General features: G+C 39.6%; 2 protein-coding genes and 1 long non-coding RNA gene across 14 annotated transcripts; 1 reads left to right on the top strand and 2 right to left on the bottom strand.

Moving 5' to 3' along the window:
* Positions 1 to 99,806: 99,806 nt before the first annotated feature.
* meis2a (Meis homeobox 2a) lies at positions 99,807 to 176,024 on the top strand. Of its 9 annotated transcripts, none has more exons than XM_041971695.1 (13): positions 99,816 to 100,672; positions 101,146 to 101,372; positions 102,881 to 103,022; positions 103,294 to 103,344; positions 103,668 to 103,718; positions 104,250 to 104,399; positions 112,277 to 112,391; positions 131,802 to 131,947; positions 151,916 to 151,992; positions 168,621 to 168,679; positions 170,345 to 170,434; positions 170,861 to 171,054; positions 174,151 to 174,290. In XM_041971695.1, the coding sequence occupies exons 1-12, from the start codon at positions 100,661 to 100,663 to the stop codon at positions 171,019 to 171,021; spliced, it is 1,281 nt and encodes a 426-aa protein (XP_041827629.1). In that variant the 5' UTR covers positions 99,816 to 100,660; the 3' UTR covers positions 171,022 to 171,054; positions 174,151 to 174,290. The 9 variants fall into 9 exon arrangements, with proteins under 9 accessions (XP_041827624.1, XP_041827629.1, XP_041827628.1 ...); XM_041971694.1 differs by having other exon boundaries at positions 170,324 to 170,434; XM_041971696.1 differs by having other exon boundaries at positions 99,818 to 100,672; positions 170,324 to 170,434; positions 170,963 to 171,054.
* A 555-nt stretch (positions 176,025 to 176,579) lies between these two features.
* Positions 176,580 to 183,736, bottom strand: LOC121631057. Its single transcript, XR_006008658.1, has 2 exons — positions 183,489 to 183,736; positions 176,580 to 176,906 (listed from the first exon to the last, which is right to left on the bottom strand). It is a non-coding gene; the product is annotated as an uncharacterized LOC121631057 (long non-coding RNA).
* Positions 183,737 to 187,391: 3,655 nt separating this feature from the next.
* Positions 187,392 to 241,578, bottom strand: cdin1 (CDAN1 interacting nuclease 1). Of its 4 annotated transcripts, none has more exons than XM_041972910.1 (12): positions 241,506 to 241,570; positions 241,132 to 241,251; positions 231,908 to 231,953; positions 230,844 to 230,908; positions 230,003 to 230,063; positions 227,283 to 227,355; positions 219,130 to 219,209; positions 218,713 to 218,762; positions 217,252 to 217,319; positions 214,728 to 214,793; positions 214,436 to 214,541; positions 187,392 to 189,520 (listed from the first exon to the last, which is right to left on the bottom strand). In XM_041972910.1, the coding sequence occupies exons 2-12, from the start codon at positions 241,230 to 241,232 to the stop codon at positions 189,352 to 189,354; spliced, it is 885 nt and encodes a 294-aa protein (XP_041828844.1). In that variant the 5' UTR covers positions 241,233 to 241,251; positions 241,506 to 241,570; the 3' UTR covers positions 187,392 to 189,351. The 4 variants fall into 4 exon arrangements, with proteins under 4 accessions (XP_041828844.1, XP_041828845.1, XP_041828847.1 ...); XM_041972911.1 differs by having other exon boundaries at positions 187,394 to 189,520; positions 241,132 to 241,255; positions 241,506 to 241,578; XM_041972913.1 differs by lacking the exon at positions 241,506 to 241,570 and having other exon boundaries at positions 187,394 to 189,520; positions 230,844 to 230,912; positions 241,132 to 241,149.
* Positions 241,579 to 288,358: the final 46,780 nt, after the last annotated feature.

The following is a 288,358-nucleotide window of genomic DNA, read 5'->3' as shown; positions in this document are numbered from 1 at the left end:
TGCGGCTTTTTAATTAGCTTGGGTGCGAGAAGATGACAGTTTTTACCACTTTCACTTTTTTATTTGCAGCTTAATTTTAATCTGAAATGTGAGCTGTCATCATTGCATTCCTCAACAAATCATTGAAAATACACAGAAACTTCACCCAACATGGACAACAGCCCTTGGACTGATTTTGAAGCATGTCACAAATCTCTCCCCTCACCCAGCTGAGTGGTTAAATGCCATAGTCACTACAAAAAGGCAAATTACTGCTAGTCTTGCACAGAAAAGGTCCTTTTCAACATTCATACAATTACATTTAACATAATTTGTCATTTAGCATTTATTTATTTGGTTAGGAAAAGACAATTGAAGCCAATAAAGTTACAATCCTAAACTTGTGAAACATACCATCTAATGCTTGGCTTACTTCGTAAGACATTGAAAACATTTGGAAAAGACTCTTAGAAAACTCAGCTCACACCTACTCATATCTAATGACAAGAGTTTAGAGTTTTAAGTCTTAGCCTAGTCTCAGACTGAGATTTTACAAAGACTGTGAATCTTGTGTGGTCACTACAGCTAGATTCATTTTTGTGATATGTTGGACAGTTGATATGAAACAGGAAGGGCTCTTGTTTGTCCTTTTTATGTGTGTATGTGTGTATGTGTGTATGTGTGTATGTATGTATTATTATTATTATTATTATTATAGATTTATTTATTTACTTATTTGTCCATTTTTGCCATTGTTCTGACTGTAACGATTCCTGTTTCCTGATTCCTGTTATACAGATTAAGGACCAAAAAGACACTTTCACCTCTATATAAATATCTACAGGGTGTGCAGAATTATTAGGCAAGTTGTATTTTTGAGGATTAAATTTATTATAGAACAACAGCTATGTTCGCAATGAACACAAAAGACTCATAAATATCAAAGCTGAATATTTTTGGAAGTTGGAGTGGGGCTTTTTTAGTTTTTGTATCTTAGGAGGATATCTGTGTGTGCAGGTGACTATTACTGTGCATAATTATTAGGCAACTTAACAAAAACCAAATATATACCCATTTCACTTATTTATTTTCACCAGGGAAACCAAACTAACAACTCAAAATTTACAAATATACATTTCTGGCATTCAAAAACAAAACAAAAACAAATCAGTGACCAATATAACCACCTTTCTTTGCGAGGACACTCAAAAGCCTGCCATCCATAGATTCTGTCAGTGTCTTGATCTGTTCACGATCAACATTGCATGCAGCAGCAACCACAGCCTCCCAGACACTGTTCAGACAGGTGTACTGTTTTCCCTCCCATCAAGACTCACTCTCATTTCATCAGTCCATAAAACCTTAGAAAAATCAGTCTTATGATATTTCTTGGCCCAGTCTTGACATTTTATCTTGTGTGTCTTGTTCAGTGGTGGTCGTTTTTCAGCCTTCCTTACCTTGGCAATGTCCCTGAGTATTGCACACCTTGTGCTTCTTGGCACTCCAGTGATGTTGCAGCTCTGAAATATGGCAAAACTGGTGGCCAATGGCATCTTGGCAGCTTCACGCTTGATTTTCCTCAGTTCATGGGCAGTTATTTTGCGCCTTGTTTTTTCAACACGCTTCCTGCGACCCTGTTGACTATTTTGAATGAAATGCTTGATTGTTCGATGATCACGCCTCAAAAGCTTGGCGATTTTAAGAGTGCTGCATCCCTCTGCAAGACATCTCACTATTTTTGACTTTTCAGAGTCCGTCAAATCTCTCGTCTGACCCATTTTGCCAAAGGAATGGAAGTTGCCTAATAATTATGCACACCTGATATAGGGTGTTGATGTCATTAGACCACACCCCTTCTCATTACAGAGATGCACATCACCTGATATGCTTAATTGGCAGTAGGCTTTCAAGCCTGTACCAGTTGGAGTAGGACAACATGCATAAAGAGGATGATGTGGTCAAAATACTCATTTGCCTAATAATTCTGCACACAGTGTAATATTCTTCAAGAGTAATCTGTTGACTTTAGTGCTGGAGTTGAGGCTATTGGGAATTTCCTTTCTACATTTTGTGTAACATTCAACTGCTGTAAACAACATTAAAAAACCTCTATTTATAGAACTCCAGTTTTAATTTTAAAATGACTATTTTTAGGTGATATAAAACAAACAAACAAGAGTGTTAAAAGTGAACATCTGAGCCAACTTTGAATTTCATGAACTTACGAGAAGGTAGGATGTGTGCACAATATATCTGGCAAAAATAAAATACAAACTCACAATGCAAGCTTTGTTGTGTTGGTCAGTAGGCAAAAATTAGTTTAGCTCCACACTTGAAGGACATATACCCACAAACATTTTTAAACATTCAATCACAGATTACGCAAATCTCCACAGTATCAAGAGCCACATAATCTCTATCGAGCAATGACAGTTCAAAAAGGAAACAAGCAAAACCTCAAACTGGAGTCTTCAAAAACCATGTCACATCAGCCAGTGGAGGCATCACTGGACACTGCCCAGTTTTGTACGTTCTCTAGCTATGTTCTGCAGCAGCTTCACTAAAATAATGATTAAATCAAAATTGCCATTCAGCTTTATTAATTATTCCACCACCGAGGGAACCAGCTACAAAAGACAGATTTTTTATTTAGAGGGACCATTCTTTTAATTACATGGGAAATGAGTTTTTATTTTTATTTTTACAGCTTTGGCGTTATTTTTGAGTAAACACAAATAATAGTGGCTTTAGGTCATGTACAGAGTTTTAAACATTTAGCAAAACCTAGAAATAAGAACTGTGAGAGTGAGACAGTCTGATGACATTATCAGAAACACACACATGTTTATATATGGTGAGGAAAACTTTACTTAAATTCATTAAGAGATACTAAGCCCACACCCTAACATATAAAATGCACAACTGCTTCCTCAAGGCGCATTACCAGTGTTTTGATCATTTTGATGTGTTCCTTCTGTCACTATGAAGGGATAAGTGTCACTGTCATTTAACACACCACCTCAGAAAGCATCTCAGCAGAATGGATCGCAGATACACATACAGGAGCCATGAGTCTACCCTCATTTCTGATATATATATATTTTGGCATCTACTTGGCAAACCATTGCCAACCATGTCTGTTTTTTTTTTTTTGGCATCAAAAGTTATTTTGTGGTGGAGTGTATGTTTGTTTGCAGTTAGCTTTGATATGCTGATGAATGAACCTCTGTAAATTTCTTTGAAGTGGAAAATCTTCAGAGAAGATGTAGAGAAAAATATAATCAGGTGAACTTTTAACAGAGGAGGTGCAGATAGGGGGTTGAGTCTTATCAGTGAGTTATCTTTCATTTTGGAATCCTCCCATATCTAAATCACCATTCTTAGGCTTCTCAGTGGCTTCTTTTCTCCTCAGTTAATTGATTCCTATTTCTTTGCCTTCTTACTGACTGAAGCTGGGGCAACACAAATGTATCTTACCATCACCAAGTGATGAAACTTGGACTTTAAGTATAACCATAAAATTTGACTATTTGTCTCTTTTGTAAAATTAGCTTAAATTGCTAGTGTAATCTAAGCATTTAATCCATTTTCTATATCCACCTATCCCACCTGCCTTCGGATGAAAGAAGGGATGAAGCCTGAACAGGTCACCAGTCTATTACAGGGTCAAACCAGAGTCAAAAATCATGTATGTATATATATATATATATATATATATATATATATATTTTTTTTAACGATTAGAAACACCCAAAGGCTTTTAAAAATAAACTAGTTTATCCTTGACGATATCTATGGAAGCTGAGTCTGACTGAGATCGTAAGACTGTTTCAAAGCTTTGGAGCTAAAAAAAAAAAAACACCACCCTTTCCTTTTCCAATTATAATAAACAAATGTGGATTTTTGAATCATCACTGAGACAATAACCCTGCACTTCCATTGTTTTATCCAGCTTACTGTTTCCGTGTTATATTGGGCAATATGGGGAAAGACTGTAGTGATCCACAGTAAGTAAGTGTTTGAAAGAAAGAGCCATGCTTGTTCTTTCAGCCAAATTAATGCCACATAAAGGACTCCATGTATATGTGTGTATAGTATTAAGGAGCCATTATTTGTGATTCATAATTGAGGACTAACTTGTATGTAATAAACAGCAAATATCAGATATTGATACTCAACAGAAGCAGCTTTTATTTTATATTTTTAAGATTTATCTTAAAATTTTTATAATACCAGTTTAAAATCTGACTTTGTATTTAGCAGTCAAAATATACTTACCATCCACTTTATTAGGTACACCTTGCTAGTATTGGGTTGGATCTTCTTCAACCAGGTGTTGGAAACATTCCTTGGAAAGGTCAATATTGACATGATAGCATCACACAGCTGCAGATCAGTCAGGTTCACATCCATAATGCAAATCTCCTGCCACCAGAAGATGGGTACATTGTGATCATAAAGGGATGAGCGTGCAGCAACCATAGTAAGGTAGGCCTTTCTCATTTTCCACCCATTCCTTCTAAACCCTAGAGATGGTTGTGTGAGAAAATCCCAGCAGATCAGCAGTTTCTGCAAATACTCAGACCAGCTGGTCTGAGTCAAAGTCACTTTAATACTCTTTCTTGCCCATTTTGATGCTCATTTTGAACTTTAGTGAGTTGTCTTTGCTGTGTCGACATGTCTAAATACATTGGGTTGCTGCCATTATTGCTTTGGAAAAGCAAAAAGTCAACAACACAACTGAACTAAAAAGCTCTGAAAAAACCCCAAAACAATTTTGTTGGACTCAGTCCTCACCTCATTGCAGATAGTTGGTTTTATATTTACAAAAGAAATATTACTTGTCATACAGATAAAACATTGCCTTAACCAATTTCCTTTGGTGGGTTAGTTAATTTGTCTGTGTCTCTGTAGGAAGAGAACATATTTCTATTAATTGCTGAATAAAGACACGGTTGTCATAACATTTGTTAGAAACATAACATCTCTATCAACATATGTCTGCCTGCAGATTATGCTGCATGTATATGCTGCTGGAGCCTTTATGCTTACGTTAAATAGTTTTAAATGACAATAACATTGTAGTATATATTCTCTTCTACACAATATATTATTACATTCATTAGATGCCAATCTATGTTAGAAGTAAGTAGTCATTTAAATTATACTATTCGGCACAAACTCCGTACACATGTTGATGTACTTTTAAACATAATATGTGATGTAATGTGTACGAGTCCACCTGGGAAACAGGTATCTGCACTATAGGTGAGGAGTGGTATGTGCATGCAGTACTGCTTACTGAGATAAAGTATTTATGGGCAAAACACCAAAGGTAAAATCAGATAAATGGACATATGGGATTATGAAGAAAGGATTCGCTTTTCACTTTAAGAGAACTTTGGCTTCCGAACATGCACTGTCTGGCCATCAAAATGGATTAGTTATTTCTGCTCTTTTCAATTAATAAGTTTGTTTTTCCTCCCCTTTCATGTCAAAAAACATATTGTTGTATGTTTTTACAAATCACTGCTCCTGCTACACTTTTTTCTTGTATTATGATTATATTGATGAGTTAAACTGGTTTTCTATGTTTTTGTGCTATGTTTAGTTGTGCTTAGTAAAATCAGAGCCTCCTGTAGTGTCTGTATTTTTTTAAATTTATTTTAGTTTGACAGAACTGGTGGCAGTGATACAAAATGTCCACTTGAGGGCGCTATTGAAATGATTGAATTTCACTACTGACAGCTTTTCCTTCTCAGTATATATTTGTAGAAACTCAGCATTTTATATTTGGGTATGGTCATGTTGTTCTGTGATTAACATTTTGTTAATTTTGAGCAAATATAATGCATATAATAGATGCATTTAGATAAAATGGCTTAGTTATGTCTGAAATCACCCCTTTATTTTCTCATTTACAACAAGCTATTTGACAGAATATTTTATTCTGTAGTGAGCAGTAAATTACAATTTCAAACATCCAGTCCTGCAAAATCCATGAGAGCACATAGTACGTTGCACACCTTTAAGTAATTTAACATCCGAGAAACAGAACATTTTTATGTGATTGCCATGCTAAAGACTTTCTACTTTTTGTGTTTCACTTTGTTGTGGGCACTGTAATGGATTATAATACTCAGAATGACACCTTAGACCAAGACTTGAGCCAAAAACCCCCATAACTGAATGCACACTTTGTAAAACGTAAATCTCTCCTGTGGGTCAACTGTAACTGGAGTTAGACGGTTTCTTTAGTTTGATCAGCCACAGCTGGAAATCACTCAGTCTCAGATTCAGATTTGCACATGAGCAACACACAGCAGGTTTTAACATTAGTTAAGTAGACACAAAGCTCACAATTTTATTAATTCATGATAGATTCTTACAAAGCGAGCTGTGTCCATGTATCCATTGATTTGAACTCCCCAGATCATTAAATCATAAGTGAAAACTCTATTAAACACACCTTACACCTTACACCGTACAAAGTTACTGTGACCTGCAGCTTGTATGAGATAATAAAATTAATACTATTAATTCTACATCAGAGAAAATCAGACTTAGCATGTTAGAAATTTAAAAAAAAGAAAGAAAAAAATGATATTGGCTGAGAAGAACAGAGTAAGTGTATTGGACAAATACATCAGTTATTGAGGATTGGTTGATGGCATCTGCATTTTTTAATTAATGTATCTGACATATTGCCACTTTAACAATGGCCACTCTATCCATATGCCGTGAGTGTCCTTTTTGCACAGGTACATCTTAGATAATTAATCTGATTTTTAACTCTATGAGAAATTATACTGTATATGAGGCAAAAGGACTTATAAAAAGTATAATTTTCTTTAAGTCTCACTTATAGGAAGTGCAGTTTGTACCTATTTGTTCATAGAGGCCAGACTATGTGCAAAAAGGGCTGGTGCTGACATGTATAGATTGACCTGAAATTGTCGTTGGCTGGTCAGACTTTAAAATCAAGAATTAAAATTAGCCAAAGAATTGTTTAGTTTAACTAATAGTTGGAATTCAGTGCTTCTTTTTCTGATGTTTTAACAAGAAAAGACAAATATAGCCACTAAACTAAATTCATCAGATCAGGCCAACCGCTTTCATTTCTCCATGGCTCCAGTTCTAATGCTCATGTCAAATGTCGGTGCTTTAGGTGGTGAACAGGGCTTACTGCAGGCATTAGGACCCAGATGCACCAAGCTGAGTCTCCTGAAACATTTCTGCATTAAAAAGTTTTAGGAACACACAACTTTTAAAGGCTTAGGCCTAAATTTAACCCCACAGGTCTTCAAATGCCCAGCTTCTCTTTTAATATTATGCAGATGACAATACACATGTACTTCTTTTATTACCCTTTTTTTAATGTGCAGAATTCCAAATTACTTCCACCTAAAAAATTCTGCTGTATCAATCAAATGAGATCATTGACCTGCACTTTCATGCATCCCAAACTCTTATGAAGAGTCAACAGAATGTATTCTGTTAAACTATTTTTTTTCTGTGCTGTATTCATGTGGTGCATGCATTGTTTGATTTTCTGTTTTTCTGTAATATTCAACCAAATATAACAAAGTAACTCACCATCTCTCTGTGAAGCTGTGTGGAGCTACAAATTTAAAAGCTGTACGATTCAAGACTCAGGGACATGTTTTTAGTTTGTTTGCAGAAAGAAAAAAAGTAAAAGAAAACTAAGGCCATTATCAAGTTACCAGTATGAGTTTTGTGGTTGCTTTGCAAAACACAGATGTTATGTAGGCCACAATTTTAAAAAACACTACATTCAGGCACCCCACTTTCCCTCTCCTGTAAGTGTGCCACAGCATCTATACACAGGGACAAAACCTCAGCTCCCAAAGAGCAAAGCTCTAGAGGCAACGGCTTCTCCTCTTGCTCTCTGAGCTCTGGTGCTTCACCTTCAACTACTGTCGTAAGAGGAAAGGGAGGGGGAGGAAGTACAAGAGAAGAAGGGAGGAGAATGGAGGCGGGATGGGGGTGGGGGAGTGCCACATTAAAAAAGGAAGTTCATCCTCTGATAAACACATAGTGACACATCCCACTGGACCCGCTGTCTGAGATGGCAGCCAGTTCTAAATGTGAGCTTGTCTGAGTTGCAGCACTACAAGGAGAGAAACCGCATGGAATTCATGTTTTGTCCCTAGGTTGTTCGTTTGAGAGTGTTGGAGGATTTTAATGTGCCTTTCTGTACCTCACAGTTTCCATTCAAGGGGCTCTCCAGACACGGTGCAGCTCTGCATAATCAAGACAGAGGGGACGAGATGAAACAAAGACTAGATGTGTAAAGCATCATATACATATGGCTCTTTATATTGTACCCCTTTCAGGTAATCTTATGGGTGTTTTGGTTTAAGGTTTGATTTTTAGTTGTTACACACAAAGGAAACAGCCGCAGCTCACCACTTCAAAGGGGCCCCTGAAATCCCACATAGACCACATTTCAGTGGCGCATGCTGTGCTGCACTGCACTGTTCTACAGACAGACAAGAGCTGTTATGGAGACCATGGCTTCTCATTAAAAACACCACTGTTTCCTCCACAGATTACAGTGCTATGGGAAAACTACACAGGGAAGACACCCTTGCCACATCAAGTGCTGAAAGATGCTCTATTACATGATTGGAACTGTCAAATAAAGCATACAGTTGGAGGAGTCTCAAAACAAGTGTTCTCCAAAAAAGTCTCAAAACATTTTTAATACTAATGATTGACAGTTTGTTTACAGAGAAATAGGTTTTCTTGATGTTAAGAGATGTTTAATATTTTTTGTGAGGGCTGCAGAATTTCAGTCTGTTGTGCCATACACATGGTCAAAGCCTTTAAATTGATGCAAATGTTTAAAAGTCAATGTTTTTGTATATATGTATGTGCATATATGTATATATATATGAAGAGATTTCTTTTTTTTCCTTAACTTACATTTACGTTTGCCAAAGACATATGAGTAAGTATTTGGCTGCTACCAGCTACTTTATTTTACTGTAGGCAAACAGGTAGGCAGCAGAGTTCAGAGCTTAATCAGTAAAATATCTCATGGCCTGTATTTTCCAGTTTCATGATTGCATGTTTTTAAGCAGTAACTTGTATGTTCAGTACTTGTTTCAGTTGTATTTTAACTGGCATTCTTTAATTAAAACGGTTTTTGAAACATCATTTCATCGGGACATTTCCTAGTGGCCAAGGGTTGTGCACTTTCATTTCCTGGTTGTAATGAAGATTCTCAGGATCCACACATGGGTTAAAAATGACATTTTGTCTAATGGTTACATGCAGGTTTTGGATTACAGTACCTACAGGGCAATGAAATCCTTGTTTTTCACTTGTTGAATTGTAATTTTTGCTGTTGCTTTGCTTAATAGCATTATTAGTAATTTGAGGAACTTTATTATTATTTTTTGTTTTTATTTGTTATTTTAACTGATTATTAGGGTTGTTGAAGACATGGTCACCTGAAGGGGCTCAATCAGGGAACAAAACAGGGAAATATGACAGATACTTGAAAGTGTCCAAATGTCCTGTATTAGATTAATTTGTGAGCATGTAGTTAATCCCATTTTTTACCAGTTCAATGGGTGAGCAGGCCATCGCTCATGTGACTCAAGATTGTGTTGCATGAATAAATGAAAATATTGTCCCATCATCATGACATTAATGATTTCAGTTCTGTTCTCTAAAGTCTAAAGTTTAGTATTTGGCACACAGAAAAAACTGAGCAAAATCTGTTTCTATTACTAAAACTACTCGTAAAAAAAGGACACAGTTATGAGTGTCCTTATATATATTATTTACCAAGACACTTAAACAGAGAGCATCACAGTTCTTTGTTTTGTGTATATCTTTTCTTTTTATTCTTGGTTCAGATGGGATTATCTATAAGACAGAGCCAAAAGAATCACAAAACTGGAACAAGTGTAAACATGGTGACTGAGCAGAGCACCGTTACTGCTCTACCACGTGTGTCCTCTGGATGGCAGTATCAGGCTGTGTTACCAGCTGTCAGCCTCAGCTCTCTCATTAGTGAGGTCTAGCAGGCCCCCTCCGACATGTCTCATAAATGTCAACACCAATACAGCAGGGGACAGTGGGCCTGGATGTAACAAACACGGACGCCGTGAAAGTCCACTCTGTCTGTCAAATCAATCACACAGGAAAGCCACAAGCTACATCTTCACACCTCACATGGAAACTACCTGCAAGTTGGCATTTGGTTAGTTTAAGACATAAAGAATACATCCTTGTGGGGTTGTTAGCAATTATTTTGATCTTGAATCCGAAATGTAGTTTGTAATATTTAGTTTGTAGAACTTGGCTTGCTTTGTATATTTCAGGAAGTGAGTGTGTTGTAGATGCTTTCAGAATTCCTCGTTATTCTCACCTTGTAGTGGCCATTAAGTTCCCCTCACTATACCCTCCATGCTTCCCTCTCCTCTCCTTGTTCTTCCTTCTTCTTCTCTTTTTCTTTTTCCATCCTCTTCCTTTTTCCTATTATCAAGTCTCTGCTCACACTCTTTTCCATTCTCTTTCAATCAGGCCACAGGAGCAGGTGGATTGGAGATAACTTGCGCTGTGCTTTGTTTTCACCCCGACACTGTCATTAATCATTGCCCAAGCCACACTTCAGCATATAATAATAAGGACTGGCTGCTGTGTGGGGGCTGCCGCCCAATTGCCTTTCATTGCTCGGATGCCAAATTGGAGGTGAACGGCCATAGCCAGACACTACTCCCCTGTCCCCAGACTGTCTCATCATTTAGGTATTTATCCATCTCAGCCTTGTCCGTGGAGCTTCTCCATGCCCTCCCAAGAGGCCCAAGATTGTTAGGGGGAGGATCAGATTTGTTGCTCCGGCTTTTTGGCTTTGATTCTGTGCCTATAAGTTAGGGATTAGAAGCAAATTTCCCACAGGGCAGTGCTGGATTTGCTGGTGTTTAACTGTTTAACCTGTCTTAGTCTTGTGTGGCAAAGGGGTGTAAGCCATGGTGGGAGGGAGAGGAAGTAGGGTTTGAAGGGAGACCAGTCAACAGGCCCGGAGAAACCCAGGCGGGTTAAACCAGAGTCAGGGCTGCATTGACAAGTGAGGCTGACTTATCCATCATATTACAGTAGAGTACAACAATGCATGTGTAGAGACGAGGCTGAAGAAGCCGTGCAGCCACCTATATCATAGCAAAAACGTTTTAACTTTTAATCTTTAAAAAAATATATATTTGTTTTGTTCTTTTGTCCCCTCTAAAAATGGGTATAGTGTCATATAAAATGTAATGCCTAGGCCACATTCTAAAAATACCTGACATCATAAAATCCACATACTTTTTCCCCTTTATGCTATTTTAAAGTTGAATTATTATTGTTTGTACACAAATTACATTAAACTACACAAGACAATGCCTCGCAATTGTCCCTAAATATACTGTAAATACAATTTCCAATATGAAGAATACAATTTCTAAAAATTGAAGGCCCATTTTTTTCAAGCTGCTTACACCGGGCTAGTGCTTAGCTAGCCCGTTGTGGCTAGGGTCTTGCCTCAGGGTTTGTGGCCTGTACTCTGGGGTGCTGTCCTGTCAAACATGATCCATGTGGATTATAGTGATCAGAGGGAAACTTCAGAGCCTTGAGTGTGATGCACTCTGTGGGCCCTGCCATCTTACCTTTAACAAAGAAGGATTAAATCTTAAGGTGTACAATTCTGGATGACAGGTGTGTTATCATACAGGTGAATATCAACAAAGGCTGGAATATTGGCTGGGCATTGTTGCTGCTCTCATCACGCTGTTACTATGAACACAACTAATTTTTTATGGAAGTCATTCATACATCTCTCACTTGAACACATTGTGTGTTTACCTACCTTAGCTAACAGTTTTACTTAAAGAAGTTTTACTCGATGGTCTCACTCTGCACTTTGAGCCTCAGTCTATGCATATCTGGTGTATTTCTATATCATTTTGACATGTAGACAGTAAAGATCTCAGTGTCTCTTTTGGTGCTTTAGAAATATACTGCAAAACCATATTGATCTTTAATTAAAGAAGCTCTTAACCTTGGCTGGGCAGAGGACCCTGAGGCCAGTGAGTTAATTAATGTACTAATAGTCATAATATTTGTGCTGTGCACGGGAGGTACATAAAAGATTATCTATTGTATGAGCAGTTTATCAGCCCAATGATGCTAGAGCCCCGTGCTGTGCGTATATCAATATTATGGGCAAAAATCTGCTATACAGACAGAAGATGAGAGAGACTCAGTCTTTTAATATCTCCTTCGGTTCATCAGCAGTTTAGCAAGGCCTCATTTTACCTCTCGGGATTCTTGTCTGATCGTAACCAGACGGCATCGATGAGACTTTACAGGCACTAATGCTTTGCTACCTTGACAACACACAGCAGCTCATAAGCCCTTTAAAAGATCCACTTTTCTCCAGATGAGTCAGGGGTCCCACTCCACCATTTACCCCAAACTCCCAAGGAAGGTGTCTCATCCATGGATCAAAACCTCATGCTACTGACCTTTCATTTGCTCCCACCAAACACCACCACCTCTCATAAACAGGTCCCACTGAGGGAAGCAGAGAGGGAGATGGGAAGAATGTGTGTGTGGGGGCCCAGACACTGTGATATCACTCTTTATAGCTTTATTGATTTCCTCTCACGATGCAACTATTAACATTGAGCTGCTACTGTAGCTGCTGCTGTGTTGTTCTCTGCAGGTAAGACCGTTGGCTCACACCCCGGGCCTTGTGGATTGTATATAAGCGGGGGAAGAAAGTGGGTGGGGGGAAGCACAAGGGGAGGCACATGCTTTTATAATTAAGGTCAGCTGGGATGCATTACAACATTTGGAGGTGTTAAAACAGGTCCTCCTCAGAGAGTATGTTGGCATTGCCCACGCTCATAAATTAGCTACGCTGCCTGCTGATGTTAAGAACAAGAGATATGTCAGGGGGGTGGGGGGTGTAGATGGCTGGATGTAGATATAAGAGTGGATTTGATTGTATTGTATTTTAATTTAATGTCTTTTTCCCCCTAAATCACTGATTTTTATGTGTGCGTAAAAAAGAAACATGTGGACTGTGTTAACACTGAAATCCCGTGAGGCTTTTTTTGTACACAGCAAATAAAGTTCAGATCATTTTTCTACACATTCTTTTGTGATCTTCAAAAGTATTGATCTAACAATATCAAACATGTTATATACAATTTTACATGACACATTTGATTTAAAACTATGGTTAGTGCTGCCAGTTGGACATCTTCTTATTGCATTCCCTTTCATAACTATTTACAACTTATCATCATTTAGTGATAATAAATTGCATATTTTGTATTCTATGTTAAACATTTCAAAACTTTCCTGAAATGTAATAGACTCATAAAATTAAAAAATGTTCAGGTAAGTTAACAGACACTGGGGAAGTATGAACAAAGGTGTGTGCAAGCTAACTCTTTGACCAACAATGTCTCCAATGAAGCGGGCAAAACAAAGCAGAGCCCTTCAAATTCACAATGGGGACACTGTCAGAGTGGACAGGGTGGGGAAAGGGAACAAACAGAACGCAAGAGTTTTCACAAACAACCTGCCATAAGGCATTCAGCAGGACAGGTCTGACTGCGACACCCAGCGCACACCCTGTGCCAGGGGTGAAGTGGGGGTCATCTCTTTTATGCATAGAGGGAAGAGTGTAATGGAAAGGTGGGAGGGATAGAGACAAGGAGGAATTGTTAGGGCATCTTTATATAACTCCCTTCTGACATGCAAAAATCTTTTGTCTGAAGTTTGATATATGAAATGTTATTATGTGATGGAAATGAAATCAGAGAACCTCTTCAGGAGCAACAGTGTTTACTGAAACACAGAAGGTGTATGAATACCCGTAGGTTACTTTCTCATAAGGTATTCTCCTTTTAAGACATAGGGGACAGTTTAGCTTGCAACACATGCATCTGTACACACAGCGGAATACACATAAAATAATCTTATGTTAAGGATACCAAGTGATGAAGCATATATATTTGAAGGTGTGTAACAGTTCAGAGTTGTTTTTGCATTTTTCATTCCTTAAATTTTTTACACATTTTATTTTGGGGACAGTTCTGGGCTGCAGACAGGAAAGTGTGGTACTCTCACTGTCTTCTTCTGCAGCCATGCTTCTGTAATGTGTCAGATAATGTTTCTGCATTGCTTTGTTGAAAAATGCAGACATTCCTGGAAAAAGATTTAATTTTTAAAGCAGCATATGTAGCTTTTTTCTGCATTAATGCTGCCATCACAACAGTGTATAGTACCTTTGTCAAGGGCACTGAAACACACCATCACAGAGTCTGGCTTTTGGACTTGTTGCTTATAACAGTCTGGATTATGCACTTAGTCTCACGGTTTGGAGCAAATTACCCCCATTTTCATTTAAAAAAGATCTTGAACTCTTTTTCATCGGGCAAAGCACGTTCCCACTGAAACAAACACCTCCGGTTAAAGTGGCACTTGTGACGGTAACTCTGTACAGAAGTACTTGACAAAGATTTCCCCAGTAATCCATTCCCAATGTAATAAAATTGGCTTTTATTGTTAGTTTTTGATGTCCTTACTTTTAATGCACTAAGATTCTTCCAGGTATCTTAAATTGTTTAATTATTTATTTTGCAATGTAGGGGAGGAAATGTATAAATCCGTTCCCAATTTGTCTGTGAGAAACATTGTTTTTACATATTTTTATAATTTTCTCATATATTTGTTGATAAACTGGATATCCTCTGCTTATCTTTGCTCCTCAAAGACTTTTTAATGGAGTCTGCTGTTCTACCAAATGATGATCACATTTGCATGTTAACATTAGGTATTTGAAATAAAGTTAATACAACTTTTTTTTATTTTGTACTTTTCTTTTTGTCTTAAGTGTTTTGAACAGTAGTTGCAGTAAAAGTTAGTAAAAACAAGGGGAATAGATGCTCACACAATGAATAACAGAAAATGGCAGCTTCTCTTGTGTCCCTGCTGTAAATGTGTGAAAAATAACAAAAGCAGAATTGAAAAATATTTTTACAGTAGAGGAACATGTGGAGGCAGGGGCTAGGTTGACAGACAGAGATACATTTGGTCAGATCTTTTTCTACATTTTCTGATATATCAGGAATAAAGCTTTTTTAAATCTGATACCTGACATATATTCTCATGGTGGTTCATGAAATATCTATGGACTTGTGATTTTGTGTGGCTACTTGCTCTAATACTTGAAAAAATGCTGTAAATTGAGACAGGAAGTTGTTCAAGTGCATCCTCCCGTCAGCCTCATGAATTTTACATTTTACTTTGTGTCAAACCTTTATTTTTACTCATTGTTTAGATTTAGCGATAAGAAAAAAAAACCCGACAAATTTAAGGCATTTAAGGCTTTAAAAGCTACACTTTCATATATCCAGCTGCTTGACAAAGCTATCTGCCCACTATGATTCTTCAAAAACAAATAAAGAAAAATACTGAAAGGTCATAAAACATGTGTTTGTTTTAGAGTTAACCCATGTTTCTGTGTTCGTCTGTCTACTTGCCAGAGATGGTTTAACTAAGTATCTACTGATTTTATTCTATTACAAAAAAAAAAAAAAAAAAAAAAAAAAAAATAAATAAATCCTGTTTATTTTTTTTTTTAACTTGGAGCCAAGAAAGATTATGTTGTGAAATTTTGTGAGAATCAAGCAGCCTTGCAAGTTGAAATATACATTATTACTGACACAATGACACAATCTTAAAATAACAAAACAAAACATTTCTTTTAGCAGATACTCAGTCATCACTCTTGAGATGGTTAGTTGTTGGACCATGAAAAAACAGAGTAAGAGTTTTATCATTGTTAATCTCTTGAGCAGTATAACTTGTGACTGCAGCTTTTCATTTGTTGGGAATTTCATGAAAAAAGAACCAAGTTTTAACTTTCTAAATGAAATATCCCAATTGAGAAGAAAAATATAAGACATTTAAAAAAGATTTCCATTCAAGTACATTTACACTGAGACCCACAGAGCAAGTTCATTTCCTCTGATATCTACTGTAATTTCAATCTACCCTGACTTTGTAACTTGGGGCAGGACTTTGATGTTGCTGAAACACTGACACCAGTCAAAAGGAGTTACTTTTAACCAAGAAAGCAATGAAAGCGTAAAATAATCTAATCTTTGACGTTCATGTTTCAAAATAAGACTTTTCTGAGTAATCACCTAAAGACCACTGAAAATAAAGATGATGTGTTGTTAAAGTTGAAGTAGAGGCTCTCATTATTTATGCACATCAGCATGTTGTGTGTTGCATCCTTGCATTACCAGTTCAGTGAGCTTTAGGATGCTTGTGCTTTTTTTTTCTGATTCAGCTCATAAGACTACAATGTCACCGTCTACTTTAGCAAAATGGAAGGAAACTTGGTAAATGCTCCTGAACTGTCTCACAAAAAATACAGTAATGGATGTCAACCTGCCACTGCTGTTCACATGTGTTTTTTACACCATTACTTATTTGACCATTATGTTAAATTGTCCCTATAAAGCCACTCTTGGCAGCTCTGTCCTCAGCATCTCTTTGCAAGCCACTCAAGTAAACAACTGGGGGTTAGTGTGTTCCAAGGACCCATTACTGTTGCTTTTAACTGAATAAATAAGACCGTTTTAGTTAAGGCTGTTCTCCTCTTTTGGGGAAGAAGTATTATGGAAAAAAAGCTCTGTACTTTTGTGATATGCTATGTTAGTGCCGCAGTTGTTGAAGCATACCTTGAAGACTTGGTTGTTTTCATGTGGTGTTAGCCTGTCTCCCTGTATTTAACTGATTACTAATTACCTCTGAATGATGAAGTTATAACCGTTTCAAAATAGTGAATTCTGCCTTCAAAAGTGATTCTGCATTGTATCTGTGGATGTCATGAGATTTTCTGTACATTTCTTTAACATATGAGTAGCAACTCTTTAGTTTCTCCCCCATTTTGTGGTCCTGTTGTGATCCAGAAGGACTGTTGACCACAAGCAGGCAGCCATAAAATGAGGGGGCCCCGACTCTGTTGAGACCACCTCTATTCATGGCCCAGGAGCCACTGGATGCTAAGTGGCAGCCGAAAAATCACAGCTCCGGGATCAAGCACGCCATATTAAGAGAAAGACCCCCCCGTGTACCAGTGGAAAGTTGATCTTCACTGGGTGTGTTGGCTCCTGTGTAGAAACTAGCACTGCTCTCATAGATTAAAACCAGAGGGCTTAGATCACCTTTGTAAAGGTTTTATAACTTATTTTTCATCATTAAGTTGCATTATCGGACATTGACATTCTGATAAGCTTCTGGATATTTCATTTAAACTTAATAACAGAGAAAACAATGACCTCATGTTTTACATTTTTCTGTGCTCTGAAACAAAGCTCGCCAAATAAGTTTTTCCATTCTTACTTTTCTGCTTGCACAAAAAAGGCATTTGGTCCTTCATTATACCCTTTGGACAGAGCCTTGCCATGCATTATCACTGAATTTCAGAGACAGGACATTTTTCTGCAGCAATTTACACTCCTACAATTATAGCGCTCGGGTGCAGATATGGTGTCGGCCCCTCCTCCTTGACCTTTGCCCTCTGTGAAACAGGCGAAAGTGTGTTTCCTGATTAACGGCTGGCTGAGCTACATGGCTCCAGCTCCAGCACCTTGTGCTCCTGAGCTGAGGTGACAGTCTCCCAGGCTCTTTATGGAAATTAACTGCAAAACATAGCCAATTAGACCTGTGTTATTTAGAACGACTCAGCTTTTCACCCTGAATAAAAGCAGGTCCTGATGAGACCTGTACACTCAGACTCTGCAGCAAATTAATGTGAAGTTGGTTGCCTGCCAGTTAGCCAGTGCAGCTAAAATGAGGACATTAAAAGCATGAAGACAAGTTTTCGTATGAGCTGTAAATCATCACCAAGCAGAGCACTTGGTGATTAAAGGGTGGGTTTGTGATTAACTTTAGTGACATTTATAAATTGAACATATTACAAGTTGAAAATTGCCAGGTTTTTATTAGGTGAAGAAGCAGCAGTGTCTTATCAAATGTTATTCAGTGATTTGAATATTTTTAGTTCTTGTTTACAGCTTAGTTGATGGAAAGAATTTTCCCAGGTTCTGCACTTTTTATTCCAAATGTGTTACTGGGAATTAAACGTCTACAAAATGCCTTTTCACTCCACCAGCTAAAGATAGGGTTCTTAGTCTGATACGCTGTCTTAATTTTCCCTTTCTTAGGTCACTGCAGAGAGCAACGACACAAGAGTGAGGAGGAGGGTCCTTACTCTATGAGTAAGAATACACTGTGGAAGTTGCAAAGGGCAGAGTCTCTAGGAAATCTACTTTTTCTTTGAAAAAATGTCACAGGGGAGATAGGAGATTGGCACCACAAAGAGCCCAAAATAGCACAGGCTGCTACGCGTTGTCAGACAAGATTTGGGCTGAGACATTGACTTTTGTTCTGCAAAGTACTGGCCCCTGACAGGGAGATGGGCGGTGTAAAAATTGTGATTTCTCTTCTTCTCTTGGTTATGTGCAATACATTACCCCCCTGATAATGAATGCTGTAGGGACTGAAGTTTGTAATGTCACAATTATTCCATGGGTGGAAAAAAAGGTGAATTTAGGATTGGGATGGAGTTCAGAAATGGCTAAATTTGGGTATTCCTTTTTCCGTTTTTAGTTGAGCTAAGTCTGCAGTCACAGAGAGTTATACATCAAAGCTGTGATGCCTGGACCAGTAGATTAGGAGAGAGCCATAGCACTTTTGCTTTACCATAACTTCAGTGTGCCCACTTTCTACCTTTCTTCCCTCTACCTTCTACATGATAACAAAGGATTTATATATTTTATGCAGGTTTGCCCACAGCCGCATAATAGGATTATGAATAATTTCTACAAATTTACAAAAACAAATCACATGGCATAGCTTAGAGTTTGCTAATAATTTCACCATAGCTGATAGATCAAAGCAAGGAGCTGGGACTGCAGAGCCAGGCAGAAGTTTGACCCTAGTCAGGCATTTTTAATGAAAGGGTTAATCTCCTCAGAGGTGACCATTCAGGAGCAAGCAGTGTGACCAAATGAAGAATTCAGGTCTGGGATAAGAAGGAGAATAATGGTCTTGAGGGTGCTGTTGGGTGACAGCGAGGAAGCCCTGTTGTAAAAATATATGATGCTGTATTTAAGCCCATCTGACCAGACCCTCTCCCCAGTTCATCGCCAAAAGAAAGAGAAAGGTGGGAAAGCGTAAGGCTGTTTAAAAAACCTTTTACATCAAAACTCAAAGCTGTTTCAGGGATGATCACAAACAAGTTTGTCTTGGCTCTGAAACACCATGTTTGTCTAACGCACACACAAGACCTTACCTATTAAAACAACTGCTTGTATTGAATGTACTTTACTTTGTTGTTAAACACCTCTTGTGCTACTGTAGGCACACATGGCCTGTTATGAGTAATTATACTTAAATATCATCCAAAAATTTAGAAAAAAGATGGTTTCAGAAGTGTGTAACTGGTTAAGGGGGTTTAGAAATCTCATGTCAGTGGCAAAATGGGCCTCTTACTAATTAGAAAAACAAATGAAACTGCTTATCACTTACCAAGTTACTGTGCTAGCCATTTGGAGATTAATCAAAGGGCTATTGACATTGCTTTGCTACACAATTATCATTCATACAGTTTACGGTAATGGAACTTTTTTTTTTCACAGATGAATTAAGGTCCCTATGTAATTTCAGACAAAATGAACACAAGCAAATACTAGCATTAATCAAATCCCAGAAATAATGCAACAACTGCAGCTGATGATAATATAACAAAGTACTCAAATGAAACATGAAAAATGAGAATGTCATATTCTTTTTGTGAGAAGCTAAAATGCCATTTTAATAATTCATTTACATGAACAATGATATTTATATGGAGTTGGAGATATATTTATGCCTGAATTAAAGTAACAGCTCTATACTGCATCATCTAAATGTTTGTAAATCTGATGTGTGGGACTATTTTATTACATCTTTTACTGTAGGTATCACAATAGTGTGATAAGTGTTGTGAGACTAGCCTTATTAGGATAAGACCAAATAAGAAAGTGTCACCAACCTAATAAAACAGATGAAAAACACACTGTTCAGATTGTAATCAAAACCTTTCTGCTGTGATATTTTTCCAATCCCTTACAACAGTTCCAGTTGAAATTATATGTCCTTGTCCTAATGGCCAGAGGGGTTGATAAAGGAAGACTTTGCCTAATGCTTCCATAAATGTGTTAGGCAAAGTCCAGCCGGATGTAATTGCATCTAATATATTTACAAAGGATTGATTTCCCTCCCACGACCCACCCACCAGGCAGCAACAAGCTGCAGTCAGTTCATCCAGGTCACTGTAGATGGGTTCTGTGTCCACTCTGTCCTCTTTACACCAAGCAACAAGCCTGAGCCATGGAAAGTATTGGAGTTCGGCTTAATGAGGTAATTAGTCAAAGGCTGTGACGATCCTGGGAGGCTAATACCTGTGACCTCTTGATCTCAGATTCCTGACACACGTCTCTGGAGACTGTACAGGAAAAAAAAAAAGGGTTCAAAATCCAAACAGCCTCCTCAGTGAGACACTCCAATCTGTTTTTGCACAGAATGCGCAATATTTCACTTCATGAAAGGAGACTTTGGACTCAAGCTGAGCAACCCCCTGTTTCTCTACTTTTCTTTGTTTAATTACTGCCACAATGGACCTGCCCCCATCCATTCCCTGGAAAAAAAACAAACCTTAGCAAACTGAAACTACTTCACCTGTTTACTTTGGGGAGAAAAAAAAGTTCTAGAGAGTAGACAAAGGCAGTGAAAAGGTGCAAGAAAAGGAAAAGGATGAAGAACACAATATGCACAATATTTTTTCCCTCTCCTTTTCTTTTTATCAGGTTATGTGACTGGAGGCTTCATTAATCACCACCTCGACAGCCTCTGCCAAGGGGAACTAACTGCATTTGGCCCAATTAGGTGCTGTAGAGACAATAGGAACAGCACAACTTGTGCCTCTATGCCAGGAGCCAAGCGTTGCCTCCCTGTCATTACCTCTAGAAAGGGAAAAATTAACCCCTACCAGCTTCCTTGCTTTCCTCCATTGATCCGAGGCTTTTGTGGTGTCCCTGGAGCGTGGCAGACAATTACAGATATTATTACATCTGCATTGATTCTTTTAAAGAGAGCAGAGTGTCTCTAAGCAATTTTAAAAAATTACACTTTGGAAGTGGGCCAATTAAAATGCCCCTGGCCAAGGGGGTGGCAATAGTGTTGATGAGAATAGGAAGGACATACTTGACTGTCAGAATGTTACAGGTTTCATTACAAGGAAGAATGCGTCAGAATTACACTTTTAAATGATTTAACACAGTTAAACAGAGACATAAATAAATGTAGTTACACAAAATGTCTTCTTGGGTCAAAGGAGAACAGGAAAGTTTTTCTTTTTCTTTTTAAACTTACATAAGGATAAATAATAATTCAAAGAAAAGCAGTCCATCACTAACATTTCAGTCCATAAAAATTGTCTAATCAACTAAAAATTAAGAATTCAGATCATAAGCAGCTCAGCAAGTTGCCAACATCAAGAGCTGTTTATATGAATATGTTTATATGAAATGAAACAAAGTGAAAAAAATGAATGAAATTAAATGCTTTATTAAATCTTGAATGATAATCACAATGTTTCGGATAGATTTTTTTGTTATATTTAATGAATGGCAATAATCTATGATAAAAAAATATTTTTGTTTTAATTTTCTATTTATTCCACTGTAATTGTCTTCATATTGCCAGTTTTGAAAGGCTGTAATTTACAGAAAAACACAATCTTTTCCTAACCCTTGCCTCATTTCATTGTTGCCACTGTTAACCTAACCAAAAGGTTTTCTTTTTTTTTTTTTTTTTTTGCCTAAGCTAACAAAATGAAATCACAACTAGTTACAAGATAAAAGGTTGTTTCATAAAATATGCACAGGACTAGAAATAAAGTCCAAAGGAGAAACTAAGTGCAAAGACACTGGTCACTTTAACTGTTACTTTCCGATTAGGAAATCAGCTCTTCTTCTATTTATGTGTGACCAGTCCATGAAACTCATGCCAGCTTTCTCATCCTTCCATTTTTCATCTCCACATTTTTCTCCAGCTTTATTTTGTTTGCATTCTTTTATTCTCTCAAACATGCACACACTTCCACCATGAGATCTTTCACTTTGCTGTTTTTTTTCACCCAAGGAGCAAAGTTATCCTTTATTCAATCAGACTTCGTGTTAATTGGACCTTTGGGTTGACTAACGGTGAAGCGATAACAGATCAGTTTGATGCAAATAAAGCTTGCCCATTGTTTTCTTGCACCATAGTTACAGCTGCTAGTGGAAAGTTTTTCTTTTTGTCCTGTTTGATATTTTCCAAAAGCATATCCTAATAACACACAAACACACCTGCCAAGTCGTTTTTATTATTTCTTTTCTTTTCTTTATTTTAGGTAGCAGTTTGAGTTGAATAAGTGGGACCTGGGATTATCCAAACCAGTTTTTGAAGGGGTAAACAATACTTTCAAAACCCCCCAAAAACCATATTTACAGAGACACCCAGACACTAAGAAAGCAAAAAAAAAAAAAAAAAAAAAAAAAAAAAGGCTATGCTTTGAATAAACAGCATTGGGTGCCTGAAGAAAAAGAACAATAAAAGTGAGCTGCAGTTTGTTTTATCACACAACACACTGCATGTGTTTGAAGTGGAAAATCACAGTTTCTTTAATCCGTGGAGCATTCAAATAAATTTATTTCTTTCGGATTAAAAACAGTAACAAAAGCAGGCAGTTAAAAACAAACAGCTCCAAACAAATGGCTGAGGCGCCCGGCTTATGGGTAAGCTCTCCATACATCGTGGCCTGTTTCATTAGCTGAAATGTATTATTATTGTTTATCTATGTAGCTTCCTGATTTAAAAACAGAAAGTGCCTTGCTTCCCTTTTGGATTACAGAGTTAGAAAGGTTCTGGGGTGGCTTGCCAATGTAATCCACTAAATTCTTTTCCAACAACAACAACCTCCGGAAAATTAGGGCAGAAAAGTACTTTTCAACACCTGAGCACCGTGGAGCATTTGATTAAAGAAGGCTAATTTCACAATATCATCAAAGGGGAAAGTGTGACTCTGTGTGTGTTTGCTTTGGTAAGAGACTTGGTATTTGCAAAGTTCTGGCAAGTTTTTGAAGAAACAAATAGTTTCACAAAACTTTAAATCAGGGACATAAAAACAAAGGACAGCATGTCCTCTAATACTAGCATTCACAGAACCTTTTTAAAATCAGTTTCTTCATATGGGGTTTCACACATTACTAGTTGGATTTGGAAACAGTTTAGTTGTTAATTCAGCAAAAATGTTGGTTTCATGCAATGAGACTGCGCATGTGGTGCCTTATTAATTAAAGTGTTCCTCCTTTGTGTTGTAGAACCAAGATTTAAAAACACATTTGCACATAAACTGTATGTCAGGCAGCAAGAATACAACTTCATGATGCCTGAGCAGTAAAGCCTCATCCACTATGTATCGAAGAAGCAAAAATCACAATTTCCTCAGCAAGTGTCTGGGTCCTGAAATTGACTCAAATGTTTATTAACTATGTAGAATCATAAAATGAAAAATAAATAAATAAAATAAAAATATCAGGTCATGAAGAGATGACCTTGGGCCACTTCCAAGCTGCTCACATTCCACCAGGGAGATGAAGAGCTAGAAAAGACTCCAATGGTCCTGGCAGATTGAATATTCAGAGACACAAATGAGACAGTTGGCTTGTTTCATAATGAAATATCAAAATTCACCTGGAATTGTCGCGTGGGGTCCTTTTTAGTAATATAAAAGCTATTGGTTACAATGCGTCAGTTATGAATTTTTGATCAAGGAAGAGATTTTGAAAGAGCATAACTAAAAACTGTCCTGTAATATTCTATTGGGTTTTACTCAGACTGTAAGCTGCTCTTAGACAGCTCTGATTTACACTTCGAGCTAACAGTCATTTAAAACTGTCAGCTCTGGGAAAGCCTTCCTGCTGATATGAAATAGCCTACCAAAAAAGGAAAAAAGAAAAAAGAAAAACAAGAAAATTTAAGTGAAATTATGGGACCCGCATCTCCTGACAGGCACTATGATGACACGCTTTCAGATCCTATTTGGAAGAGTTTGAATGTGCTGAAATGTAAATGACTGGACGCATGGAGACTCAAATGGGAAGCTAGATTCTACATGGGTCAAAGAGAGGAAGACTATAGAAGTGCGGTAAATAGATGCATGATAGCAGGAGGGGTTTTTATGTGAATTGCTCAACGATGGACACACCATGCCACTTGCATTATAGTAACTGTTGCATCAAGGAGCAATGCAAAGGGGCCCCATTTTGCAGTGCACCCCAGGGTCTTTGGTCTTCACTTAAATAAAGGAACCAGTCATATTTAATCTTGAGCTGCTAACTCGTGCAATGGAATCAGATTTCAGATTTTCTGTTTGAAAATCATAATCAGCTGAATTATGGCAATCTAAAGATACACACTGAATGTAAAAAAATATTGTTTAATAAATCAAGTATATGTCTCAGTAAGTTTGCTTTGGGCAAAGTATCTGAATAATGCTTCAGGCTTGTATTTATGTCATCCGCCTCAACATTTCACCATTTTACTGCCTGTCTATATTATTATCATTCCATGTGTACTTCATTCATGGTTTCTGGCAAAGCGAAAAGTTCAAGGCAGCTTTTTAATAGAAACAATGCTTTCTTGTTAGCCACAAAAACATTCATGCAATTGGATTTTTGAGCTATGTTTGAGGTAAAAACAGATATTTACCTCCTACATTGTTTGCATTTCACCATCTCAATTTGTGGTTTCTTTGCTCAAATTGATTAAATTTGATAAAAAAACAAAACAAACAAACAAACAAACAAACAAACAAACAAAAAAAAACCAAAACAAAAAAACCAACCAACCAACCAACCAACCAACCAACCAACCAACCAACCAAACAAACAAACAAACAAACAAACAAACAAACAAACAAACAAACAAGTTTCATTGCACATTTATCATGATTGCTCTGACTGCTGTTAAGGACAGTTTTTTCTTTAAAAAAAAAGCCAGCCAGACTGTGCTGTTTGTTTCAATCTTGGAAGACAAAAGAAAGATAAAAACAAAAAGAAATCAGTGACTCTCCTCGCTCCCCCTGAGAAACAGACAGGTATGCCAGCAAGAGAATCAAGTTTCCCCTGCAGCCAGTAAGTGCCAAGCTGTGTCAAAAATGACATACATCTCCTGCTTCCATGTCATGCCATGCATGTGATGTGATGGGCGAATGAAGGCAGTTCCTGCAGAGAGTAGTAGGGGGTCATTATTAAGCCTCTTAAATTAGCGCCCCCTCCCACCTAACCCTAGCCATTTTTTCGAGACCCACAACTGCTCAAAGCCCCCCACTGAACTCAACACATTAGACTTGACAAAGGAAATAATTTCCAAAGTTTACTTGCAGTAAACTCATTTCATATGAGATTGAATTGTACCTGTATGGCATGACCCATTTAGACTCAAAGTCACACATGGATGCTTTGAGAACCTATTTGAGCAGAACAGCACTGTTAGCTAGCTACAGCCTGAGCCGATTGCATGTTCTGTGCAATGCAATTTACATGTCTCTCCATCACATTCACTTATATGGTTCAAGTCACAAGACCATTTGGATCACTCATGGGGGAGGAAAGTGGGAGCACAGCACTGGTATTACACCATATGTAGGTATATATGTTTTACAGTGTTATAGAGTGGGTGGCAACAGCAGCAGAAAGCTTAACCCCTGTTGCCCCGGAATATCATTCACAGCCAGCCACATACAAAATGAACTGCTTCTATTACATGTCCTCCTATTTTGATTGGCAGATGCCACCACTCCTGTCCCTTCTCAATTAATTTAAGGCTTCTAATAAACACCCACTAAAGGTTAACAGCTGACTGAAAGGCTGCCTCTTGATTGTCCGCATTGTTTCACTTTAATCCCACAATCATTTTTTCCTGGTTCTATGTCTTGCCGCTGTTTTCTCTTTTTGTCCCTCCATTCTGTATATGTATATTTACACGAGGGCACATAACTGGTATCTGGGGAAGGATGAGGAGCAGCAGGGAGGGGAAGCCATTAGGGGAATAAAGAGAGGTGCTGCCTCACAGCCGAGCTTCACAGGCCAGTGAAGCAAATCAAATTGGGTCTTGTTCTGCAGCAGGACAAACACACACACATGCACACCTACACATGGATGTAGTGGTGGGGGCACACAGCTGACAGGAGAGCCTTAAGGGACATAGCAGGGCTGGGCATGTCTAGGGTTGGCCCTCTAAGGGATGCAGTTGTGACCTACTAACTTTCCTGAGCCACAGGTGTACCTTTACAGGAAGAATGAGGAAGACTGATGTTCAAACACACAGTGAGAGCTGATTTCAAAATGAGTCTATTATGAATCCATTGATTACATCTTGCAATGTTTTAAACATAATTAAACTTTAAAAATATATTGTCTATAAACCTCTGATGATGCTCTAAAATCACATCAAACAATAAATCTGTGACCCATCCTAAAAGATTTATGTCAAAAAATGGATGTGCTTTTGGGCGTAGAGCAACAAAATGGCTAACCTAAGAACAGCAGCAGATGGTGGCTATTGCAGCTAAGGAGGTAGACATACAAAATGTGAGCACATGAATGCATACATACTGTCTTTTTTCCATAATGCGATCACTGGGCATCAGCTCCTTAAGATAACATAAAAATGGCTTAAAAAGTTACCAAACATCAAATATAAAAACACACATCACAAAATGATCCACACTGGCAAGTCAATTCAGCATTTTAATCTTAGAATGGGAAAGAAAAAGTTATGCATCAGACTTCCGGGAGCCGAGTTGAAGGAATATATACAAGAGGTGAAACTCAAAAAATTAGAATATCAGGTAAAAATTTATTTATTTCAGTAATTAAAACGGGAAACTAATATATTGTATAGACTCATTACATGCAAAGTAAGATATTTCAAGCATTTGTTTGTTATAATTTTGATGATTATGGCTTACATCTTACGAAAACTCAAAAATCAAAATCTCAGAAAATTAGAATAGTGTGAAAAGGTTCAATGTTGTAGCCTCCAAGTCCAACCCTGTAATCAGCAAATTAATCCAAAACACCTGCAAAGGACTCATGAGCTTTTAAATGGTCCCAGTCTATTTCAATATAATTCACAATCATGGGGAAGATTGCTGACCTGACAGTTGTACAGAAAACCATCACTGACACCCTCCACAAGGAAGGAAAGCCTTTAAAAGTAATTGCAAAAGAAGTTGGATGCTCTCAAAGTGCTGTATCAAAGCACATCAATAAAAAGTTGAGTGGAAAGGAAAAGTGTGGGAGAAAAAGGTGCACAACCAGCAGGGATGGCCGCAGCCTGGAGAGGATCGTCAGGAAAAGGCCTTTAAAAATGTAGGGGAGCTTCACAAGGTGTGCACTGAGGCTGGAGATATCGCTTCCAGAGCCACCACATGGATCCTGTACATGGATGTAGAATGTTGTATTCCTTATGTCAAATCGCTCCTGAACAAAACACAACATCAAAACACAATGTCACCTGGGCTAAAGAAAAAATGAACTGGTCTGTTGAGCAGTGGTCCAAAGTGGAGGAAGAATGGAGAGGCAACAATCCAAGATTGTGACACTTTCTATTGGAACAGTAATATCGTCAGTTTCAAGAGTTTGACAATGTGGTCAAACATTTTCATTAGATCCGAAGACAAACACCAATGCAGTTTTCACAACTGCCATATCTGTAATATCATTCATGTTTATAAAATTAAAAAAACTGCCAAAGATCGATCTATCTATCTATCTATCTATCTATCTATCTATCTATCTATCTATCTATCTATCTATCTATCTATCTATCTATCTATCTATCTATCTATCTATCTATCTATCTATCTATCTATCTATCTATCTATCTATCTATCTATCTTTTTTTGGCAACAGACATTAAACTTAACTCTGATTGGTGAAATACTTTCTTTTAACAAATAAGTTCTTTGGTGTTTTGGGTTTCCCTCGTTAGATCTCAGTAAGTAATTATCAACTGTAAAACAATCCTTGCCAGTAACCTGAGTTAAGGTAATTTTATTCACTGCATACATACACAAACACACACCCATCCACCCACACACACGCACACACATACAGACACACACACACTACACACATAATACTGTATTTTCATAACATAATTGTGTTTTTCCATTGGAATATGAGCTGTTGCGTTCCTTCTGTGATGAGGGGAACTGAATTTTTATGTATTTTTGAAAGAATCTTCAAACTCAAGACAACCAGACTCTCGAGAAGTAGACAGTTGAAAATTACAATTTTCCATCATATATTGTTGAGCACATCCTCATGGCAGTTTTCATGGAAAGTACTCATCCACCTTCACTGCATTAATAGCTCATTTATGACTGCTTAAATCCTTTGTTCCCATAATGTTCTGACTAAGATTTAAGTTATTAGCTGTTCATAGCAAAAGTTATGAATTGGAAGAGGATTCTCGATAAAGGACACTGAAGCTTAATAAAAAATGAGGTGAACGTCCATTCTTAGGGCTTTAATGCTTTTAGAAATACACAGTAATAGCACAAAAACCTTAGTCAACGTAATGTTCCCCACCATCTATATGATACCCTTGCCTGTGGGGCACAATTCATTCACAGAGAAATAAAAGGAGATGGGTTAAAAAAAGGGAAAAAACATGAAATGCTTACAATCCATTCAGCTTCTATGAAAAATGATCACCACACATCACTTGAGTTCAATTCATTATATGCCGGCAAAAAGGTGCACATATGTGATGGATGGTTATCTGCAAATGGACTTGTCGGTAATAGAAAAATGCTCAGGCTTTAATTAAAGAGGTCCGGACAAGTGGATCCAGAGTGGATTTGGGTGTTTCGTCACATCTCTATACGCACAGCCATTTATCTGAGAACATCAGAGGACAAAGGGCAGAAAGAGCAAGTAGTCTGCGCTTATTCTTTTGATATTTAGATATATATATATATATATATATATTTACATATATATGAGTGGATGATTAAAAAAATTCAATGCAGCTGCTTTTGTTTATGACAGTTATGTAGAGCTCTTCAGCTAAATACATCTTCATTCTGCAATTGACGATGGTGCTTGAAGTGGCACGTGTGTGAAAGGAGGCTGCGGCCCTTCAGATTCAAAGCCTTTACAGCCACTTTGTCAGGCCTTGTGTCCAGTAAGTGCTTCTAACATTTATGAAATATTCATCAGCCATTCACTTTTGCTTTCTACTCACCCTAATCATTACATTGAGGCAACATTGTGTTGCGTCTCTTTGGGAAAAACGAGAAAAAAAAAAAAAAAACAGCTACAATCATCTTGCTAAGGGGAGGAGAATTAGGGAACGTATTTTTCTTTTATGTCAGGCATCTCATGGGTGGACATTTCTGTTCAAGTATAGAAATGACATTCAATGGTCTTCCCCTCCGCCAGTCATTCCTTATGTTTTCAGCAGAGCTTTCCAGATTTCTCAGCTAACCAGTTGAGTTGACTAATAATTACATGTTTGACATACTTGAAATATAACTTTTGACTGGGTTCAGACTGATTAATAAAATGGAATATTTTACGTTTTTCACTTTGTAGTTAATGCAGTTGAACCATTTGTATTTGAGCAAGGAAATTAATTGCTGTTAAACCCATTGCATACAATGTTCTAAAAAAACAATAATAGAACTTTAATTACAGGGTATCTCTAATCAGAGCCCTATGTGACCCACTAACAATTACATTTACATTTTTTTACCTCTTTCTCCCTTTGTCTCCCTGTGAGTCTGTGATTAATGTCATTACAATGAAAAGAATATGATGTTCTCATCAACCAACCGAAAAGCCAGCAGATGAAAGGTTGTGATAGTCATCAAAATTCAGTCAAACACACTTCTTTCCTGACAATAGTTAAGTAAAATTCCACCTTATTCTTCAACTATTTGCAATTCTTATTGCTATGAGAGAGTTAATCTGTCCCCAGCAATAACTCATTGGATGTTACAGCTTAAGCAAAGATGTCCTCAGTTGCATGTCTTGCATTTTAAACAGGGGGCAAAGAGCCTTGGTACAGTTTTCCAAACACAACTGAGCTAACACTGATTTATTGCTTCAGTTTGTATAACTCATATTAGGAATTCATGGACCTGGCAAAAGGGATTATAGCGTTTATTTCAGGCAGGGAGATGATCCTGTCATTAATGGTCGATACTTTCATCATCGTTTAAACCAGAGGAATTTGCCCGGTGACGAATCGTGGCGGACATAGCTATCAGGGTTGTGCAGCTGTACTCGTTATCTGCCGACAACCTGCTCTGCTCGGTGAACGTGGACCCGCACCCATCAAACTTGGATTAGTCTGTCAATCAAGCGCCAGCCGCGTATATTGTGTTACAATTTCCCCCAAATGTCACCAAGATCAGAGTAATTTCTTGGCTAATTGCATCTTGTCTGCCTTTAATGCTGCACATTTAATGGTTTTGTTACACTGCGTGACAAGATGGTGTTTCTCTCATATTGGCATGATGATGAGCAGAAAGAGGGTCCTGCTTTTGTTTAGAGAAGGAAATGAAAGAATAAATGACTGTTAAAGTTCAGAGGGCGTATTTCTGAAATGGCAGCAAACAAAGAGAAGAAACTGAGAAATGATCCCATTCTTGCCATAGTGTGACATCAATTACATCAAATTCTCATTAGAAAGTCTTGCTCCAAAAGTCTGCCAGCTTTGCCGGGGTTGTTTCATTTTAGAAGAGGCAGCATGTTATGTTTAAGATCTGTGTCACAGCCAGCTCAGAGCAATGCAAGGATTTACTATCCTCTGACACCTACTTTTCTACATGCCACTGACTTAGTTTAAACATGACAAATACAATTTCAAGCTTTTTACTATGTCCGTGTGCTTCAAAGTACCTAACAATAGCAGCCACAATACACCCATTAATTCTCTCCTCTCAGAAATCTCTGCTAAGGGAAACACTATTAACCATGTTAAATAAAATGCCGAATTACTTAGTCCACTGCACATCATCAGCTGGATTACATTCACAATATGTGTCAAATTGCACTGAGAGCATTGCACAAATAATTACTAAAAGTCTGTTTTCAAAATTCCTCAAAGACAAAACATCCACTGGGGCTCTGATTCATTACTGAACCATTATGAGCATGGGTCTGTGTTGCATATAGGCAACAAAAAGGTGTCATGTGCAAACCAAAGGCAACTGACAGGCTTTTAACTTCTGCCTTCTTGTGTTCTTCAGGAACAAAAACATTCAGTTTTTCATTTATTTTACTCACAAACTCAGTAATAGCACTCTGACAATTTTTATTCTTGTGTTAATTTGATAAAACAACACACACAGCACAGACATTAAATGTGTGCTGCATGCCATCCTAAAACTGTTTAAATGTATGTACTCTTGTGGGGTTGTACAAAACCAAGGATAAAGTGACAAGACAATCCAAAGCACTTAGCATTTACTCTACGGCACCATTCATCAATGGATGAATGAATTAAAGAATCACCATTAAAACATTTAAGAAATTTACATATACGATTACAAGCTATAAATACAGAAGAAGAGAAAAGAAATAACAGAGCAACAATAACAAACACTTAACTGCTTTCCATTAGTGCACTTAACCTCCACTTCACAGAGTGCAATCCCACTTTACGTTTCCTGTGGCTAAATGCGTGTCTCTAATTCACAAATGAGGGGACATTTTGAGTGGCCCTCTGTCTCCCCGATGAGCAAATGCTGCAATTAACTTTTCCTCCTCTTTTCTAGGGGGAGAAGGTGTTTTAAAGACATTAGCCTACAGTCAACAGCATCTTTTTGCTAGTGCTAAATTTAAGCTGTCTTTTTCTGCCCCGTAGCACTTAATATTACAGTTGAAGATAATAGACCACTTATGTTGTATTATTCAGGGTTGATTTAATGTAAAAATTTAAAGTAGATGGTCAATAGATCTTATTCTTTTCCTCAACTTTTAGCAAGTTCCTCTTCACAGTAGTAGGTAATTTCAAGCTTCGCCATGCACCGGTTTGCAGCTGTTATAATACACTTACAATATGGTGTTAATGTAAGTTAATGTGTATGAATTGTGAAATGAAGTTCAGGTGAAAATAAGGTGTAAAGTTAAAGACCTTCATATAGCTTAGAAGACAAAAAACAAAACAATAATAAGCAGCATCATATGTTTACTGCTGACATGACTAAATAATAAGCATGTGTCAAGATTAAACCAGATTTGGTCCTGTAATGATCTCACTACAGCCACATGTGAGTATTTGTGTAAGTAGACTTGGCTATGCGTACCAGTGTGTGTGTGTGTGTGTGTGTGTGTGTGTGTGTGTGTGTATATGTCATTACAACAAGAGCTGGCTGCATCCACGAGCAAAATGGCTGCATAATTGGCGATGCCCATGACACTGTGCTCTCTGTAGGTGTTTTTTCTGCATGTGGCCCAGACTCTAATTACTGGGGCTTCAGCGGGGAGATAAGGCAGACGATGAGGAGAAGGCGCCTGATTCTGTCAACTGACGGGTTGCACTGTCTGAGGTAAAGCCTGGCAGCAGAGAATCCCTGGAGTGAGCTTGGGAGAGACCCAGGGACTGGTCATATCAACAAATCTTAATCAAAAGCCTGAAATTGTCAGCTGTCATACACTTTTTGTGATCTTTGATACCTTGCCCCTACCCTGACCCAGATCGACAAATAATACCTTGCTGCATGCATGCACACGCATGTGCACTCACACACACATGCACGCATAGAAAAACATATAAACAGAGCATGCTCACATATTCACATGCAGCTTACACATGGTCCCACTGTCTGCGTATTTCTCAAATTCTCACAGTGCTCATGTATGCCCCGTCTAATGCTTGTGCACACACAAAGACAGAGAAACAACTATCTCCAATATCATGAAAACTGTGGTTTAACATATGAATATATAAGTTAGAGATTAATAGCACTTGTGGATTGACTTACAACTTTAAATACAAGGCACATGCAGGCAAAAATACTTTCTTTTTCTTTTTTAATAGTTGTGCCTTCATTAAGGTGGCACTGTATCACCGCTTTTCTCTTCACTGCAGTGTTCTCCCCCTTCAGTGCAACACAGTTATACAGCTGGATTTGGATGAAAGCCAACACTTTTGAAACCAAACTTTGAATTTTGATTAATAAAATCAGCACTTCTATGTCCCACTTTAGCTTGAAAATGAAACATTTTGGTTTATCGAGTCAGGCCAGTGGCAAACAATGCCATTTTATTTTGCACCAAATTCCCTTTCCCCCCATCTTAAACTTGTGCTTCAGTTCAGGAGAGGATGGAAAGGCTGTGGTGGCTTTGATCGACCGACTGTTACTAAGAAGCTTTGAGGGGGTTTAAAGGACCTAAAATGTATAAAATGGAGGGATCAAGAGCAAGTAGAAATTTGACGGTTCAGAGGCAGGTTAAAAAGTAAGAACATTCCCATACAATATATATCCAGTTAGTGCATATTAGGGGACGGCAGATGACAAAAGTGGAATCTAAGAGCCGATTAGCCCCATAGTTAAACCTTCACATGAGAAGGGGGTAAATAAAGCACCATCCCTTGTACTTTCTTCCCCTTAGAGAGTGAAATCAAGGCCCATTTTTGAGTGCAGTCAAAAAAAAAAATAAAAAAAAACATCTTGCAGATTACAAGAGTAGGAAAAGGTAAGTGGTTTTGTACGGAGAGTTTAACTGTGACCTACTCTGATACCAAAACTATCAGACAGGGTGCAATGTTGGGAAGAGGAAAGTGTGAATGTGTGAAAAAGGTTTTTACGTGTGATATGTAAACAATACAAAATAAACCCAAACAAACCTGATTTACAGGCTAATCTTTTTCAGAGGAAAACTGGGTGAATTTAACGTAAACATATTCAGCTGACTCATGGTTGAAAAAATAAGTCTCTTATATGCTATAATTAGATCATGAATAAACTGTTAAATTAAAAAAATAAATGTTAGCAGACACAGTGTTATTAATGGTTGAAGTAATACTATAATCTCTAAATTTCTCTTTTGCTAATAAGGCTGCATCAGCAGAGGCCCTGCCCTCAGTAATATAACAGGCTTGGACTGTTAATGATAACTGTTATTTATTTGACTGGTTCCCAGGTTTATTTGGGCCAATGTGGCACCATGAACCTCTCTCACTTTGGTAATTAAGCTTGTTGATAGTGCAGTTTGCTTACCTGCAATTATGCTGTTTTAATGAGCAGCGGCGGATGGAAAAAGGGCAAGGCGCAGTCAGCCACAGGCAGCAAAGCATTGGTATTTTAATAGACACTTAAATACTGTTAATTTAGCTCCCAGTAATGGGGGACTGCTTGTAGGAAATATCTACAATTCCAGGCATGGCCGTATGTAAGAGGTTGAGGGGGCAGCTGAGGATAGGATGAGGATTCTTGAATGAGACACAGACTTCTGTTCGTGCCCAGAGGAGTTTCTCCACATCTTCCGCTTGTTATCGGAGGCAGCCTTGGCATGTTTTCAGCTCTTAAGAAAGTTGATGGGTGTAGGCAAAGGTTTGGCAGGCTCTCACCTGCTCTCGCCTGCAAAATGTGTCAGTGTCAGGCTGAGTGCTGAATTTTTATAGAAAAAGACCAACGCCTAAGGAGATAGAAAAAACAAAACAAAACAAAACAAAACAAAAAAAAAAAACAACAACAACAAAACATAGTTAAGAATGTGTAACACACAGAATTTTTTACATTTTTGTAGTTGGACTTTAAGATTTACGTCAATCTGAGTCTGACATGCTTTAAGTTTTTAAAGCTCCTCCTTCAAAGCTCCAAAGGTCCTTTTTTTCTCAACTACTTCCATGTTTCACCTGTGCAATTTTATAAACTCACACATTGCAGTGCTACAGTATGCAGGTTATTATAACTCCTATGCTGCAGCTCTGGAAAGTGGCCTGATAATAGTCATTAGGGAAAGCCGTGGGAGGACACTGAGTCTTATTAGAGGAACATGGAAATTCATTGGCAAAACAAGCACAATCATTAACAGGTGCGAATCTATGCAAATACATAAATATAGCCCAGTAGCCTGCCGTCCTCACACCTGCATGAGAAAAACAGCTGCTTATTAACACAACAACCCTACAATTACTTTAGATGAAGCAGATATGATTGCAATGAGTGAGAATTTGAGTAAATGTCCTTATTGTCTTCATATATATGTATATATATATATATATATATACATATATATGTATATATATGTTCTTTCTTCTTGTGTTTTTATTATTATTATTTTATGAAACTAGCACAACTACACAGCAGTGATGGAATCAGATTACCCAGAAGAAACTTTCCTGTGTGACACATTTAATGCCTAACATGCTTTCAGAGAGCGCTCTTGAATGGGTAGCTTTTTGAAATGTGCCTGAGTGGCTCCCTACTGAGTGGTAAGCCAGGTCTTTGATGCATCGTGCTGTAATGTGGTTGTTATCCATAATCGGCTTGAATTCAGGCGGGGTCACTGCTGAAAGAGGTACAGTGGTAGCGTCTTCTTGTGGTACATCAAAATGTGACCGTCTTCCCACAACAAAATATGCCACCTTTGCTCACTGTAACCACAACTAAACAGCTTAAACATTCCTTTTGACTAAGCAGTAAGTAAAATGCTATTGGGTTTACATTTAGCATAATAAGAAGGCACATTATAGGAAAGAAAAACATTAATTTAAATCCTGTGGACCTGTGCAATGATACTCAAATGGAGTTTCTTAATGCTTATGCAAATTCCCTGCCCATTGCTGATACCATAAATTTAAACACAAAATAATCCTGATGCTATCACATTAAGCCGTGATTTGAAAGTGGGTAGGCAAACAGGAGTTTCTGATACACATCAGTGTAGGGTTTGCAAGGAATATGGAGATTATATTTTGCATTGCATGAATAACAATCAACAGTTGAGGGAACAAAGAAGTGTTGTGAAATATGAACCCTATTATACACTAAAATGAGACCCCTAGTAATGGGATTTTAATGTTGCACCACAAAGCAGAGCATTCTCAGACAAACAACTAAGGAAGTGACTTAGTCTAGAAATCCCAACATGTAATAATCCAGGAGAATCATTATTGCTGTTGTTTTGCTGTCATACATCACGCAAATAATATGGGTGCTCAACAAAATCAAAAGCCATAACAGATATTTGTGCTCATCCATACGGTTCAACAGACACTAATCTGCATTACCTGTATTATGAATACTATAATACAGACATTTTCATGAGGCTGTTACAGCATCTAAAACAGTCTGATAGGCTGCCTAGAGAGAAATAAATAAAGTTAAGCACCCAGATTGTGGTTGCTCAAGAGATCTACAACATTATTACTATCTAGTCTGTGCTTAGAGTTTTAATTTAGCAGTGATAATTTGTTTATGCAGACCTCCACTGAACTCTTTGTTGCACCGACTGTTTTTAATATAGTGTAAATTAGCTGCTGTGCCTGTTTATGCCACCTAGACAGGACTGAAAATCAGTAACAAGCCAGACTGAAATTTAAGATGAAACCAGAAAGACAGAGAGACATATGGAGACAGGTCTGGTTGGAGGCAGGCAAACAGATAGAGGAAAAAAAAGATGACATAGTAGGCGTGGATGGTGGGGGGAGTGTTTGTAAAGAAGAGTAATCAAACTGCAGAAAAGACCAAAATACAATATTGAATGCAGCTGACTCTCTGACATTAGCCAGACTATAATAGTTAGGTTTGAGGGGCCATCTTCATTGAGGCTCGCAAGAGTGAATGGAAGTGTTCTAGTTATGCATCATTACAGGGGGAAGAGCTGTCCACTTCCTGCTGGGAAGAGATGCCCTCTGCTTTCACACTAAGCGGAGTAGTTCACAAAATAACAGCATACCAAGCATCGGTCCCCCTCTCTTTGACAGAGGGCTCATATGAGAGCCTGTGGAAAAGGATACGCCTCCATTTAAACTTAAAAGCCAGCATCTAATTCACAGCTTACAAGAGAGAAGTCATAATAGTGCACAGTTAAAAGACAGCAGACGAGGAAAGGGTGTCAACAGGACATAAAATGTGCAATTACATTGGTAAAACATGCAATTTGATATATTTCAACTGAGAAATAGCATGCATGTAAGATTTGTATTTCAATCATAATATGAGACATAAATTGTGTGAAAGAAACAAAAGCAAAACAAATACAATTTGGCTTTCTTTTGACTGTGTGAGCAGGCACAAGGTTGCCCCTACGCATCATCAATCTGTATTGTGAAGAGCTCCTGAGGTTTTTTTCATCACAGTCTTATCCACTTCAGAGGTTCAACAGATTAGCGATCCACTGGGGTGCAATGGCTTTTCAGTGCTGTGCTTAACGTCCAATTTGAAGTGTCTAAGAGCATTCTTGTCATTAGTGTTTACTCGAGACTGTTTTTCAGAGAGCCCAGACTGAGTGTGACATTGAAGACAAATAAAACTCCATCAGCCGTGTTGATCTTTTCCAAGGCTCTGGAGAAACAGGCCCAACATTTTATCTTGGCAGACAGAGGCTTCAGAGGTTATAGATAGGCCAGCTTGCAAGCGCTATTATTTACCAATGGAGCAGAATGTCAGGCCTTCTATATACCTCTTTGCTTTTTTTCCTCCCATCTGCTTTGTTTGCTCCCTGTCTTTGTGAAAGGGGGCACTTTATGGTGGTGAGTGGCGAGAGAAAATATTTCTATCTTGCCATCAGTGGATCAATGGCGATGTGTTTACCTGTCCTGGGGCACAATGTTCACTTCATAATAATGGATATTAAACAGCTTGTTGACTGAGAGCTTTTGTTCTGGTCACTTGTCGATCCCTTAGACACTGCAGGCCGGTGTATGGGACACACACTGCTGCTGCGAGGTTAGCACTGACAGCTTCAGCATCAAGAGTGTGTCAAACTGTAGGCTAAGCTGGTCACGGACACCCCTCTCTCCGCTTGCTGGACAAAAAAAGGACATGTCGGGTCAATGAGATTCCTAGTAATTAAACTGAAAGGGGTCATTTTCAGTTCAGACTTTGAAGTCCTTTATGTTTGAGTGGTAGGCTGGAAGGCGTTCGCTGATCAGTCCTTGGACTTGCTCAAGTTTCTCAAAGGAAAGACGGGTGACGTGGAATGCATATTTAAAACTGTATATAATCTGCACTATGGAAGATGTTTAATCTCTTTGAGGTAGAACTTTTGATTAATGATGCAAAAATGGTGATCAGAGCATTAAGATATCACTAGCCACCAATTACACCTCACATAAACTCAACTTAACAAATGTTAACCTGTAGGGAAAGTATGAAAATATAACTAGAATCATGATCAGTGTCAGACACCTGCTGAACGCTCTTGCAAGTCAGCTAAATCCACAAACCCCCTCCAGTTATGGAGCTCTGAATGAACTATCCCTTTGTTTTGAATCATGACTCTCCGTGCCTTCTCCATAATCCAAACTATTCTTTAGTGGGTAATAACTTTCTCTCATGTGAAGACGATTTTTAGCTGGTACCTCAATAAAACAGAGAGCTGTGGTTATTTTGTGGCTCTTGGAGTGCTTTGGGGAATGCAGAATCTGGCTTTCTAGCTACAGCGAAGTGGTGTGATGGGAGCAGCAGAATGAAAAGGCTTGGTTTGTTTTACATAAAGGCTGCAGCCATCAGGGCTCAGCAGGACAGGCGGAAAGTGTCTCTCTGGGCCTGATAAATCATGACCTGCATTCATTCATTCAGCACATTCAAACCCAGACACGCATTTCTCTCCCAGCCGGCTCTGCTGACTCCTCATTTCTACTCTCGTTTAATATGTGACCTTGTGCTACGATTTTAGTTTCTCTGCTAAGGTGAAGAAAAAGTAAAGACAGAAAAGAGATAGACTACTTTTAGACTAGCAATAGAAAGCAAGACATTTAAAGTTATGTGTTTCACAAATCCAGAGAAACTACTGGTGTATATTTTTCCTTTCTTTCAGGTGAATGCTTGCCACCCTTAAGGTTTAATGGAATTCATAGTAGTGAGTGACAGGTTTTGAATAGGCTTGAGAAAATGGGGAGGTAAAAGGGGCATTAGGCCGAGCTAAAGAGGTGGGGGTTGGCTAAAGACTGACACCATCTTCTGTCTGTGACACAAGCACACAAACACTCACAGACACATGCACTGATTTTCAATGAAGGGTCAAGGTACAATAATTTGAATACATCTGCTGTGCGCATGTGCGTGCATGTGTATATATCTGATTCAGTGACGGGGAAGATGAACAGCGCTATAGACAAAACACCTGATTTGGTGTGCTAACTGAAAAAAAGACATGCGCAAATGCTTAAAATTGAATGGAAAAAATGCACATATATGTTAACTTTTAGAGCACATTGTTTTTTTCCGTCTATGTAATGGAAGAACATGAGTGAAGAGATCAGGGCAGGAGGAGATAAAAGTTGCTGTTGGTTCAATGCTTACAGCATTGATTACTACATGACAATCAATCTCAAACTACAGAGGTAGAAATAATACAAATCTGGCAATCACAGAAATTTCTAGGTGATGTTGCCTTTTAAAAATCAGACATTTTATTGGATAGAGTGAGTGACTATGAATGGGCCTTAAATGAACATGTAACACTGTATATGCAAGTGTTGAGAACTGGCAGACGTCATGATTTCCCTGACACCGAACAGACAGTACTCTGCGATAAACGAAGGCCTCTATTGTTATTAATTTGTTATTCCTTCTGTGTTTGGTTCCAGACGGGATTATCATGTTGAACACACAGTCCAAATTCCACTGTAAACATTTACAATTAATCTTCACACTGCAACCCCCACAACCCTCCCACCCTTTGCTCAAATTACTGTTTAACATAAAGCTGATCAAATTAAGTTGTTTGCTGTGTCCAAATTCTGTTGTCACGTTGTCTGGAAAGGCTGCAGCATTAATTCAAATATAGACTGGCAATTTTATTTTATTTTTTTTAACTGATAACCAACCTTTTTTTCCCTTGTTTTGTCAGGCATCTCAGACATACTCAGTTGGAGTTCTGAACCAGGATATGTGCAAAACAGAAAACAGCCGGTGTGATTTATACTAAAGTAATCCTTTAATTAATGTCTATACCATATTAAATAATTCAGTGCAGCCAGTTAATGGAAAGCCTAGAAGAGATATCATGTTTTGCATAAAACCGTTAAAGCCACTGCTCCACACCATGACTGCCTAAGTCATTTTGATCACAATGACATATTCTCATCCAAGGTAATCCCCAATCTATTTTAGGAGCATGGACAGAGACTGATCAGTTCATAGTGTTTAGTCCGGGATTTTTTTTTTTTTTTTTTTGGATTGGGTAGACCTTCATTAAGATGAATGGTTAGTTCACCTGCCAATCAGAGTGTTCAACACATTTTAGCATAATTTTTCCATCGCTCTTTCTTATGGAACAAGTCAGAAATAAAGTAAATATATGCAATAATTGGGTCACAATATTCATCAAATAAACCTGTGACAGACTAGTGAGATAAAAATGGTAACTTCTGTAATAAATGTATAAATAGTGTAACAGAAACATAAAGAAAATCTATATTCAAAATATTCCTGCCCGTTTTAAAACAGTCCCATATGAAAAGCTGTCAGTTATCTGCATCTCCCCTGTGATGGCCTGGGGGACAATAAGAACACATGAAGACATCAGGAATCCAACTGACTAATGCTTGAAGTAGTAAATTTACTGAGCAGTCATTTTTCTGAAGATGACTGACAAAAACAAAGACTATTTGGGCGGAGCTTCATAAAAACCAGCTGACCTCCATCTGCATAATGAACCCTGTCATGTCACAATGAAAGTTTTGACAGTGTTCAAAGAGAACATGATGGAAAGCAGTAAACCATGAATGCTGTTTGAAGATGTGTAATGTTCTCCTGGGAAAAGGCTGTCTTACTGGCCAACCTTTCTTTGCTAACATCACTCAGAATAACTCAAATTGGTCTGAATGTTTTGGTATTATCTTTATGAAGGTATGCATATGTGCTGCATAATGAGCTCCAATTAAAGTTATTTCTTCAGATTTTATACTTTTATACTAGAGTAAGTGTATTTGTATGCTAAAGTGTATGCACTACATATAAAACTCAAATTCTACCAAGTGGATACATCCGCATTTGCTACATAAACATTCAAGTGTATGACAAAGACAAACACAACAAAATGTCTGATAATGGACATTATGAGTGTAGTGGCTTGTTGACACTATTCGATTTGAACTGTCAAGGCTGACAGTGACTCCACTGAGCCCCATGGAAACTCCCTGGACCAAGCAAAGGTCCGTTGGTTTATATTGTCATTGTCAATGTTGTTCTCCATACAGAAAAAATACAGATGGTATGCATTTTAATTAAAAGTTTATTTTGGAAATAAATTTGAATTGTCTGCAGGTGATAAAAGCTATTTTGTCATAACTCATATAACATAAGAGTATATTTGGCCAAAACTGAAGACTTGAGTCTGTGATGCAAGCACCCACAGACTGATGTGGTGGACTTTTTTGCTGTGATTGGCTCCTACCAAATACAAATCCGAATCCACCTCCTCTACTGTTGAGCTGTCCTTACGTTGCATAAAGAGGCGCTGAGTGGATTATATTTGTCAAAGATCAGTGAAGTGCAGCAGCTAACACTGACACAAAAGAGGATCAGGTGACAGCCATGGTGGACAAACTGAGGTACTGCCTTAGTGCTGTAGTTAACTGCATGAATGCTACGTTCTAGTCACGTTTCCAGCTGAGAGTTAAGACCTGTTGTTTTGTAGTCAAACTGCAGTAAATGTATAACATCTATTAGCAACTATGTTTTCGTTAGTGTAGAACTGCATTAAATTAAGAACTGATATACTTTATTTATCTCTTAAGGCAAGGCGAGTTTATTTGTGTAGCACAATTCAATGACAGAGAGATTAAAAGTAGCTTAAAGAGACGTTGAAACAACAGTAAATAAGAAGCATAATTTGAAATTAAAAACAAAAGAGAAAGGAAAAAGAAAGAACATTAAATAAAAGCAGTCTAAATAAGGGAATTTAAATACAAACATTACAACTTAGTAGGGACTATTTTATTTGTTGCAAATTGTAATTTGTACCACCATATTCAGCACAAGACCTTTAACAACAGCTTTTGTGTTGGTGTAAATTTTTGGATATGTTTACAGTAAATACACTCTTTCTGTCCATCAAGGCTGATGTGACAACCTGACCGAGTCATACACAATACCTTTCTTGTGAACAGAGAGTTTGCAGTGGAAATGTTTGTGTCGTAGAAAATGATAACTTCTTTAACCTATCTTATTAAATTCATCTGCTGCCTTCCCTTTCATCAGTGTACACCTGAAATTTCAACTGAGTAAAACATTAACAGGCCCCAGGTAATTTATGAGGTTTCCACATTTCTTCTGTGTAGCTACGTTTTTGTAGACTTGCATGTTGTTTACGACATAACTATGGCAGCTATGTGCTAAGGGTTCCAGAAGAACCCTTTAACACACCACTATAAATTTCCATTTTATGAAGGCTGTATCTGGATGAAAAGATGACACACTTTTAGGAGTGAAAAAGTGGAGCAATTTCTTTCCACAGTTCCAAAACTACATGCTTACCCAAGGGATTTTGAATATACTGATTTGCTGATCTGGCTCGTGCAATTTTTTTGTAGCTTAAAGGTAAAGAATCTCAATCCTCAATAAATGAGTAAGAGCAGAGAAGGCCAAGAAGACAATGGATACAAGCCAGGGGACAGGGATCTCATATTTAGCTCGTGATTGCACTCAGGGTAGACAATAAGTAAGATTCATTAGGTCATTTTTTACTTGCGTCTGCCAAGAACTGGAATGAAATGTTAAATGTTTCATGGGCTAAGAAAAGGGCAGAATTTGTCTTTGTGTTTGCCATCAAAGAGAGATAGAGAAGAGAAAAAGTTAAGAGAGGGTCTGTAATGGAAAGATATGAAACAATCAAAATAAGGAACAACAGAATGTGAGGGGAATGCTGTAAAAGCAAAAGCTAGTCCGTAGAGGAAGGAAACGTGGGGAGAGTATGTGGGGGAGCAAGAAAAGGAGGGAGTATGGCTGGGTGTTTTGGGCTGTCTGATGGATGAGGGTGTAGTGGGGTTGGTGGGGGCGGTGTCTCCTGAATGATGATAGCCTAATATCATCATCCCCCTGTCAGGCCTAATAGGCTTTCCTTGGTAGAAATCACTCACATAGAGCCACCATAATGCCCAGGCCTCTGACAGCATCATCCATCCACTCAAGCCAAGCGAATGTCTCCAAACTAATAAGGAAATATATGGTTCAAGGAGATCTGAAAAATTAAACAGGTAGCTTATGAACAATTTGTTTCAGAGGGATGTTTATTATATTTATTGAATGTTGTAGTGAGTTGAGGTGTCTCTTGTGGTAAGACTTCTTGTTTGAGATTTTGGTTTGATATGCTGACATTGCAGGTTCATAAAATACCAAGTAAATGCTGCTTCCTACAAATCCTTTACCAGCTCTACTGGCCTTGTCCTCCAGTGTTACTTAGCCCCACTTTTATCATTCCTAAGCAATTTAGAAAAGCTTCTTCGTCTTGGTAACACTATGTTTTCCACTGCTGTTGAACTGAGAATAACCACAAACACAAAGGGTTATTATCACTTGGAATAAAAATACATTTTTGAATTACTTTATTGCCTGTTCTAACATTCAATAGTTCACATCTTCTAAAATATTCTAATTTTAGAGGCAGAGCTTTGGAGGAGTAACCCATTGCTGTTTTTCTCCCAGCAAGTCTTCCTGCGGTACACCTGTCATTGCTTTCCCTCAATGCAATGGTTGATCACAGCCCACTTTAAACACAGTTACTCTCCTCTTATCTCTTCCCATACCCTACCAATCTCACCATCTCCAATCGCTGCTTTAATCATGTGACACCTTCCCAACAATCTCCCTCCTCCTCCCATCCACAAGAGAAAACTGCCGCCATCAATAACAGCAGGAACTTTTTCATGGTGTGCTCTTAAAAGCTCCCACCCCATCAAAATGGTCAGATTTCATTATCAAATTTGCGCTGTGAGAAGAGATTTTCATGCACATTAGGCAATCATTGTTTTGGCCTCTCTTTCGAAGCTATACATACATTTCTAAGATGGCAAGAGTGCATTTACATCACCAGTCTGATGCTTTCTTATGCATATAAACTAATTGCTTTAGTACTTTTCACTCTTCGTGACAGTCAATATTTGAAGTAGAAAATACAGGGATGGAGGGGGCCTTATACAAATGTGCACATACTCTTTACGGAACAGTATGATTACTGCAACTAACCTGAATTATGGTTGTGAATGTTATTTCAATTGGAAACTGATGTTCGTGCAGAAACATGGCCACTTTGTAGATTCATTGTTAACAAGTTCCCTGCTCTTTGATTAACATCTCAGATGAACCTCCGTGTATTCAGCTGCAGCTCAATTGTGTTCAGCTTTAATCCTGACATACGCTCATCTACATCTATGTTGTCATAGTGCTTGTGGCACAAAGTCCACCCAGAGTAAAGTCTATGCCCTTATCCACTTGTAGGTTGAACCTGCCACACGGAGAGTGTGTGTTAATAAGAGAGGGCTTGGTGAGGTGCGCTGTGAGGCCATTGTGGTCTCCACGCTCGCTGGTTTTCTTTGTGCCATAAAAGCCTGGCGATACAGTAACAGCCAGAGGCAGAAAGGAGCTGTCTGTCGTCGAGACGGCTGGTAACACTTGTTTTACCCACCCTTCCAGGGGGCCGTGGAGAATAGGGGAGAGGCAGCTGGTAGACTTAACAGGAAATGCAGTGGTAACAGTGTCAACAGCTGCCCTCATGGTCATGCAAGCCAAACGGCTGCCAACAACAGGCTGTATGAAAAGCTACATGTTTGGATAGCTGCTGGGATTTGGTTCATACTACATCTCTGTGTAATGCTGCAATACCAAATAAGAGCCTTTGTGTGTTTTCTCATTAGAGCTTTATACTCTAAGCTTAGTCATTTCACAGGTGATGACAACATGGACGCATGTGAATGTTGAGTAAACACGACAAAAACAACAGCTGAAGAGGAATAGACACAGATAAAGAGAGGTGGAGTGCTTTAACTGCTGCTTTCAAGTACATAATTATCACCATAGTCCATTTTTTTTACATTTTTGATACAGTAAAAAGAACTGCTGTAAAAAGACGGAATCCTAAGAGATACGTTTTGGAGGTTTTCTGACATATTTTTGCATAATGTTGGCTGCACAGTTTATGTAAAATGAAGATAAGGGCACGAAAGCTCCCATTACCCACGGCTGTTTCATTGACCTCAAACTTAGGTCAAGATGACCCCCTAAGAAGTCAATAAATCACAGTGTCACCTTTGCTGCCTGATCCCTCCTTTCTATCAGTAACTTTGAGTGTCCTTAGCATTCTTTTACTTCCTTTGCTCCTTGCCTGACCTCCCATTCAAACAAACCGCCTGTCAGCACTGCAGCGACAGGTACGACAGCTCCAGCTCAATGTGAGGAGTGATTTCCCCTGAAAAGTAACACTCTCCCTGTCCTCGACTCTCTGTCTCCAGTCCCTGCCTCCACCTCCTTTTTTCATAAGAACAACTTGAGCTGCACACTTGCTGTCTGTTCTTTTCTCTACATCATAATGTGGTTCGTAATTATCTCGTAAGCTATTTGAAGATGGAATTTGTTTTTAGTCTGTATCCAAATTCCATATGAGAGTTATCAAATAAGGAACACTGAGGACAGTAATGTAAATTTCAGCCCACACTATCAGAGTCTTTATTTAAGTCTTACTTACATCCAATTTGCTGGGAGCTTAAATTCACCCTCACAGGATCATTGTTGGACATACACTTTTGAATCTTGTGGTATTATCTACCATTTGCTAACTTTAATACCTTGCCGGGATTGCTCTGTATTAGAGCTTAGTCTGTGTCGGACTTGAAGATTTGGAGCTCCTTTTATGTACAATTCATTACTTTAATATGAGAGACTCATTGGGGTCATCGTGGAATGAATGTGGCCATTAGTTTACATTCTTCGTCATCATTAGATGAATAAATATCAACGAGATTACCTCATAAGCCTCGGGAAGATCCACCCTACGACCCCACCGCTACCAAGCCTTCAGACATGGAAGAAGTATTAAAGGACTATTTCAGTTTCGATGTAAAACCCCAGCTGTGAAATAGTCTCTATTTTTGCGCCTTGGTGAATTATCCAAGATCTCTTTCATGTTGCAAAAGAGACCAAGGCGCTTTCTTGTAGGGAGCAAAACATGGCTGTGATAATAGGAAAGAGGAAGGCCAACAGACAGTGGAATCTGCTTTCAGTGACCTTAAATACCTTATCTGCAACTTTGAAGCCAGAGTGAGGTGATTGGCAGGTCAATTTGTGATAGTATCGGTCCATGTACTTGGCACTCCTTAATGCTCTTTGCTTCAGATAAGTCTGCTTAATATGAAAACTGTCATAGTTCATCCGCCTTTTCAGAAATGTACATTTTCTTGTGGAATCATCAATCCGGTCACCTGTCAGAAGAGACGTGTTAGGATTCCCATCCCGCTATCCACCCTTCTGTGATTTCACTTTATGGAGATTATCCCACACTATGCAGCAGTTAGGATTATAACCCTCTGGTATGTTAAATCAAAGTTAGTTTTTCCCGCCCTGAACACTGCGTGCTAACAGAGATAGGGAGAGCGAGCGAGACATCCCGACCCAGCATTTTGATGTTTTCACTGTGTCCGCTCTTTGTCCAGTCTGCTGTCAAACTCATCTTGGTTCCATCCCCTCTCAGTTGGTGGTTTCCTGTGTAAATTAACGGACTCAGTGGTGAACTAGATTCCAATTTTGAAGGAAATTAGAGTGTGCAAATTAGCCATGTTTTTTAATTAAGCCCAGTGCTCATTGTGAAGGCACAGGGGCCACTGTTGTGGATGGGGCAGGTGCAAATTTATTCTCTAGGGAGACACTGCAATGTATGTCCTCCAACCGAGTCCCATCCTCAGCCTAATCAGTCCACAGCTTGAGAAATGTCCACATTTTGTCACTCACTTGCTGAGAGACACTGCTGAGAGCGGTCAGAAATTATTCATTATTTGAAGGCTTCATTTGTAACATTTCCATTAAAGGTTGCCACCATGCAGATCGACTCAACGTTTGAATTTTCATAATTATAGTTGGTGGACAAATGTTCCTCAACCTTTTTAAGTTTCCTTATCTCTGTGGAGACCCTTTTGGTGTGACAGCAAGAGTCCTCCGTCTTGTCTGCCTTCTGACAGGGATGCTGCTGCAGGATGCTGTCAGGGTCTCCCAGTGGAGCATTGCATGCTGGAAATACTGTTAAGGCATTATGTTTAACTTGATGAAATTAAGACATTAGCTGTCAAACACATCTACCCCCCCTCTCCCCACAAAGAAAACAAACAAACAAAACACCTTTTAAAAAATATCAAGCTATTTGAAGTCATTAACATCAAGTTAACTATTTGAATTTCTACATATTACAATGGGTGGCCTGTGTTTGGGTTTTACACATTTTACTTTAGGGGCTTGAATAAGATGAAGAGTAGCCACAGATAATGAGCTGTCTTTAATCATATTAGATGGAACTTCGAGATGCTTCACATAGTATTTGAAGGATCGAAAAAAAAGGGTGTGTGTGTGTGTGTGTGTGTGTGTGTGTGGGTGTGTGTGTGTGGGGGGGGGGGGTCTAATTACTGGACTGCAGAAAAATCACACAGCTTCCTGTCCAACGGAGCTGATGCGGAGTCTTAACCAACCGTGACAGGAAGTGACAACAAAGAGTTTCTCTGTTTTAAGCACTGCAAATTAAAGACAACAAAACTGAAAATGTCATAATTAGAGGATGTAATTAAATAAATATATTTTTCTGTTTGGAATGAAAGCAAAGTTATCCTTATTTGAGTCTTTTTCTTTCTTGTAGGAAATATTGATAACTACCAGTGCTGATAAGATATACTGCAGTACTGATTGTTGACAACACTGTACATTCACTTTAGAAAAGTTTTCAAAATGCCACTCTTGACAGCTTTGTGTGAGCATTTCCAATGCTTATCAGTGATATAATGTTCCCTCTGACAGAATGAAGATGAAACAGTGTAGATCAAAATGAAAATCCATCAAAAAATGTGTTAACGTTGACTTTAACTCAAACCAGGCTCTGACTAAAACTGACAGAATGGGAATCTTGTAAAAAAAAAAAAAAAAAAGCAGTAAAAAACACAGAATATATTTTTGAATTGGAGACATAAAAGCAAAGCGCTTACTCCATCAATGTCTGAAACAATAATTTCAAATGACATCTTAAAATGAAAAAAAAAAACAAAACAAAACACAAAAAAAATAAATAATGCACACACACACACCACACACACACACACACACACACACACACACACACACATAGCAAAACAAAACAAACCAAAAAAACATTACTCACATGGAACCTGTGAGGTTTTTGAAACTTGGTCACTTAAAGGAAATCAAAATTTTCTTCAGGCCACCATCATGTATTCATATGATGAATGCATTTGTGTAAAAAAAATGATCTTGATGGTGAGATCATCTTTCTTCATTCCACTGTGTACAATGCATTCCTTTAAGCTTAAACAGCTGCCTTAGATAAATCTTGCAGTCCCTCTACTATTATCCTTGTCTGTATCCATAAGCAGCAAAAAAAAAAAAAAAAAAAAAAGGGAAAAAAATTGTCCCATAACCCTGTATGATCATTTGCATCTAAAACGATATTCGACATTTGTTATTCCATCAATCAATACCATCTTTCCTATTCTTTGCGTGCATAATCTCAGAGCCTGCATGCAAAATGCTTAACAATAACATGTATGTTATACAAGAGGCCATATATCATCCCTGGACGCATTTACATCCTGTTAACAATTTCTCAGGGCAGATTAGAGAGCACTGAGACAGCAGCCCAGATCCCATGAGAGGAGGGCTTTGGGAGCTGATAAGGCCAGCCATAGGAAGGCAGGATTAATACATATGACCAGGACACATGGAGGCTCTGATTATTCCAGCAGAAAAACGGCCCTATCCCATCGGCCCCTGTGTGATTAAATACAGCCCGGGTGCGGACAGGGAGGCAAAGGGATGGGGAGATAACCGATTTTATTTATGCAAGCCGGTTAGCCTGGCAGATCACGTCTGAGGATTGTTCACGCTACAGGGGTGAGGAATCTCACCAGGGGAGCTCACCCTCAATCACACACAGGACTGCTTTAGCTGTCATTTCTACACCTTACTTTCTTCCCTCTGTCGCATGGAGACCAATCTTTCCCCAAATTTTTAATGTCAAGGATTTTAATATGTAATAAATCAGAGTTCCTTTTTATTTGTATTTTTAATGCTATGACATCAGATTATTTTTGCTTCAGCAAAATTTCAGTTCAGTTGCATGCTTTGTGATTTGGATCATAAGTGAACTATAAAAACTTTGTATTTTCTCAACTGATGAACATTCCTAATTTATGTTGTCATTTAGCAGTCTTGACTGTTTTAATGTCATTAGAAAATTAAAAATGTCCTTCATTCCACGACCTCATGTCTTGTTTTACTGACCAAGAGCTTTAAACACAAATGTTAAGAATATTGTTTTGAGTAAAAAAAAAAAAAAGAATAAAATGTTATATAAAGGTGAGTCTCCAGATATTTGATTTCAGAAAGTTTTTAAATCAAATAAAGTGGCAGATTAATTTTCATGTGATTAATTAAGCTGCTGCAGCTAATAGCATTTAGTCACAGAAATCCTCATGCAAAAAACGTCCTTAGGGATGCCTTAGAAAATAAAGATGTCAATTTTAAATGTGATGCAACACCCACACTGCACAGCCAGAAGCAGTTCAGCATGAATGATATAAATACTGTCCAAATTTATCCAAATTCCCTCTACAGAAAGATACAATTTTCCCACAAGTTCAACTTCTACAGCTGCATCCTTGACAAAGACTTTTAAGTCATAGCATTCTTCTAGGTCATATTAGTTCCTGTACACAAGACTTTGTGGGCTGGGATTACCTAATTAACTTCTTCAAAAACCTGTACTCATTACAGCTTGAATTCCTTTTGGTAGTTAGAGGGTGCTTAATTAATTAATTGTGTTAATGACCCATTAATGGTGGTGCACGATGAGTTCTAATGAGGCCCCTTAATTAAATATTATCTTACTGTTTAATCAATACATTTAATTATTCACAAGATATTTTCTGCAGAATCAATTTGGTCCTGGGTCACTGGAGCAAAATGTTGATTGTGTGCTCTCTCACTGATTCTCTGCTGAATTGGTCATTCAGCTCAAAAATCCTCTTTTAATCATGGGGAGTATAAGCCATTTGGCCCGGATCCACATGTTTTCATGTGAGAGAGTAATTCTGATCATTTTGATATCAATTTCAATTGACCCTGGGTCACAGTTTACATCTGTTTGAGAGACATGTTTTAATTAGGGATATGAGATGTTGCAATTATATCACCATGGTCACAGTGTGGCCCTGGCCATTAACAGAGATAAGTGGTAGAATTTCATGTTTTGATATATTATTGAGCAATCTACCTGTTATTCTGTCGTTATTCAGTATCCAATGTTAGACCATGGCAGGCTGCCTTTTAGCATTTTCTCTGACCTCCACAGCATAGCTCCATGATCTAAAACATTGTTCTGGATTGTAGTTAAATCAGGAACAAATGCCTGTGGTCTGCCAGTATTTTTACATTACACCACTTTTAGGCGGAAACACATCTGTGAAAGAGCAAGTTTTTTTTTATTTTTATAAATGCTATCACCAAGTTTCTCTTCATCTCGAGTCCCTGAACCTCTGCTCTTCCTCTCTTTCCTCCCCCTCTTCTACAGAGCAAACTGGAAGACTTCAGTCATCATCCTCATTTTAACTCAAATTTGGTGGGATCAAAGGTGGCCAGCTGGGCGGGGGTGGGGAGCAGATGGTTGCATGCTCAGGGGGACCATGCAATGGCCCTTCAGGTTTTAACACCTCCTCTCCCCTGGGTGCCTGGATGGGGGGGATCCGGCTTGGGGAACCTACCTGAGCTCTGTGGCATGACCAGCAGGCTTCCACTGCACCACCCCCTGCTTTGCTCACATATGGCGCCAGCCATGGGGTCCTTGAGCTGGGGTTCTGACCTGAGGAAAATAAACTGTGGAAGGGCAGCGGAAGGTAAGCCTCACTCATTAGGATGAGTGCATGAGAATGAATCCATTCATTAAAACAAAGTTATCACAGAAATAGCACAAGGTAGAAATCTATAGCTTGTTTCTGATCTTTAGTCATTTTCTTTAGGAATAAGACTTTGAGATGTGGTTTCCTAAAATTTGCATGTTTTTCATAAATGAAATAATTGTGAAATTTTATGGATACACATAAAAGGCAGAATTTTTCATGGATTTCAGATGTTGTACCTGTATCTCTTTACATCTGGTAATCTACTGTTTTGGGGTCTGTAATAGCCCAGCAGTGGCTTGCTACAGAGACTGCAGGTGCTGTTGTAGATTAATCCCTTGCCAAATCAGCTCCGCCTCAGCAATCTCAAAGTTCCAGGAAAAGAGCCTGCTGGGAACGTGGAGTGGTACTTGTGGTCTGGGATTATAACTTGTTGACCTTGAGAACACAAATGTAGCCTCTTGATTTGAATTTGCAGAGGGAATACGTTCTATGAAAGGAGTGAGGTGGCTTCATCCACCAACTAATGTTTTTTGGGGATAACTATTTTTCCAGAAATCCATCTTAAGTAGTCACGTTCTCCTTGTGGCTAATAGGATCATGATGGGAATAATCTTTACAAATCTGACAGAAAAAAAGAATGTCCTGGCCTTCAACTTCTTCCTCTCGGTAAATGAACAATTTCTTTCCTGTGGGACAAGAGGGGGAAAAGACTCAAACTGGCAGCGAGACAAAAAAGTAAAGGAAAAACAGTCTAATTTTCTCAAGAGATGGTTTAACCATTATTACTGAACCCCTTCAAGCTATTTTTTATTTCAGCATATTAGCTACAAATGTATGTGATTAGTGCTTTTTTTTAAAAAAAAAAAAAAAAAAAAAAAAGCTGAAAGATTTTTCAACAAATTATTTATTTATTTATTTGTTTTTAATATTTTTAAAACAATAATTGAAGATAAATTTGGTTTAACTTTATAGGTATATAGTAAATTATTCTACAAAAAATACAATCCATACTATAGTCCTGGAAATATGGTCAAGATAAAACTTCTTTCATTTTCATACTGACTGAAACTGAAATGGCACCTGATCAGACATTTTGTTTCCCTTTCTCACTTTATTTACTCCACCTGGCACTAAAGCACCACAACAGCCTTGGAAACACATAGTATGACCAAGCAGACCTCTTACTGTCAAATCACTCCCTGATAACACTCAGATACAGTATGTTTCTGCTCTGTGTTTACTCACCTGGTCTAATGTAACAGCACATATCACAGAAATAGCACAAGGGCTAAATCTATAGCTTTTTTTGGTGATTTTTAGGAATATTCTCATTCATTTCTTGGATTCATCTGAGTATTTTGAGATGATTTTGATAAACAAAAATCAAATTAATTTCTGTAACATTTGTTGCCACATGCTAGACTATTATCCTACATAACAGAGCTATTAATGAGCAAATGGCAAGAGTAAAGACAGCTCTAAACTTTTACTTGTTTTTTTTTCTTAATTTTTTACAATGTTTAATCACTTATTCGTGATTCCAAAGAAAATAAAGGTTATGGCTATGTTGTAACTGAGATCTACATCTTAACAATAAGCTGCTGAGCCCATTGCATCCTGGGACAAAGGTGCTATCCAGGACCCATTTATCTTTCAGCATCACAGTGAGAGCAAGGATCTGATTTAACTGGCATGTGTGTGTGTTTTTTCTATGCCTTTTGTTTGTGTGCCTGTGTGTGCATGTGTAGGTCTGTGACTGACCTGTTGTGGCCAGACACCTGCCCACAGGCTCCTTGTCTGACTGATGAATCAGTGTCTTCAAGGTGTCTTTGAAGAAGTCTATTGTATGCCTTTGTTCTGCAGTCTTGGGCGTCCTGTCCTGTGTCTCCCTCTGCACTCTAAAGAGAAAATAAATCCACTGCTGACACTGGCACAATGAATCGCCCAGGCAACTGTCCCATCAACCATTTCTTTCAGTTTAGAAGAGAAGGAGAAAAGGATAACTGATGCTGGATCAGACACATGAGCATCTCTTCTCTATCTACACATCTTTGATTTCCTATGAAGGGTAAATAAAATTTAAAATAAAACAACAATAACATAAAAAAAAACTCCCACCCTCAAAAAAAAGAGAGAAAGAAAAAAACTTTTTCTCATTTTGATTCGGCTTTGTTTTATTCACTTGATTTGATTTTTCACTTATTTGTGATGTCACACCTGCTATCATTCTTGTGCTGCATGGTCTGTCAGGGAAGATTAGATGCAGAAGCTTGTGTCTTGACAGCCATCGTACAGTATCAATATTGTGACGGCTGAGGAGCCACCCGTCCTCACATCTCCGCAGAGTGCAAAGACAATTGAAAAGAAGAAGCGTCACAAACCTGACACCCGAGTCACTTCAAGGAATCCCTTTCAAGAAGAAATAAAACCTCACCTGACAAAGCAAAGCTAGCCCAGGACAAGAGTAAATAGCATCAAACAGCAAGGGTATTTCCACTTTTAACAAAAGGAACACACCGGCTGGAATCAATTAAGGTTCAGGAAGTGAAATTGATTAAATTGCGCTCCGCAACAAGAAATTTTGATTAAGCTCTGTGTGTTTTATTGGGAACAAAAAGGGAGACAACAATAATTCTGCTTAAGTATGAAAAAACAAAACAAAACATGCAGAAAGCAGGAAATCGCATTGCATGGTTGAGCTGGTTTCTGTATCAAACAGGCACATTACTGAAACACAAGGCATTCTATATGCATGTTGGTGCATTTTTATAATTTCTCACATCAGGCTCAGCGCTTCGAATTTTTCATACAATATCTGCCACTGACATTTTTCAAACTTTGACAAAATATAATAATTTCCTCTAATATAGGACTACACATTAACCCCAATTACTCTACAAGGAGGCTATCAAAATTACTCTCTTTTTTTCCGAGTGTTCTAATAATTCCAGCTGGTCTCCTCATCAGCCACTTTAATCTGGGTGAGTTGGACTGGGATGTAAGCCAAATGAAAAAATGTAACATGAGGTTAATCACACTCAGTACCGTCTCCATGCATGTAATTTGTCCATTTTCTGCCTTTTTTTTTATACTTTGCACATGCTCCTACTTTTCTAAATGTGTCATTAAAAGTTGGACATTTTCTATGCAGCAGATTAGTTGAGTTTGTGACCCAGTGACTTCTGGAAATTACATTTACTTTGCAAAACACATGAAAAAAAAGAGAGCTGTCATGAATCTTTTACTATTTATGGTCTATGGGTTTAACCAAAATTTACATGAGACATGCAACTGACATTTAATCAAGACCTACTGGCAACTCGGACTAGACTTCATAAGAAAAGGAGTGCTGCTCTCAAGGTTTCTGCAGAAAGTAATGCAAGTCCAGAAGAAATAAAACAACCAAAACCAGAATGTAATGGAAAAAAACAGGAAAAAAGAAAGAAAAAAAAGAAAAATCCCAGGGTGATTACAAGATCAGCATGCCATGGTACAATTACTATCACTTTGAATTTGAAATGGCCATTTAAAGGGCAGTAGAGCATCCTGGAAAATTAAACTGGAGCCTAATTAGCACACTCCAACCTGACAACGGAGCAGCTTTCAGCTTGGCTGAGCAAAGCAGTCAAGCAAGAGGAAGTGACTGACTGAAGGACCATGGAGGCCTTGCCGCTCTTTTCTCTGAACCTATCACACACCCAACTGTGAAGCACACTCATGCACACACACAAACTGCATAAGCATACATTAATTTCAGAACAATGTTTTGTGATTCATTTTCCAGAACAAGATATTTTTATTATCCAGGAGATTGGGGACAAAATGTTTCTTATTTACACCCTATTGTGGCAGCAGTGTGGACCTTTATATTAAGGAATTAAACTAAAATCAAAGGAACATTACTTTTAACCCTATAGAGACCAACCGATCAAACCTGGAGGATACCACATTAAAAGAAAGACGTGTGAGCTTAATGAAACCGGAAATGAGTTAACATTTTTGCTTTGTTGTTCCGGTATGAGGATGTAAAAGGTCCTCTAGTCACATTTTCAGATGTGCATCATACATTTTTATCTTAGTTAATGGGGTGAAAGGATTTTTGTACACATGAACTTGCTATGAAATAAAAGCTACATTTACATTGAAATATGTTAAGTCCCAAAACTCATACAAGAGTACAGAGCACTGGTCACAATTTTATGTAATTTTACAAGTAACTGTATCCTCAGAACAAGTTAATAAGTAACATAATGTTTGACCAATACAACTTTTCCTTGGTATCATGGGGATTGAGGATTGGACTCTTGAAGCTTTTTTTTTTCTTCTTCTTTTTGTCCTGACCAAAACACTCACATCTGGCTCTGGCATAATCCACTCCAGCTTAGCTTGGCATCAGTGTGAACACAAAACCAGAGTGTATTGTTTAAATGTTAATAGATTTAAGATTATTCTCTGTACAGCTCTGTGTGCTGACATTTGCAGTCCACTCAAAAGTAGTAAACTAACCTAATTAACTCTGAGTTATGATAGCCAGAACCTGCAGAATACAGTTTAATACCACCCTTCATGTTGTTGCATAGACACATCTGTCCTCTGGGAGGTAGAGGTTTACTGAGCAAGTAACTTTAAAGTACTGGTGATTAAACCTGCAAGGGGAAAAGCATGTAAAAAACTATTTAAACACACCTTTTGGGTAATAAAAGTATTTATGTCACAAATCTTTTCTGTTTTTGAGATAAAAAAAAAAAAATGTATTTCTTTATTTCTAACTAGTAAAGAATTCAGGATTTTCTGGCATGGACAATAGCAAACTATTTCTATCCTTTGCTTAAACATTACTTCTGTTTTCTGTCAGTGAGTGGCAGTTGGGTCAGGTCGTGAACCTACCCCCACCACCCTGCACTCACAGACACCCACACACACTACTCACAGTTAAATTAACTCTGTCTCCAGTTGGGTGTTGTGCCAAATGTCAAGAGCAGCTCTAATCCTGTCTTGTAGCTTGGTTTACCACTCAGCACCACCCTACCTGTCCTGTCCAGACCAATCTACCTACTGTGTACAAACCAACCTCAACTCAACCCCACTGCAGGCACTGGTGCCTGGACAGAGGGCCAGCTACCTACCCCACCTGGAAACTTTGCAGATCAACTGGATTTTTTTAAAGTCACACTAACAGAAAGGTTGCGGTAGAAGAGTTTTCTTTTTCAACTGAAACTTTTGACGGTGAAAGTGGGTGAAAAGTGGCATTGCAAAATCCTGCCGGAGGGATGGAAAACTGCTGAGGGGAGGTGAAACAAGATAACTGTCAAGACAGCTCTGTCTCTGTGTGCGTATGTGTGAGTGTGTTGTCTATCTCTGTCTTTCTTACGCCCTGGGGTCTTAACTGAGGTCTGGCCAAAGACTGGGAGAGCCCCATGGCTATATCTGCCTCAGCTCACAACTGGTCAACTTTAAGTTAAAAACTTTGCTCACTGCAGCTGAGTTTAATAAGTGTTACCTGGCTAGTTACCAAACAAAATGTACAACAATTTGGGCAGGCTAAGAAAAAAAAACAAGACATACATGTAGAATGTCATGTTCTTACTGCTGTAATGCACTATTCCCTTATTGATTGCGGCTTGAGAAGATTTCTTCAGGGCAGATCAATTCAAACCTGTTCCAGAGACAAACACGACCTCTCCATACCAGTCGTGGAGCACCGGCATTGTCTGAAGGCACAGCTAATTTGATTTGAGACAAATGTGGGGCTCAATCACTGTCTATTAGCTTAGATTTAATTAACCCAAATTGTGTTATTGTGTTTGATGACAAAAGGATTTCTGTGTGGGAACCTCATTGTCAGATCATTGTTCTCTTGTCTCATTCAGTTCAGTCAAAGGTTGACAAAGAACGACCAGCTGTCAATATGGACTACAGCAGGGAGAAAGAGGTCTTACATTACTGCCAATGGAGAGTGCATAGCTGAAGAGAGAAAGTGTGCACTGTGCTAAATGAAAAATAGAGTACTTTTCTCACTTAATCTCCTAATTAGGCAATGACCCCTAAATAAGTAATGTTGAATTTGGTATATGTCAAAAAAGGTAACGTTGTCCATTTTGCCTCACATCACTACTTTGTTAAAGCTTTTTAAGAATCTTTTAAGTGTTAGGAACAATAAGAAAAACATTTAGCAGTTTTTAACTGTACTGGCTGACATCAATATCTGATATTTTAAATCAGCTCTCTGGTGCAAGTCAGATTAATAGAAGAAACTCTGACACATAAAGAATGAAAAGTGCAAATCAATCAACTTCAGACAAAATGACATAAATACCATTAAATTCTATAAGATCTTATTTCACCTCTTAATGCTTTTCTTTCATTTGGAGTGACATGATATTTTTTTCTCACTGTGACACATGCTGTAATTGACAAAGCCTGGCTACACTTTGCCAAAGAATATTGAGCTGCTGTCTGGCTGAAGAATACAAATTCATCCTGAAACCGGAGGTGTTCAACAAAACTGCTGCCAATTATGTGAAGCCCTGTAAATGATAACTCTTTGGCCACCCAAGCATAAAACAAGGAGATGAAGATGAATCTTGCTCTTCCCCATCATTTCATCCCATGTAATTGACAAGCTCTCACTCGCTGTTAAATTCAAAAGATTACAAATATGAACTGAATCTTGAGTACCCCGTTTCTTTGCTCTAATCATATGCAGAACCACTCGCAAATTAATCTACATATTTTAATAAGGTGCCAGTACCAGGGAAGGTGTGTGCAGACATTTAACGGATTATCATCCGCTGTCCCCCGAGTTCTGAAATTGAATAAATATCTTTCATACATAAATACTTGGGAACCTCGGCTGATTGTCAGGAGCTTTTCTCTCTGCAACTTGCTCATTTTCATCTCTCTCTTCTCTCAATGATGTACATATGGACTAGACTTTCAGAGGGTTTTATTTCACATGTGGACCACAGTCTTACACTCAGGCCGATTAAGAGTCCCAAGAACTCACTGAAAAGAGAGGATGGAATTTTCTAGCCTTGCTAATACCAGCAGCTCCTGGGTTTCTTACTTCCAGTGTAATCTTTATGAGAACAGGAGTATAATATGACGGCTTTTATAAAGTATTAAACCTGCTTTGGAGATAAGAAATCCTTTTGAGTTTAAAAATAACCATAACTAAAACACTACTATAAGTTAATAAAGTTAAAATGCAAACTAAAAACTTGCTGAAGGTGACTCATACCCATCCACATAACGCACAGAAATAGCAAAGCACATAAGAGACCAGCCAATCCAATATTGGATGCTTAGTCTAGTTTAACTACATGCCATTTTTCAACCTCAGTAGAGTGGACTGTACAGTTAAAAAGGCAAGTTTGATGTGCAGCAACTTTAAGTTTGATTTGTTTAATTATGATCTATAACTCCACCTAACCAAACTAAGTAGTTTTAGTAAGTAAGCAAGTAAATTGTATTTGTACAACACTTTTCAAGAGGAAATGTCACAAATTGCTTCACGATAATAAAAACACAATCATACAATAAATCAACAAATAAACTTAAAGTTAGTGCCTTACATCAAAGAAGGTGCTGAAACCAAAAAGTGTAAAGCAAAAAGTAGTATTGTTGCCTAATATTTACCAAAACAGTAACAGTACACAGTGTAAAGTTAAAGTAAACAGCCCTGTACTGGACTGTGTGTACTTCGCTTTGTAAAGGTGACATGAACCTGACTTGTTGTCCTTTTGTTGACCAGCAGGCCTATCAAATAATTGCCTGAAATCCAAGAATGAAGTATATTGTTGTGTATTGACTGTATGATGGTTATAGAAAATAAAAAAATGGCATCCATAGAGGAAAAGGCTGGCAATATTCCAAATATGTGTAACATGTTCACCAAAAATCTGATTATTGTCCAGGAGTGATCAGAATATCGAAGTGATCATGCAAATAACAAGTTATTCTTATTAATGTTTTATGCTTTTATTGAATTTGATTGATGGTGGCAGTCTTAAAAAGACTTAAACTTAGTTAAGGCAGAAAGCTTGTTGTTGTTTCAGTCATTTTTTTTCTCTTTGACATTAAACAGAAAATAAATTGTTAGACTATTAATAGGAAATAATAGTGCAGCTATGTTGAGTTTAGTTTTAATCCTGTCTCCATACAAAACACACTTGTACATATACACATATACATATCTATTTAAGAAATACGCAGAATTATAAGCTTTCTCATCTCTTGGCCATTGGAGAATCTTAAGTGGCAATACAAAGAGGTCATTTTTTTACATTTTCACAGCATCAGAAGGAATATAGACTGATTTCACTCTGGAGAGTCACTTTTAGTGTCTGAAGGCAGTGCTTACACAGACTTTACAACGTATGCCACTACAGCGTGCCCTGCATGGAAGCAGCCCTGAGAAAGGACAAGGAAGCAGAGGACACAGGGGATGTGGGTTAAAGAAGAGAGGGAGCCACAAATCAAAACTAAATGACTAGCTTTTATCTTACATTAAGCTAGTCTTCCTTGCTATTAAACAACATGATTTTGGAATAAATCTTCTCTACAAACAGTTCATCATGCAGAGGCTCAACAAATTGAATCTGTTTCTTGTTAAGTGGGCTTTTAAAGTATTTTCATTAAGAAATCTTTATCCTACTTAAAATCCCAAATGATGCTCTTTATGAAAGAGTATCATCTCAGTCAGTGGTAAACAAACCTTAGTGCCAAGACAAAGTTGTGACCAAACACCACTACAGCTGGTGGCGACCCATCTCCTGGTGGAGTAAGACACTACAAGTCAGTGCTGACTGACAGCTCTCAGTTCTGTCACTGTGGGAAAGCTGCAGGGAAAGATAAGGACATCTATCCATGTAGTCCTGAATGCCAGGCTAGGGGTCACATCCAACCATGATGATGTCTGTATCTAGTAGGCCTGGACTGACTCCTACTTTAACACCTGTCTTCAGATGGCCTTTAAACTATGACACTGGCTACTTATCTGGATGATAAACTTCATGATCAGATATTAGATTAAAATACACCCATAGAAATAACAACGACCTTGTAGAACAACAGTTGTTTTCAACTATATGCCAATATTAAAGTTTTATATATTTTTGTTCTAAACCAAAATTTGGATCATGGCAAAGTTAATAATAATTTAATTTCTGTAGATATGCAGTCATATCTTATGAAATAATGATCAGAAACAAACAGTGTTGTTCTCAGAATAGCACGTGTTCTTAGCATTCAAGTCCATTTGTTGTGCTACCCTGTACAAACATTTCCACACCCCCATGCTGGCATCTGTGTGCCTCAAATTAACTGTGCCAATAAGACAAGGATTACTGACCAATAAGATACTCTCTTAAATACTAAGAAATTTTAAAATAAAGGTACCCAGCGTATTTCCAGTTCTATAGCAAAACATAAAATAGTCATGAAATGCTCCTTTTATTAATACTTATGGACACAGACTGCGATTTTTTTCATGAGGTCCCACATTTTGGTGGAAGAATTCTTTTCCTCTATAGCTGAATTTTCAAGACAGAAAAGTTGACTTTATAAAAGTATTTAACCACCATTTGCTTTAATGACTCAGCCTGCGATGTTGAGGATTTAATGTATTTGAATTTTTTTTAGGATCCTAATCAGTTGCAACAAGGAGCCTTAGCTATTTTTCCAGGGCTCTGGAAATGGAAATGCACAAACTTTTGTACTTGTTACCCAATACATTAAATCTTCAACTGTATGATGAAGAAGCAACACAGTGCAAAATTCACAAGCTCTGTCTCAAACCGAAGTCATTATTTTTTTAATGTTTAAATTGTTTAAGATAGTGTGAAATGACTGCTTCTCATGACCATTTTTTGAGTAGCTTTTATCTTAACCTCATTAATCAGAAAAGCTTCTGATTTGGAGCACTACTGCTAAGACACTGTCCATAAATACTTCATACATACATCCACAAAAATAAATAAATAAATAAATAAAATAAAATAAATAAATAAAAACTAAGTCATACAACAGTCCTGTGATTGACTGGCGACCGGTTCAGAGCATAACATACCTCTTGCCTACTGCTGGCAAGCCTGTTGGAGAAGCATTTAGCAACTAATTAGGTTAATTGGTTCACCAATCTGCAACAAATTATGTAATAAAATGTGGATTATGTTGGAGAATCAGGGGGAAGCTCTGTATGCACGAGACAAGACTGAATGTCAAAATTGGATGCTCCTGATCTTTAAGCTCTCAAGGGGCACTGCAATAAAAACAGGCATGATTCTCTACTGGAAATCCCTGCATGGATCAATTCCCGAAAATGCTTCCTGTGAACACAGTTTGCTGTGCAATCCACAAATGCAGATTAAAGCTATATTATGCACATAAGTAGGCAAATTTGGGCATGCTACAATGGGTCAAAGCTCATTTAAAATAGTCTGATGCACAATGAAAAGCTGTTCTTTGGTCAGATGGATGAAAAATTCTTCTTTAGAAACCATGGACGCCAACTGGACTAAAGAGGAGAAGGACTGTCCAGCTTGCTAGTTAGTAGACGGCTCAAAAGCATCTCTGATGATATGGAGTTGCATTAGTGCCTGTGGTTAGGGCCCCTTACATACCTGTGAAGCTCCCATCATTTCTGAAGCTGTCACCACCCAGCAGTCACCCGTGGCTGAGAAACACTATGCAACTTTTTCATCCGAGACGCTGTGTGACGTTGCAGCTGAGTTTCGCTTTGCGCATGCTTCCCATGCTAGCAAGGAAAATGCTAGCACACCATTGCTGATTCAGCAAAGAAGTGTTAGAAGACATTGTCGGTGGAAGAGAGGAATTAAAGCAGGACAGATACGGAGCAAGAGACAAGATAAGTTTTTTTACTGTTTCACAGTACAAGTAACATGCAAGATGGATGCTAAATTAACTGTCATTAGGCAGTGTGTCACTGAAAAAATGGCAAAAGTTATGTAGTGCATCATTGCACTTTGTTTTAAAACAAAAAAAGAAATTAATTTTCTGACTCTGTGATTACAAATCCCAATTTTACCTTTAAAGAATAAGTTTTTAAAGCAAACTGTGAGCTCTACCCTGTAGTGACACTGGTCAGTGTCCTACCTTCTACTACCATTCATGCATGCACTCACTCTTAGGGAGAATTTAGAGTGACCAGTTAGCCTAACCTGCATGTCTTTGGATGGTGGGAGGAAGCCGGAGTACCCGGAGAGAACTGGAGAGATAAAGATGCATACATGGGGAGAACATGAACACAGAAAGGCCACAATCCCCAAGGTTAGAACCTCCCCCCGCCCAAGTTAAATAGGTGTGCACAGCCTCAGATGGATGTATGACTGCACTTCACTGTCATCTTGCATGTGCATGTGACAAATAAACAATTTGAAACTCTAAACTTGAACTTTTTAACTTAATTTTGACATTTTAGCTGTTTAGGATAGAGAACACTGAACCTTACCAGACTGCACAGTGCAACAAGTGTGCTTGCAGATTTAAGCACCATTTACTTTTATCTCTTCAAATCTCCTTATTTGGGTTTACACAAAAAACAAATGGGTAATCAAGGACTGCAGTAGGAGTTGGGAGGGGTGGTGGCACAGGTGGTGGATGGTAGTCAAGTAAAGTACCTTATATTTAAATCCTTCAGCATATGCAGTCTAAACCTTAGATTTCTGTCAGAGTTTGTTTGAGAGTGTTCTCTCTCTTAATGTTATTAGCTTAGCATTAACATCTTGCCTGCTGCAGTAAAGAGGTTTGGGTGCCCTGGTAAGTGGTTGTGGGATGGTGCAGTATATTTAAATTCAAGTAGAGCCATCTTAGGTCAAATGACTTAACCAAAGTATAAGAGGATGGATGGGTTTAGAGAGAAAAAAAGATGTGCAAACACTTAAACAGAAGCACATTTTAATTACAGTTTAGGTTTCACTGTGCATTTGTTGCTAGAAAAGCCTCTCTGTCAAACTAATGCGGTAGAGTGTGTTTGCGTGCGTGTGTTTGTTTAATCTGTGGATGCACGTTTGTGTGTTTGACTGCTTTTAGTTTCAACGAAAAGACTGAATCTGACCTTTCAATCACCTTTAATGGCCTAACTTGTCGTGCTTACTACTAGTATTAGTGCAGGTCATCAGAGTCACTCGACCCCAGCCTGACCATGTGCTTATAGAATACTTTACTGTAAGTAAAAGTCAAAGTTAAGATCTATAGATGTTATTCTCATATTGATTCACAAAGTAATTATAAGAACAAACACAGAAAACTAATAAAAACTGACCATAATCTATAAATGACCTTGCCTGTAAAAGAAAAGAAGCAAAAATTCAAATAGCAGCAGGAAATGATAGAGTGGAACAACAGGACATTTAAATGAGAAATGAGACAGGAAAAAGTCACGGGTGTAAAGGGTATGAGGGAGAGGATTGCTTATTATCCCAGTCATTGAGCGGAATAATAGGACAACAAAAAGCCTGAATGTGCCCAAAACTAGCAGTCTTTCTGCCTGACAGTTGGGCCTGACGTGGTTAAAAAGGGTTTGGCTAATCGACTAAGCTCTTGCCGTCCCCACCCCAATGACCCAGAACAGCCATCTTCCTCTCCCCATGAGACTCCTGCAGAGCAAACACTGCAGGAACATTAAACACTCATACACATTTTTAACCATTATCCTAAATGGCAAGGACTGTTCTTTTCTCCTTCCATAAGGTTTGAGCCATTGAATAAACTCAAATGATAATCCATCAATTTATTTCTACTTAGCTTGGTGAATAATGGTGCAATATCAGTCTTGAAAGGAGCATTGAGGTACATGGGGATAAGTTCTTGAAAAATTGTCATCATTTATTTCAGCTGGATTTTCTTTTTAAACCTTTGCTACATATAAAAATATCTTTGGGATTTTAAATATGTTTTGTTACCTCTGAAAGCTGCTTGTCTGTTTCCTGCAGCCTCATTTCACCCTTCTATAAACATTCACACATGGCTAAGTGGCACTAACATGGGCAGCTTGCCAGACCCATTGTTACTGTAAATACTCAGGGGTTAGCATTGCCCCAGAGGGATATCATTTGAATTGTAGCTATATCTTAACCACCTGTAACATGTGAACTAAGTTTGATCCCTTACATTTCCCATCCCAGAAGAGAACATAAGCCTCTGTGGTGAAAGGAGGGTAAAATCCCTGTGCGTGGATTTCCTTTAATTACAATAACATTTGCAGTTAATTATGTACAAAGTATTTTAACAGCACAGGCTGCCCGACCTTCTGTGTCATAAATTATTTAAGGACTTACAACAAGCTAGGATCGTTTATAGAGATCAAAATATAACAGTATTCCATCTCTCCACAAAGAGATGGAGCATAGTGACTTTTGTTGTGGACCTATATTATTTTATTTTAAATTGCAAAAGTACTGTGGAAGGATGCACACTTGAAATGCCCCACTTTGGATTCCTTGCATGTGAGTATGTACAGAAGTGATCTTGGCCAGGCAATAATTAATTTTGTTCACAAAAGAATAACTGGGCATACCTTTGAAATAGAAAATCTGATTCTACCTTATCCTGCATATCAATTTAAAAGCTAGTTCTAACTCTAAAGGTCTACCAGCCAGCAAAAATAAATAAATAAAAAAAACAGTGGCCCATTTTTGTTAGATGCTCCTCTAATTCCCTATCGGCTCAAAGGAGGAGGGAGCCAGTTGGTACATTGGCTTCCTGTGTACAAATTTGTGATTGCGAGGTGATTGTTAATTTACATCCGCTCATTTCTATCCCCAGCTTTTAATTCCGCCATTAGAGCATTAAAGGCACTGCTGCCAGAGGCCCCATTACTCTGTTACGGGGAGGGGGTGTTGGAATGAAACAGTGTTATTATATAAATACCATTGCACTTTTGACTCCAGGAAGCTACTTCCTGAGGTGTAACCCCTAGTCATTCAAGGACCTGATTTACAGTAACTGGCCAGGGGTGGACGTGCTTCTCTGACACTTTATTTCACCCCTCTGCACTCCTTCCCTCCTCTCTCTCCTTTTCCTTCCAACCCTTCACAGACACCCAGGTTTCTCATCTAATTTTAGGGCTGGAAATCTCACTCTTTGACATGTCCTGGGGTTGATTTTCACCTCGACCACCGGCACAGCTGTCCGTCCACGTGACGTCCAGAGGCGAGATGTTCTGCTTTATTAAAAAGTGTGAATATTAAAAAAAAAAAAAAAAAAAAGGAACGAGAGCGGGGAAGAGAGTGAGACATGCAAGCACAAAAAGAAATAATGGGAGAGACTGTTAACATACATCTGTCCAATTTGTTCATGCAGAGATAGAGCCTCACACTAGCTGGGGCTGAGGTATGTTTGTTAGAATTATAACTGGCCAGTATGTGTGCTCTGTAGCTTACAAATCTGTAAAAGACAGGGTGCTGTTGTGTGAATCCATTCATCTGACAAACTTCTCAGGCAATTTGAGGTAAAAGACAATAACAATTTACATGACAGAGAGAGAGAGAAGGGGAGAAAAAAAAAGATGCAAACTCGCCGCCAATCAAACTTGCTTTTGTGTACACCAGAGAAGATAAAAAAGAACCTGACTCTGGAATCAAAAGATTAAAACAAAAGCTCCCTTGTTGAGTGTCTGTAATAGCACCAAGTCTCTGGCTACTGATTATATAGAAAACAACTGCAATTACATTTCTGGGCTCACAAGAGAGCAGCGAAGAGGCAAAACCAGGCCCAGGAGAGATGATTAATATTCTTACTTTTATTCAGACACTGCCAATGCACTGACAGCCTCACCGTCTCACCAGTTCTCTCATCAGCCAAACGCAAAGCATGGCCACCAGAAAGAAAAATAAAAAAAAAATGGCTATGTTTTTCTGGCACAGAATCTCAAAAAAAAAAAAAAAAAAAAAACATCGACATTTCACTTCTATTCCTCTACTCTCACATTTGATGAGAGAGCAACAGTAGAGTTTTAATTTCAATGTGAAAATCCCTGTTCTCTTAAGGAGAATGATGCTATTTCCCTCCGAGTGAGTCTTTGGAGAAATCCTCAGCTCCCCTGTGCCTCTGTAACTCCTAATTTATTTCAAGAGTGAACACCCCCCCCACCCCACACACCCTCTCCACCCTAAATTACTGTATCGCATAAAACGGTATAATTAAATTAATATTGGATGTAATAATTACTTTGTGGATTCTCATTTTTCATACACACAGCTGCTTTGTTGCCTGAACCATTAGCATTTGTCTGCTGCAATTAACAAAGGCTCTAATGAGATTTCAGTGTATGCACGTGTGTCTTTATGAAGCCTTGTTCAAGTGTGTCTGCTGTGCACGTGTGCTTATACACGCAGATTTGGCTGCATGGTGTGGGTTAGCAGGCATGCAACTCACACATACAAATATATAACAGCTCTCTGTTTCATGACACGTTAAAAGGGTTTTGTCATCGCAGGTATTTTACGAGTATCTTAGGACAGAGTAATTTAGCTTCAATGAGAACATGAACTTTAAGAAAAAGGTGGAAAAGTTCCCACTTTTTAATGACTAAAGGTTGAAAAATCTCTGTGGCGCCAAGAAAGGTACATTACTCTCAATCCCAACTGTAATGTATTCCACTACTTGTGAAAAATAGCTACATTTGTCTAATGCTTGTCATGGAACTGACTAAACTCTGAATGATGACCCTTTCCACCGATTTCATTCACATTCTTACACTCACCAAGGACATGAACCATTTTCTTTCAACTATTAAATGTTGAGTTTTTTTATTAGCAATTACTTGTACAAGAAGTTTTTAACACCATTGTTTAGGATCAGATAAGAAAATCCAATTAAGATGCACTCTGAGTTTTATGTCAAATAAATTCCATTGCATTGCTAAATATGTCAGTCAATACGTTTCACATACTGTTGGCAGGTTTCTGCTCAACCTCCTCCGGTGCTCCTTGAGATAACTGTCCATTAATGAGTACAGTGGGTGTCAGACTTGTGTATTCTGACTGGCAGGTGAACTTCTCTTTTCTTCAAACAGGACAACAGTCTCCTTCTCTCTCCCTCAGTCTCTTCTTGTGTCTACAACAGACACACTTCTGTGCCAGTACTGTCACTGCGGATGAAAATGTCCCCTAGTTATCTGCCTGTGTAATTGCTGTCTTGTTTGGTTAGGAGATTAGAGGGCTGAAACTCTTTGTGTGGTCTTGCAGATTGAACAAACAGTCACCAGTAGGAAACCCTGTCCAAAAACCACAAGACAGATTTTTGTCTGTGAGTGAGCCAGATGGACTGGCGCAGGTGATAATTGTGGTGGTTGGTGCGTTGATGGGTCATGTTAAGATTTGACGACGTAGCCTCATTTGAAAGCAATTCTGCTCTGTGATGTAATGTATTCAGATGAGAGCTAAAGTCTTCCCACAGAACAAGGAAGAGTATTTGGACAACTCCACTCATAAATATATATAGATTACATTTGCTGATTTTAATCTATTAACCATCAGAGACAAAAAAAAGGAAAAAAAAAAAAAAGAAAAAGAAATAATGTATAGATAATTTGTCAAAACTCTTGCGTTTTCACAAGACCAGCATCTGTCACTAATAACCTGCCTACTCTGTTGGAGCTGCTGCACCTCTGTAAGTGGCAAAGTCTGGTTTGGTCTTTTGTGTGCTGTCGCTAGTCAGAAGTGACAGCCTATATTTCAGCAGCCTGCACTTTTCCTCCCAGTCTCTGAGGGTGGTATCCCATCACCACCACAGCCTCAGTCTCAGCCCCACACAATACTACACTCAGGTCCTCACTATTAAGGCAAATTTCCATTCCAAGCCCTCCAATCTTCTTTGGCTCACATGCTTTTATTTCTCTACTCTCGCTTCCCTTTTGCTTTTTCTTTCTGCTGTCCTCCCTCGCAAGAAAAGCAAGGGGAACGTCAGACTCCTCTTGTCACGGTGGTTCCAATCAATGGGGCAAAGCTTAGGGATCATGTTTGATACTGTCAGATGGCCTGGAAAATTAAAAACCCAATTAAAGTGGCAGTCCAGAGGTCAGCTCTTCTGCATATCAAAAGCTCTCCTCTAGCTATTCTGCACAAATTATATCCGTTAACAGCTCACTTTGCTTAGGCTGCAACAGCACAGCACTTAGGGAGTAATAAGTGCTTCCCCTCTACATTCCATTTCAAATGTAAGCCTGAGTCTGCTCAGCCAGAGGAAATAGAGATGAACAAATCATTACCAAATAATTTTTTTGTTGTTTCTTTTCTTTGAGCAAGACACAAAGGCCCCTCATGGATGTGTTATAAATGTAGAGAAAAAAAAAAGAACTACAACTAGGAGTTTATTTTTAGATATCTTTCCACCTTAGTCCTTTTTTCTCCTCTTTCTCCTTTGTCCGCACATGACATGCTACATTTCTGCACAAATTTATCTTTCGCTTTTGAGAAATAGGTACCAAACAAACTCTCCATTTCTCTTTCCCTTTCTCTATCCCTCTTGTTCTTTTGTGTACCCTGTTTTATCCACGATTCATTAATTCCTGTACAGTGGTAGGGAAAAGACAGAGAGAAATGGCCAACCAAGCTTAATGGCATGCGTCTCGGGCCGGGCCATTAATATTCAGCTTAATGTTTCTGATAACAGGGCTGGGGGCCACAAGGAACTGCTGGTCCAGACAGCCTTATTAAGCAGCTGGAGTGGAATGATGCTTGCTCACATCAGGGATCAAATGCAAGAGTAAACACAAATGCATGCACACACACATACAGTACACACACCCACTCACAGTCAAGGCAGTTGTCTTTGGGACTTCAGACAGCATCAGGATCTTCCCACTAAATCGCTCCCACTATCCGCCCTCTCTTTATCTGTGTGTCAGTAACAGCCTCAAAGGTTTGGTAAGTTGCAATGTCTGTTTGGAAATGTATGTAATCACAGCATCATGCGGCGATGTTCTAGTTCACTGTTATAGATTGGTTAGCTTATTTAATGTTTATGGCCCCATATATGTAAAGGACCAAAGTATTGTTGACATTCTTCTTTTTTTTTTGTCACAGATTTTTCTTCCCTGTTTTTCCTTCCCCTCTCTCTTGATAGAATAAGTCTTCTGCATTGGGTCTTTTAGCTCAATCTCATTTACATTTAATGACATGATAATACACATTAGCAGACTATTTCAAATAATTACAGCCTTTCAATTGCTTTTTTCTCCTCACCTCTCTTCCCCAACCGATCCACATCCTACATGCCCTGCTCCTTTTTCCTTAAACTTTCATATTTCTAATGGAAATAATAGAAAATGCTTTCCCTCAGAAACAATGTATAATAATATGTCACAAGGACAGGAGTACAAGAAAGATTGAGCAATTTCCAAAACGGTGCAGGGCGGAGGGGTGAATAGGACATTAAGTTCTTTTCTATGAAGGTGGTGAGGATTTCTTTTTTTCTGTCACAATGGTGAGGACTTACATTGAAGCTAACAGCAGCTGGATGTACAGGAAGGCAACAACTCTCCTGTCAGGTTAAGCATGGTTGATGCTGAATACAGGCTTCTGTAATTCTCTCCTATATTCAAAGAAAAGAGGCTGGAAATCCTAAGTGTTAGTTGTCTCACACATTTCCTGGTTTCACAGTTAATTTCATTACAACAAATGAGAAAAGGAAGGAAAAAAGAGCGAAAATTTGACTGATTTGACTGATATGATTGATTAACAAACTGAGAGCAATTAAGAAAGAAAAACCCACAAACAATTTGGGAGTGGCACTAATTAATTTAGTGCTGTGAGATACAGAGATGGACAAACATCTTCTTGACTGATGTCATTATATCAACTAGTAGTTTATGAACAGTCCTTGTAACCAAAGTTTTTATATTTCTATGGTGCAGCAGCAAAACAATAGGCTTTATGATTGGGTGTTTGCAAAGCCACAAATAAATTATTTGCAATTCTTGGCTTGGATGTTCAGGAAGATCTGAGCCATCATGGTTTCTTGGTCTATTAATGCTCCTGACTACAGCTCAATGTATGCTTGCGTTACATTAATGGAAATCACAAGGCAGGTGCCAAAAATGTAGAATGATTCAACATTTATAAACAGGGATGTGAATCACAGTTCTTTTTTTAGCCATCACTCAGTAGTAAGACTAATTTCAAACACAAATACAGATGTCTCTTTTGTACTTGACCTACTTTCTAATGAAATTCAGTTAATAGATGTCCTCACAGTTTCCTTCAGAATTCCATGTTACAATTCAGAATTTATTGTTGCATCAGTGGTAACAAGCTGTCCTGGATTGGCAAAACCGGACTAAACTATGGCATCACAACAATGTTGAACATGGAGGAAGGATTGTATAGAATGCAGTGCTTTTCTTTTCTCCTAACATAACACAGCTCATCTAAACCACACACTTCTGATATGGTCTCAACTGCAAGCAAACTTTTTTCTCAATAGATTTTTTTTGTTTTGTCTCTACAAAGCTGCAGAGAAGCATCAGTGTTTGTTTTGAAGCGCAGTATATTCCTCCTTGCTATTTCCAGAATTATGGTTAAATATTTTCTTGATGGTGGACCATAAGCCTGTGTGAGAGACCCCTTTATTTGTTTAGATGACCTCTTGATCTTATGGCCTGACAGAATGTATGAATACTTGCTCTCGGATTGATCTTTGTTGGTTGACCACTCTTGGTAAGTGAAGTATGAAAATAGATTCCCAAATTTAGACTTTATTTACATTAATTTAAATGTGGTTGTCTTGATTTATTTGGGAATGTTTCATAACACCTTGAAGCCTTGAAAAATACATGACTGACAAGCTAATCCTTACATGAATGTTAAAATGATTAACTGATTCGGCTAATATAGGGCACATTTCATTTTCTTTTTGAGAAAGATAAGGAAAAGGATCATAAAAGATTGTCACGGATAGCTGACATTAAACCTGTGGATGCTTGAAAAATATCATTAAATCATTAAATTTTCACCTGTGTTTCAAACTGATCTTATCGAGTGTCTTAAAAAAACTGATCAGACTTTTGATTTGCCATTGTCAAATTTTAATCTTAATGCACATTAACCAAGTTTTAATAATTCCAACTTTAAACCCTTCCTTCCTTAGATACCTGTGATTTTCATGATAACAAAAAACAAAGAAAAAAAAAACAAGCAAACAAACAAAATAAATCATAGTTTCAGGAGTAATTATGCAGAATTGTGTTTTTATGAGACCATCTTTCCAAATATTCTGCTGTGTGTGTGAAGGTCTAACCGGAGAACTGTTGGCACCCACTGTTACATCCTGTCTACAAAATGGCCTCTAATTTCCTTGCAGTCATGGCACCTTGCAGAGTGATCACTGACTCTAATGACTCTGAAAGTTGGCTGAACACACTCTTCCACTCCTTGTTTAACTGATGACAACAAGCACTGGGGTCTGAGCCTAAAACTATTAAAATTTAGGTAAAGGTGTGAATGATGAGTCGCCATGAAGCCGTATTACTTTCTTTATTGCCTCAGGGTTTGTGTTTCTCACACCAGGGGATGCCAGTGCTTTTAATATAATGGGTAGAACCTCTAGACAAAACCTTGGCAGTGACAGTTTTAAGCTCAGCATATTTTGTCAAAATTCTTCTTTCAGTCAACTTCAGCATTTTAGCCTCAAATGTTTTCATTTGTGGTAGGCTGCTGCCTCACAGCAATAAGCGTCCCTTTAAATTGGGGCCTTTCTGTGTGAAGTTTGCATGTTCTTCCTATGGCTTCTTTTCAGGTTCTGCTTCTTCCCATAGTCCAAAAGCATGCCTGCTAGGCTAATTGGTGTTTCTAAAATCACATTAGGAGTGAGTGTGAGCCGTTGTTTGTCTTGTTTGTCCTTCATCCCCTGTGAAAGACTGATGACCTGTCCAGGGTGTACCTCACCTCATAGCAGCTGGGGTAGGCTCCATCCCTGCCATGACCTGGAATTGGTCATGAATGTAAAATGGAGGGATGTTTTTGTTTGTGGTTCTTTGAAAATGTGCTAACCAAAGTCACGATCTCAGTGTATATGTTATGATATGCACTGTCCAATGCACACCATCATCTTGTGTTTATTGGTAACTACATCTTTATATGCAATTACACATGTGTGCTTTTGCACATGCATGTGATCTCTTGCATCTGCTTGGATAGGGATGGAAAGACTTGTTAATGAAATCGAGTTTTTAACAGTGTCTCTATTTTTTCCCATAGTGTTGTGTGAGAGAATTAGCCATGTGGAAGAGTAAGCAGAGCTCCCTCATGGTGGCTGTATGAATCCATTTCTTGAAGTTGCGCTGTAGTGGTCAAACAAATTAAATTCTACACCAGTATGTAAGTAATTTCATGTAAATTATACTGCTAATGTTCTGTGTCGGGCTGTTGATAATGTGCTGGTGTGTGCCCTGTCTGGTGGCTCTTATCTACAGGCCAGGCTGGAAGGAAACATGCACATTTGCCAAGAACAAAAATCAGTGCGACCTAAATTTTCAATGTCTACTGTCTGTACTTGTAAACTTATTTAACTTTGTGAGTTGATTTGACTATAGAAACCTTGATATAATAATGGAGTGGACACAGTGGCAATGATTATTTGTAATTACAGAGACTTGTTCTCTTAACTTTGATCCTCTTCCTCTCTCACCCTAACTATACTGACATTTCTCTGCCTGTCTCCTTTGCATTTCCTCCCCTTACTGCTACAATATATTCAGCCACAGAGGAGTGCAGGATTTACACTGGATTTTTGTTGCAGCCATCTATGGAATTAAGAAGTGTATCCTTGCATTTCATTAAATCCTGCCTAATGAGATGACTGTCTCCCCAAAGAGCAGATGATAAAGTACCCTATGCCACGGTGCATAAATTAGCATGGTGAGGTTAAATGCTGGAACTGACTCATGTTTCACAAGAGGACCCTATCCAGCAGTTAAATCAACTTGCATAAATACTGCCAAATGCAGCCTCAGTTCACCTGCCTTCCTAGAACTCCTGTCCAAACTAATGGAACATTTGTTCGATTGTAATAAAATCCAAACAAAAAAAGCAATTAAATTAATCGGAAGTAAGTAACTTTCCCTGTGTATTCCTTTCTGAACCTGCACAGACATCAAGGTTAAATAAAGCTGCTTTATACTGTAAGGAGCAGTACTATATCTACAACCGTATTACAACAGACATTCAAACATTTTGGCATTTTTTATTCCCCCAAGATTTCTAAAGTCTTGTGTAGTTTAGCTAAACAACAAAAATACTTATATTAGATAAATTGTAACTGTCATTAGTTGACTGTTGTGGGAAGTAGGATAAAATTATTTCCATACCCTGGAAGATTTTGAAACTTGTTTTTAAAAAAGACAGTTTGAGTGTATGCAGTTATGTATATGATTAAGCTAGAAACTAGTCTCTGCAGCTTAAATGGAGCAAAATGGGAAATAAACATTAAACTTCAAGCTGTATTAAATTGCAAAAGTAAATTAAAACTACTTTAAAACAGGCTTAAAACATATGCATGTGTTACTAATATGGACCTATAGTTTACTCTGAATTGGTTACCAATGAAATACCCTGTATACTGCTTTTCATGTGGATGTGGAGCTCAGAAATTACAATAACAAATGTAGCTCAAAAACGACGTGCCACACATGGCTCGCGCACCTTGATGCAGGCATTTCCGATCTTATAAGTATCATTACCGGTGATGAGAAAACTAACCAGATTTCCTTTCATGAGTTCATCTGATCTGATCTGAGGACAACACACACACACACACACACAAACTCACACACACATTTACACACAGGTTAAGAAGCAGCGAGAGGAAAAGCTGCGGAATCATCTTGAACTCAAGAGCTTGGCTTGTGTCTGATTTGATCATCACTTCTAATTGGATAATTTTCTTAAAGCCTTTCAAACAGCTGGCAGCTCTTCCATTCCTGTCCATCTCTACAACTCTTTCACCATTATTTTTACCATGTTGCCATGTTTCAAAAGATGCCCTTGGCAGAGGGAGAGTGATTGGAAGGGATGCTGGGAGTTTTGCTGATATTCCAGGTATTTTAAGCTTTTGGGTCCACATGGGTGTAATGGACTTATTCACAAGCAGTTCTTGTCTCTCTAATTAGTAGTCCCCCCCTCGAGCCGTAACAAGGGCACTGACGAGAGAGGCTTTTTCCCAATGATAATGTGAATGGATACCTGCAGGGGGAGATTTCTGTACTGTTCCTCATCCTGTCAGCCACTCTGGGTAACACTGGGGCTTAATGAACCTGAAAACAAGACACTGTGTGTGGTGAGGGGTGTGTATGTGTTTCTAAGTGTGTGCTTGTGTAAATCCAGATTGGTACAGTACAGGCCCTTGGAGCTGGCTCTGGTTCAGTATATGATTTTAGATTCATGTCTGGTGAGAAATAGCCCTTATGTGTTGTGATAATGGGGCCTGTTACTTTTTGGATTAAGGACTTTTTTTCAGCTGTTTAGGTGTAATTGGCCCCAGCACAGGCACCTAGCTACATTCACAAAGATGTCTCATACTTTGTGTGAGACTGCAAGTATATGACTCAAACCACACGCAGATTTCCCACTGCAACACAATAATTGCTAAACATGTATTGTGATATGTGTGTCCTGCCTGTGAGATGACTTGACTGATAACTTGACACCACAGAGATGCATATCTAGGATGCATGCAATGTCATAAATGTCACGTGTGATCGATCGTACGCCGCACTGTCTAAGTGAGAGGTCATTGCTCTCCATATACAGCCGCGGGGGAGGAACGGGGTCTGAATGCCTGGTCAGCACGCGGTCACATTTTGGATGCACTATTTTCCCTCTGTGCCACCCTGGGTGTGTAATGAGCTGAGCTGTTGGTGGAGTGCACGCTACTCCATGTGACATTAGACTCAGTCAGTGCAGCTGGAGCTGACCCAGTGCTTTATATTGGACACCAGGCCTTTCCAATGCAGGCCCAGTTGCATTTACCTCTCGAAGCTTGTTGACATTGAATGATATGTTTGTTTATTATGGCAGATAGGTGTCATGTTAGACATGCATTTTTTTCTAGTAATAGTGCTGTTGACCAAAGTGAGGATGCAGTTATTGGGAAAGTTTATGACAGACTACACAAAAATGACAAAGCTACACAGAATGAAGGATGAACAGGTGAATTATGGAGATTGTGTGTGTGATGGAAGTGTAGACACATGGAGGAAAACAGACAGAAAGAGGGAAAGATTGGGAGACAGAGATGGAGGAAGGGAGCCACAGATGTGGTGGGGCCTCGGGCAATACAAGTCATTATGGTGTAAACTGCTCCAGTGGTGATGTTGTGGAGAGAGCAGAGAGGTCACCATCTCGGGGTGTGTCAAGCAATACATGCACGCATACACAACAACAGACACACACAGAGGAAATTGAAAGAACATCTGGATATGTGCCACCTGCCTAGAGGAAGTCATCTAGTTTACACGAAGTACCGGGGGGGTGGGGGGGTTGTCCCTTCCTGGATGTTCAACCTTCATGCTAGCTTGCACCACTGGGAAAGGATGGAGGACAAAGTGGAGATTGAATAGCGTGCAAACCAACTGAAAAACTTTACAGGGTTTAAATGTTAGACTAAACACGGATATCGTGAGTTAGGTCAGGAAATCTGCACCAGTGTCTCCATTGCAGACCCTGATCATGTCACCAAAGTTTCTTGATTGCTGGTCATTGGTGCTGACATTTATATATAAAGTTTCCATACTCATTTAAATATTCAGAGGGATTGAACTGAGGAAGAAGAAAAGTTAGGTATGATAAAATAGAACTAAATTAAGTTAACAAATAAATGATTAGCACATCAGTTTGTGTATACTTTTATTTATATTTTTTTGGAGGGGGCACAACAATCACAAAACTCTGTACTAAGTATTGACCATCTGGCACCAGCCCAAGCTAGCATGCCACAAAACAATTGCATTCATTAGCTTAATTTATCATGTTGGTAAGCTCAATTTACTTTTGCTTGTGCAAGCGTGGCTCATTAAGATTCAGTCTGCTGTTTCCTCGGGCCGTCTTGTGATCGTTCACGCAGGGTTCACACATTTTGGACTAGATAGGAAGCACTCTGAGGTTATCTGCCAGACCTAAACTGTTTAAATAGAGGCAGGAAAAAGAAGAGGTGGAGAGAGGGATTAGGGAGGCAAATGAGAGAATGAGAAAGGGATGGGGAGGAGTGATCTAACGAAGAATGTCGTTGAAGAAAAGTGGGGTGAAAGAAAGGCTCAGCTCTTGGTTGACAGAATGGATGTTGCAGGGCTGTGGTGGAAGAGGAACAGAGAAAGAGCGAGGGAAGGGAGGCACGTGACTAAATGTATTCTGATAACTGAACAGCAGATGTCTCGCATGGAGCTCCTTTGTTGCCTGAACAGCAGGACCCTGCACTTCAGTGGGCTCACTTCACACTGCATTCATTTGCCTGCCAGCTGCCAATTTAGGGTAGAGAGAGTGAAAGAGAAAGAGAAGGAAAAGATAAGGGAGGGTGGCTCACGCCAGTCCGTTTCTCCCCTCCCTCGGCATGTCTTGCAGAGAGGCTGCCATTCCGTTCTCCCTTCCCCTGGTGGCCTGTACAATTAGTGATCTGCATAACCACCCACACCTCCACGCACTGCTCTCACAGAGCAGAGGGGGTGCTGCCTTTGTCTTTTGGCTGTTGTACAATGAGTCGCTTTGGACCTGGCTGGAAGCCAGAAGCTGTTGCACAAAACCGCATGTTCTTGATGGATGACGGATACTCCTGGAGTCTTGTTTCCTCTTGCAGCTGATTTGGCAGGTCAGAGATGAACTGCATCGGCTGCCTTCAACAGCCCTTTTGTTAAAACACTTTCTGAGCAGTGGCAAGGGAGAAGTTGGTGAATTGCATGGTCTTATTATACTCCCAGGTACCTTTGCTCAATAGAGGAGTACTCCCATTAAGACCACAAAGCCCACAGTTCATTAACGCCTGGGTGAAAACAAATTTGCACCCCTCTGCTAAGTGATGTGGGCCAAGGTTTGAAGGTATTGAGGCTTTGGTGAAACTGACTGTGTGAGGTGGGACTTATCTGATTACAGCCACAACTTCACAGCTCACCTGATGCTTGTTATCTAGGTGAGAATCAAATCACATTTCACTTTCTGCCACATTTTTCCTCCTTATAAGCAAAAGAAGGAAGTGGAATTTTTCTATTAGCTGACTATTTTTTTTTATAATATCATTAGAGTTAAACCTGGAACAGATGGATTTATTTTCTAAAAACCACATTACACAGCTGCACCTTGACTTTATGTTATCTTAATTTTAAAAGCCATGCTGTGATGGAGGTGCCAGCTTTGTAGAGATTACTTACCCTCTTATAAAGACTTGTGTGGTTCATCGTACAGGAGATAATACACGTATTGATCGACCATTACCATCTTGTCTAAATTGTGCTCACTTGTTATAGTACAAAAGACAGCAATGGCCAATCCCTCTCATCACCCACCTCAATGTCAATTCACAGGACAGGCAATGGAATGAGCATTATCCACATCCTGGGTTGGAGGAGGGGGGTGATAAAAAACTTTTTGATTAAGGGAAGGGAATCTTATATTTCACTGTGAATCGGGAAGTAGGAAAAAGAGCAGAGGATTAATCTTGAGGCCGTCGTTTTACTGCCTATCCCCACTCCTGTCTTAGAGCTGAAGAAGCGCGGGTGAATAATGGGGTGTCCATCAGCTGTGGGCTCAAGCCCAGATTGGGATTTTCTCTGGGGATAATACAAAGCAGGACGACAATTGATGATTCATAATGTACAATTTTAGCCCTGCAATAGCACCAGCTATTGTGGTGGGCATTAGTATTACAGTATTTCCCAGTGAGTTTTTCCTATCTAACAGCAATCTTTGGAAATGCTGTGCTGAGGATGGGAGAATCACAAATTTATAAATATGGATACAAAGAATCCCATATTCTGTGATTCAGATGATAAAGTGCACTTATAAGTTCTTTCAAGAAAGATTGTCATTTAATCTCACATAAGCAGGATAGCTTTAAAGTATGGTTTGAAAGAATGGGAGGACCAGCTATGCCATCAACCAGTGGTGAATTATGACGCCATGTTACGTCCACTTCCTTACCTCCCTCACTTTGTACATAGACGATTTACACGGAATCAAGAATAATCCTGCTAACAAAGTTGTCTGGCTCTCCAGTCATGTGAGCAGTACCTGTCGTGTCAGCGAGTGGAGGTTGAGGCGGCGCTGGGGATCCATGGTAGGGACGCTATCCATCAGTGGTTCCATTTGATATTTAATTTAGACTTTTATGAGCCTTAGAGGATGGGCCATGTCATTTTTCTCTCCCTGGCTCTCTCTGTAGAGATGGAGAATAAATTCCTTTCATCCATGCAGCAGCCTAACCATGGATCCCTTAGATTTATAACTGTATGTAGTGTCGGTAATGATGGTGGTGCACAATTAGTGGCCTACATGCAGCACAGAGCATACAGGTCTCTGTCTGGGTCAGAACCTGCTCTAACCCTGAGCAAACCTGCTCCACACTTTTGTAGAATTCTTCAAAAGGGGCACAGATTCATAACAGATTTTAATAGCTGTCATAAAAGCTGACCATGGGCATTATTACTTTGGCGTTATATTAGTACGACTGAACTGTTATGATGATGTCATGTGTGGCATCTTGATAAGAACACTTTTCCTGTTTAAAAGCAGCTGAATAAAAATCAATTAATTTAGCATCAATCAAGTCAGTTGGTGATATTATACATGGATGTTTTTGGTTTGAGTTATGGATGGAGTGAAATAGGTGCTATTCTGAGAGGGTAATAACGAGTTTTATAAACTAATTCTCTCCTAATGGTCTGTTTCAATGTAATTTATAGCTTCATTCATTACCCCTTTTGTATTAGTAATTATTTCTAAAATACCAAAGAGCCATCTTTTCTTTCCAGGTTCTTCTCAGGCTCTGATTTATGGTCACAGCCCTGGCCTGATGCTGTCTTCCCAATGTGTGACATTTCAAAATATTTATAGCTCTGGCACATTAAAGGCCTTTCTTTGAAGGTGACCGACCACTCTTCCACACCAGTGTAATTAATAGAATCCCAGCTTGTCCGCCTGGTGTTATTTATCCACTGCATGCTGTTGAAATGCTGTAGAAAACAGCTAGGTGTTGGCTCCACTTCTTTAACTCATAAACAGCCTTTTTTATACCCACATGTCCCAGGCTGCATTGTACAAGGGGTAACGGGAGAACATTCCACATCAAAGCTCCAAAAGTTTAATATTTTATTGATTAGATCTAAACCTTATGTCCAAAGTGGCAATTAAAATTCAATTAAACTGACTGAAAGCATCATATTAAATTTCATCTCTTTATGAGCTGCAAGATAATGCTGGAGGACTTGAGTATAATCACTCCCTTTTTAGATTATATTATCCTGTTCATTCACTATAAAAGTGACACTTTTAGGTATACTTTCAATATTTCTTAACTGTAACCTTCTAATGAACACATTTTATGGCCATTAAATCAACTATTATTGGGCATTGCAATAAAGAGAGATGGCTGCTTTTTATTCTGCACTCCACATTAAGAAAAGTATGAATTGTGGCCAATTTTTGCACAGGTAAATGAAATGTCAACCAACTTGCGCAGTGCTTACTAACATTACACACAGTTAATAAAATGTTTTCGTATTTCAGTGGTCCATGATCAGTGCTCTTAAATATTACTAGGAATATGCCTTGTTTTAAATCTGCCATCAGAATATTTGTTTAGTAATATTTCTTTTTGCACATGCAAATTCCTGCAGTCATTTTCATTGTGAGATAAATGTTAGTCTGTCTTATATATTTTAATTACATCTTCTAAAAGCATTCCTGAAATAAGGCAAGGCTGTAGCCATGCTAGTGCCTTTGTAAGGCTGCTTTTAGTCACAGTAGTCACTGTGATGAACATTAGGTGTCCCCAGGGAACCATGAATGTCTGCATAAAATTAAATTGTAATTGGTGCAATAGTTGTTGAGGTATTTTACTAAAAAAAAAAAAAAAAAAAAAAAAAAGCAGCATCACGCTGGTGGTAAATTAAACATGAGTGTCAAAGGGTTTATTCTCTGGGGAACATTAATATATGTGCAAAAAATTTACAACATCTCCTGCAGTAACTATTCAGACTTTTCAGCATGCAAATGTGGCTCTAACTGTGTTCAGCATATCTCATTTATAACAAAATCACTTGTGTTTATTTGTGATAACTGCTCCCGCTTTTTTTTTCTCCATGGGCTCACCAAAGATCTCAGGTCAGTGGTAAGCCACAGCAAAGCCATTGATCCCACAGCATCCACCACAGTAAGCAGGCTATTTAGATGTACACAGAGAGCAGTGTGAGAGACTGTGAGAGGTTGTTATTACTGAGTGCCTCGCTGTTTCCCCAAGACTGTTTGCTCTGTGATTATTCTCTCCAGCTCCCTGAGCATCCCAGCTCCTGCCTCTGTGATAAAGATATTCATTTACCTGATATGAAAATCTTGTTCATACTGATCCCAAATGACTCTAGATAGAAGAGGAAGAAAGTGGGGAGGTAAGAGGCAGCAAAAGTGGAAAGAAGAGGTGATAAGATGGAAGTGTGTGAGGGACAGATAGGAAGAATGACATGAAATATTAATACAATATGAGCTGGTATGACAACTAGAGTTTGCATGATAACAAAATAGGGACTTTGTTTAAAATGTGAGAGCTGGATTATTACACATTTGAGGAGAAACTATTGCCAAGTCATACAAGCTGGTCATATGTATGCATGCTTATCAACACCTTTGGAATGTCTTACACTATGACAATTTATTCCTATGTAAATTTACACATGCTAATACATTTGAAAGAGAAGACAGCATTTATAACAACAAAAGAGACTAATTTCAATTTAAAACAATATTTAAAAGATTTAGAAAATATATAAACAATATTTACTTTTAGAGGTACTCAAAGATGTGCAAATCTTTTTGTACTAATAATACTCATATAATTTATTGTTTTTCAGTAAGCTTTACATGTTCTAACTCTTCCCTATGCATGCATATAAAATAGATATCATGTTGTAAGAAAATTAAATGTGTCCTCTCAAATGCATCCTTATGGTTAAAAGGGTAAAATGAGATGCAGAGCTATGATAGTCACTTCCCCTCATCGTGTTTCTAGCCCATCTTCTTTTCCTCTATTTTGCTTGAGTATATGGCTCACTCATCTGAGGTTTTATTGTCTCTATCTTGGGAGTGCTGCTTTCCCCTATAACACGGTCACCATGCACAGCACATCAAGCAAGTTCTTGATTCTGTACTCAGTAATTTAAAGCCTTTATGAAATTGCAATTTCAGGGCTCAGTGCTTGTTTTTCTAAAATGTACTCAAAGAATTAGCTACTCCAGCCACAAATCAGTTGAATTTATGCCCAGTTGTAATACACTTTATGGGCTCATGGTACATTGCTTCAAAAACAGCAGATGTGAAATTATGATAAATATAATTAGGGTTTTTTTTTATTTTCTTTTTCGCCTGCCTCTTTCTGTCCCTCACTCTCCTTTCTTCACTTTCTCTCTGCTGTGAGAGAGAAGGATGTGAAGCGTGTTTACTTACCCCATACAATACATTTAATGTCTTAGTAAGGGCCGCCAACAAAACCTGATTAATGTCCTCATCTCTTTTATTAAAGATAAGAGTGGCACTGCAGTCAGGAGATAGAGAGGATGTCATAAATCTCAGGCAAAATGAGCAGTCAAATAATCACTCATCAGAAATGAAATCTACATACATTAACTCTCGCAGACATTCTGCTGCGAATATAAACACAGGGCTTATGGGCGATGGAGCAACCCCCTTTTATCCAGGAGGTGGGGGGCTAAAGGTGTCTGTAGAGGGTAAGCGCTCAGTTGGCGATGATGTTCAAGGGGGTCCTGTCCTGCTAAGCTACTGTCCGCCAGACTAACCATGTGTCCAGGGAGGCAGACACACAGTCATTAGAGCAATGGATGAATTGGATGGCAGAAGCAATTAAGCATCTCCCTGAATAGGACATAATGTTGATCCATCCCTACTATTAATCAAGGCATGCAATAGACAGTGATGGGCGACCTCGTGCCTTTGTGACAAAATGATTCTTCATCCTGTGTTTGGGGATTGGGATCCTGAGGTCCCTAATGCGCCTTAGAGGTGCCCCAATGAAATCCTGTCATCTATTTTGTTTCTGTCCCTGACAGCTATCAACCTGTCTTCTGCCAGCCAAGGAACATTATCTGAAATCCCAAGGCGGTTAGCGACAGAGACTTAGCTCATGAGTGGTGGTAGCAGACAGACTGATATGTAAAACACTGATTATGTTACCTTGCTTTTGTATCACCATCAATCCATGTAGAAGTATGGACCACATACAGCTCAATATGAGTATTTAATTACATATACACCTTAGTAGGCAGTTTTTTTTTGTTTTTTTTTTATGCAAATAAACAGTCTTTTTTCACGCTGGTTAAATGCTCTAACTGAATTTGACAGTTCGTATTGCTTCTTAATTGGTTTTTACTTGTTTTTACGATTTTTCAAGCCTTTTGAGCCTTTTTAAAGCCCTTGTTTTAATCAGGATTTTAAAATAGAGAGGTTCTTATAAGGACTATGGATTACTGGGTCGTAAACTATCTGATGGACTATGTCTAAGAATGAAATGTTGAATACTCTGCTGAACTTGGCCCACAAACAGTCCATGCACATCGCATCACTAAAGGCGGCTCTTCGGGATACGGTGCCTTGGGACCCCGGCAGTGGTAAAAAAAAGAAACATCTCAAATGCTTCAATTCCACAACATTTGAGAGGTAAATATTGGACTTATATCAGCCACATATCCCATTAATGAAACATTACTGAAAAAAATAAAATAAAAAATCCAAAACAGATTTGTGCCTAAACCATTTTCCTCCCTAAATATCACATGACCCTTTTAGTGAACTGACTGAAAGCGGTTTAAACTAAAGTTGCTCCACCTCCAGCAGCTACGACATTAACATGCTGCTGGTTACACAGTAAAATAATGATGTCCCAACAGCTCTGATTATACTGTATTTTACTGCTAATACGTTTATACTTTTACTTAAGAAAGATTTTTCATGTAGGATATTTTTACTTCTGTATTCAGACCTTTACCAAAGCAAAGGATCTGACTTCTCTCTCTGCTGCTGTGCACATATTACTTACTCATCTATCAAAAGTAAATCCACAAATGCAATTTCTTTATCACAGAAGCCTTCCTGTGACAGATGGTACATATTGTGATAAAAAGATGTGAGAAATGAAAGATAAATGCACAGTATACAGTGGCAGGAAGTGGATTTTCAGTGGTCAATAAAATGATGCACAATTAGTAAGCTTCTAAAACAACTCCACATAGTTGTGCTATGAGCCATGCTGAAAACTGTGAGAGATACATAACAACATCACAGTCTTCCTGTGATAATCACCTGCTAACAAATGGAAATTGATAGATATAATGCCTAGACAAATATCTGATAGTTAATCATTCTTTTGTGACACTTGTAAATCATTAAAAATATATAACAGTATGATATTATTGACCAAAAAACTCTTCATCCTTTCTATAGTTTAGTCCTAATTTCAACCTTTTCTAATCAAAATGCACCTTCACACATCATCTAAATGTGTGGGATGTTCAGGTGTTCTGCTCTGCAGTTTTCTTTCTTTCCTCTAACCCTCTCCACCCATATGGCTACCTCTTCAGCTCTGTTGCCATATCACGAGATCATTAGCTCCATCCCTAAGCCCAGGCATCTGAGAGCCTGTTAACCTGGAACAGGCCAGGCTGTGCAGCCCTGTGCTGATGGTACAATATGTTCCTTGTTATTCTAGGATCATTGACGCTAAATCCTTGGCAATCAAGTCAGTTTTGTTGAAGTTCATTGGCTCAGTGGGGTCTCATCTCATCTGCTTGCTTGAAATGAAGAAAAGAGGGTTCAGGTTAGTTGGGTCGTTAGGCTGAAATTCTTTGATAATGACACATGTTACATTAGACCCTTACAAACTAGGGATAAGTGCTTTAAAGTCTGGGCAATGTAATTTCAGGAATGGTTATAGCAGAGCAGAAATTTTCCTGAGGTGTGAAGTGTGGCGATGAATACTTTTTTGCTAATCTAATGACATCACATGCCGCACAGCCAATACACACTTATTACAGCTCAGACAGAATCAAACACATCCAAAGCACCTCTATTGCAAATAATATGCTGTTGAAAGCATCTTTTTCATCTGCACACCCTACACAGTTAATAGCAGAGTGTACTTGTTAGTGCTGTCACCTCACTTGTTTAAAACTATTATCTGAAGAAATGAGTGAATCGTGTAGCATTAATAAGGCATTCATAAATGTCCATTAGTGTTGAGAAATCTCTCAGCATGAACAGGAGCTTGATGAAATGTAGACCCGTGATGAAATGCTAACAGCTGAGCAGCTGAAGCAAGTGAAGTGCAGCCACCAGCTTTGCCTCATTTGAAACATTTGTGCCAAGTGACACTTTTTTATTTGTGCTCAGCAAGACCGTCATCACATATATTAACCTCTTTTGTGAAACTTGCTACAACCAAAGCTGCACTGAAAATAAGCATTATTGCAAGAACACAGACACAAATTACAGTAAATGTATTTTTTGCCATTATTACTATAAGAACTTGTGCTGTCATAATGTTTATCTATTACGTCTCTTAAAACGTTTAACTCCTATCATCATGATCATTGATCATTACATCCTAAATTCATTTTAACATTTTCTGTATTCTTTAGAGAGCTAGTTAAAAAGTTGAATTATAGTAAACACATAAACTTTTAAAACCTTTTACATTCCAATCTTCATTACAGATGTGCAGCGTTATCGAACTTGCTATGCTTGTTTGTGGGTTTGCAGTTGATTCACCTGCATTATTGAACACACAGGCCTATTGTTGGGAAAATATGTAGTCATTCACTCTTTTTGAGAACCAATAACATGCAAAATGTCTATATTCAATTGGTATTTTACATTTTTGAAACACATGCAAATTATTTTTACATACCTTATGTACCAGATTTATGACTCTTCCGGTTATATTTATTAATTTAGCAAACATATTTATACAAAGTGACTTGAAAAATCTTTCAAGTCACAGTGTGGAGATTTTTCTTCCAGCTTTTGGGATCCAAATGTCATGGACCTAATCAACATTTTAATCATCAATATAATAATCAAAACTAAGTTATTGAGGTACAGGGTCATGGAGGGTTCTTAAACTCGTGGTTTTAAATGACAAAATATTTGACTTTGGAAGCCTTTTTCCTTTTTCCTTTACTTTGATATTAATGTTTCAACTTGTGTTAAGTCTTCTTAGTGCTTTTTTTCACTCTTCTGTGTTTTTCTTTGGTTTCACTTACACACTAGAGCAGGGGTGCCCAAGTCCGGTCCTCGAGAGCTATTATCCTGCAACGTTTAGATGCATCCCTTCTCCAACACACCTGAATCAAATGAATGTCTCATTACCAGGCCTCTGCAGAGCTGAATGACATCTGGATGAAGGAGTTCAGCCAATTTGGTTCAGGTGTGTTGGAGAAGGGATCCATCTAGAGCAATTTGAATAAGTTTAGAAAATTTAATACCTGATTAAGATTAAAACGAGAATATAGACAAAAGTTAGGGAACATTATACAGTTCTGCATTAAATACCATTCCATTTTATAGGAAATAAGCCATAGACAATAGGTAGGTATTTAAAAAACGTGAAATACCTGCATACGGATAGTACACATATACAAATACATATGTAAAATTATAGCTTATTTTCCTGGAGACTGGGTTGCAGCACTAAAAGTACAAGTTTCTTGCTAAATTTACAAAGGTAAGCTAACTTTTGGGTCTTACATGCTATGCATCAACTTTTGTTTTCTCTTATACTTTGATATTCTGCACCTACAAGATAAAACATGACATTTTGTGCAACGTATTTAAAAAAATATATGAAGAATTCCGGCTATATGCAGGCTGTGTCAATAAACTGACAAACAGGCCAATGTAATGATTGGAGTGTTGCATAACCACGTTTAGCACATATTTGTGGCCATTAATCTATAACTAAAGAAGGCTTCTGGTGCTGTTTTTTGAGTATATTTTTACTTTTAAACCACTTACATCTGAAACTAGATCAACATTATGCACAATGTAGCTGACCACCTCAGTCATGTTATATTTAGTGTTACTCGCTACAACTCAGTTTATTATCATCCTCATACCAAACCATTCAAGCCCTTTTTGAACATGGGATATGAAACAGTAGCGGCTGGATGAAATTTAGTCACTCAGACACTGACCACATTAAGTTAATGTTTATCCAGGTACAGCTAGAGCATTAAAGGAGGAAGCCATAGTACGTGAGATTAGACAGCACGTCAGCAGCTTTAAAAAAAATCAAATCAGCTTTATATTTAATCTTGATATGAAGGCAGGTAAAATATAGACATGATTGTCAATAGATAAAATAATGTTTGATATGGGATAAATCTGAGAATATCCTTGTTTTCAACATTGCTAGAGTTCAACTGATTAAATTGGAGGACAACAAGCTAGAGTTGAGCTTCTTGAGGCATGTTGTACAGCAGATTTTGTGATGTGACACGTGTCGTCCTGCTGGGGACAGCAACTGACTGTAAACATATTTAGTTTTTTTGCTTGGTATTCACTTAACCTGTGTGTCTGTTGCTGCTGACTATTGTGCATCACAATTTAAACGGGATAAACTGCCATCTCACAGAAAGCAGAGTAAAGTCAATATTTTCCTATTATTTTCAGTCAGAGCTGGGCTGTTCTGAATGCTTTAGCTTACATGATTCCTTATACATGTCCTCAGAAGTATCTCTGGTTTATCTCTCTCCCTCTGGGATGTCAGCCTTTCAGAGGACGAGCAGGCCATCTTTGAGGAGGTGGCGTCACACATCTGCCATAACCCAGCAAAGCTCCTCGAGGAAAGACATGTTGTCAGTGCACATTTATCATCAGGCCCACCATCGGAAACAGATTCCCCTCATAAGCAATTTCGCTCATTAGAGTTACGGTGCTGATTTGCTGATTGGAGTTACTCTGAGGCTACTGCACTGTGAGGAAAAGAGAGGAGAGCATGACTGAGAGGAGGGAGGAGAGGGGGAGAGGGTCTGACACATTTGCAGTGATGTGAAAGCTGAGATGTTGATTAATGTGCATTTCTCCTGTCACATAAACTGAATAAATAAATATCAAACAAAAGCAGGAGGAGAGGCTCATTTACAAAACCAGGAAATGAAAGTTCCATTTAGTTAGAGAGTAAGACAGACTGAGATGACAGTCTGTAGACATGACTGTAAACAAGAAATCACCACAGAGTAAGTCAAGCCTGTGAGTCCTCAAGCTCAAAGCACCTGGTGTAGCAGTTTTAAACATTCCCTAAACTGGTGCAGTTCACTTCTTTTATCATAAAAAAATATATTAAGAAGAGAGCGCCATCTCTTCTAGCTCTTGTGAAGTCCACTACTGTGATAAGTAGTCTTCATGGTTAGCATGCAATCAGCTCTTGAAAGCCTTCAGGCTGTGATTGGTTTTAAAAATGATCCAACAGCCTCACAGTTTCAGCAGGGAATAAAATAAATAGTGTTTATGGAATTTAAAACTCGTCCTACAATCTGCAAGTGATGGATGATGATAACAAAATATTTCCCAACAGCTCAGTCCTGTTTAACTCATTCAGGACAGACTGTTTATATTGATCTTCATATCCAATTCACAAACATGCTTGTTGACATAAATAAACAATGTTGTGTTTGCAGCCATGGCAACAGAATTTACATTTAAATAAAATTAAGATATGCAGACTTTAGAGGAAATGTTGCACCATGTTTTCCTTTCATCCTGTCCATTACATCCTCATATGTAACCCCTTTAACAGTCATTAGACCATTACTTGGTTTTAGGGAGCACCAAACATCTGAGGCCCTCTGAACTTTTCCTGTGGAGCAAAGCCAACAACTACATGGCTTAATAAATGGTGACAAACATAAGCCAGCACTCACTGCCGACATTACGTGATAAAAGAGACACGAAGGAAGTTCAGCCAACGGTGTGGTTGCTACAGATTTCGTGTTTATATGTGTTTATATTAGCCTCAACCTTTAAGCTGACATCAGATTTATACTTTGATCTTTTCTCTGTGTGTTCATTATCCTTTGTTATATCTGGTCAACATTGGCTACCGATACACCCTGCTGTCATTTTCTCCACAAGAAAACACACTTGAGTGCTTCCTCTGCTTGCTTCCCTCAGCTCCTTCTTTACCCTGGATTTGCAGATTCTTCCTCATGCCCAGGTTTCTTGGGAGAAGTCGTTTTACAGTTCAATCAGGAATTCTAATAAACTGACCTGCGCTTTAATGACTAATTCATTGTCTCCTTTACTACCTTCATGGGTATAAAGCAGATTAATGACTTGAGCAAGGTTAAAAACAGTACCACTGTGCTTTTCCTTTAACTATTATCAATCATCCTTTGGATTCTTAAGAGAGCAACGGAAATTGAAGGAAAATTAGTAATCCTTTTGATGGATGATGGCTCAGGAAGAAGTGTACATTAGATAAGTATGGTTTTAACATTAAATGGAAATCTGCTGATAAGCTGCATCACAAAAAGATATATCTCATAATATACCACACGTTTGAACACGATTATAATGCTCTATGAAGGCATTATAATTCAGTAACAACAAAGCCAACACCGTTTTATGTGTTTCTTTTCAATCATCTTTTCAGCTGTGGGTTCATATATATATATATATATATATATTAAACATTGTTCAAAGATATAATCTTATATATTGTTTGGCACTTTCTTTAAAATATTTACAACAAAGAGCTTTTAGAAAAAAAACTCCAAGGGAAATCTCCACAACAGTTTAAAAAGTAGAGCAGAGGAATTCGATATGAGTTCTTACACTTCTTTGACAGTTTCTTTACTTTTTCTTGTACAGTACTTTTTTATTTTATTTATTTATTTATTGTTTTAGAAATCCCATGGAAGAGGGAAAAAGTGGAGGTAAAAAAAAAAGGCAAAGAGGAGGCATAAGGGAATGGCGAGGAAATTGGAAGACAGTGTATGGCTGCATTTTTGTTTACCATTCTATATTCCCCATCTCTCACACGTACGCCTCTGCTGCATCTCTGGGCTGTTCCTACTCTTGGCCCAGTCATTCCTGACAATGTTAATGATTTAGTGGAGAGCCCTCCACAACGGATGATTTGTGACAAGTAGGATCGGAACGGGGGAGGACTAGGCAGGTTTCTGTGGGGAGTGTTTGGGATCCAGGGATGCCTTGAAGATAGTGATTCATTATATTTAAGACAAGTGTGACATCCTACTTCAAGGAAGCAGCACACATATGTATGGAGGTGGTGGTGGGGGGGTGGGATTTTTGGGGTGGCCAAAGTGGGGAGGGGTAGGTAAGTACAAAGGAATGCCTTGGTGTTTTTGGAGATGACATAGGAATAGGAGGCAGGCATATGGAGACGGCAGACTGGAAAATAATGGGTAATGGAGGAATTTAGCCTCAGGCTATATGCCTGCTTTGCCTACTTCTGTATAACTAGTATATTTATAATTCAAATACATACCTTTAATAATTAACCACCAGTGAATATTAGAAGAGAATGTGGGATATCTTTCCTGCAGATGGAGTCAGGTAAAAACAGTATTAAATTTCAAATTTGACAACAGTACAGAACAAAGGAACGGGGTACACACACACACACACACACACACACACACACAAAGTTATTTGCCATTTTTGTGCCTGTTTTTTATTTCATGCTCACATAAATAAGAAAAAGCAGTCCACTCAAGTGTGGCTTTTTTTCTTTTTAAAGTAACAATATGTTGTTCTCTATTAAATAATGGTAATTTTTCAGGATTATAAAATATTTTAGTTGATAATGCTTTTAATTTAGTTGTGTTTCCATGTACAATACAGACGGCTTATTGTTTCTTGAGTTCATATTGCAAGCTAGCCAAGGGCAACTCCCTGGAAACATGAGTGTACAGTTACGCAGTTTCCTCAGTGTCTCATTCAGTATTCAGTTGTTGTCTGTAGTCACTGTGAACTTGTGCTCTGCAATAACCAAGAGCACCAGTAGCACCAGCAGCCTTTTTTCTTTGCAGAGTATGAAACCGCAGCATGACAAACAGCACACACTGCATGATGGTCACATGACGAAGTGAATATGGTATGAAAAGTGTTGACTCTTTTATGTCAATTCAGACACATTTATCCTTCTGCAACTTGGAAATGAGAACTGTGTTATCACATGGATTGAAATGCTGTGAGTTCTTGAGTGCTCCTTTTAAAATAAAATGTCCCAAAGGACAATGTGTTTTGTACTCTGTACACAAGTGGCACAGAAAAGCTCTCATTGACTGTGTCAACTGATGTTATGCAAACACCAGAGTGGAATATAAACCAATGCATTTGCATTTTCTGGATCTTAAATGTGTTCTGCTTTTGTACAGGCCCCATTTCTATCTCTGCTCTTTGATGTAGCTCATACATATTGAGGAACCTGCTGAGGAATCCAACCATGATACCCAAAGCATAAGCTGATGTATTTGCACATCCTCTTAAAAAAATGGTGCATTTGTTTGTCCTGTTTATATTTTCAGGGTTAATTAACTAGTGAGAGATTGGACAATTAGTTCATCCATGCTAATTGATTATAATATTACATCTTGGTGATGATGGGATGAATGTAGCACATTCATTCTGTATTCCTCTAAGGGATTTGATAATATATACAATGCTTTTGTGTAATGAGGGTTTTAAAAGACCAAATCAGCAAGGGAAATTGTTAATTCAATTTCACTCAGATGATTCTGAGTTTTCAGGGTACAAATGGACTGAGTGGCAGGATGCAGGGAGCTTACAGAATTCTAGTGTCCTTTTTGATTTTGACTCATGTCAACATAAAAGATATGGATTGTGGGTTAATTTCTGTCAGTGGCACAATAGGATGTGAATTCTCAAAGACTTTTTTTTGTACTCATATTGAAAAGTCAGTCATATCTTATCTACAGTCTTCATACTGAAATAAATTAAATATTACCTCATTCATCAATACATTCTGGGTCTGAAGAGTTAGACTTTTTCATCATTTTGCTGTCTCTTACTCAATCTCGTGGTCTTATAACAGTTGTCTTCTTAGTTGCCAGATGTCTGCTGTGTCAAACTCAGGTATGGACCTCCAACCACCTCTTACTGGTGGTTCCAGCTCCATCACAGCATGACAGTTTGTCACAAGCCACAGGCCGCATATATGTGTGCAGAGGAAAACTCTGCAAGAATGTGTGTTTTTGCAATTTACCTGGGAAATTTCACAGGAAGTCACCAAAGTTTCACTATATTTATGAAAAACAAAAGGAAAGTAGTGACCTAAATATTAGAATACATCTCACTATTGATATAAGAGAAATGGTTTTATGCTTAAGGTGATCATCAACTTTTTTTGCCTTTTGGCTGACGTATTATTTATGTTCATTCACCCAAATTGTGCATGTTCTGTTTCATAATTAATCCACTTTATTTCTTGAAGTTCAGTAATGGTGTCTCCTCATTTTTTCACCCTTATTGTAAAAACCATTCTGTAAAGTATTACTCATTTTACCTCAAAATGTTAATGGGCAGCTTCAGCAAATAAAAAACAACATTCGTGTGTTAATGTTAAAATGTTACATATCCTCACAGTGCTTAATAATTAATATCCCACCCCATCACCATGAATATTTACATGCAAAGTGTCCCTGGGAGCCATCCTTCTGCCAGAGGGAGGGAAGTCTGTGTTTTTATAGCATTAAACACTCAAATATTGTCAGCAACCCTGTTTTGCCTCCAACCACGAAAAACACTCACTAAAGCATTGCATGCATTTTATTTGTTGTTGCTCAATGTAACCTATTCAACTTCTATTGAGACGTGGCAAGTCAAATTATAGGTACTCTTTCTGTACTGAGGTGAAATCCCAGGACGCAGCTTGTCTAGTCTGAACATGAAGGGATCACAAATGATTTTTTTTTTTTTTGTAGGTTTTGTTTCCAGCTCAACGACATTTTTCATTGAGATCACCCTCCACTTACTGTGTCAAAGTGTCAAAGGTCTTGTTGTCTTGATTCTTGGTGGGAATCGGGATGCCATTACATAGAAGAAATTACACAGCATATCAGAATATGTCGTGAAAGCAGAATCAGGGCTGTGTGAGGAAGAGGAATCATGCTTGTTCACAGAGCTGATTTGAGACTGCACAACTTTCAACAAGAGGAAAATCAAAGACAAACATTGCACTTTATAAATAATTGTGTGGTTTTGCAGCTAATTTGGCTGAGTACTTGAGCTTTTGAACATTAATGCACTACTCTGTTCTAATCCTGGTGAATAGCTTCTCTTCATTTGTTTGTATCTGATCCAGAAATTCTGAATAAATCCTAGAACGGAATACTGAAGTCATAGCATGACAGCACTGCCAAAGTGCAATCACATCCATATATTTCCAACCTTTGACCTTTAGGTGAGACTCAGTAGGCTCGGGGAATAATGCAAAATTGCTCTTGTGACCGGTGCACCGTGGCCTGTTTAAAGGATACATAAGAATAAAGGATAAGTCAGATATGTAATGCAAACAAATGTGCTGTTACTAGTGAACCGTTTGGCTCTGTTGCTCTCATTGGTGATATTTATCTAGGAAGGGAAGGCTGCTTGTTGTTGTTGCCTCCCTGCAGGTCCCCGAGCTCTCAGATCTCCTCTCTGTCTCCTGTGTGGATAAGTACTGGCTGCAAAGGCAGTGCTGCTCTTTGATATTTCACTCCTCATTTGAATCAGTGGTCGCTTTATTTGACAATGCCAGGTAATTACCTGGGTACCTTGCTTGATCATGTGAACTCCAGCAGAACCAGAAAGGAGGGAGGGAGGGAGGAACAGAGAGAGTGGAGGGTGGTGGTGTTGGTTGCGGATTGGGTGGGGGGTATCAGATAGAAGATGGAAATGGGAAAACATAAACATGGGGAAGAAGCAAGGGGGTGGGGGTCAGAAACTATCTGCAGTTGTTTAACTACATTGTCTTCAGTAGGTATTGCAAACAAGGGGAGTCATGAGTAAGTCACGCACAGTTTTGTTTAGCAAGTTGAGTGTGTTTTTGTAATGTTCAGCAGTAGTTTTTCTAGTGGGACAGCCTCACGCTGTGATGGGAGCACACGTGCACACAGGGAAAGTTACTGAAATGACTAAGTGAAAGGAGCTGGCACACATGATCCGAAAGAATAGGTTTAATTTGTTGATGTGTGTGAGAAAGAAAAAAAGCTCATAAAAATGTTTGTGTGTAAAAATAAACTAGAGAAGAAATCAAAAGTCAATTTTCACATTTTAATGCATTTATATTCAAGACAAAAAAAAATCCAAATCACAAGAATTTCCAAATCTACAGATAATTTCAGACATTAAAATAGAATTTGTTTCATTTGTTCATTGCTTCTGATACAAACTGAAAGATACTCTGACCTGAATATTTATACAAGAAAACAGGCATTTTCATGTAGTTACAAATGCTTAAAAAAATTCTGCATGCTTGAGATTAAGTTCAGAGTTCCAACCGGCTGGATGTGGAACTTTATCAATGATGTTTATTGAACAGGAGGGCAGTGTTTACTCCCTTGTGTGACTAGAATATCAAGATGCGTCGGTCCACGTGAATGCAGCTGCGTTCAGGCTGACTTCACTGAGCTCTCCTTGGAAGGAACCAACAGACAGCTGAGGCATGGACCTGAAGTTACTTTACAAGAGCGCAGCTTTTCTAAGGGATCATTCCTTCGCCTGTATGCAAATGTTGAAAATGAATTTTTGTGCTAAAAAAAAAAGTTAACTTGAAAAGTATATTTAAACAGGGAAAAAAGATAGAAGGAAAAATTTTGTTTATAAGACTGAGAAAGCAGCTGCCTTGAGTTTGCCTGGTTCCTTAAAGCTTACTATTTATAAAGAAGAATGACGGCAGTCACACGAGTCAGTCTAAATATATCCCATCATTTCACAAGCAAGTTTTATCTTTTTTTTCCCTCACCTTTAATTGATTTTCAATAACGCCGCTTCCATTTTGTTCAGATAATTTTATATATAAATATTGTCAGCATACTTTGCGCCCTCTCATCTTTTTTCCCCCCTCTCTCTAGGCACCCTGAAGAAACGCCGCGTGTATTATTTCGGGTATGGACAGAAGCACTGTGAGGCAGCCTGCTTCTTTACTCTGGTGCAGTTTAATTCGCTTCCTAATCATACTGAAACCATGAAGACCTCCGCACTCAGATTTCCCCGCGTTTCTCGCCGGACAAACAACAGCAGAGCGACATTTGAATTCCCTTCAAAGTGCTGAGAAAAATTAAGACAAATTTAATGAGGGCTTAAACCACTGGGTTGTCTCTGCTCTGACTAAAGACATATTTCCTCTGATCAGCGGAGGAAGGCGACTTTATTGGACATGTTTCTATTTCCAAATCCGCATAACAGCCAATGATGCATGTATTTCCTATATTGTAGATAAGGGAGAGAGGGTTTGATATGTAATAAAAGGTGGGTCTGTGCTGCATGTTTAAGTCCCTTAAGCCTGATAAATGATGAGCGACAGAGGCACAGCCAGAGGGTCACCACTATTAACTCCTCGCTTTCCAGGCCTCCACTTAAACTTCTCTCAATTACAAGTGTTAATGTGGCTGGATGGGTTTGGATTTGTTCAATCGAACTGAAATAACAATAATAAAAACTAGAAATCGAAGTCATATCTGTACACTGCCTTAAACTGTCAGCCAAGCCAAGTGTTAAGCGCAAACACAGGGATTACAGCCGGTGGCGTTACTAACACATGCACACCAGGTATTCTGGGACAAACAGCCAATACAAGCTCATTAAATCAGCATTTGGTGTATCCAAGCAGGAGTTAACGATGGGCTCTAATCTCAGCGGTGACCTGCTCAAACTGTGTCACAGCCGAGCAGAGCTCAGACTCTGCACACTGACTCAGACTATGAAGATAATGGCTGTTTTATTTAGGAGGGGAAATATTTTATTTTATAGATATTAGGAAAATGCAGATGGTGTTTAAATTCGTTTGGAGAAAAATGGAGCAGCCTTTTCGCCTGAAATAATTATTTCAATATTTAAGAAGATATATATATATATATATATATATATATATATATATATATGTGTGTGTGTGTGTCTGTGTGTGTGTGTGTGTGTGTTATTTTTTTCAGCACTTTTTCATTGTTATTATCAGCGTATAGCGTTTAACGTTTATTTATTTATGTTTTTAAATGTTCCCTTTTAAAAGAAATACTTAAAGTCTAGTTTAATTTATTTTAATATTCGTATTCAACATGTAGTAGCTCTCATAATTGTTGAATAAGAGGCCCACATCTTCTTCGCATTTTATTACATTCTCATTTTTACTTTAGGCAATAAGCTAAATGTAAATAACTAAAGTTACCGAACAAATCTTTTTAAAAAATCACATAAATACATAATCATAAATATTTTTTTCAACATCTTTTAAAAACAATCTTTTGAGTTATAAACGATGTTTGTTCCAAAATTAGTTTTTGGGGCAAAATAATTGATTTTTTAAAATAATTAATTTTTTTTTTTTTTTTACAGTGAACGATGTCAACAGTTAAACCGAATTTATAGTCAAAGCTTTGCCAAGAAATTCATTAATGATCATTTTTAAAGAAATGAAGGAATAACAAAATTAAAGAAATATTTTATATAAAATTTTATAGTATTTATTTTTGAATTAGACTACAGTTGTGTTTTTACACATCACAACATGGCCTAGTTTCTTGTCATTTAAGAATAAAATATGTTTATTTATTATATGCTGATAAATTATCCTTGGATTTGGACATTAGAGTTTGGTACATTTTGTGGGCCTTTTTTCTCATTTGCGGCGGAGCTCTCGGCAGCTCCACCTCGGTTGCGGCCGCCAGGTGTCGCTAGAGGGCCGCATATTTCTTGTCAAAGTGTACGAGAGGAAAAGCCACAGTTACATTTCGAGCTGGCCTCCTCTGTTTCTCTGCGCCTCTCTCCCTCCTCCCTTTACTAACCCTCTGACACCAGACTCTGAGAATCGGTGGAGGGGAAAATGAGGCTTTGGAGCTGAAGAATTTACAGTTAGTCGCGAAACTTTTACAAGTATTTGAGTTGCGCAGTCCACTTTCTGAAACCCTATAGTCACATTTCAGTCCGGGGTCAAAAGGAGTTCAGATGCAAAGGGCTGAGGTAATGTTTTATGCAAGAAGAAAACAACGAGCAGCCAAATTATTTGCATATGAACAAATTAGAAATAATCTAAAATATGTCATCCAGTGACAAAAAAAATTAATATCTAGTCCAGTTTGTAAAGTTGATTAATGGGTTTTCATTTTTAAATCTAATTTCCTGGCAACTATAGAGCAAGTAAAAACTCTCCAACTTTTTTAGTCCTTTTAAATATAAATAAATAAGATGATATATGCATCATCTACATTTTTCTTTATTTAGAACTGATTCCAAAAATGAAGAAGAAAAAAAAGGATTTCACTGTCCGTGTCTCTTCTGCAGTCACCCTATGATCCACTCTTATCTCAGCCTCTCTATACATTAGCTTTGCTAATTTACATAATCTCAAACACTGAGGAGGGCCAAAGAAGAACAAAGTTACAAACAAGATTAAGGCGATTTTATTTGTTCCTGCGGTTGAGCGCCAATTGTTTCTCCAGGAGTGTTTAAGGTCACTAAGAGGATTTGAAGCACGTTTCATATCGGTGATCTTTTTGAGGGAATTAAATCAACAATGCATTTCTCTCCATATTTAGCAACAGGCTTGTGTGTGAACAACCGAGCCCTGCAGGGCAGCAGAAGGGGGGGAGAGGGACTGGAAGTCCCGCGAAGAGTAAACAGAAGAGTGGAAGTTCAGTGCTGGAGCCCGCTCACAAGCAAGCGATCCTGGTGCACCTTTAGGATGTGACATGCAGCGGATCTTTAGCCTGGTGACTGTCCCAGCAGTGTTTTCCTTGAAATGGATCCCCTTCTCCCCCCCTAATGAATCCAAACGCAGCTGGCCATGTCCCACACGGACACCGAGCGCTTTAACCCTTAACTGACCTCAATTTGACACCACCAGATGAAATTTTACCGCCTGTTAATGCCATCTACTGATTTTTTCATACGAACACCTGAAAAGAGCAGCGCGTAGAAATATAAACCTACTTAAAAAAGTCTAATTGTCAATGAGGGGGGTGATCAGGCTTGTAAACGCGGCCAGGTTATAAGCAGAGGAGTTTAAGTTGGCACACGTCTTGTTTATGAGGAGAACTTAATTTTAATTAACTATTGAGTAATTTATGGTTTATATCAAATTAGGAAATGAAACAAGTTGTGCAACCTTTCATAAAACCAGTAATTAAGCGGGTTTAACCTTTTCCTTATAGTGTCAGCTATAAAGTCATGTGTTTACGTCTTCCATTAATTACTCAAATAAATATTTCCCTAAACAAACAGCTTTAAATTACGCATGTTTATGAGTTATTGTTGGATGTTTTGTAGGAATTGATGTTTTCTGAGGAGTTCTACATCGGGCACGCATAATTAGCCTCTTCTGTTTTTACACGCTCCTCGGGTGTTCACATCACTCTCCGGGGCAAATCACATATTTCTACAATAAATGTAGGGAAATGCCGGCGCAATCGCACCATCTAGAAGAATGTAAACTTTAAAAAATATCCACTGGAACATCTGGATTTTTTTCCACAACGCTGCACAAGAGATCTGCCACGCTTATAAAAATATAGTCATTCTGTCCGCATTTTTAAATAGTCCAGCCTCCAAAACTTATTGCGCCGTGAGAGAACGCGCGTTCACAACAAAGCGTTAGATACAGCATAAGGGTTGTGCTACTTACCGTGGTTGTCCAAAAGAGGAGGATGAAACAAAAGTCAAGCGCTAGAGCACAAATCAACGGGAACGACAATATTTAGCTTATGAAAATATCAGTCTTCAATAGCAGAGTCTGCCGGGCTGGTTGTGTTTACAGAGTGTAAGAGAGAGACTTGGAGACGGTGAATGCCTTGGCTCTCTGCGCACAGCTCTGCTAGTCCTTCCCGGGGTATTGCGCGTTGAAATGTCCACACAGCCGTTTGTCAAACTCTGCAGTCCTACACTCCCACCCCCCTTTATGCCAACAAACATAACTGTTGTCACGGTTTCATTTATTAAATCTTTTCCTTTAGAGAGAGGAGAAAATACTCTCTCTGTAATAGACCCCGAGCAACGCTGCTTAGTATTTTGTTTGTTGGGAGAGTTTATTGACCCTCCAACAGTAGCCACAACCCATCTCCCTGAGCGTGTGTCTAACTTAATCCTAACCTGTGAATAATTAATTTCCACCCTCAAAAATGCCACGGAACTATAAATGGAGTCTTTGTGTGAGAACCTATCAATACTGCCATGATAGCATATTAGCACTGATGAAGCCAAATATTAAAGGGGATAGATGGCCTGCTGCTGTTTGGTGCGCAAAAAGTGCTCAGGCTCCAAAAAGGGTTTCACTGCAATCGATGGCCGGAGTGTTGCTCCTCCTCTAAACTTCCATCTCTTGGCATGATTGATGATCTTGGGGAGCTTTGATAATTGACTACTCTGAGGTAAGGCACGGGTTACTATCAAGAGAGGGGATTGGACGAAAGAAACATACAAAATTACTTTCCCCACAAAAGCTTTTTTTCCCCTTTTTGGAAAAGTTCATTCTGGGCTTAGAGGGGTGCTGCGTGTCGTTTAATTTGCTAAAAAGGGCAGCGTAATAATTAACAACAAGATTAGGAGGCATTACGAAGATATTATATGCACACGTTGGCTTATAGTCACAAAATAGATAACAAGTAAGCGTCAAGATCATGTATTAAATTTGGAAATAATAGGGTTGAATTGTTGAATTGTTTTTCTATCAGTAACTATATGGATAACTGCAATTTTGAAATTTGTCTTTTGTTCAGTTTATATTTTCCAGTGCGTAAACATTTGAGTACGTCGTTAATTCTTCTTTTTAGTTTAACTTTTTTCAAATTATAATTATATGCACTCAAGTTAAGCCAGTGTTTTTTTAATTCAGCTCGAAGCAGTCTCAGTATCCGCTCTCTCTCATTCAACCTCTTCTTGCTTTCTCTTTAGGACTCTTCTCAGCAAAACAAGGAATTGGGTGGGAGTAGGAGCTTGTGTTGCTTTCAGCTATTTCGCCTCCAGTGTGGAGTTGAAGCTTTTCCTGTGCCTCGCATATACTCTGCATATCACAAGATTTGGTCTCTCCTCTCTCTTCTCTGGAGCTGCTGTAGGACTGGCTATGGCCACCACTACTTCCGGGATCCGTCATTTCATTCGCCCACCGCTCAGCGCAGCGAACTGACTCTGTTTCTATAAGCAAGCTAGCAGCCAACCTGCCAACACTCGCTGACACTCACTCATCTCAGTCTCGCCAGATAGACGAAATACCTACGGGGGGAAAGAAAGGAGAGATCCGAATCGCAATCTCTTAATTTCTACAGCTTTTTTCTACTTCTTTTTTTTTCTTACAGTGATAATAAAACAAGATAGCGATCTGGAGGCATTAAAGGAGACGCGGACTTGCGGGATGAAAATGGACTAAAAAGATTCGTCCTTCTCTTGAACATCATCACTAACCGTCATTCATTCATTACCTTGACAACCTCTGGCTTTGATTGACAGCTGGAGTGGCAAAAAGCCATGAGACACGACAGTTTAGTTACATGCAGGTTGTTGATGGGCCGATTGTAACCTTCACTTTGGCGCATTTTTTTCTTTTTTTTTTCCAAGGAAAGAGGGAAAACAAGAAAAACTGTAAAACACCCCAATGCTACGAATTAAACTGAACCACAGTGGCGAATAGGACAATTCGCAAAGTTGGTTGAACAAGGAATCTTGCCTCTAAATCACTTTCTAACCGGGACTGGGATACTAAATATACGGACAGATTCAGGAGTTTATTGGAGCGCAGCCTGATGGCGCAAAGGGTAGGTTTTAAATCTCCTACACTTACCTGTTCAAATCCTCTGTAGAGATCGCTACCCTCTTGTCGTGTGCTGGCAAATTTACAAAGTATCCATATCAAAGCCCCTATATTTGACATTTTTGCAGCGTTCTCACAAAGTGACAGCCTCTGCTTTTACCGACAGCCTCCACGACAGTCGTGGAGCAGTTTCACTGGAGACTCCAAACTAATTCGCTCTTTTCACCCACCAAACTCTGCGTGCAGAGGGGAGCACCAAAGTTATAATGTTTCTGGTAATGACAAACTAAATCGCAGATTTTAATATATTACACTTTTCTGAACAAGGCTGCTGCGTGTTCTCACAGGCAACAGCTTATTAGTTTCTCCGTTCCGTGTGTTCAGAATGAGACGACGTGCTTTTTTGTACTTTTTTTCCACATCTGTTTTAAAAGTAACCGGGAATTGCGCTCACTTTTACTCTAATTTTATTCCCAGTACGATGAGCTGGCCCATTACGGTGGGATGGATGGAGTCCCGGCGTCGATGTACGGGGACCCGCATGCTCCCCGGCCGCTTCCCCAGGTCCACCACCTGAACCACGGACCGCCGCTGCACGCCAGCCAGCACTACGGAGCCCACGCTCCTCATCCAAACGTTATGCCCACCAGCATGGGCTCTGCTGTCAACGACGTTTTAAAGAGGGATAAAGATCAAATTTATGGGTAAGGTTTGCAAAACTGAATTTTCGTCTTTTTTAAAAGAATTTTTAAAATTTATTTATTTTTTTTTTTTTAACCAAGTTTTCATTTTTCTGCAACTTTTGTTTCTTTCCTACCTTCAATTTTAATTGTGTTTTGTGCAAGTCTAACCGCAATTTGGAGTTCTGTTGTTGGTTTGGGGAGTTTTGTTAACGTGTAATTTTACACTCATTGTACAAAGCATCGCCAAGCCAGCAGTAAGTAAAAGTATGAGCCTTGAGCTTGTAAATAATATGGAAGCTCAGGACTCCAATCTCGAAAGTCGCAGACTCCAATGAATTATAAAAGAAGAAAAAAAAAAATAATAACAAACTTACTTTAATATTACTGCCAGCTATATATAAAAAATTTAAACACGTTTGTTCTTGTTTTAAACGTTTTAAAAATTTGTAGTATCACATACATTCTCTCTGTCTCACACACACACACACACACACACACACACACACACACACACACACACACACACATACAGATTGCATTGCAACGCACCGTGTGTCTTGCTAAGTATACTTTCATAAGATTTTTCCCAAACAGTAGAAGAGAACGTCTGCTCATATGGGTGAATGCAGAACTAAAAATATGATTACAGCTTTTGTTCACTGATACGTACACAGAAAGTGTTGTAATCCACTACTATAATCTGGGCTGTGATGTGGAGTAAATCCACCTCATATCTCTTGCTTACGTTTTTATGTACGGAGTAGAGTTTACCCTCGTTTTTATACTCCCACAATTCAAAACGATAGAAATAAAGAATCTAAAGTCGTGTTTTATGAAACGATTGCGTGATATAGAATTACATTTCTTTTATAACTATAACCTACATAAAAATATTTTTGATAGTCTCATGATGTTGATTGATTGGAAGTTATATTTTACTCATTTTATAGAAGGCCTATTCTGGGTAAAAACCTTTAAGTCTTTAAGTGAATCAGTCGGCAGAGTAACAGCAAAATGTTATAATTTCAAGATTTTTAGCAGATCGTATAGATGTATATAATTTTTAATGTAAAGATATCCGTATAGTTTTACCCTTTAGTTTTCTTGACTTCGTCTGTTTTCCCCTTTCTTTGCACTGCAAGAAATGTCAGTTTCAACAACTCAATAACATATTTCGTTGAAATGGTTTCGCTTTCTTAGACTTTGATTTAAAATATCCCAGATGTCTCTGACTTGTTTTAATTCAAAACAGCTTACAGCTAAAGAATTGATCTAATACCAGATTTTTTTTATTTCTTTTTTTCTTCTTTGTCTTGTCTTTAAGATGCTGCTACTTATTCAATGAGAAGTGCTTAGAAACTAAACGCCAGTAAACAAATATACACATGTATTTAATAAACGTGTGGTAGATATTTTTTAAGTTGCTATGAGAAACAGAAGAACGGACAGAAATGCAGTTTGATTGGACATTTTTTGCAGTGTGGAGCCGGTGTGTTGCTTGTACTCAGGCTGTGTTTCCCCTCTTGCAGTCACCCTTTATTCCCATTGCTCGCACTGGTTTTTGAGAAGTGCGAGTTGGCGACGTGTACTCCGAGGGAGCCCGGCGTAGCAGGCGGCGATGTCTGCTCTTCAGACTCCTTCAATGAGGACATTGCAGTCTTTGCCAAACAGGTCAATTTGCACAATAAAAAAATACATATATTGGATATTATGACTTCTTCAAGGCTTCAGGTTTTCTGCTTGCTTTAAATATACAGAAGGAAAAAAACAGCTTGCATTTATAATTATTTATAAGCGTAAAAACTATTACAAAATTCCAACTTATGACACGAGTTTAATTAATAAAAAAAAGTTTTTTTTTATTGTTTACAGTAAGGGGGGAAAGGACAAAAATTCTACATTTTCACGCCGAAATAACTTTTACATTTGTTGTGTTATTTAGGTCCGAGCAGAAAAACCTTTATTTTCATCAAATCCAGAGTTGGACAATTTGGTAAGCGCACTTCCCTTTTCTCTGCCGATGCTCTAAAGTGTCCACAGCAGTATAAATATGTGAACATATGATTCAAACCTCCGCACAGATCTCAGATCTGCGCTGAAGTGACGCTGCGAGACCACTTCAGTCTTTACTGTCTTGGCCCAGTCTTCTTATTTAAAACCCAGCTCACTTGTGTTTAATTGGGCTACTTATTGGGCTTACTTTGCTGTATTGCACTTCATACTCTAGGATTTTTTTATAGCTCTGTTCGAGTTTAAGGAAAATAAATTCTTCCAATTTGATCATATTAATTGTGCAAACTTTTTCTTTTTTTTCAGATGATACAAGCCATACAAGTATTACGGTTTCATCTCTTGGAATTAGAAAAGGTACGTTTGATAAACACATATATTTTTTTTTATTTTTTTTAACATGTGGCAATGAAACATACCACTTGCACAAAAAAAGCTTAAATGAGACTGAAATGATCAAACCTGCAGCAAGATTCAGTCCAGTGCTGTTGTTATTATTACATATCTGAAAGAAAACTGGAAAAGACTGAGGAAAAGTTTAAGGATTTAGATTTTAATAAAATATGCTGTTTTATGAAGCCAATAATTGATGCAGCTGGAGCAACTATTGATGAGATATGTCAGAGCCTCGGTGCCCATGCTGCACATTGCTATTGATCCGCAGATTTAGTTTCAGTCTCTCATTATCTCGCCAGCTTACGGCATGCTGTTTATTTTTTTGTCGTTCAACTTGTTGCTCTGGTCTCAAGAGAATAATAAGCACTGCAACAATTTCACTATTGTTTCCTCGCTGCCGATAATGCCCCTTAATTGGAGTTATTCTTGGACTGGCTGGAACGTTTCCCCATCCTGATAAAGGTGCATTTTTTTCCTTCCTCTTTTCTTTAGGTGCACGAGCTCTGCGACAATTTTTGCCACCGGTACATCAGCTGTTTGAAAGGAAAAATGCCAATAGATCTAGTTATTGACGAACGGGATGGCAGCTCAAAATCAGATCACGAAGAACTTTCAGGATCGTCAACTAACCTTGCAGATCACGTAAGTAACACCATCGTTATTTTATCTATTGACGTGCTGCTTTTGTCCAGCTCTGATATGAAAAAAAAATCTGCTGCAGGGTCCATATCCACAAATCGGGTATTTAAGTAATCAATTTCTCATATAGCCAACGTTGGGGCTGCTCAGAGCTTCGGTGTGTGACCCTGCTGTGCCGTCAGTAAATAGAGCATATCTGTTCTGCAAGGAAAATCTGCCGATCGACGTTTTAAGGTCAAAAGCTACATGTGATACAATAGACCGAGTTATTGTTTTAGTCTTTTGATTAGGAGCAGTCGTGTGTGCATAATGCTTAGTGCTGGCGCGTGCGTGGTGAATAATTGAATGAGTGTGTATGTGTGCGTGCTAAAGAGGACGCGTGTGACATCGCTTCCCCGCATTTTTGAGCGTTGCACGCTGAAGGAAAAGAAAAAAAAAGTGAAGCAATTATCTTTTACGCAGGTTTAGCGTTAAAGCAGGGTATCAGCCGTATAAGCTTTTGCTTTAGGCCAATATTTAAAAAGAAAAGGGCTTTATATTTGGGCTTGTGCATTAGGAGCTGGATATGGCCCGCGCGTAAAGCTGTGGATTTTGCTGCTGAGGTGGAGAAAGTGGTAGCCTATTGAAAGAGATCTCAGAGCTAAAGGCTTACCATATGTCAAGTTCACAAGCTATATGATGGTTCGTCTGGAGTCCTTCCATTGCTGTTGATGTTAATGTGTTTAATTGTGTCGTATTGATTGCCGTGTGGTCTGTACTGCAGTTGCTTTCTCCTCTGCTCCCCGTTTTATGGCCGCAGACTCCATAACGCTGAATTCAATTATATGCACCTGAAGTACAGTAGCTTTAAATTTGAAGATCGATTCTCTACTTGAAATCGCGCATTTTTGTCGTAATAAACACAGAATCTCCTCCCTGTGTTGAGCTGACAGTGTAGTATTGAGTAGGTATGTGTGAATTACCGCGCCTTGCTTGCCTGTGATAAAACTAATGTTTTGGTGGGGAGTAAAAATGAGCGGCTATAGAGTAACAAAGTGACTGGTTAATATCTGTGCAGCACAAGGCCAAGCCTATTAGGAATTAAAGCAGATTTAAGTGTTATGCAAAGTCTTAGTGCTACATCTGTTGGGTCTGGCTATAGGCCTAACAGCAGTGGATTCTCTTTGAATACCCATCGCCTGCACAGGGCATTCACAGCGCACTGCACCAGGTTAACTGAGCTTTAGTTAGACTGAACAGGACTATGCTTAGTTTTAGAAAAAGATCCAAAAAAAAAAAAAAAAAAAAAAACGGTAACAGTGCGATTCTCCAACACAAGTGTAGAAATGAGGCATGCTGTTGTTTATATTGGAGAGATTAGATAAACTGGCCTGTTTAGTTTCATAGCAGATGGTTGATACTCAAGCCAATTTCCGATGCAGCCTCCAATGCTCAGACACCAGCTTTGTCATCGCTCCACTTGTAAGAAATATTTTGATAATTAGAAAATTAAATATGCCAATAAAGCAAATAAGGAGCAGCAATAAACAAAGCAGGTTGCGTGACAGGCTATTTATCTTTGAGTCGTTTGGACTGACCACCTCATTAGGCATTTAAGGTTTGAGGGATTTATTTCACTTTTGTGGCACCATTGAACTTTTTATTACACCCAACTGCTGGGCTGAATTTCTGCAAAGTAGAGGAGTTTTTTTTTTTTTTTTTTTTTTTTTTTCTTCTTCTTTACTTTAGTTTTTTCCTTGTTTGCTTTTGAAGCCCTATTTGAACTGAGATGGGATTTTAATAATTACTACACCTTATGGAAACATTCATACTCCAGTTTACTAGCTATGTTTAGTAATGAAATAAAGCAGAATATAATATGTAAGACAATGCACACACAACGTGATGCTTAGTATTTGCACAACTGTTGAAATGAAAAAATGTACACTGAATAAATCAGGAGTCATTTATAAAGGCTGATTTAAAATAGTCAAACTACAACTCACAGTAATGCATTTAGCCGCAAAACTGTGTTTCTGAATGAAAATATTTTCTATCTTTGCTCTATTTTTTCTTTTTTAAAATGTTATTTATTCAGTTGTCTTTGGCTCTGTTTTATTATTAATTTCTATCCTTGTCTCATTGAGGAAAGGAAGGCAGTTTGATAGTTAGATATGCTAATTTATTTAGTTAGAATCTCTCACGTCCATTTTTCTTTGCTTTGATATGCATTTTTAATATATAGCCCTGGGCTACATCTCGTTTGGAGAAAGTTGGTTTTTCTGGAGTTGATGAGGCTGTTCGCTGAGAAGGAGGCAGCCCGTTAAGCTTGTTTTTATGTATGTCTTTTTCCTTTTCTGCTCCCCCCCCTTCTCTCCCCTCCTCATACCTGACGGCAGAGCATAATAAGCACAGTTTTATTTACACTTGAATGCAGCACTGTCTTGCAGATGATTGGATTATGGTATAGTGAGAGCAAGATGAGGCCTTGCTGACACTGTTGATTTCCTTTATTCTCTAGCGGTGACTATCTCAACCATGTAGCCCACCCAAGGCTTCCGAACTCATCGGCCCTCCTCACATCAACTCCATCCTATATAAATGGAGGGAAAAAGATGTTGGATTTTACACAAAGAGAGATAGGAGGAAAAAAAAAACAGCTGTGTAGTTTCATAAATGGCTGTGTGTACTTGTGAACGGTTTGCTCTCTTGTCTTTTAATTAATGAATAAAATTTCTGTCTCTTCTTTGCTACATCCAATTAGGCAGACAAATAGAATTAACAATGTCTGAGTATTATCTGTTCTAATAAATTAGCCTTTCTGTCTTCTTGTGGCATTGTGCCACTTCTTCAATCAATCTTAGCAGAGGACTTTCATTTCCCGTATGCATATTGAAGAGACTGTCTTTGAATTCCTGCACAGCTCGTTATATAGAAATTGTGCAGTATTTGCAGGCTCCGATTATTTATTTTTGAGGGCTTTCTTCAGAGAGTTTCACTAGTTCTTATAGTTACGGTGCAGCTTAACTTGAAACTGCTTGCCTGGAAGTGGAAAAAAGGAAAGCAAGCTCTTTCTGTTTAGATCTTATTCTCTGGTACAGGTTCGTGGCACTGTACCAGATATATGGTCAGATGTGTTGACATCAAAGGTTCAATCAAGTAAATGCAATAGTTCAACTTGAGCCTCTGCAGTGATTTACCGTGTATCAGTGAAGATAGGTGCTTAGTAATGTCCTGTCCTATTTCTGTATGTCACCATGCACAGTGCAGACCTCTGCCTGTGGACAGTGAGCCCTCGGGCTGAGCTGGCCTGCTGAACCGTGGAATTTCTCAGTTTTTGAGGTGGTCTAATTCTACAAGCTTTGTTCTCCTCAGGGGATGACTGTGTTTGGACCTCATGAAAACAGTGCACTGCTGACTTGGACTGTTCTGTCTATTCCGCACGATTGTTTTGTGAAGTTTGGCTATCTGGTCTTACATTTCCTATTTGATTAGTGTTCAGCGGCAGGACCCTGTTGGCAGGCATATCTAATCATCACTGCTGTGGCATAAGAGAGGCTCTGCTCACTTGTTGCATCTCCCACACTCTTTCTCTTATAAGCTGTAAAATAACTGCAATGGACAGTTGCTCACCAGTCATTTTAGGATCATGAGCTACTTATACATGATTTAACTATAATATATACAGATAATGATTGAAGTGGCATAAATTTACATGCTAATCTGAAAACCTATTATATGTTACAAGGAATAAATGAAAGCAGAATTATCCGTAATGAATTGTCAGTTTTATGCCATTTCATTATTTATTTTTCTTTTCTTTTTTAAAGAAATGTCATTTTGATGTATGCCAAACCCATGAATCACAGCAGCTTTCATATTTTATTTGAATAACTTCTGTCTAAAAACATATTTGCACGTATAATGTGGCTCCTCAGCAGTGACTAAGATTGTTTTTGCCTCAGAGAAAGTTTTTAGGCATGAATACAATCAGTTTATCCCTCTTGTCTGTTAAAACATGCTGTGGAGAATTATTAGCAACTAAATTAAGGGCTCTTTATATTCTAGATAATTAAGGGTGTTGTAAATACTCAGGTGTTCAATAAAAGTGCACCTACACTTTTTTTTTTTTCCCAAGTGCCTGCATATAATGACGAGCTTAACTCAGGAAAAAAAGTGTGAGGAGTTTTTCCTCTTTCTCTGTTTGTGCCATGCGGCAAGATGTGTCTTGAAATGTCAGCTTGCCTCATGATTTATGGTCCTGTGTGTTTCTGGTGTGTCAGCAATTCTGTACATGTTCAGCATGGGATCCCTGTAGCTGCTCCTCACACTGGTAGTACAACACAAACACACACCCATGAGGTTGGTGTGTCTCAGCTTACCTTATTCTGCTACTGTGCAGACAAATTTCCCCCTTTCCCTCTGGGTTTCAAGGAAATTTGAGGGAAATTCAATGATGCTGCTAAATCAATTTTATTTGAAATTCCTAGGGATGTAGACAGAGTGCAGTAAGGGAGGTAAGATTGTACTGGGCAGGTGTTTGTAAATGAGAAACAGGGGACAAGAGCAAAAGAGACAGCAGCATTCTCTTGCTCTCCTGTGGCCTGGATGCACTACAAGCAATCCTTCCCATATTGTCTCCTGCTTTTATATTAATTACAACTTGTATTATCAGCCGCCAGTTGCTAACCCCAGCAAATAGAAAAGGCTGCCCCAAGAGACCATGCTTCTTTTGTATCTTACTCTCCATCTAGTCCTATTGTGTACATTGGTGTGTGTGCTCTTGCCTGCACATTTATGCACGTTTGCTTGCTAGCAGTTTCCTCCTCCTCCTCTTGGTAACACTGCTCTTTAACACAATTAGTGAAGAGCATGGAGTGAACCATGTTTGACTCCTAATTATGCCCAGCTTTGGGGGAATAGTCACATGAGCTAGAGGCCTCTCTTTTTTTCCTCTTTTGCTTCTTCCTCTATTTTTCTTCGAGGACTCCTTGTGTAGGTTGAAGAAGACTGTTTGGATGACAGGATTTTTTTCTTTTACAACTTGTTTGAACTTTATCAGACCCATGGGGGTTCTGACAAAATGGTTGTGTGTGTTTGTGTTGCGCAGTGTCTGATGATGCACTGCCAAAGCTCAGAGAGGCGCTCTAAATTATTCATGCAGAGGAAAGGCTGTTGCTTTTGTCGCCTTGTGTAGTATGGAAAGTTAAAACTGTTGTTTTGATATTCACTGTTTTGTTTTGCAGACAAGGTTATGAATGTGACTTGCAGGTATTTAAAGAGGAGTGTGTGCTCGGGGCCTAGGATCTATAGTATCATTATTATTATTAGGTCATATAAAGTGCTGCAGTCCTCTTTTTGCTCTTTAAGAACCAAATGAAAAAATCTCTTATTCCAGCATATAGGCACATTAAAACCAAAGGGTAGCAAATCATAGCAAAATATCATTCCCTTTCACACCATTAGCTGAGGTGTCTTTGAATTTAATTTAGTACCAGCACCATTAAAAATGACACATTACTCTGCAATGATAGCTAAATTAAGTCCTATCGATTCCACTATTGCATTAAAACCATGCTGTGGCCGCAGCTAAGAGAGCGTGTGTGAGAGCAGCCTGCATAGTTTTTCAGGTTTGTCTTGTGCCTTGCCTACACTGGGTGTCTCATCAGTGGAACCTAGTCATTTACTTCTCTTATATCAACAGCAGCTCATTCTGAGAGTACATAGCCTAGCTCTGCTTAAATACATAATACATTCTGGGAATTTTGGGAGTCTTATCTCTTTTTTCATTGCCTTCATGCTGCATATGACAAAGACAAAGGAACTGATGAGCTTTTCCCACATTAGTGATTTTACCTAGCATGCTGTGTTGAAAATGACAGAAAATTACTATAACAACAGACCTAGTTCCCATGTGTTGATCAGTGCCCTAGAGAGTAAAAAACATCACAATCACCTATCCCTTTCAGAGCAGGGACACTTTTCCCTTGGCTCACTATAGAAGGCTAAAACCCACGCATGGGCTATTGTTCACCCTGTCTTCTTACCCCTCTTCTGAGTAATTCTCCGAGCTCTTTATCTGATTGCCATCCGGTGAACAGCTGACGCTGAGAGGGCCTTGAGTGGAGCGCTGGGTCTGAAGGGGCTTGTGTGTTTCTGTCTGCTGTTTTCAGCTCCGAGCTGTTTGAGAAAACAGCCCGCCTTCCCTGAAAAACTTAGCAGATAAAAGGGCCTCGCTTACAGGCATAGAAGCAGCCTCGCCTCCACAGCAGAACAAGCAGCAGCACATCAGGACTGTGTGCCCAGGGGAGCTCAGCAGCGGCTTGTCTTATAGCCTTTATTTCCCTGCGAACCTCCATTAGTCTCCAGGCTCTTTCCTGTCTGTCCTCCTCCAGTACAGCTCACTCTGACTGGGGTACCAGAGCAGGCAGGCAGGCATGCAGACAAGCAGGCAGGCAGGCAGGCGGATGGACTACTCTGTGGTGGGGGATGAGGGAAAAGAAGTTCATCAGGAACTAAGATTGGACAAAATGGTAAAAATGGTCTTTTTCTTGGAATATTCTGTGTTGGGAACATTTCCCCTCTACTTTTGTATGAATGTATTTGTGTTTATGTGTGTTTGAGGGAGAAAGAAAAAACACAGAGCGGGAACTGAGAAGTGGGTTGAGGTTTGTGGGAAGCCTTGGTGAAGGCCTGTGTTTGTTTGGCTTGGGCTCTGCTCAAGAGGCTGCTTCTCTCGGGCCCCAGACAACGTTAGGCCTTACATTTGCCAACATTTTGTCATCATGCTCAGGTGACATGTTAAATTGGGAAAGACTAGCTAGGGTTGCATGAGCTATGAGGCAGTATCACCTCTGTGTATTTGATTGAGCTCGTCTGTGGGCACAACCGTAGTAAATGATGTGACCAGTCTGCCTCTCTATTACCTCAGTGGTAGAGGAAATTCCACCTCTAGCCTGCCTTCGTGCAGCACTGATAAAGCCTTTCCTGTACAGTAAAAAATCCTGTTTCCCTATGTGCACTGATAGGGCAGTGGGAATGCCCTGGAAAGGGAGGAAAAAGAGGGGGGAAAGTCAGATGGAAGGACAGAAGAAAAAAAGTGGCCTTAAAACCCATGAATTTGTTTATTTGTCTGTGAAGTTAGCCAGTAAAGATTTAACACATTTTTTTTAGAATATCTTTGTGTATATAAAGGTGAGTGTCCATATATGTGTGTTTATACTTTTTGCTTTATTATGTCATTAGCATGTGAGCATAAGTGAAAATCTTTGTGGGTGTGTGTGTATGTCAGTGTAGGCGTGAACACATTTTTGGCAGATTAGTAGGAGAATCACTGTCATATCTTATTTTCATTTCTGACAGTGGTAATGATTAATGGCAGCTGTGGTGTGTTTGGACTTTTTACCTCTATATTTCTCACTTGACACGGAAATCTCAATTGGTTATGGTATAAATGAACACCACTGGGCTCTGCCATATGTGTTTAGACGATTACTCACAAGTGCTCTACTTGCAGCTCTCAAAATCAACTGCCACATTAACTGTGCTGTTTTTCTCTCATGCATTAATGAAACACTTTGATTATAGTGTTTTGACTTATAGCCAGCTGCATTAGAGCATCATTTTCTTTCCATTCATGTATGATTATAGTAGCTTATTTGATTGTCTACTAGCTTAGAACTAAGCAGTAGGGCTCTTTGCCTTGCCAGGAGAATGTAAACAGGCCCAGGAACCTCACAGTAGATACTTAAAGATGTCAGTCTCATGTTTCCAGCACACTCATATGGACTTTCTGTGCTTCTGTGCTTCTCTTCTTCTCTTTCTGCTCCTGGCTGGGCTGGGGAATGTGGTTGGATGCATGGATGGATCCCATGCTTGCGTTTTCCCTTTTTAAACCAAAGAACCCAGCTTCCTGGAGAGACCACGATGACGCCACCTCCACACACTCAGCCGGCACACCGGGGCCCTCCAGCGGGGGACACGCTTCACAGAGCGGCGACAACAGCAGTGAACAAGGTGAGCATGCTCACTCACACACGAGCATAAATGGGTGTCACTGTGCACTCAAGCACAAACATGTAAACATACATATATCCATGTAGGACATATTAATCCTCATGCATGGAATGAGTTTCCAACACTTCACTTTACTGTGTCTAATGTGAAATCTATAGTGGATGGATGTCTCTTTACATGTGTCACAGGCAGTCTCTTAGCACTTTGGATTATCCTTTCCCTTTTTTTTTTTTTTACTAGAATCCATGTAAACACAATCACACCTAAAAATTAACATGCTTATCCACTGTAACACTTAGTCACAAACACATGCAGCTCTTAGCCTAACAACCCTGTAATACACCATCCTTGTGAAAGACTTTCCAAGACATTGCTATTTAGAGAGCTGAACAAAAGCTGGTGATTAATAGTATATTTCTGCCAGTTCTCACTTGAATTTAAACCATTTAAACTTTGCCTGCACAACAGCCCATAATCATGTCTCGTTCAGTCTTGTGTTATCTTGCACTTGGCCTGCCAAACAGTAAAAACACATCTACAAAGAAATGTATTAGAATTAATTACAGATAGTGTGTTTAAGCCACAACTATCTGCTTTACATTGTTGCCTCAGTATCAGTTATGAAATTGTAAAAAAAAAAAAAACTCTGGCATGTTGCTTACAATGTGCACCTGACTTCTTTTCTTTTGTCTTGTCCTCGCCTTGTTTTGAATGCACTAACGGTCTCCTTCCATTGACGGCAGAGTGTTTTTTTTTGTGTGTCTCTTTCTCTATACACCCTCTGGCAATGTCCAGAGTTTTTCATGGAATTTCATCACACTTTCTACACACACAAACCCGCTCAAGTACACACTTCTTCCAACTCGCTGTGTGAGGACAACTGTTGTGTCTGTTCAAGACCATCATTTTGCCAATAAGTGATCAAACGTATCGATGAACTGTGTCCTCTGTCGTGCAGGCGTTTAAACCATGTCTTCCTCTCTAGAGAGAAACAGCAGTTGCAGCTTTTTAACTATTAGTGACCACATTAGGGCCACAGAAAATCCTCTATGGTTGGCTGTGTAAGAAACAGTTGGATCACAGCCTGCTGTCAACCTAGTTAGAAAGAGGAAGACAATGATAACTAAATAAGTTACTGAACATAAGTAATATGGTGAGACTTGGTTAATAATAATTTGACACTCAATAGATCTGGATTCTCTTCCTTTTGCTTTTCTTCTTGAGAGTGCATTGGTAGATAAGTGCAGGTCACAGTGGTCTGTCACACAGAGCACAAAGGACACCCTTGGTAAACACAAGCCATTAACAGTGAAAAACAAAATAAATAAAAAAAAGAACAAAAAAAAAGAAAATCAGAGGAGTATGAAATAAAGTACGAGAAGAGTTTTTGTATTACTACTTGCAAGTGCTAATACATGAGGGATGAAGAGCAGCCAAAAGATGAGAGGGAGGTGGGCGGTGGGGAGGACAAGAGAAAGCAATGCACTGCCTATTGATTATCTTACACACATAAGTACAAGTGACCTGTAATCCACAGAGCACTTATCGACTCCTTTCCCCACCGTATCCAGTAACAGCAGATCAATACTGGCCAAAGACAGTTACGGTACAGCACCATGCACTGGGCCAACGTAGACCCACACTGTATCACGCTAAATGCAACATCCAGCAACTCAGAATGTTTCTTGATAAAAACTAAATAAGCAGCATGAGAACAGATGCAGAGATTTAAAGAGGGTGAAGGAAGAGTAATTTAAGTACAGAGGTTAGAGAGTAGATAAGGTGAAAAAGTAGGCACAGCAAAGACAGAGAAGGAGAGAAAAAAGGAAACAAACCAAGAGCAACTGATTTAATGGTCTAATGAGGCCGTCCTCTAGCCAGTTGTTTTGTGTGAGGCATGCTCTGACCTTTCGCTCTGCTCGGGAGCCCTGCCGCCTCATTTTTCACATTCTTGCAATTACGTTAACGCTTGAAGCGCTCGCTGACTCCTGAATCTGGCCCTTCCATTCTGACAGAGCCTTCCCCTCCTCTCCCCCTTCTCCACTCCACTCCACGCATGAACTCGCCTCCTATCTCGATACATTTCAACATAAAATTTGTAGTCTGCACTCTCGAGTCCACTGAGAAAATGTGAAATGTGCGCTTCACTTCAGTAATGGGGTCTTTAACAGCTTGGCCCCTGTTAAAAGGGGTGACAATGTGGATCAGTTGAGGAAGACAGAATAGATGTGTGAAAGTGAAGAAGGAGGAGGGAATGAAAGATTTTGCATTCCAGCTTGCAAGAAAAAAACAAACTTTTTTTTTTTACCATGTGCCATCTTGAAAAGTGTGTTTTATGTGCCTGTGGCTTGACAAATATTTAGCACAAACATCGATCCAGAGGCATCCCTGAATATAAGACTCATGTTCACCTCCCCCCAAAACGCCGAGACATATTTTACAATGAGCAGATTCAAATTTCTTTTTATTTTATTTGCATTTCACTCTGCCTTTGGTTAATTTATGGGATGTACAAGGGATTAAATTTTTTAACTACCCCCTTTACCTTTTTTTAATCTGTATGCATTGAGGACTAAAGAATTTATTCTGTTGTTTACTCTGTAGGTAGCAATGTTTTGAGCCTGATCTTAAAACGAGATTCAGCAAGTGTGCAAATATGTACTATTTTTTGTCAGATAATATGCTCATCAAGAAGTAAACCAAGAAGTAAAAGACTTATAACCATCAGAAACTACTTTTTTTTTCCTTCCAAAGAAAGTAATAATGAATTATCACATTTAGGGCCAATTCTGCCCTCTCTCTTACTGACTTTAGAGAGTGACTCCCTAAGTTCTGGCTAGGTAAACAAATATCAGCCGGGAGATAGTTCAGAAGGTAACACACAATAACTTTAATGTCTCTGCATGCACATCATTTTGATTAACAGTCCTTTGGAGCTCATCCAATCTTATCTAGAAACATCAGAGACATCAGTTGCAGGGAGTTAAACTTGATGAATGTGCATGCCTTAAGATAGCACTCGTTTCCAAGCAGGTGTCCATAATATGCTTAGCACTCAAAGTGTGATTGAGCAGTGTGAGGAAATACTCTGCACATTTGCACACACCAAACACAGTAAAGTCGAATGCGTTCAGTCATAAACTGTAAATCCCCAATACCGATTTAGCATGGTAGGTAGTGTGTTTTTTTCTCTCTCTTGCTGTATGTGTGTATGTAAGTCTGAGTGTGTGACTGCCTCCCCTCCAGTCCACACTTGTAATTATTAGCTATGCATGGAGCCCAAATCCATGATGACATCTTGAGTGTTCAGCAAAGGGCCTTTCTGTACAATTCCCAGATTCTACTGTAGATGGAAAAGGCTCTACAGAAGAGAGGAGAAAGCATTTTGTACATTTTCTCAGCAATTGAACAATCCCCATGCTCTGTGGATAGACAGACTCCCCAGAGAGACTGAGAGGCGGAGATGGAGAGAAAGGGAGGGAGGAGAGAGAGAGAGAGAGAGAGCTTGAGTGTTCAGCTTCAAGGGAGCATGCTGCGCTTGATGGTGTTGTGGTACATTTGCGTGTGTGTGTGTATGTGTGGGGAGTGTGGTGAGCCCTCTTGGCCCTGGCTAGGGGCCCCGCTCAACAAGGTCTTTGTGGTTGAGCTCACTAGAGAGGGGTCATTCCTAGTGGGGACACGACTCCTGGTGTCCAAGCATGAAAGAGGCTAGTTGAAGTCTGCATTTTCAGGACCTTTGGCTTTGCTTTTGTATTTTAACAGCTTTGCTGGATACTTAAAATGTCCCAAAAATGTTGGGAGAGCCAGAAAAAACCCCAAAAGCAAACATGTAACCACAACAGAAATAACACCACAATCTCTGCTAAACACAAGATGGAAGCCTTGTTGCATTTTAGTAGAACATACTACAGCTCTAGAGTGATTGGTGAGGTGTGTCTGTGTATATAAAATATATAGTTTGTGTGTGTATGGGCACACATGTGCATGTGTTAGCTGGTTCCCTCTAAGTGCCTGTTAGAGTTTAATTTAGTGTAGTAATTAAAGCTGAACGCTAGCCCATAAACAACAGATAAACAATAAAGCAGACCCAAGCCCTGCTGTTTCATGGCCCTTACTCCCAGCTGTTGGAGCACTGATAATCTTTACACTGTGCCCCCACCTCACCACAACACAATGCTGAAGCAACAAGGGTGTGTATGTGCTGTACATGTGTGCACAAGAGTGTGTTAGTTGGTGATGGGAGAAGTTGAACAAAAAAGGTCCAAAAAAACACATAAACACACAGGATACATCCACTTCCCTCCTAAAAGACAACACAAAGCACCACATTGAAACAATCACTATAGTCTGCCTCTGTAGCCATTTACAAAACTAGCTCAACAGCAACAGATATCACATAAACATTAAACCAAGTGCACCATGCGGTGCATTCAACTTATAACTTGCCATATATTACTCAGTAGCAGCAAGTAGAACAGCACTTCAAAGAAAACAACCTGAAGATAGACTAGCTTACTAAAGATAACAGTGCCATAATGTTTTGGGATATGCCACTGTGTGCAAATTTAGCCTTGTCACTACATGTTGGTCTCATGTTAGGTATCTGCTGAAGAAACAGTGCCGTATGTCTGTCTGATGGTTTGTTGGGAAGGGGCAGGGCTATTGTTGAAAGCTGAGAGGAGTAGCTGTGGAGGGGCAGAAAACAAAGTGTGGAGGGGATACTTTCATGATCCCATTAGCATAAAAGAGGCTAAATTATTCATGTGGAGTGCTTAATCTATGGGGAAAAGTATAGTTAATGCACATAGTTTTAAAATGGATCTCTGCCTCTGCTCTAACACCAGATTCTTGCTAGATTCAGCATTTGCAGGCATTTACAGGAACTGCTGTCACTCTTGTTTGCACACACACACACACACACACACACACACACACACACACACACACACACACACACACACACACACACACACACACACAAACTTGGTGTGTGTGGGTTTATAGGCACACTAGCTTAAGCACGGCTACACTTCAAGCTGTTTCAAGGGGCTCTGCTCTCCAGCTCATCCTTCTTTTTCTGTCTCATCATAAGTCCTTTTCCCATCCCCACTCTCCCTCTTTTTCCATTTGTTCTTCCATCTCTCACTTTCTTCTCTTTTTCCCTCCCTCCCTCCCTCTCTTACCGTTTCCCTCATGCTCCTCTCCTCTCTCATCTGTCTCGCCCTCAGTGCTACAGACTACCTGGCCCTCATCCAAAATGTGATTAAAGAGAATGATCAGCTCCCTTAGCTCCCTCTTTCCTTCCTCTCCCATGTTCTCTCTTCCTTTTTTCAGCCTCCTTCTTTCTTCTGTCTGTGCTACAGCTGGAAAACAATGAAAAAAGAGGTTCTGTATAAAGTTGACTGGAGTAAAGCCTTCCCACAACATGACCATGACCATTACCCCTTGCCCTTCCATTCCCACAGCAACTTAAGCTCTCCCACTTCTTTATCATATTGTCTTCTGTCATTTTCTCATTGTCTCAGTGCTAGAGGAGTCCTTGTCCAACTAGTCCATAATCATGAAGAAACCCTTTGCATGACCTGGCTAGCCTGGCTTAGCTTGGCTAGGAGTGGAAGTCCTACACAGCAGGACAGGCACATTTACTGGGTCAGCCTAATGTGCAAACTAATGTTTATAGAACACAGGGAAAAAAAATTACCCAGATTATTCTGACAGCAGTTGAGGAGAATGCCTGTTGTGTGCCATTAAGGGGAAGCTTGGGGAAACTTTTTTTTGCTCTCTTTTTTTCTCTTTCTGTCTTCCTCTGAGAAGTAGATGAAGACCAGCTTATCTCACTTTGAGTGAGAGGAAACGGCGTTGCAGGGATGCAATCAGGGCTGAACTATAGTAAAGGGAGGGGGGGACTTTTTATTTCTTTCACCCACAGGCTTTGGCCAAAAACAAGGACACAGCGTATTGCTGTTGTATCAGTTCATTATAAAGTGGGTTTACACACCCATGTTCCATTGCTGATTACACCAGTGCATGTGGTGATGATGAGTGCACAGAGGTCTGATGTAATATGGCTAAAAGGGATTTGAGCACTTGCCCCAAAGGGCATTTCCACGTCCATTAATGCTGCCATCATTGCATTTTCACAAGGATGACAGTGCTTCAGTTCTTTAAAGGGAGAGAGTTTTCCCTGGGAATTTTTTGTCTTGTTTCAGCAGGCTAGCCTGAAGGGGGTCAGCCAAGAAGTCACCCTTAAGAGGTGATAATCCAATTGCTCTAGCCTTCACCAGATTTGTTTTCCTCTTGTCTGGCAGTGTCTTGGTGTGTGTGTTTATAGAGAATATAAGCATGTGTGTGTATGCAGTAGACACTGAATGAAAGGCACAGACAGCAAGATGCCACTGGTTTCTGTGTTCAACCCCGGACCCCTTTCTTGATCCCAGAGAGGTTATGGAGGCCAAGTCTGTCAAAGGCACACCTGCAGGGAAACTCCAAAAACCCTGATTGCCAGCTTACATAGGGCCGTTTAAGGTGTGCTTATTTGGAGTGCAACCCTGACTTCAAATGTCCTTTCCTTCTCTTCCCCTTTGTGTTTGACCAATGGGCCTTGTGCTCTTTTACTCTCCTTTCTTTCTTGTGCCTCCCTTGGCTCTTTAATCTCTTCCACCACCCCCACCCTCCCAATTCTCCTCCCCCTAATGTCCGAAACCCACATCACAGTGAAGGTCCCTCCAAAAAACAGCACGCAGTTGAGTAGACTGGCTTAGTGAGGCTAGCTACAGCTTGTTCACTTGCTGTGTGGTTTTCTCTTGTGTAAACCAGGGTTTACACACTCAAGCATATTTGGAACCGAGCAAAACAGCTGTACCCTACAGGTAGTGCTTTAACATGTTGCCACCATCCAAGAGAGTGGGAGGATGATAAAGGAAGTGTGTTACAATCCAGGTTCTTCCTCTCTGCTGCCGATTTTCACGCGCTCATTTTTCACGTTTATGCAAAGCTTTTGAGGGCATTATGCAAGATAAGCTCATTTTCTAGTCTGATTCCCACTCTAGTACATGCTTTAATGACTCTTAAAGCCAAGGGCTGCTTTTTTAGGCATAATAGAAGTCCCACGGTCTCAGTTTCTATGTAGCCAGGATGCTTTTTCCACACCTGATCACTTTTGTTCACCCATTTTATGGCTCTTGGGGTGCAGGCAAAGGTGAGTGATTAGACAGTGGTTAGCGCCATGAGCCCTAATGTTTATTGGAAGCAAGCGACTAATAATTTTTGATTACCCCAGAGGAGGTATTAGCCATGTTAGTCAGCAAGGATAATTTCTTATTTACATCCCCCAAGCAGTGAACACTCTGAAGGAACACTGGGGCTAAATGTGCAACAAAACGAATCAAACATGCCAAACGAGATGCTCCATCCTGGCTGGCTGCAGGGCTGAAGCTGAGAAAACCTTCATTATGCATTTACCATAATTCATTTAGAGGGTTATCAATTTGCAGAATACAGAGAAGATGTTTGGAGGGGGAAGCAAGAGCACCATATCAAACGAAGAAAGCGAAAAAGGAACAAGGAAAAGCGAGATGAAAAGGAGTAAGATATTCAGTGCCTGGATTTTTAAAATGTTGTTCCAATTACACACTTTTCCATGTTCTGAGGCAAAAGTTGCATGTTAAATAGTGCAATCTCTTCTCTGTTACCAGTGTTACGCTCCGCCTTCTAACGGAGCAAAAGCCGATTACCCTTTATTGAAAGCTGTTTGGCTCAGGGATTCTGTTCTCTACAATTTTTGTTGAAATTGAGGCTACACGGAGATACTCCAGTTCAAATATTGCCTTTCTGTTAATTTAGGTTCGCTCTTTGTTTGGCTTCGACCTTGCTTACTCAAGGGTTTTTGTAACTGTCTCTTAGAGTGGATTTCAGGACAGTTACTACATGTTTTTATCCTGGCAACACATAATGAGAAAGAGAAAGACCTTTTAAAGTATCTTTCCCTCCGCCATTGGGCAAGGATGACTAAGGCCCCATTTGAACAATTGGAGGAAACTTATGGAGACGGGGAGTTTTCAAAGGAATGAAAGCAGCCAGAAAACACCACTATCTTGTGATAACCAGCGCTTTCTTTCATTATCTCAACACAAAAACCTCCACCTTGGAAAAACTGCACTCACTGTGCTGCTTAATTGAAAAATAAAACAATGAAAACAAAAAGGTAGGAAAACGCAAGAAAGAAAATAGCAGAAAAACAAAACATTTTACATTTTTCAAAGTGAGAGAGATAGCTGCATTGTTTAGTACAAATACTTACTCCCAGGGATGCAGTCCTTAGACAACTGAGTGTCTGCAGGAGACATCTGTGAAGCCTGACCTTGTGACCCCGGAAAGAATGCTCTTAAGGTGGGGGGAAAACTGCCTTTTCCACTGCATCATGGCCTACAGGACAGCCCAGTAGCAGCACAACAAACACAAATGGTGAAGAAACACAACAATATAACAGGCAGCCAATGAAATGAGAAATGGAAAGAAAAAAAATAGGCTTTACATTAGGCAGACAAACAAATAAGAAATTATTTGAAAAGATGGAAAATGATAAAAAAAGAAGTGAAAAAGAGAGAGGGGGAAGAAAGTGGAGACAATAAAAATGTGATATGTAACCGAAAACATAGACAGACTTGGGCTGAATTATACCTCACAGGCTTGACTGTCTCTTACTCCTTTGGCCCCCCCATGAGATCATTTTCATCCTTTATGAGTCAAAAGGAAGCCTGGTTGAAAATGAAAGGTTACACAAGCCAGAGCCCAAGCCCTCAGAGTGAGAGAGGAGAAGATCCCTACTGCAAGGACCCTGCTGCTATTCAAAGCACCTGCCATTGTGTGGGCGCTCATCCAGGCCCATTGTTGTGCAGAAATTAGTCGTGCTCCCTTTGGCTCCCTTTGGCTCCAGAGGCATGCGGCAGACCCCCTTGTTGTTTTGGGTTCAGATATGTGGTTGGATAGATGCGTGGCCCTGGCTACCATCACCACTGGCTGTGGCCCTTTGCCCTCTCTCCCACAGCACTGTATATATATTTCTTTCCTCATCCACTCTGTTGTTCCCCTCTCAAGAACACTTTCAGGCCAACATTCCTATAGTTTTCTTTCTCTTTCTTTTGTACTCCTACTCTCCTTTGGTGTATATGCTTATTGTTCTTTGGAGCACCCTCATTATACCCATGGTTAGATTTTAAGGGCCTCTCCCTTTGATTTTTGGTCTCGTGGGGAGTGAGTGGTGGGCTGGTGGGAGCTGTAGGGCTGGCCCAGCTCTCAGGACTCCCCAGCCAGCGTCTCAGAGAGTGGGCTTGGGGGTATTGTTGAGCTGGGTACCCTGGTAGAAGTACTGGTGCAAACGCTAGTGCAGGGGGTGGATGTGAGGGGAAAATTGAAAAGTCAATAGCAAAGGCCGTATGGAAAAAAAAAAAAAAAAAAATTGGGTGAAACAAAAGGAGATGGAGAGCTTCAAAAAGCTGAGAGCTATAGAGCGCTGCTAATTAATAGCATCAGAAGAAGAGCTTTTTTTCTTCCTTCTGGAAATTTAATGCTGCATATTAACTTGCAAGGCAGGATGATTAAGAGCTAATACTGTGAGTCAGGTCCATCTCACTGCCAGACCAGATTTTATATGAAGGAGGAGTAATGTCTTAAAATTGGTAATGTCTATAAAAAACTAAAACAAACAAAAATTTGCATTAAGTTGCCAGGATCCGTAGTGTCCTTCAGGACGAAGCTACGAGTAATGACCTATTATAGAATAAATTAGAACAATTATTAAAAAAAGAAAACATAGCGTGATAGATTTACACTACTAGCATTACATATAAGAATATTCACGTATTTCCTGACCTTTATTGGGTTTGTACATCATTGAAATAAACACTATGATTTATTTTAAGGGAGCCTCCCTTTTCTGATAGAGTTAATGAAAAGGAAAGGTCTGTGAACACAATGAAATACGACTTTTCGTGGGTCAGCAAGACAGAGTGACAGTAATCTGAAGCAAGGCTTTGCAATTAGTATTTTTTTACTGCTGTAATAGGCTCTTCACCCACTGATCCTGCTACCGCAATTTCCACATGCCAACAGCTGTCAAGCCCCTAAAATCAAAATTAGTGCCACGGAATTGGGCCTTAATGAAATGACCTGCTGGATTTGCCTTAAGAAGCAAGGCGGACAGTCAATACTGGCCTTGTCAAAACCATGTCTCTGCTTGCTGCGGTCCCATTAACGAAAGGAAATAGTCTCGAGTAAATGTATTAAGCACTACTTCCACCTTCTAATTATATTTTTCCCCTCTTCCTTCATAATTCATTCACTCTTTCATTAGTTTTTAATATTGAAGAAGGCTTTTAACTGACTCTTCAGCCTTCATTGGGTTTCCAGTTATTTGTCACTGTGTATTAGGTGAATTTCGAAAGAGTCCATGCTTTATATTGGAAATAAATGTAGTGTACCACTGTTAGTATGGTGAAAATATATCTCCACAAAGGTTTATTTTTATATCAGAAAGCTAAGCATTTATTCATAATTCCATACAAAATAATAGTTTTAAGTATTGAACCCAGAATCCAAAACTCTTGGTTCCCCCCTGCCTCTGCTTTCTATAAGAAGAAGTAAATGTGTGCCAAGGCCCAATGGAGGACACTGGTCCCTGGTTATTGACTTGTAAAGGAGCCCGTAGGTGAGGGGTCTTGACAAGACATGATCGGCTGACTCTCTTGTAAAGCTGTATCTGATTTCTCTGCTAGTTGGCTCCCCAGAGAGATCCACTCTACCCTCTGTTGATCAGACTCTTATTCATAGCTGTATGGAAAAATGCTGTGATAAAAAGAATTAAAGAGTAGTTTTACAAAACAAGACACCCAGTCTGTATGCCATGATTCTCTGCTTGGGTGAGAATAAGAATGTGGGAGGAGGGGAAGGGAGCAAAGAAGTCAGTGGTTAGGTGAAATCGCTGTATCCATGAGTATATATATCTTAGTGAGAAAGAACTAGTCAAAAAGGCCATCTACATTTTTGTGGTGTGATTGTTTGAAAAAAAAAAAAGAAAACAGAGAATATATCAGCAAGCCAGCAGATAAAGCAGCCATCAACCAAGCAAGATTCTCACTCCTAACAGATCTGACTAATTTATGAGGGTAAACTGCACTGACAGAGAGAGATAGATGTAGGTGAAGGGAGGAAGTTTCCTTTGAGTCTCTAGAAGAGGCCAACCCAAAGCCCTAAAGGGATCTCTCTCAGTTTGAACTTTATCAGGGGCTACGCTTAATCAATACATTATCGGAAAAAGAATTAATTACTAAAGCAGAATAAAACAGCTGCATTTTAAACCAAGGATTCATCAATTCTGTAATCTCTTGGTTACAGCCCAGGTGTCAGGAGGATCATTTCAACTCCATGTAATGAGGAACTGGGGGAGTTTACACCAACCCTCGCTGTCCTCCTCCTCCTCCCCTCTCTGTTTCTGACGCCTCCCTCTAACCAATGCACTCTTTTTTTTAATCTCATTTCCCACCTTCTCACCTGATTATCATACACCTGCAGTGTTCAGTCTACTCTTCACTTCCCCTTGCCCCCATTTTTTTAACAGACCAATTGTATTACACTATTTTCAACCCCCCATCCCCCCCCCCCCGCCCCCCACACACACTCACACACCCCCCTCCTCCTTCAACTTCATTCCCACCAAATTCCTGTCTTTGCAGGGATGGGACGCAAGAGTATTACATTTGAAATCTCTGGTGCGAAAGCTGAGTAGAACGGGACATTCCTGCTGCTGCAGCCATCAAGCTGGACATTCCTTTGCTTAGACTGGGATACTGCTGGTTTTGCAAAATAGGGGAGTGTAAGAGTCGGAGAGGAGGCCTGTTTAATGCTCATAAAACAACCTTCCATGCTTAGGTGTAAAGAGTTGTTTTTCTTTTTAAGAGTGTAACAATGAAGGAAGAAAAAGTTGGAGTAAAATATAGTATTTCTGGTGAGCTGTACTGGGGGGGGGGGGGGGGGGGGGGGGCAGACAAGCCATGCTGGAAGCATCCGTGACAAAATAACCATGGTTGCAGTGTTGTCACGGCCAATGCCATCCACCTCTCAGAGCCCTTGACCCCAGCCCAAAGCCTGTAAACGGACTGTCCTTGACTTCCCATAATGGGGGATTTCAAGGCAGGTTGAGAAGGGGTTATGGGTGATGAATTGGGTTTTTAGTGAGCTCATTAGGAAGCCAAACAGAGTTTAGACTGGCGGAGCGGAGCAACAGTGCAGTAATCAGTTCTGCTCGCTTTGTTCCCTGCCTCCAGGACATTTGTGTGGAAAAAAAAAGAGAGTGGAGAGGAAAAAAAAAAAAAAAAAAAACCCTTCATGGCATTTGGCTGATGAGAGGGCTGCTGGGCTGCTGAGCGGAGGCTACAATCTGATGGTTGACTTGTTGATTTATAAACCTTTTAATTCATTTACTCTTTTAACCTTCCAGCTCTATGCGGAGCAACTCCATAACTGTTAAACTTGGCTCTGATGCCACTGTACATCAGGTGTCTGTAAAAATCCAAGTTTTCAACCTTTTTACGTATTAAACAAGTTTGTTTGTTTGTTTGGTTGGTTTTAGATTGTATTTAAGGACAGAGACACTCCTGATGCTGTGATTTTACACTGTCTCATACAGTGGAAGCTGCTCTGAATGAAGAAACCACAGCTAGATAAAACTTTCAACCTACAACTGCTCTTTCTGCTCTATGTTCACTCTATGACAGGATATATATAATGATTCTATCCCTTTGTTGTCTTTTTCTCATGAATCTTTTCTTTATTTTCAGCTTTCATGATGTTATCAATCCAACGGAAGACAACTTTGGATATTTTTTGCCAGCACAAGATCGGAAACAGCTTCTTTTATTTCTTTTTCTTTTTTTTAACTAATGATCATGCCTGTTTCAATTCAGCAAAGACTGAATTACTTTAGGGAAATACTTGCTCTTGAATATTTAATGCAGCATCAAACCCTAGGATTTGGATATGCTTCACATCCAGCTCTGTTTTCTATCGTAACAATTATGAATTATACAGTGAGTTGTGTCGATGCACTTTTATCCAGTAAGAATAGCTCCATTGTGCCATATTAGGAGAAAAAAGTACGAAGTGTTAGTAGATACAAGATTCGCACTTTTACACTGACAAGTTTGTAAATATGTTTATGAAGAAACAAGTGATGAACTGAGACTACCTGTGAGACCAATTAACCTCATTCGATTCTGAATGTAAGGGAGGAGCAGCAGCAGCTTCTACTGCAGTGTTTAGAGGGCCGGGGGAGCAGGGTGGAGTTGTCAGGGAGGCAGAGAGTGTGAAATGTCTGGTGGAGACCCAAAGCCCTTCATTAGCCACTGATCCCTGTCTGCTGAGTGAGGGGCAGTCATGGGCATCACAACTCCCTTTTAGTTCACCCCCAAAAAAGCGGTGTGAGGGGGTGGAGGGTAGCTCCCCCATCCCCTGCAATTTAGCCCTTTGCCATTCATGCAAATTGGGTCCTGACATCTGCAACAGCCTGCCTCCTTTCTTTTATACATCTTCATTCCATCTCTTCTTTGGATTTCTTTTGCGCCCCAAATAAAGCCTGCTTTAGCTGGCAGAGCCTTTTTGCAGCTGACATGCATTGTTTTATATGTAATCTACATGTGTGTAAAAACTGCACTTCATCATATTTTTAAGTACATACAGTACCAATCAAAAGTTTGGACACACTTTTCCATTTAATCTAATGGGAAAATGTGTCCTAACTTCTGACTGGTACTATACTGATCTTAGCAGATCATAATTTTATGAAAAGATCAACAAAGGTGGAAGCAGTGACTCGTAAAAAAAATTCAAAACAACAACACCAATAAAACAGACTTCAGTCATACAACTCTCCTTCATTCCTCCCTCTTGTTTCTGGATCCACTCTTCTTTGGCCCTTGGGGTGAAGCTGAAAGAGAAGGGTGGCTTTGCTCCAGCCCATATTTTGGGTTATAAGGTAAAATGGTCTAACTGGCTGTTAAAAACATGTTTTACTTCCAACCCTGCACTCTATCCCCCCTCCCCTATGTTTCTGTCTCTGTTCCCTCTACTTCGACCTCGCCCTCTATGGTAGGGATGTGCACAGTAGGGTCAGCGCTGTGCCTATGAGAGGCCTTGTATCGGTGGAGAGGCGATAGTTATCTCCAGCATTCCAGGGATGACAGAGAGATATCTGCCTGATGGCAGGGTTAGGGGGCTTAGAGAAGGGGCGGAGAAGGGAGGGAGGAGAAGAGGTACAAGAGTTGTTGAGCAACTGCTGCACCCTTTCCACACCTCCCTCCTTCCTTCCCTCCATGCCTACTTGCTGCCTGACTGCCTCGCTTCCTTGCGCATACAAAAAAACATCTACTTAAAAGCTCTTATTCCACTTCATTTAAGGGAACACTTAATGATGTATTTTTGTGGAATGACAACTACACATTATTTCTCATGCAAAAGAAACCACTCAGTTGTAGCCTGCAGGATTCACATACAGCTGTGTTGAGGATGAAGATTTGTTTATATTTCACAGGAGTGTCATGGTTGTTGTAGCTGAGGGAAGAAACATGATTGCATACTCTTGTTCATCTTTAGCCAGTGTCCTGGTGGTAAAGGGGGTAGTAGACAGGAGGCGGGTAGTGACATCTGAATTTGGCAGGGAGACTTGCTGAAGGAGAGGGTTTGTTGTAATTGCTCTGACAGGTTTTAAGGCTGTTAATGACTCCGGCCTGAGCGCCACCAATTTGTCAGCATGCTTGCTGTTTACTAAGCTGTTGTTTTATGGTCCAGTGCAAGGGGCTGCTGCTTGTTTAAGCACAGATCAGGAAATAATCAGCGTAAAACACTGGCTGCAGTGGTGCAGCCGCACTAAAACTGTTCTGTTTAGAGCCCTCATCTACTGTATGCATCTGATTGAGTGCAGTAAACCATATGGTGTGTTCAGACAAAGACACCAACATCACACTCATGGCTTACTTATAGTTATAGATGGATGGTCAAGTATGTGTTTTATCATTAAAGGGATTATGTTCTATTTGTTGGCACTTGTCTATGTTACATGAGTGTGAAGCATATTGCTAGCATGTGGTTATAGCAAGAAGATCTGTAATCCCCAGTCAGCACAGAGCAACAGAGGGCTAGCTGTTCCACCAGTGTGAATAGAGCCTCTACACGTTTGTGCATGTGCGTATGTGAGAGAGATTGTGTGTGTGTCAAAAGCATGTGGTCCCAGAGCCGGCAAAGACCCCTTCGTAAATCCAGAGTAAATAAAAGGGGTAACCAGACGGACAAAAGAGGAGCCCCCACTGCTTCACTCATTTGCTGCCATTTGGGAGACTGAATGTGCTAAACGGCGCTTATGTTGGCTGAAAAGTTGAGGAGAAAAAGAGGGAAAAGGGAGGCTCTAAATCCCCCTTCTTCTTTTCTCCTCATTCTCTGCAGCCAAGCCTGCAGGGATAGAGGTGGTGTAATAAGAGGGTGTTGGAGGGAGAGGTGGAGGGCCCGGTCAGAATGGCATGCTTAGGTAGAGAATCCAAAGAAGCTCCTGCAACAACAAACCTTTTAGCTTCTGTTCTCGATCTACTTCTCTTTCACTTTAACTCTACCCGTGAGTTTTTCTCCTCTGCTTATTTGGGTGAGCTTGGGTGAACATGCCTGACTAGTTTGGGCTGACAGGGGGCGTGGGGGGTCTGTTGTAATTAGTCACTTTAACCATAGCTTCCATAAGCCACTGCTTCCACACTCTTGCTTCATTACCCTGAAACAAACGATGGGGCCTCCCAGTGCAAAATTACTGCACAGCTTTTAGAGTGAGACACACACAATATCTAAAGCTTGTCCACAGTCTTTTCACTAAATATATTAAAGTTATACAGACTAATCTGGAGTGTTATTTCACAACTAACCATAGCTAGGTTTGAATGTGGTTTGCAGTTATTCATGTATGAATACAGGCAAATGGCAGAGCAGCATAGGAAGGGCACTTTTGGTGTACTGATAGCTGTAATATGTGTTAGCTGTGGTCATATCTATAATACTTCCAGGACTGGCTAGACCACAGTGGCTCCCCCAGGGATAGGGTACCTCCTAGACATGACGCATGGGCTCTGGTGTCATTAGAACTCCCTCTACTCTCAGCAGAAACTGTATCACATTTTGTATGAACACAATTTTTTTGTATAAGGACTCCTGAAGCGACCCTGAATGTGCCAACATTAGATAAGCAGAGTTGCAATGTGTTTACAGTCCTTTCCCAGCCTGATAATGAGCTCAGCCCTGAGACCAATTTACTCACAAGGAGATATATCTGAATGCATTTTTAATAACCACCCACTGGTGATGAGAGAGGGAATGTATGTGAGCGTAATGTGCTCTTGGACTCATGCTTGTTTGTTTGCCTGTGTGCTCATTCACTCTCTCTTACCCTCATTGCGTCCGGTCATTGTCTTCCATCTTGCCTGATTACACTGTCTAGGCTTCCGTGGATATGAAAATATGCACAGAAACTTTCATTGCAAGCACTTTAAGTCAAGATCTTGATAGAGGGAGCAAGAAGGCAAAGGGGATAAAGGTTGAGGGAAAATAGAAAGAGAGGGGAGAGTGGGTTGTGGGGGTGTAGGTGGGGTGGGGGGGTGTCTTTTTTTTCTGTCTCCAAGGGCGCTGCTTTTCCAAAAGTGCCTGGGGCTACACTCCAGCACCTCAGCTCCCCTAGGCCTTTCGACTGCCTCCTAATAGCCAACCCCCATCTGTGTCACATGGGCAGATGATGGGACGCTTCCCTCTGCTCTGCCCAGCACTTTTTTTTTTTCCTTACCCAATTTTTTTTTCAGAGTGCACATCCGCGCAGGTTAGAATGGCAGAGTTGCCAGGGAACAGTCAGAAGCCATTAGCGTTTGGGACAATTTGCCCTGCAGCGTTCCTTCTCTCGCTCATAAGAAAGGAGTGGGGGTGGATGCAAAGCACCAGCTCTCCTTTAGATGTAATGAGGTTGAGCAAGTTGGATCTTCTTTATTCTATTTCTACTCATTCTTCATTGCTCCTGCTTCATCTTGCTTCTCTTTCTTTCTTTCTTTCTTTCTTTCTTTCTTTCTTTCTTTCTTCCTTTCTTTCTTTCTTTCTTTCTTTCTTTCTTTCTTTCTTTCTTTCTTTCTTTCCATATTGTGTGCACACAGTTTCTCTCCATTCTCCTGTCAGAAAACATGTACATCTGCTTGTAAATAGAGATTGAAAAAACGACTATAAAAACTCTACACAGAATTAATGCTTGAACGCTGCATGTCTAATCTGTGGACACACACCAGTATCCATGTGTATGTAAGCTAGAGAGGATCTGAAAGGCAGCGGAGTCTGGTTTCATCCTTGCGGGCTGAAGTAGGAGGCAGCAAGCATGCTGGGTAATGAAGTGACAGGTCAGTCTGTAAATACGCACGGGTCACACTGGCCCTGGCCAGGGGGAAGGCTATCGCATTGCAGTGAAAATGGAAACGTCAATAAAATTAATCTGCCAGCCTTTTGGCCACTGTGTGGTTCTATTGGATGAGCCTGACTGCTCACAGCAGGAAAGGGATTTGGAAACAAGCTCGGAAATCAACACAAAACCTAGCGGCATACAAACAAACACCAAACTGTGTATCAACATTATTCAGTGAGCCTCAAAAGCAAAGAAACAAAGGGGGAGGTGGTTAAAATTCACAGCTCACTAGTTGTGTTTTTATTGAAGTTTGGAAACAAACTGGGGGAGTTAGACTCAGCTTCCGTCTGGGTCGCATTTCTCAGGAAGCCCCTCACAGTCAGGGTAGAGCTATGGCCAGACCAAAGTTTATTGTTTTAGGCTTTCCTGAACAAGGATTCGTACTTAGCCTGGGATTTATGGCATTTGCCACTAATGAATGCCCATTCTACAATTACAACACCCCTTGTCTGTGTCCCCATTCCCATATGTCCTTCAGGAGGGCTGTGCTTCTTTAACTTCACACAGGGAGCGCAAAGTCGGCACTTCTCTGTTTTCCTCTTTCGTGTGGCTCTGCACTAATGATGTGGAAGGAAAACACTGCACAGACAGAAAAGAGACAGGGAGGAAAAGGAGGGAAAACAGGGGGAAGAAAAAACGAAAAGAAAGAGGAAAGAATTAGAAGTGCAGGGCCCCTGCTGGCCATGTATTCTTCATTTATTTTGCATTTGATTACGCCACCAGTCGGATCCTTTTTCTTTCCTCCTTTTTAATGTTATTAGTTCAAATATTTATGCGAGATTAAGGCTTGTATAGGTGGTTGTGATTGATGCCTCCCCAAAAACAGGAAGACATGTGCGTCTGAATTTGGAGAATGTCAGGGTCCTTTTCTTCCTTAGTGGAGGAGTTTTTCAGATACATAATTTAGATGCCCTCAAGGAAGGCTTTCAAGGCATTTGTGCCCGGAGGCAAGAAAAAATAACCATGACTGTTAAAAGTAAATCATTTTAGCTAATGCACAATTAATGCTGGGGAAGATGAACAAGAAAAAAGCAAGGGACAAAGATGGAAACTTCGATTTGAAGGAGAAATCGTGCCGGCGTATGTTCATGTTTTCCTCACGAAATCAAACGCTGATGGACATTAATGCAAGCAAAGCTGCCGCTGGCCTGTCATGCTAATCTTGTAACGGAATGGGGGGGTGGGGGGGTTGTTTAGGTTTGGGGAGGGTGAGAGAAGCAGACGACGAGTTCATTATGTGCATCGAAGTGCAACAATGAACCTCCCCAAATCACATATCAATGCTCATGCACCTCAATTGGATGTCATGAATTCATGAATGTGTATTACTGTACATATCTGCATAACTCCATTCTGTCCCCTTTGGCTCTCTTCAAAGGATGGGAAAAATGCTCTATGCTATGTCAAGCATGGAAATTTAATTGAATTAATGACATGAGTCCTAGTCTGTACTGTACTTGAAGGCTCCTTGACCATTTTTGGTCTCCGATTCTTCCTACTGTAGTCATGGAATGAAGAACACAGTGTTTTAGAGTCCAACCATAACATTAAAGTAATCAACCCCTATCCCCCTATCCCGTGCTCTGGGTTATAGGGCAGCTCTACTAGGCCTTTGCGTAAACCCCTCATTCTCTGTACAGGCCTTCTTCTAAGGCCATCTAAATCCCCCTACCTCTACATCTTCACTGCACAACACCAGCTTTGCTACGGCAAGTCTTTCAGCCTCAGTGCACTACTTCTGTATCTGTGGTATTTGTCCATGTATCCATTTTTCATGAGCCTTAAACTCAGCTTTGACTCTCTGTACTTCTGTTGAGCTTTGAACATTATATTACATCAGTCTATGATGTGGTCTGAGATGTTATTTAACCCTGGGTTTGGTTTCCGTCCAGGAGATGGCTTAGACAACAGCGTTGCATCGCCTGGCACAGGGGATGATGATGATCCAGACAAGGATAAGAAGAGGCAGAAAAAGCGTGGCATTTTCCCTAAGGTGGCCACAAACATCATGAGGGCGTGGCTGTTTCAACATCTCACGGTAAGCAAAGCTACTGCATGCTGAAGATGCACATGCATGAATGCAGTGCATTTAGAGACACACGCATTTTACAAAGCATACATACGCACACACCACTGTCACATAGTAGCTGCAGTGGGCGCAAGTGAAAGATTGATGGCAGCGTGGTGATGCTCACCTGTCAGCCGCCTGTCAGAAGGACACAGTGACCAGGTCAATCTAATCAGTCTGGACTGTTTGCTCTGCTCAGCACACTGGATGATCAGGAAAGGGCCCAACAATCCTTGACATTTACTACAGTATGAAATGCACTGACTGGCTTCAAGAAAGTTTCTCAGCAGACAAAGAAGAGTGATAGTTAATGAACATCAACTGTGAGTGTAAAGGTGTGTAAACACAGAGGTTACAATTGCCATAGGCTGCTTCATTTAAGATGCAGTTTTTCAAAGAAATGAAACACTTCATCTAATCATCTTTTGTTCATTTTCACAGTTTTGCATCTAATGAACTTATACTAAAGCACTTCTTTCTCATAACTGTTTAGAAATTGTTTGTTTGAAACCACAGTCATTCTTGGGTTTAGAATGAAAGGCCACAGTATTTTAAATACACTTAGTAAATGAATGTCCCCTATAGTCTATATTTCTGTCTGTCTGCCTGTGTCTTAGTAAAAGGGGGTAGTTCCCATGTCCCCTCACCCTTGCTAATGTCAAGGCATTATCAGAACATCGGGCTGTATTGATTTTGCAACACAGGTCAGATTTCAGAAAGAGGTGGCCATGCTGGGACACATAAGCTGCCTGAGCTTGTGCATCCGTGTCCCAGAGATGGAGGGATGATGTAGGGGGATGGGCAAAGTAAAAGATGAGAGAAAGTAGAAGAGACTTAGTTTAGAGCTGTAGTCCTACAAATCATCCTCACATTAAGAAGGTTCAGGTGTGCCCTGTGCACCCTGCATCCCCTCGCCCCCACCACTACTACCAAAGTGCCCACTCCTAGCTCAAAACCCCCTCTACCCTGATTACCTAACCAAAAGCCCAAGTAATAAGCGGCCAGCAAATACAGCCTAATTGAAAGGGCTGTAAATCCATTACATATTGGTCAGGGATAATCAGGAGTGCTTTAATCACTTTTATCTATTCAGGAGCAGTGAAGCTGCAACAGCAAAGCCCCGAGCCTCTCAGGCCTTAGCGGCTCCACCACGCCAGTCTGCACGCTTATTATTCTCATCATTATCAAAATGACTTCACAGCTGTTCACAGCTCCATCGCTCCCTGACTGGAGACCTCTCACCAAACTGCACAGACCAAGCTTCATTCAGAAGCTTAAAGGCAGGAGTGAAGCTAAACTTTTATTATTATTGACTATTACCTAAGAGAGCATTTAATTCTGCTCTATGCCTTTTTTTTCCCCTTCTTTGAGCATAGCTCTGCTTGGAATACCCTGTCTGAGTGAGTGGGACTAAAAAACCTAATTTCTTCATTGAGACTGGATTTATTGTCTGTTCACATATACATGCATGAATTAAATAAACACAACTTGTGTTTAGACTATACATTTCTTACCGATTTGCATTTTCCCTGATGAAAGACTCACACAGTTTCAGTATTCCCTTCTGTGCAGACCCTCTGGAAGAGTCGCCAACAATTTTCTTTAGAATTGTTTTAAAATTGAAAGAGTGGTTAGGAATGAAGGGGGAAGAGCCCAGAATTGGGCACATCTTTCAGAAACCTGGTGAATTCAGACAGAGCAGAGCTTTCAAGGCCTTCTTTTTCTGCCCCTTTCCTTTATCACATCCCCTGCTTGTGGATGTTCTCCAATCTTTATTTGTTTCTTTTGTGCAAAGCCCTGGCCAGCCTTGTACAAATTATAATCCCCCCTTTTAACCTGCTTTCATTTCTCTCCTGAGGAAGAGGACTAATTGAATTATCCCCCTTCTCTTCTCACCCTCCAGTTCTCCCACCCATAAACTCTCTCTCACACATACACACACACACACCGATTAACCATTCTCTTTTCATTTAATTTGTTAAGCAAATGTATTTGCCATAGATGGATGCGTTTGTCCAAGGGTGAATTCTTGGGGACTTTGGCCCCTGAATGGCCTATAGCGGCATTCTGCCATTCACACATTCATGAACTGAGGGGTGAGGAGTGAAAGGAGCGGCCTCGTATTTTCTCAAACTGAGGGGCCAGCATGGAGCTCCTCTTCCATGAGCCACAGGGGTCTCCCTACATATGTTCTCAACATCCACCCATTGTCACATCTTCTGAAAAGCTCAAAAGGACATGACCCCCCTTCACACACACACACATACAAAAAAAAACAACAAAAAAAAACAACAAGGGCCAATAGTAACAACTGTTGGCTTTTAGATTCAGTATAACAAAATTACCCTCTCTCTCTCCCCTCTTAGCCTCCAAGGCTTTGCTCTGACCCACACTCTCTTTGGAGAAATCACAGGGTGGTTTTCTTCATGATGGTCACAGAAAAAGAAGAAAACTTATTACAGTTTAAATTTACCACCAATGCCAGCATTCCAGCTGAGAGAAAAGTTCCGTTTTTGCACTGTATTGATTTCACAACACATGAAAAGACAGTGGAGAGGCTATGATATCGCTGACCTCTTTTATGTTAAGGCCATATGCACATGCACTAGAGAGCACGTGAGCTGGCAGCCTTAAAAGTCCCACATGTAATTGGCAAACGGCTGGACAGATCAGCTGGTGTTGGCTGGCAGAAGAGGGTCAGACTGTCTCTCCACTCCCTTCTTCTAACCTCCCTCCCACTCTTTCTCTCTAATGCCACCCCCACCTCTCTCTCCATGAGTTTCTGGATGTCTTCCAGCCACATTAGGAGAAGGGAAATCCCAGACTGTTGGTATAAGCTTTTCAATACTACAGGGAGATTATGTTATCAGAAAGGTAAACTTCACTGTTAGGGGTAAAATGTTCTGCTGCACTTCAAAAGCATGGACTACCAAACAGAATTCAGAACACACTACATATGTAGACTGAGGGAATATAAGAGAAGAAGAGAGGGGATAAAAGAGGAGAAACAAAAATGCCACAATTGAAGGTTTTGCAACTGTTCCCAAAGTAATGCCCTTTTGTGTTTGGCAAAAGCAAACTAAAAATTACAATTAGCCCCTTGGCGCCCTTGGCCTTTCCTTCCCTCTCACCCCCCCACTAGCCCTTACTCACCCCTGTAAAGACAAGGGTCGGCCTTGCAATGAAAACAGGAAGCACTCAGATACAAAGATACCACTCTGAGCCCTGGCCTTGTCTTTTGACTAGTGTAAACCTTCAGATACCTATGAAAATAAATAGGGGACCTCGGGAGCATGACAGACCAGCTGAAAGTTTCTGTGTATGTGTGAACTAGAAGGAGGGAGGGAAGAATTGTGTGGCATAGAGAGAGTGGTCAGTTAGATGAGTAAGTAGGTAGCTCTTTCAAGCATCAAGCGTCTCAGGTTCTGTGCTGGGCCACCCTTTGGCCTGGGTGTTTGGGGAAATGCTGTTAAGCTGCTAAGCCAGGTGTATTGGTCCCCTGGGCTCCTTGAAAGGGAAGTGATATATCCTTTGGTCATTTAGAGAGTCTTTGGGCTGTGAATTAGAACTTAATGTCCAAATGATGAATGTTTATATGTGATTAGTATAAAACATTATTGGCATTTATCTTCTTATATGCAATCCTTACATTAACTCTTGAGCTATTACTGAAGTTATGACAACAAAATGGCGGTGCTCTTTTTGCATAACTTGAAGAAAACCTGCATTGGAGCTCACAGATGCCAGTGAAGCCACAGGAACCCTGCTAATATAGGCAATCACAAAAGTGAGGACCTTTGAGGAGTTGAATGCATTGTGCTGCAAACATCATTAGATACACCAGTGACAGTCCTCCACCCCCTAACCCCCAACACACACACACACTCCCAACCCAAGCCCAACATAGCATTAGTCTCCATGACAACAGGGTGTCATCGTCAGGTCGAGCCCTCCTGTGGGAGCTGCTCTCTCTGCCACCCTTTATAGATGCACATAAAAGAGCCAGCAAGGGTCATTCACAAGACATGGGCCCAGGCAAGGCCTAACCCTGGCAACGGATGTTTGTTCCATGTGATAAACAAGTGTACCAGTCCATCTCTAAAAAATAGGAGAGGGCATGGTGTTTGTGCAGACTAAACAGTTAGGCCCGTAGTATCCTGAGTTAAAGCCTCTTCTTGTCTATTCCTTGTGTGTTGTTCCGTTACAAGCAGTTTTTAACTGGTGGAGACGCACATCTGCAAACAGTTTGAAATACCCAAGCCTTTTCTCTTTTTACTCTGAACTGCCAAAAGCTGTTTATTTCATATTTGTTGTTGCCTTCTTTTTTCTTTCCAGTGTACATGGCTCATCATCTAGTTATTGTTTTAATAGAAACATACTTCTGTTATATCTAATCTAGTATATTTACATTTATTTGTATGTTTTGACTAAACAGTATTACTTTTGAAAGCCAGAAATTTAGAAAGAGCCTACTCTTGTCTGTGTTTCAGTGATTGAGAATCAGTTTGCTTTTCCACCTCCTTAGGTTGTTTTGAGTTTGGATGATGAGAGTATAGAGACAAAGGAGAGGCAGGGAGTAGGTTTTGGGATAAGAGCAGGGGTGGGGAGGGGGTAAAGAGGGGGCTCCTAAGGGTCACAGAGGTGGAAGCCTGGAGGAGGCCCACACACTAATCTGTCATGTGCTTGTTTGCCTCAGGAGCCCAAAAGTCAGTTCTCCAGTCACCCGTAGCAACCCAGGCGACGGTTTGGTTCACTGCCACTACCCAAATGTGTGACTATCAGTAGAAGACGTAGGAAAAAGAGTCATCACATTGCCTCTGTGACAATACCAGCTGCTGTGTGAGTGTTTGCAAAACAGATGTTAGTGACAAAATGACATAGTTTTGTCATGTTTATCATGGAAAGTCACTGGTAATGAGAGTGGAGGAGATGTTTGAGGGGGTCGTGGTTTGGTGCCTAGCTATTGTCTAGTCACTATGTTCTAATGTCGGCTGCTCAGCGACCCTGGAAAACAGAGACACAAGCCACCTCTGTCTGCCATCTGTTCTTCCAGTCCACCATAGAGGGGATACCGCAGCAGTGTCAGACCCTTACAGGGTCACTGCTTTGAAATGTAGTGAAATGATTCTTTATTTGACTCAAGAATTTCATCTGCCTTATCAGAAGATGTCAACATGTTTTTCTTTTTTTTTTTCCAAGAGAGGAGAAAGCAGAGAACAGTATGAGAGCTTAGAAGGCATATCCAGTGACTTCCAATTTTCTCAGGCTGTGCAGTTATATGAGCTGCATCAAGTTTGCCGTCTCATTGCAAAGGAGCTCTGCTGTAACTTCTGAGTGTTAGTGGGTCACAGCACTATGACTGACAAAAGCCTTGTTTACAGTGCGTTTTTTCATGGATGGTAGCTGTTCCGGAGATTTTGTTCTGCATTTGAATGTAATAAGCTCTAATTCGTTTCATGCTCCGACATCAGACCTTTACACTTTGCCCCCTAATCCAGATCTGTCACAGTTCCACTTCAAAGACAACTAACCCCACATGGAATCCACTCACATATAAAGCATGCCACATTAACCTTGCATGCAGCATGCCATAGGTGTGAGAAAAGTGCTTACACATTGCCATGATTTTGGTTTGCTTTGTTTTTAACTTCTCAGTCCTATAGGAATGCTTATTGAAAATTAGCATCATGCTGTTGTGCATTAGTAAATGTTGGGATACATAGATAGCCCCACTGCTTCTCCTCCCATGCTTCCTCTAATTTCCATCCCTTCCTGTTCGTTTTCATTCCTGCTGTTTGCATCTTAATGCAGGTTGTTTAATGAAGTAGCAGTGATGAGTGCTTTCGCCCAGGGACTGTTTACGACACATTTGCACTGTGTGGGGGTGATTAAGCAGTGTGAAAATCCAGAGTGTTTGCAAAGAAAAATAGAGAAACCTGCAAATTATAGTTTGATAAGAAAACAATACAGAAAAATAGGATAATGCTCCATGAAATGTGATGCAATATCCATTTCTTTAAATAATGGTTTTACAAAGGGGGTGTCCTCATTGTAGAGAAGAAGCACAACAGGAGTTTGACTGGCCCCTGCAGAGATGGACGCACATGCCCTGACCACAGCACACTACAAACAGAGCAAGGCCTGTGGAGGGCAGGGAGCTTTATAAACTCACAGCTTTGAGCAGAGAGAGACTCTTTTAAGAACACACATGCACAAAGCTGACAAGACTTTTTTTTAAGGCCCAATGTTCTGCTGAGAATAGACCTCAGCTCGGGAACATTTCCCTGCTTTCAGCAATTGTTTCTTTAGTCATAACACTGACTAGGACCTGGCTGAGTTGAGTCTACAGGAAATAGGATAGAATGTTGTCATTTATAATAAGGACTCCATATGTTATTCAGTGATAGCATTAGATACCCTAGGTGAAAAAAAATAAAATAAAGAAAAAAGAAAAACAGGGTTATTAATTTGGTGGTCGTTGATTTAGTTCTGCTTTTCCTTTTTCTACACTTTTGGGGTCAACTCACTCATAACGAAATGTATAAGAAGAATTTGGTTTCACATCTTTGAGCTAGTTCCCTTAAATTACCCCTTACCCTTCCTGGGGTTCCGCCCTGTGGGCTAGTCTCATTGCCCCATGCTTGATTGCAAGGTTGTGGCAAGAACTGTTAGAGCAGCTTGCTGGGGACCATAGAGGCCAGTGAGATTCTGCTGCAGGCCTCTGAGCTGCCCCAGCTCCGCTTTGATATTCATCTCACAGCAAGAGAAGGAAAATGCAAAAGGGAAAAAGAGCAGCACAAGTATGGAAATGGCAAACCAGGCTAAAGAGGGGAGGGAGGCTGCAGAGAGGAAAGGTTGAGGGATGGAGGCACTGAGTGAAAATCAAAAACAGTGTGTGTTTCACTGTTCGGTTTGTCATGGGACCCTATAGCTGCACCAAATCCCACTCCTGCTATTTTCTGTGATTTTTCTCCTCTGCCTTCCTACTCTTCTCAAATGTATGCTTTTGTTTTGCCCAATGCTCAGTCCAGAGGCAGGCAGTGGGATTCCTGCACAGTGGGGTCCTTATAACTGGGAGCCATGTCTCTTGTTCTCACCTCTTCCCCCCACTTCCTCACCTTTTCATTTCTTCCCCATTGATATCCTCTCTTTTCCCCTCTCTGAACATATGGACTGTTTTTTTTAGGAGCGAACCTAGTCCACATCAAAGACCAAGCCTGAGAGGGTCAATTTGTTGCTCCTTTCTCGAGTCTTCCCCCTCCACCAACTACAGTGAATTCTCCTTGCACTGCAGCTATTTAACCAGAATGCTTCATTCCTAAAGCATTTCTGACCAGCACTATATTACACTATATACACTATATTACTGAGCCATGTGCCCTCAGTGTCTCTATTCCGTTTAGAGCAGACCTTGTTCACATCAGACCTCTGGATTTCTGTGTGGTCACATGCCTCATAAGCTCATGTAGTGCTATACAAATGAGCATGTGTGATAGATAGCAAAAAATAGCTGTTCCACACACTGATAAGAAAAAGCAGGTGGGTGAAAGAAGAGGGGAGCCAATGAAAAATCAAATAAAAAGAAAAAATAAATATATAAATCCAAATCTGAGCAAAGCAGGTCTTGGCTCCAGATGTGAATCTCTCTGAATATTGATCGTGGGGAAAGCTAGTCCCCCATATCCCCAGGGCTGCAGCAGCTGACACACAAAGCACCTCTATAAAGCCCATAAACCAGCTTGTACAATTATTTAGATAAAGAGGGTGACAACAGCAGTGCATGCCTCCCAACCCAGAACCTCCTCCTTGGTTCTCATCCTCCTACTACCACTCCTGCTCCGCCTTCTCCTCTTTCTTATCCAGCATAAAGATAGAAATATGTAAAGAAAAAAGAAAAAAAAAAAAAAGGGGGGGGGGGAGGGGGGGGGGGGGGTTGCAAATGTGTAATTAGCCACACATTTGTGAATCCTCCTTAATGTTCATTACGGAAACCAGGGGCAATTACAAGTTCAAAGGGGTTTAGGGCACCCACAGCCCGCATAATCAGTCAGAAATTAAGCACTGCTCATTTGTCATAGCACAGCATGCCCACAGAAACACACATGCATGCATATTGTCAGATTTGAGTCATAGACAGGCTGACAGGCATCAATTTTCATACAAGCACAAATCTCAGCAGCTCCAAGGCTCAGAGTAAGGCCACACAATCCTCTTATGCTCTGATGCTTTGTTTTCATTAGACAACAGCAAACACCACTGACACCCTCACCTTAGCTTGCTCAACATTATACTGTACCTTACTTGCATTTATCCTCTTATAAGTGTCCTGTTTGCACTTAACAATCCCTGCCACCACCTGTCTCCATTCTTCTGCTCCTCTTCTTTTTAAACCTCTATCTTACCCTGTGTCTATCTCTCTCCACCTGGCTGTCTCTCTGCAACACGTGACAGTGTGTGTTTCATGTCTGTCCCCGGAGGTGTATCTCAGTTACTTTAGGGCCAGGGTCACAATGGCTAATCCTGTCTTCAGGTGGCTGTTTAGCACACTGAGAGGAGAGCTCGCAGAACCGGAGGTGAGCTCCTGTTACAGGACTCCCTGACCAGGGGTCATCTCCAACGCTGTCAGAATACACAGAGACATGCACACAGCTGCTGGCAGATAAGAAATAAGGTTTGCAAATGCATAAATGCAAAGATTAAACACATAAGCACACTGAGCCTAATTATTTGTTGCAGCTGGCTCATCCTTCATTTCTCCTTCCTGGTTGTTCTATATCCGTCTACTGTGGGCTACTACTCCTCATCTAGTCTTTCAGCATCTTCTCTCATTCCCAGATAAGTCTGAGTCTTGTTCACATTAGGATTCCCTGATATGATCTTCATGATGATTTGCTCTAGTGGCCATGCGTTGCCTGTCCTGCCTGGCACCTTCATTGTTTAGGCTGCTCTCACACAGGGGCACAGTCAGGTCTCTAGTGAATTGAATGGAGCCCTATCAAGTGTAGCTCAGCCTCAGCATAGTGAGAGAGGAAACTCATTTTTCACTGGGGGAACGACATCCATCTCAGTAGCCAAACGCTGGTTGTTTCATTAAGAAGCCCATCCAGGCAGACAGATGTGTTCACCACACAGCCATGTTTGCCTATGCAAGAGCGTGTATTAACCCACAATCCTTTGGGGGAGATTAATAGGCTACCAGCTCCTTTCCATTGATTATCTCCATGCCATTTTCCCTCTTTTCCTTGGCTAGATATTAAAAACTAATGAAGCCCATTGAAAATGGAAACCACAAGTCTATTCACGGATCATTTTAGGTTATTTGGGCTCAAACAGAGAGGAATCTCTTTAAGGCACAGTTAGAGTCGAATTAAGAAAATAAATGTGGAGAGCAGTGTTGAAGAAGCAAAAGACAAGAAAAAAGAGTGTGTAAAAAACGTGTGCTTAAGAAACTACAACATCAGTCTGACGCATGGACCTGAGATGCGGCAGATGTTAGCAATTCCAAGACATAGCAAAGTATTCCTAGTGTTGGAACCCTGTCCTAATTGCCATAATGGAGGCACTGAGCGCTGACAGTAATAGAGTCATGGGCATACATCCCCAGCAACCTGAATTAGGGGCTGCTTGGCAGATCCACTTCAAGATGGCCTGAACTTTTTTCTTTTTTTTCTCCCAAAATAGACTTGTTTTCACTTTTCCATAAACCTGCACAATCTGCAGTATGATGGCCGTTTAATATCAGAAGTAGGGGACTCAACAGCAGTGGTTGGGCCTGCTTTGCTGATGCAGAAGATGGGGTGGGAATGAGGTGTGCGAGATAGAAGGAAGCATGAGACCTCGGAGGTTAGTGAGCAAAGAGTTAAAAGCATCCATGTGATGGGCTCACCTCTGCACCAGGCCTGGTGAAAGGCGGCAGGGTGCTGTCGGGGAAAATGACTTCCTGAGACATTACCATCAATCACCAGACAGGTCAGGCCCCCCAATCCTGCCATGAGGACAGACGAGAGAAGAGGGGGATGGGGGATGGAGGATTTAGAGTTGAGAGGACAAAAACAGAAAGGATGACTTTTGGGTAACAGAGTATTAACAATCTCTTCCTCTTACTGACTGTTTTATATTGTTCTCTACCTCTGCCTATCATTTCCATTATGCCTCTCTCTGTTTTTATTTTCCAGTCTTCCATAAAACGTCTACCCAGGCATTCAGGAATGGCCCCTGCTGGTCAGAGTCCTCTCCTCGGCTCAATTGCATCATTAATTATTCCGCAGGCAATGGGCTAGAAGCAAATCTAAAGAGAGGAGGAGAAATAGAGAGGGAGCAAGAGTGAGATGGGGAGATGGGGGACAGCTGTCTCACACCCCCAGTTGGTCTCTGTCTCTCTCTCTCTCTGTCTCTCTCTCTCTCCGTAAATGAAGGATGGGAGAGGGGAGGGGCTTGGGTTACCTCAGTGAGTGGTTGTGTTACATTCCTGAGAAGGGAAAGGGTGTGGGGGGGTTAGTGGGTGTGGGGGGTTCAACGAGTTGTTGAAAAGAACACAGACGCTTGTCAACAGCCTCAGAGCCAGCGAGCCATCATGCCTTGCGTTAGGCCTGTAGGTCAATGACCTTCTGTTGCACATAGAAAGAGAGAAGTAAAGTTACCGCTTGTCTGTGGCAGGGGTCAGTCAAAAGTCTCAAAAATCTCAAAAGCTTTCTTTTTCTCTCTAACCTATATGACACTGTACGTGAGCAGTGGATAAGTGTGTCTGTGTGGATTATCTTCCAAAGCAGTACAAGGAAGACTGGCAGCAGACAGAGAGAAAAAGAAAACGGCAGTGCTGGCAGCCATACTAAAATGGCCCATTAGATTTAAGGAGTAAAAGTTCATCAGCTTTATTAATGGGAAGGTATATAAATGAAGTATGAATTACCTGACTTTTATAGAGTGGCGAGAGTGAAACTGGAGTGTCTTATGATATAATGCTTTGGTGAGCTGTTCTGAGCGCTCTGATGAGCAGACTGCAGAGAGGAGGAGGACAGAATGAGTGGAGAGAGAAAGACTGAAGTGTGCTGAGGTCCCATGAGTCCAGTGGCTGGAAGGTTGCCTGATTGTTGCTAACATGCGTAGCTGATCTGGTTAGCTTAGAGACGGGGACGTTTGTAGCTTCCAGGCTTATTCTTTGCGTGTCATTAGCTAGCATTGTAAAAAACTGCTAACACATTCATAAAAAAGGTCAGTCACATTTTAATGTTTTCCTATTTCAGATAACGTGCATGCGCAACTGAACATGTCTGCGGATGCACATGCACAAGCACATTTATAAACATACATGCATGCAAACAGACAGTAGATGCATACAGCAAAAGGACACACACACACATGCCAGTTCACACAAAAAACACACATGCTCCCCACCATCCTGTAATAAGCGGTAAGCTGAGCTAGCTGATGGTCATCCTCCCATGGGGCTGCTGGGTTGCTGCCAACTTCCTGCCTGCATTGTCAGTGGATAAAGCGCCTAACAAACGAGAGGGCTGTAGCTAGGCAGGCCAGCCAGGTCAAAGGTCACCTTGGCCTCCGGGTAGGATTGAGCCTAAGACCACTGCAAGGGGAGAGAGAGAGGATGGAAAAATGCACTTAAAGATTCAATGCTATTAACCAGGTCTAAAAGCTACATAAGCTCTTCTCTTCTCTTCTCTTCTCTTCTCTTCTCTTCTCTTCTCTTCTCTTCTCTTCTCTTCTCTTCTCTCTTGGCAGTGGTTCATAAAGGCATTTTAACTCCTGTCACATGTCAACTGTCCTCTGAGGAACATTAAGAAAGTAAAAGATCCTCAGGGCATTTGTCAGTCCACATAGCCCTGTGCAGCCAGCCGCCCCTGGGTGTTGAGCAATGACAGGAGATATCTCCTTGACTCATACACTCCTAGATGAAAGGAGAGCTGAGAAGACTAGTATTTCTTAAAGGCAAAAACTGTACTCAGTAAAAGAGAACAGACACAACAGGTAGGGATGGGGTGATGACTGATCAGGGCTTGGCTGGCTTTGTGCCATGGAAGTACTTGTGATCTCAGATGAATGCACCTTTGGTTACCATCATCTATGTTACTCCATCTTACTGACAGGGACATGATCTGAAGTGTTTGTCTGTCATGGACCTATAAGAGCTTCCCTCAGCAGAGGATAGTGAATAAGAGAGGCAGTGGAGGAGAAGAGGGAAAATGTTGCCTTTCACCCCAGCTGTGCATTCAGAGGGGGAGAAAATTTGACATGGTTGACTTGAACACATTTAGCATCATTAGCAAACAGGAAGTGTCCCCTGCAGCTGTTTTTGGCAGGGAAGGGGGAGTTCCTGCCTGCAATGTAATGGACAAATGTTATCCAGCATGTTTGCCTTTGATTTTTGACCTGCAAACAAAAATTGACATTACAAATGTCCTATGATATCTTCCAAATTGGCTTGACATTCCATAGTTGGCCCTGGGGCTTTTTTGTTTGTCCTCTGTAAGTGGCTGTGGTCTTGTTGTTGTATCCCGGGGCTCACTGGTAGAACGTATTGGCCTTTTCTGGAGAATGTGCAGTCTTAAAGAGACAGGGGTATACCAGGAGGAGAGAGGAATAGAGCTTAAAAGGTGCTGATTGTGTATTTGAATACTTATTATCATTAAGTTAGTGCTCAATAAGAGGAAGAACTGTCAAGTGGAAAGCTTCTATTTGAAGAGTATTACCCCCGCCCCCCCTGACTTCCTTTTCTCTTCTGTGTATCTATCCACAAATTAATCTGTTTCTATTTCAAATGAAGATCAGCTCCACTTTCCTTTGGCTTAAGAAGTTAAACAAAGTCTAGAACACAAAAGAAAAGAGGATAAACTTAGAGAGCCTCTATGCCAATATTAAGGAGTTTTCCCAACATGCTAATTTGCTAATTTGAAGTTAGACTTTCATATCTAATTAATTAGTTTAGTATTAATTTGCTAAGCTGGCATATACAAGGAAGTGTAAATGGAATTAGTCAAGTTAGAGGTTTTCCTAGGTCCAGACTCTCAGTTAGTCAGCTGAAAAAGTTGCTGCTTTTTTACAATGTGTACATACGTCATTAAACCAGCACAGATGTTTATTCAGAGGCTTACTAGGCTTTAGCTGTTGCATGTGCTCCCAATGACTTTATGACTGGCAACAGTAACAAGTGGTGTGCATGGGGTCGTCCCATGCAGGAAAAAGGGGGTGGGTTCTTTGCTTTGACGAGCCCACCAGGCTCTTAATGATCTGCTTATAGGTCTTAAAAGTACCTTGCAAAGGCGAAACACCAATTACTTCTCACTTCCAATAAGCTGAATCACAGAAAAAGATTTTAAAAAAGTACAATACATTTTTAAGAAGTATGAAGAAATGTGCCAATGACTTTAAATGCACTAAAAATTAAAAAGGAACTCTATTGGAGGATGATCCTTTGGCTCAGTCATAGTCATTGCAACATGATCTATTAAAGATGTCTTGGAAGCAAGTGGTGAGCGTGGCTGTGTGTTGACATCAGGCAAGCAGGAGAAGAGAGCAAAACAGAGCTGGGTGCCCCTGAGCAGGCAGTTACCACAACAAAGCCAACAGACTGGTCTGAAAAACCAGGCCAAATTCCTGCCCTCTAGGACCTGGCTTAAAGCTTGAGCGGAAACTTTGAAAAAAGGGGAACGAGATGAGTGGAGCGGAGAGAAGAGGGGAAGGGGTGGAGTGAGGAGGATTGGAGACGAGGGCAGAGGGTTTAGTTGCGAGGAAAGGGTTGATGTTGGGGCCTGCTGAGTGTGGAAGGAGAAAATTTCACAAAACTGATAGAAATAGAGAGAAGGCCAGGCTCCCACTTTAAGGATAGAAAGATTCTGTTTCTCTTCTTATAAGCAGAGGGGCAGAAATGTATTGGAAAACGAAACTATGTATTCAATCCGATTGTAAGATAGGCACATCACTATTACTGCAGGGCACAAATAGGACCCAGTCTGCACAACAAACACAGGTTATAGATATAACTATTGGCAAATTCCAATAAATCTATGTGTTAACATGAGTTGATATTTATTGGGGAGTCTTTTACAGATTTCATGGCAGATCATACCTACATTTTTAACGAATTTAATGTCTGTAATAAAAGTGATATCTTTTCTTCCAGTATGCATGATAACAATTGGAAATGTTCCCTAAACATTCCATTTCTAAGACTAGAGGTGCATTGGGATTGTGTGGGAGTTATTGCTATTTAGCCTCATGAAGCATGGTAGAATCAAACGCCTATATCTTGAACATCCTCCAAGGCTCTATCCTCACCCTCACCCTCTCCCTCCATTCACTCCCCTCTCTCTATGTCTCCCCTCACTCACTTTTACTCTTGCTGTAGCTTGGCAAGCAAGCAGGGCAGTTATGCTGTAGAGCCTCTCTACAACCTTGCACTGTCTCCAGTGAACATAAATTAATGGTGTAGAGCAAACAGGCTGCTGGCTGGGGTCCAGGAACTGGCTTCAGGAGTCCAGCCAGCGATTGTTGTGGGAGGCCGTGGCAGCAACAGCGGTAGTAATACTGATGCACTGCCAACCAGCCTACCAGCCAGCCAGTCAGAGAGGCAGACAGACAGACTGGGGGCCCTTTCTCTCTATAATAGATGCTTCAAGCCTCGTCAGTCCGCCTTGTATTTGCAATCATCAGTGTTTTACTGTCAAAGGGCAGTCCACTGAGAGCCCTTACTTTGCGTGGAAGCTTTGGAGTTTGGAGTAGGAGAGAGAGAGGCATTGTGGTATGTTCTGAATGCAGATTGTATGAGGTGCAGAAGTGAATGTACTTTCATTTGCTGTTATCAGAGGTTGGCATGCAGTGCGTGCAGTTTGTTGTTTGGCATCATGTGAGTTCTCTTTATAAGTTGGCGGTATCTGTGTGTGTGCAAATGAGAGAGAGAAAGGGAGAGCAGCAGGGTCGAGTCACTGAGTCATGTAGCATTCTTGCCTGCATTCAGACTGTTGTCAGGAAGCAGTGTAGTTCCCAGTGCAATACAACAAACACTTAAATAACCCTATACCACCTACCACCTGCATCCATCAAAATCTGCACAAAAAGAGGGAGATTCAAGAGAACTTACGGTATCTATAGTTGAACATAGATCTAAAATGAACATGGATATGAATCTAGAAAAGACAAAAATTGTATTTGTGCAGCATTTACTTTATGCTTCCAAACATTGTCCAAACTTTAAGTCCAATAAAGTTGCAAAAATCAGCTAAAATCCAAGCATTAGTTTAGAGTATATTAGAATAATCTTTAAATTCCTAATACAGATCTCTTAATGACTAAATTAAGCTCAGTTTTATAATAATACATTAAAAACTGCTATCATTATAAAGGATTTTAAGCTCTTTTTTAACTATTAAATGCTGCCCTATTAAATGTATAGCAATTAAATATATTCTTTTTTATACATTATAAAAATCAGTCAGAAACCTCCTGTTAAAAAGGCAGGTATAGATTTACCACACTGAAGACAGATTCAAAAACTCCAACTGGATTTATTTGTCATATCTGTTTGATCTCTCAGTAATACTGATATGCATTCAATCTCATTGTCATTTGTCAAAAAAGCCAATTGCAATATTATTAACAATGGCAACTTGATATTTAAAATGTGCCAATCTTATCCTGGCTCAATGTGCAATTCATATTAAAATGTCATTCCTTCATTTGATTGTATTTATTTTTGACAGTGAATATCATTATCATCCTCCAGTCACTTTGATTAAAAACAAGTATGATTCCAATGAATGCGTCAAATGCAAATATGAAAGGAAATATCAGGGTGCAATATGTCTGTAAAGCTAGATGTGCAAAAGTCACAATAAAGCCCATCAGTATTAATGCCAAAATGTAAAGATATTACTATAAATAAAGTTAAAAATTTCACCTGTTTAATTTATGAAATGAACAAACACTGATCACAGTGATTATATGAACAAATCCTTTGTGTTGCCATGGCATCAGGGATAAACAGCCAATGGCCTGTGATTTTCTGGGAGTCATTAGGATGGAATAGGTTTGCAAGCCACTGCAACCTTGTGACCTAGCTCTATAACTCATGTCACACACTGATGATGTAATTAATCAATGGAGCTCACTAGTGGCTCATGCAAGGGGCTGCAGGTTCAGTGAGTGTAGAGGAAGCATCAGAGCTGGAGAGGTGGGGGTGTTGCATGGAACAGCTGAGATAATGATCCGGCTGTGGGATTTGATGATGGCTGAAAATATATGTATCAAATTGGATGTTGAATGATTAGATTGGAGTCGGTGTGGTTAAAAGGTGTGTTGCAAAGTAAGAATGGTCCAGCAGTAGATGTGGTTATTGTATGTGGTGAATTGCCAAACTGGGCTCAAGGGGAGTTTAAGGACCATACACAGCAGATGATAGAGCTAGCTCAGCTTGTAATGATCAGCAACCACATGGGCTATTACATTCAGCACTATCAGAGAGCACAGAGCCCATCAAACCCTGTAATTTAGCCAGCAGTCGGTCAAACATACAAACATGCACATGCAGCTTGATTCAATATAAATGGCAAAGTGTGATCCACGTCGCCTTCGTTTGTTTCAGTATGTGGCTGCACTTTCTCAGGTCAAATTATAGGATCTGGATGAAGAGTTTGCCCCTCTTGCTATTAACAGGTTTCAACATAATTAACAGAGCTGTGTCGATTTGAGACTGGTGCCCTGACAACAGATTGAAATTGCTCATTTCTGGCTCTAATTATTTATAGACTGTTTTACGTTTTGTGGTCAATCCTCTTGTAAGGATATTGGCCTTGGTGTTTTTAACTGACCATATTGAGTGGATCCAAAGCTACTCGTGAGGTTATCAATACCATCTTTGTTCTTGCTCTGTGTTTGTGTTTCATCCATTAAATAACCATGTCATACTGTCTCCTGAGGGTAGAGAAGGACTTATAGGAAAGGAAAACACACAGGGGCAGGGCAAACTGTGTGTTTTGTTTGATTGTTATTCCACTAATCTTACTCTTCCTCTTCTCACATCAGTTTTAATTTAAAAATTTACTTTACTTTATTTTATTATAATTTACCTTTTTTTTTTTATTTACTTTTGTGTTCAATGGATTTACTACAAACATATTTTAACAGTGGTAATTGACATTAAGAGGTTACTCAGAAGTCTAAAAAAGTGATTCTCCAATTTCATGGCGGCTGCAGCTTTGTAACCATCAGGCCCACCATGTTGGCTTGCTTCTAATGTCACTATGTGCTATGTGTGTGTGTTTAAACTGCCATCACACACCCGTTTTTGTAGCTGGGATTTCAGAGTGCCATGCTTATGGGAAAGCTGCCACAACATAAAGTCTGGGTGGGTGGCCTCCAGTCTTAACCATAAAAAATATGCATGCATGTTGGAGAGAGGGTCAGCAAGAAATGTAAGACAGAGTTAAGGACAGATGAAGACAGAATGATGAAAGGTTGTTTACAGTCATACTCTTTGTATGTTTATATGTATGTGTTTACTATGTGTGTATACTTGCATGCTCTGCATATGTGCATGCAAGTCTTTAGGGTGCAGTGGATTGATCATTAGACACAGGGAGGTAAGGAGTGGGAGAATGAGTGAGGGCAGCAAGAGGCATGAGCTGAACAAAGTGGGATTTTTTTAGTGTTGTGTCTATGTGGTCAGAGTAAATCTCCTTACTCAGGGGTTTTGCGTGTGAGGGGGGCTTTAACGTCCCCACTCTCCTTGATGAGACATCTTTCTTGTTTGTTCAAACCATCCATTACTTGGTGGCTGTTGGACGAGCTGTGCCGCTGGCCAGCGTATTTATCACCAGGCTAGAGCGCGCTCTGGCTGACAGTAGGCGATTGATGACCAGGTCTGGGCCTGAGAGGCTGAGGAAGCCTTAATACAATGTAAATGACCTACTCCCATTTCCAGTCTAAGCTGTTCCTGTCCCTATGCTTCTATACCACATCATCTTTAGCCAAGGCTTTATTTGAATATGTTTCACAGGTTTGTGTGATATGTGTACCTTAAAAAAGTGGGAGGGAGTGTGTGCTTTGTTATATTTGCAAGTGCATTTTGATGGTGACCAAGGTCATGTGAAAATATAAAGGAAGTCCAGCAGTGTAAGAGAAAGGAAAAAAATGAGAGTGCCTTCCCAGTAAATGTTTTTGAGAACATGTGCTCATAAACACATGCAGATGTAGACATTGTTTTGGACTTTCTGCACACTTTGCCTTCAGATGAACATGTTTCATTTGTGCATACACATACACACACACACACACACACACACACACACAGTAAGTCTGTCTATCCCAGCCAAGGAAATGTCAGCACCTGGCAATCAAAAAATGTATTTCTATGCAAGCATTATCATCTTTCCTTTGTTAATAATTTTAGCATATTAAAAGGGACTGCATACACAAGTACAAATCAGATTAATCCTCCTCTGCAGCAGGGACTCATTATTTGTCCAATCTTAGCCTTGTTTGTTATTAATTGAGCACATTCCTCAAACCTCTTTTTCATCTCTCTTTTAATTAAAACATTTAAACAGGCAGGGCTACCTGAAAGAAGAAATCCTCTTTTCTGCTGATATGAATTCTAACTTACATCAATTATTCCAGCAGTAAATGAGAAAATGCTTCTTGAGCAACTGTTATCATTTCACGTTAAAAGTGAATTCAATTAGCAGAAACCATGCGAGCATTACCAGCTGTGGAGTTTGCTGTTTTGATGAGCACAAGGAGCGAAAGGAGCTGAAATGGTAAAGTTAAAGTTTTACAAGTGGAGGATTTTTTTATTTTTTTAGTCACAGAGAAGAATGTCTGTCAATGGAGCTTGAAGTCTTATAAAAATAAAAAGAAGATTAAAAACGTTACCTATACAAAGGATTTTTTTTGTGTTGTGATTTGCAGGTGTCATCTTTCTGAATGTTTTTATATATCTGTGTGTTTCTGTTCCCTCAAGCTTTTGTACATGTGTAAGTCTGTGTGCATGCATGCTCTCTGTTTAGAGCAGCTGAATGAAACACATAGTGTCTCATTTGTTTAGTTTGCGTGAGCTCCGACTCCTAATCTGGCCCTTAAAGACATCTGTCACCAGCGATCACTGTTGTTTTGTCATGCTTCATAGCAGGCCCAGAGGGAGCAAGGCAGCCCAAGGTCTGCCATTTATATCAGCCAATGTTCTGTAGATTGGACCTGACACAAATAGTATCATTGCAGCTCTTGTTGGAGAATTCCATTTTCAGGTAAAAAATTTGGCAAAGCTGTGGAAGAGATTTCAGAGCATTCTCTTGATTCTGCATTAGTCTGTATTCAGCTGCTCTCTATGAAAAAGCCACCACCAGGATACATGTCAGACATTCAAGGAAAGATAAATGTATTTACTGCAAATCTGCACCCACTCATTTTGTTGATAGTATTATAAAAGGATTCTCAGACACCACAATGTCTTTGTTGGGCTTACCGGCGAGCCTTATTTGTCAACATGTATGTTCTCACAAGTGTCTTCTTTGTTTTGCTTATGATTGGTGCATACACTATAGATTGTTTGTGTGTAGGTGGGCTGGGGATAGAGAACAGCATTATTATCTGCCATTTGTGACAAACTTGTTCAGCCAGCTCTGACAGGTTAGGCATTGAATTCTGTGTATGATTGTGTGTGTGAGTGGGTGGACACGTATGCCGTGAATGTCTATACTGTTGAAGGGAGGGGCAGGGTTGGGTGGAGGTCACAAGAAGGTGCAGTCTTGGGTTACACAATGCAACATATACAGAAACGTATTGTACACAAACAGCAATAGGTAACAGCAAGGAACTGACTTGGAGCGTGTGCTCCCTTCTCTGTTCCCAACTTGTTCATGAATACCTATGTTTATCTGTTTGTCAAGAAGGCTCATGTGTGTGTGTTTTTCCCCTCTCTGTTTGCTCTTGCAGCACCCATACCCTTCTGAAGAGCAGAAGAAGCAGTTAGCCCAAGACACAGGCCTCACCATCTTACAAGTAAACAACTGGTGAGTCAAGATTTCCGTTTGCCCTATCTTCACCACCAGCATCGCTCTGTCTTTTATTTTCAAAAGCCTGTGCCTCCCCTCTTCCCACCAGCCAAGAAGACTAATACTCCTAAAGTGTGAAAACCGTTTATGTACATCCTTCCCCATTTTGTATAGACACACAGCGATGCACGCAGAAACATACACACAGACAACCTCTGTAACATTATTATATGTAAGCTTCCAGGGTGTTCTGGTGTTATCATTACAGTGTTTTGCGGCTAAGTCAGAAGTCTTTGTGGTTTGACGCGCATATATGCAGTTGGATACATTTAAGGGAGACTGGCAGAAATCATAAGCTGTCCCTACAGCCCTCACACCCACCCCACCCCTTCATCTAAAACCATACCTAACGCTACCAATGATGCCCCCACAAACAGGAAAAACTGCCTTCCGCCCCCTCCCCATTTTAACCAAGCTATATGGTGGATTAAGGTTTTGGTGGCCTGGCCAGCAGGGCCTTTGTAGATGGCTTAGCACATAACTGGGGGTGGTGGATTAAATAAAATGATCACAGTAGCAAAGAAATGATACAGGAATTACTTATCAAAATACTAGCCTAGGTTTTATCTGCGGCTTAATTTTGTTCAGTACATTCTCAGGGTGATGTTCAGATTAATTGAACTGACAGCTTCCTTTCAAAATTCCGGGAAGGTATTTGCACGGATTTCAGGTCTTACACAAACTTAATTATATGGAACCCCATTTTATCATTCTAATTCCATGTAGCGGGGGTTCTATTTACAAATGACAAGTCTGTGCCTTTTATTCACAGCTTTCCTTAATATATTTATCAAAGCAGGTTCATTTACAAAGTGCTCTATCTGTTGGATACAGGCAGGCTGACATTAACGAAGCTTTTAGGTTTATCAGACTCACAGCCTGACAAGCCACCCGAGGGTCAATTGATTTTTTTGGTTCTGTGATTCATTTTTTTCTCATTTTTCCTGGATCACAATGAGAAACATGCCTGGAGAATTAGCCGGGTTTGTCAGCCTTATCTATCACACCCCCCCCCACCCTCCCTCGTCCTTCCCCCTCCAACCTGAAATACTCTGTCTCTCTCATACACCCTTTGCTTTATTCCCTTCTAGCCAGGGGAAGTCAAACTACTTAAATTGGCCACAGGAACCGCTGTTATCAGACTTTAATGCACCCTACAGTGTGGATAGCATTTCAATTACACCAGTAACCAAAGATTAGCCCCCGCTTGCCTGTTTCATGCCTCATGCAACCGTTTCGGGATGCCGTGCACCTTACCTACAGGAGCAGAAAATTGAGTTGCCTTGCCTATGTCATGGTGATTAATGCAGAAATACTCAGCTAGCCTGGGAGGAGAGAAAAAGGAAAACAGACAGGGATGTAGATAGATACAGAAAGATTCCCTGTCATCTCATTGGCCATGAAATCCAAACCTCTGATTCATTTGGACTGTGAGCATCTGGCACTGTGTCACATCCTCATGAAGTTCATTTCCACACACACATATATGCAAATAAATGGTCATTAAGCTGATTACCAAAGTTACACCAGCCATCTTAATGAAAACCTCAGAAATCACTTTTCACAAATAAAGTTGCTGAAGAGGCTTGGACTGTGCCAGTCTACCTGTGCTACACTTTGGGTGCTGTCAACACAGGATGCTGCCACATTATTTGCTGCATTACGATGAGGGACAGATGAGTAGCAGAAAGGATGAAGGTCTCCACTTCTTACTTTGCAGACTCGCAAGTTACAAATACATGCTTGTTTTATTTCTGGTTGTAATGATGGCTAAGATGGTTCACTCCTGACATGGCAGAACGCAGCTCTATGAAATTCCTGTTATTAAAAAAAAAAATCCTCAAATTCCTGGCTGGCCTCTTGCATTGTTCTGTAGTTCCCTTTGATGCATAGTTGCTGCTATGTTACCAGCCAGAGAGAGGCAGAGAGAGACAGATACAGACGAAGGGAGAGACAGAAGCAGAGGATGAGTGGGGGAAAGGGAGGGGACGGCCACCGTCTTTGGTTTCCAGAGCTCTCCCTCAGGGAAAGGATGTGCTGAATCAGGGCTTTGTCCGCCGGCACAATCGCAACCCTGCGAGGGCACAACGGTGCTCTGTATGATAGTCAATAGACAGTGCATCTCGCTCTCTCCCCTCTTGCCCCATCAAACCTCCCAGAGTTGTAACGTCAAACTGACACCTCCCTTTATGTTTACCTGTAGCTCACCTGTATGGGCAAAAAACAACACCCAGCTGATTTGAAACCTTTTTGTTTCAGTGCCACTAACACACGCAACCCACCTGCTTCTATATCTAATGTGTATCATTAGCTAACAGCCTCACCTGCGTAAAGCCCACACTGCATAAGGTGTTCAATACTAATAAGGAGCAGAGGAAGAGGTTAAAGTCCACAATCTCACCGCACTGGTGCATAGCAGATGAGGAGGACTTGATTATCCTACTAATAGTCTACAAAAGTTTTGTTTGTATGTGTGCACCCAATACACATTATTACTTATTGGAAACTACATGTACTGTGATCCTTTGTGTGTTCAGTGCTTAAGGACCCTATTAGGTGGCCATTAGGCAGTATGATGTTTTGTTTGCTGTGCTTATATTTGAGACAACAGGAGTCATGCTAACAGAATTGGGGCGTGGTCTGATATATAATTGCATTTGTTTAAGATTGCAGGAAAAGGTGAGGGCCATGTCACCCACCCTACCCATTGTGGGATAGTGAAGTAGGTGAAATGGGAGACGCAGGTGTCTACACACTAAAGAAGCGTTAATAGTTTACAGTATCTAGCGGCATATTTTCCTGCCTCAGCAGCTCCTGGTGTCCTGCTATCAGTCTGGGCTAAATGGAGCCTGACCGAATCCTTTCATGTCTCAGCTTTAGACCCAGCATGATGTGCCCTCACTCACTGCTATAAACACACACACCAACTATCCTGCCATTATTTACCACTGCAGCAATGCTAACACACTCTCACACACACATACACTCAGAGGGTTATTACATGAGCCTGGGAGATGATGGTGATGACAGATGACTGAGAGAAACAGCATCTAAAAGAAGGAAGGAAATCGTCCCATCATTATTCCTTCATCTCACAGGCAGCCAGTTGGTCATTTCCATGGCGGAGGGAGCGGCAGAACAAGTCAGAGAACGAATATGTCAGTTCTTGGCATCTATGATGACTGACTGTTGTGCCACGGGAGCACTAATAACAATAAAGAGGGCACTAAGCCACACTCTATTTTTACTTCTCTGCCTCCTCTCTACGGCCCAGGGGGGACTACATGCACAGACACACACACTCACTTACACACAGATACAGACATGCACAGGGGAGAGGCTCTAATTAGCGGCAGAAAGGAATACAATGAGTGAGTTATTAAGACACAGGGGCGGATCTCAGCCAACCTTTGCCCCCTGTTGGAGCACAGGTCACATGATAAGGGAAGGATATCCGCCAGACGACGGCGCCAAGCAGCCTGTGCCTACTGAGGAGATGAAATAGGTTAAATCTCTGCAGCCATACAGTGCTGGGCATGGTGTACTGATTTTTTTTTTTTTTTTTTTTTAATATCCATGGTGATGAACTTCATCTTCAGTAGCTGTCGTATCGGACAGACCAATGTAACTGTTAAGATGAACCTACCAACATTAACATAGATTCAGTCAGTACATTTGATATGTTTCCCATTAATGGCTATTAGCACCACTATATATAGGAAATAAGTCCAACTTGGCCAAAATAAAGATGTTGAAAGGATATAGTTGAAAAGCTAAAAAATTATATTATTCCTATGCTTCTCGAGAATTAGCCCAATTAGTAGTTAGAATTCTGATTCTCACCCAGATTGTGTGGCACAGTCACAGCTTCAGATAAGCTGTGTTTTGATAGCTCTAAACTGACTGACTAAAGTTCTCTTTATAGCCGGTCCCTCATCTCCATTCAGATCCTCTCTAATTTCCTCTCTCTTCTTCACTCCCTCCAGATTTCTCAAACTTTAAATCTTCCAACAGAGGTATGCAAAAACAAAGCTGCAGGTTCACATGCAAAATTTTAATGATAGGGCACATTAGATTGTAGTATGTGAGAACAAGGCAGAGAGAAAAAATCTAATTTGTTCCTCCACTTAAAAAGCATTTTCCAGCCCCTTTCCATGTCCAATGAGACACTTTGGAACACTTTCTTTTATGATTTTTTTTTTTATGATTCTCTGGTTTGGCAGACAAGCCCATTATGAAATACAAAATAATAACTAATATTTTCCAAATGTAACATAAAGTTATGAAACTGGCCCAGCTGCCTGTTTTTTCCACATTCTTTATAAGTTTTTAAGTCTCATGAATTTCACACAGAGGCTTTGAGGTCCTTTTTCCCCCCACTCCAAACTCTTTATGTCTGCCTGTTACTTACTTTTCCGTCGCTTCCTTTCTGTTGGACTAGTTGAGTGAAGTTGCTGGTTATCTGTGCAACTTTGACCCAGATGGAAATGTCATGCCTTTTTTTGGCTGCAACCAGGGACTCCCAGCAGTGGCCATCTCATGCCCCTGGCTTTCTAAATATACAGCTGCACTGTGGATAGGTTGCGGCTGTGTGTGTGTGTCTCACTCTCGCTCTCTTTGGTGTATATGTGCCTCTAACTAAAAAGAGAGACTATCAGGATGCTGCCAACATCAACATCATGATCCCTCTCATTTAGGGACCGCTAATTGGCAGTTAATTAGCAGAATTGACTCTGTTGTCAGATCCCAAGTGCCAGCCCCCCTACCAACACCCCCCACCCTCCAAGTTCATTTGATCTGGCTTCTTTCTTGATGCTGTAATAATAATCCAATTTTAACGGTTTTGGAGAGAGAAACACTTGTGGATAAACATATTCTCATTATTGGCAGAATAAAACAGAAATAAAAACCTGTTGTAGTAAGTTTTATTTTGCTTTAATTTTGTGATGCAGTTGTCACAGATCCAAATATCTGCTCACGACACCATCTAGGCACATGCCTTGCTCACAGACTAAGCCATGGGAGTCTTAAACAGCTGATTCTAATGTGTGCCACCGTGTTTATATCTGCAATCAGAGTATACAGCATGTGTTGCGTGTGAGTATGGGAGCCCTGTTGAAATGTTCAGTGTGATTAACAGGGCCCACTCCCACTTTATCGGGCACTGGGGGCACATTGGGTCATAGTGTGGCATGGACACCCACCGAGGCTATGGAGCAACCCAATGCCCACCTCTTTGTGAGTCTAGAGTTATGAAAAACAGGTGGTGCTTTAATAAAACTGCAATGTTGGGCGATCATGCACAAAAATGAATGCCTTTTTACTTGTTTTCCCATTACAAGCTCAAGACTCTCCAAGGCTGTGGAATTCTCCCAGCTTAGACGGCATGCAAGAAGAACGAAGCCAGACGAGGCAAGATAGAGAGGCGAAGAGCTGAGAGAGGCATTACAGAGAGAGCATTAGTGAGAGATGGGAGGAGGGAGGTCTTTGTACTTCTCTGCTCCTTTTGGCTCTTTTATTCCTCAACGGCTTGGTTTTATTGGTGGGTCGTTTAATAACAAGGGCTCTGCGTTTGAAATGAAGTCGAGCTGCGTTTGCGTGGGCAGGCCTCCCTTTTTTTATTTTAAGATGGTAATTTCTGTACTAGGGGTGAGAACTGGTGAAAGATTGAGAGAATACACTAGAGAGTGTGAGGGGAGCAAGAGGGTGAGAATGCTAGAGATGGAGAATTCAAAGGGAATACAAGGGATGAAAGTAGGTTAATTTATTTCATTTGTAAGAAGAGAGAGAACTTAAAAAGATAAAAAAAAAAAAAAAAAAAGGTTGGTGATAGTGAGAAGGAAAGCGTAGGGATGCTGTTTTCGTGAACAAGCAGCTTAATGTGCACGGGCAGCCACAGTAAGCCTGCTAGAATCTCCCCGCGCCTGAGGCCATCTGTGAGCAGAATAGCAATTTTATTACTTTGTCATTAAACCAATTTCACAGCAGTATTGTTTGTTAATGAGCAGCCGCAAACGAGTGAAGATGTCACGTACTAGAATAGCAGCAAGATTTGTGACCCCAGCACTCCTCTATCTCATTCTCCCAACCTCTGTCTCATTCTTATTCTTCTGCTCTTTCTGCCATCATCTTCTTTCTTAACATCCTTACTGTCATCCTCACCATCTCTCTGCCATCCTCCCATCTTGCTCATCCCTCCTTTCCTCCCTCAGTTATAGAGGTCCCTGGCTCATAAAGGGGGAAACTGCTGAAAGATAAAATGCAAAGTCTATACAGTCAAGTCTCTGTTTATGAGCTTCCATTTGCCTTTAGAGCTCATTGGGATGGATGGTTTCTCTGCAGGTTTTCAAGGGGGTGCAGTTGGAAAGCCGGGCATATTGGCTTGTTATTTAGCCCTAAAACCTAACATGGGTGCCAAAGGCAAGAGCCAATAGAGAGACTGAGCATATGAATAGGTGGATAAGTCATCTGGATTGTGTGCTAGATGATGTCATGCATTTTTTTCCTTCCTTTTTTTTTTGGAGTTTAAATTTCTTGGCTTCATTCCTACTTTTTGTTGTGCCTTTAATTCGTGAGGTAGTCTTGCATTATGTTTTGGCAGTTGTTAGGAAAGGTATGTTGTCATGTTCTTCAGCTGCTGTAATGCTATATGTGTTTATATGGCTCATCACTTTGTTTATCTTTTTACTATGGAGGTCAGTTGGCATGGATTCTCTTTCTTTTCATGGTTTATGACTGAGAGAGAAGCTGTGACAAACAGAGAGAAAAAGAGAATTAAACTGAAGCCCCAGAGGATGAGACAACCTGACAGAGTAGATTTGGAATAATTAGTTTTATCTGCTGAGGGAGATAGCCAGAGGAGCTGTGTGTTATCCACAGGCTGCCTCGGTGGCAATGTGAATGGGATGCCTGCATGTTGTGTATGTGTTGGGGAGGAGGGGTGGGGTTTGCAGGACTAAAAGGGATAAAGGTGACCAGGTGTAACAGAATGGCCTTAAGGGTATGTGTGGGTGTTTGTGTGTGCTGGAGCCAAAGAGGACAGGAGCTCCTTCTTTGGCTGAGCTCTTTCAACTCTGTGAACCTTTCACCAGGTATTTTCTCTCTGTCCAGACATGCTCATTCTCTTACTCTTTCTATTACGGTCTGTTTTTCTTTACCTTCTTCTTACACGCTTCACATTCCCTTCATCCCTCTATTTTGATATGGAGTAACACCATCTTTTATCTGTGCTTTGTTTGTGTGGTGTCACATTTCAAACAACCTACAGTGACCTCGTATCCCTCCCTTTTCAATGAAAGTGAGTGTTTTGGGATATAAAATGTGAGAGAGTTGTAATCACACCCTTAACAACGCTACAATGCCTTATTCTTACCTGTTGTGTGTGTGTGTGTGTGTGTGTGTTATGTGATGCTATGATTCATGGCCTCATGTCCTCTCTGGCCTTAAGTTGTGGGCCAAAAAGTTTATAGTGGAAGACCCTATAAGTCCTTTGTTGGTTCTAGCTATGTTCTGCCCCAGTTCAGGCCTGTTATGGATGAGGTATCAGTCACTCTGGGAGCCCATTGGCAATTATCTCCCCCTTACCCACTGGTTCTGCAAATCTATATGCAGACGTGTGTGCACATAGACGTTATATAGGGTAACAGTTTTTACCAGGAAGAAAAAGGGATGGAGATCAGGAAAGAGTCGAATATTAAAAATACTTACCTAAACCTTTTTAAATATCTAACGTAATAGTTAGCAATTTGGAAGAAGTGAAAAAATAATATTACAGTTTGCTGTCATACTCTCTGCATGCGAATGGAAGCACACACATGCACTTTGATGAGGTAGAAGGAATTAACCAACATTATAACATAGATAACACGACCCAAATACTAAGAAGGGAAGGAGGGAAGACAATGAAGAGTATATTACCCCTAATCCAGGGTTTTACTTTTTCCAGCCTTATGAATATTTATTCCTGCCATTGCCATTGATGATGTTGCAATTGGGAGCATGTGAGCATGTTAAGTGGGAGGGGCAGCAGTGGGGTTTTTTTTTTCGTTGCCCATACCTACAAGATAAATATGTCTTTTTTTACACTTCGACTCTACATATACAGTAGCATTCTTAAAGGCAGATTTTTGAATTTTTTTTTAAAAAGTGAATGTTCATTCAAGTTTAACTTTGTCAAACTCAATGTCTGATGTTAATATTATTTATTTAGGATTTCTTAATCCTAACAAAGTGAAAGTAAATCTTACAGTTAGATCTTTGAGGTTATTAATAAATTATTCCTGCAAAAAATCAAACATGACATTTAACAGACTTTAATTCAAGAGACATACTCCACAATGTAGGCCGAATTGACTGTGTCTTTGATGTATTTGTATAAGGCTGTCACATATGAAGGAGGCCAGTCAAAGCTGTGCACAGTCAGTGGTAAAGCTGATCTGAGAGGCAGAGGGTTTGCTTCAGGCCACCAGGCACATCAGAGTCCCTGTGGTCTGCTCCACAGTGTCATTGCCGTTTCTGCCAGCAGTACCCTCCACAAACAACAGCTATTTATATCACTAGCCTCCTGCTTGGCTTTTTAGCCCTAAACTCCTCTTCTGACCGTGCCTGCACATGTGTATGTGAGACTGTGTGTTCAAGCGTATGTATGTCAAAGCAGTTATGTGTAATTGAAACTCAGATTAATTATTTAACAAAGAAGTCAGAAGCAAGCTGACAACATTTAACCAATGAATCTCGTGGTCACTTGGCAAACTCAGCCACTCAGACACATTGCGGAAATATGCTTAATGGAAAAACTGTCTTGTACGTCGGAGTCATGATGATGAGAAGATGATGACATCCCAGTTGAATGGAGAATCTCTTTTTGAACATGCGTATATATGCACACACACAGAGCTCTGCACTCTCCAGTTGTACAGCACTTTAAATATGGCCGCACCTAAACAGCATTAGATCATGTCAAGTTTTAGATGTCACTTTTAAATAAGTTGCCCTAAATTCATGGTTAATAGCACACCAGTATGATAAGGGGAAAAAGTAAGAGTGGGACAGAAAGTGCATATGTTCCTATGAATGAGGAGATAAAATGGGGGCACTTTTGACTCAACCTCCCACGGGTTCTGTTTTCTGCTATATTCAGAAAAAGAAACCCTCATGTGCAGCACATACATGTTCACAAATGTACCCAAGCATGTTTGTGTGAAAGGATCGCTGTTGCTCTTGGCAGAACCCCTCTTCTTCTCTTTGAGCTGAACCCATTATAGTCATAAACGAGGGAGAAAAGAGACGTTTGATATGATGCAAAGGAAATAGATTGGCCTTATTTCCTGCCTGGCTGTTGCGATACAGACACTTGTGTTGCCTAGACGATGTAGGCAATTGACACTCAATTTTGTTTGAAATATCACGCCTCTATCATGTCATTATCAGCTTCCCCTGGTAATCCACAAAGCCACCCTGTTTGATATCTGACAATAAGGGGGAGTCACAGAGTCACTGATTCTCTCACTCGATTACCAGGCACAGGGAGAAAAGAGTCGAGAATAAAAGGGAACAGAAGATGACGGAGCAGGAGACAAAGACAGGGTGAAGAAAATAAGAGATGGAAATATAACACAGGAGAGATGGAAAGGCTTAAAGAGCCACACTTTGTGTGATAGCACTGAAAAGTGGATGAAAACCAAGATTATATCTGCCCTCTCCACAGAGACATACAAAGGTTGCACTGTGGGGAGGAAGAGGAAAATCTGGGCAATGGTGTGGCACTCTTCACAACTGAGAAATTGGGGTGATCTTAGAAGCACACCCACTTATCTCAGGAGGGCTGATAGGTAGGCTTGGGTAATGATAGTGGTGGATACAACCTTCTTGAGCATGTGTGAGGCAGCCCATGTGTACGTCTCTGTTTTGTATCTTTCTGGAACTGCATGAAAGCAGGAAGCCCTTATCCACCCATGAGGTGAGAAATTGGCTTATGAGGAATGAGCACTACCTTCCAGCGATGACGGCCTCTGTCATGCGCTATGTGCTGGAACCTTTGACAGAGGCTAATATTGACATGGTAGTTCTCAGACAACTTCAAACAACAGAAAACACAGCTGTTGGTCCCTTAGCTCCTAGGCAAGCAGAAAATACCTTTTGTGCACCTATGCACGTTAATAAGGTGTTGTCTTAAGGGAGGGGGTGCGAGAGTAAGAGGAGTAGGCTTTGCTAGTAAGTGAGATGTGAATCAACTTTTGCTGTAATCCCTTCTGTCTAGTTGATATACTTAGGAATAATATTGTAATAAGCAAATATTTCCGAGCAGAGATGCCAACCTCTGAGGAAAGGGAGGTTAATTGAGAAAATATTAAGGAGCTGTCTGGCAGAAAGAGCGAGAGAAGAGATTATCATCCTCAAATCAGAAAACTGGTAGAGCTAGGGCAGATTAGCCATGCTGAGTTGCTACAATAAGGCCTCTTTCATACAGGTGTGTTGACGCCTGGGGCAGGCTTGGCCTTAGTCCATTCCATTCACCCTGGCTGATTTGAACAATAACTATCATATCTCTTAAAAGAGAAGGGAGGGTGAAGAGTCAAGCAGGAGATGCCTGAAAGCTGTGTCGAGGCAAAGAAAAACCCCCGCTGATGTTGTCAGAGCTTGTTGGTGCTGTAGTAAAGAGAAAATGTTTTTTTTTACTCCCCCATAACCCCCACATTTCCCCCCCTTCTCTCTCCCTCCACTTCTGTACCGGATTCAGTGTTTTTGTGCCGTAGGACAATGTGGTGAGGAGACAGAGGAACAAAGTGTTGCTGTGTGGAGCAGCAGCTGCTACTTGCCGGATCAAAGGGGCAACAAGCGTGGTCTTCCTGGCCCGATGTTGCTCTGGAGGTGTTTGACGGACAGTCAGCAGCTGGGGCCGCACAGCCCGCCCTGTAGGGGTCAGGCTGCTGGACTGCAAGGCCCAGAGGTGACATGCCCTCGCTGGACAGGGGGCAGTAGGGAGAAGGTGTTAGATGGGAGGGTAAATAGCAGGGGAGATGTCTATGTTTGTGATTTTTTTTTTTTTTTTTTTTGGGGGGGGGGGTGATGAGTTAGGGATTTCTTATTTATTCATTAAAATGTGCACAGGTAGCAGTGGAAGTCAAATCTTAGCTAACCCATTATTAGCATAGCATTGCACATCACACTGCGGTACTCCACCTCTTGGTGTGGTGAAACAGAGCGAGAAAAGAGAGACAGGGAGCAAGCATGCCGCAGTGCTATTGATTTATTTTAATTAGCTCCTCGTTAAATCTTGTCAGTTTGAAACACAAATATATAATTCTTTGTCTGATTTTTCACTGGAGTCTTAATGACGCACTCCCCGGGTTTCAGAGAGAAATGACTTCTGCAGTTAGACTGACAGAGTAATGCAAATGTTAGTCATATAGGGCTGAAGGGGGGATGCCACAAATGGGCAATGAATGGAGTAATAAAAAGGGAAAGAAAAACAGGTCAGTGAGAGTCCATGGAGGAGAGGTGAAACAGTCCCCCTTTCAGAGGCAGACAAAAGAGTGTGTGTGGGGGGGTATGGAGGCACTGTGGATGAGAGAAAGAGGGAGAGATAGACAGAGGTAAAACTATGTAAACATGGTGGCTGCCCTAAACGTGGGCCCTCTCTGACGTTCCTAAAAAACGATCCTGCCTTGCTCCGCTTCACATCTGCACTAAATCAAACATGGGGGTGAGGTAATGTTCACCCAGCGTATGTCTCCTGACTCTGTTTTAACTTAGAGAAGGAAAGTGGGGATTAAAAAAAGGGAAATTTTGTCTCTGATAGGATGAGTTTGAGGAAGCTTCCTCGTTTTTTTTTTCCTATCTCATATGTATTTTATCTTCATCCTGGAAGAGTGGATCCTGTGAAAAGCTCCTTTGTGATAGTTTATGATAAATCCACAGATACCGTAGGTTCAGTCTGGTGGCAAACTACTGTATGTATAAACTGTTACAGGGGGCCTGGCTAGACCAGTTGAGCTGATTAAATCACTGTTGCCGACACTACAATAGATTAGTGTTGGAGGTTCAGTAGCCCCAGACTGCCCCACTGTCTGACCAGACCATAATTAGTGTTTGCTTATACTAAACACACCCTCCTTGTGGGGTTGATTTGCATGCACTTCCTGGTCAAAGGACAGAGTGGTTTAACTCTTTTCTCTCTGTCTTTCTTTTTGGAAGAGAGGATCAAACCAAAACATTCAATATTTTAATTCCAGTGAGTTGTGACTCAATTGCTGGGAGTTTGGAATCTTTATTTCTGTCTGTAGCGGAAGTATGGAAGCAATGAGCTTTAATAGGAACCAGAGGACAGTCATGTTTGCAAGCAGTGATCATGGATTGAGATCAGCACGTTCTTGTTCAGATTGTGTTGCATGTAATCTTCCTACAAAGGCAGACAGACAGGGGCCCCGGGAATTTGAACTTGCCCCTCCCTCTCCTTGGTATATGAGCTTTCAAAATGGACATACGCTGGTCAGCCATGAAGGTAATAAACTGTCAACAATTTCAAAGCTACCTTTTTTTTCCTCATATGCTCTATATTTTGAGCCGTCTAAGGTTTATTTCTATGAAAAAACATGTTTGGTGTTTCTCTGTTTCTGTCTTTGGACTTACTCTGGCTATGGCTCAGTTTCTTTCTTTCATCACAAACTCGTCAAACGAATGACCCCACTCCTGATTGGCCGTGTTTTCTCTGATCTTCACAGCAATTGGCCAGGCAAGCAGCGAGGCTCTCTCTGTCTCGTCTCCCTCCCTCACGCATTCTGTCTCTTGGCTGTGCTCCAGGGTAGGGTGGTTTGGCATGACAATTTCTCAGGGAAGGAATGCTGACAACAGGAGCGAGTTACCAGGTGTGGCTACAAGTCAGTTAACCAGAAACAAGGCCCTTCTGACAGATTGAGATGAGGAAGTGAGAAAATAGAATAAAGACAAGTCCTGACGCAGACCAACTGGTTTGCAGTGATTACATCTTTAAACTTCCCATAGAATTTGTCAACATATAATGACAGTGCTGTTGGTTTATTGCATTAAATAGAAGTCACATAAAGTTGTGGTGTGAGATTATGTAAATTTTCAAGCTTTTAAGCCTTCTGACACACTCATAACATAACAATGTATGCTAGGCAGGGTATTTAACACCTAAAGAGGCTCTCTCTAAAGCTCTCCCCTTATGTGAGAACAGATATTATTAACCATGGATGCCGTGTTGATCCAGCCTTGTGGAGACCCTGTGTCAAGTGGACTCCTGCTGCGCTGGCTCCATCATTCATATCTGTCTGTTATTTTCCCTTGTGATCTGCAAAGCCTCAACAGTCAGAGCTCTCGTAAACCTGCCACTTTATTATCAAGGTGCTGGAGTCTCATTTGTTGCATATTGTATCTGTTCATATGTGTGTTTGTACACATGCATCCCTTACACCATTTCAGGGCATGTCAGCTGGAAGTGCTACTGTGGGCCAGTTGGCAATAGTCTGTGAAGAATGTGCTGACAATCACAATACCCACACACTGACTGACACGCTCACATGCACACGCCACAGTGCACTTAGTGCTGCAAGTGTAGCTTTTGATATGAAACATGAAAATGTGTTTAAGGCTTATTGGCTGGACAACATTAGCTGCTCACATTAAACAGCAGTAGACCACTGCTTATATCCTACCCACCCCAACACGCTTTCTCCTGGGGTATTGTACACATTCTGGCCTGTATCCCAATGAATAACCTCCTCATGACCCCCTAACCCTGGCTTTAATTATTTGTTTGAAGACAGCATGGAGTTCCCATGCTGAGAGGTACTCTGTGTACTGTGTATGCGTGTGTGTTGGTATTTCTGTGCACTAACACTGAGCAGAGGCAGGTCGTAATAAGCTAGACCACCAGATGTAGATAATAAAACATGGGCTTTGGGTTAGAGGTTTTTAGCTAGCGTCCCCTGTGAGCCTCCTGTGTTCTGGTTAGCCTTCGGACACACTGGCGGTGGTTGTGGTCATGTCCATGGTGGTGATGTGTAGATTTATTGCATGCACGTATGTTTTAGCAAGTGCTTTAGGAATTCTCTGTCCCTGTGGTCAACCTCTGTGTCTCTCTCGGGGTTTTGGGTTCATCCATCTGACTGTCCATCCAAGCTGACTGGCCTCCATCTCTGGAGGATTCCTGGTTTTGTTGTTCTAAGCACACTCCATTAGCAGCTCACGGGTCGAGGGAAAACACTGTTATCAGGCCTGGCTCTGATAATCTCAATTGGCTTTACTCAGACTGATAAAAGGTGCTCTAAGGCCACGAGAGGGGCCTTTGGTCCCCCCACCTCCCAAGCTCTCTCTAGTGCACCTCATTGCCTGCTGGTTACTGTGGCGACTTGTTTAGTGTGCAAAAACAGTCTCTGTGACTTTGTGGTGTTATATGATGTTAGTGAATAGGCAATGTTGACAAGAAGCAAGTCAATCTCAGAACAGGATGTTGGAGAAATATGTTTGAATATTCATATGTTTGTCTACCCTGCAAGGAGTTGTTTTCATACTAAAAATGATCATTTCAGTGAGAGCCAACATGTGCAATCTTTTCCTGTGCACTTTAAGTTAAACATTTCCTGTAAGAAGCTGGAAAAACACAAGATGAAAAACATAGTTTTTAAATGAACATTGAGAAAGAATAAAAAAAGAAATTGAAAATGACTTTTTGATCCTAGAGCACGCTCACCAGAGTATTTCTCTGCAGTCACTAGAAACCATATGGTTAAATTTAGCACCTGGGAATAACATTCTTAATATTATGTGTTTATGGTTATGACCCACAATAGGTAAGAATGCACATGGTTGTGATTTTGAGCCCCTTGGTGCATCTAGAAAGGGAGAAAGCAGAACATGTATTTTGGCAGGCAATGCACTATGCTTGAAGAAGGAGTGCGATACCAGGAATGTCTCACTGTTTACTTGCTCAGCTGGTTTTGATGCTGGGACCGTCTTTCTCTCTTAAGCTCTGCAGGCATTTCTGACAACACAGATATCTGAGAATGCTCTCTTCTCTTTGTTCTACCAAAAAAAAAAGAAAAACTCTTTCCCATTTAATAAAATGCAATCCTCAGTCCACCCTTAAATCACAAATCAAGCGTTACAATCATATGATTTCCAATCCAACTCTGATTTACCTCTCATCCTCCTCTTTTATTCTCTCTTATTCTCATATGGCTGTGTTTCATCTTTTTCTGTCAGGGGCCCACCGCACCCTTACGTACCTGCACTCTGGATGCCCCCTGGCAAATGAGTACTGCGCCTCTCTTTTCCCAGCCGTGCATTTTGTACGTTTAACCATGTCACTTTGAGCTGGGCAGATTACAGGCGTTTAAGTTCATTGGAGAAGGTAAGGGCAGGTATCAGGGCTTCATGGGGGATTAGGAGCCCAAATTGGTTCCAGCTCTCCCTTCCTTCTAATGACCAGTTCTTTAGTTGTATTGATGGTGCCGTGGGCCAATATGTTAGGTAAAGTCTTTTTTTTTTTTTTTTTTTTCACTCTTTCTCCTCTTTTTGGAACCAGCATGCTGGACAGCTCCAAAGTGATTTGAAACCCCTCTTTAATATCAACCACATGGTGGTACCTGTAGTGTTTTTAAGTCTTTGAAAGCAAATAAAAGAGAGAAAAAATTAGAAAAAGGGTAAAGGAGGAAAAACAAAAACACAGAGAGGTGGAAAACTTGGCTGGCCCAAGTGGTCAGCTTGCATTTGACACAGCCCAAGGCACCCCATTCGAAGTTAAAAAGGTTGCCCCTGGCTGGTACTCACCTCTTGATGACCTCCGGCTCTACACTGGAAAAGCCACAGGAGCAAGCCTGGCTGGGGAGGCTTTGTGGAGCTGCACTTATTCGCTGCTGTGGTGGTGATAAAACTTCAGACAGCCTAATTGATGGGCTCACTGACATAACAATACCTTGTGAAAGCATGGAGTGGCCCATGCCTGGTCCTCATTTCTAGACAGCTGGAAGGGGAGCAAAACCCCCTACAATGCATCTAGAGTGGGGGTCCCATAGAGGGGGACGGTGAAGGTGGGGTTGGAGTGGCAGGGTGCAATGAAAGGAACCATTTGTATTCTGCATTTTTCAACTTAAAGCTCACTTTGAAATTATGTTGAATGATAACATTGCAAAAACTTGCATGTATGCAGTTATTGTGTGTTTTATGCTGCTGGCTGTAGGACTGACTGAGACATAAAGAAGGAAAAAGGGATGTGCCCAAGCTTCTGTGCCCAAGCTGCACTTAATACTTGAGGAATGTCTCCCTGGTGCCCATAGCAACCAAACGTAATCAAAAGCTTTATTAAAAGAGGGGTGAATAGATCATATGGAACATTAAAAGTATCCCTCACTGTGTTCCCAAGTCAGCACACAATTACCCTTTTGTTTGTTACTGTTTTTGTTGTGTGTGCCTCTCTCAAGGACTCAGTGGCTAATGTTGCCATTAAGTCATGCAAAACTGTTTGTCTTTGTGGAGCCTTGTGATGAATCTTTCTGTGTGTGAATGCAGAGTGATTTAAAGTTTGTTTTTCTCTTCTTTTTGTTTTTCTTTTTTCTCTCTACCAGGTTTATTAACGCCAGGAGAAGAATAGTACAACCCATGATTGACCAGTCAAATCGAGCAGGTAAAATAAAATAAAATAAAAAGAACAGATAACATAACAATCTACAGTAGATTGTTGTTTCTTTTTCCTTCTTTTCCTACATGAAGACACTCTTTCTAAATCCTTTACTGGCAAGTACATTGTGCCTGGAGCCCAGATTTTTTTAACAGGATGCCACTACACCTACTTCAGTGAAAAATACCTTCTGCTCCTTCCTTTTCCTCTCCTGCCATTCATTCCCTTTACCATTTTCTCAGTGAGATATGTTCGGCAGTGTTGCAAGACGTTTGCTGATTGACTTTAATTGGAGATTTCCCAGTCTAAGTGGGGAAAGAGGTATCTTAGCACTCTCTCTGTGAATTACTAATTGGACACAAGAGGAGTACCAGAAATGCTAACAGCATTTTATGAGTTATCTCCTTTTTAATTCTGTTTTGTTTTCAATGATTTGTCCAGTCTAGGGCTAAAGAGGGCATTGTCCCCACATTTTCTGCTGCATTTCTATTCAGTTCCATAAGGAATCACTCTGAATTTTGATCTGGAATAGGCATTCTGCAAATTTCAAGTATCAAGAAAGGCTGTTCAATCAATTTTTTGTCTAAATTGAAACCAATTTCAGCCGTGAATACAAAGCTTATGAGGGAGAATGAGTTTATTATGATTAATTGATTACATAAAATCTTATGTCCCTATTATCTTCCATATTTTTTTTTATAAGAAAAGTACATACTGGGTAGTAAAAAGCCAGTCTGTGATCTTGTGGAATGATTTAGTCACCCTAAGCTTCAACTATTACGGCATTGCCAAAACGAAGCCAAGTAATTTGTCTCAGGGAGGGAAAAGCTGTTTTTGTTGATTTGCAAGCTTGTCGAGGATATCGTTCAAAGAAACACGAGCCATGATTAACAGGAGATGCACTAACAAATGTGGGCGACTCTCTGTAGTTCTTGCACATTTTGTGTGGAATATTTGACAACAAACATCTAATGTGTGTCAGTCTGCAATGTGTAGAAACCTAGCATGACATCCCCCTAATCTTCATGAATTACAGATTATCCAAGATAATACTGTTGTATTCCTAGAATGCACTGCTTTCGACAGGCTCCAATTAGCATTAGTTTGTTAATGCTGATAAAAAGAAAAAACATATGCAACTAAGCAAACTGATTGCTGTCTTGTGTGTCGGGGCAGATAATCAAATAAATAATTCTTAATAAGAAATTATTTGGCAATTTAGAGATTATCGTCGTTTTTTAATGGTATGTTTTCTTCCTTTAAGAGAAGAGCTGTATATTACATACGGTTTATGGCTCCTTACCTGAGAAATTACTCTGGATGATTTGCCTGCTATGGCAAAAATTCTTCTTATCCTGTCAAATTGCATGCTTTCTTCTGCAGTTAGAGGACAATGCATCTCCTGTGAGCGTGGTTTTGAATGACACAGGCTTCGTGTACGCACAAGTGTGTGTGTGCTTGCATGCATAAGGACCTACTGTATGCGTGTTTGCATGCCACGCGTCAGTCATTGCGGTCCACAAACATGAGCACAATGTCTTACAGTATGTTTGGGCTGGAGCTGGGACAATTGCTGATTGTCTGGTGTGTTCTCTCTTCTTCTCCCCCTCCCCACTCCCTTTTTCATGTCCACGTTTTGACTACAATCAGGTTTTCTTCTTGATCCTTCAGTGAGCCAAGGAGCAGCATACAGTCCAGAGGGCCAGCCAATGGGCAGCTTCGTGCTGGATGGTCAGCAGCACATGGGGATCCGACCAGCTGGTAAGTCCAACCACCTCCTCTCCTCCTTCATCCCTCTTCCCTTCATCATGCTTGCTTTACCAGTCACCAGATTTGCCCCTGGTTATCACAGAGCTAATCAGCAGTGATCCTCTTGTCTGTAGCATGAGATTAAGTCACCTCAGCATGGAGCAGTTGGAGCATGGAGCAACCACATAAACCTAGACTTAACAGTGCAGCCCAACCAGAATAACACTTCTCCTTAAAAATCCCCTCACAGTTTACCCCACCCCCCCACCCCACCCCCACCCCGCCGCTTTTTTTTTTTTTTCATAATCTAACGCATCTGGATAAACTATTCAGAAATGATCATAACAGTGGGATTTGTGGGATGCATTGCAAATAAAAATTCTTAGCCAATTCTGTTTGTCTTCCTCTCTCTCTTCCATCGTCATTTTCCATCTAAAGCTAACAGACTTCATCTTCTCTGTCAGTGGGTCTTGTCCAACTTTGCTGTAATTCTAACTTCTGCTGACCTGCTCTTTTCTGGCATTTATCTCCTTTGTTTAGGGCCTATGAGTGGAATGGGGATGAATATGGGCATGGATGGGCAATGGCACTACATGTAACCTTCATCTTGTATCGCAAAGAAAAAGGGGGAAGTAAGTACTGGGTTCTTTCCTTGTTTTTTTTTTTTTTTTTTTTACATTGGGGATGAGGTGTTTACTATTTTCCTCCTCAATTCCTTTTCACACTGCAGTAGTACAATCTTTTCTTACCCTGGCCATAATTTAATGGCAAGCTCTAACCCCCAGCAACAATTCTTAGCTAGCCTGCAGGGTTGTTTTAGCAAGATGCTTTAAGGGAAGAGGTGGGAGAGCCAAGGATGAATTGGAGACTTGAGAAAAAGGGGAACCATCCTGGGACAGAGAGGACCCGACTTGTGGCGCCAGACAACAGTAACAACAGAACACAGAGGGGGAGAAGAAACAACCTGGCATGGCAAGCACAAATTTATTTATCACAACAGCGCCATCGCTCTCCCCATCTTGGACAGCCAATGCAAATGTTGGACATTTAGGGAAAAAATAACATCTCCTGGGGAAGGGGCTGACAGGGGGGAAATTAAGCAGGCTCCAGTGAAGCGATAAAGAAGGAGAAGTGAAACTGTCCTCCGAGTGACATAAATCTGTCTGGGGAAGGATTGATGCCCAAATTATCTTATATGCAAAGACGGGAACACCGCAGTACATTACGGTCCCTGAGCTAGATATACGGGCCGTGGGTGACATGGCCGATCCTTCACTGGGGGTTTGGTTTGAGATGCGAATTGGGAGGAATGAGTGTGTGGGGGGCCCGTGTGTTTTGATTATTTTGTACTGGAGGGAGACAATTTAAAGGCGGGTGGGGGCCAGTGACAAGCCTGACCTGGGACAAACAGACAAGAGACTCTGAGATAAATTTATAAGCTTGTAGACACAGGCATGCATGCTGGACCTCTTTCACACATACAGATAAAGTGTCTCTGTGCCACAGTTTTGCTGCCTCTCACATGCACATACCCACACACAACCACCTATACAGCTAAATGGCAGCAGTCTGATTAAGCCGGCCATTCAGCCACAGTGCTGACATTTGAAAAATCAAGACATATCACATCCTAAAGGCAGCAGGGCAGAGGAGATTTTATTTAAAACCTAAACTCCCTTGCTCAATGACGCACAATATAATAACACTTACCTTGATTAAAAGAAGCCTTTATATGTAAATGGAGACTGAATTTTCTAAAGGGTCAATATGGCAATTCTTCTGATAGAGATCATTTCACTTCTCTAGTCCTTTCTTTTCGTCTCCTGCACATTTGCTCTCATCCCCTCCTGTCTCTGCTAATGGCAGCAGAAAAAAAAGAAAATCAGGAAGCAATGTTCCCTAAAACAGCCACACAAAGACAACATTTGCTCAGGTTGGCTAATTCTTAATATAGGGCTATATAATTTTGAGACTATTTAATTATGTAACATACTTTATGCTTCATGACCAATTACATTAATAGCTTAATACAGAGGAATATTATCCTCTCTTGATTTGATTACACAGCCTCACAATATGGTATATTTGGTACTTAATTATGGCCATTGAGCAAGACTACTGTGCCATAACAAAAATGCACAACCAGCTAGGGAGGCAGGCATGCAGAGATGGCAGGAGAGAGACCCAGTCTGTCCTCAGTTATTGTCTTCAGATGGTTTTACCACTCTTGTTAATAAAGAAGAGAGGGAGGAGGCTCTTAGATCTACTTAATGAAATGACTGCTGCTTACAAGACCAGAGATTACCAGCTTACAGTGTCAAAAGCATCTGGTGGGCCTTTTAAAAGGAGCTGCTCCAGGTTATATGGAGGCGAGGGCACCCATCATACCCTAACACCCTGAATGATTTATTTATTTTATGACCCCAGTAGTGAGGTTTTAAGAGACCTGCTCTGACAAACACTTGCATTTCAAATGAACTGACGTAGAGAGGGAGTATTAGAAAATGGCACAGCTTTCGACTAGTGACACTGGTCATTAATCTTGGCCTTTGCTGTCCCTCTCTCCTTTCTGCCCTCCTCCTCTTCGCCTCACCAAGGCCCTCCAGTGTAATTTCTTAATTGCAGTGTACCAAGGTGGAGGAATGCAGAGAGTGAGCATGCCTACCGACCTTACAGCGACCTCTCCACCTCCTATTACAGCTTCTAATCCCCCTGGGGTTCACATTACAAAGCAGGCCAACCCAGACCCAATCCCAGACCCAGGCCCCCTGGCTCCATCGGGACCTCCTGCTCACTTGTCTCTCCCCAAGGTCCAGGCCTCTAAACCAGCCATGTTCCTATACTCCAGTCCCAGGCTCCAGAAACAACCCCCCACCACATCATATTCTTTTCTTTCTGATTACAACAAACAGTCATGTGAAAAGCCAAACAGTGGCACTGCTGAGGCAGCTCTGTGTCCTGGGTGCTGTCACAGCATGAGAGATGCTAGCATGCTGGGGTCTCCACACATATGAAGTGGAGTCCATCTTAAGAAACATCACCATACCCCACCTCCTTTCCTTTATTTTTTCTCTCTACTTCTTTTTATCTCTGCTACTCCATCTTGCTGCTGTTTCCTACTCCTCTTCCAAAAACCACACTCTATGCATCTAAGAGTAAGCTTAAAATGCTCTCATTCAGGGGTGGAAACGAGCCTTTAATGTTCACCATCTTGCTGATACAACTAACAGAGTCCTCAATTATTTAACAACTTCTTAAAGGGATTCTAAATCAAATATGTTCACAGAGGCACATCCCCGCGAGAGAATGCCTGTTCAGTTTGTCACTAAATTCAGCTGGGGAATTGACTGTTCCACTTGTAAAAGTATTAGCACTTCTCCACATCAATATGCCTGCTTGGTTTTCCTCACATCCTCCAGGACTACAGTGTCTGTGGATGACTGAGGATCATTTTCCAACCTGAGACCTGACCACAACGCTATTGGGCATTGTAAACCACTCACCATAGCCTAAAATAGCCCACTGCAATAATGTCTCTCTTACTTGCAGAAGCTAAAAGCTCTGTAGTCACACACACAATGTCATAAAATCTGCTAAGCTCTTTGTTGGTGAAGTTGAGTTTAAATTGAATTAAGGCTTGTTAATGGAGAAGGAGCATGTCAAAGCTGCAGCCAGAGACATTTTATTGACTACATGAATACATCTCTCTCGCTCTGTCTTTCTCTTAGGTCTGCCAGGCATGCCAGGGGAGTATGTACCTCAGAGCAGTCCTGTGGGCATGAGCATGGCCCCACCCACTTACGCCAATCCTCATCCGATGACTTCTCACCCCTCTCAACTCCGACATGGGCCCCATCTTCACACGTACCTACCCGATCATCACCACCATCCTCACCACGCCATGCTGATGCACGGAGGACCCTCGTCGCACCCAGGAATGACCATGTCTGCACAGAGACCCCCTTTGCTCACTCCCATTGACCCCAGTACTGGAGGACAAGGCTTGGACATCCATGCCCAATAGTATAAGGGAACTTTGCTACCAAGACAACAGCAGCTATTACAAAAAAAGAAAAAAAGAAAAAAAAAAGTTAATAAAATGAAAAAGAAAAAAGCAGCCCTCCTATTTTGAGACTATTTTTAAGAATAAAAACAAACCCTTTTGACCAGAATTTGACACTAAAAATACAGAATTCCAGATGAGCTGTGATACTTTCTTTTTTTTTTTTTTTAACTTGTCAATTTTGTTACGTTCATCAAAACGGAGGACCAAGCTGACAAGAACACTTTGTAAAGTCTTGGGCTTTTGGTAAAGATCAACAGAGGATGCTTTGACATACACGTGTGCAAAGAATGGACAGCCGCACACTTTCAATAAAAGACTTTTTGCGCACCTACACACCATCATGAACATGTTCAGTACACTTTCATGTGACACACTCTTCTAAAATAATATCACTCTGGAAGATTAAAAAAAAGAAACAACAGAAAGACTCCAAGAGTTATAACTACTGTAGTATAAAAAGTATAGATGAATAAGTTAAAACTTGTGCATTTTTTGTTGATCACATGGTTTATGTTTCCTGAGCTAGTTTTAGATTTAAAGGTAAACCTTTTTTTCTCACACTGTGTGTGCTCCTTCCTGGAGGAGAAACTGTCTCACAGCACAGCACTATAAAGAAAAAAAATAAATAAAGAAAAAAAAAAACAAACAAAACAATAAGAAGATGGAACATCTCAAAAAGGCTTCAAACCACAGACGGCAATCAGGCCCTGTCCCCCCGTAAGAACAGGGCATGATGGGAAAAGGCTGCTAAATGACACCGGATCTCTCCAGAAGATTCAGTTTGAACATTTATCATGCCCCTCCTGTTCTTTTTTTTTTTTTTTTTTTTTGGTTCATGAATGAATGTTTGCCCTGTAGGTTTAAAAGGAGAAAAAAAAGTTCCTTGTTTGAATTGCCCAAGCACTGGATTGTGTTGGTTTTATACTTTTTTTTTTTTTTTTTTTTTTTTTTGTACCCTGGACTCTCATTGGCAAGAGCCTATCGAAGGAAGCTTAATTGTGGAAAAGCAACATCCTGCAGCGCTTCTTTATCTGCGGATCAACACACTTGCCATAAGGACAGTACTGATACAAACGTTGATTCTGTGGCACTGGAGAAGCATTTGATGGTTGATGCACCAAAAAAAAAAAAAAAAAAAAAAAAAAAAAAAGGCCTAAACCAGGAAAAAAAAAGAAAAGCAAAAAAAAAACAAAAACAACTTAAATTATGAACTCAATGCTTTTGGGAGAAAAAAAGCTGAGAGAATATTGTAACAAACTTCGTACAGAGTTCAGTCTATTAATTGTTTCATGTTAGATATTCTATGTGTTTACCTCAATTGAAAAAGAATGTTTTTGCTAGTTTCAGATCTGCTGTGGCATTGATATTGTATGTCCATGAATTCCTTCCTTTTTCAGCACGTGTTCCTCACTAGATGATAAGATGCCGTCTCCCTTAAGCTTTGTCAAAAATACATTAAATACTTGTAAGAGGACTGTGACGTAATGTTTAAAAGGTGTTCAGTCACAAATGCTGTAATAAATATTTCATTTTTGATTTTTGTTAGATTTTTGTGTGATTAACTGTGTTACATACAAAGTCATAATTCTTTTCCCCCCCATTTAAACCAAACTCATAATATTGGTTAAATATTGTTTGGGTATATTGTTGCATGTTAAATTTATTTTTGCACATGACCATAAAAATACATGAGTTCTTTCTTCCTGCACTCTGTTTGCGATAGCTTTTATTTTAATTTATTTATTTAACAATTTTTCTTTCTTTTTTAAAGAGATTGACCATTTAAGCTTGGAGTGCCCTCTTAAAATGACAATAACAAATTGTAGAAATACATCTCATGGCAATTGATTTAGCCACTCAAATGTACCCATCCAATGATAAATAATTGTCTAATGCAAATTAAGGGTGCAAATTACACAGAAAATTTGCCTCAGAGCCATTTTAGTTTTAGACAAAAAGATAAACTATCACATATAATATTAGGATACATAATGGCTGAATGTGGCAAATACATCATACCAGAATGAACAAACCGAAAGTAATTTTTTAAGACTTACAAATTTTAATCAAACATCACGTTTTTTTTAAAAAAAAGAAAGATGTCCCTCAAACAACATTTTTGTTTATTACGTCTGAAGTTTCTCTAATAAGATTTGCAAAATGTTTATAAGAATTCGTTCATCACAGCTCCCACTGATCATTCAAACAGCAGAACAAGTATTTGCTCTCAGAATAACTGAGCCATGGATGGGGCCTCTCTACGTGTGCTTAGCTCCTTTCTGCCGTTTTGCAGCGCCGCCTGTCGGCCTGATCCAGAACTGTCACGCGGGGACTCCACAGATGGGCTTTGATAGGCCATCTCCTCTTTTCTCCATCTCTCTTCTTTCTGTGTTTGCCCGCGGCCATCCAAGTCATAGCCTAAAACCACAAATGACGGCATCACTCTGGCTGAAAAATGTTTCGTCCTTCGCAGAGAAGTTTAAACTTCTGTTTTGTTGGATTAAATTTAATCTTCGAATATTTACTCCCTCTTTTTTCTTTTATTACTTATGTGTTTATTCACAAAATTAATCACTGACCTCCATCTTTGTATAAATGATCAAATTAATAATAATAATAATAATAATAATAATAATAATAACAATAATAATAATAATAATAATAAAATTAATCTTTTTAAATACTTACTAAATCCTGTATTTTTTTTCAGATTTTATCTTTTTTTTATTATTTTAATGTGTGTTTTGTTTAAAAAAAACTCTAATTCTATAACATTTATACATTTGCCATTTTTTTTCTAACAATCCTCAACTGATATTATTTATTTATTTTAAAACAAAAGGTTTGGTATGAAGGAGTTATAGTTTTATTCGCGTGTTTTTGTGCATTATTCTTTGTACAAAGGGTTTTTTTACTAACGATTTTACAAGAAATACGTCCACTAATCTCCGCCTGTTTACAATCTAAAAATAACCTCAGTGTTCATTTAAAAATAGATGGTTTCAGCCTTTATGCGGTCAGCTTGTTCAACATCCTTTAGTGTTTGTTTTTTGTTGTTTTTTATGTTACCCAGGTTGACTGCGAACGACTGTTTTAAAATGCATGTTGTAATACCTGAACAGGTATCTTTAATATTTTCCATATACACAGAGGGATGTTGGGCCTTATAACCAAGCTGTTGTAAAATTTTCTTCTTCATTTTACACCGGAGTTTAGTTAACCGTGTATCTTTTTCTCTTGACTATTTAAAACGTAAAAGACTCTTGTTTTTCTTCTGGTCTTTCATTCACTAAGTAAAACGGAAGGAAGAAGCCCGTCGTTTTGTGCGGAGATTATCAGATGAAAAAGAGAGAAAACGCGAGGATTACTGTGGATGGAGAGGATTTTAATATTAATAGTTTTTTTTTCTTTCTTTCTTTTACCCCCCTCCTCCCTCCCTCTCTCCCTCCCCACCTCCTCCCCGATGAGACAGAAGGTAGATTGCCTCTGCTGCTTTCCTTTTGCCGATTCGGTGTGACAGGGATGATGGATGATCCAGCCGAGCTAAACAACTCCTCCCCTTCATCTCCTCCCTGTCAAAGCCAGTCCGGGCTGCTGCTGCAGGAATAAAATAAGGAATATATTCCCTCTGCTCCGCTGCACAATGCAGCCCGTACCTCAGGAAGACACTCTTCTCCCGTACAACAATATTAAAAGTCCGCACACAGTTTGCCCGCTAGAAACATAAAACGTGTGTGTCTGTTTAACAGAGGCAAAATGTTAATAACGCTTGTGTTATTGGGTCTCTCTTCTTTCCCCCCCTTTGCAGAGCATAAAGTCAAGTTTATGACGAATATATATATAGCCTATATATATATTAGATACGCACGTGCATCTGCAGACAGCGAAGGGAGAACACAAAAGTTTTGGCGTTTTTTTTTTTTTTCTTTTTTCAAAGTGCTGATTTGGATGCTGGTCATAAAAAAGAACGCGCACGCAAGGGCTGAGTGTCCTTCGCTGTGCAGCTGGTTCTCCCCAAAATGGCTTGCTCAGGGGGACAGTTTGTAGGTTTTGTGTATGCAGCCAGTGTGTGTGTGTGTGTATGTTGCCCTCCTTTCTTTTTTAAACATTTCAGCAGTTTTCGCTCCTCTTGCCATAAGGTGTTTCTATGACTACGTTATGTAGGCCTGTGTGAGCGGGTCAGAGGCGGGGGTCCCTGGGAGAAAAGGGCCGCATTTGGCTGATCATTTATCAATGTCAACTGCATAATGATTCTCCCTGCAGTCCCCCTATTGATGAGGATAATTACATTAGCTCAGAGTGACTGATCAATAAAGCCCAGGGAAAATGGTTTATTATAGCACCACCGAAAAGGCTTTCTGGAAGAAGGGATTGTGTTTTTTCTCTCACTCTTTTTTTAATAGGAGGCAGGGTTGATCCAAACAGGCACAGACAATAATGTGAAGCAAAACTTTATCAGGATTATTTTACACTGCTTCGGCTTTATGAATTTGATTTTTCCTGGAATGTTTATATATATATATATATATATATATATATACATATATATGTGTGTGTTTGTGTATTTTTTCTTTATGCATTAAGAAATAGTTACCCTTCTTGGAAAATACCCTAAACGGTTAATAAATCTGGCACATAAATTCACATCTTGCTAGATTTTAACGAGCAAGACATTAAATTATGCGACCATTAACCATTTCATATGGGGGTACCTTTCTATGACATATTTGTTTGATTCTTGATAGCGGAAAAGAAAAAACAGAATAAGAAAAAAACATTCAAATAGTAGCACCACCTGATGCAGCGTCTTAAAAATCAAAGACACGCACACACACACACACACAAAAGAAAAAATCACATAAATAAACAAAATAACACACAAAGGCGGCGAGTAAAAGTATTTCTGACCTCCCTTTCCTTCCCCAGGCTCTCTCTGCCTCGCTCCCTTCGTGTGTGTGTTCTTTAATTGTCAACAACTTATCCCCTGCAGGAATGTTGCAAACTCTCTCGCCTTAATTCTCCGTGGTGCTCTGCGCCAGCTCCCATTTACCGCTGATGAACGCGTGTGGAAGAGACAGCTCCATTATCTATTTATCATTTATGATAGTATTTCCTTAGACAATGGAGAGAGAAGCGCGCCTATAGTCTCATTGCTGACTCTTCCATGGCCTTTAACAAACGCATTCTTTTGCTTGGGATTTAATTTCAACATTAAATATTGTATCGGACAATATATTTAAAATGCAATTTTTACTGAAAACCACTTAAAAAAATCAATGAAAATGTGAATTATTATTATTTTGTCAAATAAATAAATAGATATAAACAAATTTTTCATTGATATTAAGGAAGGTCTGTGTTCGGCCTCTAATATAAAGCTTTTTTTTACACTTCGGTGATGCTTGTCCTCTTAAAAATGAGTGACTGTCACCCCCCATGACCCCTCCCTTCCAGGCTCTCACGCCACAAAAATAATTCCTAATGATATAAAAATTATATTTAGTCAAATAACATAGCTACGGGGTGTTGGAATTAGCAGAAGCTGGAAATTGCAGTGGCCAGTTCTATAGCTGCTGTAGATACAGAAAAGAGGGCGGAATAAATAAAGCGCAATAAAAAGGGAAATAGCCGGAGTTTAGTCAAGCCTTGAGGTACTCAAACCTTTATTTCAATCAGTTAAGATTTAATTAGGCGAGCCTCAGGCCCCTTCATTTCCATCATTAAATTGCCTTTTCTAGCGCTGTGTTACAATGGCCTCAAGGTTGTCAACATTTGACCGCTTTTTCCGGTGCAATAATCGCGCTTTATGGCTGGAGAACCCTTAAGATTCACTAATAAATCCGCCGTTATTCCATTATGAGACGGAGACCCTCACTGTGAGCGGCGAAAATATCGATTTCCTTCATTTATTGGTTATTATCCTGAGTTGATTTTTATTATTATTATTATTATTATTATTATTAATAATAATAATTTCCTCTGGTTATTTGAGAGATTAAAATAAATAAAGAAAGAAAAAAAAAAAGCCTAGACATATCTTGCGGGTAGCCGAGGGCAGCAAAGTGAGACATTTCACAAGAACTGTAAATAACAGAAGAGGACTGAGAGAGAAAGAGAGAGAGGGAGAAAGAGAGAGAGAGGCAGAAGGAGAGACATGGACGCACTCATACAGTGAGTTTCCTAAAATATGAAAATTCTCCGGGCTATTGATTAATGTGCTCATTTCTAAAAGGCACGATGCGCGTTTCAAAGCCATTCATTAATAACTCCTATAATGTAGATGTTGGTGAAGCGAGAGAGAGCACGCTGGAGACCCCCCCCCCCCCCCCCCCCCCCCCCACCCGCCACCACACCCTTGGGCTCACTGTTATTACATGATGGCGACCCCTTCTGGAGGCCAGAGTACATTTGTTTGTGGAAAGAGAAGAAAGGGAGGAAGAGGCTTGTCTGTCTTTTTTTGTTTTGACACCAGCTCCGGGGAAGCTTTTACTCTCATTGCCCAGCAGATTTTGACTAGTGTGATCAGCTCTGTAGTCAGATATGTCATTCATTATTATTGTAAATATATTTTTTTATTAGCTCAAGCAAAATATTCACATCTTGTTCACCATTTTTACCTGTGAAACAACACTGACCTGCTACAGTAAATGTGACCTCCAGAGACCCTTATTACATATTTACTTACAAGTATAAAGCTTCTTATGCATGTATTAGGAGGTCACGTTGATGGTAAAATCGATAAAGATGGATTGGAGGGTCAATATCATGCTTTGCACCTGGGGACTTGTTGCCGGATTCCCTCCGTCCTGACTGTGTGTGCGAGTGACACACCAAGAAAAAGAACAATTAATAATAAGCGCTGCAACATCTCTGCAAGCAGGCGCGGTGTGAGTCTGAATCTCTCTCTGTGTTGATGCTTTAAAAAAGAAGAAGAAAAAGGAGGAGCTCTGAGCATGCAGGGCATCAAGACTCAAGTCATCCAGCCGGAGGCCTGAAGGACCCCAACACTGCCATCATTAATCACGGCCCACTTGAAGCTTATGACTGAAAGTATAGTACCGGTAACCATTAACGTCTCGGATGGCAGTTAAAACCTCTCCTTATTTTTCAAAACAGTGTAATGGCATACGAAAAAAAAAGGAGAAGACGAAGAAGAAGAAAGGGAAAGAAAGAAAGAGAGAGAGAGGACAAGGGAAGGTAAGAAAAAAGAGGAGAGGGAGACAGTTGTAATTGGAGTTAAACACTTGCATTTCAAGAAGGGACAGAGGTGACTCAGCTGCTTTAAACGTTACGATGAAAGGATAATAATAATAATAAATAGAAAATCAAGAAAATTTGCTAAATGTGATTTTAATAATAATAATAATAATAATAATAATAATAGTAATAGTAATAATCACATTTGATTATTTCATAGACTGACATTAAAATATCTGTCTTACATTCCCATTCAATTAATTAGATAATGGTCTCCAATTTTCGTTTGAAGTTAAACTGAACGCGTTTGTTATTATTATTTTCATTTCACTAAGGAAAGAAACAGCTGTTCATTCTTTAGATTGAGAAAACGTGTCCGACATTTCCCTAAAATGGAACCGCTTCAATATTTTCGATGATTTTTTTTTAAATCCCATTTTAAATAACAGCCGGCAGGGATATCAGTTTCTATTAATAGAAGAAAAGAAGAAAACAGCTTGTTCCGTTTATGTATTTTTGTTACCGACCCACGTGGCCTAATTTTGTAAAAATGAATTACGCGTTTCCAAAAAGGAAAATTTCTATGCTTTTTTTGTTTGTTTGTTTTTTTAAAACCATACCGAAGCTATTTATTTATCACCCTTTTTTTTCCCTCCCGTTACGGTTTGATATCCCAGAATCCCAAATCAACGTCGGATGATCTGAAGATGTTTAAGAAAGATTCAATGTGTGACATCTCTCTCTGATAAATTTTGGATTGTTTCACCAGTTTACAAGAGAGAGGGGCAGGAAAACCCAGCTCGGTCCCTGTTAGCAGTCGGAAGCTTCAGTGATGAAAAGCAATAGCTGGTGTCAAGAACTTTTTTAGCACGTCACTACAGCTGGTGAGAATAAATAGTAGCCAACTGAAGGGGAGCAGGAGGGGGAGGCAAAAGGGAAGGGGAGGGGTGCAAACTGTGACATAAGGCTATTTGGGTGTGTGACCACTGGGAACCAGGGTTTTCATATCTCCTTCTATCTCTCTACACAATAAAAAGCCCAGTGTGCAACTGTCTCACAAGTCGAACTTTGTTTCTCAACAAGGAGTGTAAACCATTGTCAATATTCAGATAGCCTTCATCTGCCAATAATGACAGGCAGCCGACTTCCTATCTTATCTAAGGGCCAGGTAGCCATACCTGGGGGGAATTACTGCTGCGATAAACAGCGCCTGGGCCAATAGAAAGGCTTCTGTCCGTCTGTGAGGAGTTAATGGAGAATGCCACTGGAGACAGGAAGTCCTCAGAAAGTGAAAAGCACTTTATTGTGTACCTGAATAGCCAGGCATAGAATTTCTCTCAAACCCAATGGGAAAACCACATCACAGGTCCCTACACAGGGTCATTACAAGCACGCAATGGAGTTCAAGTGATCCATTGCATTTGAATGACAACATCACATCACCCCATTCATTCTTCCCTCTTGTGTGACCTGATGATGATCTCTGCAGGTTTGGGATGTTGTCAGCAGTGATGTGCTGAAGTTACAGTAGGCCAAAATTCAGTCTATTCAAGTGTCTCTCAAAGTGTGTGTAAAACTCACTCCAGCACACATCTTGCCTCATCTATTTTGTCACTAACTCTGTGTTTAACAGTTGCTGCTTTCTTGTAGCAACAGGTTTGTGGGGCCATAACCAGCACAGAGCAGCATGACATCATCAGGCCTGTAAAAATGAACTGCAGCATCGATCCCTCGCATGCTGACCTCCCATAAGTCACATGTAGACTATGTGAGACATGTGTTTGGATGGAAGTGTATATTTACCTGTCACCAAGAAGTCAAGGACATGGCAGCAGCAAGGATGTATCCAGTACCATAGCGGAGTGTTTTGGTGTGAAAATGAGTTGTAAAAATGACAAATGGCCCACATTTCTCAGGAGCGCAGGAGCTGGCACAAAGCTTTCATCCAAAAAGTTAATTGCTCAGGTGCACAGAAATACTCAGAAAGCATCAAACACACACACAGACAAGACACACACACCCACAAAAGTAAAGTCCAGTCAGTTTCTTCTTCTCCCTCTCTGTTGCTTGTTTTTTCAAGACTGGCAAAACGACTGCTTCCACCCGCAAGATTCACAATATCCCAGTACAAAAATATTATGTTGCCAATGGCAACAAGTCAATAAAATACCCAATCACATCTGTTCTTTTAAATTTTTCCAAAATTAAGCCGAGTCTGTACATAATGGAGAAGCTGTTGTACAGTCGTCTCATCTGTGCATTAGGGTTTCAAGCCAGGATTTATTACAGCATGATAAATGATCAGAAGACTTGTTTGAACAAATGTGAGGGTGTTTCTGAATGAGAGCAGGGTTGGCACAGTACACAGAACCAGGCCCACAGTTATCATCTGGATTAGTGACTCTGAATTTAAGCTCTGCTCTCAGAGCCAATCAGAGTGTGTGGTCTATGCATCCCATAATGGCTGCCATCACCCATGTTCAGTAGCCCCACCTCCTCCTTAGTGCACTTATTTCATAATGACAAGCTTGTGACAACTCAACAGGCGGTCATGCTCACCAGTAGTGGACAGGGGAAAGGGTATGCCTAGGTTTGTTTTTACTCAATCAAATTTAGTCTGCAGCCACTTGCAACTAACCTTTTCCCCCTCCCTACCTTCAGTCATATTTTCCTACCACACACTTGTAATCCTTTAGAATGTCACTGGTGAACACCGCTGCCTCTTTGCTGTCTCTTCCTGTACTACCCTGCTGTTTCCCTCACCCCCAAGCCCATCAGTATGCTGGCCTGTACCTGAATCCGTGGATGTTACCGGGCCTCCTCTGAAACCTCGCTGTGAGCAGGAGATGGCATGGTTTCTGGGTCACCTCTGTCACTGACCAAATGCCATGCAATGGGGCTGACCTTTCCGGTGGCCGATGCTAAAGCAGGCAGCCTCCGCACAGGTTGTCACCCCTGTGGTTCCAACCACAAATGCACTTTTTGCAGTATTTTCCACCTCAATTTTATTCATGACATGTTGAGAGAAATGGGCAAATGTGGCCACTGTAAAATACAGCTTTTGTATGACACCTTGACCCCACTTGCACAGACACATGGTATCAGGTCTCACTAGAAAGGACTTCAAATATGTCTCCTGGATTTATAATGAAAGTAGGGTTATGCAGCAAGTGCCACTGTTTTTAGAAATGGTATACCTCAATTAGCCAGAAGCACAGTCAACCTCCTCTACGGCATAGTATATCATTGTATTTCCACTGTTCCATTTCAGTGGAAAGCAGTTTGTTCATTTAAAACTGTCAAAATGGGCAATTTCCACTGCCAGACCTTGGGTAAATGTCATATCAGTGTCACAAATGATTTTTTTGCAGGGTGTTCAGACCTCTGACCTTTTTATTTTATTTCTGAGGCTCCTGGCCATGTCTCTGCTCATCTTATACAACCAATGAGTCATAGAAAGATGAACTAAACTCTTTCTCTATCCAGCTGCCCCTCTGAGTGCATTTATGTCATAGTTGTTGAGTTTCCCTCAAACATACCACCTGTACCCCATCCTGTCAATCAACCTTCCTCTGCTTTGATATCTAAAATCTAAACTCTGACCATTTTTCTCATGATCCACTGTTGTTTTTAAATAACACCATCTGATTAGAGGGTAGAGCCTCTTAAAAATAAAAAAATATAAATTAAGGATCTTCAGATATACTCCGGAGGAAAGATGCTTCTCTTTCCCAGAGCTGTTATTCAAGTCTACCCCCCGTCCCTCCAAAAAAAAAAAAAAAATTCAATCTGGCTGCACCGACTCTTCCAGGAGAATCTTTATTTATTCCCACCCTGTGATGTCTTGCTGGCTGTGAGAATCCTTACTAAAAGCACTATGCTGCCTGAGGCAGAAACAGGCCAGAGCTCTCTTCACATAAATAACACAGGAGCGTGGAGGAAGTCCATTTGGTGGTCTGCTGGAGGGATAGAACCAACCCTTCAGTTTGTGGTTCTGCCCTTCTTTTCTCATTCCCTGTGTCTCAGAGGTCTATCTAACAGCTTGGCCATAGAAGCATAAAACAGCAGGATCTGGAAGAGACTGGGCCAAGATGTACATCTGAGTTGATAGCAGACTTTCAATAGCCTGCAGGCCCTGGCCAGACAGAGTAGATACTATGAACAGGACCAAACTAATCTGGCACATGGGAGTCACAGATTTAATAACTGTAACAAATATTACAATACAGAAATGTGTAACTATACTGCAGTGCGTGCCATTTCTTGGTTATATTCTAACAGGAAAAACATCATGTTTTCATTGTATCTGTCACATCTAGATGATTATGAGTCATGCTAATGTATGGCTATAACTTTTGTTCTTGCTGGATGCCTCTTAAGGATCAAATTTCTTCCTGATCATGGGTGTTCCAGGCCCCAGGAAGTGGCCTCTTGAAACTGGCCTTATTTGGAGACCACTGAAGAACCTTATTGTTATTGTTGTGACAAGAACAATGAATCTAAAAGGGATGGGAGACAGGAGCAAAGAAAACACACACTAAAGATCCCCGACTCCTAAAACTTATCAGATGGAATCGATTTTTTCTGTATTTGCATCATGGAAATCTTGTCAGCTGACTGTGATGCCAGCGCTCGCCTTTGAAGTAGGTTAAAAAAAAAAAAAAAAAAAAGAAAAGCTCTATTTAGCCCACATTGTGTGTACACAACCAAATTTATAGGAGTTGACCCTGGCTCCTCTTTTGTGCAACAGCCATCTTGGAAAACAATGGCAGGAAGGCTTGAAACTTGAGAGGAACTGAATCTGCTGTTTTCCATTTTTTCTACTCTTGTTCAGTAGAGAATTTACCCTCACAGAGTAAAACTGTTCTGTTTCTTGTGTCCAACAGGAGCCATAAACTGATGTCTAAGCATACCATGGCCAAGCAATAGGGCTCAGTTTAACGGGACACATGGGGACAGTTGTTTTGTACCACATGGAGTGAGGTGGGGGGGCTGACATAGGAAGCCATTGCCGCCTGGTGACCTCTTTGTGACCCAGTGGCCTCCTCATGGAGGGATCAAGGCCTAAGAGGGAGCTGGCTGAGGGTTAGAGGTTTAAGGGTAACAAATCAAGCAACACTTTAGTGGTATTTAACCCCCACATACCATATCTCTTTAACTGCATTGAACAGTACATTGCTGCAGGAAAGCAAGACAAAAAAAACAAACTTTTTTTGATCTGCTTCTGTAAGTTTTCTATAGTGACAGAAATTTGGAGAATATTACTCTGAAATAAAGGCAAGAGCTTTGCTTCACTTACAATTCACATCAGAACTACAGCTAAGATGATTTACAGACATGAAGCCACTGTTACATCAGGAAACAATAACTAATTTTCAGCACTTTGTTCCAATTGTAAAAGTTGAAAGTCGCATGATGGAAAATGTTTCTCCTTTTACAAGAGGCAGTGTCTGAGGTGACAGGAGGTTCTTCACCCTTTCACTTTCTTTCCTCTTATCATTTTGTGTGCCATAAAGAAGGGGACAGGACAGGGACCCCCTATAGGCAGTGCATATCTGCCTCTAAAAGCATCACTCAACTTTATGTTCACCTCTAGTTCCCTGAGCTCAGCTGTGTTTCTTCCATTAGAATCTGCTCATAAAATGTACTGGGGTTATAAAGATGTGCAACAGACAACCACTGAGTAGTCATACACTTTTGCATGGCAATCAGGTGTTTCCATGCACATGTAGGCACTCAAATGGCCAAGAAAGTAGTAGAGTATGAGTGCATAAAGTGCATGGTGTTAATACTCATGACAAGAACATACTCATGAAAGTTTTTTAAACTTTATTAGATGACAGATGTACAAAGTCGGGCAGTACAAGAGAAATTCTTTATCATAGATCAAGCAGGGAGGGGGGCTGGTTGTCTGTGAAAGTAAAAATGTGATTTAAAAGGATTTAGTTTTTAATTATTAAATTTTTTACCATCTTCAGGTAATTTTAAAATAAAATGTATTTAATTTTCTTATTGATGGTGGTGCTATAAATGGTGTTCTTCCATGACATGGTATAGAACGGCTCAGGGCTATAGAGCTCTGTCAGCAGAAAAAAACAGATTGTAAATCCACACAGTTAATAAACATGCTCATGTACTCATGCACGCAACCTGCAATCCGTACAAACTATCTGATTTGTTCGACTTCATAGAACAAGGATGTGTGCTCTTGTGTATGCAGAGATGTTTCAAGGCCCCCACGTGATGACTGACGGCCTGATCAGTGGTCTGCTGTTTCCACGTCGCTGTACACCCCGCTTAGATAAGTGTCATTCAAAAAAGTATCAACTGGTATCAATAACATTGCTATCTTTTTGTGGAATACTAATAATACATAAATAATTAAAAAAAAAAAAAAAAAAAAAAGAATAAAGGGAGCTGTAGCTTTCTAAACCATATAATAAAAACACGATAAATCCGTGGACCTTTGTTAAGGAGACCCAAGTTTGACTCCAGTGTGAGAACAGTTTTTTTTTCTTGTTTTTACCATCTAGTCTCTTGTAAACCTTTTGACACCATTGTTTTGTTTTTGTTTATTGATTCTTTCCTGTCCTGATTCTTTTCCCCTATGGTTTGCCTTTAAATAACAATATGCAGAGATAAGAACCAAAACAAATGAGTTAAATAAGTAAGCCATGAGTTATCAAAACATTAATCATAACAATATTTGACAAGCCCTTTAACACATTAGAAATCTGGGATGAATTGTATTAATTTTTTTTTATTTACAGTTTATCATAAAACATTAAATATCTTGAGCTGCTCATCACTGTCATGGCCAGTGTCCAAGATCTTACATTTTATAGACTAAACGATAAATTAAGGAATCACAAAAAGTGGACAGTTTTAACGTACATAATTGTTAGCTCATACCAAATACTAATTTTAAATATAAATCCTGTAGTTTGCAAACAAGGTTAGCAGGACCGTTGTGGAAAGCTGAGCTAACATGTTGACATCTATAATTATTTTATTCTTGTTTTTTTTTTTTTTTAATCGATGTAATTACAATAATGCACACTTTAGAGAAAGTTTGAATTTGACAAGATGTAGTTGAATCATAAATAGACATCTTTAATCAGAAATTATCCTGTTTACCCCCCTGGAAAGTGACTGAGAGGGCACTGAGTGACGCAGGTGAGAGGCAGACGTCCACCCAGCCTCCAGGCTGCACCTCACTTATCTGGCTATGGAAAGGAGCAGGAAGGAGTGAGAAAGGCCAGGGCTTTGGGTGTGATAAGGAAGGGTCTTACGTCCTGCTTTGGCCCTGGCCAGCACCACGGTCATCCACTGTAAAAGGCCATCCAAGGGCCAGGTGTTGACAAAAAGCAAAATCTGGCAGTGTACAGATGTCCAGAATGCTGTGTTGTGTTTACATGCAGTTACTTTAGAGCAGTGAATGAGAGGAAGATGGAGGGACACAGACAGAGAAAGAGGGTCAGCTGAAGTTCAGGGCAGATTTACACTGCAGGAAAGCCAAATTGCTTCCGGATCCAAGTATCCGCCCCTGCATAGTTCAGTATTCCTACCCTTCCCACCTCCTTGCTGCCCTCCCTTTTTCCTCCCATTCAACCTCTCATCTTTAATTTTCTTTTTCAACAATTTTAAGTCCACTTCCAATCTTTTATCACTCTTTGTCTTTTTTCTGGCTCTCTGGTGAATGGTTCTGGTGGGTGGCATGGCACAGGATGACTATGTCTGTAGGGAAGCAGTCCTTAAGTAGTATACCTCTGTCCCTCTGGCAGTCCAGCTCTCCTATGAAACCATACCAGTAGATCACAAGGCCTGGACCAAATCTGCAGCACAAAACAAAAGAAACAAAATTGGTGTTTTGTTACTACATTACTGCTGTCAACAAGAGTTCTGAAGTAGCTCACAATGAGTTATACAGATGTTTTCACATTCATATCTGCGAAATGCTTTTGGCTGTTGACTTTAGAAATAAAAGGTCAACCAAAAAATGCAGGAATAAATTAGTAAAGAGATTGAAAGATGGGCCACAAGTGAGATGAATCTGTAGGAGATAAGGCTGTTTAGGTATGTTCCTTTGATCACCATCCAGGAAACTTGTACTGAATCAAACTCAAACACCACTTGGAAGATAAAGATCTTTTTGACAGGCTGACACACACTCGATCACATTACAATGGCAGTGGAATAACAATAATCTAAGAAATAACAAAGCTCTGCACCAAGGCCCCTGGATCCTGTCATCAGAAGCCTTTGGCACATAACAGAGCACACAGAGGTCAACACAAAATCTGAGACTTAAACACTGCATCTGGTCGTTAATGTCTCCCAGTGCAGTTGTGTCCAGCTGTTTGATTCACAAGCACTTTGAAAGTAAAGCAATTTTGTCTTAATTGGCAAGCACTCAGCTCCTATTTTCTACCTCTTCTGTAATTTAGATTTTGTTCTGGCAAGATAAATATATAGTCCACATTCATAGTCCACATTCATATATATATATATATATATATATATATATATATATATATATATATATATATATATATATATATATATTGTTGTGGACACTGAACCCACTTAAGTTTTGCTGGGGTCTGACATCTTCACTGAAAATGTGCAATGTTATTTCACTACTTCTCGTCAGTAAGGGAATAAATCATCCGTCAAGCTATTTATTAAGCCCCAAAGAGCCACCCGTGGCCCCTCTCTGGCTCATATAGATCAGACCTATTCTTTGAAGATTAGCTGTCATGCATAAAGACATGTCACAGTTGAACTCTGACTGGAGAGTACTTCAGCCCCCAAATGCAAGACCAGATTCAGGGGGCCGAAAGTACTCCAGTCCCAGATACTCTATCCTCAGACAGTTAACAATGTTGTGGGGCCTCTGGAGAACTAGACAGGAAGCTAGCCAAAAGGCCATGGAGAGCAGTGGAAGTTCAGTTCCAAGGTAAAGTACATAAAACCTTGAACCCATAATCAATCATTCCCTATTAAAACTTTGACACATTACATTATTATTTGGACTGCCATTACGTGAATTTAGAATTTAGTATTTTGTGATATTATGAGATTTTTATTAATACCTAAATGCCGGTCTTCCAACAATGTTTTGTGACATGAATTAGAAATATGAATGCAAGACTGATGTGTCATACCGTAGCTAGCTAAATGTGTGCTGTGGTGTGTTGCCTGGGCCTTGAGGCAGTGCATGTTTAACATACAGCACTTCTATGGAGACAGACAGATGTACAAGAAAATACGTGGCTATACACACACACACCTCTCCCTTGAAGAGGCCCTTGCAGCAGTACATGCTGGTGCACTCCATCCCTGCATTCTACACTGTACCTCATGTGATTTACAGTGCTCTATCCATGAGCAAACAGGCCAAAGTTAACAGCCCTGCAGAAAGCCTGCAGATGCGCAGTGCAAGTTCACCACGGTGTCAAACACATAGCTCAGCCTCTCAGTACTGCACAAAGCTCAAGCCCCAAAACCCTCATCATTTCCATGGTCCAGTCCTTAATATGGAAATGTTATGGAGACACAACCTAAACATTTACATTAGATGACTTCAGAAGAGGGGTTATGCTCTTTTTTTTTCGTTTAGCTTCCATGCTGTGTGCATTTCCTGTGCTCTGGAAGTGAGTCTGAATGGGGGAAGAGAGTGGCTGGTCTGCACAAAGTGAAGAGGGGCAACTCTCTGAAAAGGTTAAAACTGTACATCAACAGATAAGGCAGCGATGCACAATACATCATGTCCCAGCTCTGTCAGGGGAGGCCAAGTACAAATTGAAACTAGCAAAATTATAAACACTGAGGAGCCATGTCACCAAGGCCTTTCCATACTGTAAAGAAAATAAATGGACTTTGAAACCTACTCAGCATTAATACAAGTCAATACTACAGGGACCTTGAGGTAAAAATCTGAGTCTGGGAATAGAAACAATAACAGAGAGGGAGGACAGGGGGCAAAGATTAAACCTGATGGCTACAGGATGAGATTCTTGAGAAAAAATTCCAACCAGTACCCAAACACTGCAAAAAGCAATTATAAAAGTATGAAGCTATATATAATGCTACTGCATATATCCCCTCTGACGTTTGTGTGTTGTGGCGCCTGAAAACTAAATCGAGGTTCACTTTATATTTGTAGGAAAATGGTCCATTATGCTGCCTGGCTCCTATTAACCTTGCATGAGCTTATTACACACACCACCTCGAAGTCAGAGTCAGCCATCTTCCAATAAACACCTAACTATGTAACAAGTTGGTGAAATTGTTTGTGAAATGCAGCTAATTTCAGCAAGAGGGCCACTTGACAAGCCTGGGCGTAGATTGCGGCTGCCAACCATGCGTTCGTTAGTGTTAATGAGCGGCTGGTGGTTGCATTTTAAGCAGGTGCCAAGCAGCTTACTACAGCAGCTTAATGAGTACAAGGCACTAAGGAACAAAAACCCTTGAATGGAAAAGAGGGAGTGTTATTAGCCGCCAGTACACACACAGCGCACCATGCCGCCAAACCTCACACAGAGCTGAGCACAAAATGCCAGCATTCAAAAGCATAACCCATCACGTACATACATGACCTATACAGAACTGTACTTTAAAAAGAAGAATAAATGCTAAAGCTTATCACAATCTCTTTCCAAAACTGTATATTGCTGTACTGAAATATAAATAAAACCTAATGAAATGATTTTCACATAAATTAAACTCTATGTGTAATTGAGAACAGAGCAAAGACTAAATATCAAAAACCAAGAATTCTGTTTTTTTTTGTTTGTTTTTTTTTTCCATACATAAATCTTTATTTGAATTTCATTGCTAGCAACATGATCCAGAAAATTAAGGTCAGGAGTGTGTTCATAATTGTGCACTATCACTTCTTTTACATCTAAACCATTAAACCTATAACTAAATCAACCAGTGAACTAGTACTGGAGTTAGGTTCAGGAACTAACAGTCTCCCAGAAGACAAAGTCATATGCTATGACAATACGGAGTGATATGCGACAACACAGAGCAATAGCATTACCACTGTATCCTGCAGACAGGTGGACTGCCACTTCTGATAAGAACACCTTCCTGAGATAATTACGCTAGTTTGTATTATATGATGGATCACAGAATCTGTCCACACAGCAGGACTGAGAATGAGCTGCCAGCTGTCTTGCAGTCAGCTAAAAATCGATCAATCTGTTTCTGGCTGCAAGTTGTACACTCAGATTTTGAGTTCCCATCAATGGTGACTGAAGTCAAAGCTGATAGATACTTGTTACAATGTCTTTTGACACAGTACAGGAATGTAGATCAACATAACATCAACAAGCAAAACACCCTGATGTTAGCATGTTTAGTTTTAAAACAAAATATTTTTCCAAGCATGCTTAAAAAAATTATTGTAACTACTCGACCATTGAGGGCTAAATTTCTTGCATAGGGTAAAGACCTTGACAGCAGGCAGGCCAGTTTAGCACCTTAACTCTTCTTCAGAGCACAGATGATGTAATGTGTGCAAAATGTGGTTTGGCATGGTTTTGCTGAAATAAGCAAGGCCATTTCTGAAACTTGTTGGATGGCTGTGAATGTCGGCTTACATCCCATATTTATCATTTCTGATTAATAGTGTCAGTGTAAATGTGCAAATTACCCATGTCATGTGCAGTGATGCTCCCAATGAACTCTGCATTAATAACCAGCTGGATCGCCCCTGTATTTTTAGGCCTAATTAATCTACATCCATCATAAATTCCCAAAAAGGAATATGCAATTCTGGATGATTTCCATTGTTTGACTCTTAATCTGCTTTCATAAATTACATTTCAAAACTGAGTGTTTTTACTGCAGTGTTACCTGAAGGCCCAAATATGAAATCTTGGCTTTTCTATATAAGCTTATTCATGAAGATAATTGTCGGGAATCTGGATGTTTAAATGATTTCATGTAATTTTGACAATTTAACCATCAAATTCACTGGTGCTAAGAGTTATTTTTTTTCCTCCACATTTAATGTAATATATGATATTTTAAGGTACAAATACTGTAGGATTTAGATAATTTACAAATCCCTACATTGTGTTTTATAAAAAGACACTGGAGGTCAGACCCAAAACATCTAAAGAAAGCAGTTTTTTCTTTTTTAAACTCACATCACAAATCAAGGCTAATTTGATTTTTATTTGGTGAGAAAAAAAATCTTACTAAAACTGAGCCAAACACCTCAGCCAAAATACATTACATGACATGATGAATTATCAATAAAATCAAGATGAATTTACATGCAACTGTAAAACAACCTCACTTCATTTTACATGCCATGCAGAGCCATTTTAAACAAACGCCCCAGCAACGGTTGCGACACTGCAAGTCTCCACCTGAGGGTGAACTCTAAGACTCCGAGGTCGCTACATAAAGACTTCTTTGTTTTCGGCATCCATACATCAGGTCATGAGGTAAGGCCAGTAAAGCACTGCCAAACCTTAGCTTTAGTCAGTCCTTTCTCTTCTCTCTGTAATGCAGGTAAGGAAGCTGCTCAATTTCTCTTAAAACAGACACCATTGAGACAACTCAGGGAAAAAAGGGAGATGAATAAAGGTCTCTGTGTTGAAGACAGAATAACTGTGTACATAGCCAAAGACAGGAAAAAATGTGCCTTAGTGACAAATGCCTTATAGTTCAGCCACTACAAGTATATTTGCAAGGTCAGACAATTACTATACGAAGTGTTTGTAGATGTGTAAGTTTAGAGGGCAGCAATGACACAGGTCCTGTTTGCCAGGTGATGCGTCCCTGCAGCTGATTATGTGCACAAATCAGATATTTAAAGGCTGACTGTGCCCAGAGGGCCATCCCGGAACAAGGAGTAAATAATCTCTTGCTGCAAACTATACAGCCTACTCTCCATAAATAACAGGAACTGAATATAAGATTTAACCTCCCACAGACAAATTATTACCTTGACTAGAGCTAAGAATAGAACACTTTCTTCTTTTATCTTCCCACCCCCTGCTTGTTTTGTTGAGCAATTTTAGTTTAACTCTGAGATGTAAAACAAAAATAAAAGGCAACAATAGAACAGTTGTATATTATTATCACCTTAACCTGCACAAGCACTGCAATTAGGGTGAACAGAGGGCAGGATGTGGTAGATATTTGTTGCCAGTAGAAAGGTAGAAAGGGTTCTATGCATTTATGTTTAAGTGGCACTTTGTTTAATATACAGGTGTGACAGTTTTAGTGTGTGGTGACCTGTATGTTGCAGTAGGAGCTAATATACTGTATGTATATACCGTATGTATGTACTGTATACTGTGTTCTCTACTGCAAGATATTGGTACCAGAGCAGCAACAAGAGGGTTTGTTTACATACTAACAATAAGAACTGTCAAATGTGGAACAACTGTCCCCCCTGCCAAAAAATTACCACAATTAAATGCAACTTTTTGCCCAACAAAACTATTTTATTTTATTCACATTCAATATTTATATGCTGGAAGAGGTTGTAACTAAACTGCACCAATCTCTTTTTTTTCCTTTTTACTGGTATGTTCAGAAGACACAAACAACACAAATTTGATTGTAAACTGAGCTCAACATGAAGTTGATGGCAAAACAAGTAGTTTTACTACAATGAGAGAAAAATATCTACAATTGTCAAATAATTTACTGTAATGATGCAACCTTAATAAATATGACTTTTAGTAACTGAATTAATAATAATGTTTTAAAAAAGTATACACAACTCCAAAACTTTACAAATGTGTGTTTACTGGTGTTTAAGATGTAACAACTTACTGCATTATGAACCGTCAAATGCTTTTTCCTTTTAATCAGTGTAAAGGATTTAAATGATCTATAATGAGGATTTTATCAAGTAATCAAAGTTTTAACTTTGGTACTTTGAGTAAAAATACAAATTTTCATATTGGGACTAAAGCTATCATGCTAATTTATTTATAACCTTTAACTCCTAACACATCACTATCAGTTTTTATCTCCCACTGTCAGCATCACTTTCTCTGACCTCACCTCCACCCAGAAACTCCAAGCCCCTCGACCACCCCCTCACATTAACCAAAAGCTTATCACCTTACACACACATAGACTCTGACAGCTGACTGATAACTTGAGTTATACATGATAATGTGATTGAGTTGATAAACATTCCCATTATTTTCTTTTTGAAAAAAAGGATAGTTAAGACTTAAAAACGCCACTTTATGGCACCATTTGGTCCAAATTAGGAACTGTTTGTATGATACCATCCCTCGCAAACTTCCTCCAGCTGAAGGAGGGAGTCTTAATCAGTGTTTGGAACTCGTTTGGTCTCTTAACTAAGCACATATCTGATGGACAAATGTGCTCTGTGTGTGCATAATGTGTGCTGGTCCCCCCTCAGATCTTCAGCGTTATGGTAAAACAAGCTGTGACACACGTTGGTCTGTGTCAGATGTGGAGTGAAACCAAACAAGGTGTGGTCTGGCTTTGTCTGTTCAGTGTTCAAAAGTATGTCTAAACAATAAAAGGAACACAACTAAATAATCTTTTGATAACAGCTTTGATTATCAGAACAATCAATTTTAAAGCTGGTTTGGAGTTATGGAAAAACTTAAATCTTCAGACACAACTTTCTGTGCATCATCACCCTTTTAAAAAACCCGCACTGCTTTTCTTTTTTATATGGATGTAACCATAGTAACACCCTGGCTGAATAAGGGTTAACACTCAGACAGTCAAGCGCACACCTGATCTTTTCTCAGATATTGACTTCCCATCCTTTGTAATGACCCTGTAGATCATGAAAATGGCTTGATCTCTTCAGTTATGACACACTGAGTGGGTATTCATTAACACTTGATGCTGATATTATTAAATTCTATTATGATGATGGCTGCAAATGGTTTTCTCCTCCGCAAGTAATGTTCTGACATCACAGAGCACAACTGAGTCTGTGAATCAGGATCTGTGCAAATACATATCAAATGTAGATAAAGGAGTGTATTAAGAAGACCCTAATTATATTTCACATGGAAAGTAAAAATGCGAAAATAATAATCCTGGATGCTTTGAATGTTTTCAGATGAAGCTTAGAGGTTTCTAGATTTAAACACAGTTAACAGCGATAATTTGGATATATGATCACAGAGTCCCACTCGCCTTTGATGAGTCCCTGTTTCTATATGTTCTGTGTTGAAACAGGAAGCTCCCCACGGTGGGCAGACTGGGGGCTGAGAGGCTGTTCAGACAGAGAGGACCACATCGTCAGGGGGATACATGCTCCTTTAACCTGTTATTGTGAACTCCCAGCAGCCCTGGCTGATAATCGCCACCTGTCTCTGGGGAAACGTAGTCAAAGGCAGGCAGAGGAACGGCCATTTTGTATCCGCTGCTGCAGAGTCCTGGTCCTAATCCTGCCCTTAACCCTGGCGGCTAATGTGTTTTCAATTTAGGATGATCCCCCACTACAGGCATGGCCCTAATCAACAACAGTTTGTACTGTAACCCTATCTGGCCTTGCTGGGGCAGCGTCAGCCTGACCGGGCGCCTGCAAATCTGATGTGTCCAGCAGAGTAAGAGTGTATATGTATGGATATCATGTTTATATATGAGGTCATAAGATGTGTGCTTATACTTGACTGTTTGTTTCCTACCTTTGCTGTCGAAGTACGCATTTAATGTCTGAACCAAAAACACTCCCAGAATACATGAAAGTCAAATATGATGCCACTTTACAAATGAATGCTTCCAATGTTTTCAGCCTATCCATTCTGAAAACACTTAGCATTTAATAAAGCAGAAAGTGTATGATTATATTCTTTTTTCATTTTTTCAAGAAATATGTGATGGATGAAAGAACTGTCTAACATTAAATGCTGTTTTTACAAAGTAACAATAGCTTTTGTGAATTCTTTAAGGCACATTCAATTGTTTATTCATTACAAAAAAAAAAAAAAAAAAAAAAAAAAAAAAAAAAAAAAAACATTCACTCGTTCCCTGGCTTCATCTCTCCAGGAGCTTCAAGACTCAGTCTTATGTTGTAAATCCTGAAACCACTTCAGTGAGGTCTGAATCAAAAGTCATGGGCAGGTGTGAATGTTTGTTGTGTAGGCCTCCTGACCCCTGCGTCCATGAGAACAACTCTGCCCCAGAATTAGAGTGTGGTTTCTAATGTCTCCCTGAGAGAAAAAGAGGCCTGGCTTTCGTCCAAGTCAGCACCTTTGGAAGTGCAGTCGTGTTACCACCACTAAATCAACATGTCAGCACCTCGGAATGGTGAACTTCTTCACCCAGACTCCACTGCTTACGGCTACCTTGCACACCTAATGAATTGTTGTGAATGAATATCTGTCTCCTAAAACTAAACAAAGAAAGTAGATACGAGAATTAAAAGAAAACAAAGGATTTCGTTTTTTTTCTTAGAAATCTTATTTTTTTGTCACCAGTTCCTTGAACACAGCTAGGATAAGTCAGCCAGTGCTGGTTAAAGCACCGTCACCATCAACCTTTGTCTCTGTGTCTAAAACTGCCCCAATTTAGGGGGTGAGCTTGAAGGTGGACGAAGGCGAAGGTCCGCAGCAATCTTTGTGCTTACTCGGCAGTCTGTTTACATTCCTGAGGGTAATTTTAACCCCTTGGGGGGAGCCGAGCAGGGGGGCGACATGTCGTTGTGGCTTGTCAGTTTTCGACGGGGCTAGCAGGCGCAGTGGCGGCACCTGGACATCTGGGTGGTACGTAAATACACATTTACAGACACACAAACATGAACCCCCTGCAGAAAAAAATAAGAGCTGGAATCTATGGGTAATCTGGATTTGTAACAAAATTTTTATCTTAATTTTAGAATCAGAAACTTTAAAGAGTCAAACTAGTATGTTTTTAATAATATCAGTAGCTACTTTGTCTGTAAGTGAATAACCAAATAGACAAGGACCAACAGATGTAAGGGTGTAGTCTTGTTTCCAGGCCCACCACAGAGCACAATTCGTTTTGGACAACACGGGATATCCCCAATGTTTTCACTGACAATCTGGGGCACAAATCTAATTTCATTGTAGTTTTTAAAAATTTGCTAAGCAAACAAAACAATAATCCTTGCTCAAGACCAACTGATGGCTTATGTGGGTGTGTGCTGGGATTTGTCTTCTCATTACTCCCAGCCTAGAGTATCCCTTCAAAGGGCAAGGAAGCAAAATGTCCGTTGTGTTTGCGGTGCTCGTGTGTGAACATGTGTAACAGAGAAGGAGAGAGACGCGGAGACAGAGATGGAGGGAGGGAGAAAGAGAGTTGGAGCTTATCGAAACTAATTAGGCGAGGGATCAGGATAGAAGTTAAATACTGGGCTACATGTAATGAAAGAAGCAGAGTGGGGGACATCTAGGGGTCAGGCCCACACCAAACAGTGGTCCTCAGGCAATCTGGTATTGATTTTCACTTGTTTGGGGATGAAGGTGGATAGGAGGGAGGGAGCCATAGAGAGGCAGTAGGGCAGAGTCTAAGGGTCTCAGGAGTTGTCAACTTGACAGTTTAACCCCTTTTGGAGTAGAACAAACAAACAGAGGGATCTCCTGGGCTGACAGCGTTGATCTGTCATAGCGATGACACTGCAAAGCCCCACACAATGCCCACACAGGAGAGGCAAGAGGGAAGAGAAAAGGAGGGAGGGCGAACTGATATAGATATGCACAGGCACATTCTTTAAGCCCAAAAAGATAGACCTATGCTCGCCTTACTTTAAAATATTCAAGAGGATTAAAGGATCATTTGATTCCTACTGTTTACTGTATTTCACTCAAACAATTAAATTTAATAATGGATTAAATATTCAACGCCTGTCCTGTCTATGATTTTAGGGATGTTATGTAAGGCCTAGCATGCCTAAACTGAAAATTAAGACTACATTTCTGTTTTTAATCAGAATGTATACATAATACATCCCTGACAAAGCACTAATGGTTATTGTCCACAACCCCCAGACACACAGATGTCAGTGCTCCTCTCTTGTCACTCAGTTTGTGAAGCCCGTCACCCCCGAGCACCTTCCCTCTCATGTCTATAAACACTTGAAGACCTCTTTCGCTCTTCCCCTAAGACTGCCTCATCGCTTTGTCACATTGCCAAAGGGGACTCCATTAGCCTGGCCGACTCTCACTTTTACTTAACAAACATATACACCCCCACTCACACAACCAAACATACACACAAAGGCTGATACTCACAGCAAAGGCTGTCCACATCAAATTAGAGTGGCCCCTATCGTCCCGATTATGGCCTGGAAAAGCTCCATCATGACGGATGCTACGGGGTCCCTCACTTGTCAAAAGTTGTCAGACAGATAGGGAGTCTGAATACACACAGCTGACAGGTAATCTTAATGTCTTCAATTAGCCCAATTAGGCCTGTCATAAACAATTCGATAAGTGTTCAACCAACACAAACAGATAAACGCATGCACAAGAGCGCAGAGACACACAAGCTCACACACTGAGCTCTGCAGGGTATTAATGAGAAGGGTAATGGGTATATCAGTGGACGGTTGACTTGTCTTTCGTTTCTAGGAGGGGTGTGTCTGCATCCCATGCTCTCAGCTGTGCACTGCTGGCTGCTACCTGGTCAGTTCAAATTGTACTATCTCCTTTCATTAGCACATTGCTGGCTGAGAATCTGAAAGGCCATGACAAAATTCATTTGAGATGAGTGGGGGCAGATTGCTTGAAGCAGGTGCAATAAGGGAGATAAAACTAAAGCAGCACCTTTGTGAATCTCTGTGCACATGGATGTATGTTATTTCTTTTTGTGCGCCTGTGTGAGAGAAAGAATTTTCTCTGGTCCTCACATTCTGTTCCTCTCTTTTCAATGGTAAATGGGTAATGACACAAAAAAGCTTTTGGAAAAAATAAAAGGAAGAAAAACTAAAATGGATTAAAGAGCAATCAGCCATGTACGCACTTGGAGCATTTACAAAGCTTTGGTGAAATCAAAATATTATTTTGAGAGTGACTACACAGGCCAACACCTATGTGTGCAGAATGTGTGTGACTGTTAACAGTTTGATTCTGTTTGCACTCTATAATATCATATCGCAGACCAGAGGTGATAACTGTATGTCTCTTTAAATTCATTCTTTTGCATTTGCTACCATTTTCATTTTCATCTGGAATGCAGAGCAAATTTAAGAAATTTAATTCCCACAAATGTTTAAAGCAGAGTTACTACAGTACAGCTGCAACTAGAAGAGACAAGCAACTATATTTTAATATTTTAACAAGAACTTCATATTAACACAGTCTAGATTTTGTGTATAGAAGCCTTGGAAAGCCAAATTTCAAGCCACCGTTTCACTTTCACATTAGTCTATGGGTATTCAGCGCATTGCTTTATCAAGGCAGGGAAAAATGAACAAAATACATTTAACGCAGAAGAAAAAAGTTAAAGCCAGGGCTACGTTTGGAATTGTGAAATCCCAAGGCACAATTTCATTCAAGGAGTCAAACTGGGACAAAAAGACAAGCCAATTGCTATCAGCAAGATCTATGATGGACCTCTAACTCCACTTCTGATCCTTACCTCAAGTGATGGCTGGAAAACCATCTGTGGAAACAAAAAAAAGAAAAGGAAAAAAACAGAAAGAAGGCACAAAAAAAGAAAAGCCGTCACAGGGAAGTTGTAATAGGAAATTGCTCTTGGCAACTATTTGTTCAAGCACCAGATTTTTTTTTAGTCTTCATGCCAGCCCAGCGAGCCCCCATTGGAAAACAGGGCAGGTCCCCCTAATGAGTAATCTATTTCAAAGCAGTCGTGTCTGGGCATGACAGTTTACTGAGAGGCTTGAAGAACTGGTAATTACCAGTGTTACGGGGCAATTAATGCATATTACACTGCGGCACTCATGGCGGTGACTGTCAGCTCCCCAATAAAAATGAGCACTCTTCAGCTAAAGGGTGACATTAATTGGGCCCTTAATGACTATGCAGAGGAACCAAGCCAAATAGGAACAAAACAGGGGACTCGCTCTGACACTAGCAGAGGGCTGGAAATTGGACTAAAAATGAGATTAATTGCTGTTTAGAAAAAAAAAAGAGTGGAAAATGTAGCAAGGGGATGAGGGAGAGAGAGGTTGGAATTATAGGGTGCAGAGAGCAAGAACTGTTCATACAGATGACAATTCAATTAATTATGATATACTGTATTTTCTTTACCTTGAGAGGTGCAGACAGGCCTCAGGCCATTTTGTAGCTGTTTTGATAGGTTGCTCATTTTATTAACAGCTATGTATGCATTTCCAAAAACTTACACAGAATCGTGTGGAACACATCTCTATGTTTAATCTAAAGAAAGAAACATTTTCTATATATATGAAAGAATTAAATACTTATCTATATATTTATACACAGAATTATATACATATATTTACGAATATGTGGGAATGATTAATTATAAGAGATCCCAGTAGTTAGCACTTCACTGCAAAACAGAGGAATCAGATTATAAATTAAATATTAAGCATTTCTTGGTTAGACAATTTCCTGTAAAGTCTTTAATGCATCTTTCCGCCAAAAAACGTCGGGAAAAACATTAAGCATAGCTTTGATTAAAAGTAGATCTACCACATTGCAGGCATTATACCCCCAGAAATGCTTGTGGAGTAGAAGATCAAGGATGGGGTGAAGACATGAAGTAATTTTGATTAATGTTGCTAAAGCTGGGCACATACTGAGCACCACCTGAATATGCAAGCCCCAAATTGTAAAAATATCAGCATGCAAAACATGCCGTCATTTGCATACATTTCTGATTCTGTATTTCTTTGCTATTTAAATATGCAGTTAGAAATAGTCCAGCACTGCCTCTTGCGCTGTCACGCTGCACACTCACACTGTCATTGGTCCTGATAGAACTCTTCTGCTTCAAAGGAAGCTTTGCAATGGAGAGGAGAGTGAGCAAATATTTGAATTGCAAAAACACATCATTTTCCAAAGGGAAGAAATTTAAGACAACTTTTTAGAGGTAAGGATGCGTCCAACCCCCAGCAAGCTAACCCCCTGCACACCACATGAAAAGCCAACATATTCATAGCTTAAGCACTCTCCTCACTAATTTACCATATCCAAATTTGTGTAATGAGATACGACATATTTTAGAGGGGATTGCAAGGAAAAAAAGTTTAATTTGAGGAGAGAACCATAAAATGTTTAAGCTGCTCCCGTATTTAACTGAAATCCACCATACAAATCCAGGTTCTCAGACAACCTGACATGGGTTTGATTAAAGAAGGAAGCGTAATTAGCTACTTAAGTTATCCTCTGGCAGGTTTGGTGGTGAGCATCACCACCATCCTTTTCTTGATATTTTTGCATAACTAATAGACATTTAAGTTCCCAAGGAGTATCTTTCTCCTGGTTTCAGCACAAACAATTTCAAAACACTTACATGCAATACCTTCAGGAGAATCTTTGTTGTACTCAAGGAGTTCAAGTGCAATAAATAATTTAAACTCCTAATCAATTATATGATTTAGAGCATATCTGGGGGTAAGAACTTCCCTGTTTGTTGCCAGAATAAATGGAACATTTAAGCAAAACCTTTCAAGTCCAGCGATGATAAAAAAAAAAGTCATAAAGAGCAACCAGTAACCAAAAAAATAAAAGAAAAAGTTGAATCTTCTAAATACACAATAAGCCGTACCCAGAGCTCCTTAATGCCACTCTCCACATTTCATCCCCCCACACAGTCCAACCCTCATTTGGCCTCCTTCTGAGCTGCCAACCTGTGTAGACAACCTGGAGACAAGTCTGAGCAGAAATCAAACTTGAATGATGGATAACTTTACTACACAATGACCTCTGTCACTAAGTTCTTGCCCTAAATCAATGTTGGTGATAAGGGCCCTGTGCCAGCGCTCACCTTGGTATGTTCACCAGCAGACCTTATCTATGGCAGGAGGAAGTATGTGTAATAACTAAAGACAAGCTACAACAAAACCACTAACCCCACCTTGTCAAACATAATTTACAATGTATATCTCCCCCGCCTGCTGCTGTTAAACAGTAATTATGAGAACCAAAAGAAATTGGCACAGCAAGTTTGGAGGATTAACCTGTTACTGGTTGGTCTAATTTTCATTGTCCAAATGGAGCTTATATTTTATGAAGATTCAGAGACCAAAAACTAATAAACTCAACTGGTTTTGCTATGGTGTACACATTTGCTTTCAAAAGTCTAAATAAAATCTCTAATTTTCAAGACTCCAAAGTCAGTTTGGAGCAGACAAACTTTTAGTGATGTACACAGAGAGAGGTCAGAGGTTGAAGTTGAAAGAAGGGCTGACAGGAAGTAGACTTTATAAAGATTACAGCACTGAGAACTCAAGACCTTTTCGTAGTTTTTCATTTGACTATATATGACAAAGTGTGAGAGTGTGACATAGAGAAAGAGACACAAAGAGCAGGGCACAAGAAAGAGTGTGTTTCCAGGCAGTGAAAACGAACGAAGACCAAACATGACATCAAACGTTGCAATTAGCTGACCCCTTTCTCTTAAGAGTCAGTTTGAAAAGCCTTGCCTTTAAAACTCTGATTAAAATATGCTTGCTGTTTCATTCAAAATGACATTTGACAAGGTTAGCAATATTTCAACTAACTGCAAAAACATTCTTATAGACATAATCCTTTTTTTTCCATCACTCAGCAGAGGCGCAGGTAACCTCAGAGTGAGTTTCCCATGAACTCTGTGCTACAATTTGAAAATAAAACGACTGAGGGGGGACGGTGGGGGTGAAGTAGTTCAAAGTTTCTCTCGAGTGTGTTTCGTTTCACCCGGGTAGCTGAAGTTAAATGTTTTCTGATCATTATTTGGAGCATCCATCCCCTTTTCTAACTCAAGCCACAACCAATATCTAAAACAGAGCAAATAGTCTTTTCTCACCACCAGCTGTCAGCAGTTCTGAGGATATTGTTCCACAAACTATTAAACCGCCTCATCACCAGATTAGGAAAGGCCTGTAGCTCAATATGTCCAATGGAAAAGTGATACCAAAAGCACAAAAGACTTAATTTAATCGTACATGAGTATTCAAAATGTTTTTTGCAAAGGTATGAAGGTGTCACAACCCTTACTTGGAATGAAGTCTAAGTCCAAGTTCTTAAAACACAAAAAGCAAACGGACTTAGAAAGTGATCAGTCCACATAAAACAATCTTTAGAAAAGCAAAGAAAAAATGGGAAGGAAGCAGGAACAGTCAGGCCAAAACTCTGTCTGAAGCCAATATAGTTTTCACATCCATTCCCGTGGCAGGAGAGGAGAATGTGAAGTGTCGGATCAGACAGTGAGCCAGCTCAGGCTTTGCTGCAGCTGCGCCCAAATGGAAGTGGCACTTTTTATCAGAGGCCTTTCACCAGACAGCTCTTTTCTGCCCATTCCCTCGTAACCTTCATGACACATAGACACCCCTTACAAAAAATAAGAGTGGTCATTTAAAGTGCACAACTATCATTGAAGAGACATATTCAGGGTTTAATGTGGCAGAAGATTCATGGTGCGAATGTGCCAGCTGATACAGATGTCACTCAAAATGAGAAAAACCATTTCTTTGGCATCTCTGAGCTCGCTACTCAAAAGGGAGCAGTCAAAGCCCCAAATTCTGAAGAGTTTATATTTCACTTGCTGAGAAATGTATGCGTCGGTTATCTTACATCAGTCCAAAGAAAAAGTGTTGGGTTGCGTCCGTTTTTTAACTTTATGCTCATGATGAAACGCTGGATCGACAGCAGACACAGTTGGAATCTGGATCATTTAATTACTTTAACTCTTTCAGCCTTCGTCACAAAGTTTGCTTCTCAAAGGTCATTAAAAACACAATACAGAAACAAACAAATCAGCTTTATCAAAACAAGAAAGTAGAAAAAAAACTGTTTTACTCTTAGAATATCAATAGGACTTGATGGCTCAACACATTTTTTCTTCTAATAGTTTAGAAACCTGACAGTTTGAGGAGACAAATCTCTTGACCTAATGGATCTTGTATATTAACCCCCAGAACTGATGAGCAAAATCAGAAGGTCACCACTTGGACACAGGCTCCTCATGTGTCTTTGATTACACACTCCCACTAAAGGATAGGCAGGCAGATATGTTTAAGCTATCAGGCAATCAGACTGCCGAGAGACGTGAAACTCAAACCAGAGACAGGAGAGGGAGAGGCCTCCCTGGGAACAAAGATGCTAGGGGGGAAGGTCCTGACGAAGCTCTTAAAAAATGCCAAGCCAGGTAGAAAAAACCGAGATGTGCTTGTGCCGCATTCACTGTTTCTGGCAATAGTGCAGTTAAGTGAATGAATATGGTTAAATGAAACTAAGTTTACCAAAACCGGTACTTCTCCATCTGTATTTAGATTAGTTATGGTACTTCGATTAAAATTACATCCGCTCAGTGGCATCATGCAAGTCTTTAATACTGAAACTAAAAATTCAATATAGATTTCAACATTATGTGTTTTATGGCAGGCAGAAAAATACACACTCCTTAATCATCACTTAGAATGATGGATTTGAAGGGGGAAAAAAACACACACACACACATATTGCTGCTTAATACTTACGAACTAACAAAACTAAAAGGACATTAGACGCAAAACAAAAAGGCAAAAAGCTAAAAAAAAAAAAAAAAAAAAAAAGCTAAAATCAGTGGGAGAAAAGGAAGCAAGCATGAGTATGGGGGCCAAAAAAACAAGGTTATGTGAGGGACAGTGGACCTATAAAAAGAAGCCTACTGTCTCGGTTATCTATAAGGAACCACTTATCACAAGCGACCAGCTTCACATTGTGACTGATGGGCCTCCACAGACCATGAGTAGCAGCACATTATCTGGTACACACAGAGCTGCTCTTTAAACACAAAGCCAGAAATATGAAGCATTGTTTCCTTGGCTTCAGTAAAAATATTCTATTTATTTTTGGTCTGAAATATAAAGAGTGTTTACTGCTTTTTGTGCCCGCAAGCACACAGGCATTGCTTACCAACATATAAACCAAAGCTAAGATAAACTGCCTAAACAGATCCATTAAATTCCAGCTTATACAAATCATTGCATGGATTTAAAACTAAGCAGCTCTTACATTTAATTACCAGACTATATTAATTCAGAATAACCTACAGAGTATATTGGGCAATGCTACTCACAGAAAAACAAAAGTTAAATCAGCAAAATCAATAATTCAGACCCTCGCCCCAAACAAAAAATATAGAAGCAGCAATCTCCTCAAAAGAATGTTAAACACTTGCCATGTCATGAAGTCATCCAGAACTAAAATACACGCTACTCCCTTATTTAACACAGAAAAATGAAAGCTCTTTCTCTCCACAAAATACCAGTCCCCATTTCAAGACCATTTTTCTTTTATTCAGTTTATCAAATTTTATTTTCCACAAGTAAATAAATTTAATTTTTGCAACACATTTTATTAATTCTCCTTGACAAGACACTGTTATCATGTCTGAATGCTTTTCTTAGACCTTTGGAAGACACTGGAAAAATCGCCTGATAACTCCTGGCCTCCACCATCAACCTCGGCAGTAAAGTTAAGGCATGAATAAGCCCTCCAGGCATAAGCAATGAGATGCTTTTAAAGCAGTGTGGAGTTGCATGAAATTAAATGCTTAAAAAACATTTTTTGTATCCTAACCATGAATTTCTATATCCAATCTCTAATCATTTGCCAGTGAGCTTCAAGTGTACAACTGATGCACAAAAAATAAGAGGGAAGTACAAAAGAAAAAGGTCTGTGTGAAACATTGTGCAGAATAGTGTTAAAATTGTGGCATCTTGCATGGCAGCTGGTGTAGTAAAGCATCTTGATATCCCTCCTTCCTTAACACAGGCATTTGTGGCAGAATGAACAGTGCTGAAAATATAGGATGCGTGTACAGGATGTGATGATGTATGTAGCCAGATGTGAAACATGGATATCATCACATATGAAGACATAGGAAAACACTAACTAAATGTTGAGATGATGCTATAGCAGATGCTTTCTTTGTCTCTGTTGGGAAGTGCATATGGGAAATTTAGTCACTGTACAATCTTTAAATATTTATAGTGAAAATTTTGCAATACGGACCAATACATACCAACACATTTGGTCCTGATCAGGTGGTAAATTCATATATGATAATCCAGTTTTCTCCAAGCCAAAGAAATATTACTGGAAGTTTAACACCACACTGAGGCTAACATAGACCAGAATGTTTTTTAAGAGGTCAGAGAGCCATTGAAATTCTCCTGTTGGACTGCTTCCAAAAAAGCCTTTCTATTCCATGACCATTCCTTGCCATGCTTTTGATAAATGCTGCTGCCTTTTCTCTGGAATAAAATACAGAAGGTCAATGCAGAGGAAAAAAGGCAGCAAAACTGAAAAAATGAAGGGGGGTGGGGGTGGGGGGGGTCTCTGCAACTCTGATGACATACATCGTGAAAGCTGACAAAAAAATGTATGTTCATCTTTAAAAAGTTCCATGGCAAAACAGGAATTCACAAAGTAGACATGCTTGCACCTCATTTTACTTGAGGCTTTCCTCTCCATCTCACAATGTCACAGGCAACAGAGAGGCAGGAGGAGGGGTATATATCGCTGGGGTGCCGCCGTCTGTCCTGCTCCTCGCTTATACACACAGCTGCCATGTCAAAGCTGCTCTTACACTCAATGGTAAATGACAAATTCGGATAATGCACACATACCATCCGACTAAAATAAATAAGAGACATGGAGGCTTAACCTGAGCTAAATCCTGAGGCTGCTGCAGACCTGAGAGTGCGGATCACACCCCAGACGCCTTAAACAATGCACCCAAATGTGCATCCTTAAAAGCATGAAATCCTTGAAGCATCAGAGCTGGCTTGTCATTTGCCATTAATATTCTAAGTTGCCAGCATTGCACTTCTGTATGCTGCTATGCCCTAAAACAAACACTTGCAAAGCCCTAAAGGAGCCAGCACTGTGCATAGCTATTTTTCTAGTTGAGGAATATTCTATGGGAGGATGTCATAACAAAGGAAACAATAAAGGAAGCCACGTTCCTACACTGCATGGGGCATCCATTACTATAAATAAGCAGAAGACTATGTCAGAAGTGACACTGACACTCTACCAGGAAAAATTAAGATTTTTTTTAAATACAAACAAGAGGAATTAGCATGAAGGGAAAGTAAATAAAACAACAGAAACAAAATACTAAAAAATAATAATACAACACAAGGGAGAAGCTCATTTTGCGAAATAAAATATATTTAGCTAGTAAGTGCTTATATAAGGTGACCTCATTCAAATATGAGGTCACTATGATTTTTGTGAGAATGAGCTCTTCTCTATAGGCAACTACTTTTATGGAATTTTTTTTTTGTTGTGCACATCTCTGACAGGAACCTGAGGTAAAGCAAGGCAGGGCACAGGTCTTAGAGGTGTCACACTGTCACCCCAGAAGCGCTAGCACCTGTCCTCAGGGATGGCCCTGTAATGTCCAGCCACATTGTATCAGCAGCAGCCACTGCCTGTGGGCCCCCTCTCTCAGGTGACATCCCCTATCTGCTTTAGCTCTTTGATGTCTTTGCTGCTGAGGCTTTTAATATTTTTATTCTACTACTGCATGACATACAACCCTATAAGTTGCCAATTTTCAGGCACTCAGACATACTATAGGAGTGTTATGTCCACATACAGGAAGAAAGGAAGAACTTATGATTGGTCAAATGACAGAAAAGTAACTGCACCTCTGAGATTAAATAAGGAACAAAATGTTCAGTTTTTTCTTAAAGTTACAGTAAAAGTAGAGTCATATTAATTTAAAAACGAGCATCTAGAACACATTGTATCATTACACTCTTCTAATTAAACATGTCTGCCATTGCTTTGTTGGAAGGTTCAATAAAAATGATGGACATATCTATTTAAAAAGGGACAGCCATGTACAATATCGTGAATCAAAAAATTAATTTGATGGTGCAAATTGAGTGACGTCCTGAGACTACAACAGAATTACCCTGCAATTTCATCTGTAAAATCCACAGCACAGAGTTCTGGATAAAATTGGAAAAAGTTCACAAAGAACTGAGGATGTCTAATTGCAATGGTGTCAACTAATATAAAACACCACATAAATCTCATTTCTGTCCATTTATTAGACAGCGTGTCAGAAAGCAGCTTAGTGATGCTGCATGAACAGTCTGCTGAATCTTCAGAATCATGATTTCCTTATCGATACAGCATTGCTTTCATTACGCTACATGATAGTGTGTAACAAAGCACATGCAAGGACAGAGCTGATTTAAGATCAATACAGTTTGTTTTTGGAAGATGATCATTTTTAGCTAGTAATTACAGGATATAAATATACAAAACAGGGTGAGACTTTCAAAATGACTCAAACAAAAGAGCCAGAAGAAACATAATACATGTCTCAACAAATTTTCAAGTGGTCATGTATAATGGCAAACCAAAAAACTCCTAACCCCCATTTCATATGAGGGAGAAATGAGGCATACTGTCCCATTATTTTGCTATAAATCATGTTTTGTGGACGGCTGACAGCTTTTTATCAGATCTAACCTTTTCAAGCCTCCATTAAGAGTGCTAACATTTTCAACTCTGACACATTTGCCGTTTACGAATTGCACAGCTGATTTACTTTGGGAGGGGGTGAGCAGAAATCCGAGCTCATTTTCACGCAGGCGGCCGGTTGTGTCTGCTTAGGTGGAATAGGGAAAATATGGAGCTAAATTTACCCATTAAATCTACTATGTTATAGTAGAAACACGTTTTGTTCAGTTTAAAAAAAAATGCATTTTTGATTAATAACTATGACTCCCTCTAGTTATATAAACGATAAATGGAAATTAAAGGCCAAAAAGAACATAAAAATCTGACAAGTTAATAATGGGTGGACTACACAGAAAAAATGCAGGAAAGCTATGAAACAACCAAACAAAAAAGAATAAAACATACAAACTCAATACATTAAAAAAGAACCACTGCAGTCAGATTTGGCTGGACAGTAGCAGCCGGGCCAGTTCTGAAATTACATCACTGGCCAGGAGTTTTTCCACCGGATGATGACCTTAAGATACTGGAGATCATGGAGCACAATAAAAATTCTCTAAGGAAAAAAATGCAGTGTTTTCAATGTTTTTTGAATAAGTGAAAAGAAGATGCACCATCATTATGGTGTTATATTTACTTCACATCTCTTAAAGATGGAGCTACATAAACACATTGACTGTGAGCAAAATCTAGGATGTTCTCATATGATTGACATTTTTTTATTTATTTATGAGAAAGGTTATAATAAAACATTTCATACATTTGTTTGAAATAATTTTTAGAAAGTCAAGATAGTGTGGTAAAAGATAAAATACTTTTTTGCTTTTCTTTTCTTTTCTTTTTTCTTATTAACACATATTTCACTTTTACCCTGGCATTAAAGAGAAATGAATGTCCAAACAATTACTATTTGTTATTAGCCAAATAGTTATCTCCACAGGCATCTGTATCAGGCCACAATTTTAAAATCACTGCACCCATTTACAATATCTGTAGACATGATGAAATAAAGGAATGTCCATTTGAAATTTAGTTTCTCTTGAAAAAGACTGAAAGGATAACTTTAAGAGTGTACCTGAGGTACTGTGTTGATTAACAATATGGGTTAGAGAATCATTACATGGGCGTACAAAAGACTGCAACACTGAACCAGATAAAGCAGAAATAACGCTGCCATCCAAGAGGAATTTTTGACTGCAGAAAATCAGGGTTCCAAGTTAACACATGCATGGTTGTCAGATGTTCATTTTGTGATTCAATAAATGTTTTTGGTGTAATTTATTTTCTTCTAAGATTCTAATACAACTTGTGATACATGCTGTCCTGACTTTGGGAACAAGTTATAAATGAACAAATCCATCTATATTAGCACAACCATCATGTATCACAGGTATTACATGGAACTCTTCAAACTAATAACTATACATTGACAAAAATGAAAAGCTATTTCTGTCAAACAGTCAAAACTTGCAATTACTAGTCACAATAAGTAAAATGAATTTTTCTGCTAAATCAGCCATTTTTCAAGTGAACAAACAGATAATCAGGACATCAACAATTCTAGGCTAAGAGCTGATTCTCAGCTGTCGCTCACAGCATTATGGAAAGAGCCAGGATGGCCATAAATGATTTAAGTATGCCATAATGAAGGAGGGACAGTTAAGGTGATACCACACAGGAGTCCATATTTCATTACATGCTGTGTTTAACCTTACCCACTTCTGCTAAAACACACAAGAGGCTCATTATGTGTTTAATATTCACAAGCAGGTGAATAATTTTTATGCAACTCTGATAGTTGGGTGAGATGGATCACTCAATTATCTGAACATCCGTCAGAGCAGAGGGCTCGCTGGCTCTGGAACGTCACCAGCTAAGATTGATGGCTCGAAGACACCAATAGCTGCTGCTTCACCATCTCATGCAGGCACTGGGCCTGAACGCACTGCCTGATTCTGCACAAGACTGTTTTTTTTCTCAATTTTTTTTCCATCCTCTCCCCCTTTTTTTTTTCTTAGGAGCATTGTAGGTGAAGCGTCATTACCCCTCACTCCACTGAAGAGGGGTTCATTATAGGGTTAGTGTGTTGGCAAGACTATTGTTTGGATGATAAATGCAGTTGGTGAGGGCTTTGGAGGGAAAATTAGTTATGTTTTTTTTTTCTTTCTGTCTACAAAAACATGTCCTTACTTTGCAATGCTTGAGGGCAACTGAAGAACAATTAACACAAGCAATGGGTGAATCAGTTCAGTTAAAGCAAACAGGGAATTCATGAAAAATAAGCAAATCACTGGAAATGTCAATCAGGGGCAATGAGGTAATTACAAGCACTGGTGTGCAATTCCAAGGAAAACCAAAAAGAAAACTAAAGGTCCTTAAGTCAAGGAGTGAAATCTGACTTTGAGAAATAAATGAAGGGACAAATACACCAAAGATCAACCCTTCAGGGCCACTTTTATAAATTACACCCAAGTAAGAAGTCAGAAAAAGTAATGATGTCACCCCATCACTCTCTTGTGACATGTCTCTAAAGTTTTTGTGACTACAATGCACCACTCCTTGATCCACAACCTTCTATAAACATGCACATGTGCACACACACTTACCTCAGATGATACTGCATAAGGTCCAACAATAACCGAAAGATGAGGCACACTTTGAAATGCCAGTAGTAAATATCAATAAAAATTTACAAGGGTGCTGGGAAAGGTAGGGTTTTTAAGGCATACTAACACACTGCTTAGTGATACTGGATAAATCATCTTTGATAATAAAATGACTGTTCTGTTAGAAAGAATGAATATTTACATTTAATAATAAACAGACTTATCCTATTCAAACATAAAGTTTAGTTTGAAAAAACATCTGTAATATGAGTTTCATAGAAAAATCATGTGGTCTCGTGGTCCATTTATTTCTCAACCTGTAAAGAAAGTGAAAAAACCCTTCACCACCTTTTTACAAAAGATAAAAGCAAACATAAGCTGCATCAGGTTTAAATGGGTAAGAATAAAAGTACCAGTTTGTAAACTCATGCGACATAGTTGTATGACAAATATTCACTGTAAATAACTTCCATGTTTTTAGTCTTGATGGATTCAGAAATTTGATTCTAATCGAGTACTGCATCTGAAACATAAACAAAGACCTCAGAAAAGGAGGCAGTATGATTCTTTCTGAACATAGTCAAGGACTGGAACCTCCCGACACTCCAGCACTATGTCACAACATGTCAGCTGGCCATCACAGCTGATGGGGATCAGGGCCATGGTGAGGTATTGGGACCCAGTGCCAAGGGAGGCAGGGATGTGAAAAACATGTGTGAGTAACCACCAATCCTCTGTGTGTGTGCCAATACACAAATCTCTTAGACTGCCGCAGTTTGGAATGAAGCCTATATACCACAGAGGGTAATGGTAAATATTTTCTTTGTCTTTTACAATGGGTGAATATGTCTTTTTTTTTTTTTTTTTTTACTTTTCACAGATATTTGATTAAAAAAAATCCTGACAGCCAATTTGCAGGGCCAATGCAGCTTTTAAGGGGAAAAGTAATACCAAAAAAGCTTTTAAAAAAGATGTATGTATGATACCAACCTGAAACATTCTATTTAATATATATTTAAATTATGTCTCTGGGCAAAATAACTATGGTCTCTTAAGTGTCAATGATTTAAGTTAGTTGTTATTTCTACAGTTCATTCACCAGTTTGTGTGCATTCACACGCAGAAGCACACACCTCTGGTTCACCACGGTCAGACCATTAAGGCTCGTTGCTGTCCAAAGGTTCTCATGACAACAGATGTGATGCATTAATCACCCATTTCCTAGCTTCCCTTTCAACACAATGTGTGTATTCTACTAAACAATCAAGCTCACAGGCAGACTAGTCAGGCTGCAAAGGGCTCCAATAACAGGAGTGGATTCGGAAGTAGTGTAATGTCCAGATGTACCATGTAGAATTCTGCGGTTAAAGAAGCATTTGCCAGGGAGGAAGTGGATAGCGTTGTTATGATGAGATATGACTTACTTTTATAATACTGACAAAAATGACTGAGGTTTGTGGTTAACAAACGGAGAAGTTAAACAGAAAATCGTGATATGGCTTATAAAGATAAATAAAGAAAATTAGAAAATAAAGAAAAGGCTGACCTGTTCCAGTAGCTCCAGAACTGTTCATTGAGGTAGGTGCGATGGCTGTGGTCATCTCCAAAGGAAGCTTTGCTCTCAATCCAATGTACAATGTGTCCCTCCACAGCTTTTTATTGAATGAAAACACACAGCCATGTTTGGAAAAATCCAGAAGGGACTAGTAACATTTTACTGTTTATTTATTTTTATTTAAAGACCTTCTTAGACAAATGTTTAATAACTGACAAAAACATGCCTCCAGTTAGAAAAATAGTTCAGATAAATACTGATGTTTATAAATTGGTATACTAACCAATGGGAACTTCCAGGATGATATCAGGTGTTTTGTCGTAACCCCTAGTTCTCAACTGGTTTTCATCTGCAGAGGACAAAGTGCAGAATTTTAACATGTAGCTTTTACCTTGAAATACTTCTATCCACCAAAAAATAAGCAACTCTTTGAACATAAATCACAGTCTGTTTTTGCCAGACTGCTGGTAAAAGACTCTTAAAAGTTAAAGTAGATGAAACAGCAGTAGAGGACAGCAAGTGCAGTACAACAATTAACTACATCTGCCACATATTTGCTGCCATTGCATGAAAACCTGTTATCCCTCGTTATGCGCTCCAGGTTGCCGTTTGGCTTGGCTTTATAAAATATACGGCAAGAGCACAAGGTTGGCATTATAGCTTCTGTAAGCCTGACCCCTGCCTGTGCAGGCTGCAGCTATTGTCCTTGACTTCTGGCATGCTTTGGCCATTATCCTTACAACACCTGATTTCTCCATTAAATCTCGGGCTGACCAGGTCATTCAGTTCCAAGGGCCTGCCTCTTTGTCTCCAGCCAAGCACAACTAATGGGGCATGGAAGGGAATTGAAGGGAGATGGAGGGTGGCAGTGTCAGTGGTGGTGAGGAGGCAGCATCAGCCAAGGATGAAGAAAGAGAGCTGAGAGGGGTCAGTGTGGCTACCAAAGGCCCGTGGTACAGAGGGGCATCCTGGATGTGGTAATGTAGGTCTAGATGTGTGTGTGTCACAGGATGAGAACCTCTGTTCACACCCACTGGGTTGTTGACATTCTCATGTGGCTCTGATCGCCTTTTACATCAGCTTTGATTAAAATTAATGGGCCATCCCTGCTGTTGGGTAGCTTATTTCCAATCCATTTATCAGATGGGGCGAGGCCGCTTCAGTGGCCCTTGTGCCCCTCGAACTCTGACAGTTTTAGAACAGTTCTCTGTACAGCCCTGAAGAAAGGTCAGCGCTCCATGTCCAAATAAATGATATGGTCTTAATGACAGAGGGAATGACTTTATCCTTCATCATTCATTTGACCTTGGGGATGGTGATGGGATAAGATGACGGGAGGAAGGGAGGGTTAAAAAAATCCATCCCACAATCTCATACCTGAATTCTCCACTTTGATGGAATTTTTTTGGAATAAAGTAACGCTATCAGAGAAGTAGATGAGATAAAGAGGGTAATTTCACAAAAAAAAAAAAATACTACCAATCACAACCAATGATCTGTTGAAACAATTGGTGAAAAATAGCAACTGTTTTTCTACAACAAAAACATCAGTCATTTTGGGAAAATAGAAAAAATGGACATGGAGAAGATGGACATTGACAGGCTTCAAAAAACAAAATTAAACATGAGCTAGGAACTCATTATCCTCTTCAGCAACCATATTCTAGAGCTTTAACCTACATGCAGTGTCCAGATGTTACACATCACTGTATCCAACTAACTTTTCTATGGCAGTGCGTGAAAATTTGCATTGTATGTGGCTTCATATTTCTGTCATAACTGGCTGCACCAGAGTTGAGGAGAATAAAGGTCAACCTGGTGAGGCTTGCAGGAGTTTCACTAATCTTTTACTGCTGCAGCTTAAAGCTCCCAGCAAGGTGGAGCAAAAGGTACTGGTATGGGCTGTTACCATTAGGGATAAGTCTGTTGAAGCTTCTCAATTAAAGCTAGATGGAAAATCTATTTAAAATCATGCAACCAGTCTCAGGAAGTTAATTTCCTTCAGCTGTGGCAATGGCAGCACTGGGGAAGGCTTTGTGCAGGACAATGATCCATAAAATACATTCAACTTCTCCATTGCTTGTTCACCTATTTAAGGCCTTAACATATGATAGTGTAAAGACCTAGTCCACTTCCTCATCAAACTTAAATTCTCATGAGCCTTTGACAGTCTGTCTCAAACATGAGGTTCACAGTTTGGAAAGACAGTGCCTGTCACTGAAGAGTACTTGGGAGGCTGCTTCAGCTAAAATTAATCAAACTCCAAGGTGGAAGACTACAGTTATTGTAAAAGAACATATTTTTATTAACCACTGCATATTATTAAAAATTTAAAAATGATATTTAAATGCAATTTTTAGTTACATAGCTGTTAAACACAAAAAATAAATAAAAATTTAAAAAGAGAGAAAAAGGGAGAAAGTTAAGAACTAACACTTTTTGCACTTTGACCCTTTTTTCATTTAAATATTTTTTAGATTTGTAATTCTAAAAAGTATTTTGGACAGTGTGAATACACTGTGTGTTCAATGCACCATTTGTTCAATACAGAATACAGAAATTTGCCAGCAGAACAGTGAGCATTAAACTTATAGGACCAAATATTTAAATTCAAACAGTTTACAAATTTACATACTGAACATATGTTTGTTTGTTAACACCCACACAAGCTTTTGGTTGTTAGCAAGACATTAGGAGACAACATCCAATACATCAATCATGTCTTGGCCATGATACTAAGCTATAGTACCAAAAGTACTCAAAGTGAGTTTAAGAAAATGTGACAAGAATGTCAAGAGATGGCTTACCTAGGAATGAAAGGTTCTTCTCCTTCAATTTGTCACGCAGCAGTACCTCATGCTCTTCGCCAATAGCACTGAGAAAAGGGTCAAGGATTCCAACATACAGTGAAGCTACTGCAGTAATTTTACATCTACTAACACATAAAAAATTTAACCAGAGAATAAACTCACCAGAGAATAAACTCATGCATGCAATTAAGCAGATTTAAAACAGTCAACCCAACTGCAAAAACATTTTAGCTGTAGCATTAATTATCGTATGAAAAAAGGAAGATATTAAGGTAAACTGAGCAAGTGAAAGCCTTTTTTCATCATGGCAAATAATAACCTCATCTAAGCTTAGGTCAAGCTAAATCTGCTTTCACAACAAATTTCCAAAATACATTGCACAGACTATTGTACATTTAGTGCTCAGCTCATTTCATTAAAAGCTTTCAAGAATAGTTTTTTTTCTAAATAAAAGCCATTTATTTTCAATTAGCATGCACAATGCTTGCTGCCATAGAGAAAAATATTGTGGATATCACATGTGTTTTGTTTTTGGCAAGAGACAGAGAAATGTTCTCATGGCAATACATTACACTCAATGACTCCAAATGGACTAATTAATACGCTTATACCACGATTAGCACATATGCATGAAGAGCAACTCCTTTTGTGTGTGGCTAAAGGTCTTTGAAAGCAAATAGCAGTGGGGCGGTTATTATAAACTCTGGCAGAGTAACAGACTTTCAGATGACACTGAGAGCATGGAAACAGAATGGCAAAAAGAGGGAAGAAAAAAAGGGTGATAGGGTTGACTGGATCTGAACAGAACAAAACAGCCCCACCACACAAAAGGCCTGGATAAACACAATAACATGCAGATATGCACATTTACAATCATTCAAATAAGTTTTGTCCCTGAGGAAATAGTTTGTGTGTGACCCAGCTGGTCGCCCTGAAATAAATTGGACTCCCATTCTTCTCTTATAGTCAGGGCTCTACAAGTTAGATGGGGATATCTGAGGCTAACAGGGAAGGGCTTACAACTAAATTGTGAATAACTAAAATTAAAATTAAGAGTTGAGTTGGAGTGATCTACCTAATACTCCCTGTGATGCTGGATTGCTTAAGAATTAAATTAATCAAAAATATAATCAAATTAAAAAGGATTAAAAAGATATGTAAGAGAATATTTGGCTTTGTCCTTCTATAAGACTTGGAAATTATTCTTCTTTGTAACATAGAACATGGGATTTGATACACTAAATGCACATGGAGATGCATTTAGATAAGCCCATCCTCTCTTCCACCTCTTCCCTCAAATGCATTCGAGGCCCTGTATTGGAGATAGTGGGATGGCAGACAGGATGAAACACTTCCTCTGTGAAGCAGAACTTTTATGTCAGGTGAAGCCAGACACATCTCATCCCCTTCAATAGCTCCTCGTCAATTTCAGGCTTAAAATTTTATGGGATAGGATACCGTTTGATGCAGTCTACCAGTGGTCCATAACAGCAGTCATTTATTGTGCACTGAAAAGAAGGGGAAGAAATATTATGGCGCACCAAAAAGGTGGATGGGTGTAAGGGAGTTGAGAGAAGCCCTACAGTGCTGGGACGGGAAAACACAGGAAATGCTGGTAGATTGGCAGCCTTGACCACCGGCAGTCACGTGACCTCATCAGCAAACATGGCTGATGGCGTGTGTGAGGCAGACAGAAAAGTAACATTTAACAACTCATATCAGAAGTGGGTTTTGTCACTTTGGTAACCATAAATAAATAAATAAATAAAGACAAATTTAAAAGGAAAATAACATGTATAACATGAAATCAACAATAAGAATGATGTGATCTTTGTTTATCTTTTATTGGTTAAAAACAAAACATTAAACCCTTACTTGGTATATATTATTGGCCAATATTTGGTCTGGAATTAGTGATGGGTCCTTCAGCATGCTGTTAAGCAATGTTTTGGAGGCTGAGAACAAAACAAAAGAAAAAATCACAAAGATTAAAACACAAAAGATCTAATTCTTATCTTCAATAGACAACCTCAACATTACATAATATAATGTTAGAGACAAAAAACAGCCTATTAATTTTGCAATTCACCATGTCACAGTATTTTTACACTTGTCCATTACAGAGTCTATACAGATTTTCCATAGATAAATGTTTCAGTCCAGAGCACAGACACTTCATGTAGTTTATCTTTGTTATGAACGCAGACTATTCTGCATCTCTCACTCCCATTCTTGCTCTACTAACATTATAAATCAGTAGGAAAGCCTGCCAGATTGACTCGCTGTTACTGCAACAGCAAAAAATTCCTTAAATCATTTCTTAAAAAGATTTGGATTAAATGGATTGTATCATTGTGTGACGAAATGGTTGAGACTCGCCATTTTAGTGATATATATACACACGTTCCTGACAGACTTGCAGAATTACAGACAATACAGTGCATGTTTCTATTCAGATGTCAGGCATGGGTGATGCCTGCAAGCTTATCTGCATAAATGCTTATAGTATATATGATCATAAAATGTAGGACAATTTATGTGATGGTTTCTGAAAATTCATTTAAAAAAAGAAGAAGAAAAAAAAAAAAAAAGAAAGAAGAAAAGCTTAAAGTCCTCAAATAGCCGATCCTTTGATTGCTTCTGGACCATTAAAGCTTTGTTTAAGGAATTTTATTAACAGAAAGACATTTAGACCATTCATTTCTGCCCTATTCTCGCCTACACGCTTCTTTAATCTACATTACTTGTTGATAAAACTACCACAGAGAAGACAAATAGTGCTTGATCATTCATATACCTTATGACGAAATAAAAAGTAGGGAGGATAGAAGAAGAACAAAGCCCATTCAGCTTGCCTCTTTTCCTTTTTTCTATCATCTCTTTCTTTGCCATAGCTTGTTTTTTCTTCTTGTTTTTGCACTCTGCTCTCTCTTTCAGTCTCTCTCAGCCTTGGTGCTCCCCCAGCCCACCCCATAACCCCACGCTCCCTCTTAGAGCTGCAAGGCACAGGGTTGTGCTTTATTTCGCTGCTCATTTTTCTCAGAGATTGGTACCTTCACACTCAGATCCATACCATGCTCATGTGTAGAGCAGGCGGCGGTGAAGAAAGAGGGTTATATTTTCCCCTTGAGTTAGGACACCTCATGACAAATGATAATGGATAATCAATAAAGTGGGAAATATGAGGCAGCAAACTTTATGAAGCCAGGAGACATATTACTCCCCAACAACACTGGTTTCCCTTAACAAAGTCACTACTCGACTGTGCCTAATAATCTGAAGGAAAATCAAAGGACCCACAACCACATCAGCAATATTGGCAACTTATTCCACTTTAATGGCATTTTGATTGATTTTTTTCCCTCTTCCTAATGGTCGTTTTATAGATTTGACGCTGCTTCTGCAAAACAGTAGCTTGTAATAAACCTCCCCAAAGGCAAACGTTAGCCATTAAAGCTCTTGTCTTACCAGCACTCATAATTGGAGGCTGACCACCACCACATTTGGGTCTCTCACATAACACACTTCTAGGACTCGACTTCTATCCCTCCTGTCTCTAAAGCACTTTGATATTTTTGGTAGATGGCCATAATAAGTGATAGGATGCCATTCCCCTGCTCTTTTTGAGCGACTAGGTTAAAAATAACCATAAGGAGGTGACCTTGGCGCTGACATTGTGGAATTTCAGCCAAGCATTGACCTGATGAAAATGGAAGGCCAGGCTGCTAATAAATCAGGATGCTTTTAAAATGAGTTTACCCTAATGCTCATTCATCACGGGCTGTAATGCCATTTGCAGGCCCAGGATTCGCTGCTGTGCACAAACACAGCAGTAAATAACAACAGGGCCCTTGCATCCTTCGCATCGTTGCAGCCTCCAACATCAGCATACATTTATTAAAGACGCCCCCGCCTTGCACAGCAGCACACCTCCATGACAACCAAAGCTCCTCTCTTCTACACATACACACACAAGAGCGCAGAAACACACAAGCTTTCCTTTTTTAATACACACTTAAGGCAGACACAGGCGCACACATAAAATGTGCAGGAAAATAAAAAGCATAATCTGAAGAACACCAGACAGAGAGAACAAAGCCCTGCAGCACAACTTTGCACCTTGTAAACATTCGCCAAATTTACTGTAATTGCCCCATGTTGGTATAAATTCTTACTAAGGCACCGTATCACACCGTCAACATCTGAACAGAAAGAACAGAGAAGAGGAGAATAATAGATGTGAAACGCTACGCCTCCATTGGGATTTGCTAAAGAAAACAGCCAGTGTAAACAAATCACAAGACTGTTTTCATATGCAACTCCAAAACAAGATAAGCTTCACACAGCAAGGTAACACTAATACAACATTGGCTCAAGTCTTCATTGCTCACTTGTGTCATTTGTAAATACCCCTCTTGTCTCTGAAAAAGTCATTATCTGAAACACAAAAAATATAGAGAAACCTCATTAAATAGCAACATTTGTTGAGGGAGGACTGTAATAAACCATAATGGATGACAATTATTATTGCCTCTGACACTGATGAGCTCCTCTGCAAGTTTGTTTATTAATTAAACAACCCACTTCTTTCCATGGGTGGGGGCCAGTTACCCATTTCCTCTACATGCCCACACCACCACCCCCCTGCACTCCCCATGCGCAAGCCATTGAGCTGTGGAGGGGCACTCGTTCATCAAACTTCATGGAGCAAGGGAGAGACAGGTCCTGATAATGTGCGCCGCTAAAGCTGATTTTCCATGATGAATCTCGGAGCATATAAATTGGCTAATATCTGAAAACATTTACAGATACTAGAGGAATTGACTACTTGTGGGACATGATGGATGAGGCTCTCCAACACTGGCCGACAGCTCTGCAAATCTCTGCGGCTGCCTAAAGCCCTCATTTGATTTTCCAATTTACTCCTTTTAAATTTATCCTCCCGCATTGGAAAAAAAGAAAAAAAAAAAAAAAAAACAGAAGATGGGAACGAGGGAGATAGTAGGAAACGAGAGGGAAGGGGGAAAAAAAAGTGCTCTTTTTTCTTTTAACTATCTGTGGTGGTGTGTGGGTGCTAGTTGATGATATGAGGTAGTATCTCCTGTGCAGGAGGAGCCCAGTCCCTGAAGAGGTTACTGGGGCAGAACTGATCTGCTTCCACCTGATTCTTCCTGATAGTGGTGAGATGAGACTACATTTTAGTGTGTGGTGTGTGTATGCCTGTGTGTGTTTAGCTGTAGTAATAGTAGACCTAGGGAGCTCTGATATGGGGAGAGGCTTCTCAGGTCAGGCCATTAGACTGTGGCGGAGGCTGACTGGAGCTCCTCTGCTGAAAAGGAGTAATTAGTACACTTGTCAAGTGAAGTGCCACGGTGCTGCTTACCTCTTTTGCACCCACCCCTTGCATACACACACACACACACACACACACAAAGTGTAACACTCACACTGTCTTTGCCTCCTTGGTCCCTATATTCTTGCTAATGAAGAGCCCTTGCTCTCATTATTTGGAAAAAGGGTGCATATAGACAAACACCAGCTCCACACAGTGGAGATATGCGAAACAAGAGAAGCGCACTTGAAGACAAGAGAGGAGGAACAATAGCAATAATAGTGGATACCAAGAGATTTTACTGGATAGAACAAAATATAATATTCAGTTATCAACACGTTTTATCTGCAAAACACTGAAGCTATTATGAATTCTGTCATAGAACCAAAGGATCATAGTAGATACTAACATTCTCACAGTGTTAACATCAAACACAGGACATTTATAACCTTGCGTACAAGGCTTCTGTAAAGGAATGTGACAATAAATCTTAAAGGCGGTCGAATCACATAGTTACAAAACATGGAGTAGCAATCTAATCTGGAGCTGGGCCTTGGGAAAATGGAAAAGGTCAAATAGCTAGCAAAATTGCCTCCACAAAAAAAGTATGTCTAAATCTAGAGGCACATCAAGTCCTGTCAAAGGAGGAATAGAAAGAAAGATGAAGAGATAGCAGCAGAGGAAAAAGACAAAGCATGAGCTCCCTCAGTGTGTCTGCTGGTGACTTCTAAAAAGGTATCTACTGACACAGAGCTCAAACAACAATACGGCAGTTTACAGTGTATTTTTATCATGTGTTAAGCTGTAATAAGTGCAGGCAGGGTCCGCCTCCACACTACATAATTTTAATGCCTGTCGATATTAAACATGATTTTGTTTAGTTTTATTTTACTTTTGTTGTCGCCCATATCTTTGCATTACATCATTACACCAGTTACAGATTTTACTAGATTTAAGTATGTTCTACTTTTCAACAGTTTAATGCTGTTTCAAACATTAAAAATATCAAATACTTGTGTATCAATCAAGCAAATGAAAAGGTCTTTTACACTGGTTTCATTTTACAGTTAGCTGTACAAAAAACAAAAACAAAACATTTAATTTAGTTTTGATTCGGTTTAATACATTTTGACACAACAGTCTGATATAATACCGATTATAATACTGAAAAGATTGTGTGGTGTGAAATCAAAAGAAAAAAGTAATAGTAATAAAAATAATATAGATTTAATATGAATGAAAAGGGCAATATTTGTATAATTAAAACACAAATCTGTCCACAACTTGAAAAAAAAAAAAAAAAAAAAAACTACATTGAACACTGTATGGTTCACAGATAAGATGAGATTTGTTCAGCACTGTTGTGTGAGAGGAATTTTAGCATGTACACAGAGGCAGTCTCAAATGGGTATGCATGTGACCTTTTCTCCCCAAGTGCCCAGTCCGTTTTCATGAGGCAAGGAGCATTATGGATGTTGATATTGTATTTAATATGTGACAAAACTGCTTTGAATGTATTGATTCATTTGCAAGCACCACCAGATAGTCTTCCATTCTGCTTGACTGATGCCCCCCTACAATATATGAGCTGCAAGGAAAGGGGGAGGCAGTTTGTTGATGATGTCCTCAGGTTGAGGTGTGGTGGCATGTGTAGGTAGTAGGTAGTAGGAAAGAGGGTAGGGAGGGGGGGAGTAGCGACGAGCGAGCAAAAACAAAACAAGGAAGGTCCAGAAACAATTTAAAACTCTGTATTGATCTAGCACTGGTGATTGTACATGTATTCCATAGTCCCTGAGGCCCCATTCCTGTGCCTCTTAAATTCAAGGGGAAAGACTAGGGGAATAAGAAGAGAAAGAAAAAAGAAAAAAAAAAAAAAAAGATGGTGCTACGTGAAGGCAAACCTCTCACCCACACTGTAAAATAATTTAAATCTAGTTGTTAGTTTAACTAACCTTAAATAAGTCATATTATGTTCACTTCTATTAACAACAAATTAGAATAATTCCAGTATGAAACTTTGCATTTTTACTTTACCTGCTTAGTAATTGTTGAAATTATCCAGTACCTTTTAAAAGTACTTTTTTTGTCAATTTTTTATTTATGTGGTTGACCAATAATTCAAATGACACAAAAAGATTTTAGAAAGAGGTAAAAAGAAATCAGAAATAATCTATATTGTCATCCAAACTAAAATGTCTCACATTTTCTCTTGTTTAGTTTTCTTTCATCTTATGTATTGCATAGGAAAAATAAAAATGTTTAAAAATAAACCATTATCCCATGACACCCTCGCTGATACCTCCAAAGCTCTTTGTGTGAGGAAATCAATTCTCAGATAAACAGACAGGAAAACATTACGTGGTCTCCATATCGACCTCATAACAGCAGTACTCCACCTTTCACCATAGTTTCAGTGTAATGACAACATGTTCTAGGTATAAAAATACAGTTTGCCTGTTAGAATGACGACTGATGATTAAAATAGAGGATTTTAAATTAATACAGGTAGTGCCATATGACTGCTCTCAAGTTACTGTGTTTAAAAACAATTATCCAGGCAGCTGCTGCACCGTGAAAGAGACGTCTGTGGTCTGATATTAGTTTCAGCAAAAACCCTTTTTTATCAATTACTTTATGTTAGGTGAACTTGAAATCATGTGTTTTGAGAATAAAATGAAGCTGTCATGAAGTGTCTCTTTGTTTATTTATGTAGAATTTACCACCTCAAGTTACTGTCACAACCTTTTGCACCTACAGAATAATGAACTTTATCAAGTTGGTACAAATTCAACAAACTAAAATAATTCTAGCTAAATGTCACTAAGTCAATCAGGTTAATAAAAACTATTTTTTGATGCAACAAGTTTGCATATTTTTTGACTAAAGCCAACTAGTTAGATTTTACAGTGTAGCTGGGGGTAATGTCCCTTATACAGAAGTCTATTGATCTTTGAAGTGCGCCTGCCTGCCCTCTCTCTAGAGTTTGACTAAAACACAAAACACACATACACACACACGTACCCTGGAATGCAGGCTGGGGCTTGCATGAGAGGGGGAATGACGGATATGCCTGCCAATAGAACTGAACCAACCTGTTAGCTGATCGCCAGCAAAGACAATTATCCTTGCATTGTTTCATGGTGAAAAAACATTACTGAAGTCTAATATACACAAAGGGAGGTACAACGATTTATCCAATGCCCATGTGACTAGCAATTCATGTGTAAAGCCTGAGCTGGTCATGGGGAGATGGAAGACTCTAAACAGAAGTCACCCTCACAGCAACTAACTTCACAGACTGTGAAAGCAGCTTGGTGTCATAGCAATATCTGGAAAAAATTCACATTCATATTGCAGTATTCAACCGACTTCACTAGACCAAACTGTGTTTTTGTTGCTTTGTTTGTCCTAAGACTGATTTGAATCCAAGCTTATCCTTTGAAATTAATCTATTCTCTGTGAAATGGGTTTTTTTTTTTTTTACAAAAAGAACCATGACCATCATTTTATCCGCCAGCCTGAAAAAAGTGCACAGTTGAAATTAAATGACAATCACCCAGGAAGTTTAGTCTGCCTCAAACGTATTCTGAGCAATAATAAAGCATGCTCTCACTGTATGGAGATGGACAGATGCAGTATGCTATTATGTGAGACAGAGTACCTCTCCTGGATGAATGCCCTGTTCTACAAGCTGCTCAGACCAGTATTTTGACAGGCAGTGGATAACAGTGGGTCCAAAGCAATCACATCTTTGACTTTGACAAATGGCTGTACTGTAGCGAAGTTGAAAATAACACACATCCACTTTAATCTCTTTCTTGATTAAATTGGAAGCACGTCTTTGTGACATGATGCGATTGACTCTCAAAGCACCGACTACTACTAATACACACACACACACACACACACACACACACACACACACACACACACACACACACACACACACACACACACACACACACACACACAAATACACTTAGTGCTCAATACAAAACTAAATAAAAATAATATAAAACTATGTTCAAATGTGACTAAGTGGAAAGAGAAACACCGGGTTTTTTTTTATTGTATTAATTGATAAATATTACATGTAAATAAAATATAATTACAGAAAAAATTAATCTTGCCCCATAAATTTGTAGAAAAAAAATCTTGAGCGACAGATACTAAGCAGAATATACATGGTCAATAATTCACACAATCTCTGGAAAATCTTTGACACGTTCAACAAAAATATTTGCATCTGGATTTCTGTTCTCCTGTAGCACATCCATCAGCACTACTTAGGAATAGTTTGCTTTTTCTAACAGTTTTTCTCAAGCCGATTTCCTATGTTGACCCCGAAGGTACATGGAAAGCAAGGGTTTGAGGGAGGAAGAGAAGGTAAGGAATAGCTAGAAGTATTGGTGGGATGAAGGTGGGTGTTATAAATAACACTGATGAGGCAAGCTAGCATTGATCCCCACTGCAGCTGAGAGGTGGGTGGTCCTGCTAGCACTTAATTGCCAATCATGTGCCCTGGGATGCAGCTACTTTCAAATGTTGTCTGTCTCTCATTAAGGTTGGACAGGCTGAAAATACAGCAACTAGACTGGAATCTGGACTCAACAAGAAAGAGATTCAATGATCTAAGTGCTACAATTAAGACTGATGTGGAAGGTGATGGAGTGACAAACTGCTAAGTGTTACTCACGCATTTCACCATCCATGTCCTGGAGGAACTTGTCCAGGATGATACGAGCCATCAGAGCAGGAGACAGATCCACCTTTATAAAGATTGAAGAACAAAAGAGGGAAATTTGACTAAATAAAAAGAGGCTATAGTGTGAATGGGGAGCTAACACAACTTTAGAAGAAAAAAAAAAGATAGTGGAACTGCTTTTTCTCAACAAAGGATTGCTATATTGACAAATCTTTCAAAGAGCCTCAGAATTTCAGCACTGAAATTACCCCATTAGTTGATGTTTAGCTGATGTCACATGGGTAATAATGATTTTAATGGCTCTAATCTATATTATCCCATCTCCAAACCTTGACCCAGCTTTTGACAATCCCTTTGTAAATCTTCGAAAGCCTTGCTTTGCTATAATCTTTCCAGCAGGAGCACAGCACACATAGCCAAACTACCTGGCTGAAATGCCTTAGTTTCTGTCAAGCAGACATCCCCAGAATCTCATCTTGTTAAAAAAGAGAAACAGCCCATACCAAACCCAGGCAAAAGACGATGGAGAGCTTTAATCATAGAATGATCACCAAGGCAAAACAGCAGCAACCAAAAGGACACACCTGAGGGACTATGGGAATACAGTCCCTAATAGGAAGGATAGAACCTATGGCTGCTGCTGCTGTCTTTGAACACAAAGACACCTGAAGAGGTGAGCATTGTTTTTGGTTTGAGTGAAAGGAGAAGCACTGACAAGCAAGAAAGCAATAATGATTGATGCTGAAGCTGTCTTTCTGACCACATTCTTATCTGCACATTGCACTAATATTTCAAACTACATAGTCATTATAATGTTAAAAAGATGCACAAAAAAGAAACTTACTGGTAAGACCAGCTTAATTAAATCAAACCATTTTAATAGATGAATAAACATGCATGTAGAAATGTAGATAATTTTTTTTTCTCCATTTATCTGACCTTTGTTTAAACAGTATACAAGCCAAAATGAAGATTTCACTCCCTCTTCGATAAAGAGGGAATTAAAATATTACTTGAAGACTGTTCCACTCCTAGCCAGCTCGTTATGAAACAACATTCTTGGAGCCAGAGATAATTTTTCTTCTTGTTAGCATAATTGGGGAATTTGCCCTCAGCTTGCACTGAGAATTCAGAGTTTCATCTTTTCTCTGATGCATTCTGATAACGCTGGCAGCAGTGACGCCTCTGTGTAAACAATGTCTTTTTACCCACTATAGTATTAAAATCTCTGAAATATTGCATGAAGGAGGCAGCTCGTAAAGATGATTTCTTTAATCTTTGAAATTCTTCTAGCTCTCTCTCCATGTCTTTTCTCTTTCCTCTCTTTGTGCTTACTGGCCTGTTCTTCATTCACACCTTTGGATAACAAGAGAGCATTAGATTCTTGGTAACCTGCATCAGAACTGACACATGAAAAATGGCAACATTACCAACGAAGGCTCAGCCTGAATAAGTACCACCTGATTAGTTCAGGTACTTGCATCTCCCTAATTTTCATATTAATCATGAGTGCATGCACTTCATCAGTTTAACATTTGACTAAGACTCACAGAGTCTTCAGTTCCCTGCTGAAAATAATTATTACTAAAAGGAAATTCTGGTTGTATTAGCCTAGAAAGCTAATGGGTGTAACATAGAATACAGCACTGGCGTGTCTGTCCTAAAGTTTGTATGTTTGAGTAACCTTTGCATGTATATATATATAAATAAAACTGTCAATCATTTTCCTCTGTTGGAAAATATATTGTCTCATAAAGACATGAAAGTACATCAATTAGTAGTCCGAGAAACCATGAGTGTTTGGTTTAAATGTTAAGTAGCATATTAAAATGACAGTTATTGCTGTGTTGAATTTAATCTTATAAAAAAAAGGGAATGTACCAATTAAATGAAAAATAATACTAGTTAGCTTTGAGGTTACCACTGGTGCATGTGAACTACTATGGTTTGAAACAAAGACACTGTCCCAGTGTAAGCACATTAAAACTGAGATATGCAATCAACTTTTAAAATGGTTACACTACCAGACTTTTAGTATCTGACTGTACAAATGATTGATAGATGGCGGCAAATAATGTTTAAAATATACTCCAATGGGTCTACATATTAGCTGCTTTTGCTATTTTCATCTAATTTGCATAAATTGACTCTTTGGTACTATCCTAAAAGAGTAAATCTACTGACTATCTGTAAGTATAATTATTATTACCAATGTGCAAAGCAGAAATCTTGAACACTGAAAAAAGCAGGCTTTAAGCATTTAAGGACAGGCATACTGATGGTATACAAATAGCTACTGCATGCTATTTTACTTTTGTTTTACCTATACAATTGCCACTACATCATCCAGGGTATAAAATTTACTCTGACCTCCTGAAGTAAATAACTGCTTAAGAGATGGAAAGAGGAATTAACCAATGACCCCCTCCTCACCTGTCCACAGTTTGTAACAACTCTGTTTGAACTGCAATTTAGAAAATTGCATAATAAAACAGAAAAAGTATTTTCACATCTGCCTAGTGGAGCTCGGAGCTAATTGCATTAAATAATTGATAATAGAGCAGACCATTTTACCAATTTTAATAATTACTAACAGACAAGGGAGAAAATCAGAAACTGAAGCAAACTCCTTTATATCCATTTATAGAAACTATTTTTCAAAGGTTAAAAAAAAAGACAAAAGACAGAGAAGCTAAAGGTTGTAGTGTTACCTCATTGGCTAAGTCCAGCAGGACAGGAGCAGTGGGACGTGCCTTGGCTTCACTCAGATACCTTTATGATAACAAAGGACAACAACAGCAGTGAGAAAAAAAAAACAGGCCCCACAAAGGCAGACAGAAGGGTAGAAGGGGTTAGACCAGGCTAGCCAAGACATGCTAATGTCCCTGATGACTTTGCCCTGGGTGGCATATGGCAGGCTCAGTGCGGTTTAAACAGCACTGCTTGGACAGCTTCAAATTTCCTTGAAGCCAGACAAGCATATGATAGTTAGTTAACCCCTGCCGCCAAACAAGCCTTTTTTCCCTCGCCAGCTAAAACCTAAACTCCCCTCAGATCTTACCCAGATCATCTCTAAGGTTTGTTGTTGTAAGTGGATTAGAAGTGCATTATCCAGCTTTATTTTCCCCAGAACAATAGCCTAATAAGCTAGATAAAGGCTAATTGCAATATGTAAAGATGCTTTTCCCCTTACGGCCCTTTTTTTCCTCCCCCTTTTTTAATTTAGCCATATTCATTGAATTACACATAATCATCCCATCATAAGCCTGTGTAGGGCAAATGTCCAATGCTTGGTTTTTTGTTTTTTTTTTTTTGCTCTCAGCCTGACATGGAGAACAGAGCTTTGGCTTAGCAGGTGCAAGTGGAGATCTGGAATGAATCCTGAGGGTGGTGATCTGTTTGGAGAAGATTATGACTGTCATGCTGGCCCACCTACTCTAATGTAACTTTGGCAAGTCCCATCCCATAAAATGGCCAAGGTGGGTTGTTACAAAAAGACAGTTCTTTCTTTTTTAAAACAAATAAAAGGTGTGTGTGTGTATAAAGTGGTACCTTTGATAGTGGCATTCAATAACATCTGGTGTGTGGTGTCTTGAGATGGTCCTTTTTGTCCTTTTCTGTCTCCAAGAAAATACCAAATTAGCAATCATAAGAAAAAAAAAAACATGTCCTTGCATACATACATAAAAAACACATCATTTTTTTATAAAATAGTATTTACAGCACCATAAAGCCTTCTGTTTTCAGTACACCTGACTAAAGTGCAATCATGTTCAGCCCTTGTTCCTCCCCCATGCTTCATTCTACATGAACAGGCAAGAGATTCTGGGGTCACAGTAATTTAATTTCAATAAGTTTGCTAGGGGTCAAAGAGTGCCAAGGCTACCATGTTCAAACCCACCACCACTCTCTACCCCCAGCTCAAATCTTGTATACGTTTCCCTTTTTTCAATCAAACAGTGACATTATTGCACATACCACACCCTGACATTTCCATGCAATTCAATTGCCATCCTTTCTAAGACGCAGGACACAGGATAAAAGAGGAAGAGCACTGGTTAAAAACAACTTATTTAAAAACTACTACACAGAAAAAATGTAATTCCGCAGAGACGGGCAGTGTGACTGACACCTGTCAGTGGGATGATAAATGACTCCATTTTCTGCCTGTGCTGCCTTCTGCCACTGGCGGCAGCGGCCATTTATCATCATCCGCTGTCAGCCGTGGAAAGCGGCAGTGACAGTGCGAGTCAGCAAACATTTAGCACACACAGCCACACTACACGGGGAAATTATTATTGTCAGAATAATAATGGTTTAGCATAATTTATTACAGGTCCACCAAATAAGCAGGGGCTAGATGTTATTAGACAGATGGATGGGAAGGCTTGGCAGACATCCACTGAGGCTCAGGCAGGCAAAGGACCTCAACGTGAACGTGAGGAGGAGGAGGGGATGGAGGGAGCGTGGTGGAATAAGCGGGGTATGGTTGAAGTGGGGGGGGGGCATCCTCCAAACCAATCAGAAAGCTGGCAGTTCAATTACAAAGAAATAAAGGGACATTCATCATTCAATTAGGCACCTGTCAGGGCTCACAAAGGAAGAAAACTTCTAACCTGGTACTCCAGGGAGAAGATGCTCAGAAGAGTGGACTGCGAGTGACTGGAACAAATAAAAGAAGGACAAAGTTAATTACCAGAGTGCATTGCACAGAGACAAAGGGAGAGGGGAGCTTCAAAGCTGGGGCCAGCTGCCCTGTAATCTAAAAGAACATGAAAACAAGTGTGGCAAAGTTGTTCCAGATGAACACCTCTGACAAAGGATTCCTGCCATGATGGTGTGGGGCTAGAAAGAAGGGGGAGGTTGTGCGTGGTATGAGAGATGGAAAATATATAGTTTTTCCCCCTTTTTTCCTTTAGTCATTCATAGCATCTTCTTTGGTCCACTGTCTCACTGTTCAAAGAGCTGAAAGCTAAACTGTTCTTAAATAAAGCACCTTTTCTGCTGTCACAGTGGGCAAGAATACTCACTCATAGCAAATCTAAACACAACAAAACTGGAGAGAAATTAATTATATTCATGCAAATAATCAACAGGGTTCAAATCCAGTTCTTGACGACAATCACCCTCCCAGATTCTGCCACTTTGCAAAGTAGATGACCACAGTGTGGCTGCTGTAGCAAAACACACATAGCAGAAAGTTTTCCCTCTTTGCTGTCAGTGCTGGCATATGGGCCAGTCAGCAGCCCTCCCACTGCAACTGATGGGCTTTGAAAATGGAAACTTCCACTGCATGAAGCTGTGACTCCCAGGAGTCAGTCAATTCCATGGGTTGCCATAAGCTACATTCATCTCCAGCTCCAGTCAATGTCAAACACCTGGCAGAGAGGCAGACCTTGAAAACAGGCAGCTCGACAGGAACTTAGAGCACCTTCGATATCCCCCCAACCCCCACTGCATCTTTTGAGTGGAAGATATTTACCTGCATGAAAGATATTATCCTAATTGGTTGGTTCACACCTTCACCACAGATATAAACAAAAAAACAATACAATCTCACGGACATATGCAGCCGTGCTGTAACTGTCTCAAAGGGTTTTGTATTTATACATGCTCTCAGTACACTTTTCTTAAATTTAATGGATTTTCTTTATAAGTCACTGGAGAATGATATGTAAATACCCATGAGAAGCTAATGTTTCCAATCCTATATTGAATCTACACAGGCCCATTAAACACTTTAAGCCATGAAACATCCATGAGGCAGGCAGACATTCATTTTAGTTTTTATTTTGAATGTACATCTGTTACTATTTCATATTAAAAGCATAACCAGTGGAACAGTTGTTCTACCTACGACACTATTTTGAGATTTCCAGATGTTAGTTTTATACTCCTTACTGTCTCTACTACTCAGGTCTTCAGAGACTTGACCCTTCTTACAGATGAGTGTCATCAGACACAAAGTTGAAGTTACAAGAGAGGAATCATAATGCTTAAAGTAAAAGAAAATAAAAGACAAGCTTTCAGAAAAACACCCTACCATCTCAGCATTAATTTACAATGAAGCTTGGGGATGAATGGGGCCACTGCAATTAAGTGGGCCATTAAATGGTCAACTGTCAACATGTGGACACTTAAGGAAAGAAAAAAAATTCTTCCACATTTCAACTTTGCACCTGAGCATTTCAACAACGTAACTGCCTTATTATTGGCATGGGACCATCGCGATCCCCCTGCTGGAACAGACATCTGTTAGGTTTTAAATGGATTACTCTCTATAATGAGCATGATTACTGTTTAATTGCTAAATCTATACCCTGTTAACTTTAAAGGGGGCATAAACTGCTCTTAATATCTATGAAAACATATCTGTTCCAAAAGCACCAAGAACTTTGGGGGCGAGGGGAGGGTTCCTTTCTTACTTCGATCAGATTTTGTTGACATTAAAGCTAAAAAAGGGCACAACTGTTCCAAAACAAAAACAAAACAAAAAAGGAAAAAAAAAAAGAAAGAAAAATCCTGAATCATGATTAAGAAATGAGAAAAAGAATAGATCATGAAGAGGTGAAGAGGTGAGTGCACGTAGCTGTATTGAAACCAACAGTTGTCTACATTGTATGGTCTGTCAAGCTTTACACTGCTATGTCCTTTTTTCATTTAACAGACATTAACAGTAAATTATTCCATGTTTAACATTAATGTAGATCCAACCTGTGCTCTCATGGGCACAGTTTACTCACTCCATGCAAAAAATATATAGCTAACTGCAGTCTTACATCGAGGATATGATCTGCCTGCTGAGCAGGAGCATGATTTGTAGACTGTGACTCCTTGCTTTACACTACCACCATATCCTTTCTCTGTTGTTATAAAAAAAATAAAGTGATACTGAACAAATGAATAAGCAACACTAATAGCTCAAAACCGTATTTATCAAAAGTTTTATACTTTAAGAAATCTAATGAGTAGATTTATTCAGGTTTAAACATGTGACAAGCATAGATAAGCTTAGTGTCTATCAAACATATGCAGCATTACTGGGATCTGACAGAGTCAGTAGTACAAAAAAAATTAAACCTTCTCTAAAATTCGGCCGAAGATTGGTGCTGAGGTAAAAATATGCCTGGAAAGAATGGGCGACTTAAAATCTTTCAATATGTTCACAGGTCCAGCTAAGAAAGGAGAAGGGAAGTCCTGATCCCAAGTATGCCTAATAAAAATAAGTGTTTTTTTTGTTTGTTTTAGCATTTTCTTCTATTAAAAATGTGCCAAGATAAACATTTAAGGTGATTAATGCCTGCCCTACTTTTTTTTTAATGTACTGTATAACAATAGCAACAAAAATGAAATCCATAAATAAATGAATAAATCACACTAACATCATTTGTAAAAAAAAAAAAAAAAAATTTGTGAGACTGCCATGCATCCTTACATTGACCTTTATATGAAAATAAATCTCTTCCCTCTCGGATATATTCTCGAACATGGGAAACAGAAGGTTAGGAGACAGAAGAGTGGTTTGGGAATCATTCACTCTCTACCTAATTACCCATCCTTACAACATAAGACAGAGCATTAATATGCAGTGGCACCAAAAATAGTGAAGCAGCAGATTAAATTAAAAACAATTAAGGACTTCCACTTTGTCACTAAGCCGGTATGGCTGTCTGGTCAGTGCTTCAGGCTCTATTAAGCTAGGATATCCACCGGTAAATCTGACTAATTCAAGCCTGAGTGTTGAATTGTCTTGCTGCATATTCTAGTACACTTAAACATACGGACACACACACAGGCAATAAAAAGCCTTGAAAATCCCATCAACCTAATTAATAGGAGATGAGGGAAATTCAAGCATCAATTATATTCAGAATTTTCCTATTTACAAATAATTAATTATAAACAATAGCTGCAATTTGGGTAATGAAAGCCACCTGGCTAATGGCATTGGTATCATATGCTGTGACAGTACTTAGCATTTGGTGGATCTGCATGCAGAGATTGTTGTATGGTCGACTCTTCAGGGCATGAAACTGGCTAATTGAGGCATAGCTCATATTTTTTTTACTAACAGCAGTAAAACAATTTTCAGAAGAGAAGCATGTGGATCAAATGATTCACTCTCATAAAGTGTAAGAAAATAAATCTTGGTTTACATCTATATTCTCCTACAAACCCTGCATGTTACAAGAAGTTCAAGCTTTCTTATAATAATTACGACTTATCTCACATCCAAGGACATCATTCAAGCATAAGTCCTGACAATAACATATTAGGCATTTACTTTCCTATAGATCAATATTTTATGAAGTGAAAAACAGCTGAATCTGGGCTAAAAAAAAAAAGTATATGCAAATGCTGCTAATTACACATGCTGACAGGCAAAATGCTAACATCTGTTTCACAGCTAAGCCTACCATCATCAGCAGCAAAGCTAAATGTATAAGAGAGAAAAAATGTTATTCGTTAATGTATAAATGTGATACATTTTGCCAAGAAACAAACAAAAATCTCAGTGTGTCATGAAGCTTCAAACAAATACTTGCACAATGATCACACATGTTTACACTTCAAATTATCTGTATTGTTTGCTGTGCAAAGCCTTCTTCGTCATAAAATTATTGCAAAATAAAGAGTAACTGTGTTAATGTAGTTTAAAAAAAATGTTTTCTTTGCATTTCAATGATTTGTTTCCCCCATGTGTGAGGAATGACTCACCAAAGGCATGACTAACACTACATTTCACTATATTTACTGATGGTGTCCCCACCCCACCCATCATCTTTCTGTAGAAAAGCCATACAAACCTACAGGCCTGCAGGGAAGTATGGACAGAAATTGCTTTAACAGAGGCTTAAAAGGGGCATCTTCCTGCAATCACCACCTTAATTGTGATTCCACATGAAAGCTAGGGATCTTCACAACTATTTGGGGCAAAACATGTTATAACTATTATGTTGTGTTGCCATTGTTATAACGTAATTACTGTCATTACTGTCCCTGCCAACTCACAGGGAAAACCGAAAATGAGGTCCGTGCTATCTGTCAAGTGGTGAGTCTCCACTGGTGTGGCAAAGAAACACATTACACTGACCAATTGCCTACTCCCCCAAGCATGGCTGGGGAACTTGTACCATTCAGTGCAATTTGTTTCATTCTTCTCCTGCAATTGATCCCAGTATGCAAAGAGAACCTTAGGCAAGAGACCATGCTATAGCTGTCCAACTTAACAGGGGGTACTGTGTTGTGGGTTTCCCTTGGAAAATATATGGCTTATGGGGGTTTAGAACCATGGTACTAACTCAGATGCCAACATCAAGTATAGTGGATATATAATAGTCTTATTAATAACTCCTGAACTGATAGATTGGCCCTAAAATATTAACATGTTCTTCTCCCTAGCAACCCATTTGCCACAGTTTTTAACTTTCAAGATCGCATCTCATGTCATCTCAAAACGTCACATCCTCTTGAGCAATGAGTTGCTTGCCTAAGTGTTTTTAGTCCAATGAGCCAAAAAGGCTTTACAATCTATAGGGCGTGCTTGGACACAACGTCCCTACGATATGAGAAGGAAGTAGTCATTCTTGAGCTTCCTAATCAAGTAATTGATTGCATCTATTATTCATGACCTCCTTAGCTTGACATGAAGTTGTAAACTCAGCACAGCTTCTCCTCTTTCCACATCTCTCCTCTCTGCTTACACTTCATTCATCCCTTCACCCTTCCAATGCTCATCTAACCACATAAAGCTGTAGAATTAGTTTTCCAGCTTCTCAGTCTTCAAGGGTTGTACCCCTAAGCCCCAACTGCCAGTTTGTGTTTTGTTCAATATGGGCAGCCAGAAGTGTGAGGCCATGCAGTGGAAGCCGTGGAGGCTGCCCCCGCAGGCTCTGCACTTGATCAGTCTCTGGGTAATGTCATTGCCACTTCCAGCCGACAAAATAGCTGTAGAGTTCTACCTTCAAAAGAGCTACAATGGAGCAACTCGGTTTATACGGAAATAGTGGAAATCAAAAACTTCAATCAAGAAACAACTCAACAATTGCTAAAAAGATTTTGAGAATGCACTATAAAAAACTATCTATTAGCCTTTTCAAAGCCTTCTCACAATTTTAATAGAAACTAGAAATAAAAGGTGAAGAAATAATGTCCCCTTTTGCATATAAAGGCTGAAATGGAAAAAAAAACTTCAGTCCGATATCAGAGACTACAGCATTTCTGTTTATGAAAAGAAACATCAAAATTTTGTCTAATCTTCTGTTGAGCTCTTGATCTTTAATGTTAAACTATAAATACATACAGAGACTGCCTGTTTAAGGCATCAAACCTCTTACCAAACGCTAAAGTTTAAACAAAGAGGTAAACACTGCAGCCACTATAAATAATCAATGAGTCCCCAAGCTTCATCCTCAGCCGAGATATTACCATCAAAAACAGTGTCTGTAGCCAAGAAATCAGCATATCAATGGCACATGCCACAACAACCCTGCCCCGTGCTTTCCTTCCAAAGATCATGCCAGATAAACCCCCAAATAACAGAGAAATTAACAAATGCTTGACATTTGCTCAACATCCATTATTCTGACACTTCTTCAGAATTTCAAAAGGCTGAACGCATGCTTAATCAACATTCATATTCCCAGAGCGAGCTCCGGCACCATATTGCAGCCCGCCTCAGTGCTGATGAAAACGGCACATTAGGGCCCGATTCGAAAAACGTTCAGGGACTCCTCGCAAGGGAGCTGTGTGTGTGTGTATGTGTGTGAGAATAAAAGAGAGAAAGGAACTGGCTGTGTTTAGAGGGGAAGAATGCTTCACACTTTATTTTTAAGGCATTTTCTAAAAACAGAATCATCGGCCCTTTCTCACTCATCCTCCTACTTTCATGACAGTGAAAGCAATCAGGAGATGGCTGAATGGCAGTCTGAAGGTGGGTGGGTGAGTGGGTGGGTGGGGGGGGGGTGGGGGTGATCATTATACCCAAATTCATTCATAATAGCACAGAAGGACAGGGTGGACTCTAACACTCCCTCCCTCTTCATCTCACCCTCTTTGCAACAACCATCTCTGGGGACAAATGGTAGAAGGACTGGGGTCCCCTCTACACCCAAGGGAAGTTAAGCAAGGCCTCAGAGAGCAGCCCATCATTTCCAATTCTAATATGTGGCAGGAGAAGGACCTGATGGGACTGATGTCACATTTCTCCCTGCACTGGCCAACAGCGAGCCCTCCCACTCCCTAGTTCTCTGCCAAGCCACAGTCCAGATACTAGACAGGACACAAGAACTGGCTAAGAGGAGGGCAAAGAAGGTGGGGCAAGAATGGGGGTTGATATTTGCATGTCCCTCCATTGTGAGTGGGGGTAAAAAGTGACAGCACCGTGTCCAATTCTTTTCCCCCAAGAGCAGCTCGGCCCCAGCAAGAGAGGCCAGGCTGACAGATGACTCCCAACATCTGTGTTATGCAGCCGTTACAGATGAGGGACTCCACATCGCAATTGCACTCTCTCTGTCTGTCTATAGGACACTCCTTCTCTCCTCCCACTAACCCTCTTCATAGTACAACTAAAAGACTGACAGACCGTCCGTGGAAATTACCTTGAAATGCTCTATAACAATCATCTTGTTCAAAGTTTAAATTTCCTTCCCTTCGAGTCCCCAATCAAAATCAATGACTGTGAAATGATTTTGAACTCAATAAAGGATTCAGTGACTTGAGTTTATTAGTTACACCTTTTAATCTACACCAAAATTCCCCTTTTTAAACAGTAGTTTCATTTAATTTAATTCAGTCAACATGTATTATTATTATTATTATTATTAATATTATGACACAAATTTTTTATCTACAAGTCAATATCCAAAATTGCAAATGTGATTATATGGTCCTGGTAACAATAATGATAAACATTAAGAAAGAAAAAAAAAAGAAAAAAAATAAATAAAAGAGAGCAAAAAAGTTTCAGTAAGAGCAGCTGACGATGGGTCATTTTTTAGAATCTATGTGAGGATATTATAAATGTTTGAGTATACGTACCAGAGATAGAAATGCACATGCAAAACTCTTGCAGAAAATTAAACATATTTAACTCAGAAATACCTATTTAAAATTTTGAAAGTGGTACCATGTCTCATATTATTTTTATTACTTTTCAAATAAGGTAGTGACTGATAGATTTAGTTTTATAAACTAAAACTAAATCTTATCAAAATGGACTTCTGCATATTATCACCTATTCATATAATAAATCAGACAGGTGTCAGTTTTAAGAAAGTAAGAATAAAAGGTAAAATGCATAGGCTACATTATAAATAATAAATTTTGAAAGAATAGTAATGGTATCTAAATAATATTGACAGAGTATAAATCTCCATCATGCATCCACAGTTAGTTCAACATTGTTTGCATCACTGGTAAATCATTGATTAAAATGCAAATGATTCAACAAATCCAGATACCTGTCTTTTGTATTTCCCTGACTATTAAAACCAAACCAATCTTTTGCCCATCATTTCATTGCAGGCTTGTCCACAACAAACCACCAACTCCCCCTAAAACACCTCCCCGCCAGCTCCAGCCTGGCCAATATTTACGCAGTGGCAGGGCTCCCACACGGTCCGAGGGGACAGGAGGGGTGTGGGGTGGGGGTGGCTGACTGCTGTGCCTGAGCGCATGCTAAGAGATGATGGATGGCCTAGTCGATATGTTATGTCTTAAGAGCCTGATTTCCTGCCAGTCCAATCACTAACCCTCCAGAGCCCAGCTCAGCTGATTGGACAACCAGAATAATTTCGCAGGCTGTGAAAACACTGCTGCCGTGCCTGTCTGTCAGGCCCTGTGACGAGACTCAGGGATTTTAAAGAGCAAGGGCCTCCCCAAGATTGGTTATGGTGAACGAAATAATAACAATAACCAGCAAGACTAAACAAAAGAGCAAGCACCTCTGGGAGAGAGAAATTCTGCAGAATTATTGGAATGAAAATTGTCCAATATTTTCTTTTAATTATGACACCCAGCAGTACCACTTTAATAAAATGGCATTTAGACTGTTTTGTTAAAATATTCTCCGTGAGGAAACCAAAATTAAACTCAAAATAAACAAAAGAAGTGTCTAAAGGTAAAGGATATTGGATGCACTTTATATGCATGACATATTCTGTAAAATGCTGACAGTGACAACAAAGCCAAGCTGAAGCTGCACTGCATCCCCTTTGGGACCTGATACTTTCTTCTAGATTGGTGATTAGGGGACAATGGAAGTAGGAAGCTCCAAATACATGGGACTTTGTAAGTGACCTCGACGGGATCAGCCGTGGTGTCCTGGTGGCCTTGGGGGATTACACATGTTACATTCAATAAAGTGAGGGCCCTCAATGTCAAGGAGAAAGGCAAACACAACCATTAACCTCTCTCTTCGATTTCTGGATGCACAGGCGCTGCATGGTAAAACACCATCTTGTGCAGTGGTGGAAGCCTACAAAAAAAAAAAAAAAAAAAAAAACTATGTGGAATTAATTAGTGATCATTAAGAGTGAATTCAGTAGGATTATAGGTATTCAATTCCTAAAAATTTAAATAAGAAAAATATGAAACGATGCTGCTATAGGGAGATGAAACCTAATGAAGCACTAAATTTGCCTAAATAGGCTCTCATGTTTGGAAAATTTGTTTCAGCTTGTTAGGAATATCCTAATAATTACACAATTATATTTTATTGGATAGAAGCTGCTTATTCCCAGCAATTTGTAATTCTTTGTCAGACATGAACATACATGAACAGTTAGCACATGTAAAGGGGGCACACAAGATTAACATATTCAACTGTGTATGCACTTACTTAGGAAATCTGTCCTTCAGCATCTTCATACATTGCCGTGTAGGTCTAAGTTGTTCAGTCCACCTCGCAATCTCTTTATATTCAGCTCGGGACAGTCTCATTTTTGATATCCTGTTGTATCTATCTGCACAAAGAAGGAGTAAGAGTAAACCTATGTTCCTTCATAAGTCTGATTTTGCTAGAACAGAGCGAGGTGACGGACAGCTTTCAGAAGCAACTGCACCGCTAACAGAATGTAGCTTTATGGTACGGCTAACAAGATGCACTAAAAGCATTTCGTTTCATCTTCAAACAACGACAGCTTTATGTTTTATACGACGCGCTGTAAAAATACGCCAGAGCAATTAATAACATGTAGTAAAACGCTTGTTTACCATTGATTTCTGCTACCTAAGGACAGCTCCCGACTCCTGCTTCCCGCTAGGAAGTTGAAGGGGACACGTCTGTTTGAAACACGTTCTGATTGGATGATTACTCTGAGAAAGTCAGTATACAGGCAGATGATTGGTTACCTGCCTGTCAAACTGAAACGCGTTTCTCCCTGCGTCATCATTCTGGATTCAGCTGATTACTGATGCAGAAGTTCTGTCACAGTTTTTAAATGTTTCTCGGTCTAAACATACAAGAATGTTTTACTTACATTAACTGAGCAGTCGAGGAAACTATTTTAATGGGGAAGACTGTAATGGAGAAAAAAAGGCACACCAAGAAGAAGAGAGCACGTTGTTTGTTGCTGTTGGCATTTTTTTTTTTTTTTTAACTCTGCAGCTTTATTTACAGACACAGTTTAGAGAAAATATATGAGAAAAAATTCACCTTAAATTCATTTAACTTCTTATGTCATTCTCTTAAGTAATTATTTTTAGTGCAGTGCAGTGACTGAAGTTAAAGCTTGTACTATATTATATACTGCATTGACAGTGACTGAATCAGGAACATCAGTTGAATCAGAGTTTTTTTAAACAGTTATTTCTTATAATTTACAGGAGGTGATGCAGACTCTCCTGAACTCCCAGAATTTCCCAGTCAACTCACCGGTTAAGGTAATGTTTTCAGTCACTTGGGTAAAAACATCAAAAATGATGGTGATACACATCGTAGATGCTGTAATTGCAGACTCAAAAGATTAGTAAAATCTTAAAAATTAATTAAAAATTTTTATATTAATAGTTTGCTTTGTATAAAGTACCATTTTACAAAGCCCCCCTCTCTCAGTAGAAATAGCAATTTAACATTTACAGGCTAAATTAACACATTTTTGTGTGAATTATACGATTGCTTCTTATTTCAGAGAAGACATAACAAATTTTTTGAAACCTAATCTCAATCTAATCTAATCTCTTTGTGTAAAACTGCTCTTGAGATCAATATAATTTTACAATAGTGCTGTTGCCTCCAAACGTTATTAAATAGTCGCTAATAGATTTTTGTAGAGATTCTCCTTTTAGATCCGCAAAGGTAGTGAAGTCCTTTTTCCAGTCTGTTTTTATTTAGTTTTATATATGCCATAAAGAAAACACTTAAGGTTGCATTGAAATAATCAAAATTCTAAACTTAAATTCACATGATTATATTCCTGTATGTATGATGATATAAGAAGTTCCAGAGTAGACTGAAACATTCTTCTGGTTTCCTCCTTTATGGGTGGACAATGCATCGGTGAGCAGAAAGCCTCTATCTGACCTGTGGTGCATCAGAAAATAGAGCTCATTGTTGTTGGGCAGTGTAGTATGATGTCTGAGATGAGCCGAGGTCTCAGGCTGTGTGTTCACCGGCACAGTCCGTGGGTCTGAAAGGGCTTGGTGCTCTGTGGTTGCTACAAAAGGGAGCTGTGTAGTGGGATTGGTACGGTCAGATAAGATCGGGGCCTCTGAGGAAGTCTGGTCTGATTGCTACAAAGGGCTGAGGTCAGGGGCAGGAGGAGCAGTTTATTCATCTAGGTATCAGAGGATCAGGGGTTTTGGTGGGGAGCCGTGTGTTTAATAGGTATAAAAGGATCAGTGCATTGCAATCGTATAAAAAGATAAAAATCAGAGACAGGGTTGGAAAGCTATGTACTGTAATGGCTCCAAAATCCAGGGATCAGAGATTTTGTTGTGCAGGATTTTACTCCTATGCTTGTGTGCTGCTGTGTGTGTATGAGCACACACCCTTGCATTGAAGTTTGTGTCTATATACATCTTTGATTGCTATGAGAGCCACACTGGGCTGAGATGAGAGCTGAGGGAGAGCGGCAAAGGGATGGAGGGGACACAGGGAAATGATGGAGGGGGAAAGATGAGTTCTTTGGAGCCTAAGTGTAAACAGGGCAGTGGTACACCCAGTGCCGCTAACCAGCTGTGAAGCTTGCTCACAGTAGGAGATGAATTTACAAAGGATGTCTCCCTCTGATATCCAGGAGATGCTGCACTGATCTCTGCTTCACTGCTCTCGGCACACCATTGTAGTACTAAGCACTGTGCTACTAATGGCACTAATATACCTTAATGCCTGGAAAACATTTACATTTCGCTTGCAGCAGAGGGAAAGTGTGTATCAGTGGAGGGAAACAAAATCTGTGAGTGAGATTTTATTATCATTTTTTTAATTAACTGTATCATCTGTTGATGAATTTAAGATTTGCAAGGGTGTAATCTCCTATTGCAAGCCCTTTAATGCATTGCAATTTAGTTCCTTTACTATATTTAGGGATATTTCTTGCCATGCAAAAGGAGCATTTTTTTGTGTTAGATCATCAGCATCATTGTTTTTCTTTCTTCTTCTTCATTTTTTTTGTATATTCAGTGACTTCACTCCAAGCACCACAGAATTCCTCTCCAATCTTAAGGGAGTGTGGGATCTCTGCTTTAAAAATCACAGTTTAAATATGAGGCAAACCCTAGCCAGGAAATGCCTGTAGTATTAGCAAGGTATCAGATTCATACATTCCCCCCTGTACAGCATGACTGCCCCTGAAAATCCCATATCCATATTTTATACCACAGAAGACAAGACACATGTGTTTCACCCTAGCCTTTAAAGCTGCCTCTTCCATTTATTTTATTATCCTTTAATGAATTTAATTAGATGACATGTAATTAAATGCAATTGTGCTCACCTTTATAACATACACGCAAATGAACACACATGTTCATATTTGACTGTAGATTGTTTAAAAAAACATTTGCAATGTGAGCAAATTTACTGCATTAATGGGAGATTGATAATATTTTGAGATTGTATTTCATTCCAAACGGCTGCATGCGGAAACAAAGGCTCCAGCCCAAGCTCATTAATCATAGTCAACGGGTTGCCCGGGTGCAATTTGCATGACCGAGGTGGCTGCACATGCTGCTGTTCGGCCTAGGTTGCTGGATCTGCCTCAATTTGGCCAGGCCGTTAACGCTGCGTCAATCAAGGATAACCCAATAACAGTATGACAGAGGAAGAGGGAAAAAAACATTTTCTTCTCATTACTCGACACATCTTCCCCTCCCTCCCTCACACTGTCTGCCCAGTTTCTTATTTTAGTTAGGACTAATTATACTGAGCTGATGAAAAGGGAAACCATTGGGTTACATTCAAAATAGAAATGGTAAATGTATGATTTTTTTTAAATGTGTTTTTTTAAAAAAAAAAAAAAAAAAGATTAATAATTACAATATTACATTTTGAAGCATATACATGCACTTCTAATGTATATTAATGGACATCCAGCTGTATTAACATTGATTTGAATGATGCATATATTTTTCCCAGCAAGTAGGAGTGTAGCTTTTTAGTATGTTTTGGAGAAAAAGAACACTTTTATGTGTGAGAAAAACTTTTCTGGTTTGTCTGTATTTTTGTCAGTCACAGTTTGGAGCCTCACTAAACCATTTCAACTCCAAATAATTGGATCGAGGCGTGATGCAGAGAAGTTTCGAAATGAGGCACAGTTTCACAAAGCTAAAATCTCACCACGCTTTTATCCACTGAATTCTAATTATCTCATAAAAAAAAGGCAATTTCATATTTGTTATCTCTTTAAAACTCTATAAAAGGTGTGTGTCTGTGCTTGAATGCATGGGTGTTTGGATGTATCTGTGGCAGAAGTTGATATGTGCGTGCATATGTACTATTTGTGTGTCACACACACTCACACACAGAGAGCAGAGAGACACCCACCATCACCACACACAGACATATGAATGTGGCTTGTGTCTGGTCTGGCCTCTCTACCTAGCTCTGCTGCCGAAGCTCATGCTGTGCCCCCCTCCCCCTCCCACACCACCATCCCCTAATATCCTGGAGGCATTTTTCTCATTATCAAATATTGTTTGATGTCTTTGTTTCTTGATGATTAACCATGGTCACCAAACACTGGTCTGGATTGTTTAAAATTTAATTTTGGGGCTCTGAAGTACCTGCAGAGGGGCAGACTGGTGGGGAAACCCGTATTTTATGTATCCTATTTTTCATGCTGAAATGCAAGAGGACACACATTGAAAAACACAATAAATCCTGGAGGAGAATCATTAGTGGAGTACTAGTGCTTTTTATGACCATTGTTATTCAATGCTCTATTGAGATGCAATAAATTATTCTGTTTATTATGGGTTTATGGATTCAGTCCAGTTTTCCGAATAATTATGTTGTTCCTTGTTCTGCATAAATAAAACTATTCTCTGCATACTTATCTGATTAAACTAAAATATTCATGCAACGCAAATATTTTAACTATATTTTTTTCAGCTGTAGCAATTCCTAGGTTATAACATTTTTATTGCAGTATCTTTTTCATAAAACTTTTCAATTCAGACCATGTATGTATTTGAGTGTAATTTTAGCATGATAAAGATAAACATCTTGCCTCAGGAATACAAGATTTATGATGGAATCAACATTGTGAGGAAACAAATAGGGAAACAACGATCTCCCCTAATGCCAGCATGTCAAAACTATATTGAATACTTGAAATATCTGTGTATCTAGGCCTGAATAGGGATCGTTGTATCCGTCTAATGATATTATCCTCTGAAATTTGGAGTGAAAGAAAAATGGCAGAAATGAGCAGTACCATTGTCTGGCCCATTTTATTTAAACAAATTGCAAGAGTAGAGAGACACAGACAGAGGGAAAGAACGAAAACGGAGACAGGGAGACAAAAAGAGAGAAAGTGCTCTGTGAATGAAAGGTTATGCGTCGTCCCATGTGTTTGTATTGTCAATAACTGGAGAAGGCTGTCAAGAAAGTCGGGAGATAAAGGTCAATAACTCAGGCAAATGTGTTCGTATTTGTACACTCCTGCTGATAGCACAGCAAACGTCAGGGCCTGTGTCTGACACCGCACAACAATAACACAAATAGTGGTGCTAGCACTAGAATAGTCATTATTATTGTTGCTGCTGGAAAATGAGAGGGAACCTCAGCACATGGCTGTGACAGCCGGCGCAGTGTCACTCAAACATCACTTCATAATGAAACACACCAGAGATCAGAATATGCGATGTGGAACTGCAGACACAGAGAGATTATACTGCAGTATCATTTTATTTTATTTTATTTTACTTTATTTTACTTTATTTTATTTTATTTTATTTTATTTTATTTTATTTTATTTTATTTTATTTTATTTTATCTCTGAATTAAATATGATTGTCAAGCACCCAAAATAAATTAATCAACTTTTATCATAAAGTATACAATTTTATTTGTATGATTTAGTTTTCTAAATTAAAATATTATTTGTCATAATCTCATTTTCATCAGACACACATTTTATTGTTAATATTGTTGTAATATTGTAATATTTTCATTCATATAAAATCTGTTAGTTTTGCGCTCTTAAAGAAGTATTTAGTCTTTTTGAAAAATATTTTTTTTCAGGAAAGGACAACTTAAGATGTTAATAAAATGTGTAGGTTTAATTTTTGCAACACAATGTTTAGATGTTTTGCAAAATTTTCATTTATTTTTCATTATTCCCATACATGCTCAAGTCTCGTTTTAGTCTGAAACCATTTAGTGCATCTCCTTGGCCTTGAGTGCAATAAATGTGCAATTAACAGACTTAACTAATTCATGAGGAACACAGTGAAACTAACGAAGGGCATAACTACTGTACAGACACCACTGTCAGTGGTGAATATTGTTATTGTTCTGCTTTTAATTGCTGAAGGAGAAGGGGGAGGAGGTGGCATGTTTTGAATATATGTCCTCAGTTACCATAGCAAAAAAGAAACATAAGCTCCCTCCTGACACTTATATCTAGCGTCACAGGGTACGTAGAGGTGTTAACTTCTCTAGTGTAAACCAGTTACAAAACAAATGTCCCTTTTTAACATACAAAGAGAGTAGATTGAGTACAAATGCTGGAAGTAACAGCCTAAAATATGGTCATTCATCTTGATTTGTGGTCAAAGAAAACATCTCAGTATTTTTGAAGTTCGTTAATACACAAGTTTCTACAATTTTTTAAACAGTGTCCTCTTTTTCCTTTCTTTTTTTGGTCGTTTTATTTGACCATTTTAACTGTTGTTACAGTAAAATCAGCATTAAATTCTTTGCTTTATTCTTTAGGAAGCTGTTGTAATTAGAGCTATAAATCATTTTAAAATTTAAGTAAATAGTCTCCCCTAAAAATGCTGCTCATTCTGGGCTTTTTTGTGTGAACCTGAGAAGCTTATTTGGTGTTGTCACCAGCATACAAGTCCACAAAATTTGCAAACGTTGTCCTATTGTTGTGAGCAGATAAAAGAAAATGTACTTTTAGTAGGTATATAAAATCCATAGGGGAAAGCAGATCCCTCTCCCTCTGTCAGCCTCCTTCCAGTCAGTTTGTTTGTTGGCTGTGGAGCCTCGTAGTGGTTTACATTACATATGATTATGTAAATCTGGAGCTGTTCCTGTGCATTATGGGCCAACGCATTGTCAAGATCTTTTCTAAAGCAGTCAAGTTGCTATTTCTGAATTCTTTTATTATTTGAGAGTGCAACAAAGAAAGTCTTTTGTTCACTGTTTGCCGCACACACACACTTACATGCATACACAAGCACACACACAGACGCGTGCGTTCCTGCTGCCATCCTTGACTTACTACTGTCCCCTAGTGGTGCTCCACTCCATAGTTTCAAGTCTCCATTTCCTCCAACTTTTCACACTTCCTTTTACCTTACTTCCTTCTGTCTTTGTCATGCTCTCTCTCTGTGTGGCTTCTCCCTGCCTTATCATACTCAAACATTTCAAGGGCTGATTTGTTGTATTGTATGACAGAGAGCTCCAATTATGCATTGCTGTGTCCACAGTGACTTTGCTTTCAATGGAGGGCTCAAACAGTGTCAACAAAAACAGGAACCCTGATGTTTTGTTGCCATTGTGAGGCCAGAGCTCGTGTCAATAAGGTATTGTTTAGTCAGAGTGCCACACCGAAACTGCAGTGAGAATGTTATCAGACCTGTGGATATTGGGTGTGCGTGTAATAGCGCTAAAATGCAAGTATGATTGTTTGGACAAGCCCAACACAAATGCACACAAGAAATGGACTTTGGGCCTGGTTAAATTTCCTCACTGCTTTTTAAACTGAGAAGAAAATTCACTTCTTTTATTTAAAAATTTTTTTTTTTCTCTCTCTATTAATAGTATGCATTTTTACTTTTTTGTTTTTCTTTCCTGATCAGTGTTATTGCAACTGTAATTGGCGTGATAACCCGGAATGATGCTAATAAACAACAGGGTAAACGGGTCAGCCTCCACTGGCAGTGCACGGACACACTCAGTCAAGTCACTCATGTCAAAAGACCAATTATGCAGGTTATAGAGGATGGCACCTCTGTCTCCAGTGCCCCGTCCCTCCTGGGATAGCTTTCCAATGAGTGGGCTATCACTCAAACCCAAACCACATTCATTCATTAGTCTGTTAAGATGGGCATCAATTATTCATTGAGAAGGTGGCCAGTGGATTATTTCTGTCAGCAGCAGGCTTATTGTATCAAAGGTTGATTATGGCTTGCTTGATTTAGCATCAACTACTGTTTGTGTGACTGAGTTAAAACAGATAAATAAATTACATGTAAATCTGATTTTTATTTATTTATTTATTTTAAATACAACTGATTTTCAACCAAACACACTTCAATGCATGATGTGGTGTCTTCTTGATTTATGACTAAAATATGCTCAACACCTTTACCTTATTTTTCCTGTCCTTAACAATCTTCTGCTCATGTCTTTTTTTATTTCTTTCTTTTTTTCCATGGCATCATCCCCAAAATTTACACTCACACACTCTGTAAAATCGTTTTATTACAATGTTAAAGAGTCCTGTGGGGATTTTTTTAGTGAAACTCTGTGAGAGGGGGGACTAGTAAAATAGTTGTGCTTAACTGGAGAAGAGACAACGCTTTGGCTGCGACTGATGGTTTGAGTAATGTGTTGTTTCCTATGTATAAAATTCTTAAAGTGTAAATCATGCATGTTAAGTATAATTGCTAAAGCAATTGCAGATATTTTATGAAAGCATTTATGAAGTTTTAATATACTGTTTAGAGTGATAATATTAAAAGATCTTCATGCTATTTTATTCCACATAACTGAATGAATTGAAGCAATACTTTGTTAATTTTTCATCTTCATCATATTTGTCAGTGGAAACACCCAAAAATTCTTAGAATAGGGTTTCATTATTTCATAATTTTATATGAAATGCCTGAACATTGACCTATTTTTTTCACCCCCTTCCTTTGACTCACAGGATGCCTTTTGAAAAGTCAAGTGCCATTTAAGCAAAGAGGCTGTGAGTGAGGCAATGTTTTAGCAAATATAGAATGAGTGTTTTGGAGATTAGCATCCTGTTACAACACATAGCAGCACACTTCAGCTTCATGTTTGCTGGTCTTTTCAATGACAAATTTGACCTCCGACTTCAGAAAAGTGCAATGCAGCAGATAGCATTCACTGCAGCGGGTATGATATGTAAACACACCATACAAACATGCTCTCCTTCTTTACTCATTTTAACAATTTCATTGCATTATAAATTGTTAAAGTATGTACATGTAAATGCACATTTACTTTCTTCTTTAATTGTTTTCAATACAAGTATGTTATCTATATTTTACTGAATAAAATTAATCTTTATTATATTGCTAGTTGAAGTTTGGGTCATACAGAGTCAGCCTGTTTTGGAGAGGCTGTGCACACACTCAGCAGTAAAAGTTTCATGTTTTCACAACACCGGATTGCCTCTCTTGGCAAATTTTGCCCCAACCTTTTCCACCATTCATCAACTTCTGCAAGTGTTAGAACTTTTTCCTGTTGTCTTGTATTTCCACAACTTTGTATGTTAAAAAAAAATAATTTCTAAAAGAAATCTTGGGTGTGTCAGAATTGTAATGAAGGATAAACAGTGATGGGGGGAGAGAGTGCAGACCTTGGACTTGGCGCTCAGCTCTGAGTCACAGCAGACACCTACCCGTAATGCAGGGACAGCTCCTTGAGGCGATGGGGAAATTAATTCTTGCTCAGTGTAAAGAAACTATTTAAAACTGCTTTGCCAGAGCAAACATTAACAATTTTTCATATGGATCAAAGTGGCCATCTGGTTTAATTCAAATAGGCTATACCTTATGCATGCACCTTGTTTGCTACTCTCTGTGGATTAGCTGAGTGTTGAGTCTTCCTTTGTTCCCGCAGGTTCGTGTAGTACCTCCAGAGTGAGACTCTTTCAAGAAGGTGTCTAATTTAGTGGCTAAGAGGCGGATTTATACCTGGGCTAGTTACGGAGAAGGTTGCTCCCCCGAGAAGGCCAGTGACTGTTTACGGGCGGCTTGACAATGCCTCAGCAGATGATGAAGCACCTGCCAGAGTACCCCCCTCCATGTCTGTTCTACCCCTCTCTGTCTGTCTGCTCACCTCCTTTCCTTCTGCTTTCTTCCTTCTTTCATTCTTCCTTCCTTCCATCTCCCTTTCTCAGCCTTCCTGTCTTCCACCCTTTTCTTTCACTTTGTTTCTTTCCTCAGCAGAGCCACATCTCCTTCTGTTACTTTGTGCACTTTATAATCGTTCCCACCAGGCTCTCTAGAGTGAAGCCATCTACTCATTCTGCCACTGAGAATAAGAGAGTTTTTGTCTCCATGTCCCTTTGCAATCCTTCTTTCCTTCCACCTCCATGCATGTCCTGGATAGACAAATTGATAGAAATACACACACACACTCATATACCAGCAAACAGAACTGTGGTCAGGTTTTGTTTATGATAGGGAAAGGCAATATCGAGATTGTTTCAGAGTAGTGTCATCACGTGAAATGTATCGCTGTCAGGAGTGTATTTTATGTGTCTGAGCCCTTGGCTGAAGCCATTTTGGGAAACAGAAAATATAATATCAAATGACCTCCTCTGGTATAAAAGTAAACTATCAGCTGTAAATCTGATACACAACTACAGTTGTGTATAGTGAAGAGGAAAGGAAGTAAGTTCTCTATGACAGGACTGACTTTCGAGTTACAAAAAAAGACTTCCATATTAAAAATTAATTTACAAAAATGTTTGTATTATTATGAAGGCATTTATATATTTATATATTTCTCTGAATTATTTTTTATTTTCTTAAGAGATTTGCATTATGCTAGTTTTTTGAAAGACCACTCAAATTAAATCATTATATTATATTAAATTATATTATATTATTTTAAATTATATATTATATTATATTATATTATATTATATTATATTATATTATATTATATTATATTATATTATATTATATTATCAAGCATGGACTCATTTGTAGTCACAGTGCTGTTTTCCATTTCTTCTTTCTCTTAAAAGTCCAAGCTGTATTAAACTCAATGGGCTGTAACTTGTTAGTCTCTTATGTGGTATGCTTTTACACCTGTAATTAAGTGTCAGTTTATAAAACACACAAACACTAATAATACCCAGAGCTTTTCTGGGTGAGCCCAGTGGTAGCAAAAGCTCATCCATCAATGTCCCTAATGAGGCTCCATATAGACAAGCCAGCAGAGACTTCCTGGGCCAGTCAGTCTTTATTTGCATTCTATAATATATGCAATATGATGATCACAAAAACAAAAAATAAAAAAAAGAAAAGAACCCAGTTAGTCACAACTGTAAATAACAAAGGCCCTGACCCTGACACAGCATACTATTAACATGCTTGCCGCACTGGGCCAAACTGACACCAGAGCAAGAAGCTCCTTCTCTTCATTTTGATGAGTTCTTGTTTTTTCATGGTCACAGCAAACTCAACACTCTCCACTGAAGTTCTTCAGCAGCTTGTGAATGAAAATCCCCCTTCCATTTGTTTAAAGAATGTCACTTTTTATCTCTGTTTGGCTGCGGCTATGGCAAATTGTTCAGTGTGATGTTTAGCTAACAAAACTGTCTTGTGTCATGGGACAGATTTCACTGCATTGGGGAGGATAAAAAGATTTGGCCTGGGCCTGGCATCCAGCAGTATTTGTGTAACACATATTGTGGACATATAAAGTCATACAACATTTAACAGTAATGCCACGTAAGATGACCTCTTTCCCACCATTCCCACCAACTTGATGATTATTGTGCATTAATGTAACAATAAGGAGAGTCCACTCCTAAAGTACTTTTAGACTCTGATGTTTGTGCTGTTTGTCAGTATGAAAGCAGCAGCAGTCAGTGTGTCAGCGGGTAATGACAGAGGAAGTGACGTCTGACAACTATAGCCTGCCACCGTGGTTGGTTCTTTAAGAGCAAAAGGAGGTGGCTGCGTCTCAACACTAATGGAGGAGGAGAAAATGGCTGTGTCACTTCTGTCAACGTATTATGCTTTAAACCTAGACAGTTGTTGCTACTCTTTCAGGCCCATAATTTTATGCTATTAAAAGTGCAAAGGGGGGAAAAAAGAGTGAGTGAAGAAGGAGTGAGGGAGGTGGGCTCTGAAGTGAAAGCAGTTGTGGGGTTCCTCTACCTTGTGCTTTCTTTGTACCCGATTCCCTGCTTCTTTTATGCTGGAAACTTTTGGCATTTCTTGAAAGCATAAAGACCAGTTGGGACTTTAAAGTGATCATAAAGTCAATCATGTTAGCTTGAATTACCCAGCAATCTCTGTCAGTTAGTCCCCTCTCAGCTCTTGCAGCGTGAGATGTGTGTGGGAGGGAGTGTGCATTTGTGTGTGAATGCATGTGTGATCCTATGTGTCCATTAATGTGCTTACTGTTATTGTGTGGGAGACGTGAAAAGTGAAATAGTGAAATTAACTGAAAGATGTTGGCTAATTTTGCCTGCTGTAAATAAGATATTTTTTGTTTACCTTTTTTTCTTTTTCTTTTTGGAAACTTTATGGTTTGACTGCTTTAAAAAGCAGACATTTAAAACTAACTCTGGGGCCGAATTTTACAGCCCTGCAGGTTGGAACAAGTTTGACACTTTTCTATTAATTGGAACTACTTGAAAATGCTGGCAGAAATTACTGTCAGTTGTCCTGATTTGTATGCATGGCAACCTTTTTCATCTCAGAGAATACTAGACCCACAAGGTCTTTACATTATGGGCAAAGATTTGCAATTATGATGAACTCCACCAGCTTATCTCAAAAGGAACAGGTTCTTACTGATGGACAAGAAGACATTTTAATGAAATAAACTGCTTTGAGCTGATGAAATAAAGATTGCTCCACCTCAGGGCACACTCAAATTAAATTATCAAGATGACTGCATGCATGCCGCTCCCATTAACACAGGTATGGGAACAGCCAAATTACACTGCACTTGTTACATACTGTAAAGTACTTGTGGATATTTATTGTGTTGCTTTTCTGGTTTTCATCCTCCGCACAAGGAATACGTGCCTCACTCAATCTCTTGTACTTCATTCAGAGGGATCAACTAATGTTAAAAACAGGTGTTGACTCTGGAGGCATATCCAGTAGACACTGTGATGCATGCAGTCATGTACACAGATAAACATGGGCCTGATGGCTAGTCAGATATTGGAAATAACAAAGTATCTTCTGCCTTCAGACAATGCTGGTGTTGGGGTGACTGTCTGTGACTGGCAATGGGAAACACCTGTGCTGGGGTGAGCAGCCGGGCAGTGTAGGGTGTGGGGTTTTGGGGGGGTTTACTGCTGTAAGAAGAGAAAGGGAAGGCAAGAGGGAGATATCAGGCCAGTTTGAAAAGCCACTACATTCTCAACATTTGCTGCCATGCCGAGAAGTGGATGTCAAAAGGAATTAGTTACAGTAATGTCTTGGCTGTTGCCACTTTAATCTTAACACGGACAGGCTGACAGGAGAGTGTCAGCCTGAAACCATGTGTGTTTACAGGGATATACTACCCTGGTCCTATAGCATGAAACAGCAACCTCACAAAAACCATTAATGTAGTTAAAGTTTTAATATTCGACATTTCAAAACATTTTCAGGTATCATTGTCTTGCTATGAAAAAATAGTGGGTATTAATGTTTTCTTCTTTTGGTCATATTGATCTAAACTTTTCTTGTTAGTGTGTTGGACAACCAGTCATGCAGGTTCACACGATGATGGTGTGAAGAATGTTTAGTTTTTCCCACACAGCATACTTTCTCTGATTAAAACACTCCAGCAAAGAGTGGCTTACATTCTGGGAGCATATATGTGTCAGATATAAGGGTTTGTGAGGTATTTTCTTGGCTCCAACTTAGGTTTCACAACAGTTCTGGCTCAGCTTGTTTTGGGATTAGTCTGCTGCACTAATGCAAGACCCAGTGGTTCTTATGTTCCCATGAATGAATTTAAATTAAACTAGATGCACTCAGTTAACTTTTTTTTTGCCATTTAGTTTTGAGTTAGGAGCTCTAATGGCAAAATGATCCCTACCCCCCCCCCCCCCCCCCCCCCCATAGTAAAGAATCCTTTAAAAAAAAATTCCTGGGTCCAGGCATTGATCTGGATAACCCCCAAAATCTAATCACTCATTCCATTTCTGAGATTTCCTAAAACAAAACGATCAGAATCCATCAATAACTCTTTGGACAATGGAGTGTGTGAAGTAGTTTGAGGTACTTTGTCTACAGTAGGTACTGTCATAGCGCTCACACTTTAAAGCAGGGAGAGAGACTGACAGGTGAAACAAGTTAGCAGCTACTCAAAACAGGAAAATAATAAGAGAAACTTTTGCACCATATAAAACGCCTCAGACCCTGTAGTCTTTTTATGTTTTTAGTGGCTGCTAGGTTGTGGTTTTTTTACACCACTTCACCTTGGACGGGCATTTAAATTGGCTGCAGTGCACAGCCACCGTACTGTAATCACCACTCATTGCTTATATACTACGTTCTAAATGGAATATCTAGTTGAGAAAATATTGTGCTAAAGAGGCAAAACAAAAGAAAAAAAATCCAAAAACCAAAGTGAAGCTGAGTAAAATTCAATAAAGTTCTATCAGCTCAAACTAAGTTGCTACAGATAGAGAAATATGTTCTACTTTAGCTCCATAGCTATCTCAGCCTGCCTGTCAATCCTTCTCTGCTTCTCAAAACCTCAAAGCTATCTGATTGTAGTCTGTCACAGATAAGACATTGACTACTCATAAGTAGCCATCTTAACAGAATCGCACATGATAATAAATAAATAAATAAATAAACAAAAGAAATATGTTTGATGTTTGTGACTGGACAAAACTGAGACACAATCCTTGAAACTGTGCTTTCAAGGTTCCAGGAAACATATTAATGTAACGAAATGTTGAAATTATTACATATTAAGAAGTCATGATTGTCTCTTTATGATTTCATATTCATATTTTTTCTTTTCCATCTGACCAAACTCATTGTTGTTGAGAGAAAATGATAGAATTATAGAAAAAGTGAAGGTACATCATGTTGTGTACGAGATGAGAGTGCCATCTTGTATGGAATGGTCTCCTTTTACTTCCAGTAATGCTTAATAGATTTAAAAAAAAAAAAATGGAAAAGAAAAATGAAGAAAAAGCCGGAACATATTGGTAGTAACTAGACTGCAACATGCACTAAATGCAAGCATGTGTAGAATTAAGGATAATATTTCTAAAGATTTTATTAAAAAGTTTTTATTCACATTAAAATTATTTGAAAAAAAAACTTCTGTCCTTTACCAGTGTTCTTCAGAGTACAATTCTCAATACATCACCACTTCTCCATTGCAGCAAACTAGTGATAAATAAGGTTCCAAGACAATTTGTGCAGGCACATCAGTTGTTTTTTTTTTTGTAGTTTTTGTATATAATGGCAAAAATAAAAAAAAAAGAAAAGAAAAAAAAAAAGCCATACAAAGTGCGTACAGTATAAACATGCAAATTCCATATTGGAAACAAAAAAACCTGCAACACAGCAACCCAAACTTGTGCTGTTTGTATATCCATCAGCCTCTCGTCAGCACTGCTCCACCGTCAAGTCAGGTTGATCGTTCCATCTCCTGCTTCTCTATCCTGAGGTGCCTCCTGTCAGTTTAACAGACTCTTCCTTTTAATTTCTTACTTTCCACTGTGTAAGCATCCATCTCTGCTGTTTGCAGCAGTGTCAGAGGGTTCAGAGCATGGTGATCTGTGAAACAGGCTGATGTGTAGGCTACAACTGACCAGGAGAAGCAAGCTGTAAAGTAGTAAAAAAAAAAAAAAAAAAAAGCAGCACAATATGCTCTAATTGTAGATTTCCTTGCTAGAGGTTACTTTATGTGTGGGGAGATATAAAACTATTAGAATCATAAATTGTCATTTAACATTACCATGCTAATATTATCTAATGATGTGACTTAATATATTTAAACTCAAGTACATTGTATATCATGCTCGTCGACTTTTCCCAAAAGCCTATGAGAACATGATATGCAGCACTTAAGTGGAAATTATGCTCTGCATTTACATGTATATGTGACTAAATCTGTCAGACATGCAATCTTATAATAATATTCCTCCATAGTGAAAAATGAGAATTCAACAGTGTTTCAGAACTCAAGTGTAAAATCAGTAGGTTATCATCCTGCCTCCATTAGCTTCATTGCTCTTTCTTTGATTTGGTGCATCCAAGATATAAAAATAGTTTTTGTACTGGATGTGACATCTAACATATCATAAATTCAATCTTAATTTTAGACTCCCAAACCTTGTCTCCATAACTATCTCCTCATCCTTCCCTCTTTTTTTCTCTCAGTGCATCTAACAAAATTAATTACTGTATGTTTTATTTTATGAAGGTGTCAGAATGAAATGATGAATGGCTTGTAATATCAACAGATTAAAGACACAACATGATGAAGGACGCGTCTGCTTGCACTGTGACAGTGCTTACATGCAGACACATATACACACACACAACATCCACACACAGTCTCTGGGGCCATTGATATCTGGTTTAATATTTGATATTAACTACATGGGGGAGCGATTACGGCCACAATGTCATTACTAGTGGTAGAGGGGCATAATGGAAGTGAACTTTTCAAAAGGGTCGTTATAATTGCTGCCAGGATCGTTCTTGATAAAATCCAATATTGATACGTACACTGGTCCCCTCATTATGGCCACAGATGAAAAAGAGCATTTCAGCATTCTTTAATGAGAGTACCAGTGAAGGTCATCTTAATGGGGTTCAACTTGCTTTTGGGAGCCAGAGGTAATATTCTAATGAGAAAGAGCCTCTGCACCACTTTAGTTATTCTAGTTGCACACATAGATGCCATTTTATTGTTGCCTGTGCTGTATTATTGAAGTCCTCTGTTGTCATTTGCAACATTGCTTGTCCTCTCTGGCCTGGTTTGGCGGCCCAACTGAAGCATAATACGCACAGGCACTCATGTAGACGCACACACTCTCATTACCATATTTCACAGCCACTTCACACACTGTTCAGTGTTTATTGGAAACTACAGCTTATTCATTGCTTACTTATGGATGAAGGGACATCCCAGCCACCTCGCAAAAGGAATGAATATTAAATCCCAGTGCAGAGCAGTAAAGTACAGTGGCAGAGGCATGTGTGCTTGTGTTTGGCCACAGATGTGTTGACTTTCACTTTAGCATGAGTTCTTGTATGTGTATACAGAATTCTGAATGTTTCTTCTCTGAATCTTATCCCTTAAAATAGCACATTGGAAACTGATGTTGTGATGTGTGCTTTTGGTCAAGCTGACATTTAAGCAAGTAAAAATTAATGACAGGAGTACATAGAATATGTAGACATTCAGAATGTCTGATCCTGAATGTAATTTCCTCTGCTGAACTGTTTCCCTTGAATCCACAGGGGCATGTAATAGGCGAGAGGTAGGGTACATCCCGCTCCATCGAAATGTCATAACAGTCATATTTTCCGAATTACTCAGTTAACATTGCAAGCTAGTACAACAAATAGTTTTAATTTGGATTATTTTAAGTCCAGCTGATAAATTAATGTTTGAAAGTTTGCAGCTTCAGATACACTTTCCAGATAGAATAAAGAACATATTTCTTAAAATAGGCAAAATCAACCTTCAACATTTTTGTTGCCTTTTCCTGTCTGCACCATTATTCCCTCTTTGTAGGTTGGGAACAGGATCCTTAAATATTTTCACCATGACTTGTATGCACATGGGAGATGAACCAGAGGTGAAATGTCACACAGCTTTTTTCCCTTTTTGGACACCAAAATAATTTTCAGAGTCAGGAATCATCAACATTCAACTTTACATTCAAAACAGTTTCAATTCAAGACAATGATGAAAAAGATTTCATCTTAACTTGCAGTGTGAAGGCTTGCGGGCATGTACTCTTTGGGGAATTAAAATAAGCAATTTGTCAAATTTCATTCAAAGCAGTGAAGTGTTTAAAAGTGTAGATAAATTTCAGTCTGTTTCTTCTCCTTTTGACTGACTGAAATAGTAAAGTTTAGAGGAGTGAACCTGCTCCATATGATTCAGTCAGCTGTATAAAAGTATAAGGGAATTTTAAAGGTGATAAAAAAAAAGAGGCAAGGCAGTGAATATCATCTTGTAGATACGAGAGCCACCCCAGTTTCCACAGGCTACATTCATTTTTATTGTGTCTGGCAGCAAATTAAGGCATGTGTTAAAAAAAAAAAAAAAAAATGAAAATGAAACCTGCGGCAAAGAGCGTATTCACCCTGACTTCCTTCTCCCCTCGACACTGACATTAGACTTGGATTCTCACATGAGATCTTTTGATGATGATGACGAACCATAAAAAATGATATAGCTCAATAAAAGTACAAAAAAAGGCACAAGTTCATAAAGAGGACTTGGGGCTCATGTTAGGTTTGGTCCATGTCAGTGCATTTCTTCTCTCTCTGCTGACTTTTAGAGATGATTACAGTGGATATTTATGGATGAAACATTTTCTGATTTGTAGGAGCTAGTGTGTCTGGATGTTTGTGTGTGTGCTGGATCCACAAAGGCTTTTTTTTTTTTTTTGCCTTTATAGATGATATATGACCTGTTACAAGGAACAAAACGGCTTAATCTAACAGTTATCAATACAGTCTACATAATTAGAACTAGGAAAAAAAAACACATTAAGTGTTGCTGGAAATAGAACTGGAAAACTAACTGATATTGACATTGATTGAATGCATGAATAAGACCATTGTTGGAGTTTTAAGTCACCTTGAACTCTACTTTGGATTAAGTCAAATTTCAAAACACACATATGCCTCTAAGTATATATCATCATGAGACAGTGCCAATATATTGAAATTTGATTGTGGAAATATGCTTCTATCTGAAGCCAAGAAAGTGCATAAACATATGAGTCCTCTCCTCTCCTCATTGATCCTTTTATCCTCTCTTCTCCACCAAAAGACTGCAGACTTGAGAAATCAGGCACAAGTGAGCCCTGGCTCCCTTCTCTTCATGCAGCGTGATGTGACTTGAGCCGTGTGATCTCCATGAGAGAAAACCCTGATGCATACAGGAAATAATCAGGGCAACACAGGCAGGGTTCAGAGGAATGCAAATATTTTCAGAGTGCTTCAAAAACAATACCACACATACACACACATACTGCCAAATGCAGACCACCTCCTCCCTGCTCCCCATCATCACACACACGAGCACATCCAATATCATACACACTCTTAACCACAATACATACCCACACATACATCACACAACACAGAAACAAAAAAAGCACAACCAGCCCCCTGACAAAACTCTCCCCAAGTGCATTTGCATAAAACATTAAGCTTAACAAAATGATTACACCTGACAAGTTGAGCTGGAGGAGGAACATCGCCAGTGGCAGCCGGTTACTTGCAGATCCTGCAATCATTCTCTCGTCAAGCAACTGTTTCATGGCCGCTTTTGTAGACACTGTCATGCCGTTGCATCGTGATTAATCCTTCCTTTTTGTTTTTCTTTTCTCCCTTCCACCCCTCTCAGTCCCTCCCACAAATCCAATAAGTTGCCCCTAAATCAGGTTACCCTGCACCTTGCAGATAGGAGCATTGTGATGGATATACCAAAATGCATGCCAGGCAGCGTGTTTTTGTGTGGAAGCACTGTGAAATTGTACTGCTGTGATTTTGCATTATGGCGCTAAGTGTTTTTCTTGTAATGCAATTAAATGTGCGTGTAAGCCACCCCCACACTCCCCAAACTATTGTGTGCTCTATTTAATAATTTTATATACGCTCTTTTGTGACATTGCCATTTAACCTGAGGTAAAATAGAATAATCTAGAGGAGTATTAAAAGAATAACTTAAGAGTGTTTTGCCATAGAGAACACAAGCTGGATCATTTTGAAAAAAAAAAAAAAGATGACAATCAAAACATTAATATCCTTCTCACTCATATAAGCCTGCTGAAAATTCTTAGCTCAAAATACTTTGCTGAAGGATAGCTTGCAGATAAGGCAAGAGAGAGATTATTGCCTCCTTTCATTTCTGCCCCCCTGGCAGCGGTAGGTATGGTAATATGGTTTTTGAATATTTGCAAGCATAAACTTAAGAAATGAGTGCTGATAAGGAGTGACAGCAACAGAGGCAGAAGAGATCTTCAGCATGACAGGCGATGTCAAAAACCTCGGTGACGCTGTCACTGTGACAAACTTTTCAAAAGAACAATGCACACACACACACACATACACACACACACACACACAAACTGTTACTGAAGTGAGCTGCAGCAAGCCTCTCTGACAGTGTTGTCCCAGCAGTTAAAAAATGAAAACATCACCTAATTATGCACGCCATATTTTTCTTTGAACACTAAAGCCAACAAACTTTCAACGTATGTCAATATACTCAGCAGTTTACCCAAGTACCACAGGCACATCGGTGGAGTGAAAGATTTATGTCGCTTTTAAAAGATTTAATTTAGAAAAATAAGTTCAATACATCTGAATTCAGAAACGTTATTCACTGATGGAAAAAATGGATATAGTCCTAACCTCTATTTGCACTGCTTGAGTCCTCAACCTGGTGTTAACCTCCATACAGGCAGGTGTTTATCTGACTTGCAGGTTCTTTTATTGACTTTTGCTTGTCTTTTAATCTCAGCTGCATTTTTATTAGTAACGTCACAGACCCCGTCTTGTCTGTGAGAAGCCATGAGGACCATTACTTTCAAAAAGAACCAGCTGGCCTATTGTTAGGGCTCTGCCAGCTGTGTCTATTTTCATAACCCATTTTCCTTTTGTTCTGCTACACCTCCTTATAAAAGTACAGAGACAGGAAGACAGCGTTGTATTTCACCATTTTCATGAACTCTTACCCTTATGACAGCCTAATGTTAAATGCTTCACAGTTGGTGTGTGCGCCTGCATGCATGTATAAGTCTGTACATACAGATTGTGTCAGTGTGCATGTCTCAGTGACCGCAAGGAGGAAGGCAAGGTCTGTAATCACCTAATCCAAACATACACTTGGGGAATCTCATTACTGGACCTAACAGTTCCATTTGAACCTTATCTGGTTTCAATCAGCCACCTCTCATTTGGAGAAAATCGCAGAAACTTGATTCCTTTTGTCTAGAAGTCTCTGCTATCAGGGGTCTCTTGTTTGTCTTGTCTATCATCGTCTCCTACAGTGTTTTCAATTCTCTGTCAGACATGAGAGAAGTGATTTAAGATGTAGTAAAATCTGCATTTAGTCATCCAGCTAGCTAGTAGTGGTGTGTGACATCATCAGATTTGTATGTGCAGAATGGACGGCTGCCACAGGGAACTCCTGCTCACCCCACACCCTTCCACATTAACCCTAGTTTTTCCCCCAAGCCACCCGCTCCCACAGCCCCCATCCACATGCAAACAGACATTAAAACGAAACCTGACCCTGGCCCTGGAATCTGTAAGGTGCTGTTTTTTCCCCTTCTTTTCATTTCTTCCTAAACAGGGAATCCTGCTTGTGTGTCTGTGTGTGTGAGTAGATGTGTGCATGATTGTGTGTGCAGTGTTGGGGCATAGGGAGGTCAGAGAAAGGTGAGCATAAAACGACGTCAGAGATTGGAAGAGAACTGTCGCAGGAATCCCCAGATTAAAAACTCCAGAAGGTTGAGAGTCAGAGATAATCACAGGATCTGGAATTCACAAAAACAAAATGGCCATATATCTACCTGTCTCCGGCCTTCCTCCCTGAGACGGCCACAGGGTCAAACAAATGGCTGCATTCCATCAACAGCTCTTTTTTCCTTCTGTCGGGCTCCCAATGAAGCTTCTGGATCAAATATGGCCTCTGCAGATAAACTTTTAACTCATTTTATTTGGTCTTTTTCATTCCATATATGTGTATTTATTCTTTTCCTTTTGAGCAGGGTGAGCTAAATTTAATCAGATACCATCACTTTATCGTGAGGTGCTTAAGCTGAGACTGCAAAACTAGTGCTGTAATCTGTGTGATATTCTAAACTAGATCCTCACCCTGGCCCTGCAGCATCATAACTGTGACTGTGTGTATAGGAACTGAGGTTAGAGGTCTGGAGTTTTGTGGCTGGGGTTAAAGTGCTTCCTCTGAGACTTAGGTCGGAGCAATGGGCTCGGAGGCTGTAGTTATTTCTGGGTTGAATTAAAAGTTGAGCAACAGGGCTGTGACTTGAGTCTGGAGGGGGCTGTTGGGGTCCAGTGGCGGGTCTGATCTCCAGGTATGATTTACATAGCTGTGAGAGAGTCCAGGATCTAACTCTGCACAGACCGTATCTCTGGGGAGCTGTGCTGAAGGAGCTGCAGCATTGTGATACTTGTGTGATTTATGTTACTCACGTACCCACTTCCTTCCAGTGCCTGACAGTTTATTTCGGCTTGTTGTGATTTTTTGCATAACTGCTGTTACAAATACTGTGTAGCTGTTTGGTAACTCCCGGTTTGCTGTTTTGAGACTTGGTTGTGTGTCTGTCTTTTTTTTTTTCAGATGTACTTTCTACAGAGGTGAGTCTTTGTTGTTGCTCATGTACTCATCACAACACAAAGGATAATTTGTCCCTTTGCTCCCCACACTGGTTACTCATTTCTTGGCCAGGGAAGTTACTCTACAAAGAGAGTAACCGTTGCCGATTCAAAGTAAGGTATTTCATCAGCAAAAAATGTAGCAAACAGCCTGAGGTCAGGATAAAATACTGATTTACAGTTTTATCAAGAGGGAACCTACATCATGAAGCACAAGAAAAACCCTTGCAGAAAACTTTGTGAAATGCTTTCAGAGGATGTATTTCATCATGTTAGATTACAACTGTGGATCGTACCACCACTGGACAGTTGTATCATATTTATATCCTACATATCTTGGGCAGTGTGCACCATATTCCTCAAGCATGTCACATGAGGTATAAGACTGCAGGGCATATCTAAATTCAGCTATTGATTAATGTTACAGCAGAAGAAAACAGAAACCCTGTGAAGACATCATCGTCTGCAGACACACACCAAACTATATAATTCCCCCTTCACTGCTGCATTCAAATTATTTGTTTTTGCAGTCAAAAATCGAAAGGTTGTAAAAATTGACTTCCTTTACAGGCAGAGAGAAATAAATTTCAACTGTATTGACAGCAGCCAAACAGAAAAGCTATTGCCTAGCATTTAATTATTGAAGACATTGATCAACAATGTGATTTGTTAGCAGTGGTTTGGTTAAAAAGCCTAATTGAGTCACAGCTTTCTGTAAAAGGCTGTTATTTGTTCATTTGGTCTGGATCAAATTATACGATAACCTTTAGTCAGAAAGTATAAACTCTGTTTAGTTTGGATGAATGTACTTAATTAAGTCTTTTGAAAGAAAAATATAATTAAGGGATGTTTACAAAAGAAGTCAAAATGAATGCCTTATTACTGATCATAATGGGCAGACAAAAATGAAAGCATGCTTGTGAATTATAACAGAAATGAATCACCATCTCAATGCGAGCACATTCCTGTGCCATCCATTAAAATATCACTGTCATCTGTCTAATAAATGTTGGAGTCCATTTGCACAGCAGAGGGGGACCTCCAAGTCTCCAGCTATTGAGCTGCAGTTCTCCACCTCCCCCCATGATCATTTGCTCTTTCCATGCTCTCATCAATAAGCAGGGAGTCTGATCTATCAGACATTTACGCTGCACTGAGTTGCCCTTGGTCTCCTTGTGCTACCAGGTATTGTGAAGGAGCATGTAAATAAAACATCTAGTTACTGTATGTTGAGCTTGTAACTACAGTTTGTATTTTTAAGTGCCATTTCAGTCATTTGGTCTTGAAATGTGACCTCATCTTTCGTTTTAAGCATCATTTCAGGCTCTAGAGATGAACCCATAAAAGCTTAAAATGTGTATAAACATCTTGCTAAATCAAAATGTGCACCTCTTATTACTCAATATAGCTGTTAATAAATTGTTGAATGTACAGATAAGCTGTTTCCTTCCTGTGCAGGGCAAGTTTCACCCTTTTCCTCCTGCCTCTCCATCCATCCTTTTAACCCAGTGTGAGTTTGATGTAGCTTTTACTGTCTTCTGATTGTATTGCTTCCTATTTTCCTCTTGTTTTCAGTGTTTATATTAATTATGTCTGTCCTGTGTTTTACTTGTTGTGCAGCACTTTGGTCAACCATGTGTTGCATTTTTAAAGTGCTATATAAATAAATATGCTATGGTATGGTATCCTAATCCACAGGCTCACACTTGCTGCAAAGAGACAGAGGGAGAAGGGGATGCAGGCAGGCTGCAGGATGTTTTCATCAGAAAATCTGTCTTAAATCTGCCACCAGTGAGCAGTCTAATCGCCTAACTTGTTGGGATTAATAGCATTCCAAGAGAAAGGCTGGAGCTCCAGGTTGTTTTCCACAGTATGAGTCCAGAGGGAAGATTCAGATGGAATGACTGGAAGAAATTACGAGATAAAGAGTGAAGGGAGTAAAGGAAGGGGAAGAATTGCAAGAGAAAGAGAAGTGAAGAGGAAGTGTCAGAGAAAAACACCACGGGAAAAAGGAGGGACTTTTCATTTTCTAGATAGATAGGTGAGATGGAATAGAACCATGCGTCACAATGAAGGCAGCTGCGCTTTTGGCAAGGACTTTGTTGGTGCACGCACGCACACACACACACATACAAATGAGCACAGACATCTCATGCACAATACACTCAGTACACGAGGTGGGAGTCTTTATGGACAGGTGAGGGTTAGCTTTACTATTTGTTCTGTGCTGCAGGCCTGGATGAGCTCAGCCACTGATTGGTGCTTCCTTGGCAGGGATTAAGCCAAGGGAGTAGTGTTCAGCAGGGCCTAAAGGCATGAAGCCATCTAAGCAGCACAAAGTCCTGGAACTGCTTCAGATTAGCTGTTGTGTTCTTGGCCAGATAGTGCTGTGTGTCTGTGCTTATGTGTGACCGTCTGTTTCTGTTCATGCTTTAGGTTTACTGCAGGTTGATGTTATTATCAGATTACTGAAAACCGCACATGGATGCAGCTCATCATATGCTTATTGGTTTCAGTAACTTCTTGTTATTGCAGTTTGAAGGTACAGCTCATATTACAATAAAATGATAATAAAACAAAACTATCTGTTAATTGTGGGTTTTTTATGTATTTTGGGGAGATCTTGTCTTAAATGTGCACCACATAACCTAAGGTAAATATGAAATGGAAAATGATGCACAAAAATTGGCTTTGTCTTTGGCTGTATTCAGTTGGTTGGATTTTTACTTAATGATTCAGCTTGCAAAGCAAAGTTGGCCAGTACCATAGTGAAAATAAACTGTTATCCTTGGAAGTGTCTTTATTGTACTTAGTCACACACGCATTTATCATGAGGTCATAAATCTGTGTGAGTGAAGGATGTTAATGACTCCAAGAGACAGTGGTGGAAGTGCTCTGTCTGCTTGGTCAGATGGGCTGGGATTCTAGTTGCATAGGACAGAGCTGTAGCTGGGATAGTACTTTACCTGATCCAAGACTCCCATGGGCTCACTATAATGGAACACTCTGTAGAATCGGTGCTCTGGCCTCATGCTGTGCCTGTCTGCATCCAGCAGTTTATGGTGATGCTACATATAGACTGATACTGACAGTGTGATGTCTGGCAGTAGCCTTCTACCTTCCTGTTTGAGTGAATATCTCTGTCTTTGTTTGTTTTACTCTTTCTCTTTGCCACTTACCCTCTCTTTTGTCCCAGTTAACATTGTTCTGTGTCATTTTGTTTAAATATAGACTTTGAAGATGAGTAGAGCATGCTCTGGTCCTAGCCTGTTTCCTGGATCTGCAGGATTTTAGTAAAAAAATACATCATTCGGCAGAAACATCAATGTGCGGTTGAGTTGTTTAATGTTTCCTTTCCTCTGTAGATATAGACATGAGGGAAATATCCATCTCCTGGGATCCTGACCCCATAGGAACTATCCATATTCCAGGCGGAACTAACAACAATGACGTTTGGACAGGAGCAGGGATGCTATTTGTAGTATCGGGTCAGTTCCAAGGCATTAGCCCCAACCTTTCAGAGCCTCAAACTTTAGTTCATTTTTAGTGTTGAGTGCAGTGAAAATAAGCATCACCGGCAGTTTGTCTTTTTACAACCTTGCATCATTTCCTGCCTCCCGTTAGCTTTTGATCATCCTCTCCCACTCTGCACGAACACACATTTGTACACAAACAAACTTCCACCATCCTCCAACTCCTCCGTCTTTCCTCTGTCCTACCAACACTAATGAGTCTTTCAGCTGAGCAATGATAGACTTTTATTTATTCTCCAGGCTGAAAATGTTAGGGAGTGTAGCTTCACTCTCAGCGCCTGGGGCCCGTGCCAGGGACAGATCAGCTCCAGCTCCAGACAGCAAAAGCAATGGGGGAAATTGTTTTTTTATTATCCACCTCCACCCTGCCCACTTTCTTTTTAAAAATTCACACTATACTTAAGTATTACTTCAGTCTTCCAAAGGCATTGCTGCTGCTTGATTTTTCTCCACAACAATTACCCTAAATTTACAGTTGTGCATGTTGTCAAATGTGTGCACACGATTAGACATTCACAACTAATCCTGTTTGCCCATATCACACTGACAATGGTCAATCTCCAAGCAAAAGCCCGAGGGGACCACTTACATCCTCGCTCAGTAAACAATGAAAAACCGACAAGAAAGGCAACATCATATAAATGTTTCTAGTTCTCACAGTGTCAGGATCCAAGTTCTGCACTGCTGTTTGCTGTTGCATATAGCCAACATAATTATCAGTGAGAGGATATATGTTAGTGTGAGATCTGTGGAATGATAGTGAGTGCTGGTCTGGGGAGGCAAAGCAGCAGTGTGAGACATAAATCTGACAAACAGCATGTGAACTCATTAATTCAACTTTTCAGTTCATGTGGATGAGACTGGGAGGGCCTATCCAAACACTGTTCCTCCGCAGCAGGGCTCCGAGTACTCTGAAGCACTCTATTTATTGTCGGCCTGTGCTTGGACTTGTGCCATGTAACACTTTGACCCAGTGAGAGGAGGTTGTTGAGACTTGTATCTGAGAATGAAAACAGTAAGCTATTGTGAGACTCAACACAGCAGGGTTTGGTTTTGTCAGGCTTCATCAGTTTCTCAACTTACTGACTTGTGATTGGTTGTCTGTCCAAATCTTTATGCTGCTTTCCTGCATGACCTTCTATTTTTTATTTATTTCTTTTTTCTTTTACTAAATACATTATAAATTCATACACTGCAGACATCCATAAGGAAAATTTTCCACCAAACACCACTGGTAAAACTTTTAAGAACCCATTTATTTTTCAACTGTAACATTTACCAGAAAATTCTTTTACTGCATGAAATAAAGGGTGAAATACCTTTTCAGTGATATCAAAGGAAATCTGTCCCTACTGTCTTTTGCTCACACACCCGTACCTCTGACTTGGTACTTTAGATCCCCCCATAACTCCCAAACATCCCCATGGTGTTGAAAATAGATCCCCCGAGGCAGATGGTCATTGAGGAGGGGTTTCTTGGATGCCAAAACTTCTGCTGGAACATGCAGGACGAATCAGAACACCTGTGTTCATTTGGACAGTTTTGCACATCATATGATCCGTCTGTGAGGGGAGCATGGGTACAAAGAGCTCATCCTTGTTGATCAGCACCTTCATCGGTCTGACCCCATGTTGACTTAAGAAAGGACTCATCCATCTTTTACACCACTGGAACTTGTTGTAAACTGGTTAATTACTGACCATGTCAGGAATTCAGCTTAGTTAGCTTAGTTAGGAAATGTCATTTAACAAATTTAAAACTGTTTTTATCTTTAAATATATTTGGGTGTCAGAGGGGAAGGAACAAGGAAACTTTGTCCTTATCTCCCTCAGACTATTTGTGTGCTTCCTGTAAATTTCCTGACCTTTAACTGACCAGCTCACTTATATAATTCCTTAACAATAGCTTAAGGGGAAACACTGAATTTAAATGTTTTGTATTTATTAAGATCACATAGTAACTCAAAGCTTTTAAATGTGTCTGGGATGTGTAGTTGTCCTCTGCCTGCTTCTTCACTACTTTCAGAGTGGACGACAGGTAAATGACCTCTGGAAGTCCAAATATTGACACTCCACTGTCATAAATGACCCTCTACCACACAAAGCAACATACATATTTATGATGTCGAATAAACACTGCCCTTACATCACACCAGCAGACAAATGTGTACCTTGCCATGCCACTCATCTTTCTCCCTTTGGAGCCCTGATGGCACAGAGCAACAAATGAAGAGACGTCAAAGAGACTGCCAGCCCTTGTCAAACTTTACATGGTGAATTCCATCAAAGAACAAAACGAGAGGAAAAATATTCTTTAATCTGCCCACGGGGGAGATGTACATTAAAAGAGGCACTATTTTTTTTCTGTTTGGATTTTTGAGAGATTTCTAGAGTAGAAAAGTAGAGAAGTGCATGTTTAGACACTGCTGCTGAGAGGTATCAGTCATCCTAACCTGTCGGGTGAGACTTTTATAAACTCTGATGATTAGTTGACGATGAGCCCAGACATGTTGGTGACTGACAGCCTAAGTGCACTGCCAAAGCCTTAATTCAGAAAGAATGGCTGGGGGAGAGGCCAGGTTTTTTTGTTTTTTGTTTGTTTTTTTATTTTATGTTAACATAAGTGGTATTTTTGACAGGAAGCATCAATAATTAACTATTTTAACCTTAGCTATGTAGTGTAGGACTGTTGCTCTCATATGTTTATACTGTGCCAGTGAGGTGGAGTTGTTAATAACTTGGGAACAATTCTGAGTTAAGCCTAAACAATTGGCCACAAGTGGTGTGAAATCCTTTTTGGTCTCATGTGAGGTGCCCTGACCCCTCTGCCACATCTCTGCCCATCTTTCCTCTCATAGGGGGTGCCCTTATGACACCACCAGCTTCCCCTGGTAAAGCAGCCAGACTTCCTGTAGTTCTCAGCCATGAGACATTGCATAAGTATGTGCAGTTGTCTGCAGACAAAAGGTCCAGTTAAAAATCCTGCAATAAATCCAAAAAGTCACTTAACTGTTAAATGCTTTATGCTAGTTTTGTTGTCATTGTGGCTACCGAAGTTAGTGTCACTTCACATCCTTTTATCTGTTTGGATTGTACTGTTGTGTAAGTAGATTGAAGCACTAAAGCAAATGTGTGTGAGTGTGTCCTTCCTTTCTTTTCTTTTCTTTTTTTTTTTTTTTTTGCTACCACACTTATCCACATACAAACAAGTTCAACCAAAGCATAAGTTGCACATAAGTGATTAAAGTCAGTTTTATGAAAGCAAACGCTTTCGAATCTGAACTATACCCTTTCTAAAAGCTGCTATCCTACCTTGAACATGAGGTGAAGCTCATTTAACAGTTTCCCACAGGTCAGACAATAACGGAGACACTTGTGAAAGATACTTCCTAAGAATTAATGTATTGAAAAATGTGTTTCCTCTCTGCTTCACATTTCACATAACCTCTGCTGCTAATGGTGCTCTCATAGTGGCCAAACAGAACAGAATGGAGTGAGGATCCACCTTTGCCAGCGGTAACAAAAAAGGCTGTCTGGTCAGAAAGTCATGTGACGTGTCAACATCCTTTGCAGCTGCCTGTACCTTCTCAAGGTCCATGCTGAGGAAGCAAAGCCTTGAGGGCTAAGAGTAGTTGGTTTTAAATTCTTGATTCTGCCTTGATACATCCTCAATCTCAGTCCCTGCAGGTAACTGGGGGTCAGTTTGTCAGTAATCCTGATGTTTGCACATCATAATGTCAGCTATGATAGAAGACCAGAACATGCAGTCGATAATATATTTCAAACATATTCCTGGTGTGACTAAAACAGCTACTGCACTCATTGTAACATGTCTTTTAAAACACCACCCCTGCAGATGGATGTTTATCCTTGTAGGTGTGAGCTGACTGACAGGTGCTTTGGAATGTTGCGTGAAGCTGTTTCACAGTTCAGTGTCAAGGTTACGGTGCATCACACAAATCCGCGCTAATCGTAGCCCCTAGTAAGCTCCACCTGACAGCAAGGAACTCACACTGACGAGGAATTGTTGACATGTTTTCCGAAACCAGCATGCCCAGCACATTATTTTCCCTTAAGCCTATTCACAGTAATGGGGAGTGCTGAAAGGATTTTGATTGTCTGCTAAAGTATTTAATGCACAGCAAATATTTTAGACACTGCTCATGGTGCGGAAACAATACATACAGTTTCCAGCATTCTTGGTTAATCAAGCAGAACAAAACAAACCAAGCCAGTGGGAAGAAGGGAGAGAAAAAATATTGGCCTTTTGCTGTATACGGATGACCTGATTCTGAGGGAATTGCTGCTGTTATTTTACTCTCTGAGTCTTTTTCTTCATAAAAGCACACATTTATTCATACAAAGATTATCTAAATTTAGCCAGGTTTATAATAAATGATTGATAAAATCACAACAGGAGTCTTTCATCAATGACTTTTAACAGCAATACTGTGAAATGAAGTGTATGCTTCTGCCCTTTGGTGTTTAAAAGGATTACTGGAAAAATACAATATCTTCTTTGTCAGCACTTAAGGTCTATATAGCCGTGCCTCAGGATATCCCTTTCCCGAAAGGAAGGATTGCCCCTTTTTTTTCAGCTCTCATGCTGCTCATCACATTAACACCTCAGTTTCGCTCCAAAGCAAAGATTCCCTCTAATAATGGGATTAGTCAGAGCAAAGTTACTATATTTTAATGTGCTACAGCCTTCACTCTCCTTTAAGATTGTATAAAAATGGACATATTGTCATTTTCGATCATGCATAAAGAGCGTAAAAGAGCATGAAAAACACACATTTAATTTTTTGGGATATTTGTCCTCCAAAAATTCTTCTACTTTACTGGCACAGCCGTAGAATTCAGAAGGATTATCAGTGGCACAATCTTCCTGTATCATCTATCATCTGAGGCCCTTCACAAACCCTTTCTCTTCTGTCCTCTTCCAGATGTTCTCTTTTGACTTCCTCTCCATCTGCCATTCTCTCTTTCTCTGACAAAATCAATAGTAAGTCCATTTGCCATATCATACTGTAGTGTCTCTCTAAACTCCGGATGGTAATGATGCGATGATAACCTAGGGGTGAGGTGCACAGAGGGGGGATGTTAGCCTAATCAATACAGCTGGTGTACAGTGCAAGAATGTTTTTTTTAAAGATGCATCATACCTTTTCAATTTTGCCACTAACAATATTGAAATGTGACTGTCTTTATAACACCTGGATGATGGCTAGAAGGGAGTTATTATGTTGGTGAAAGTGGCACATCATATGAGGTTATACTTTTAATGATTCTGTCCATCATCATTCACTGTTTAAGGTCACATTATGGTCACAGACTTGAATTTTCTGGCTTTCCCTGGACAGTAGCAGTCATATGAGCCACCATGACATCACTCCATTAATGTGCTTCTTAGCCAAAGAGAGCCAGAGAGTGGCCTTTCCTTTGGGGAAATTTCAGCGAGGGTCTTTTGTGTTACGAGCTTCTCCAGCAAAAGCCTGCTTTAAGCCAGCCTTCTGCTTCCTAAACATGGATTTAATACCCTCATTAATGATATATGACAAGAGAGATCAATGCAGACTGCAAGTTAGAGCCCTGGGTCTGATTGTGTGTGTGTGTGTGTGAGGGCACACACAGTTGTATGTGGTTGTGTTTGTGTGAGTGTGCAGCTCTTCATGCACTGCCTTTAATGGCTACACGCTGTTGAACATCATATAGACTGGACCGCTTCTGGATACCTGCAGGGGATGACTCCAGAGGTCATAGCTACTAATTAAACAATTACACAGAGAACCTATGGAAAATAGTGCAGTTTCTTTAATCACACCAGATTTTATGTAAATATATGTTTTAAGTTACAGTGGAACCTATGAAATTTGATATCTACATCATTGATATTTATTTTTACTCGATAGAATATCTGCATCTCAGTTCTGCGGTTTGCTGTTTGAAAATATTTTGAGCATAACATCATACCAACCATGTATTTTATTTCTTTTCTTTATAAAATATACAGTTCACTGTAGGCACATTGCCAGAGAAATCCAAATAATTTTCAACACGGGGATTGAATTCCTGTTTACAGAGCATCAAGGTTAAAGCCCACGTTTTCAAAAGTAAAACTGAAGTGCCATCTACTTGACCCTACAACACTCTATTTGATGGGACCCATAGCTAAGGTGATAGCGTGTAATAAAGCCCCAAGATCAAAGTTTGGATTTGATTTCCAGCCAACATGGTCTGGTGTGCAGGGCCCAACAAACCCATCCAACAGCCATGGCAACCATTCAGTGCTTTATTTTCTTATTAGATTGCTCTCCCAGAATTCCATTTTTATCCACGTAGATCTGGCCAGTGAATCACCATTAAAGGGCCCATCAAGCTGTCAGGCCATCCGGAGTGCAGGTGCAGCAGGCCTGCTGCACTGTAAACAAGCAGCAGAGGCCCCTGAATAATGGAAGCCCAGACTGTTTTATGTTGTTCAAGGAGACTTAAAGAGATTCATCTCCTGCTGCTTTTCACCAAGTTTGCTTCACAACTCCTGGCTGAGCTGCTTGAACGTTACAGTCTCATTCGATCAGAGAGGGAGGGCTCACAAGAAGAAAGGTTGGATGTGCACAAGAAAGGTTGGGGGGAATGGAAATTTTTCATTGCATTCTCAGACAATCACTACCTGTGAGCCTGTGCCAAAGAGCTTTGTTTCTAGAAAGGGCTTTAAATGGGGCATTTTATGCATGGCTGAGCACTGACACTAAAAAGCTGAGTCTTCTTCAAATCTGACATATTTTCTTTCATTATCTTTCTCTGTAATTTCTTCAGTAGTTAGAGGGGTTGCAGCTCTTTGTATAGAGCAGTGAAATGTCTGACTTAACTATTCGAGACACCAGACAATTGCCCACCGGTCCTTGTTCCCTCAAGGTCAGGGAGAGAATGGAAGTGCCCAAGAAAAACAAATGCAGACCATAGTGTAGTTGTCACACGCTCCACTAACACATGTGAAGGTTGGCTGTTCTTTTATTCTCAAATAAACTGCCTTGAAGAAGTGCTCATATATAAATGTGTCTTGAACAAACTGTAGTAAGAGCGGTGTTTTTCATGATTTGGTGCTTGGAGTTTATCTAATATTGTTTGTTAAGTTTCAGTGCCTTAGCCTTTCTATAAGATTACTGTATGCTTAAGATGGACTATGTTTTTCCAGAAGGGGTCTTAAATAGTTTTTCGAAGCCTGATGTAGAAGATGGACCTTTATACTAGTTGATAAAGCCATAATCCAAATTATCATCTGAAAGTTTAAGCATTCTTCATGCAGATTGGTTATTAATTGTCTAGAGTGAAAATATGTGAAAATCTGCCCATTTCTCAAGTGTAAAATGTGAGCTAGCAAATGTGTGCTAGACATAGCTCAGTGTGGTAGTTAACACCTTTGTACCCTGTCTTTAAGGGTGTCTGGTTGTCATTAGGGGTAATGGGCAACAGTACAGGCAGGTGGGGATCAGCCCTTTAGGTTCGTTGACAGTTTTGCAAAACTGTAAAAGAAATTATCCAAGAGGAATGAAAACAGCACTCAGCGGGTCTGTCAAGGAAGACAGACAAGCTAAAACAGATGATGCATGTCCCAGTGACTTCCCCATGATTTTAGTGCCCCACTGCACATGCAGCTGTAAAGAGCCCTGGGTCGCCACATCTGGCTGGTCTTACCTCAAGGCTGAAGGCCAGGGCCTGGGGGGGACAGAGAGTTAAGACCAAGGGAAACCTGTCAGAACAGACCAAACAAAAGCTTGCTGGCTACTGACAGGACAGGCTAAATGCAGGGAGACCCTGTGACATGGTTTCGGCCTCTGTTTTGTCCTCTTTAGCTTTTAAGAGCTTTTATTTCAGTATATGGTTTAGCTTCTGTTTGCAGTAGCTGAGGGGTGTGAATTGATGATGCATCTGAGATTTCCCTAATGGGAGTGCACAATATACACTACTTTCCCAGTTAATGATGATGTAAGATTTTGAAACATGCAACAGAAACTTTTCTTCCCTGAGATGCATTCTGAAAATCATTTATAAACATAAAGTTAACATATTCCATTTTTTTTTATTAGACTGAAAGGAACAGCCTAAAAGCAGATTATAATACATAAAAACCTATTGAGAATCGTTTTTTAATTTCAATGAGCTCTATAACTTGCAGAGTGCTACACACCGTTGACATACTGTAAACAATAGATTTTTCAAATGGTGGTGTATCTTTTCAAAGTGCTGGATTTTCCTATACATTCTGTTGCAATCCAGGCTTGTGGCCTCTAGCACTGAGGGCTTTAGAGGAGAAGAGGCTTAGGCCAGAGAGGGCGTAGGGCAACACGGGGTGACTGAAGGACACAGTTTGGGGTCACGCTGGGGCTCTTCCTGCTCAGCATGTTGCATGCCCCAGTGCTCTGGAGGCCAGAGCCTGATTACTGTGCTGGGATCCAGGCGCAGAGCGTTTTCATTAGGGAGAGGGCCAAGATCATCCAGGAAGGTTCCGGCCCATTAATACATTTGAAACGGCGAATGAAAGGAGGGGGTTGTTGCAGGAGTTTGAGAGAGGGGCGCCGTGCAGTTATTTTGAAAGGGGAGAACTCTGTGTAACTACCATGAGAGCTTTGGTGAATAAATACCCTGTGGATCATCTTAACTTTGTCCTACTCTTTTTTTTCTCCTCCTCTCCCTAAGATCTGCAGCCAATTTTCCTGTAATTTGGGATAAATTGTTTGTGAAATCCATGTGGATCCTTCCACTGGGAATCCATTCACAAAAGGTAGAGAGAAGGGACGACTTGGCTGGCAGAATAACTGCAGCAAAAATGGGAACAATGTATGGAGAATCTGGTTAATGACATCATCTGCTTCCTCTTTCAGACCTTCTGTACAGACAATCATAACATCCATAGAAACAGATTTTTTTCATTCACACTTGAGGTTGCTCAGAGTGATCAAAGTAACTGCATTCATGTGAAACCATAAGATGACACTCACAGATGTTTGCACAAAGCCATGATATCATTTTGAAATACGTTTTGAAGTCTGGGGTCAGTTCAAACTTAAAAATGAAGGAACTGTAATTCCCAGGGTTTGTATTACTGAATGCTCAAGCATTTTCTTTGCCTGTACTGGGATGACATAATATGCAAGGAAGCAGGTTGATCTAATTATAATGAAAGTTAACTGTTCGTCTTCTGTCTCTTTGGTAAATCTGATATTTCCTCAGTTAGAATTTTCCCCACTGTAGGTGTTATTATCAGCAACCACACGAGACCTTCACTGATGGAGGAAAAGAAATCTTCTCAGGTCACTTTCCAAACTAGTTAAAATTTTATCATGCATACGAGTACTATTGATTCTTCATTATCTCTTATTAATGTAGTCTGGTGGTGAGGTAAAATGCAATAATCTAATTTATCTTAACGTCTCCAGTTACAGTAACTAAAAGTACATTTTAATACTCTGATGTTGCATTCACCATTTGACTACAAAAATGTAGAATAGCTCTCTCAAAATAGGAAAATTGTAGTGTGAATTTTTCCTGCACTAATCATGTTGATCTAATATATCAACACAAACAACAAATATGACCCTGCATGCTCCACTTGCCCAGCACTTACCACAGAGGGCAACCCTGCCAATTACACAAAAGCTGGACTGGGCCCACCAAGCCAGCGCAAAGTGAGCTGTTAAAGCCTGACGTGTGTTTTGTCATTGAAGCAGGGAAGAGGCTGACGGTAAGCACTGAGCTGTGCTCAGGGAGTGGTGGGGGTAAAAAGGCTCTGTGACTTGGCACAGAGGATTGCAGTGTGTGCCAGCACAGCTGTCCGGCAGGCGTCTCATTCAGAGCTGCTCCCAATGTGCAACTGAGGACCAATCTATCACTACAGCAGCCGGGCACGCAAGGACGCAAAGGTGTGAGCCCAGTGTGCAGTACTCACAGAGTGCAAGAGCTTTACACATCATAATCTTCCCTTGTAGACTTGCACAAAATGATTTAGCATCTAGATGGGAAGCTAACAGAATAATTTGACATCTTTATGACATTCTTGGGTCAGTTTTTTCAGTGAAAGTGGGATCGCCAACAACACATAAATTGTATCCTTCATATTCAAAATTATCCTTGATTACTCAACCCTTGTAAGGACATCAACGCAGTTATCTGACATTAAAAAAAATAAATAAATAAATAAAAAACTAGAGCAAAACTCACATTGCTTAAAGTTCTGAAGGATGTAATTCAGTCAACTGTTAATAACTTGCTGGGCGCCAGGCCTGTGAAATCGTTTTTTTTTTTTTTTTGTTAGAATGACAATGACGAGAGAGATTTTATGAACAGGCGTTTCTCTCATGTGCTAGGTTTTTGTTTACACTTTCATTATATCTCGACTCTATTATCTGATGCCTACATCCTGAGTCCAATCTCGTGGTTAGGTTTTAATCTCCTGACGCACTCAGCTCACTCGCCCCGCTGTCCTGTGCCACACAGGGAATCGGAGAGGGGTTATATTACAGCACATGAATCAAGGCAAAATGAAATGCACTCCAGACGCTTTCAGATGGTTTTAATTTATGTCAGAGGCTTGCGGATACAAAAATGCATTAAATGTAATTTGATCACTTTATTCGATGCTGAATTTATGAGCAATCGGACTCTTTCTGGCTGAGTGACTGATCTTAAAAATAGACACTGTGATAGATTACAGATCTTTAAGGCTAAAATATGTTGATAACAGTATTAATTGCAGTAAGATTTATAATTTGTGCCAATACATGGTCTAAAATTAAAGGTCCAGCAAGACAGACTTTGGCAATCTCTTAGTCAAAACTAGATACTGTGTTTAATTTAAACAATCCCTCATTCAATAAGAAATCAGTTAATACTAATTACCAGTCACAGGGGTAAGTTTAATATATCCACCACCAGTTTTTAAAAAGGATGGACCTGTGGTCTATGTTCCATTGATGTCTCAATTCCAGAAATCATCTCTTGTTCTATGTTCTCAGAGATCAAATCAATTTATGAGCTTGATATCTGTCATTGGACTAAATCCATTATGGTCAATCCAACCCAGCAGGGCCTTTGGCTTGTACATTAGGAGGTTCATAGGCATTTACAGTGAAGTGAGGCGACGCATCAAGTTTTAATGTTCAAAGCCACAGAAACCAATGAGGGATTAGTCTGACTCATTACTTGTTATTAATGCCTTGTGGCAAAAGAGAAGTGCAAAATGCTGTCGAACAAATATATTTTTTCTTCAAAACACAAGTGATCTGTGGTTGTTTTTAATCTTTTGCTCTGTTGAGCAGATAATGCATGGCCACAAGCAAGAACATTAGCATACACTCACACCATTTGTTCTGATGCGTCTGTGTGTATGTGTGGATGCAAAGACTTAGGAAGTGCATCCATCAGCAGTTTCGGGTACATGGCGAAAAACAGAACGGCCTCTTCCTTCCTTCAACTTTCACCCCTTACTTCAACTAGTGACACCTGGTTAGTGAGGATGTTCCACTGTGTGCAAAAGGACATGTCTCCTTCAAATGTACATTATTTAGAAAATAGCAAGATGTGTGTATTCATGACATTCTCAATACTGGGTAAAGTATCTCTGTTAAGACTGGTGATGATCTTGTGAGAGATGCTTGTAAACATCTGTGTGAAATGGGTTTTCTCACTTTTATTAAGACTTTAATAGCCCTTTTTTAGCATATTTGGAATTTTGTCATCATTGGATGAATAGCCAGTGTAATAGCAATGTACTTTAAATGATTGTTTTTTGTTATTATTTTTTATCATTTATTTATTGATTGATTCTACACAGGAAAATCAAACTTGATGAGATTACTTTTAGGTTTGTGAATTTGATTGAGATCTATTATAGTGCCATTCAATTTTCCTACATTAAATGCTAATTGCTAGCACAGCACAAATATAATATGGATGATAGACTTACAGAGACATATTTATATATTAAATCAGCAAAATACCTCATTTTGCTAATCAGATTTAAAATATTAGCTTACACAATTGTCGTTACACAAAAAGTCAGTAGACTTTTATACACGACTGAAGTTGTTCAGTTACACGTTAACAGCTCTAGCATTGGCTAAATGATTCCCATGTCTCGAGAATATCGAGGACCTCCCCATTTCCATGTAATCAGTTTGCAGCACATTTTTAGGATGTGGCAATTCTCCTGCAGCACTTCCCCTCAAAACAAGCATTAATGTTGTTCTTCTGCTCTTCAGCTACTTTATCTGCTGTTTTTTTTCTTTGAATGGAAGCTTTATTGAGAAATGCGTGTGGATTGTCATGCTCAGTCATCTAGATAACAAATCCTTAGGCTGTGTGTGGTCAGTGCTAATGACAAAATTTACATCACACAGGCCTCAAGCACAAGGATTGCAGAAAGCCATTACCCTCATGGATGCTAGTTTTGGCATTAGAATGCATCTTCACATGCATCTAATTTGCTGCTCTACATGCAAATATGAAGCATGCATCCTGAGGTTTGGACACATCATCTCATTGTAAATGAATAGGTAAAAATGTCCACTAGTGATCAGAGCACCAGTGGTAAAAACCAGATGTTTATTGAGGGGAAAAAAAGATCTTTCTTAGTTTATCATAGAGCATAAATGCCAGAGCACAAATTGACTTAAACTAACAAATAAAAAAAGTGAAGAGTTTTTATAGTCTAAGCCGAAATGGAAAAATTTATGTCTGAAAATCTTTGTGCACAGGGATGGAAAGTAATGTCCAAGGATGATGCAACAATTATATGGGATGTTTGTTTTAAAACTTTTTATTCTGTTGTTTTTCCAACTTCACAGCACCAATCTGACGGTAATTGCTACGCTCAAAGTGGGATTATAAAAGGCCTGTACTGATGTAAACACAATCTTTAGCAAACAGCAGAACCCCGGCAAAATCACAGGCAGTAGTGTTTTGACAAGTGTTTGATGAGTGTCCGCACACTTGTGTGATCGTTTACAGTTAGATAAGCTAACTCATACCCAGAAACGATTTCAGGGCCTGCCACCCTGGCTTTCTGTCTGCTTGACTGCTCACATACGCTTTTCTTTTAATGTCAAGTTCTGAGCACAGTTTTGCAAACTTTCTTCAGTTAAACAAAGAGAGACTACTACTGTATTCCATTTCTTTGCTTTCTCCGTTGCAAGTGTTGAAATAGTTACAAGGACTTGGCTGCTGGTTCTAAAGTGTTGGAGGGGGAAAAAAAGAGGCTTTTGGATCTTGAAGAAATTATTCACGGCTGTAGTTCAGAGGAGTGCTCATATCATGGGCTGTGACAAGTGTGCAGCTCTAAGCACGCCCCTGCCAGCCTGAAGCTCGGTGCTGCATGCTTTCCACAGACACCATTAAGGCTCTGAACTGGGAGAACGGCACGTCATCACAGAGGAACAGAGGAACCGTGGTAGTATTTCTGAGATTTGGCGGCAGTGAAGTTTGTTTTGAAGGCTCGCCGAAGTGATCTGAAATTTGAGTTTTGCTTTTTGCTTGGAATATCATGTCAAGATCTTTTGAATATTATTCACCCATTTGTAGCTGAGTGAGCAAATAAATGCTTTTGATATCTATTGCTTATTTTGCACCAATATTATGACAGTCACCTTTGAGTCCATATTTGATTTTATTTTAATATTTAATTTGTTTTTTAAGTAATAATGAATGAAAAAAGTCATCAATCAATGCACTGTTTCATTGAACAAGCTGAGCTAATTTTTGAGACATCTTTCATAAAGGAACTGGAAAAAAAATACCAGAAAAATTCTTTTAAAAGACACCATGGTGTTTTGTGTATAATTGCCCTGTCCTCTGTTGTGAGGTCCAGACAAAAAAGGTTTATGCATTCAGAGAAGATAACAGAGGAGCTTTGCTTTAGGCCGAGCATGAGGACAATGACATGTCACCCTTGTACGCACACATCAGAGAAAGTGATGGAACGGGGGCCATCCCAGACTACCATAACGACCCAGCACTTCCCTCTTATGCATGTATTGGGATATGTGCGCCTTTGTACCTTTGGTCTATTATCTGTCTCCCACTAGGCCTCCAGCTATCCAGATGAGCGGGGGAGCTGAAGTTGTGCAAGGCAGCAAACCTAGTGTTGTCTGATGGGTAGAAAAAGGGTTCAAACAAACCAAGCCTGTAAATTATGGAGTAAAGCTTGCTGAGAGCATTCCCTAAATTAGCTTAGTTACATATGCAGAGTCCTCCTCATGCCCAGAGGTCATGCACCAGCCTAAAGACAATGGTGACATCACTCAGATGTGCTTTTCTTTTGCTTGGACAAGAAACTTACAGTAGGATAGATACTTACCCAAAAATTTTGAACTTTGATGGATTTTTTTTGTTTGTTTTGTATATATATATATATATATATATATATATCAATGCGTTGCAGAGAATTGTCCAAAAACATTTTCACTATTTCCTTCTATAATCTATATGCTTCAGCTCATCAAACTCAGACTCACTTATATCACTAAATAAGAGAGAATGGCTGCTGCTTCTTGACAGTTTATCATTGATCTTTTGCAATGTGCTGTCAAAGCTAGATTTGGCAAATTGCAAGGTTGATCTTAGCATGTTGTCCATCTATCCAGGAGCTGTTTGGCAGGTCACTAGCTGACTAGTCAAACATCTGTCATAAAGGGCAATTCAGTTTTGACAGGGACAGCATTTGAGGAGAGCAGCCAGGGTCAAAGCAAACAAGTCTGTCAGACCTGTAACTAAACACTGGAATCTTATCCACACCCAATCCCTTGAAAAGCCAGGAGTTTCAGCTTTAAAGGTAGAATACTTTCTGTAAGTAAAATGTCACAATTTTACTTAAAACTCTTTCAGAACCCTGCAGATTCAAACTTATAGTCAAATTTATGAGACTGTACTGCTCTGAAATGCTGTGGAGATTGTCGAGAGGCCTATAAGAACAACAATGTCCACAGTATTTGCTCCAGAGTTCCCTGCAAAAACTCTCTCAAAGATCAGATGTAGAGAGTAGGTGGACTGTAATGCAAACTTGTCTCTTAGAGGTTTGAAAAGGCTAAACCTGTCCAAGGCAAAACTTTGCTTCACCCCAACTTCAAACATAGGACTTATTTAACCCATCTGATAGTCCTTACAGGGGTAAGAACATTAAAACTGACTTTTGTAATCTGCAATGTTGGTTGCTCCTTTATTCTTATTTCATTCAAGTCAAAGCTATGAGACACAGTTTTCTTATTTTTATTGTTTTATTTTTTAGCCAGTAATCTCTCATATATTTTCATCAAAATAAATAGTTTTTGTTTGTTTTCTTAATAACAATGGCTTTTAAAAAATGACACATTTTTTATTTATGTTTTTGTATCTCACAATAGCCATCAGTCAGTTGTGCTTCATTTTTACTGATTAATACATGTAATGAAAGCTATTGCTGCCAGAGGAGCTGTGAGAAAGTACAGAAACATCAAAAAAAATGGTACTGCCATAACCTTCACAGAAAATACTGTATCTGTAGAAAGTGTATCGCAAATACATAAAATAGTAAATAGCCTTAAATTAGATGACATAAATGTTCCTGGAGTGTTACAAGGTTTTTCTGCTGCCTTGCATGTATATGTGACCTATTGTTTATGAGAAGCACTCATCAGAAAGCAGATTTAAGACAAGCTGCCCAAGCAGAACCTGATGAACCTGCAAACTTACAAACCTTGAAATGCAGATCTGAGGCTTGCTGAGGAGTGATGACAGCTGTCATAGCTCTGTGATAAAGTCAAACAAAAGAGGGGGAAAGGAGCAGAGAGAAGAAAGAGAGAAGGAGAAGCAACTTCAACACTTTTGTGCTGAAGACACAAGAGGATTTTTTTTAGGGTGGAGTGCGTGGGGGGTGTGGATAAGTGTGCAGAATTCTGCTACTCAGCATAAAATGTGTTGGTTTGAGAAATAAATAAAGGCAGTGACTGACCACATGAAACACTGCTTCGCTGCAGGGGATTCTGCTTCTTTTGTTTAGATGCTAATATGCTGCTGTGATAGCAATATGGAATGAAGGGTCCTCCTCTGCCTTTGATACATATTATCCCTCTGCTTTTCTATTTTTATTTATTTATTTTTTTCTAGGCTGGCACTACAAGAATAGTATCCCTTGGAGAGTAAATGAGGCCCTTTTGTTGCAGGCTGACCTGCGGGCACTGAGCAGCTATTAACATAAGCATATGTGTAATATCTAACATTGTTGCTTTCTTCTTTTGTATACAAGAAATAATGATACTTTGAAATTATAGCTTTGTTCTGTGTAGAGTATGGTGCACTTCTCAGGGGTATAAAAGCATAGCCTCAGATGGATGCAGAGTCTTTCTTTATATTCACATTTAATGTATTTCCAAGATTATTCTCAGAACATTATCGGATGGACAGGTTTAGACTGTCTCATAACTGACCTGGTTGTGTTCTTTGTGTAAAGTGGGCCTGCCTGCCACACACAGGGTCACTGCATTGGATCACTTTGCGAGTCCTGCTATGTTGAGGGTGTGTGGGCAAAGTGAAACTCCAAGCAGGAAATGGACAGGAGGGGATCAGAATGAGAGATGGAGACAGAGTTTGACTGGGTAAAAAGGAAAACACCAAACTAAGAGCAAGGACCTTCTCAAGTTTCATTTTAATAGCAGAGGGCCATTTTTCTCCCTTTACGCTAAGAACACGCTTGGCCATTAGGGCCTCCTGGTAGAATGTGTAAACCTCCTGCTATTAAAACCACAATTTGCACTGTCAGCTCCTGTGAGCCAAATCTATGACCACACTACAACCCCCCCTCCCTTCAGCACAACTCAGACCCCTTTTCCCCCTTTTGTAACAACTTTCAGGCCACAATAACCATCATCAGTTAAAGGCAGGTCCATTACACTTCCCTTGTTCACACAGCCTGCATTAAGCTAATATTATCTATTCCCAGAGTGGCCCAGCCCTTCACACACCCCATCAATTATTAATCTCCCTGCTCACAGCTAATGTTTGGTTTGAATTATTTAAAGCTATCTTCATTTATCAATAAACATAAATGTTAAACAAAGAATGCTGATGAGCGCTATAAAAAAGTTTATGAGATTACTTTCGATGGGAGGTGATTTATGGATATCATATTTAATGGGAATCTTTCAAAGAAAGGGAAGAGGATTACAAAGGCAGGCAGAGATGGAAAGCACACCAGAGATGGTCATTTTGTTTACAGTCAATAATGTCAGCACTTTAGCAGTCAAATGGAAAACACCACATTCAAAGCACATTGTGTGCCTTGGTTTTCTTCTTTTCTTTGTCTTCTTTTATTTCATAAATGGAGTTTTTCATGGAATAAGTGAATCTAAATCTGAGTCCCAGATATCTGCGCTTGCTGAAAGCTCTTACTTATTAGTCCAGTCCTCCCCAGGGTGCCATTAGAGTTCAATACCCCTGCAGTGAGAACAAAATGAACCCGTCTCTGGGATGTCCAACCTGTTAAAAGGAGAAGCAAGCAGACATGAACACAACCCCTCTGTTGGTTTTGTTGCTCTGAAAGAGAGGCCTGTCCTGCCACAGCCTTTTGACTAATTAGGGAAAATAGGCAAAAGTCACAGTTCTCCTTGAGCAAACACATTTAGGTATTGTGGACAACCTATGGAGGCAGGGACAATACAAGATCTAAAGAGTGTAAGAGAGCCCAGCTTGGGTCTGACTGCCTGGCATTCAGATATCATCCAAGAATTCATGCCGTGGACAAATTCCTGGGAATTCTGTGCCATTCCCCCCTACAAAGATAGAATTTATGTTAGACAAAGAAAGCCTGGTATATGTGTGCTCATGGAGGATGTTAGCAATGTAGGTGGGATTGGTTCTCATCCAAAGTACCAAACACTCACACATTCAATCCACCTGTTTTTATTCAAACAATTTGAATCAACAGATTACGTTTCCCAGAGCACAAAGAACGGCAGTCTGCAATCACAGAGATACGAGCTAGAGCCATTTATTGTGACCCCTAGGGGTATGTTTTTACATATGGTTTTAGATCTCACTGGCATTTTACCTCCATCATCACGGTCCAAATTTGATGCCCCTTTTGCGGTACCTCACCACACCACCTAAATCCCCACCCTCCCCTCCTCCACACTGCTGTCTCCTGTGTTGGGTAAACAAGGCGGAACCCTCGTCAGCGTGGTTAAGCTGGTGGCTCATGACAGAACGCTGAATGAGTGATTTAAGGTTTCAAGTGAGCAGCTTTCACAGTTAATTAACCTGCTGATGGCTGTGCATGTGTGGTAAGGAGCGAGGGATTCATGGGAGAAAGCCCTCTTCATATGCTTTGCCATTTCAAGTTAAGACAGCCGCACACATTACTGTGACACTGGGGCTAAAGTCTTCCAGCGGAGCAATCACTCATTTGTGTCGGTGGAAGCTGCCGGTCCTGCAAGTTTAGCCTTTATTTCTCACCTCACCTTCAAATATAAAATTATGTTACAGTGCATGAAAAAGGCTCTTTCAACCTCATGTTTATAGGGGTTTAGACAGAAGTAGAATCTACAGCATGTGGTTTTTAGGTCTTGAGTGCTCCAGTGATGGACAGGGTGCTGAAATTTTAATACATTTCAAGCTAAATCTTATGCATAACTAGCATAAATGAGGATATGATCTCATTTATTTAACTATACCTCTGACACAAGGGCCAAAAAAAAAAACTTTCCAAGTCGGTAATTATGGAAACCCTCAGCTGCTATTTCAAGATGACTTGCTACTGCTGGGATGGGTAAATACCAGCAGCTATATCACTGCTGTGAAATTTTCAGGAAATTGGTTGTTAAGCTGCATTTATAAGTGAGCTAATCACTCTTTCTGTACATTTGCCACTGAAATTGGAAGGCCAGGGACTTTGAGGTTAGATGAGCACCTATTGCAACTGGAAATTAATACCCTCACTTTGAACATGGAACATTAACAGTCATCAGTGTTTTCACACTCTTTTCCGGGTTTTTCAGAAACTTGATCCCTGCGTGCTGAAAGCCAGGTCTTCACCTGTTAGAAGATCACCCACCGCTCACTGGGGTCAATCTGTGTTTTCCTCTGGTTTACCACCCAGGCAGCAATGCATTTCTGTTGGAGGATAGTATGTGTGATTCATGCCTTGATAATTACAGTTTATGTGCTCTTATTATTAGCAGCTGACTATTCAGACAGATGCTCTGGAGATGTGCCCCAACACGGAGTCAAGTTTTTTCTTCTTTTTATTTTTTCTTTTATTTTTTCTTTTTTTTTCAATGAATGTCTTGTTTAACTGGGAAAATAATTTATATATCTTAATTCCATTTCCCTAACCAGGACCTTCAAACTCTGTCTTTAAAATATAGCCATTCACAAATAATCTAAGTGTGAATGGATACTGTGCCGACAATCTACATAAATGGAATAATTGTCCTCCAAGATCAAGCTTCCACATTTCTATCTGTGTAGCAGTAATGTGAAATCGTGGCTAATTTGCATCCTCCTTCAGGCTGTGCAGCAAAACAATTTCCAAATGAGGGTGAAAGCTCTGACAAAACCAAATAAGAACATGTAAGTCATTATTAACTTTTAGCCTTTTTTAACTATTCTCCTAAGAACAATAATTGTCTTCTCATGCATGTAGCTCCAGGTTGTTTGAGATGGTTCTTTGATGAGTTCATGCATGTTCCCTCAGTAAACTGCACTATCATAGATGGCAATGATATGGACTGTAGGGTAATTGGAAGAGCATATTAGCTCCTTTGTATTTAAATGACTGATATTCAAAATATGAATGAACAGGTCAAACAAAAGGGAGAAGAGATTTTAAAGTACAATAGCAAACAGACATTTAAGGCCATATCATTTGTTTATTATGTGTCCAGGCACATGGAACAAACTAAGTATATCTGTGCAATTCAAAAGCATAATCTGTTTACTGGATTAGCCTGTCTGTATATAAAGGCTATATATAGATTGCTCACATATTGAGTGAATTGTAAAAGGAAATATAAAATAGAAGCACCTCTGATCTATGGGACTGTGAGGCAGATCTCTTCTAGGGGATTCTCGGATGCATTTAGGACATGCTTGAAGAAAACATTGGTGAGTGTATCACCAGAAAAGATAAATCTATGTCATTAATCCCTTATTCTCCCAGGCTGTGAGGCACATTAAGCGAACATGCGGAAGCGGTACTGTATGCTTGGATCTTTCACACAGATGGGCAAAAAGGGGGGATGGAAGTGGGGGAGGGCTGTAGTGTCAATCTGTGCATCATTAGACAGTGCAGTGACAGCAAGAGGAAGAGAAGGATTACAGAGACGTAGCTTTTACAACTAAATGATCAATGATGTCTTGTCATTTAAAAAAATGCTGTATTCCCTCTCCTCTGAAGGAGCACAGTGAAATTGATTCACTTTCTTTTAACATATGAAATGCAACAGAATGAGTGCAATTAAAAGTATTTATGATACGTGTCCAAACTTCTACCACATCTTTTATTGACAGGCTTGAAACTCCCTTTTTTGAGGTTTTCTAACCCACTATACTGTTACACCTGCACAGTGCTGCATGTTCAACTTACCACTGGTAAATTCAATTGATTTTGGTCAAAAATGACATTGATTTTTACCCATCTGAAATGGCCAGGGAGTCCATAAAACAGATAAAGAGGCCATAACCATTTTACCAGCCTGTAGAATTCTGCAGAAAGATTTAATGGGTCATGAAAGCTTGATGGTTAAAAACGAAGCCTCCAAATGGCCAACAAAATGAACTAAGTGAGCAGCATTACAAAAAGCTCCATCTATATGTTAGCTTAAAGGTGACAGTTTTGAATTCAGCTTTATAAAAAAAAAAGTGTAGATATTTTTAGAGTTAATACCAAGTGACTGTGGCAAAAGAACATAAAAAAGTTTATATTATTCAATCTAACTGTGAAGGTTACAAATGGTAATACATTTTCTACAGTCATTGATCATACCATATAAATAAAACAAAGTTTAAATTGGAGATATTCCTCAGAGGCTGGTAGATATGTCATATACCCTGCATTGAGGGGTTTCCTTTTGATAAGGTCAGTAAGTAAACATTTTGCCCTTTATTTCATTCATTGGTTTAAATGGTTGAACAGTGTTTCAGTAACTACACTGTTCAGCTGTAGTTTGCATGGCCACTATGGGATATTTGCTTGTAAATGAACATTCAATATATTTACATTAGTTAATCTAAAGCAATTGCTTTTTTTGTTTTTTCATTGTTTTAAATTATATAGTAATTGTAACAATAATGGATTGGATTTATATAGCACTTTTCTTTCACTCAAAGCACT

Source organism: Melanotaenia boesemani, chromosome 20 (assembly GCF_017639745.1).
Source record: "Melanotaenia boesemani isolate fMelBoe1 chromosome 20, fMelBoe1.pri, whole genome shotgun sequence".
NCBI lineage: Eukaryota > Metazoa > Chordata > Actinopteri > Atheriniformes > Melanotaeniidae > Melanotaenia > Melanotaenia boesemani.
Note: the sequence above shows the minus strand (reverse complement) of the source record. Positions and strands in the feature narration are given on the sequence as shown.

What these genes read in the sequence shown, in the direction of transcription:
- meis2a (XM_041971690.1), top strand. An exon ending in GATAAAGATCAAATTTATGG is followed by an intron (nt 101,373 to 102,880) that starts GTAAGGTTTGCA and finishes CCCCTCTTGCAG; the next exon opens with TCACCCTTTATTCCCATTGC. An exon ending in ATCTCTTGGAATTAGAAAAG is followed by an intron (nt 103,719 to 104,249) that starts GTACGTTTGATA and finishes TCTTTTCTTTAG; the next exon opens with GTGCACGAGCTCTGCGACAA.
- cdin1 (XM_041972911.1), bottom strand. Translation starts at nt 241,232, where the DNA reads ATGAGACTGTCCCGAGCTGAATATAAAGAGATTGCGAGGTGGACTGAA. An exon ending in TGCTGGACTTAGCCAATGAG is followed by an intron (nt 227,356 to 230,002) that starts GTAACACTACAA and finishes ATCTTTATAAAG; the next exon opens with GTGGATCTGTCTCCTGCTCT. An exon ending in TGGCCAATAATATATACCAA is followed by an intron (nt 218,763 to 219,129) that starts GTAAGGGTTTAA and finishes CCTTCTTTTCAG; the next exon opens with TGCACAATAAATGACTGCTG.